Source organism: Durio zibethinus, chromosome 9, assembly GCF_047325235.1.
Source record: "Durio zibethinus cultivar Kanyao isolate XHJ-2024 chromosome 9, ASM4732523v1, whole genome shotgun sequence".
In the NCBI taxonomy this organism is placed as follows: Eukaryota; Viridiplantae; Streptophyta; class Magnoliopsida; order Malvales; family Malvaceae; genus Durio; species Durio zibethinus.
Window position 1 is genome coordinate 2,514,723 of NC_143170.1, and position 278,878 is coordinate 2,793,600.

Here is a 278,878-nt window from a genome sequence, read left to right on the forward strand (position 1 = left end):
TCTCCTAAAGATATTTACATTTTCTTTATTTCACGTGACACCCAAAAAAATATTGTTGTTCATGCTCCTTTTTCTTACTTTTATAAATTTTCTTTTTCCAAAAAATAAAAAACAATTACGGTCACCGTTGGCTGCCAGAATTCAAGAAAGTGACGAGCGTGGGCCCAAACTGACACATGGCCACGTCATCTGGGTACTGTTACAGGTGGCATAGCTGTAACCCCGCTCAGGTCTCCGCCTACAAGGGTCAGTTTCCATTCACTTGCCAAAGTGGGACCAATGGGGTCCATCTACGTATAACTTATTTAATATTTACTCCCTATTTACTATTTTATTTAGGGTAAAAAAAACTAATAATTCTATTACAGAGCAAATGATAAAATTACAGAGGTTGTTCCCTGAAAAAATAACAGCTTACTTTGATAAACACGTCTTAACAAGTTGCTCGTAATCCAACTCTATAAATACGCAACCTTTTCCTCGCCGAAATCTCCTCCTTCCTCTTCTGCTAATTCTTCTCTCTTTTCCATTATATTTCACGTTGCGCTTCTCTTTTCTCTTTTTCTCTTCGATTTTAGGGTTTTCTTTTTTGCAAACATTTCTCTTTGTTTATTTCTTTTCATTCCCTTCGTTGCCTTTGTTTCTGTTTCAGAGGATTTTCTTCTGTCGAATCTCGTAAGAACTGAATTTTAGAGATCAGTTCTTGTCTTGGTTTCACCTTGTCAATCAGGTTTGTTACATTAAGATTTTTTTTTTTTTTGGTTAATGCAACTGTTGTTAAATATTCCCAGTCTTTTTTTTTTTTTTTGGTTGTGTGTTTTTTCTTTTGGTAATTTAAGGATTAAGATCTCTATGTCGACGCCCATTAAGGTTTTTAACTCTTTTTGGTGAGACATGCATGTGAAATGAACTGAAAATGTATAAATAAATATATATTTATTTATATATATAACCCAGCTTTTGTTCTTCTGGGGTTGTTTTATTTTTTATTTTTGTTGAGTTTTAATTTTACATTTTACAATATACGCAGTTGTCTTTAGTTTTTTACCTGGTTTTTCTGATGAATACATTTGCGAGGTTTTCTTTCATTTTCTTTATTTTTATTAGTATTATTATATATTTTTAAATGCTGTATAGGATCTTTTATTGTTGCAGAAGCTGTATATAAGGGAAGACAATGATTTTGATGGCCCATTTCATTTTGTTTATTTTATTTGATTTAGTATAAGTTTCTCTTTTGTCGGTTGCTATCTATGAACTAGGTTAAAGGGTTTTAAACGTGTCTTAATCTCTTTCCTTTGATGTTAAATAGAAAAAATATTGTTAATGACCTGTTAATATATATATTTATATATTTATATTGCTTAATATTTGTAATTATTCTATGAGATTATGCCCAGAACGTTATTACTATTTGACTTTTTCTTGTTTAATATAAATGATGTTATATGCTGGTCATCTTTTTTCATTTTCGATTTTATTTCATGTCTATTATCTTTAATGGTGAGGGTTTAAAGTCAATGGTCGTTTTGGTACTTGCAGGATCATGTCATTGCAAGGGAGTTAATGGTCTTAGTAGTTTTTTTTATTTGTTTAATAAACTTTGATGTTGATGTATAGATTTAGATCTGCAATTTAATTGCATCCTCTCTCTATCAATGGCCCACACTTAGGTACAATATACGTGTATATGACTTGTAGGTATATATATAAAGCTTTTTTATACGTATGTGTTATGGTTGTTGTAGTTGGATATGCAAATTGGTGAGTCCTACAATTATATATTTGTCATTTCATTTATGTTTTTGTAGTATTTCTTAATTGTAGATGTATCTATCTAGACAAAGAAATGAAAATGAGGTGATACCACATGATGTAGTGGTGAAATAAGTGGGGATTATTACTTATGGGATACGATAATATTTTGCATGTCATCAAGATCTTTAAAAATAGATGGAAATTTTACGGTATACGACTTTATGATGAGAAAATTTTGTTTATAAAGTAGTAGAATTTCATCTGTTGTTGGTCAGTCTGTTAAAACAAAGGCTTACAAAAGATATCTACTGTTCTGATACCTTAGAGTTTTTATTGTTAGACTTGTTCCTTAATTTTTTATTCTGTTAGTTCACTCCTTATAGTGCCACCTTAAAGTACTATTCATTCAAGAATACTTGCATATTATCCCGAAGATTGTGATGGTTGAAGACCTGGATCAAACCAGTTTTGTATTGTTCTTTGGCATGTCACATCGGGGAAACCGAATTCTTATTTTATGTCTAGAAAGCAATGTTCTTAAGGTCCTTTTTCCTCATCGAATCACTATTTATACACATCTGTATTTATAATGCCTCTTTCTACTGTACTACTTGACTTGCAGATTTAAGCAAATTCTGAATCCATACTACTACCATCTCGAAAATCCTTGCACAAATAATGTTCTGTTACCTGCCATAAACGCGGTGTAGCTTTGGCTATGAGAAGGTAAGTCTAGTATATATGTATTTAACTTGAGAAAACAAAATTCAAATCTTAAATTTAACTTTGGTTTTACTTCTTATTTTAAATTTACTCTTTGCTGTGATCATCAGTTTTCTGGGAGCCTGCGATTGATGGACTGCTCACCCAATAGCAGTGATAAGAAAACATTGAAGAGGTGGTTTTTCATAGATAAAAGGGTTGGCTAAAAAGTTTTGAGGATTGAAGGTTCATAACTGTACAAAGCTGCAGTTATTATCAAAGATCTAGTTTAACCTGCTATAAGTGTGCTTTAAAGTGATCTGAAGCTAATGGAGTTGAAGTCCAGTCATTCATCTCCTGTCCTCACTGATCCTATTTCAATCAACAAGCCAAGACTAGGCATCCACCCCAATCTGCTGTCCTATGCACAATCAGGTGGATCTTTATCCTCTGGAAAGTGTATGACAATTCCCAGAAAGAAACCTGGAAAGCTTGATGATGTTCGGTCCAATGGTTGGCTGGATGCCATGAAATCTTCATCACCCCCTCGTAAGAAGTTAATCAAGGACTTCAATATTGAGGTTGCTGCAGATGATATTGATTTTTCTTATTGCTCCTGGATGGTATGCAAATATTTAGTTGTCAATAAATACATATGAAGCCTACTGTCATATACATTTCACTAGAAAAACTTGCCTTTTCTTATCCTCTGCTTCTCTGCTGATTATCCAGATTAAATATCCATCTGCACTTAAATCTTTTGAGAAATTTTCCAAAAATGCCAAGAACAAGAAGATAGCCGTTTTTCTAGATTATGATGGTACTCTTTCTCCCATAGTTGATGACCCAGATCGTGCCTTCATGCCTGATACTGTAAGTATGACGGTCGATTTCATTGCATGAGCATGATATTCATTCCTTGGTTGTCTTCATTTTCCTTTGATTAAAATTTAAAAGAAACAAAAATTAAAAATAGTCTTATTTTTTTTCAGATGCGTTCTGCTGTCAGGAATGTTGCAAAGTATTTCCCAACAGCAATTATTAGTGGCAGAAGTCGTGATAAGGTAGATGGTAGAGCATTTGGGAATTTTGTTGCTTTTTTATCCATTTCTTTCTGCTCGACTTATCATCTTGGCATCAATAGGGTCTGATCCACTGCATTTTTAATTTCAGGTTTACGAATTAGTAGGACTAACTGAACTTTATTATGCTGGTAGTCATGGGATGGACATTATGGGCCCTGTGAGTCATACAGAGTCTGATGACCATACAAATTTTACTAGATCAACTGACCAACAGGCAAGAGTCAATAAGACTTCGAAGAGCTCCTCTAATTTATTGTCTCCATAAAGGGGCTATCAAATAGGTTATTGAAAGTATGATTTCACTCTCAATTTCATATTAATCATTCTCTTTAATTGTATTACAGGGCAAGGAGGTAAACCTCTTCCAGCCCGCTAGAGAATTCATACCTATGATCGACGAGGTTCATAAATGTTATGTTTAGCACAGCTACCATTTATTACTTTTCTAGGTCATGTTTTAATATATAATAGTGAACACTCTTGGTTTTTGTCTAGCAGGTTTTTAAAAACCTTGTCGAGAATACTAAAGGCATAAAAGGTGCAATAGTTGAGAATCACAAGTTTTGTGCCTCTGTACATTACCGTAATGTAGAAGAGAAGGTGAGAAACAGTAGGTGCTTTACTTTCTTAACAAGCATTCAGAGTCTGAATAACTAGTTCCAACATATAAGTGGGTTTCTTTTCCTCTTTCAGAACTGGCCAACCGTCGCACAATGTGTTCATGATATTTTGAAAGACTATCCTCGTTTGCGATTAACTCATGGGCGGAAGGTATGTCCTTTTTGCTGGCAGGCTTTGAAACTATATCATCATTTGTTTGATGTGTTGTATAGTAATGTCATTACTATTTTGCCTCCTAATATGCTTATTTTCCATGTTCTTCAGGTTTTAGAGATCCGTCCAGTGATTGACTGGAATAAAGGGAAGGCAGTTGAATTCTTGCTCGAATCCCTTGGTATTTCTCTCTCTCTTTGATCACAAGAACTCCGGGTTGATATAATATGCTTTCGCTTATCAATGCAATTTATGTAAATTGATGTAGGATTAAGTGATAGAGATGATGTGCTCCCAATCTATATTGGAGATGACAAGTCTGATGAGGATGCATTCAGGGTAAGCACATCATTCAAATTGCAGTTGTTATGTTGTGCCATTTTCGAAAGTTCGAAGGATATTCTAATACCAAGTTTGAATCAGGTTTTACGGGAAGGAAGTCGGGGTTACGGGATCTTGGTGTCTTCAATGCCCAAAGAAAGCAAGGCGTTTTACTCTCTCAGGGATCCGTCAGAGGTAGAAAATCCTGCTCAATAGTTGCTCACATTTATTTGTTGCAAAACAAAGGTGTAATCATAATGCAATCTCTTCATTAGTCAAGACCCACATTAAATATGGAATTATGCGCAGGTGAAGAAATTTCTAAAGGCTTTGGTGAGATGGAAGAAGTTTGAAGAAGCTTGAAGAAAGCAGGAGCACAATAAATTTCTAGTCATTCCATTCCAGTGGCCATATTATTTTCTTTGTCAGAAATTTGAAAATATCAATTCAAAACTAAATATTTACATAAATATCTTTCCCTCGATATTGTAAATGCATTTTCCCTGGCTATTGGGGTTTATTTATATAGTTAGCTTTGAGGTCAATAATCATGTACAGTAACCAAAATATAACAAAAAAACAAACGAAAAAAACAAAAGAAAAGGCATTGAATTGTTTTAAGGACTTTGCTTTCCTACATAATAATAGAAGATAAAAAGCAGGACGGAGCATCCAACAAGAGATGCTGCCATCGAGATTCAAGCCCCATTCACAGATAACATAAAATTATCCTTTGATATTATCATCACATTCAAAGGGCAGAATAAATTCATAAATAACTTCAATGAAAGATGCACCAATCCGTTGTCGAATTCAGACACCGACCATCCGCTTGCAATAACCTATAATACATTCTAGTAAAGCCCTGAACCATTATTAAAATACCCGAAACCTATTAAATTTCACTAGACCTACCCGAAAACGAACATGGATAAACTCAAACCTCAGTTAACGAACTTCCGCCTGTTTTCCCGTTACTTCAATCTTCAGTTCTCATCTCTCTCTCACAACACGTAAAGAAAAAAAAATGTCACTCTCTTTGCAATATCCGCCTTCTTCACTTTCTCTTCTTCTTTACCAAAATCAAGATTGAGATTGGCAAATGGGTGCTCTTCTTCGGATCTACTCTTCAAGTTCAACAGATCTTTTCCAGTTATTCGTGCCTCCTCCGGCTTCTCGTTTCTCTTGACACTGGTATCTACCTCTCTTTTCCGTTTTGATGTTTTGGTTAAATGTGTTAGTGTTTTAGTTATTTCTTTGGTTTTTATTTTTTTTTTTCTGGAGGGAGATGTTTCAGGGTTGAGTACTGAATTAGATGCCGTGTCTACTTTCAGTGAGATAGTTCCTAACACTGTGATCTTTGATGATTTTGAAAAGTAAAGATTGTTTTGTTTTTGGTTTCTTTATAAAAGTTTTACTCAAAAGGTCGATTTTTTATACTAATTAATTGAAATTTATAGGTTTCCTCCAACTGCTACAACTGTTAGCTCATCACTGCTTTTGGGTATATTGAGCCTTCCTGATACCATTTTTAGAGTAAGCATTGTCATGTCAAATTGATATATATATAACAAATTAACTAGTAATTTTCGTTCTTTTTGGCTTTAGAATGCTGTGGATATAGCCTTGGCGGATTCCAGTTGTTCTAAGCTGGACAATACTGAACTGAGGTTGTCTTGTTTCTTTAACAAGGTTCGAATTCTTATACTCTGAACTATTAAGTAATAATGCATGAATTTTTGGCGTTATGCTATCAATTATTCATTTGCATTCACAAAGAAGGGAAAAAGGACTAGAATCGGATTGTTAATTTGTTTTACTTTTGGTTGTTCATCAAGTGTAGGCTTTAGAAATGTCGGTGGTGACTTGGGAAAGCTAGTTCCTGGTCGAGTTTCAACAGAAGTGGATGCACGTTTGGCTTATGACACACATGGCATTATTAGGAGGGTATTGATTTTTCTCATGTTTTCCATTTATATTTCTTGCTGATTTTTTTTTTTTTTAATTTTGTTTTATGATTGTTGTTCGGTATCTCAATCACTGCAAATTTTAGTTGTTGAAAATTGTGTGGGGTCTTATGCATAAGCATCAATGTTGAAAATTTTAATTGAATATACACATTGATGAAACGAACTATTCATTCATTGTCCCTGAATTTTTGCTTGTCTTATGTAGATTTGAGGTTCTTGTCATATTTTTTGGAATAAGAAATGTAGTGAAAGACTTGATATTGTTATACATCATTCTATTTTAAGAAGTATGGTAGTTATATGGATTTCTATGCTCCTCAATAAAACATTATTATTTATTATATAAGAGGAATGAAATTGCCCTTATATGTTAGAGTAGCTTATTCCCTTTTCTTTTTTTATTATTTCTGATGTGCTTCCTGATGCTAAAAGCTTATTGAGATATGCAGGTGCATGACTTGCTGAAGTTGTATAATGAGATTGATGTTCCTCCCGAGCGTTTATTGTTTAAAATTCCTTTAACTTGGCAAGTGAGCATCTCAATAAAATGTCTGTATACACGCTTGCAAGGATGGTAAGTCTTGATAATCTTGGACGATAAAAGCTAAATGATTCTTGCTATTGCTTGTTGGTTATAACGGAATAGAGGCCTCGAGATTGCTTGAATCTGAGGGTATACAAACACATTTGACCTTTGTTTATAGGCTTATGATTATGTTGACAATGATGTTGCTTGATTATAAATGCTATATTTTAAGAGAAAGAGTGACCTCCCTTAGCACACTTTTCTTTCATGCTTTTTTTTTTTTCTAATCATTGCTTATTCTGGCATGTTCTTCAGCTTTGCTCAGGCTGCAGCTGCAGCCCAAGCTGGTGCTTCTGTTATTCAGATATTTATTGGCCATGTTAGGCTAAAATTTTTTCCCAAAAATCTTTGGTGACTTTCTTCTGCAAACCTTGACCTTGAAACACATTTTTTCTTTCTTCAGGACTGGGCGCGCAATCATTCTGGTGACCCTGAGATTGAAGCTGCTATTCAATGAGGAGAGGATCCTGGGTTGGCTCTGGTTAGTTAAACAACTTTTGTCGTTAGAGTTTAGACTTAAATTGTTTCAGTGAGTAGCCACGTTGGTTCTGATGATTTCTGAAGTGCATTAAAGTCTATCTGTTGCTTGTGAGTTGTAACTATTAAGCATTGAAGTTTAGACTTAGCTTGTTAGGACTTTTCCAATAGAAATAAGGAAGTGTTCTTTTTACTATATTAAACTTATGATTCTAGGTGTTCCTTTTTTCCTTTTCTTTCTTTTCAGAATCCCTTGTAAGAAGTCTTGGTTATGTAGAATCCGGGATCTGCACAAATTTTGAATGACTTAGGAATAATGTCAAAGGTTCACCGTTGCACTTACCTTTTCTTTTTCTTGTCTCCTTTTTAGTAGTTCTTGTGGTACTTGTTATTGATGATTTGTAATCTATGAAAGAACATGTGACCAATAATAGGATCTTTATTTAGTATATATCATTATGTTTTTTTTTGTCTGTAATAACATATGAAGGTTTGAAATCAATGACAAAAGCTTATAACTATATTCACAAATATAGACATAAATCAAAGCTTATGGCAGCAGCAGTTCAAAACAAGCAGGATCAATTCAGTCTGCTGGGGTATCATATGGTTCAACCAATCAATCATTATCAATTTAATTGGAAATCGTTACAAATTAAGAATCAAATATTGATCTTTTTTTCTTAAACCTGTGGCATGGTTTATTTCTTTCAGGGTTGACTATATCATTGCACCCTTGAAGGTATTGCAGTCACTCAAAGAATCGATTACTGCTCCTGATGAGAAGTTATCTGTATGTTAGGAGGCTGTCTCCACAGACTGCTGCCAACCACAATTTCACCGCTGAAGATGTATTCTCTCTTTCCATTTTTTCAATTGTCAACTCAGGAAAAGCAGGGGAAAAGGAAATCAAAACTCGCTGCACATCATAATGACAAAATGCAATCTATGTGGACCAAGTGATTTCACCATAACATTGCATTCATGACCTTACAATATGAAATTTAATGACTCCTTTGATAGGTTCTAATACTATAGCAATGTGGAAACAGCCTGTATGGATATGTGCACGGCTTCAGAGTTAGGACTTTGATTTGTGCCTGTGATTACAGGTTATGAAGACTTTCCATGTCAAGAAAGTATTTGTCATTTCATTGCTAATCTGGTTATACTTGCTAATTGTGGTACCCTGTTGATAGCTTGAGTACTTCCCTCTTTATTTGAGCTTTTGAAGTGAAAGGACTAAGAGTGCTGATGAAGAAAGTCTTTAGCTATGGATCTCAACTAAAAGAAAAGAGGAAAGATAAAACCAGGAAAATTTGTTATATGATAAGATTCTCGTAGCATTCCATCTACCAATTTGGTTACTTATCATTCCTTGTGGAAAATAGAAAATAGAAACAAGTTCTTTTGTACATTCCTATCACGAATTCTTCACCATTTTCACAGCCATTCAGGGGACTGTGGCCACCGCAACCACATCAATCCTTTGCTCCTCCACAGGCTGTTTGCTGGAATTGTGGTTATGAATTAGACCATACACCTCTTTACAACTGCTACCTCGAAGCCATAGAGATTATGCAGTTGCTTTCCTCGTCGTATTCTTTTGAGAAATATTCTTCATTGTCTTCATCCATCCTATGCTCAACTAACGAGCACAAGCATGCATAACAAGGTCTTTTTGTTTATAAGCGCCAGGAATTGTTTGTTGACTGTTATTTGTCTCAATGTTCAGCTCACAAAGTGGGGCCAATTAAGCCTTGCATCAGCTATGGGACCTGCATCTGTGGAGCTTCTGGCTGCTGGACTGGATGGATTTGTCAATCAAGCAAAGCGAGTTGAGGAATTACTTGACAAGATTTGGCCACGTCCAAATGTCTAAAGTGGCTTGTCCATTTTGAAGCACATCTCACATGGCAAAAAATAAGGGGATGACACCGACTCCACTATGTTGTCAGCTATACTTTTTTTTTTATTGGTTGGCCTTTAAAGCTGATGTTAATCCTCCATGTTTTCTGTTCTCAATGAACATGATGCTGATGTTGACCCTCTGCAATTGCATAATGTGGTAATCCTTTCGCCTACTGCTCCAAAAGTGCATTCGATAGGATGGCAAAGTGTTCCTTTTTACTACAATACTGTTAGTTAGTCAGTGTTATTTTTCTAAGATCAAATGAGGATATAATTATCGAGATAACTTTATTATTAAGTTGATCTTATCATTTATGATTTAAAATTATTTTATTTAATTAATAATCATAAATTTTTAATAATTAAAATTATTTTATTTGATATTATTAAAAATTAAATATTTTTTGTTTAAAAGTATGAAACTGGCCATATATATTGTAATAATTATATAAATTAATAATTTTAATATTATTTAAAAATAATAATTTATAAAATTTAGTAATATTTTATTTATTCTATAATAAAATATAATTAAATTATTAAATTAATTTTTATAATAAATTATGTAAAAGATATTTAAATTAGAAAATAAAAGAAATCTATTAAATTCATAATAAAAGAAAAAAGAAAAATAAATTATATATAAAATATTAAAAATAAAAAATTTATTTTAACATTTATTACAATAAATATTAATTCCAAAATATAAATAATTATAAATAAAATAATTATAATTTTAAGAAAAAATAAAATTTTAATTCATATATTAAATAAATAATATTAATTATTATTAATTTTATTCGTAATTTTATCTCTATAATGAAATTTTTACCTGTTTTTTTTAAATTAAATAACTATCTAAAGTAATGATTCGATTATTTTTAATGATTCAATATCATTATTATATAAAATCATCAAAAATTTATCAAATATAATAATATAATTATCATATATAAATTATTATAAATTTTAAAATAATTATTTTATATCAAACATTGTCTTATATTTATCCTATTATTATTTTGTTTCGAAGAACCTAGCCATTGAGTTCTGCTTATCGCCAGGTGCTCGAATCTCTACATATATATATATAGTATAGTATAAAGTAGGCTACAGCTAGTCCATTTTTCTTGTTTGATTTCATTTGGGTACCAACTTTGTTCACCCTTAGTTTAACATAGCCCACGTTTAAAGCTGCTAACCAATGACATTCAAGCCCAAGAATTTGACAGCCTGCACGGAATTGGAAAGTCCATTGCCTAGAGTGCTAGAGCCCAGAAGGCTAAAACCTTGCTGCAGCCTGCTGCCTGCAGGTGGAGCTTACACAGGTAGCCAACTCCCTCGTTTGACTTTTCCGTTTTGGTAAGAATGAATAATAACCACAAAATCAATATTAGGATTTAGAAGCGGACGTGTCTTACTCGAAAAAGTTTCTCCTGCTGAAATCTTCATCGAAAAGCCTGGTATATATCTTAACCAAAAATAAACATCTTAACCTCAATAATTCATCTCCCCACCAATGACAACGGTACATATGTAATTATATGGTGGCAAAATCCTCAGGTCTCTCCGGCCTACCAATCATGCACTATTTCAATAATGGTGGAGAATTATTACTGCTAGAACTAAGCCCTTGATTGCTACCCTCCACTCGATTCCATTGGCCTACGTTTTATTACGAATTGGTGATCTAAACTTTTCAATAAAATTAAAAAATAAGCAATCAACCCCTCTTTCCTCGGAAGCTGAATGCCTGTGGAAACAAGCAGGACCGGTTCAATTTTTTTTAAAAAAATGAGGAACATGGGTTCTGGATCAGCTTGTTTGTTTTTGTTTGAGGTTGGTTTTGTATTGATGGCTTTGTTTTTATCTAAATAAAAACGATGAGAAGTAAATGGGAAAAGACCAATCACGATCAAACACTGAAATTATTTGCATGTGGCTAAGAACCAACTGGTCCAATAATTTATGTGAGAGATGATTAATTATTAAAGAAACTGGTGGCCCTGGACGAGCCATCTGTTTCCCAATCCTAATCAGCGCTTAGTCATTTAATTCTAGTTTAATTGAATAATTGCCGAACCAAGACTAGGTCTTGCTTCAACTTAATCTAAATACCTAACAAATCTATGCTAAATTCTTCGTTAAAATACTCACAATCATGTCCTTTTGTCTTGGTGGCATCATTGTCTGTCTATCGTTTATAATTGTGGAAAGTCAATTATCAAATTAATTAGTTAATTTCATTTCTTTCATTTTTAGGATAATTTGAGTGAAACATACTTTCATGACGTATTGTAATCAATCTGAGTTTTTTTTTTTTTTTTTTTTTAAAGATTGTGTGATTAATATTAATGAAAGGAAACATGATTTAAAACCAAGAGGATAAGCCGATAACAAGAACAGTTCCACATTCAAGACAACAGTGGGTAAGCAGGACATATCCACAATTACTTTATCTTCTTATTAGAATGTGAACCTTTTTTTTAATCAAAATTTAACTGTTTGACACGTTTTTGTGATGTCAGGTACTTCGGGTCCTAAAGAGTACAGCATACCAAATATAAACGGAGATGTGAGTTTTTTATAATAGGATGCTTAATTATTATAAAAATCGATATTTAATAAATTTAAAATATAAATATAAATATTTTTTATTTTTTAATGATTTTTTTGTAAAAAAAACAAATTAAAGGTATCAATGATTGTTAATAACCTTTAATAATTCTACTAGGGTTTAATCGCATCCAATGTGTAATTACCTTTTCCCATTCAAGTTTTTGCCTTGCCGTCGCTTATATCCCCAAGGCCAAGGCTCCAATGAATATTTCGTATCAGTTCACAAAATAATACTTTTCTACATTATTGATGCGCAATTATTGGCAAAAAGCCAAATCTTCTAATTTTCGATAGAATGCCGATCGAACAAGTAATTATTAAAAAAGCGTTTCCTTTGTGAATCATAAACTCAAAGCGAATCATTCCCCTCTGAACTCTGACGCAATATACATCAGACTTGTCCAACTTGTGTCTTGTCTACAACTATTGCCTGGTTCATAATAGGATGATCTCATTGTTTATTTATATAGTTAATAAATAGCAGCCAATAAATATGGCAGTTACACCTGTCTAGTTTCCGACAAATCAAGTCAGATTTTTGGTAAATTTTCCTTTTTTTTTTTTTTTTCCTTTCCTAGTCCCAGTCAATCAGGAAACCACCCACCCCGTTCGCCCGGGAAGCACTGCCCATATTTATATATGGCAATGAGAACTAGGCGAAACATAGGACTCTCTTCTCTCTTTGTATCAATGTATTAGGCAGTTTTGTTCTCTCTTTTTGTTTTCTTTATCCGTTTTTATCCAACTTACAAGCAATGGTGGATACAAATCCATTCCTTCAAGCCTCCGTCTCTGACGGGTCTGATCCAATAGGGCCTCAGGTAACTCGACGGAAACCCATCAAAGAGCAGCTTTCAATTTTTTTTGGGTTGTTAGCTGTTGGCTTGTGTGTGGCATTCTTGATAGGAAACAATATTTCAGATAATGCTCATGAACATGAAAACGAATGCGGTTCATTGGCTTCATTGAACTCTATGAAACCTGAACTTTTGCGGCCGGTGTCACGTGGCCCGGCTGCCGGTGTATCAGAGAAATCAAACCGGCTTTTTGCCAAGGTTGACGGGACATTTCCGGCGTATCCATGGAACAATAGCATGTTGTCATGGCAAAGAACAGCTTTTCACTTTCAACCTGAAAAGAATTGGATGAATGGTGAGGAAAAAAAGATTCCTTCCTTACATATGATGTGCTGATTTTTACATATCTAATATCTTAAATTTTTTTTGTATGGCTGGGCGCTTTTACATTGTTGCTGGAATCTGGTTCGTTCTGCTTCAGATCCTAATGGTAAGGCCCAATTTTTTACTTACTGCACATCTCTATATATGATTTTGTACCTCCAAATTTGTTGTACATATACCTAAAGCCTTCACGATGTCTTTTCTGTTGAGGCTAAAAGAAGGGCATTTTAGGGGTCTCAGCCGTTTTTTTATCCAAAAAGAACTTTTTGCCGCCAGTTGATTAATAGTAGTAGTATCTGACTGATTAGGAAATTAATTGAAAAATAAAGATTGATGATTAGTCAAAATCAGATTCGAAAATATTCTCAATAATTCTTAGTTGAAATATGGACCCACCCTTTTTATGAATTTTTTTTTTTCATTTAATACATTTGTTACGAATATATTATAAGAATTGTCTTATTTATATACAAAGGACAAAAAATATACCATGGTATTAAAATTTTATTATTTCTAACATTTGATTGCTAAATATAACAGGTCCATTGTTCTACAAGGGATGGTATCATTTCTTCTACCAATACAACCCTAATGCCGCCGTGTGGGGTGACATAGTTTGGGGTCATGCTGTATCCAAGGACTTGATCCATTGGCTTCACCTCCCATTGGCAATGGTTGCTGACCAGTGGTACGATAAAAATGGTGTCTGGACTGGTTCTGCCACAATTCTCCATGATGGGAAAATTATTATGCTATACACAGGATCCACTGCGGAGGCTGTTCAGGTTCAAAACCTTGCTTATCCTGCTGACCACTCTGACCCTCTGCTCATCCATTGGGTCAAGTACCCAGGGAACCCTGTTCTAGTTCCACCCCCGGGCATAGATAACAAGGATTTCCGTGATCCAACTACCGCTTGGTTAACCTCTGAAGGGAAATGGCGCGTTACCATAGGGTCCAAGATAAATAAAACTGGCATAGCTTTGATATATGATACTAAGGACTTCATAAACTATGAGATGTTAGATGGGTTACTTCATGCTGTGCCCGGTACCGGCATGTGGGAGTGTGTGGACTTCTTCCCTGTTTCAGAAACAGAAGAAAATGGCTTGGACACATCCATTAATGGACCTGGAGTGAAGCATGTGGTCAAGGTAAGCTTGGATGATGAAAGGCATGATTACTATGCCATTGGGACTTACCTTGAGAAGAATGGTACATGGATTCCTGACCAACCTGAAATCGATGTTGGCATTGGAATAAGGTATGATTATGGAATATTCTATGCTGCCAAGACTTTCTATGATCAGAATAAAAAGAGAAGAGTGTTGTGGGGTTGGATTGGAGAATCTGATAGTGAAGCAGCAGATACGCAAAAAGGATGGGCATCTCTTCAGGTAATTTTTCTGTTTCTTGGTCCATAAGCATTAGTTGAAAGTCAGAATTCTTCAGTTTCTTAAACGTGTTTCTGATTTGCTATTTTACATGCAGAGCATCCCAAGGACAATTTTGTTTGACCAAAAGACGGGTACTAATTTGCTTCAATGGCCAGTGGAAGAAATAGAGAGTTTAAGGTTGAAGAGGAACGAATTTAACCAGGTGAAAGTCCAGGCAGGATCAGTTGTTCCTTTAAATGTTGCTTCAGCCACCCAGGTTTGTCTTTACTTTTATAACATGTATGTCATTGAGAATTTGTAGACCGAGATCCTGTTAGCTGACAAGGAGATGCCTGGTCATGTGACAGTTGGATATCATAGCCGAGTTTGAGATTGATAAAGAGGCTTTGGAGAGAGCAACTGGGTCCAATGTAACATTCAGCTGTAGAACCAGTGGTGGAGCTGCAGAACGTGGGGCACTGGGACCATTTGGTCTGTTGGTGCTTGCAGATGAGAGATTCTGTGAGCGGACTCCTGTCTACTTCTACATTGCCAAAGGATCCAATGGCAATCTCAAGACTTTCTTCTGCAATGATCAATCTCGGTATGTATAAACCTCAGCTGTTCTCTCTTAACTTGAGCCAGTTTTTCAGATAGCTTGGAGCCTAGGACTTAACCATTTTCTGTTCTTTCAGATCATCTGCAGCATCTGATGTTGATAAACAAATTTATGGGAACTTCGTTCCAGTACTAAAAGATGAAACCTTATCCCTCAGAATATTGGTGAGTTTAACTTGTTTCCTCCTCCTATTGCTGTATGAATGTGAATAAATAAATTGCCTGACTATGAGAATCAATAAACATGAAAATTTATTGTTTTCCAGGTTGATCATTCGATAATCGAAAGCTTTGCTCAAGGTGGGAGGACAGTCATCACATCTCGGGTTTATCCGACAAGAGCAATCTATGGAGCCGCTAAAGTGTTTTTATTCAACAATGCTACTGAAGCCAGTGTTACCGCCTCACTTAAGATTTGGGAAATGAACTCTGCATTCATTCGGTCCTATCCACGTGATCAGAAGTTCTAAAGGACCAAAAAGAAATGATTAGTCCGAACATCACCATTCATTAATTCTTCTACCTATTCAACCAAATCATCTCCTTGATGGGAAATAGAATGGAATTAGATCTAGTTAGGGAAGAGTTAAAACGAAACGAATGTGCAAACATACATTTGTAACTGCAGAGAGAACCTGAGTGGAGTATCTTTTTTTTTATTTTATATTTTGTGAATCATTAACCTGAAGTATGAGCTGCATCTGCAGGTGCACATTGATGAATGTTGTGAATATCCCATTGTTTTCTGTTTTTTTTTTTTTTTTTAAGATTATAAAAGAGGAAATTATTTTCTGCATATTTGGTTCCATTATTGTGAAAGATTATTTCAGTTTGGATAAAAAAAAAAAAGGGATTTGAAGTTCCTTGTATTTGTAACAAAATGAATTCCAAATTTAAGCCCCCCAAGAGAGATGATTGTTCTGGCCGAAAAAGAAAAAGGGGTTATGTCACTTACATTTCTTTTAGACGGGCGCCTTTAATACACATTTGTCTTATGAGGGCAAAGCCTTAAATGATTGGGCTTAAGAAATTTTTTAAAGGGCAGAAGTCATGAAACAGAGACACCAATTGAAGCCTCTGCCATGGGCTAGCCAGCAAAGCATCAAATTTTTTGGGGCTGGATTGGGCTAAGAATTGACAGCCACCTCAAAGTGAGAGATCCAGCCCATTTCATTCTCCACGAGTCCATTGCTAACTATATTTTAAGCCATATTTATTTATGAGAATTATTTAATTTATTAATAATAATTTTTTAGATTTTAGCAACAGAGTTAATAAGGCACACATATTTTTTAGTACATATTAAAAAATAAAAAATTTAATTTTGATATATAGGTTTTTTTTTTAAATTTTGAGAAGCTAAATTTTTTGTTCTTTTTACAAAAATTATATTCTTTCTTTTAAGACAATGAAAACCCAAATAAAAGGAAATAAAGTTAAACAACAAATTTACATAAATTATAACTAGCTAGCACTAAAATTAAAATAAATGACATGCTTTTTTCCAATAAAAGTTTTCATGTATTCGAGTAAACCATCATTATATCTGAAGCTTTGCATATCCGCTTGAATCATAAATTCATTTTAATTGCATTTTTTAATCCAGTTTAAATTATGATGTTGAACATAAAATAATAAAGAAATTATAGCTTTAGAGGCTAGCAAGAATCATGTCTTCATTGTCCATACCATGACTTTAATTATGGTGGAGTCAATAGCTGCTGGAATTGCGGAAGCTTTGCTTGTTTTTCAAGCAAGGGCTCATGCTCATGTATGCTTTTACAACTCATTTTTCTAATAAAGTACTCAATCAATCAAACCATCTTTTTTTTTTTTTTTGGGGGGGGGGGGACTGCTATTTCTTCAGGATTGCTATTTCTTCATTTGAGTTCAAATCAAAATTGATTGATTATATAATTTTATAGGTAAATGACTTAGAACTAAATTAAAGCATATGAACAATACTCCCAAGCAGAAGGTTTCTTTGTGTGTTTGAAAATATATATCGTTTTATATTAGTATGTTTTTATCTTAAATTTTATTCACTTATTGTGCCACAACAAGTTTTTTTTTTTTTTAAGTGATCTTCTAACTTTCACACATTTTCAATTGATATTTAATATGAGAAAATTATATGAATTAAATTTATTTAAATTATTGTATAAAGATTATATTCTAATTTTCATCTAAATATATGAATTGATTTCATAATTTGAGTACAAAATTAAAATTTTCTAAAAGTTTGTAATTTATCTCTCTGTTTAATCTCATACACGTTAAATCAGTCTGGATCAAGAAAAGAGTTATTTTATTAGCAGGGCTATCCTATTATTAAAATTGATTTTTATGATCTTAATCAATAAAAAATAAAAACAAAGAAAATAATATAGTATTATTCCGTCTGCCTTGATGCCATTGGATACTGTCTTTGCGACGCCGATAAAGCATAGGAACAACAGTCAACAATCACCTTAACTACTCCTCTTCATGGTATTTGGCATCTCGAGGTAAAATGTTGAACTACTACTCCCCCACCGGCCATTGCCATCTGCCCTGTTCAGACACGTTAAGATTACGTTTAAGTTTTATCGCATTTTTTGTCGCACTTTAATTTTATATTGAGATATTTTAAAATTTTATTATAATATATAAATTTAAATTTATAAAATATTTTTTAAAAAATAAATATAAAATTTTAAAATTAAAATAGATAATATTTTATAAATCAAGTATAAATTTTTTTAAATAATATCAAAATAATTATCAATCAAATAAAAATTAAGTGTTATATTATGATAATTAGATAAGAATTAAATGTTATATTATAAAAATTATATTTAAAATCTTACGATAGTTAAATGCTACATAATAAGAGCCCTATTTAGAATGTCAATGTTTGATGTAATTTTAAAATCTATTTTATATTGAATTTATCTAATATTTAGTGTGATTTGGTAGAATTTATATATTTCGTGTTAAATTTAACAAGAACATTAAGTTTTAATGAAAAAATTTATAATATTTTTAATCTCATTTCGAAATATTTCAAAAATCAATATGATATATAAATTGATATTTAATCTTAAATCTATGAGATATTTTTTTAAAATAAAATTACGAGACATTCATATAAAAAAAAACAATACTTCATAATTAGATATAAATTTTCATATTTTTAATACAACGTGATCGAGTTTATTATATCATTAGTGAATTTAAATGTTAATTTTAATAAAATGAATTCGATATAAAATTTTTATTAAATTATTTAATCATAATTATAATAAATTTTTTAATTACAATTATAATAAATTTCATCGTTATTTTTAATTTCGTTAAAATCAATTTTAAGGATGATCCAAATATAACCCTAAACATTTGAAAAAAAGCATACGATGTGGCTGCAATGGCAGCAAAACACAAGAGGCAGTTGGTTTCATGTGTTTGCTTTTTTTTAACCAACCGTCAAACCGAAATATCATGCGGATATTAGGGAAGAAGAAGGCAGCTGCGATTTCTAACAAACGAAAAGCAATTGATTTCATGGGAGGGGGGGTCCACATGCGATCGTGTGCTGGCAATCATGTGGCCCTTTCGGAGGATATGGGCGTTAGTCCCAGCATTTACCATCGGACGACATACGTCAATGTTAGCAACGCGTCAGCGTTAACCCCATGTGGACTGTGGGCCGTGTCTGTGTTAGTATTGCATGTTTGTACAAAAAACCACACATTTTGACATTTTCCACTTCTATGTAACTGTGAACTGCCTACTCCTCTCTTTCTCTCTCCAAAAACTTCTCTTTTTCTCTCTCCTTCTCTTATGAATGATGACCGGTGACGGATAAATCAAACGCTTTTTGGTCCCATTCAAAGTTCAACTTTTTTTTTTTGTCACTTGAAAAAACAACTCATAAAGCAAAATTTATAGCCGTTTCTATTCTCTCATTTCTCAAAGTTTCTGTCCTTAGAGCCTCTGGTTTCTTCTTTTCTTTTGACTACCAGATAAGGTAAAGTCTCAGCAAAGTTTTAACAAAGATTTCCCTCTAAAAATTTTCCAGTACAAACCCAAAAAGAGATTTTTTTTTAACCCTTTTTTCTTGAAGAATGGCTTTGAGTAGGTTCTGGGATCTGTTTCTCATCCACATTGCTCTGCTTTTGGCCTCGTGTTTTGCTGAGGATCCGTTTGTTTTCTATGATTTCGAAGTCTCTTACATCACTGCTTCTCCTTTGGGTGTTCCCCAACAGGTCTGCTCTTTTACTACATCTCTTTCTTCTGCTATCTACTTCCTCTTACTACTATTTTCAGTACCATTTTTTCATGTGGTTCTGCATAACTTTCATAACTGAGAAATGGGTTGCCTTTACATTGCTTAAAGTTTCGACTTTTAGCTTCAGATCTAGAAAAAAAAATGTAACTCCTTTTTACTTGTATTTTGCTTAGTGTTTGAGAGTTAAGTGAGCTTTGGAGTAATGTTGTGGAGCTATTTAAGTTCTATTAATTGTTTCTGTATCTGCATTACTTTGTAGGTTATTGCTATAAATAACAAGTTTCCTGGCCCTACTATCAATGCAACTACTAATAACAATGTCGTTGTCAATGTTCGAAACAAATTGGACGAGAGTTTACTTATCCATTGGTAGGATCTTACTTAATTTGCAGTAATCTTTGTTAAGTTAAATCAAAGTACAAAGATAGACGGAGCAATTGACTGTTTGGTTTTATGTTGGGTGAGATAGGTCTGGGATTCAACAGAGGCGTAGTTCATGGCAAGATGGGCTTCCTGGCACTAATTGTCCTATTCCTGCTAAGTGGAACTGGACTTACCAGTTTCAGGTTAAGGACCAAATTGGGAGTTTCTTCTACTTCCCATCACTACACTTCCAGAGAGCGGCTGGTGGTTTTGGCGGCTTTATTATAAACAATAGAGCTATTATTCCTATTCCTTTTGACACCCCTGATGGGGACATTACCATTTTGATTGGTGATTGGTACACACGCAACCACACGGTTAGTCCTTTGTTAAGTTACTGGATATATAGTTTTTTTTTTTTTTTTTATCTCTTTAAGGTTGGATTTGGGGTGTAGGATACAATGTGTCTAATGATGACACCTTGTTTTGGATTCTAGGCTTTGAGAAAGGCACTTGATGCTGGAAAAGATTTAGGGATGCCGGATGGAGTTCTTATTAATGGCAAAGGCCCTTACCGATATAATGATACTCTTGTACCTGATGGCATTGATTATGAAACAATTAACGTCCACCCAGGTGATTATTTCATGCAAGTAATTGTTTACTTATAATTTGCTAACTGCTACTCATTCATAAATCTGTCAGCTCAACTGCTTGTGTAATTACAGGTTGTTTTAGTGACTGAAAAATGGAATTAATTCCGGGAGTGAGAATTTAGAAGTAATTACCATGTATATATTATAGTGCAGTTGTATTTTAGATTTTTCCAAGTAATGCATGTACTGAACTTTAATTGCGGGGTGGAGCTTTGCATCTGGCATGCTACCTTCCACGTTGGGAATATTCAGTTATTCATTCTCAAATTATACTAATAGTTTCCAAGTTATTATTATTATTATTATTATTTTTTTTTTTGGATAAATAGTTCCCAAGTTATTATTAGCAATAACTTCATGTAATATTAATGGTAAATTTTGGAGCAGCACTACTGGCCTTTCAATTTCTGGTGTGCATCTGTTGATGACAGCATAAAGACATGTTGACCCATAAATTTTGTACGTTGGACTGCCAGTTAAATGCATACATACATATGACTAGTTGGAATTAGTTATTACCTTTTATGTTATGGTGAGTTTTTCAAGCTCCCAAATGACAACATTACTTTATTATGTTGGGCAGGGAAAACTTACCGCCTTCGAGTGCACAATGTGGGAATATCAACCTCCTTGAATTTCAGGATTCAGAGCCATAATTTGCTTCTTGCGGAGACCGAGGGATCATATACAGTGCAGCAGAACTACACTAGCTTAGACATACACGTAGGACAGTCTTATTCTTTTCTGCTAACCACAGATCAGAATGCAAGCACTGATTACTACATTGTAGCAAGTGCCAGGTTTGTAAATGAATCACAGTGGAAACGAGTTACTGGTGTTGCCATTTTGCATTATTCAAATTCAAAAGGAAAGGCATCTGGTCCCCTCCCTGATCCACCACAGGATGAATATGACAAAACCTTTTCGATGAACCAAGCTAGATCTATCAGGTTGGTTTTCATTGTGGTTCAACTGCGCAAGCACATTTTTCTCACACATTGGATTTTTTGCTTGTACGAGTATCTTGTTTTTGGTGATACTCATTGAGACTTTAAACAATGTGATAAGTTCACTTAGTAATAAAGCAAAAACCTGTAAATTAGGTGAGGAATACCTTTTATGTCTAGTACTGCATTATGATGAAGAGGAAAGTCTATATCGCAGGCGTGAAATCATTTAGAAGAGGAAAATTGTCATGGAATTCTGAATTATTTTGAAGAATATGTGTACTTTTAGTATTATTTTAGTTGTCAGTTGTCTTCAAATGTTAAAAAGAAATTATCTGAATACTTTAGTTGGTTGTGCATTCTTACTTTCTGTGCTTAAATTATGCAGATGGAATGTATCTGCCAGTGGTGCTCGCCCTAACCCACAGGGATCTTTTAGATATGGTTCAATCAATGTGACTGAAATTTTTGTTTTGAAAAACAAGTCACCAGTGACTATTGATGGGAAAAGACGAATGACACTTAGCGGGTTATCATTTGTAAATCCTGCTACACCAATCCGGCTTGCTGACCAGTTCAAAGTTAAGGGAGTATATAAGCTTGATTTTCCCAGTAGACCACTTACAGGTCCATCTAAAATGGAAACATCAGTAATTAATGGAACATATAAGGGATTTATGGAAGTCATCCTACAGAACAATGACACCAAGATGCAGACTTATCACATGAGTGGATACGCATTTTTCGTTGTTGGGTAGGAATTTGTTTCCTTTAAACATCACCACGTATAAACATATCCTTATGAACTATGATTTTAGCACAAACTCTTCAATTATCTTGTTGTAGAATGGATTATGGTGAGTGGTCAGAGAATAGCAGGGGCACATATAACAAGTGGGATGGCATTGCCCGCACCACAGCACAGGTAGGTCATTGGAGACTTGTGTTTTTAGTTTTGTTATACTTCCTTCTAAAGTTTTGGCAAGTTAGCATTATTTTGTTTTGACTTGATATTTTCTAATAAAACAAAGCTGTTTCAATGATTAGAGTCCATATACAAATGTTAGATTAATATTTTAGGTAATTATAACGTATGGGAGACATCCTAGTTTGCACTGATAGTATGCTTTTGAACTGGTTCATTTTGATGCTTCCCTTGTGAATTTCAGGAGGAAACATGTTTTTTGTCATTTACACAATATTTTAGCTTGAACTAATGCTTTTGCTTTCTTTTCCCTGCTTTTATGGTTTTAGCATTTGCAAATTCGTTTTTGGTATCTCTTTGCTGTGATGTTGTGCCTTGCTTCTCATGATGTTGGATATAAACAATGCAAGCGGGATATATCAAGTTGTTATTTGCCATTTTTGGGTAGCTTTAATTTCTGGGTTCATTTATAAATGATTATGTTCACCGTGGTTTGTGGTAACATTTATGCATTAAGCATTAAACTTTAGTATATTAGTCTTGGACTTGCCACCAAAAATCCTACTGAGTTCCCTCGTTAGATGAAACTCACGAAGTACCTGATTCTTTTGTCAAGAAGGCTCAAATGTAATCTCTCTGTCTCTGTAGGTTTATCCTGGTGCATGGACAGCAATCTTGATATCACTTGACAATGTTGGAGTCTGGAATCTTAGAACAGAAAACCTCGACTCGTGGTATCTTGGCCAAGAAACATATGTCAGGATTGTCAATCCAGAGGCTACAAACAAAACTGAATTGCCTATGCCAGACAATGCCCTCTATTGTGGTGCTCTCAGCAAATTACAGAAGTATGCAAAACGAGTCATTTTACATGGAAGTTTCCGTCTTAAGTTTGCTCTAAAAATTGATTATGGCTAGTTCTGATTATACTTGGTTTCTTTTTCAGGCCGCAGGATATCTCTTTGGCAACATCAATCACAGGCAGTAAATCAAAACTGTTCTTCACAGTGCTGATGATTGTCTCTGCACTATTTCTTCTTTCACGCTAGGGGTTTTCTTTTGGGGTGTCTGTGCTTGTCAGAAACTAGCTTCTCATAAGGTTTGTGGTTGTGTGTTTAGGTGTGTAAGTGTAGTCTTGTGGATATGAATTTTTGGGTGATTTTGACATGAATTTTTTTTTTTGTTTACAATGTTGTTAATGCTGCCGGGGTTCCTTGTTTAATTTATTGGGAACATCATTCTTTTAAAACCTATAATTTATGTACCGATGACAATTCATTAATTTTCAATACAGTTTAACCTCGTGTCTAGATTTATGTGTACTTTCATGCTCTATATCTGCCTTGTTTCACACACTTTGCTTAAATTCATCAACACGCGCACACATATACGCATGTATATGCATATATATATTGTATATATGTTTGTGAATGGATGGGTGCGTAATGCATTATGAACTTGCACATTTGATGCCCCTTTCTAATGTAAGTGATCATTGTCCATCATTATAGTCATTCATTTGAGGTTTTATATACAGGTCAACATTGCTATTTCAGACAGAACATATGTTAAAAATTTGTTGTGCAGAACATACATTATGACTAGTGAAGTAGTTGTTTAGGGTTTAATTCTTTACTTTTGGCCTTGTCTAAATGTGCCTGTCCCTCTTCCACCCAAAAGAAAAAGCTGTAGCAATGATGCAATATGTACGCTTGAGTGGTTGTTTTATGAGATGGAATGAAAATGGTAAATCAACACGCGTGATTTTAAACTTGAGAGTGACACCACGAAAATAAAAAGTTATGCTTGTCCCATTTTTAGGGTCCATCTGTGGTAGAAGATCACGAGTCTAGCTGGAAATCATGCTTCCATCAGGTTTATATGGTTTCTTTCCCCATGCTTTACTTTGCCAAGCCAGCTCGATTGCCCATATGCCCTTCTGGAGATTGAGACTGAAGGGCAATCCTGGTCCAGTGTTCTGTCAAATAGAAACATCAAATGCTGCACAATCCTTTTTAATAGACATTTGCAGTAAATTGGAATTACGGTGGCAACGGTCAGGTTGGAACGGATTTTTGCTCGCCTTGAATTCGATCTGATTTTTACATTCGTCAAATTTGAATTCAACTTGACCCCGATCCACTTTTTTTTTTTTTTCAATACCCGAATTCGATCCGACTTAAAATTAACAAAATTTTATTTTTAAAATATAAAATATTATTTTTTAAATATAAATATTTAAATATATAATTATATAAATATATAAATAAAAAATTAATTTAAAAATTATTTTTTATATAATATCGGATCGAGTTAAGTTTGTTTAAAATTCGAACTCGACATTTCTTTAATGTTATTCGACACATTTGATCCGAAATCCGATTTCAAAAAAAAAAAAAAAATCGATTTTATAAGATCGGGTCGAGTCGAAACCCACCAGGGATAGGTTGGGTTGCCCACCCTAAATTGGATCCATCAAAACAACAATCAATATTCTCCAGCCGCCATAGATCCAGGCTCCCTTCAGAATAAGAAAATCCTAATATCATTGATTATTTAAAAGAAAGTATACTCTCCAGTAGTTGACATGGACTCTTCTTTTTGTATGCTCCAATCCATCCTTCCTATATGCTCTCTAAAAAGCTGGATATGGGAACTGCTGGCCTACCGGGGTTATGTTGGAGTTGAAAGGCTGCATTTTCATGCCATTTGGTATCTGCTTTTGTAGGGCAAGTGGGAGGGAGGAACAACATGGAACGAAATACCCCTTTACAAAGTAAACTTTGAGACTCTGGGTGGAGAGCCATTGTCCATGGTCCACAGTGTTGCTATCATGTTTAAGACTTTGGAGAATCAAACTACTCTTCCTCATAATGGGCGCATCCTATGCATTATTTCAACTTTACAACTCACGCTTAACTGATTACAGTAAGATCCGTATTCAGATTTCAGAGTCATAAATACCGGAGTTTGGGTCCATTTTTGTTCCTTGGATCCAGCATCTTCTGATAAAATAACTCCATTTTTGTCTTGCATCAATGGGGTTAATGGTAATTAACATTATAAAAACTCACACCTTCATGAACAAAAAGTTTTCTATTTCTGCTATGAAACACAATTTAAGCTGAAGCAAACCTTTTTTCCGTTGGAATAGCTTTGTAAAAATGAAGGATTAGGTGCGGGCCTGAGAATAAGTACAATCATGAATATTCACAACATGATAGTATGATTGTGTTCCCCAGTAGTGAACAAGGCTCGTAATCCTCTTTGCTTACCTTTATTTGCCTGCTTTTCTCAGCCTCAGAGCTGGGCGTATCAGCTGGAAATGGGCCGGTAACACCTTTAATCGGTTGAGCAATCAGCTAAACCATTGTTTCTCCCGAGTGCAAAAAAGCAGAAGATTTTTTTTGGAAAAACTGATAATGATTGCCTGTGAAGCCCACTTAGCTATCTGGACCAATATAAAGGGGCTGGCCTGGCCTGGCCTGTAAAGGAAATTAGCAATCATGCCTAGTGGGTAGTGGCTGGGAAGGCCGTCAATGGCTTCCTGGAGTCTATTACTTGACGGTTCTCCATTAATGAGGCCCCCCTCTTATCCTCCATTCATTTGCCGGCCATTGTATGAATCTTTTGTCAGATAATTAATCCACAAAATAATCATGACAAGAGTTCCAATTCAAATTGATTAATGCTTCTGCACTGCTGCACTCCAATCATGAACAAAGACTTAGATTGAAAATTTTGAATTTCTTTAATTTGCAATTCTGACTTTTATTAAGGGTTTTTTTTTTTTTTTTTTTTTTTATTAATGAATTCCGTTTAGCCTAGGAGTGCAAGGGATTAGAGATCATGTTATATTTGAAGTCTTTTGTCCCTTAAAAATTTCCATTGAATTATACGCTTATTAATTTCTTAATATAACTCGTGTATTTAGAAGCCCTAATTTGGGACATTTTAACTAATTTTCATTAGAATAACTAAAACAAGATAATATTTATAGAGCAAAAGAGAGTGCTAATATCAATTTACACAATGTAAAACTAGAAAGGCTTTATAAAATTTTTTAACTCTTGATTTTAATAGATTTAAAAGATGAGAGGTAATAGTATAAATAAGAAAAATAATTTAATCTTATTAAAATTAATGATTAAAAAATATTTAAAACTAAATAAATTTTATACTGTGTAAATTGATCCTTACTTATTTATATCACTCGAAAATTCTAAATTTAAGGGTTCGTTAAGTGGAATTCCATTCATTTACCAACCAATACTATATGGCATAGAATATACTCTTCATCACCATTTGTATAAAAAAAACCTTCTCATAGTTTTAAAGTTATTGAGTCAAATTAAGAACAAGAGTTTGGTATCCTAATTTAGTTTATAATGTAGTAATTAGTAACATCAAAAGCATATGAATTAATTGCTTAACTCGATTGATTCATAAAATCATTTTTAAAAATAATATTTAATCAATTTTAATTTAAATTTTAACATTTATAATTTTTTATCTAATTTTACTCTTTGACTTCTTTTGTAAAAAAAAAAAAAAAACCAAAACAAAACAGAAGCATTTTAATACGACCAAGAGCCATTGATATTTAAGATTATTTTTGCCCACGCCAGACGCATCATGTTTGAAGATCATTTTATTAACGTGTCTAATCAAGTTGCCCTTAAAACAACACTAGCTAAATCAGGGATGGATAGAGCTCAAGAGTTTCTGGTTTTTATTTCCTGATGTAAGTTAGTTCTTCTAGTTCTCTTTAGCTGAACCTTTTTTCCATTAATAAAATTCCTTTGCCTTTCAAATAAAAATGAGAGAATAAACTATTGAATTAACCGAAAGAAAGGAAAAATTAACAAATTGTCAAACACATGAAACAGTGAAGTTGCTAGTAGTAGTTGATTAGCAAAGATTCAACAATGAGAAACTAAGAGTAAGGTTTTTCCAAGCAATTCGAGGTAGAAAGGTTTTTCAAACAAAACATAAGCTTGCTGCAACTAAGACTGCACTGAGAGATTGAGAAAGAGAAAGAGAAAGAAAAAGAGACCTAATGGCAGAATAGCAAATTGCAAGAGACAGGAACAATGGAAAATAGCGGCCTCGATTGATCACTGGTTATTGCTTAATAAGGAGAGACACCCACATTAGCTGAAGCAAAAAACCCATTTTTCATGAGAACATCCTCTCCTTCCTACAAATACTCGAAAGGAAAGAAAATCTCGATCAGTTAAGTAACAAGAATGTCTAGAAAGCTCGCTATCAATATCAACTGTTTTCCTTTGGAGGGTTTACATTTTTGGCCATGGGGAGGAAAGGGTGCAAAAATCACCTGCTGGTGCACGTTAGTCTTCTTGGCAGTCTGATCAGGCATGAGTCCGAAGTGAATATGTGGGAAGTGGGCCCACTGACAAAAAGAAAACATAATAGGACCAGTCAGAGATCCCCACCAAAAGACTTTATATGAGAATAGAGAAAAAAAAAAAGAAAGAAAGGAGACAAATTAAAAGAAACCCTAGCTTTGTTTTTCTGTATGATATAAGAAGCCCTAGCTAATTTGGTAAAGAAAGCCAAAACCGTATATCCCCATAGATTTCTTTGTCTTGGATCTTACATTCTTTGCAGCTGCACTGAAGGCTTCTCTGTGAGTTATATCAGGATTTCCAGCCTTGATGCGTTGGATCTCGTCCCTGAAGCGGATCAGATTCGTTCAACAAATCCAAATTCAAATTTAGCAACTTCATATTTCAAGAAACAAAACAAAAATGTATGCACATACATACATGTATGAATGTATGTATTTTTGAAAATGCATTTGATATAAATGTAAAAAATGAAATTGCCTTAAATGATTGCTTACTTGATGAATCGGTTGTACGCGGAGGGGACTCTCTGTCGCTTCTCCGGAGCTGAACATAGACAGACACATTAAAATCACATTATACTGACTTTTAGTGGAATTCTGCTTCTTTCTTTTTTATCTTTTCCTCTACTGTCACTTCACCATCATTTTGTAACTTTTACTATTCAATGTTTTCATAAGATTCTTTTACATTTCCGGGAGAAAAAGAAAATGATCTATCATTCTTTACTGAAGCACGTTGATCTAGCTCAAAGAAAGGGCACAACTATCAAGTGATGTTTCCCTGTTATGAAAGTTGGCTAAGCCTTTGATCAATTATAATTACCAATAACAAGGATACAAGAACTTAAAGCCTGACTATTATGTCATCCAGGGTTCCTGGGGATGGTGATATAGTGCTCAAGTAATATAGGACTTTGGACTACCAATTATAATGAAAAGATAAGAAAAGTTTTTTTATAATAAATCAGGGCGTCTGGTTTAGAAACAGAAAGCTGAGATGGCAGGCATTGAAGGGTTCTTAGTATATTGGAGAAAAAAGAACGTTTCTCTTTCTTGTCTTAACACCTTCAAGATTGCAAGAGTGGAAATAATGGAAATGGCCTGATTTCATTGCCTTCTTTTGCAAGTGTTTTGATCATTCCCTGCTTCTTCATACATGAAAACACTGTATGTTGAACAGGAATATAAAGTGCAAGAATTTAGAGAATCTTTGCAAAACAAGTGCACAGTGGGTTTGACAAAAACAGTTTCAATAATTTCAGAAAAAACAATATTGAAAGAATAAGAGTGTTGGACGCTTACGTCTGTTGATAACTGGAGGCCTTGGAAGCTCATCAGCTACTCCACGAGTGGGTATGGCGAAGTCATTCGTGTTGGTTTGATTAAGCAAAAAGTTTGGAGTAGGATTTGAGATCTCTTCCTGAATTAACAAAGGCATCAAACCAGGTTTAAAACAAAAAATTCATTTCTCTGGATTCTATGAATGTACGAATAACAAGCAGTAGTACCACTTATTTGTTAAGAGCCAATTACTAATGTTTAGCAGCTTAATCAGAAAAAAAATTATGGTCGTCTTAAAATTCCCTATATATATCATCATATGTATATATATACCAGAAGATTATGTGAAGGAGAGAAGAAACTGTGAGCCAAATGAAACTGATTAGCCGATGGCAGAAGCAACCCACGCATGTTCACTGGCAAAAGATTGGTGCAGTGCCCGCATCGAACCGTTACAGTCTTGAACAAACTTGTGCAAGGAACACTGACCTACATACCACAAAACAAAGAATCCCCAAGTGAAAAACATCACCCTTATAAAGGAGACTATATAGAAAGGACTTAACAAAGAAAAGAAAAGGAAAAAAAGACAGCCCTAAGTTAGACCCTCATTGGTGAACAAAAGGAAAGTGAAAGTGAAAGGGGAAAGTTGAGGATGAGCAAAGAAGGCAAACAGTGGCTAAGAATACCGCAAGGACAGTGTCGCAAATGTTGCAATGAACATAACAGAGCTGCTCCGAGGGAGGGAGGTGGTCCAAAGACAAGGTAGTCGACGAGGAAGACATCTTCTTTGATTCCCCTTTCCTTTCTCTTTTAAAATTGATTGATGATTGCTCTCGTTGGTGGGCTAGATTGATTGATTGATAGAATGACAGCTTAACCACCACCTTGGATCTGCTTTTCTTGATTATGAGTTGTGATATAAAGAGAGAGAGAACGAGTATGAGGAAAGAAAGAGAGAAAAGATGGATGATCTAGTTGGTCTACTAGATACAAGACGGCAAAAGAGAGAAAAGAAGGAAAAAAAAAACAAATAGGAGAGAGAAATTCCCTTTTCTTTATTCCTTCTTGTTAGAGTTATTTCAAAAAGTATAATAAATTTTTTTTTAAAAAACTTTTGATAGACAATTAAAATTATTTTTGTCATTGGTATCCACATGATATATTAGATCTATATGATATATTCAGTGTTATATTAACTTGATATTATTTTTATTATCTTTTGATAATCTCATATAATTTACTTATAAATATAAAAATTTAAGCACTGTTAAGACAAATTGAACCTACTACATTTCTCTCATTCCTATTTCTTTTCCGACTTAAATATTTTTTATTTGTATATCAAAATACAAATATAAAAAATACATCCTACTTTTATCTTTGACCATCATTTTTTTTTGTCTTTTCAAAAAAGCTGTGAGGTTGGAGCTCGACAATAACATTTCTGTTTATTGGTCTTATTTTCAGCTCACATGTATGAATGTATGTACGTTACCCCATCATAGCATCATGCATCCATGTCATACAAACACGCATATCATGAACTGATGATGTGTGTAGTTGGCATTCCCAAGCCAAAGTTTGTGTTTGTGCGAGAGAGTGTGTGTATGTGCGTGTGCGAGTGCGTGTGTGTGTGTGTGTGTGAGAGAGAGAGAGAGAGAGAGAGAGAGAGAGAGAGAGATAGAAGAGGGCTGAGGCGGCAGATGTTGGGGAGAGGAGCAAGAAAGAGACGTATGCATGAGGTGACATAGCTTTCACGTACTCACCTGTTGTTTTCAGCAGTTAAGAAATGTGTTTGCTTTCTGAAAATACTATTATTCACCTCAATTTCCGAACCCAGAAACCCTACCCTCCTTTCTACCTCCCGGATAATAAGCCCCTCACCTCTCAAATCTCACTCCTATCAGCTCCCCGCTTCCGCCTCCTAAGGGCTCTCCATCCCATCTCCATCCATCATCATCTGCATTTATTCATTCATACAATACACATAACATGAAATCATAATTTCATCATGACAAAATCATCAAACTCCATGCTTTTATATATAGTTTTACGTACATTATATATATATATATAAAACAAAAGACAAAAAAGTTAAAAAAACCATAATTCAATGTTATGTGTATTTATTTAGAGCAGAAAGGTTACTTTTGGTGAAATGACCACTCAATCTCTCTCGACTTACACGCAGACAGAAACATATTTAAGTCAGTTGTAACCCGTCTGACAGTGGCCACAGACTTTGCTCCCCTGTTACAATCTTTGTCCTTTCCTAAATTTCTATTTCTTTTTGGCTTATGTTGGCTAATTTGGTTGGAATCTTTTCACGCTTTCTTTTGTCACCCAGAGATCTCTAGGGTTTTTGTTATATTTTCTGCAAACCTACCTATCCTAACTTTGCTTTGATAAATCGTTCTTAGGCCAAATCTCAAATGCCAATTCTCTCTGTTGAATGTTCTTTTCTCTTCATTTTTTCCCCATTAATCATTTTTTTTAACCCTTCTCTTCATGATAGATAAAGAACTGAACAATTAAGGAAGAATTAAAGTTGCTTACTATCCATTGAGTTGTGGGAATGGGGACCTGCATTTGTAAACTTGTATGCCACAGCAACACGTTAAATGCAAGTATAATTGAAATCAGAAAGGACAAAAAAACAAGCGAAATTTATATAGTTTCTTGGCCTTTTACTGGCCATCAAAACGAGGTATTCAAAATTTAAATCATACCCATTGCCATGCTGAAAGGAAGTTAGCCTGACAATGATCTGACACACACTCTTGAATGAGTCTTTTGCTCAAAAGTCAAATTTGAAAGAGACCAAAGGCTAGCTATTTGCTGGCGGCTTTAATGTAAAAAATAAACAAATTAAATCCTTGAGCAGTACAAAATGGAAATTTTTTTGTTTCTCTCCTTCAAGGACTTCAGTACATATATGAAACAATTGATATTGTGCGTTTGGATCATTCATTATTGTGAAAATGCAATCAAGAACTTCATTAACAGTTTTATAGTTATCCCAAGTACTTATTTAGATATAAGTTAATAAAGGAACCAACATTAATGTAAAAAGTTAATTAATAGTATATATAATCAAATCAATAGCTATGTATGTATCAATCATATTATTTATTTTTCTTTTTTGTAAAAAAGAGATGTTGAGATTTGAATTACATACTTATTGAAAATCACTTTTTTTAAAGTGATTGCATGAGTTAATTATGTTAAACTTCAGATTCATAAATCATTTTAACTTTATAGCTAAAGTTTTACCATTCAAATCAATTTGATATTCTAAATCTATAAATAAGCAAATAGATGCATATATATATATATATATATGTGTGTGTGTGTGTGTGTGTGTGAAAAATGATTACTTAATTTTCATTGTTTTTTCTTCTCTTAATGTTTACCACTTACCAGCTGGTACTATTATGACGAATTAAACCACTCCTTCGAAGGAAAAGCAGTGCATATGTAGTGATCCTCCCATTCTGAAGGCTACATGCCTACATAGATTTTGCGGGTATATACCTTATGAGTTACGATTATACCAAACAATAGGGCAATGCGTAAAAGTAATAAAAACTACATATATATAATCTGACTTGACGCTATATATGCTTCTAAGTTAGCATATATATGTATTAATAGATTTGTTTTGAATTTTGCTCAAAATTGAACGTTTAAGATGAAATTTATCCTTAAATATATGTATTGTATATGCATTAGCGTTTTGTGGGGATAGGGCAAATTAGATCCAGAATCTGACGCAACATTCTGAATTAACTGCTAACAACTGGCCCTCTTCTGCTAGAGCACGAGGCTCGAGCTCCTACCACTCTACATCAGCCTACTTATTAAAAAAGAAAAGCCGGTTTAACCCCAATTTAATCCCACTGTTTCTAACTTTGGGGGTCATGAGAATGATAATTGGCTTAATACTTTGATTATGGTCGTGTGATAACTTTTTTTTTCCTTTGGTTGTTTTGGGACAAAAGTTAAAAAAAAAAAAAAAAAAAACCTGATGAGTTTCCTTTGCTGCTTTGATACATGATCCATATATACAGGACTTTAGTTTAGGACTAGGAGGTGATAATTAATGTTGTAATAATCCAGGCATTAATATAATTAATTAGAATGAGTACTCGACATTCTCTCAACAGACCATAGTGGTAATTCCACTGTAGTATGTCAATAATCATCTATTTCAAATTGTCAAATTTAAGATCTGCATTTTATTGCTAATTATACTGATAAGAAACATCCCCAAGGATAAATTTGACAATTAAAATACTACATTAATATGTGCATTAGAAACAATTAGGTATTTTCTAAATTATTTCATTGACATGTTTTGTTTCAAAAACATATTTAATTCGGAGAGATTAATTAGATTTCAATTTGAAACTTTTATTTTTCCTTTTTTCTTAGGACTTGTATGATCAACCTGAAATGCAACTAAGTTATGTCTTTGGCTTGTTAAGTAATTTTCCATTAACATAAACCAAATAATAAATACCAAATTCACAAACAAAATAATTTAGAACATTAATTTGAAAAAATATGAGAAAAGCAGAAAGAAATAATATTGTATTTGTATATAAAAAATTATCCTATATAACAGGTGATGAAGTTTATAAAATACTTCACAAATGAAATTAAAAGATTAAAAATCAGATCATAGTTATGAAAATATAATAAATAAATTATCAAATGAATTCGTAATAATTCGAATTACTTTAGTTGTAAAGTTTAAAAACTTTGCACCATCAATATGTAATTAGAATTATAATAACAATTCATTATATATATGTATATATATATACTAATTTGATTAATCCTTCAAAAAATATATTTTTTTTTTGGTGTTTGGCTTTGAGTTATATATACATACTAATAAATTGATTTCACTAATGAGTAATGACCCGTCATAGATCGGCTGGCTGGATGTTGGGTAGTGATTGTGTATACATACAAGTATACGCATGCATTCATGCCTACATGTACGAATATAAAGAAAAGCAGTCTGTCTATGTATAAAGCCTGCAGAAGCTATTTGTTGCTGTTTGTGGGGTATACCACCATCTCTCTTTCTTTCTTATGGCTGATGCCTGTGCAAGCTATGATGGTGGGGTTGGGTAGAAATCGATAAAGTTGATATTGAATTTGGTGTGTGTTGGTGTTGTGTCTGATATTTTTTGTGGGTTTCTCCCAAGTCCCAGACTGAAGCTGTCTTGGCTTTTTTGCCTCCCTTCAATTCCCTCTGGGATTAAAGTACGTACGAGTTCAAGAGGGAACTGAATAGCTAGATATATAGATTCATAGCTCTGCCGTAGGCTTGGCTTGGACTTGGATCTGATCTGGATATGGTATTGTTGGTGTTACCCCACATGCTTTTCCGGCTTATTGTAGCAGTTATAAGTTAACTCTGCTGCATGGGCAATTGGAACTTTTTGTTGTTTCTGAATCACACATTAAACCAGGACATCCACTTCAGAATTCAGAATTCACGCTCACCAAACAGGATCAGGATGGGTTGGATTATTGGAGGAAAAGCATTAACCATGCAACAAGCACACAGATTTCAGTTCCTGCAGATTTATATTTCATTCTGTTTCAAGTTTCAATAGATGAAACTAGTTTGTTCCTGGCAACAATATAATTAAAAATTAGCTAAGAAGTATATTTTCAAATATCTTATATATATTTAGGCTTAAGGCATATATAATGCATATGATAAAACAAACTTGAGCTTGTCGGTTGTGCATTTGAGTTTTCGTTGACCCGGTTTGAAACTATTAGGTCAAGAGATGGCCGATTGGTACTGTTAATATCTTTTTTTTTTGTTCTGACCAAAAAAAAGAAGAGAAATTTCATTATTATTTAATTCTTGGAATGCTTCTATGTCGAACTGCCCAATACTCAGAGTTCAGACTGCACTAGAGCCTTACATCATGGGCCCGCATCTTCTGTCCAGAAATTTCCTTCTGGGACTGGATATCCTGAACTTTAAGGCCCATACTGGCCCACTAAGAAGCCTGCAGAATGGAGGGCCACACTCCGAAGCCACAAACAACAAATAATTATTTTATATTTTAATGATTTAAACTTGCCATTGCAATTTGTAAGATTTTTTTAAAAAATATTTAATGCAAAAAAAAAAAAAAAAACCAAAAGGAATTGGTATTTAAAAGTAATTAATATATATCTATTTAATGCATAAAAAAAAAAAAAAACCAAAAGGCAACCTGACTTATCTCATAATAGTCTGGCCATATAAATAAATGGTTTTTCTTCCATTGATTGTGAGAGAGAGAGAGAGATGTAAACTTGCAACTTAAACAAAGGATGTCCAAGCCTTATCAAAATTCTTAGGATATTATTAATTTGAATAGAGTGCATTTAAAGAATTTGATCTGTATGCATAATTCCTATACCGACATATACAGTACATTGCAAGAGATAAGTCAGGTATATGAATAGAATTTATTTATATATATGCATACAGATCAAATTTTATAAATGCACTCTATAAAGGACTGTGAGAACGAAACTTATACTAGTATTTGCTTTTTCACTTCTGGATAAACAGCAAATTTGACTATCTTGATCATAATTTTTTTGTTTGTTGGAGCATCATTGATCTATCTTGTGACTGCCCATCCGAATGTTCCAAACTAGGCTTCACTCACAGTTTAAAAGACAGTGGGTTTAATTTAGGAGTTGAGATTGTCTAATGAAATTTCAGGGCAATAGGTGGAGAGCAGAAGCCTATCTCTGCTCCCAAGTCAAGCATACACCACTTATTAAAGAAATCAATCAAGTTGCTTGAACTTTACATTTTTTTTTTTTTTGGGGGGGGGGGGGGGGTGTTCTAGTGGACCAGCAGACAGGCCCCAAATAGAGAAGAGCTCAACATCGATAATTGAACAAAGGATTGGTTGTCCCCTTTATGGCTAACTCTCAAGCGTTTCCAATCAGGGTATGCCACCCTTTTAGCTAGTCATTCTGTCTATTTTCATCCTTGTGCTTCAATAAAACCTTTCATCATTGATGGCATGACATTCAACTCAAATCTCATCATCCAAATCAATGTGATCCAACTCATTTCAATACAGGGAGAACAATATTAATTTTCAACAAGCATACATAATAAGAATTATGATTATCATACAACATAAGGAACCATAGGATGAAAAATGCTGTCACATTTTCTTCTAGTACATACCTTCTGCATATACAGTGCATTGCATAAATTATTTCCTATAGATTAATGCCAATCATTGACTAACTATTTTCAGTAAATATATAATTGTTTTATGTATTCAAACTAGCTCAGGTCGTTCATTTGCAACACTTTGTGAGATACATACGTACATACACACACACATATATATATATATGTATTTGTACTACTTGCCATAAAACATTTTTTATTCTCACAGTATGTCAACTATCCTGAAGAGATAATGGCTAATTGAGACATAAAAAATGGATTAAGTAAGTCTGGACTCCGGGTACGGTGGAGGTTTGGGATTTGAGAAACTAGTGAAGCAGGCTAATAATGGTGCCTAACATGGAGATTTTGTTTTCACATGGTCAATGATGTTATCTTACTTAGTCTGCAAACAACATTTTTAATCAACGCTAATTATTCAGTCAAATCTATATGCATCAATGAGAGCATGGTCTGCTTGCTAAGGGCTTGGCAGGCAGTGAAATGAGGCCACTCTCTCTCTCTCTCTCTCTCTCTTATTCTCACATTGGTTCAGAGAATGGATGGTAATTCTATTCTGTTTCTGTGAACTAACTCAATTAGAGAGGAAGCCATGAATATACAAAGAGTGCAAATGAAACCCTAAGGAGAAAAGACTAAAACTTCATGTCAAACTTAGTCAGTAAGAAGCACTTTCTAAGCTTTAATTTTATCATTCTGCTTCTTTCCAATGAGGAACACTTCGGCTTGGCATGCCTCTCTTCAAGTTAGACTTGTTCCATTATGAGTCCATGAGAGCACGCCCAATGATTATGTTGCTTGGGAGAATTTTCATTGCTTTAAAGGGATTTTCATGCTTGACTTCAACCCAAGTAAAAGGATGTTCTCCAAGTGAATAACAATCAAAGAATTGTACTACTTTTCTTGCCGGTTAGTCCTATTATCCATTATTACTAGATTCCTAAATTGTTTGTTTCCCTTCCTCCTGGTATTTAAACCAAGCTGGTAAATTTTCAAAGCAGACTTCACGTTGTCAATTGCAGCCACCCTCTCCCTGACTATTCTTTGAACAATGTTAGCTCCTTCAAGTTTTGCAAGGCCTGAGCAGCAGATCTGGGAGGCAGAAAATATATATCAATCTCTGTTGAGCCAGAGTTTAATGACATTTTGCATGTCAAATGTCTGTCTGCCTCCATCTTAATTCATCTTCTTGAACAGGTATGTAGCTACACCAAAGGCATATCCTGGTAGTAAAAATTATTCCGACAAGAATTTTTTTTGAAAGGAAACTTTGGTCAATCTTCTTGTACTTCTCCTTCAACTTAATTTTAGACAAAATTTAAGGAATGATTTTGTGAATAGAGAATTACTATTAGCATCTAATCTCTTTGTCCTGAGTTTTGGAAGAAACACTTTTTTTTTCCCATTATAATGCATGCTCTCTTGTATCTCACATTTGGCAGTTGATATCCTTCAACTATTAAGTACAACCTTTCTAATAAACGGGTGGGAAGTGTATGACCATTATTTTGCTTTGTGCTTTGCTTTTATTATAGCAAAGACCATTTTTAACTCATCATCAAGTACATGCATTGCCGGTAGGAGATAGCTAGCATACCATTTTGCTCTTTTCATTTGTAATAACTCTGAGCTGCTGGCTTATCTTCATTCGACTGATTACTTCAATGTTTAAGGAAGGTTCATTTTAGATATAGATGCAAAACTACTGTTCTTAGCATGTATCATATCTGCAGCATGAGTTGGTCTACAAAGTAGAGCATTTGAACTTTAAAGTAGTAGTCGGCTTAAAATAATATTCTAATAAGGTTCATTTAAGAATAGTATAGCTCAAAAATTGTTCTTTCTTCACAATTATATGTTGCCTTATTACTGTCCTCGCTGAACGCTGATTGATAGTTTCCTGGATCCAACCACACTAATAATATTACTCCACACCTGCTGTGAAATGATAGGGATTTTCCTTTAGAACAACCTTGTCATGATGTTGCAGATGAGAGGAAATTTGTATGTGCTCATACGCTCATACATCAACTGGAAAAAAAGAATCTAACCACGATATTTCAAATTTGAATTAGAGTTTGGTCATCGAATGCTGAAAAAAAAATGCAACTTGTGTGATTAACAGGCAAAAGATGTAAGCTCTAGCTAGCTGCCAATGTAAAAATTTTTCTTTCAAGATTATTTTTCTTTTAAGAAGGAATCTCAGCCAAACATTAAATTTTCATTAAATTAAGCATTCCAAAGAGATCAGTTACAGAAAAACAGAAGTACAGTGATAATCAAGCTTTTTATCAAAGGGATAAACTTTTGTTTTTTTGAAAATTTATAAAAGAAAGATGAAACAGTTAAAACAAAACTTCAGCTAGAGGGAGATGAGAAGAGATTTAGCAGTTACAATATTTGCAGCAGCTCTATATATATATATATATATATATATATATCAAGTTGAAAACATATTGATCCAAGAAAAACAAAGATTACAATAAAGAAACCCTTCATATGTATATTAAGCTGCAAATACATTCAATATGAGGCCGAGTGAGTCCCAAAGCGCACTCGGCCAGCCATAGAGCACCTGAAAGTACTATTTATTATTTGTACTTGCATAATGTTCAATCTAATAGTAACTGCATGCCTAGTATTAATCAATACAAATTAAGGGCACCAGCAGTCCCATAGCTAATGCAATACCATTATATATAGTTTTATTATGTACAGAAACCTGGATTAAAGACTTCTTTACTCTTATACGTGTGTTTCCTATAATTAGTATGTATGCTTTAATTGCTAGAATATGCTTTCACTTCCACAGATCAATTTGACAGCACAAAGTGGATGTGGAGGCATATTCCTGATGAGCAATTTGTGGCCTTTTGGATTCATTGGCTAGTAAATTTATTTGTTCAGCCACATGAAAGCTGGTGGTTGCATTTGAGTAGGTGTTTTCTTTGGAAGCTTCCTCATGGCTTAGCTGAGAGGCAACAAATTTGTCAAGAACTCGCCAATCTGTCACTTGATCCACAGCTTGTTCAGTACTATTGTTATAAAGCGAGTTCAGATTTTGCTGATGCCCTGGGTGCACGTGCTCTTCTTGTGTGAGGGTTGAGGATTGCAAAGTGCTTCCATTGTTCCTATCATAACCGTAAGGAACAACAGGGTTGCCGCTTACACTTGCAGCAGATTGTGGGACTTTGGGACTTTCCAACTGAGGAAGCTGAAGGAAAGGGTCATGAGGCAAATTGTATTGCAACTCAAGCTCTTGTTTGCAGGGATAATGGTGATGATATGATCCATAAGGCTGAGGAATTCGCCTTGGGGAATCAAGTTCCTGCATGAATGAGACCTGGTCATCGTACCAACATGAAGATTCATATTCACCCACTTTTCGCACTGTTGTCATTCGCTTCTTGAACACCCTGCAAACCACCCATCCTTCTTCCTGGTGGAATAACAAAGACATCAAATTAGTCATAACTTATAACTATTAAAGCTTCAAGGAGATTGCATATCCGTGCATGCCTGTACATGTATATGAAAATGTACAGACATGGAAGTGCACCAAATGTTTGTGAACTTAGAAAAAAAATTACTACAAGTATTGGCTGCAAACATTGCTTGTGAGAAATTAATTCATGCCAAAATATCTTTCTATATTTTGATGGTCATATATACAGCAGTTACTACTTACTAAAGTAAGCTAAAGTAAACAGTAAATATATATTTTTACTCACCTGGGGAGTTCCATTTTCATTCGTTTCTAGTCGATATTCATGCATGATCCAATCTGATTTTTGTCCATTGGGTGCTCGTCCTTGGTAGAATACTAGGGTTTTTCTCATGCCAACAAGACTATGCCTGGAGTAAATAGCCTTGTCTCTTCCAGTGGCTTTCCAAAATCCTGCTTTTGTTGCTCTATTAGTGCGAGTACCTGTTGGATACTTCTTATCTTTGTGGCTAAAGAAATACCATTCATTCTGCTCCTCAGTTCCTATTCTGCACAATTCTGTATATCCAAACAAACCAAAATAATCAATATCAATGGCTGATTAAATAATTCAGAAAAAGGGCTTTTTTTTTTGTTCTTTTAAATGCTGTTGCCTGAAACAGTGTGAGAAGAAATGGGAGTATTGCTACCTTGCAGATCCCATGGTTCAATCTTATAAAGATCAACATCTTTGATGACATCCAGATCAATCCTTTTTGAACCAATCTTTTTTCTGAGGTAGTAATCAACAAGTTCTTCATCCGTGGGATGGAACCTAAAGCCTGGCGGAACGTGCGAAAAGGTATTCATATTCTTCCAAAAGAAAGACTCAAAATCTGCATTAAATGTGCAACAAATATAAGCACATAAGGATATAAAACATGAAAAAAGTAAAACAATTTCTTTTTCTTTACAATAAAAACAGTACTGTAAGTATAATTCAAAAGTCAGGAATATATCATGCTTGTGAATGACACAATTCGATACTAAATTCCAATGAAATATATATATGCACTACAGTTTGACATATGCTCTCCATCCCAAATACCAGGCATCAGAAGAAGCACAGTTGAAATGTATGATAAAAAAATCACATAACTTTGATTTGGTGTGAATCAAGATTATATTTCTCAAAGTCATACAAAAATCCATATAACCAGGAAACAGAAGTTAATATATGGAGAAAAACTACAGATTACTTTCTACTTTTGGTTACCTTCCATGAAAATATTATCCAAGCATAGCTATACTTATGAAGAAAATAATCATGCTGAATTCCACCTTTTATTGGAGCATAGCGCAGATCATACATGAAGGAATATCAGATGCTCCATGTAGAAGACCAAACTATATGCTGAAACGAAAATCTCTTTGAGCATGGAAATTAATTAAAATGCTTATATTTTGCCACATGATATACGTTAGGACAACCAAAAATAGCCTATAACAGTTCCATGAAAAAGGAGTAGATGCAAAATATATTATTTGGATAAGAGTTTACATTTAATACATTGTTAGTATATAGATGTGAATAAGATGATGACAACTTATTAATGAGGTGAATCTGATTATAATATCCCGTTAATAAATAAATTATTTTAATTTATGTAAATTTATTTTAAAGATTGATATTTGCTCATTGATGAGTTGTTATTATCTGATTCACTGATATACACTGACAGTGTATAGAATTTATACACTGACAGTGTATTAAATATAAACTCGGTTAAGGATTAGAAATCATAGCTCTTTTCATACGAGAAAACTTGTCTTATAAGTACATCCAACCTAGTCATTATTAGATACAATGAACTTTTTTTTTTTTTTTTTTGTTTCTTGTTGACAAAACTCTTGTTTTGGTAGTAGACTGCATTAGGATAAAGCAATTCCCTTTGGATAATGTCTAAATCAAGAGGGAATTGCTTTATCCTAATGCAGTCTATTACCAAAACAAGAGTTTTGTCACCAAGAAACAAAAAAAAAAAAAAAAGTTCATTGTATCTAATAATGATTAAGTTGGATGTACTTCTAAGACAAGTTTTCTCATATGGAAAGAGCTATGATTTCTGATCCTTAACCTTTCTAATGCACAATATATAGTAAGTTGCGTTTGAGTTCCATATCTAAAGTTGGCTACAAAATGCTCATGCTGCTCTCTATGCTACACCAAAAAGGCATTTTCTCATATGCATACATAGACTAAAACATATATTTTATCTTAATGTATAATTACCAATAGATCGGGATCTAGGATATAAAAATTCTCAGGAAGAGTGTAACCGGCATGCTTTTAATTCATTTAATCCAATCTTCTTCTTTCTCTTACAAAATTTAGGGTAATTAGCTGTAGATTTAAAACTTGTAATCTAATTTTGGATACTGTATAAAGGAAAACCTCGGTCTTTTTGTTGTTTACTTGTGAAAGTTGTTATAGAATTAGTCCTATTAATATTTCATAGTTGATCATGGTGGAAACTCACGATGAGTAAAGAAAAGAAGGAATATGATGAGATATTGGGAAGAACAAATTATAAACGCTTCATCACTCGTAAAAACCATGGCTATTCACTTGTGAGATTTAACTAATATCCTAAAGTAATAAAATGTACAAGATAGAACTAAAGTTTTCTTGTATTTCATCTATATATATGTTATATGAATGGAGAGTAAATAAACATCAATAAAGTGTTTCTCCACTCAAAAAAGTGAATTCTGGATAGGTATATGGGAATCTAAATTTTAAAATCTTTGCCTTGTGAGACAGGCATAAGATGAGCAGTTGTTTAAGAATAGCCATACATAAGACGATATTATATGAAATCTTGAAAGTTGATTATAATGAATGATATTCATAAGAAGAAGAAGAAAGACTAATGATACATAAAACTTTTAATAATTCTTTATTCTTCTTTAGTGATTCTTTATTCTTCTATAATAATTTGGAGAAGACAATTCTATGCCCCCCAATAACACTAGGAAATGATTTTAGACAATTCATATAAAGTGGGATCTAAAGTCAGCCATGTGATGTACAGAAACAAGATTAATCCTCTAGTTGTGATCCCTAAAAAAAAACTATTATAATTCAGAAATTAAAGGAAAAAAAAAGAAAAATGTAGCCAGAGAACTTGAAAAACCCAGGAAATATGAAGAAGAAAAAACAAAGACCTTAGTCCCCTGCATAAAATATCACCAAGTAACTAGGAGAAATAACACAATAAAAAAGAACATACTTGGGATCCATGAAGCAAGTATATATATATGGGAAATTAAAGAACATCAAGATCAAACTGAAGCCATGTTGAGGCAAAAAGCAATCTTCAGGAGAAGTGATCAAATAGTGAAAGACATCATATATATCTTATATAGTTTCATAATTTCATTGCCTAGCGTGTACCAAAAGCATCCTCCACTACTTCATCTTTCTTAGGTAATGATCATCACAAAAATATCCAAAATATAAATAATCAAAGAAGGATAAAGAAAAGAAAACAACAAAGAAAGGAGGAGGAGAAGAAGAAGACATAAATAAAGAAAGAGGAAGAGAAGCTCACAATAACACAAGCTTGATAGTTCTCTACAGCCCCACTACCGTCTTCAACTCAAACTATTTAATCCTCAGAGATCTGATTGAAAACGAGCCTCGTGTGTTTGCACTAATCAACGTAAAGCTAAGAAACTTTAAGCCAATTAACTTTTTTGTTCACACTCTTTTAGCTTTTAGAAGGCCACAATACTTGAACCAGACAAAAAAAGCACAGAAAGGAAGGCAACAACAGCAGGAACAAAACAAAGAAAGAAAGGTGGGTGTAATGAAAAGATATAACCCACGGGAATTGAACTGAAACCCCCCTAACTCTTTTGTAGACTCAACAACTTGTCCACCAGTTGTCGGAAGGGGAGGAGGGAGATCAGATCCCAAGGAAAGGAGAAAAGAAAAGGGGGGTGACGAATGGGAAAAGAGAGAAGAGATAGGGTTATATAAGAAGGGAAAGGAGAAATGAAAATGAGTAGTGCCAAGAAACACACACACATGCCCTAATAATCTATCCCTCTCAAATATTCTCTTTCTCTCTCTCTCTCTCTCTCTGACTATTCTTTTTTTTTTTTTTAAGTGGAATTAGAGTTTGATTGCTGGAAAAGCTTTGCGGGAAAAAAAAGGGAGGCGGATAATGGTTCAAGGAAGATTGAGAGCAAGAGTCCTTGAGAGAGATTTATGTGCTAGTTAACATAGGTACAATTACCAAAGAAAGAGAAAGAGAGAGAGGCTGCAACCTCCAATGCCACCCACCAGCTACTGATAAAGACCAGAAACAATGTTTAACTCGCTCTTTTTTTTTTCACAGAAAACAGAAAGAAACCAGATGATCCGACGGTAAAGATTAAATGGGCAGCTCAAAAAAGCCTTTAGGGGGGGAGGGGTTGCATTAATGAATAAGAGGTACAAAAATATTGAAGAGATTTTTGGTGCAGTGAAGAGCTAAGGCCGTACGTAGTCATCCTGCCAAAAGTTACACAAACCTTCCATCCGATCATTTCACTTTTTTTTGTTATTTCTTTCTAGCTTTTTTTTTTTATTATTTAAAGAAATTAAATTTTCTTTTCCCTTTTTTTCTTATAATCTTTTTTTTTTCACCGCGTGATGCACACCATGAGATTCATCATAATAACAGGGATACTACCATTGTAGAATATGATCTACATGCTCATTTTTAAGGGGGTGCACAGGGGATAAGGGTTTTCACCTTTCACCTTTTTTTCTCTTCTCATTGCTTATCTATATATCTCCGCTAAATATTAGATTTATTTTAGAATTAAAATCACCTTTCATGACGATGGAATGAAAAGAAATTAATGTGTTCAAGTTTACGTAAATGTACAAAGTTTATTCACTTGCAATAATACGTAAAAAAACATTCTTATATTCTAATTTCCAAAACAGGAGATAAGACAAAATTATCTTCAGTCTTATAACTCAACTCTGAAAAAATTTTTCATTGTGTAAAATAAAAGTTTATTTATAGTAGTAACTTTGATAGCTTACATTCAATGAGTTTTTCTATACAAAATATTAAAATCGGATAAGTTTTTGGATATTTGTTGCAACTTTTATTTTTCAGGTAAAAATAAACATTTACTCAACCCCTTGCGTTAATTCACCATCCAATATTAAGTATAAAAAAAAAAACCCAGAAAATAATATATATATATATATATATGTAGCCAACCTCCATGACTTTTTTGCTTCTTTTCATTAAATGAAAACCTAAATTCTAAAATGAGCAAAAGCTCAAACCAAAACAATAAAAAAAAGCTCAAAAAGTGCAAATATTTTAATGACATAATCAAACTAATACATCTAAGAGAAGCCCTTTGAAATAGGCCTGCAAATTTTTATTCTATCTATCCACTATAAAATATATAAATATAACCTTGATTGTTTTATTTATCTTTAATTAATTTTTTCTATGGTAAGTTTTACCAAGCTTTGACCCCACGAACCAACCCTATACATGTCAGATAGCAACGCTTCTCCAAATTACGTATTTAAAGTAATATTGAAATTTCCTTTAGAAATACTATATTGACTCGGCTGAGCCCCATATTCAAAGCCAAATAAGCCAAATATTTATATGATAATTATCCTCTTTAACAAAGAAAATTAGCACTTTTAGCATGACTACTATATTTTTAGTATATATATATTTTTTCTATGTATAGTGGAGAGTGGAACCCACAATACAGAACGTTGTGTCGGGGGCTCAGGTCAGGGACGTGGCGGCTAATGGTCCGGCGTGGAATAGCTTATGATCATTAGGCTCACAATTTTGGGCTGCAGGCTGGCTCTTTCAAGTGGGCCCTACCCGTTACCCAATTGGGGCCCACTCCGTGGTATTAATTTACATATTTTTTGTTATTATTTTCACTCTTGTTTTATACAGAGCTTATACTTACCGAGAAGTAAAAAGGCAAATATAGTTATATTATTATATAATTGTGCGGTTTTTCCATAGTCTGGGCCATCGCCTAGGGTTGAGGATTTGTGTGTGTTTTTTTTTTTTGTTGGGACAAAGTATAGAAGTGAAGCAAAAGTCTCCAACGTTATCCAAGTGTCATCTTGGCCCCAACCTTGCTTGCTTGGCCTTGTGCCATTCGACCCTAAAACCTCTACACATATATATATGGACTTCATCATAGTTTATTTAATTATTATATTGATGAATTTGTTTTCAATTTTTTTTTAAAAAAGTTATCTTTTAATTAAGAAAAAGAAACTAAGAAAAGGATAAACATTACAAATAACATGGGTTTTGTTGGATGGGAGTGGATGGTGGGAAGCTTTGATCATCACAAAATCAAAACAAGGGAGAAACGCGAACTGGTCAAATAAAAAATTGGGTTCTCAAGCCTGTCATTTCGGTTCAAACATATGACATTGTCGAATGTACAAGAAGACAAACAACTTGTTTATTTATTAATAAAAAGAACTATATATGTTGGTTAGGCCTCGTACGGATCAGAAATGTTTGCAAAGACACTTGCATTATTTTTCTATATATATATATATATATTGTTTTATAGACGTTGTTGCAATTTGATTTTTGGTTTAGATTTTGTTGCGTTGCAAATAAATGAAATATCTATTGCAAATTAAGGTTTTGTGAAGAGGAATCATTGAATGAAGGCAAGTGGGGTGAGCTGAATCCCAACTAATGGTAGGGTCTCTTTTAATCATTGCTAATGTAAACCCATTATTGTTTTGGTTCCCCACGTTTAACCAAGGGAATGGGCAACTCAAAAAGACCCAATTAAATTTCGGCAAAAGGTTTCCATGTCCCTTCTCCATTGTCCATTTGCCACCTAGGTCACATTGGTGAGTTCCTATGGGTCACCTACCAAAAATTTGTAAGAACATGATATTTAAAGATCCCAAACCAGAGAACACACACCGGATTTATTCGAATTTTGGTCTAAATCCATAGCTCTGAAATCTTCTCCAGCTTATTAGAATATATATATATATATATATATGATCAATCTTTTTTTATATATAAAATGAAGCTACCTAATTGTACTATCCACTTTGCCAGAGAAGAATCAATCTCCAAATGTCTAACCCAGTCAAAAAGATGCCATCCATTTTAACTGTTTTGAACTCTAATAAATCTGTAAACAATATCATATATATATATATATATATATATTATTGATGTCGAGTTTCAAATTGAGGGTCAAGACTTTGAAATCACAAAAAAAAAAAAGAGTGGTTAGGAGCAAAGGCATGGATAATTTCTACATTTGTGTTTCATGTTCAAGTCAGAAAACAAAATATGATGAGAGGTCGAAAGGAGAAAAAAATAAAAAAAAGTAAGAAAAGAATTAAATTAAATAGATAGTATATGAATATCTCTATTTATAAACAGGAGGTGAGAGATCTGTAAGATAAAATATTAATGTAGTCAAGTTGATGTAATATTGTACATATCAGATTAACTTAAAGATAAAAAATAATTTTAACTAGCTGTTAATAATTTCTAATGAGAGAAAAAACTAATTTTCCCTTTGAATCCAAAAATACTCCTAACATATACTAACACATACATTCATCTTTAAGCCAATTGTAGGAGGTAGCTAGGTTGGGAATTTGTGTTTGGACTAAGTCATTGCTAGAATATATAAATATGTGTGCGCCAACAATGGATCGATATGGAGTAAAGCTTAGGCATTATCAACAAGTAGGCCATATGTTTGAAACATACAAAAACAATTTCAACTGAACATCAAAATTGAAGAAACTGTTTACTAGTTCATTATTCAAAGGGATGTGGGATTAGATTTCCTAGGCTTTTTTCCTTTGGAAACTTTATTCAGGTTCCAAGAATGATAAACATTAAAAAACCCTGAATTAACCTGCACACTGAGAAAGGAAGTTGAGCTGTTTCTGTTTATATCAGTTTTCCAAGTACATGCGCAGAACCACGCGGCAGACAAGAATTTTGCAGATGAAATATTTATTAACAATCACTCTCTGGAATCCATGATTGCAATTTTTACAAAGAACCTAAAATGTGAAGCACGTGGGACATTTGTTTGTTGCGCGAAAACGAACAATTGTACTCGAACACGTCACTAACAGTAAGGATCTTCTGAATTTCATTGATAGACTGAAATCTTCTGCCCTGTCTTCTTGTTCTTGTTTGGTTAGTTAAGCCGTATAGGGTAGAGAAAGGTGACGATGTAACTATATACATGGACAAGAATTTGATTAACTAAAAGATAGCAGCACTAAACACAGAAAAGTAATGAAAAGCAAACCATAGTAATCAAAAAGAATAGCATAGAAGACATTTAATAAACCCTTTTTGGCCTGCATTAAAAACAAAAAAGAGAGTATAAAAGACATTTGTGGCTTTTCCCAATAAATTTTTATTATCTTTGGCCAAATGTAAAGCAGTGAGTTAAAAAAGTTCAAATGTGGTCATTTATTTCATTTAGAAAACAAGAGCCTAACCATAAATACTTTTAAGGAAAAAAAAAGTGTACAAAAAAGTTAGTAGATTAGTATTTTATGAGCTATCATATATATAATTAATATATAGTATTATCATGTTAAACATTTAATTTAAAATTTAATAATAAATAAAAAAATAAAAATCAAATTGAATATAAATTAATTATGATAAATTTGTTACGGATTGAGTGACGTAAGAAAAACATCACTTAATTAAAAAAGTTTTACCTAATTAATAATTTATATCAATAATGTTTGGTCTATAAATCATGAGTTTCTAGTGGAGATGATGCGAAAACAAGTTATTATAATTGATGTTATTAGGATAACTTCTTCTCATGCGTCCTTCTTAAAATCCACACTAATTGCTGAAACTATAGCTGCCACTACTTGCATTATGGCACAACCGCTGATCCATCATATATTCAAGCTAATTAATCTAGAACTTGCTTTCCCAAAATTTGAGTTAAATATGTCCTGTAAAAAGCTAGTTAAATTTAATAATCATCTTTACCTGCTTGGTGTTAAAAGCCATAATTATAGAATTGATCTGGCATAAATAACAATCAATGATCATAAGACATTAATCGTATAATTTTCTTAAATAATCCCAAGCCCACTAATTAAATTAATATATAATAAAAACAATCCGAATCAAAGTTCACTTTTAATACACTAATAATGAAAATTTATAATTTACAAGTGTCACATGTTTCAAATTTTTTTTTATTTTGTATTATATCTTAAAGGATATATATCATTTAATTAATTTTATTTGTAAAAAAAAAATGTATGATAATTTATTTTAATATTTAAGGGTAAAAACTTTTGCTCCCATCCATGAACATTTTAACTAAGAGTAAATTATCATTAAAGGGCACTAATAATTTTGTGATCTTGATAAATATGATACTTTTTTTAAATAAAGTTGATTAGAAGTATGAGAGATAATTAATTTTCTACAATAATAAGGCATAAGGGAAACACGTTTTGATTGGAAGTCTGTTTAATCTGAAGCCCACCCCTTTAATTACCTCCTGAAAGAAAGTAATATATATATATATATATACACTAGCAAAATAAAAAGTTGGTGTTGACTTTCAATGGCAACTATTCATGCACAAAAACACATGCACATAGTGGCATCATTCACTGTTTTGTTGCTCAAGGCGTGATAGATAATAATTACTGCAATTTCAATGTCTTTTTTCAATGGTTTGTGGCTCTTTTTAGGAGTGTTGATTGCTATGTTAGAAATGAAATATATACATGTATATATATGAGATGTAAATAATTTTATGTAAATAGCAACAGAGACCATGATTACATTTTGGTTTATATGTTCCCTTCAGAATAATAATACCAATTATGGCAATAATTATAAGATTAAGAAATGAGAACAAATAAAGGGTAAGAGAGTGGAATTTGGAATCATTGCCAAAACAATTTCAATTTCATCTCCATGAATTTCACAATGATGTGCCTCAATCCCCAGCAAATTATTTGATGGCTATATATCCATGGAACTTAATTAATAAATAAAATAAATAAAAATACTTGAGAAATTTGTTTTGGTAGATTTCAAGTTATTAATATTTTCTGATCATTTCAAATTCGAGTAAAGCGGAAACCTATATTAATGGTCGTAAAGTCCATCAAGTTTTCCATATATGACATGGCAAACAAAAGTTGAATTTGTTTTCTTGTCTGTAATCATATATATATATTGAAATTACTATGCTTGATATGCCCTTTCTCAAACTTCAAACTTGCAGCATGATTGACATTTTACACGCCTCTGATCATCGTCAATTATCAGACAAACAATATTTTGTCTTGAATTTATATGCAGGCATATTGAAATTTCCATTTTTCTTGATTGAATTAATTAACCATTTAACAAAGTCAACATTTGGGGAAAAAAAAAGGAAAAGAAAAAACAGATATCGCAACAAACTGGGGTCAGGCCTCATCAATTGTGGTCTTGATTTGTCTCCAATGAATAAGATTGCCAAAATAAAATTGTGGGAAATTAATGAGGTGTAGATCAGGTGCAACCATGGCCGCAGCTGAAGTTGGTGGGGGTGGGACTGAATATACAACAAATTTGATCGAAGAGAGAGTCAACTGAGAAGCTGTTCCAATGATAACAGCGGGACCTTGGACCTTTCTGTTGATATTTTCCTAGTAGTTAATGTGGTAAACATGAGAAAGCTTTGAAGCCATTTTCAATCTAAACCATCAAATCTCATTTAATAAAAGTTTATCAAGATCATTTTCTTATAATTGAAGCAAAATTTGCTTAGGAGGAGATAGTGCTGAATGCAAAACAGACTTAAAAAATTGCTAGAAAATTTTATCACAATAATTAGCATTCGGATGAGAACAGTATTCATACGTAGAGCACAAGGTATTTCGATGGTACAGCGCTATCAATAGGCTATATGCCTATATCTATTGTATCTGGAAGAAAAAAAAATGAAAAGTAGAGGCCGAGGAGATGGCCCATCAACCATACAAACAGATAACATAACGACATGCTCTCTTCTCTGATTAGAAAGCCGGGTTGCCCTGTCTGTTGCTTTTCCTGAAAGGTCCTTGAGGCTTGAGAGGCACTCTCGTGACCTAAAGAATTTTGCTTTTGCAATTGCCTGGGTGTGAATTGTTACAAAAGGGATGGCATTGGCACTGCACAATAGAGCTAGTAGCTCTTTTTCTTTCTTTCTTTCTCAATAGGTATATCATGTTGAATAAAAATAAGTTTGGGGTTGTCCCACAAAGCAGTTTCTGTTGAGAAGAAGCAATCCCTTCTAGGGATTGTTGTGTGGGGCTTCCCCCTAAGATAAAGGCTAGTATTGCAGGGTAGGATAATCTTTATATAAGGCGATATGCCCTGTCGTACATTCACATTTGAACTAGAGAGGAACAAGGTTTGCTCTTCTCTTACAAGTTCCCTAACCATGGTAGACAGTACCTTTCAATCTATACGGGTGAATATCCAGCTCTATATTTTTCTTTTACCCTTTTTTTCTTTCTCTTCTCTCGTTCCAAACAAAAGTCTAAAACAACTTTAGAGAATGTTGGCAGCTGTTATCCTCACAAATTGACAAAAAGATGCTTAACTTCATGTTGCTAGGTATGTTGAAAGAGTTAATTGGGGTGGTTTTCCTAATAATTTTGTAGCTAATAATCATACCTATGGTGATCATGAACATCTAATTATATATATATCAAACGTAACCAGACAACCCATATGCACTTGAAACATTTTCACCAAAAACTAAATCACCAACAATATAATTTATATAAAAAAATTCGGATGATGTGAATTTTTGGCACCCATGCTCAGAATGAGAAACCATATTAAGACACCGTATCCCCAACCAAAAGAAAGGCCAGAGAAATGGGCCAGCAACTCTCTGGCGCAATAAACCAGCCCCAATATGTGCTGCCAATTATCAAGAAGAGCTGGGCCACTAACTATTCGGGGCAAATTAAGAGAAGTTGAGTCACTCTATCGGTCTGCCTCTCACTTCTCATCTATCTTTGGAAACCCTATCTTGGTTGCACCAAATCTAGTGGAATCAAGCAGATCCTATGTCAATAGTTTTTTTTGGTTATAATTAGAGAACTTGTTGCAAATGTTCTGTCTGATTCTGCAACAACTTAATTTTCAAATAGGTACGTAGGTTGACATATCAAATTTTTAACCCATCATTTGCAACCTTTATTAAACCAAGTTTAAAGCAGCCTGCCAACAACTATGTTATGCTTGCAATCTTGTATGATCTTATAAAGATCTTGTAATTGTAAATACAATATGCATAGGATAGGAGTAGAGTGGGGGTAGGTTGTAAGAAGACAAAATCTTGTCCATTTAGCAGTGCAATTATCATCTATAAAAAAATTTAAGTCAATTAATTTCAAGGCTGTAGTTAGGCATCGGATCCGATTGCCAACCATGAAGAAATGCTGGTCTCTCCAAAGGTCTAACAGTAGGAACAACCGTCTTCATCTTGGAAATCTTGTAAAATTATATTCTCTCATATATAAACATGTGTGTGTGCCGACTATAATATTAATATGGTGCCATGCACGAAAAATCAAAGCAGATCTTAAGGTTCATGCATAGTGGAAGAACAACAAACTGGCAAATCCAAAGACACTTTTTCTTCCATTTGTCTAAGCAAATTCATTATCTGGCGATTCTCAAACATAGTTATCCAAGTAATTTGTCGCCTTTCTAAGCTTCACAAATTTTAGCAGTTTAATATGATGAAGCAGACAAAATGTTTCATACAATAAATTAATATAGCCAAGGAACTAATATTATAATAAAAGACTTGGCTGCATTTTTGTCACCATTGAAGCAGTTTACATGTTTGAAAAAGGATTCCAAATTTTAAATATGGCATCTAAGTTTTAGCTTTGGATTTAAATATGGAAATCGAATTCAGTGACTTAAAAGATTTGGCATTCGTGTAACTTTTGATCTCTTATTCTTGTCCAAAGTGGTCGTATATTCTACTTTATATACCTACGTAACCGAGACTTCGTGGTGGCATATCAACACGTCTCATCTAATTTACGGAAAAGGTTATTTGAATGGGGAACAAAAGCAATACTTTATCTTGCTGATCATCAATAGAACGGCCATATCCCTCTAGTTCTTATCTCCTTATTTGAATGTTTGTCTTTCTTTTTTTTTCGTGTCATTTTTTTATAGGATCCTACGCCAAATTTCCTTCCTGAAATGAGAATATAAATATTTGCAGATTAGACATGATAAATTAACATATTAAAATTGAATAAAAAAAAAAGAATAGTATCTAAGATATAATGGACTCTTTTTTATTTGAAATTATAAAATATTTCATGTGAAATTTAATCATGTGGCTCTTGGTTATTATATTCTAATTTTATATAGAAGCAATCAAATGCAAACATTTTTTTGGAAACGGTAACTTATGGCTTTCAAGTTCCTCTGCAATGTAACCGTAGTCTGTAGATTGATAGGGCAAAAAATATGTGGCTAACGTTATTTTATGTGCCCAAGTGTTATCCCATCGGTTACTTATTCCAAAAGCTGACACCAAAAATTGCAAAAACAAAAGGCTTCTTTTTCGCCTTCCATGTCTTTCTGCCTTCCGATCTAACCGATTACGGCTCACTTCATGCTGCATGCACAAACAAAATGTCTCTCCTCTCACTCAATAAGAGCGCGAATCTTAAATCGTATTTCAGGTATAAAATTATTGATAAAATATAATGAGAATTATATTTTATTTTATTTTAAAAAATAAAATTATAAAAAAATTAATTAATTTTTTAATATTTAATAATTCAATCATTTTAAAATAAAAAATAACTATAATATTATTTTATCTTACCTTATTATAATTTTATTATATATAAAATACACCCTTAATTTCTTGCTCTTCCTGATTTTTGGAAGGAATAATTTTTGGTTTTATACCAAAAATAACAAAAACGTTTGCTTTGATAAAAGGAACAAGAGAAAGTTCAAAAATAAAAGAAACAAGTGTGTGGTTCTCTTGAGAGACCGACGCCAAACGGTCTCACCTACTTTTACGTGCGGTCCATTATTCCATAATTTCAAAGCTTCAATGTGAAGAAAATTTTCCCAACAAAAAAAAAAGTTATCATAATAAATATAAGTAAATTAAATTGTAAATGTCATAGTGTAATTTTTTTAATTACTTTTCGTTATTTCGTTTAACTCTTTGGACATTCAGTTTAAAGGATTTCAATTAAATTAATCTCACTTTCTTATAATACACTTAGACCAACTAATGAAAAAAAAAAGCCAAATTGAAGGAATTTATGAAATTTTTGTTTACCAATCTTAAATTCAATGTATAATTGATTATTGGAAGGACCAAAAGTCCCAAAGTAACTGCAAAATTTCCATAATAATTATAATTAGTTTTAATTAGATTTTAATATAAAATTAATTATGTAGGAGTTACAAATAATTGTTAAAAATTATTTAAATTGATCAATTAATTTAAATCCTGGCTCTCGAGGACACTATAGAGCCATAATTCGGCCGTTTGCCCGATTCTTGGCCTTCGATATTTTATTTTATATAAAAAGAAAAATCCCCTTTTGGTAAAATTTGTATGAGTTTTTTTTTCTTTGTTTTTTTAAAAAGAAATCAAGAAAATGAAATGATTTGTCAATTAGGTTGAAAAGTATTTAAATCGAATTAAGATTTTAATGTTGACTTGAACAAATAAAATTCCATATGTTTGCCGACTATTTGGACTTATTCTCCTTAGATAAATAGAATAAAATTTTCCAAGATCACATTCTTTAAAATTTATCCAAAATAATGGTCTACTGACTCTACTCTTTTATTTCCTTGAAGAAAAAAACCTTTTTGGTGTAATTTTTAATTTTTTCAACTTTTTTACTAGTAAAAAAAATTATTAATATTCATTTATTTTTTAGATCTTATATATATTGCATGCTTTAAATTAAAACGTACTTTTTTAAAATTATAATTATTATTAAATATTATATTTATATAAAAAAATAATTAAATAAATAAATCAATTAAATTTACACTTAATAAAACTTAAATTTAAAATCTCAACTTCTCAAATTTATTTATTTATCGCTGAATCAGGGCCTCTATAACTTGAAACTCGTGTTAGGTTAGAATTCCACTATTTACACGTAGTAAGATAACATCTTAAAATAAAGTTTTAATATATTTTTTAAATAAATATTTTTAATAAAATATGACAAGCTTTTTATAATTAAATAAGTATATTAAATTTGAATTATGAATAATATTTTTAATAATTTTTTATATATTATTAATTTTTTACATTAATCTTTATTAATGTATTGGTTTAAATTTTTTTATTAAAATATTTATTAAATCATTGTAAAAGGCAACTTCACAAATCATCTTCGCATAAGTTTTTGTCTCTATCTCTTTTCTTACAGTTTATTTTAGCAGCCACAAGTCTGACAACTCGCAAGTCTCCTATATGAACATCTCTTCAATCTCCCCATAGCAGAACCTTATTCTGTTCTCGTGCTTCAGACTGGAATCCAAGCATCCATCCACTGCCCAAAACCACCAAAGTCACCCACTTCTACTTTCCTATAAAACCAAACTCAAAAGCCCAAAAGAAGATCAGAACAAGAAACAGATGCACGATGGCTATGAGATCCATGTCTATGTCTGAAAACGGAAACCATTAGCAAATTCAACAGAAACCCATTTCTCAAATTCAGATTTTAACACTGGCCATTTGATTATTTTTCGCTTTTCTTGACAAAAAGATTATGAAGAAAATTAGAGGGTTCAAGCTTGGACGCAAGCTAGTGAAGGTTTTCAAATGGATAATCCGACCCAGAAGAAGTAACTACACGAATAGTTTCTTGACACCGCCGAGCAGAAGCTACAACCCGTTATCCAGAATCTGCTCATTTGTGCGGTTTCTTCTACGTGGAAGAACCAAGTGGTTGTGTAATTCGAATTCGGATCCTGGCTATATCCAATTGGGTGAGGAGGGAGTGAAGAAAGTTGGGGTACCGAAGGGGCATCTTGCCGTGTACGTGGGCGAATCAGAAGGTGACACAAGGAGGGTGGTACTGCCTGTGATTTATTTTAATCACCAGCTATTTGGGGAGCTATTGAAGGAAGCGGAGCGGGTTTACGGGTTCAATCAATCGGGTGGTATCACGTTGCCTTGTGGGATTTCGGAGTTTGAGAAGGTTACGATGCGAATTGCCGATTGGGATCATTGCCGACGCAAATAACACAAACACCGTCTCTTTTTGTAACGATATCTTTCAATCTTATTGAAGATTTACGGTGGATAAAAATTTGATTTGGCAAATTTTTGTGAACATAGGATGTCCATGATTTTTAGGAGGCTCTGTTCTCTCTGTCTTCTTGTAGGACTTTTTTTTTTTCTTTTTTTTTTAACCACTCCCAATGGCTTAAGTGAAATTCTTCGGCATAATTTACGAGAATCATTGCATTAAGGCTCTTTTTCCTAAATTATTTCATTGGTGAATTTTTTTTTTTTTTTTGAATTTTCTAATTTAGTTACAAAGGAGGATATGAGGCTTCAAACTCTGATAACCTCCCAGATGCAGTAGATGCCATGGCATCAGTTGGCTTTATTGGTGATTACTGTTAAGCTTATTTGAAGGTTAAAATTGCATCATTGAATATTAATTTTACTACAAATCTAAGCTCATCTTTTATCCTATTCTTGCAAAACAGCTGCAATGCATGTATAAGTAAACGATAAATATCTTCCTCTTTAACGTTGCATATTTTGAACTATAATTTTTGTCACTTTCGTCATTCAACTATCAGGACTTTTCCATTAGTTTAGATATATACTTAGGAATCTCCTCAGAATATTGTTGTCTGTTTATATAATGGTAGATAAGAACTTTTAAAATTTTATACATTGTTATAATGCTGGGGTGATTAAGTTTGATTTGATATTGAAAAATTATATAATTTTTGTTTATAAAAGAGACTACAATTTAGTGATAAAAAAAATGATTGTAAATGTTGAAATTTATTTCTTAATATTGATTACATGAATTAAAATATTTTAAATTATTCAATTTTTAAAACCTAACAGCTCATACATAAAATTTCAGGGATAATTTTATTTGCTCACGGAAATCTAAGTCACGTGCAAGTTTGACTTGCTAAAAAGAAAAGGAATAATTGTTAGATTAGTGTGTAGATGGCTAGGCTGCAAAAATAATTAAGACAGGCATTATCTAAGTACAAGAATCAAGGTGTCCTGACAAATGTGGATTTATTTAATAAGCTCAAAACACTTCATGTTAGCCAAAATGCGAAGCCGCCAAACGGCCAGAGTATTCGATTTGGATCGGGGAATTCAAGGCATTGAATCGATGCTGGATTGGATGATTTGGTAAGCTTTCGATGAGTTAAAGGTAACCTAGGATTCCAGATTTTTTTTGAAGGTAGAATATATGAATTGGTACAAAAACTTTGTTGAAATCAATGATTTGGAATTAAAGGATTTGAAAATGCAAATATGATCCAACTTATATCTCTATGTAAACAGAATATCATGCATCTATTCTCTAGTGAACACATTTGAGTGTGTCAAGTTCAAATATTAAAGAGTAGGTTAATTAATTATAAATGAAGAAAATTAATTTTTGGCTAAGTGAAAAAATAATTACTATTTCTTATTATGTAATTCAAAATTTAATAATCAATCCGAGGACCAAAAAAAAAAAAAAGAATATTGGAAACAGCCTGCAATTCAACAGGTTAGCTACTTTAGATCAGCAACTCCCCGTGTTTTCAGACCATGACCCTTTCATAGTCCCTTAAGAATGGTATATAAGTCAAAGACAAGATGAGAAAAAGAATTAAATTTTCATTTTGAAGAAAGGATATTTATCAAACTTATAGACGAAGCACAGACTGAATCAGTTAGGTTATTTACATGTAAAATGGGAAAACTGGACCGAGTTGGAGACCAATTCCTCCAAGAATTATTTTCCTAGTCAATGCAATTTTGATGCCATTCATAGCTTGGGTCAATGATAAAAGAAAACTCAAAGACTAGAATTTCCGAACATGGGTGCTTGTTTATAATACATAGAGGACCAAAATTTGGCAAACTTGTCTGTATTACAGAAACTCTAGCTCCTCTTTGATTAATGTTGAATTAGCCATTTTGGTCCCCTATCTCCTTACGTATAGAATATGGAGAAAAATAGTAGTACCCCAAAGGAGAAAGTAGGGAAAACCTTTGCTAGCTGTTCAAAACTTGAAAGAAAGAATAATGCTATCGAATGATCATATACAGATATGAGAGATATTGGGGGACCAACGACCACTAAAAGGGACGAAAGAGGCAATCATAGCTATAACCTAGACCTACTCGGCCTTCTTGTCAAATAGTTTAGCCCCAAGGTCATGCTGCGCAAGCCCAAACTAGGCCTTCTTGTCTTTGAAGATAACTCAAACTTCGGGCATTGACTATGTCATTTTTTATAGAATTGCTACTAGCAGAAAAACAAACTCATAATATTATTTTTGAAAATAATCTGATTTCATGGCAGTACTAATAAATGCTTTATGTATATATTTTCCTCAATCAAGCGCTGTAGCCTTGAATTGAAGGGTGCCATTGAATTGGATCATGGCTGCTGCATGCAGCAACACAAGCTTTCTCCATTAAGGATTGGGAAACACCACTATTGCAAATGTTGGCGAATGCGCGCATATGTTTCATGCCGTTTTGAGTTAGAGACCCACGGTGTGTTTCGAACAAGCGAACCTGGAATGTAAATTTGGTTATAAACAATGAAGAAAGGAGAATGGTTAAATTTTGAGAGGAAAAGAAACTAATACCATGGATTTCAAGCATTGTGTTATAGTACAAATTAACTTGTGAGATATTGTTCATGCTGGTCTTTTTGATTTAACGGTTTTATTTCACTAAAAATGTCTCATAAATTTAAGGTGATGTGAATTATTATATCTCAAAATCAATTTTAATATACAATCGATGTAATATTCATGACTCTTTTTTAGGATCATGACATTATCTCTCACTCTAACGAAGACTCACATTTTTTAGTGACACATCGTTAATACCTTCAAAACCGGCTTTGATATCAAATGTTATAGTCCTCTCAAAACCAACTCTAATACACTATCGATGTGTATGTCATTCATGATTCCTCTTTAAGATCATGATATATTTTTTCACTTTAACGAAGGTCCACCGTCTTTGGTGACATATCGTTAGTACCTTCAGAGTTAGTTTTGATATCAAATATTACGGTCTACATTAACTTGTGAGGTATTATCCATTCTGGCTCCTTTGATCTTACGATTTTGTTACACCAAAAACACTTCACAAGTTGAAAGTAGTGTGAACCCTTATATTTCAAGACTAACTCTAATATACAATTAATGTGAGATTCATAGTTTCTTTCTAGGATCGTGATATCCTCTCTTACTCTAATGCCACTATCATCGATAATACATTACTAATACACTAGAATCAATTCTGATACTAAATATCACGATCCATACTAATTTGAGAGGTATTATTTGTTCTATCTTTTTAATCTCATAAATTTAAAATAATATGAATTGTTATATCTAAAAATTAATTTTAATACATAATTGATGTGAAATTCATAACTCCTCGGCGAAATCATGACAAACAAACAGACAGTCATCCACAAGGGGCAAACCAGGTTCCTGACAGAGTTAAGAATAGCAGAACGTTTTGCTGGTCCATACAAGAGTGCTCCAATCAAGTCAATGCTTCCATCCAAGTGGATTCTGTGCCTCATAGTAATCTGTTTTAGTATTTCTGTCCTCTTTGACCCATCTTCTGAATTTTTGACTGTATAACAAACAAAATGACCAAACAAAGGACTGAATTTTTGTTCTCCATTCAAAACTAAAACCAAATTATCTAAATAACGGCTGGCTCACCATATGCCATAAAAAGAGAATATCTGCATCTCTCTGGTTAACAGCTTCCATGTGAGTGGCAGGGCTCAACGCATTTGGAGGAAAGCTTATAGTGGCAGGATCAAAACCTTGATATAAATAAAGTTTTTCAGCTTTAATGCTTGTATTCCCGTATTCCATCACATGCGATCCACCAAAAGGGTAAGAGTTGAAATTGGAAGTCCGTTCCCTTAACCTGCACAATGAAAATTCAAGAATACTTATACTTTAGTATTGCCAATAGGGAGTTCAGCTGACCATAAATTAAAAAAAACTCCAAAATTTGCTGAAAATTTGTTTTGCTTACTGTTTCATACTGTCGCTTTACAGTTTCTCTTTCCAGATTATGAGTTTCACTGCAGATCATAAGAGTAAAAAAGAGCTAATGAGTAAAATTCATTTGAGACGTACTAACTGAAATTAAAGACATGGTGGTAATAACAACTGCTTAAAAATGAAGATTATTATAGAATCATAACAGGAAAAGGGGCTTTTTTCTCCCAAAAAATTAGAGAAGAGAAAAATAGTCAGAATTGTGATAAAATCACATTCAACTAGCCCTTAAATGTAAGATCAAACAGCTTGTCAATTATAGCCTTTATTCAAGCTGATATGGGATCTCAAAAAAAAGTTCGAAGGAGAATAACTGCATACCTATCCTCCATCCAAGCCACTCTGTACAAATCTCCTAAACAAGTGATAAACTCAGAAGGTGGAGAAGGTTTCATCACAGGACAATATGTCCCCCAGCTACTTTCTTGCACATTCGATGCTGTTGTCATAAATATCAAGATCTTTGGGCATTATGCCTTCAAAGATACTCCCACTTTCACAAGCTTCCACATATAGAACCTGGTGGCATCAGAAATACAAATGTAACAGACCATTGAATCTATCCATGCGTAGAGCATGAGTAATTTTGAAATTAGAAGATCTGTTACCATCTCTCTGTAGCTTCCTGCAGCATGTTTCTTCTCCAAGACATCAAGAAAATCCATGGGATACAGAAATGGCATATTTGGCATCCCCAGAATCAAATTTCAAATTAGTTAGACCTTTTGGGCTTTCTTAACTTTTTTCCTGGTTACTCTTACATGCATCTTAAATCTATGTCCTCAAAGATGAACATTAAATGGAGTTAAGCAACTGCTTTAGATATTAGATAATCAACTGCAATACTACTACTAGTTTGCCAATCACAATTTATGTATTTCAGCAAAATTTGCAGAAGCTGCTCTCTTTTTTAGGCTTCTCACCAGTAATTAGGTCTTATTTGGTTGAAACAAATGGCTACACAATGAGCATAAACAATGCAGCTTAAAGAAAATTTTTAAGGTACCGAGAACTCCAGGGTCACCATGATCCGAGAAGTATATAAATATTCTGTCATTGGATTTGCTATCAACTACCTTTCTACTTCCTCCACTCACTGCACTTCTGTTACCAAGAAGTACTGCATACAAATTTGCTGCAGTAACATGTTCACCCGTATAATCCTACCATTACGATCCCATAAATTATATCAGTATGCTTATATTTGCAGTAAATTCAATTGATTAATTAAAAAAAAAAAAAACTTAAGTTCATCATTCTAACACCTTTTAACATGTATTAAAAGGTGACAAAACCTATTGGCTTGTACATAATTTTGGTTGAAGTTAAGTCTTCTTTCATTTGTTTTTTGGCAAAAGTTTACTGTTCATTCTCCAATAAAAGTAGCTTTTTTATGCAACCACTTTCGGGAGAGTGACATTTGCTCGTCATCCCCGTGTTAATAATTCTTTTTTGTGGAAGTTTGCATATTAATGAACACCCATTATAAATTTAGGTCCTAGGATTACATCCATTAATCTAATCAAAAGCATCAACAATGATACTAGGTCCACCCATTTTATCACAATCAAAGTAGCCCATCACTATCAAATTGATGTCAAATGACATAAACAGCTCACGACACCAATCATGATTAGAAAATTTTAAAACCTTAAACAGTTCGATTATACTAAACATATCAATCCATATATCTTATAGTATATGCCACACACTTTTTCTTATCTTATACAAAAATTATATGCCTGTCGATCCCTTGGAGTCTTTTTTCTTGTTTTCTATAAGAAATTTCTGCCTGTAAACGTCAAATGCTTTACTCATTTTAACTAAAGTAAACCTCAAATTAATTTCTAGACCATTCCGAACCCAAGTAATTAAACCCTAAGTCATCCTTGATAAAAAAATAAGTACTTGATGAATAAATCCAAGAACTAAAAACTAATTAAGTTGGTAGGATAGACCGAAGAGTATTCTCACTTGCCAAGTTTCATTTTTGTTGAGTGAAAGGAATGTTATTACCTTAGGCACGCCAGCATAAACATCATCGCCTTGGGGATGGTTGATGATGACTCCTGGCCTCGGATTCAACTCATGCATAGCTATGTCATCGTACATAAACACCACTATGTTCTCTTCCTTTAATCCTCCTTTCCTTAACAGCTGATAGGCGTGGCATACATCTGCCTGTAGTTGTACCCACCAAAAAAGTTTGTCTCATGTTAATTGAATAAAAGTATAAAACTAACCAGTGTTAATATAGTACTAGCTAGCACTATGTCCACCACTAAGAAAAAAGGGAAAGAAAGCAAAGAGAATTTTTAATTACTCGTAGTGCAGATTTATTTTTAAAAGAAAAAAGTAAAAGCATCTTATATGAAACGAGTCAGGCCGGTGTTTGATCTTTTCTTTCGCCGGTGTTTGATCTTTTCTTTCAGTTCATTGAAAAGAATTCAAACCTTATTATAAGGTGCAAAATGCTAAACCTGATGCCTGTAATTACCAAACCCAGCTGAACCAGCCGCAAGGACCGCCCATCTAGTTCCAAGTTGCTGATCATCTTATATCTTGCGGTTCATCTTTTTCAGTAGGCAGCTGGATTCCAGACACCCACTGATTCAGCCGGGCGGCTCGTCCAACACTTAATTCTTCAAAAAGCAACAATAGCAAGAAAAGTAAAGATGGGTTCTTGAGGAAAACTGAATTTTGTCCTCCCATGGATGTTAAATATAAATTCTGAACCGGTTCAAGAAAAGCCTGCAACAGGCCATAAGACGAGAAAAAGGAAAAGAAAATGAAATGGTTACGATTCTTGAAGGGAAAGCAGTTAAAGTGGAGATGGTAGAGCGGTGTGAGATGCCATGCAAAAGAAGAGGTTGACACGTGTGGAAATAGTTTCTGAACTGTGGGTGCTAAAATCCTCAGCTTGAAACAAGTTTGGTTTTTTTCTCTGTTTGTTTGTGAATATATGTTTACTGTTTTCTTCCGTAAGTGGTTTGGTTTTTCTTCAGGGCCTTACTTACCTTCTACTTCTTGTCAGGGAAAGGAAAACAGTTTTCTGGGACTACTTAAAGTAAGAACCTTGGAAAGGTTTGCGCTTTGGGTGGTTATGAATCTTGTTTAAAAGTTTTGTCCTACAAATTAGTATTAAACTATGATATGATTACATAAAGCATATGCTGCCTGATTTTTTTGATATTCTTCCTTGGAAAGAAGCTTTACGGATATAAAAAGGGGTAAAGTTAAGCTGGTTTGGTTTAAAGAACACAAATTTGATCATCGCAAAGCTGGAATAAATCAATCTATTAAGAGTCCTATTTAGAGTCCATTAGAGCGTATAACTGTTAATCATCAGGTCAAATGTCCTTTCCATTGTCACAGCCATTGTCAATTATCAACTGACTGTAAATCAGTAATGAGTAGTAATCCACTTTGTTTTTTCTTTAATTTTTCTATTTCATATTCATTTTTCTTTTAAGTATTGGACACAAGCCATCATTGTGTAGAAGAAACAAAAACTAGCTTTGTTCCACAGAAACATCTAGAAATGGAATCCTTGGAAGCAAATGCTTTGCTCCAGTGGCAAACCATAACTGGCTCTGTTTCATTCACTTGGAAGACAATTTATTCTTTCCAACTTGCACATGCTATGACATCTTTGTTCAAACATGATATTTTTAACAGATCCAAAGAACAGAGTTCCCGATTTGATCCCGCAATATATTAAAGAGTGATTTAAGCGTTTCAAATGGAACTGGCAAAGCCAGAGATTGAACGCGTCGAGCAAGCAATTGATCGTATGAAAGCCACACGAAAACATACACGAACAAGATTCTCAGGGGTTACGCGTTTTTACTAAATAATGAAACAACACCGTTCTACCCTTCTCTCCTCCTGTGATCTAGCTCTTAGCAACCCTCCGCATTAAATATGAACTCGTCCAGTTTCTTTTCCTGCTGGGATTTCATTTAAGCCAATTATTAATTGTTACTATTAAGGTTAAAATTTTACCTGCTTTTATTCAATCTCAAGAACAATCAAAGTCAATTCATTTAGTGACGAGCGAAGACCAACAATTACTATGAAAGTCAATTCCTGATCCCAAGCTCAAAAAATAAATCCCAGACAGCAGTTATATTCTTCTCGGTGCCAAATTGCTGATAAATTGATTTGAAAATTTCCAACTGAACCTAATCCATTCAAATTAACACAGCAAAATAAAAAATTACTGAACTGGAAAAAGAAAAAAAAAAGTCAAAATTTTCCTTCACATTTATCTGATCTGGACAATTCCAGCAGTGACCAGCTTTTGAATCTTGTTCATCACAATGGGATTCTTCATGTGCTCCTGCGCTGCCTTCGGGTTCTCCTGGAAATCAATCAACACCTGCCCACATCCCAATTCTTTTTTAGTGAACCATACAAGCAACAAAGAATCCAAACGATCAAGTTACAGGTACCGCAAAGCTGAACCAATATTTTTTCAGTACTTACCTGACCCATGACAGGATCGGAGAGAATGTTTTGAATTTCGGGATCTTGCATTGCTTTGGCCTGCAACATCACACCGATTTCAATTTAAATTTAAATTGGCATCCTAAACAGTTTTTAGAACCCATATGCAGACAAAGATATAAACGACATCCTCACCTGTCTTTCCTTCAATTCTTCAGGACTCAAATCACCTCTGCTAGCTTTGTTAATCTGTTCTACACATCTGCAAAATAATTAAGAGAAACAGGTAATTATAAGATATACTGCTGAAATAGGAACACAAAACCATAAAACCTGAAGTAGAAAGCCACTTACCTTCTAACACCATCAAGCAATTCCTGGTTATTAGGATCATGTTTCAATCCTTCCTTGTATGTTTCTAAAGCTTTGTCATACTCCTTCATGAAGAACTGAACAGCACCCTTTCTCGTGTAACCCTTAGAAAAGGTTGGATCAAGCTCAATGCACTTCTCAGCATCTTTCAGTCCCTCAGGCAAAGCACCCAATTTTGTGTAGCATGCAGCTCTATTGCTGTATGCCTGACAAGGCCAAAATGCATTTTAACGGTCAATAAGATGCTACTTTTTGTGCCTTGGTCACCAACAAACTCACAAAAACAGAATAAGACTTCTTACCTTTGGATCTTTGGGGTTTCTTCTCAATGACTCTGTATAATGCTTCACAGCCTCGGGATACTTCTGCTGCTTGAAACATTCATTCCCTGCATATATAATCTTGAAGTCAGCAGATAAACATAATAGGTGACTATATTTTTGCTCACACCAACACGCATATCACATATGGACTCAGACGATACTCAAATCAACAGGATAGCAAGATGCATAAATACCAGTGGCCAGAAACATAAACGGCCAGAAACATAAACTGCCAGAAACATAAACTAGTAAGAAAATTAAAGAACCATGAAGATGCCAGCAAAAACTAAACATAAACTAATAGAGGATACCTTTCTCACGCTCGTCATTAGCTATCTTGGGATCAAAATATTCTTGTTGCTCAAGTTCCTTCTTTGCTTTTTCAGCATCATTTAGTTTCTTCAACGTGTCTGGATTGCGATGCTCTGTAAGAGCTTTCTGGAAAGTCTCAATAGCTGGATCATAATCTTTTGAGCATTTCGCCATCTTCACCAAAGCAGTTCCCTTCCTAGTCAAAGCTTTTGCTATCATTTTAAAGTCTGATCTGAGCTCTCTACATCTTTCAACAGCCTTGTCACAATCTTTAATGCAGTCCTCATACTGCATTCAACAAGGACCATAGGCAAGAAAATGGCAGTGAAGTTAGATATACATATAACCAATTGTGAACTATAACCCCTACAGTAGGTTCTTTTCCAAGCACATAACATACTAAATCACATGATGTTGACAGAAAGATTAGGGTCCAGTAGAAATAATGGGAGCAAAAACATAATAATGATAATGAGTCCACATCTATCCAAGCCCAAAAATTTCAAACCTTCTGTAATGGTATTGATAAGAATGTAGAAAATGTGGGGAAAATCACTATTTTGGAGGAAAAAGCTAGGACTTTCTTTACCCCACCCTCATCCCAATGTCATCCTTTGAAGAAGAATGCAAAATGTGTTTGTGTGTGTGTGTGTGTGTGTGTATAAACTCATGAATACCACCATAATTAAGCAGATGGCATGCATTCTGAACACTTAGCAACACCTGACAGAACACTCACAATCATGCCATCATAAATTCATACTCAGCAATCATGCTAAGATAACATTCAAGATGAACTTTTATAAGTTCAACCACTATTAGGGTGCTAGTAAAAACTGGGATCTATCTTAGAGCTGAAGGGACCCGACAGTGAACATCATTCCAAAGTACTATGTAGTCATTAATTATTTTACACTCTAACATGCAATTAGCATGAATGTTGTGTTACTGATCTAGACCACCTACATTTAGACGTTTACAACTAAAAAGGCAAATATAAAAGTATAAAATCAACCAACAATTTCGACATTTTATAAATTTCATAGCAATAACTAAATTTCTAACTTCTAGACATATAGAAATAAATAGCCATGCCTTTCCCATTTCCAAATAAACGGCAGCCCGATTGGTGATGTATGAAATATCTTCATCATCAAGCTCCATTGCTTTCGTGTAATGCTGAATAGCTGTCTCGAAGTCCTTCCTCTTATATGCGGCATTTCCAGCCTCCTTCTCCTTTAAAGCTTTTTCCTTTTTTTCCATTTTTCCCTTCTCTTCCGTAATTTCCATCGGTTCTGGTTCAGGCATAGGCTCTGGCTTCTTCACCTCCTCCTTAGCAGGCTGTGAAGGTGGCGGAGGTGGTGGTGAATCCGCCTCTGGAACCTCCATGTCATCCCCACCACCATGTGCCTTAAACTTAACATTCAACAAAACCCCCAGAGCTTGCATAACTCTCTGATCTTTCAAATACTCATTCAACTTGCTAGGGTTTCTCTGAATCTCCTGCATCGCTTTAACAAAATCCGGATGCTGTAAATAAGCCCTAGTCGTCGGATCCGCCGTCAACTTTGCCCACATCTCCGGTCCCTTAAAAGCGTCACCAAATGGACTAGGAGGCGAAGCTGCCCTAGCTCGGGAATCCGAAGCCGTCGCCACCGATTGAGCATCAACCAAGCCAGATTTCAAGGCTTCATTATTAGGATCAATCTCAAGACCCTTTTTATAGGCTGAAATAGCGTCTTGGTATTGGTGCAAACCGAGGTGAGCCGCGCCGAGCCTGCTGTAACCTTTGGACCAGTCCGGTTTAAGGTCGACGGTTCTTTTAGCGTCGGATAATGCAGCATCGTATTGATGGAGAGAAGCGTAAGCGGCGGATCTGTTAGAGTAAAGGACGTGGTTGGTCGGGGAAATGTTTATAGCTTCGGTGAAGTGTTTGATGGCGGTGTTGAAATCGCCGGAAGAAAAGGCGGCGTTACCTTTGGCTTTGGCTTCGTCGGCCATAGCAAAGAAATTTGATAGCTTTGATTTCTTTTAAGGGTGAAGAAATGGGTTTTTGGGTTCGGGAAATTGAGACAATGAAGGCATGTATCAGAGAAAAGTAAGTTCGACTTCGAGGAGCAGACCAAAGAACTGTGGTGGTTCTGGAAGCCTCTTGGACATTTGTTTGGTCATGGGTTGAATTATTTCTCGAATTATCTAACCAGACGTTTGGGTATACGGTAAGAAGTTCTCAACCTATCCTATCCATGCTTCAAGTTTAAAAACCTCCACACGAGCCACGTATGTTCACAGGTGTTAATTACATTTTTCTTTTTGGGCCTCCCTTTCTACTTCCTAGTTTTTCCTGGCTGGGCTATAATGGGTCCTCCAAAGTCCAAAGGCAGCAATTCGGGTCGGTGATTTTCTTGGGCTTGTAGTAGTCCAAACCTTGAAGGCCCATCTTATACATCTATAATGAATTATTCTGTTCTTAGGGAACTGTGCGGGATGTCTTGAACTAAGTCTCTCCGGCCTTTTCCTGTTAATTTTATTTTGTTATTAGCTTTAGGTTATTAAATAATAAAGAATTTCTTTAAACGTTGAATTGAATTTGAACCATCAGGTCAAGTTAGAAAAACCTAATGGAGTTCAATCAATTGAAATTTCAAGTTTAAAGTTGTAAGGAATTAACAACTGGTAAACAATGATGAAGATTAAAAACTTGATGAGTCAAATGTATCTTCTGTTTAGTTGATGTTTGAACAATGTCTTCTGCTCAGATTTTGGCAAATCAACTTCAGCCTTGGATTAAACACCAAACTTTCTTGATAATCAGAGGGGTGATGATCTTCCAAGTTTTATATGATTCTTGATCTCCTCTCTCCCTTAATGCTTCGTATCTTTCATGTTTGTCAATTTATCAGGAAAAAAAGGACACATGCCCATAACCACTCGCTCCCTAGGTGAGAAAAGTCCTCAGTTTCCCCAGGAGTCAGGTTGATTTGAGGAAGGTAGCTTTGGGCCTTCTGTTGTGATAAGTAGGGCCATCGGAAAACAAGGTTGAGCTTGATTCTCCAATTCGAAACGATTATTTAGAAGTATTTGTCAGTATGTTTACAATCACTTTGGGAACAGACTTGCACGTAATTTTTTTCCCAGTTGTCTTTATCAGCTGAAGGCACGTGTTGCATGAAAATGGAAAATTGTAAAAATTTCCAGACAGGTTAGATGATATGAAACTCATGACAAAGCACATTACTACGATGAACTCCCTGCCCTGTACTAGCTTGTGATATTGAAAATTATCTGGGCTTGTCAATATCTACTGAACACTTTGTGTTCAAAATCTAACCAATGCAGAAGCTGAACAACTGGCAATAATTGCATGCGACAAGGAGTACTCCAAATCCTGAAAATACTAGCTCGAGCGAGGAAAGAATCACCAAATTGGCAACTTCTTTAAGCAACAACAGAACAAATAACAACTACTCAAAACCTGAATATTGACAGCAAACACGAGGAAAAAAAATGACATCATTTGCCTTTGTCCATTTATTGTTTGCACAACATTTTTTACATATGATAGCTAAACAACCTTAAATAAATTTACAAACTTTCCATATTGCAGGCCCTGCGAATCTAACTTAAACATTCAAACATCAAATTACTTAAGGAATTATCAATCCAAAAGCAAAAGCAATTCAGGAAAAAAAAAATCTGAAAACTATGATTACTAACCAGGCATACAATTGCATATGAAACGAATTGTGCATATGTTTCATGTGACAGGTTAACTTTTGGTGCCAGCATAGCGGTTGACAAGAGCCAAGGCAATGCTTGTCAAGCTTTCAACTTTCTCAATTACACTCCCCACAGTGGCTTTGACATCTCCATCCGTGGCACTCTCAGAGAAGCCGTCCATGCAGGTATCTTCGTTCGTCAAAGCAGCACTCACCCATGTTTGTATATCACTCATTCGCAAAGCAAAGCTTTTGCCTTGAGTCTCATCGATTTCACCAATGGACATTTTGACTTCATCAACCGAATCACTTATTTCTTCCATACAATCCTTAAGAGCTGCAGCCTCTCTAGGCTTTAGGCCCTGGCCTTTGGAGAGCTCCTTAAGGATTTTCGAAGCAGAACGCGTGGCGTTAAGTGTCAAGGAGAGTGACTTGCTGGCTAATATTTTGGGACTGGCATGGATTTCACTTGCATAGCTAGAAAAGGTGGTGAAACACAAGTCAGGGTAAGATGTGGCACCACATGAAGTTTTGATGAACTCTGTATATATTTCAGAGATGAGAATTTTTCTAGCTGCTAAGCAATAGTTTAGGTGAGTTGTAAACAGGATGAGGATGAGAATAGCTGCCATTGAAAAGTATGAAGTTGCCATTTTTCTTTCTCTCTCTCTTTCTGGAGAAAAGCTTGAGAGAATGATAAATTAAGGAGAAGAGAGGGATCTTAATTTATAGAAAAAGTTCATAACTGTGGTTCCCACACATAAAAAGCTTGAGAAAGGAAATTAAGCTACCAAATGAAGCCAATAATTTCAAGTTAAAATCTTCCTGTGACAAAGGCTATGTAGACTTTGATCCTCCATCACACAAGAAAAGGGCTGGAATTTGGCTGATTGATCATCAGCTTGATGAAAACAGCATTTGAACCACTAATCATGCTGCTGGTTTAACTTATCAATTAAAGTATACTTTAACAAAATTGTGTCCTGAGAAAGATAAGATATTTTATCCCCACGGACCCTCACCTGTAGATTGAGGTACTTTGGCTATGGATTCTCATGGCTGATTGTCATGAAAATGTATAGTAAACCTGCAAAACTTTGTTTTTGCAACACGAAAGAAAGCATAAATTATTAAAATAATAAAAATACTGGTAATATTTAAAAGAACAATGATATCACACCAAATTATAAACACAATCCAAATTAAAACTACATATAATTAGATAAACAAAATAATCAATTTTAAAAATTGATTAGCATAATAATCTTTTCCCTTTCCAAGAAAATCAAGAACGAAAGACCCCAAAGTAATTAAAAGACAAAAACAAAGCTGGTAGTTAATTTTTTTTTTTTTGAAGTTACACTTATAATTAAGTAGTATTACAACTATTTAATTGAGTAAATAATTAATTATTATATCATAATACACAATATAAGGATATATCCTTAAATGGTGCGCAAGCACATGGCAGCAGAAATTATTTTGAAGGCTCATTATTAAGGAATGTAAAGCATATGACAAAATGAATAACCCAAAGTGACCATAATTTTAAATTAATGTTAGTTTTCAATGAGCTAATAATTGACCTCACCAAAAAAAATCTCTCTTATGGACCTATTACAACTAATTAACAAGCAAATTAAGATATCAACCATAATTTTTTTATTAACAAATCACATAATTGTTCGTACATCACTATTAATTTTGATTGAATCAATTTTTTTTTTTTTATCATCAAGGATCATTTATGTCCAAAAAGGAATATCAAAGCCTGTATCTAATCCAAAAAAAAAAAATATTAACCAATAAATATTACATGAATATGATTAATTAACAGCATCAAGTGAACCACTAATGATGCTGACAAAATTCAATAATTAAAATAGGTCAAAAAATTGTTAGTCACTAGATAAAAAAAATTTAAGTGCCCTAAAAATTGTCTATAGAGAAGGAATTTCTTTGTCATGACCAAGGCATATATTCTATCCTATCATGGACCCTCGCCTGGAAATTTAAAGAGTATTTGTCAATTAATTTATTCATTATTCAAGAGAAAACGTGCAAGACTTTGGTTGGTAATTGGCAATTTAAAAAATGTAAGTATTAATTTAGAGAAAATTTAACAATCAAAGATAATAATGACAATTTATGATAATTGCGATGACTATTGTTGTAAAATTATAGGTCAAGGTCGTACCAATTAAAATACTCAGCACCACTACACTCTAGAGCCTTAAAGAACCACATTTTTTGTGAATAATTAAATTTTAAATCTTATTAATCTTTGAGGAAAGTAGAAAAAAATGTAAATCATCCCATTGTAACAACAATGAACATTTTGGCTTACCATTTAAAGTGTGAAGCTGAAGCCCCTTATAAACAATGTTTATTGTAATAAAGATTCCTATATAATTTATTAAAAAATACATTTTAAAAAATATAAAAAAAGTTAGAGGTTTTTGGCGTTTTTCATCCACAATTCAATGGGAAAAAGCTGGATATGTGCTTATTGACTGCTTTATGATTAATTGAAAAATACATTTTAAAATCAATCAATGACAGTTAGATAATGAAAGTATAAGATCCTTCACACCAAAACAAAATCCCAACACAGCTGATCACTCTTATACTAATTCATACACTTAAGAATAACAATTAAGAGAACAACGAAAGAAAACTGATGGTCATGGACTATAATGCTGTGTTCACCCACATCTGAATATCGTTCATTTGAAGCTGAAGAGCAGAGCCTTCGGCACGGTCCATCTCCTTTGTTGACTTTTGCAACTTCTGCTCCGAATCACTTATATCTGCAATACAATCTATCATGGCTGCAGCTTCATTAGGTCTCAATCCATGGATTCTTGACATATCTTTTAGCAACCTTGAAGTCGGCTTTGGCAGGGAAAAAGGTCGTGTTGAGAGCTACACATGAGCTAATAGCTTGGGGTTGCCTTTGATTTTGCTTGCATGGTGTGCTAGAGATTTATAGCAAAACTCGGGGTAGGCTTTGTTGTGCTGATAGCTACGAGATTTTCTAGAGGCTGAGCATGTGTTAAAAGTTGGAGTAAAATTGCAGAAGAAGAAGCAGAATTATTAATGCATGGATTCAAATTTTTCTTGCCATCTCTCTATATTTTATGTATTTGTTGTGTAGTCAAATGAATTTGGGGACCCAATTTATAGAAAATCCTTCCACCCCTCAAATCTCAGAAATTGTGTTTCCTTATGGGGAAGGCCGGTTTCATAATAAAGATGACATGATAGCACTAATGATTCCAGAAATCTAAATTTTATGCCTCTGCGTTGTCTATCCAATCCTAATTTAAGCTCTGTTCATGGAAGAGTTAATATGTATTTATTTGCATATCAACTGCCACAAAAGATTTATAACCCTTTTTCTTACTTTTACAGACAAATAATATTAATTGAATTCTATTTTTTATGATGTTACACGCGCAAAATGTAATGCATGTGGAATCGAATCTTTAATTTAATTAGTTTATACAATCACAACATCCAATAAATATAGAATTCAAATTTTAACATTTGTAATTCTTTTTATCCTTGGATTGTGATCTTTTTGTAAAAAATAAAAAAATGCAATGCATGTGTCCCATTGTCTAGTGTTCTTTCATTATGTCCCAACAAGCACAACTTGCTCCTCATCCCTACAGTCTCAAATTGACAATGGGAGGTAGAAGATAATTTATCATTTGTTTAAATGTATCAGATAACTGTTAGTACTAGATGTTGCTCGTTGATTTTGATTTAGCTCTGCCCAGATCAAAATATTTCTACTCTTTAGCCTTCATTTTGCCCAGATAATTCAAGTATCCCAAAAAATTATACCAGTAGTAATGATTTTGTGTTCTGTTTAGGCAGAGCATATTGAGACTGAGACTGCTCTCTTCCCTAAGGCTGCACTTTGGTTATATGAAGAGAAACTCGATCAAATTTAAATTATAAAAAGATAATTCGTCGGTTGGCCTTAAGAGCATGAGAATCCATGTCTCCACATGTCCCTGTCTAGCTTTTGTCGCCTGACTGTACCCGCAATATGATATTTCATGAGAGCGCAAAAATATCTAGTGCTGGTATAAATTTTGAATCAACTATCAGGCTGAGTGATAAAACATGCTCAAATTTGATTAATCCTCGTGATTTATCAGTTAGGCTTTGTTTGGATAGTCATGGCTTTGGGGTGTAATTTTGGATAAAAATTCTATATTTGAGTTGAAAAGTTTTGAACTTTGTATTAAAAAAACCAGATGATCCCCAAAGAACAATTTCCATGTGGAATGTAACTGCAACGAAATCAACATCCAACACGTGTACTGAATTTTTTAATTCTATAGATTAGGTCTAAATCCTAATAATTTCAAATATTAAAAAAAAAAAAACATTAATTTACAATAGTATAGTAGATTCCCACAGCAGATCACACACTAAAATTTCATATTCACTTGATACAGTACAGAAATCAAGAAACAAACAATTACAGCTCACAACACAATCTGCAATCTCCTGCTATCTTACCACTTTATCAGCTTATGCTTCTAAACTTACTTTGGGACAAAATTTTCATGGTGCGCTGTTTGAAAAGCAGACAATTCCCAAAGCAAACTGAGCATGAAGCCCAAGATAAATCATGTACTTATTAATCTTCACTGTTTTACTATAAAAATTCCAAATAAGGAGAAAGAAAGCAAGGGCTTCCTTGAGTGTCTTCTGTTTAAAATTTTCAGGAGAAATTAAGGTAAGTTACTCTGAGAAGAGGCATAGTTATTGATGAGAGCCAGGGAATTGCTTGTCAGATGTGCAATTTTAACAATACGTTTTCTTACCATAGTCTTTGCATATCCATTCATGGCCCTGCCTGCGAATCCATCCATGCAAGTATCTTCATTTGTCAGCGCTGCACTAACCCAGGTCTGAATATCACTCATTGTAAGGGAAAAGTTTGAGCGTCTAATGTGATCAAGTTCCCCTATAGACTGTTGCAGCTCATCGACAGAGTCTCCAATTACCTCAATGCAATCTGCCATGGCTGCCGCTACCCTAGGCCTCGAACCATGGATTCGTGATATCTTCATCATCAATCTTGAAGTTGATTTGCTGGCTATGAGGGTTACATTGAGGGCAGTATGGACTAACAATCTGGGGCTGGTGTTAATTTTGCTTGCATAGATTGAGAGGGATCGGTAGCACAATCTGGGATAAGTTGTGGTGCTGCATGAAGATTTGATGTACTCAATGTTTCTTTGGTTGTGAAATGGTGCATCAGCTAAGATTAAGGCCATGTCGTTAGTGAATTGAAGGATAATGAGCAGGATTGCCAGTCCATGGCGTAAAGATGAACCTTCCATTTCTCTCTCTTTTCTCAGGGTTGGTAGGAAAGTTAAAGAGTAAAAATTTATGATTTTAGATAGGGAAAAGAATGGCTGATTTATAGAAAACCTTAAGGTTTGTGGTTCCCACAAATGAGGAAGTAAAAGCCTGATTTTGAGGGGGAAATAAAACTATCATGAGTAAGAAAGCATAGGCAAGAAAAGATGCTGATAAAACAATCAATATAGGCAGACAAAATCAAAGCTATATTAGTGTCCACTTGTAATTATAATCTTAACAGCTATGCCAAAAGTTTAGAGAGTGATTAAGTTGTCTAAGAAGTAAGAATTGGTCTTCTTCAATCCTAGGTTCAAAGACCCCTGTTCGAGAGAGAAGAGAACAATCCTGCATAAGGGAAATCAATGGATTGGGTGAACTTTTAGGGTCAAATTATGAAATTAGTCTATATTTCAGGTTTTGAAATTTCAGTCCAAATTCTATCAGAATTATGAACTAATTTCATAATTTGACCAACTTTCAGATTTGTGTTAATTTTCAAAGTGTTGTCAATGATCTTTATCTAACTCTTCTCAGATATTACTTTCTGAGTTTTGACTTCATCACCGCGGAGAGTAGAGGAAAAATGGAAGTTTGAAATATTTGAACACTTGAACTACCATTCTGAACATTTGGTCTAAAATTTCCAAGTTGTTAGGTAAAGGTAAAGCAAATATGTGGCTGCCAGTAAAGCAACAAATTATGCAAAAAGTGCACATGGTTAAAAACTGATTTGATCAAGCTTGTCACTCATCCTAAAAACCCATGTCATAGCATCACCTCTAAATTAGGTGGGAGTTTGTTTCTAACGGCATCCTCCGTACCGTCAATCAAAATCGCAAACTAGAGATAAGCTAGGAAAAGAATCAATCCAGGAGATAAAGCCGTCCCCAGAAGGTCACTACCAAGCATTTTAAACGTAAAATCCAAGAAAAAGACGAACATTACGTCAGGATGCTTTTTTTTATTATTAAATCAGGCAGAAAAAAAACGAGCATGTAATTGACTGAGAAGTAGACTGAGATGCCAATTGTCATATAACCTTTTCTTGTTCTATCATTTTCTGAGTTCATGGAATTAATAGGCTTAACTAATGTGATTCAGGTGCTATCTGAGGAAATGAAGTTGGATGCAGCCGAATGAGGCAAATGATTTGGAAGACATTAATTTTAGTGATTTGATTTGTTATAGCTTATCTGTTTCGATAGGTCTTAATAGCTCTTTCTAAGAGAAAAATTGCTAGACAATTTCAATTATTTTGGATGTAAAATCTGCTCATGTATATTTCCAAAAGCAGCTGGCTTGATCACAAAAACTTTAGAGATTCCACGACTACATTTCATTCACACTTCACTTTAAAAACAAAAAATTAAAGGGGGATTTCTGTCAGCTTTGCCCAAGATGTTTAATGCTAGGAGGAGGTCTCCGAATTCATGGTTAAATATCAACAGCAGAGCTAATGAATTTGAAATACTCCCAAACCCTATTGCATGTCTAAATAATTGTAATTGTGGGAACGGTTTTTATAATGCTTTGAACCCCATCTGGCCATATCTTTGAAGCTTTGAAGTTTATCATGTTCCCAAAGAAGCGACTTCAATCGTCTGAAACCCGAAAAATATAGTTAGTACGATAACAAGATGAAGAAGTTATATATATTGGCAATCTCAAAGTCTTTTTATTAAAAAAAAAAAAAAAGAAAGAAAAGAAATCTCATAAATTCAAGACTTGTTAATGGCTAAAATGTCAGAATTTTTTTGGATACATAAATCAGAATTGAATTTAGCAGGTTAATGAATAAAATATGTAAATCATGGGAAAGGAGTCAGTTAAATTAAGGAGATATCCATATCCAACCCAAACCTTAGTGTCTTGTCAAAACAAGACGCAAAGCCAACCAGATGATTCGACAACTGAAATTTTCGCAAAAGATTGATAATGTTTGGGTTGAAGGCCTGGGATTTTTCTAGAAACTACTGGCGAGGTAGAAAACGTTTCAAAGTAAGCTTAGCTGAAGCACGAGGCCCCATACTGACGTGTTTTCCATGCATTGAAAGAAAAAGACTGACAGAATAATAATAAAAGTCAAAATAAGTTGCATGATTAGTCATTTAATTTTAATTTATTATTTATTTTAATTATCTAATTGTAAAAAATAACTATTTAACCATCCATGTTTCAGTAATTCTTTTTAATCCCACCGCTGGAAAGTAACAAAATATATATTGACGTGAGTTGTCGTGTAAGATTGAACAGCTGATTTCTTCATTTTCTTAAAGGTTGAACTCTTAAATAATTAAAGTTTAATTCTTGAGAGTCTCAAAAAAAAAAAAAAAACCCTAGGGTCACTTGATAAGTCCATGTGGTCTGATCATCAGTTCCTGTCTATTCCATTTACTTTTTCTTTGCAGTTGAATCCCTCACATGGTCGCACGTCACTTTGTAGGGACATGTAATCTCCATCCCTTTCATGAATTTTTTTTTAAAATTTTTTATTCTTAGTAGTATTATTTTTTGGATCAGAGGCAAAAATTTTCCTTTTATCAGCGGTGAAATGGTTGTTTCATTTCAGAAATGTAGATTTTTCTTTTCCCTTTTTCATCATTTTGGAGGTGAATTCAGAATAAATGAAACATGGTGACACAAATTGTTTTCACCATAATCCTGAATTCCCCATGATTTTCCCCCATGTGGTCTCCATTCTTTGAACAGAAATAAACACTCGAACATTTCTAATTTTTTTTTCGTGATTCAAAGACTGAGCTTTCATGGTATGTCTAACTGCGTATGTTGATGAATCAATATATAAGAAGAGATAAGCTCGTAGTTTGTATCAGAGATTTAAATTATGATAATTGTTACATTTTTGATTATATCGTATTTGTCATAATTATGGATATAACGAAAATTTGTGTTATTATAATTATTGTGATTGTGAAATTTTTTTAATTTTGTTGAAGTTATTATAAAATATAATAATTTTAATTATTAATTATAAAAATTTTTATTTTATAATTTTTAAAGTAATTTATATCATGTTATGTGTTTTATTTATTTAAAAAAAAATTTATAATAAAATATTCATATTTAAAAAATTATTCATATGATAATTAAAAAATAACAAGAGATAAATAAATATATAAAAAATAAATAATCATAACGAATAATATATTTAATTATTTAATTACTTTACTTATCAAATTATTATTGAATTATATTATGCATAAATTAGCTAACAAGTAATTAGACATCCATAAATTATACAAGAACATTGTTATTTATGGGCCACGAGAATTACTTTTTATGAGCCTATAATAAATCAAACTTGACACCCTAAGGACAATCTTCAACAATAATAGCATCAAATCTACTTTCTCTGTCTCTTGATTAAATTGCATAGACCCACACAACTCTTCATCCTCTTACCTTGTATTCAATAATTATTTTCTTTAGATCTTTATCCTCATCTCCATCTCTCAGCTTTTTTTTTTTTCTGATATGTGCTAATTGCTCATCTCCCTCAAACTCAAGTCTTACTCTCATCTTTTATCTCTCATTTTGAGTCCCAACAACTCATGTCTCCTTCTAGCAATGCACTATAGTCCAATCCAATCGCAAACACATAAAATCACAGTAAATAAAAATTTTTTTTTAAAAAAGTAATTTGAGTGCTGAATTAATTACTTATCTTAAACTACATATACTTAATCTTGATTGAAGTTGAATTTGAAAGAATTAATATTTCTGAAGTTTAAGTTTTGTGAGTTTTTTTTCTCTAAATTTTTGAATTGATGTTTATTTTTTGACTTATTATTTTGTTTTAAATTTTTTAATTAGAGTTAAATAAAAAAAAATTTTCTTAAATTTTTAAATAAAAAATAAAGTAACGGATAATAATAAACCATTATTACTACTATTTAATGTTACGTCACAATTATGATTGCAAAATACTATTACAAATAAGATTCAAATTTTTCTTTATTTTTTTTTAATAATAATGATAAATGATGATGTTATCGCAAAATATAGACTATTATATCATTATTCAATGTTATTTAAATCTTTGGCTTGTACGCTACACTCAATTAAGAAAGAGATAAGCTTTAAAAAATTAGGCTGTTTTGCAACTTTCCATGTTGAAGATTGGCGTTGATTTTCATGGTTCGCATGAAAAAAAAAAGAAAAGGATTTGCATTAATAACATGCAAAATAAAGCACAATGGGATTATGCCGCCGCCGTTAAAGGTCGTCTAGATGACTCAAGACTGTCTCCTGCTTTTCCTCCTGCTTAACCATAAAGTTAGGTTCTGGTCGTTTAAAGAGATTTCCAACCATACAATGAAGAAAAAAGTGTATCATGACAGGCCAATTTATCTGTATATTATATTGGATAGGAATCCAACTGATCAAATGGATTTGTTCGTAAATGTTTTAATCATCTATTGGCGTATAAAATGATAATTCTAAATGAAAATGGATTAAAAAATATATACTTAAAACTTAGGAGTAGATTTTGTCAAAAAGATAAGCTTCTCTGGTTTTCTAACTTCTGCCGGGGTCCCATCATAATGCGTCTGTTTTGTTTCTTTCACATGAAAATGACTTCGTTGTTTTTTCCCTGTTTTGTTGTCCTATGGGGTTGGGTTTATTGCATTGCTCTTACTAGCTAGGCTCAATCCGTTCCTGATTTGGACCTTGCAGCATAACTTTGCTTTGGACCTTTACGTTGAAAAGATCATTTTTGCAGAGTTCAGATTTATGGAAGGTTACAGTTTCTAATTAGGTGAAAAAAAGCTAAAAGATATTTAATTCATAAAAGAAAAGAAAAGAGTTCATTCACGCTTAATTCATTATACATAATAGAAAACTTTAATATCATACAAGGCAAGGAAGATTTTTTTTTTTTTTTAGCTTAGATTTGGACTCGCCATATGATATTGTTACGTACAATCCATTTATGCATAAACCAGATGACTCACCAGGTTGAATCTAAGGTTTCTCAGTAGATGCAGCAGCAGCAGCTCGGTGCCTGGCCGCAAAGCGATTCACTAATGCAAGCGCATTGCTGGTAACTTTAGCAACATTGATGACCCTGCGCCTTATTGCAGCCTTAATGTTTCCATCCATGACGCTGCCTGCGAAGCCATCAAGGCAAGTATTCTGATCTGTTAGTGAAGCACTGATCCATGTCTGCACGTTGCTCATGTGCCACATGAAGTCCTGACCAACTGCTCGTCCCATTTGGCCGAATTCCTTGACTGACCGGCTAAGTCGGTCTACACTATCCCCCATGTTTTCTGTACAGTCTTTCACAGCTTGACGCTCTCTAGGCTTGATGCCCCTCACTTGGGTCATATTGGCAACAAAAGCTGCAGCTGATTGAGCCCTGGATAAGCTGACTGATAAGGCAGTTTGAGCAAGGTGTTGCTCATTTTGTCGAATCAAACTAGCATAACCTGACAAGCATTCAACGCATACAGCAGGATACCTTGTGGCTTTGCACGATGCCACGATGTAGTCTGTTGTGCTTGAATTGCTAGTAGAAGCAGATGCAGCAACGCCAGCCCCGTCAAGGGCAAAGGAGAAAACTAGTACGAAAAAGCCTAGTCTTGCCATGTCTTTGAAGGGGAAGAGGTAGCTGAAATGGATGATGATTAAATAAATAGAGTATGGGATTTTATTTATAGAGAATCAAAAAGGTTGTTTCCTATTCTTCTTTTTGGATTAAATAAAATGTTGTCACATGCCTTCTTTCTCCTTTCAACTGCTAATCTTCTCTTTTTGCGGTGATTGTTTATTCCATTTTCATTCTGTTAGGTAACAAGGCATATTTTGGTCAAATCCTCTTTTCTTTTGCTTTGAAAAGCACACTACAATTTGAATAGGTTTGGGACAAAAGCACAAGAGCAGGAGATTTGGTAATCTAGCATAGATGAGGATTGAAATGTACTAGTCAATGTTTTAATGATCTAACATACAAGGAAAAGAAGCCCATTGATTAGAATAAAACAAAGGAAAACAAATTTGGAAAATTTTGATCAAGCAAATACCATAAACTAATACCATATAGAACATTCAAAGAAATCTACACCGAACCACAATGAGCCATCGGTGTAAATTGAGGGGCAGGAAGATTAATACTTCACAAATACAGATCATTGCTTGGAGCTTGTGTCAAGCCAAGCGCTCCAAAAGGAGTAGACAAGGTACTCTAATCCCACATCAGACATAAAAGTAGAGTCACTGGATATAAAAGGGTTTACACCATCTCTTTCTTGTAAAACACTTTTTGTAGGAAAAAACCGTGAGGTCAAAGGGGCCAAAGCGGACAATACCTTACAAAGTTGTGAACCGTAGTAGGTAAGCTGATCTGAGACATCGGATGATTGCATGCCTGAGTCCTGAAGCCGCACGAGCCTGGAGTTTAAGTCTCGGCACGTGACAAGTGGTATCAAAGTTAACCCTAAACCGTTCGACCCACACCAAGTGCCTCAAGGGAAGCAGGCAGGGTGGCCAGCTTCCATGACGAGAGCGTCACGAGGTTGGGTAGGGGAGAATGTCATGCCAAACACTCCAAAGAGAGTAGGCAAGGTATTCCAATCCCACATCAGACATAAAAAGAAGGTCATTGGGTATAAAAGGGTTCACACTATATTTTCCTTGTGAGGGGTCTTTTATAAGATAAAACTGTGAGGCCAAAGGGGTCAGAGCGAACAATACCTCACAAAAGTGTGAATCATGGTAAGTAGGCCGATCTAAGACGCCGGATGAGTGCATGCCTGGATCTTAGAGCTGCACGAGCCTGGAGCTTAAGTCTTGGCACGTGATACTTGCACCTACTACAACGCTAAGCATGTTATTGCACAAGCTGATAAATTGATGGCTCTAGATGACTTTAGATGATGATAATGATACTGGGGTTTCACCTCTTGTTTTTCTAAGTCTAACTAGCAAGATTTCAAGTTCACTCCAAAGTGACCCACATAAACGTGCATATAAATCACCTAATGACAGCAACTAGCTAATACATTTTTGCAACCACTGTGCAGTTTGCCATGACTTTTCATTTTCATGTGCCATGCTATAATGAGAAGATATTTATTGGTTTATTATTTGCAAATCCCAAATAACTCTCTGATTTAAATCATAATCAATTCATTTGACATAGCATCTTCAAGTAATTTTAGCATGGTTTAACAAATCAAATACTAGCATTCCTCTATTTTCTAATTTAATGTTACAATAATTTTCTAAATGTGCTGTCATTTTAATGATGAATCAATCTTCTGGTGTTGTTTAACAATAAAATCATTGTATAAACTCTAATCAAAACCATGACTTTGTACGTATAAAGTACTGCAGTGATCTTAGTACAACACATTGATCTATGTAAATGCGAAGCAGTACAATAAAGGCTAAAACCATACTCACCAAGAATCAATCAAAAAAGACACAGTACTTATTACGAACATTTAGAAATGTGTATACCATACCATCAAATATTTGAGAACAGCTGCACGAACCTTTTCCATGAAAGCCACTGCTTGTTTCTGCACGTTTAAAATAAACGATTGACCTAAATTATAGGAGTTCAGTCTGAGTTGGAAGCAGTTTACTGGCATGGTAATAGAGTTCAAATAGATGGTGAAAATATATATTTTAAAGTTTTCACAGTTGCTAAGAGTTCACACCAAATCAGCAGAAGATATCAACAGAAAACATATTGGATGATAGTCAAGAGACAAATGGATACAAAATAACAGACATATAGAGAAAACAAAAAGGGATGATTGCATGAATGTTTTGATATGAACAACTCTGGTCTATGTCATTGGTTATTCTTCGAACAAATAACTACAAGTGCTTATCTTAATTCAGTGATTAGGTTTTTGAGAAAACTCAAAGAAATATCAGTTCAGACATTTTATAGAGGTCATAAAGAAGGGATACTATACCCTTATTATGGAATAAAGATACAAAGGAAGACAAAAGCACTAATTTTCTTTTCTTAAGACAAATGCTGAACCAAGAATAAAACTGAGTGAAGACGAGCCAGAATGTGACATATAAAAATAATGGAAAAAATAAAAAGGAGAGATAAAAAAAAATGATTGGCAACTATAGCAAGTTATAAGGTCCTATCGCAACTAAAAGAGAGATTGTTTTGTTGTAATTCATGGATATGAAAGCAGAGTGTTTTCACACATTTCACCAACAGGGAAGTAAATATGAATTGTATAGCCTTCAACTATTATATGGATGCCATATCAGCCTCTTTGTATTCTAATTCACAATCTTAAACAGTCAACAACTGTTATAGTAACTGTTAAAGCACACCAATGATGACAAAAATAAAGCTCCAAAATGAAAAAAAAGTGTTACGGAAAATAATTTAATAGACAGTTGAGATTGAGCAAAATCATTAACTTGAGCAGTCAAGGATGGATGAATTTCCATGAGCTACGTACCACATGAAAGCCAAACTCTGGTAGATGAACTAAAAATTGGAAATAGTATCATATCAACTAGAGAGTAGCATGACAGCTTGACAACTGGTTTTCTCTTTCTTTTATTTCCTTCCTAGAATTAGCTTAAGGGTGAAAATTTAAAGAGTAAATCATTTAATTATTCCTCTGCTTTGCATTCTATACTCTCTGCCACAGATTTCCTATGGTGGTCAGGTGGCTGATGGTACATTACAATATTTGAAAGACCTAAACTTTTGTACTTTAATACTATATATGCATGAATGCAGGTAAGTACATATTCTTGACTCTTAAGGACAATGCTCACCTGGTTACCCATGTGTGCGTTTGCTATGTTTTCATCAAGAAGTGTCAATAAGGATCTATTTAGTTCATTGCGTTCAACCATCTCCAACAACCGTATGGAAACACAAAAATTCAGCTGACATGCATAAAATTAGAAATATAAAAGGGACTCAATTAGTGGGTAGACAGGCACATACAGTTGCTTTTATATCCTTTGATGTCAAAATGTTGGTGAGGCTTTTCTTTGCAGCTATAAGGTCAGCTTGCATTTTATCATATGCTTCTGTGATGGGAGGACCAAGGATCACTAGTAAAAAGAAGTAAGACATTAACTCTTTGACTATAAATTGTATGGCTGAAAAACATACCTGTGCCTTCTTGTCAGGCCTTCTGCAATGCCTCCAGCTCAATCAGTCTGTCCTCCATATCCTGCACAATTTACCAGCTTTTTAGATTTCCAATTCTCTGAGGGTAGCTGAGCAGAGGATTATCACAAACATAAGAATCTTTTAGAACAAACCTCGGTTTTTGAAACAGCAAACCGAATCTGCCCTATCTCAAACTTGAGGTGGGAAAAAAATTCCTCATCCAATCTACCAAAGGTGGTGTTCTTGAAGTGGAAGTTTAAAGTGCATTCCAATAATTAAGAAAAGTAAAAGGCAATGAAGTGAAGAAAACCCAAAACAGCATTCAACAAAGAAAGCCTAAAAAATTGAACTTCTCAACAAAATTCAAGCTGTTAACACATCTCAACATCGGAAGAAGCAAAATGGGAAGCAACAAACATGCAATTTCAAGAAACAAAGATTTCATAACTTTTTAAAAACAAACTGAAAGTACAAACCGCTGCCTTAATCTTGCAATCTTAAACTCAATCTCCTGAGCTTCAGTGTCAAGAAAGTACTCAATCAACTCCCCTGGAGTATCGGGTATTTCCCTGGACTAATAATGAAACCACAACAAATAAATAAATAAATAAAATAAAATAAAAATAAACCCAAAAAAAAAAAAGAAAACAGAATAAACAGTCGTATTCCATAAGGAACACGTTATTATACTTGGCGAAGAGCTCGGCGTCGCTCTTTTTCTTCGCGTAAACGTTGCTCGAATGCTTCTCGAGCCTCTGCATCCCTCTCTAACCGTCTTTTAAACTCGAGCCGAGCCAGGTGCCCTGTCTGCGGCGGTCCAAATATACCTTCCGGGTCCTTCCTTCGATTAAAAAAATTATTTCAATCCAAAAACTTCAATTCGATTTATCAAACCGTCATAAAAATAACTCAAACCCATAAATTTTTATTTAGTTTTGCACCCATTGGACGCAGGAGATTTTGAGTCTGAACTGGGTTCGTTTTAATGTAGCCGATCAATAGGCGGCGGTGAATGTGGCGATGCCGATTGACAGAGTGGCCATTATTACTGGCCCTTCCGTAGAAGCTTTTTTCAGCTTCTGGTTTTTGCTGGGTTCTTTGAAGGGTGTGTCGATGGCGTCTTATCCGTTAAGAGCTTTTGCCGTCGATTTGTTGGGTAGCGGCGGGGGCATACTGGCCGTTGGATGAGATGGATTTGCAAACTCTCGTCTGCACCGTTACAAAAGGAGCGTTACCTTTTGGGCTCCGTTGCTCCAGGTAGAGCAGCGTTGCGTTTTGTGTTTGTGGGCTTGGCTATACTACACCCAACCCCATATATAATTAATCAACAAAAAAAATCACATAAAAAATGAAAATTATTATACATATATTGGACATGTAAAAATTTTTATAAACGGGTTTGTAGATTATTAAATTACTAATAAAAGATGTCTTCCGATCATAGTAAAATGGTAGGTAACCACCAACTATGATAACTAATTATTAATTAAATTCGTTTTTACATAATAACAATAAATTTTTTTTTATTTTAAATGGAAGGAAAACTTAGCCTATTCCAATATCATGGGCTTTTGATCCACAAACTTTTTCATGTTGAGCTTCGTCTATGACCCCAACAGCGCCTTTTATCCTTTCAAACCACTTACTTTTACCAGACCCAAAGAAGAAAAGCTATGGATTATTGTGAAGTTATTTTTTTTTTTATTTTTAATCTATTTTTAAAATTTTTAGTTTATTATTTATTTAATTAAAAAAATATTTCGTATATAAAATTTTTTTTGAACGTCTAACATTTAAATATCAACTCTAAATGATATACCAAATCCAAATAATAGACGGCATTTACGAGTTAAAATGTTCTTAAACGAAAATTTGAAGCTATGGATTAAGATTAAATAATCAAAGTATCCGGGGATTTATTTATTTGTGGCCATAGGGATTTTATGACCTAAAAAGAATAATCAACACAAACCGACCAAGCATTGTATGACCTAACAATTTTTTCTAATTCAAGGCAAATCTGATGCCTATATCCCATCGAAGAAGGTACTAGAAGAACCGCGTCAGACACTCTCCCTCTGCTTTTTCCTCTTAAAAGGGTCAGAGATAAACCCCAAGTCTCAAAATCCCATACCCACTCAAAGAAAAATCCGACAATGGATGCGGCGAAATTGAACGAGCTGAAGAAGTTCATCGATCAGTGCAAATCCAATCCTTCCATTCTCTCCGACCCTTCCCTCTCCTTCTTCCGCGACTATCTCGAAAGGTAATTTCAATTATTCAATTACTCCTGCTCTGCTCTTTCTCTATTTCTCACTTTCCGTTTTACTCGCTAGTAGTAATAATAGTAAAACGGCATCGTTTTTTCAGTCTCGGAGCAAAGCTCCCGTCCTCCGCTTACGGCCATGGAGCCAGCGACTCCAAATCGGTAACCGTTTCAACACTAATTAACTCTCACATTTTTCTCATTCTTTTGTTACTAATTTTGTAACCGAACTGAGTGTTTTGATTTACAGAAGAGTTACGTGGTGGAGGAAAGTGACGAGGAACTGGCGGATGATGGGGAGAAAATTAATGTAGAAGAAGAAGAGGAGGAGGAAGATGAGATTATCGAATCGGATGTCGAGCTTGAAGACGACACCGTTGAGCCTGATAATGATCCTCCGCAAAAGGTATCATCTGATATCGCAATGAATTTCTGTTTTAATATTTTTTTAGTTATTTCTAATTGTTTTGTAGATGGGAGACCCTTCCGTGGGGGTTACCGACGAGAACCGTGACGCATCGCAATCAGCTAAAGCCAAAGCCATGGATGCCATTTCTGAAGGTAAACAAGTCAGTATTTAGTATTTATTTGTCTATTTTTGTTTTGAATTTGTATTTGATGGATCTGTGTAATGCAGGGAAGTTAGAGGAAGCTATTGAGAGTCTGACACAGGCAATTTTACTGAATCCGACATCGGCTATCATGTATGCCACACGAGGTTAGCATTTGTTGTTTAGCCAGTTATATGCTCTGTTTTGTTTAATTTTTTGAGATTGGTTCTTATATTTGTTTGAATGATTTGGTTGCTTCATGATATCTTTTGTTTCAGCTAGTGTTTACATCAAGATGAAAAAACCCAATGCTGCTATTCGAGATGCCAATGCTGCTTTGGAGGTTTGTAAATACGTTGTTGGTTGCCTTGATATAAATGTGGTTTTGCACATTCTTGTATGATAAAATGCTTAAATTGTCCCCAAGCCTTTGGTCTAGTGGCTAAAGGCACTTAGAGGGACATCAAGGGCCTGGTTTCGAACCACCCCCCTCCCTCTTACTTGTACTAGGGCTTTGCCCTCCTGATGTAACAAAAAAAAAAAATGCTTAAATTGTAATTCTGTGAATCTTGTGAACTGTGTCTTGCATTATTGGCTGATTCAAGCTACATACGTAAGGGATTTATGTTCAGCAATATTGTGTTCCATATTTGTTTCTTCATGTTTTAGGGTTTTCCTGGAAACAATGAGGCCATGTTTGAGAATGAAAATGTTTTACATTTTTCCTTATTCTTATTTTGTAGATTAACCCAGATTCTGCTAAGGGCTACAAATCTCGTGGCATTGCACGAGCAATGCTTGGTCAATGGGAAGATGCTGTGAAGGATCTGCACCTGGCATCAAAGTTGGATTATGATGAGGAAATAAACAATGTGCTTAAGAAGGTTTGTTCTTGTTTGTCCTTTCCTTTTCGCTGTTTCTTTTGAAAGGTTCAATTCATGCATCATAATTCTTGAAAGAGACTAGATTTTAAGATTAGAACAAGTCAAGACGAGATTTTAAGTATAATTTTAAACAATTTTGGTTAATTTAAGTTTATTGGAATTTTTCTCCATTTTTTCTCACATAGTGAACTTCTAGACATAAGCTTGCACTGGTTGACCTAACTCATCCAAGTTATATTGCTTGGTTGTTTTATATTTCTAATTGAGTGATCCGATCAAAATGTGATGTATTAGGTGCATTGATCCTTTCCCAAAGTAATAACTAGGGGTAAGATGCACCTTCTGACACAGAAATGAAGTGTTATTCTCTGCCACCATGGTTTCGGGCAGTACCAGTATCACAAAGAATGAGAGATGGGACTATTGTTGTTGGGTATAAGTTAACTCCTGCTTGGGCATTTCACATTGACTTCTTTGCTTAAACAGGTTGAACCCAATGCACACCGCATTGAGGAACACCGTAGGAAGTATGATAGATTGCGCAAAGAGAGAGAAGATAGAAAGATTGAGTGTGAGAGACGCCGTCGTCATGCTCAAGCTCAGGTAATTTAGCACTTATTCATCTTCTGATAATGTTACCTTATTATTGTTTTCTTTGACATTGATCCACTTCATGATGTCATCAAGGCTGCATATGAGAAGGCAAAGAAGCAGGAGCAATCATCCTCCAGTAGAAAACCTGGAGGCATGCCTGGTGGGTTTCCGGGTGGAATGCCTGGAGGTTTTCCTGGAGGTATGCCTGGAGGAATGCCTGGTGGTTTCCCTGGTAGCATGCCGGGTGGGATGCCTGGAAATGTTGATTTTAGCAAAATATTGAATGTAAGTATGATAGAACAGATTGTTTTTATTTTTATGAAAACAAGCAACTATATTTTGCTTCTTATATATATGCTATTGCAATTTTTTTCCTTCACATTCTTTTAGGCTGAAATTTCTAGGAAATGTATGTTTTCCACTTTTATAATGAATGCTAAATACTTGAAAAAGGTTACTTGTTATTTTGAAACTTTTGTTTTTGTTTCCGATGTTGATTTTTTTTATTAGGATCCTGAATTGATGGCAGCATTTAGTGATCCAGAAGTTATGGCTGCTCTTCAAGATGGTAACCTTTTTGCTTTACTATGTTTTATTTTTTTCCTCTCCTAGTCATTTTTATTTTTCTTTTCTCTCCTAGATTTGCAATTTGTGAAGTATTTTTTTCTTTTCATCCTTTTTATTTCTTTATCATAGTGCTTTCGATGAACTAGGACTATGCTTGGCTAGTAAATATAAGAACATTTTTTTATCTGGTCTTAGTTTCTGATACATGCTGGGCAAGGGTTCAGCAAATGCCTGATTCTATTAGAATGCAGTTCTGAATGGGGCTCTTATAGGAAACTGCGAAGAGTTTGGCTGAGGCCTTATTCAGATGATTATAGTTTTCTTTGTAGGGTTGTAGTATAATGTGTTCTGGTGTGCTGTAGTCCAATAATATGTATAACTTTATGTACACATAATGATATATTTTTTAGTGTCGGAGTGTCGGACATCTTGGTTAGTCTATTTAAAAATTGGTAGAGTTTTTACATCTTAAACATATATTTTTGGGAAAACTCCTTGTAGTTTAGTAAATAATTTGTCTCTGGAACCTCATTCAGGAATATGTTTTCCACGGAGCTGTCGATTGAGTTCTAATTCTTAGAGTTGATGCATCTTCTTAAATGCTTTTAGTAATTTTCACATTTTTCATTTATCGTTATATGTGCTATATCTAGGCATGGAGTTTTCATCATCGTGGTTGTTTGTATTAAATGACCATGTGTATGCTACATGGAAACTAAAGAACGTATAATTGGACATTCATTATCCTTTTCTTAGGCGCAGATCTTTTTGCTGATTTGTATGCTTAGAATGACTATGCCTCAACATTGTTTGAAGGGCATATTTTCCTTGCACGCTTTCTATTCATTCCAATGTGACATTATGAAGTTAATCTGATTGCACACTATTTAGTCAACATCGAATGTGTTTTTTAAGCATATAATTCAATCGGGCTTAGGAAACTATTCCCATTTCCTCGGGAAATTTTATGGTCTCTTCAAAACATCAGAATTGTTTACACGAGTGCCTGTGAGAGTTTTATGCTTTGTCTAATGGTTTTTAATTGTTCTTGTCAATGGTTTTGCAGTAATGAAGAACCCTGCTAATCTTGCAAAGCATCAAGCGAATCCCAAGGTGGCTCCTGTAATTGCAAAGATGATGAGCAAATTTCCAGGACCTAAGTAAATAGTTTTTCAATTTGGTGTCGCTTATTGGGAAATGCTAATGTTGTGTTCATTTGAAGGAAACAGTGTTTAGTTTTAACTTCTCGCTTACAGTGCCCATGATGGTTGTTTTTCGAATTTGTTTTAGAGTTTGGAACATTTTGTTTTCTGGTTTGTTCTAATAAAAAAAAAAATTGATTGCAAATTAACTGATGAATATTCATCAAGAAAATTCCAATCTTTTAGATCTTCTCTCCTGTAGAATATGGAATGGAACTTTGTGACAAAGAAATCCTCTGCCATTTCTACATAATTTTCCAGTCTGAATTATTTTTAACTATATAACAAGCCTAGTTTGAAAAATGAAAACAACAAGGTCAGAACTTCCGCAGTCCCACCCCAAGCAAAGCCCTGTCCAAATAACCACCACCTCGCAGTTGAAATTGTTAGTAGTTTAGATTGGGGTGTATTTTATATTGGATAAAAAAATTTAATTATTGATGAATAAAATTAATTTTTGTATTAATTTTATTCATATTTAAAATAATTATGTTTGAATAAAAATACTTATCATATGATAAATGATCATAATTATTTGAATATAAATAGATTATTATTTATAAGAGTTATGATTATTAAGAAATTATAATTATTTAAATAAAAATTTATGTTTGCTCATTCATTATAAATAAATTTTTTAGTATAATTGTTTTTATTGCTTCTAATTAGAGAGTTTTAGATTTTATTGTATCATAAAGACATAATTATCTTTAAAAAAGTATTTTTCATGTCTTAAAGTCAAAATTATTTTCTATTATTTATCTTATCTATTTTTTTTTACAATTTAAAGACAATTGTGAAAATTTTATATTTCGCATGAGGAATATATAAGGAAAAGAAATTGGTATGATTTGACGATCAATATTAAAAAAGGTTTAAAGTGTCAAAGGATTAATGTTTTTATAAACCAAAATATTAATTTTCATAAATATTTTTATTAGAGGTATGTATTTTATTTTTTTCATAATTGCTGATAAAAAGATTAATTAAATGAAACAAACACATTAACTATTTATTTTATTAGTGTAAAGTCAAAACACAATATATAAAATATTGATTATATTGCATAAATTTATGCATATACTGAAATTGACTCCACAATTGGGTTTAATGAATTGTATTATATTTATTTTAAAAATTGATGCTTATAAATATTAGGATGAGAAATAGCCTGAAAATATATAATAAAAAAAGTCATAAATTGATTTACGATCAAAAGAATTATCACTTATTATCAAGCAACGAATTAAATTTGGTTTTAATATAATGGCTGATTGCTTAATTGTCATGTCTTGGTTAACAAGCAAATTGTCCCATAGTTTCATAAAAAACAATAAAAAATGGGTAAAAGAATTTATCATAAGAAATTAGATGCAAGTAAAGAATATACAAAAAATAAAATTTGGCTACAAGATTGGTTTTATTATTAAATCATGACACCAAAATTGAAATAATAAATTAAGTCAAGCTATTTGTATGATTCTATATTTGTTGGTCGTTTATAAATAAAATGTTGATATATATATTTAAAATTTATTATTGATTCAAAAGTTTGACTAGTGTTTAATTTTCATGAAAATCAATTAAAATTAAATTGATTTGTGAATAATTATTATTAAGATATAGTGTTTCATGGATTAATTAGTGGGTAATAAACCAAATAATTATTATTATAAAAAACACGGGCAGTGTGACATGTATTTTATCTGCAGGATGTGTTACACTAGAAGTGATTTTACAAAACAAAATTTTATTGTGAATAATCACAAAGTAAAAATCATAAAAAGTCGTCAAAGTGTTAATCAATAGTTACAAAAAAGTATTATTGCTTTTTGCATATAAGATATTGATTAAATGAAAAGGCATGCCATTAAAAAAATATTGAAGCATTTGTCGGTTACCAGCATTTTGAAAGATGCTCATCAATGTCTAATCAGGTATGTTTATAAATTAGAAAAGAACATACAAATTCAATGTCCCAAAGGCACCAATACATGCATGTGTTTAATTCCATTTTGTGATGGCATGGAGAACATTGGTACAATTTATCATATATTATAAAAATGAACTGAATGATATAGAATTTTCTTTCTTATACATATAAGAAAGATATGGACTATGGAGATAGAATACCATCCAATTAATACATTATTGGTTAAAAACAATGAAGGTATTTTTACTTATTGTGCCCGAAAAAATGACTTTTTGCAAGCTATTAAAATGAAATGTGAACAAGTTTATGAGGTTTTCAATAGTTTCATGATAATGACAAGGTTGTGGCTAGTTATATACCATATTAACATATGGGCTTAGATAATAATATTGGTTTATGAAAGCCGTAAACCTTAGAGTTAGCCAATCAATGATTTGACCAATGCAAATTCATTACGAATTTTTGCATGAAATATGAGTAGAACTCATATTATAATTATTGTTTATACTATTTTATGAAAATTGTTAGGATATGGTTCACATGTGAGTAAAGAATCTCACATCATTAAAAAATCTGAATGAGATATCCTATATATGCATGAAGGACCTAAAAACCTAATAGCTTAAGCTTTTAGGCTCAAGTGGTGTCCAACATGTATGTATGGGTGTTGACACCATTTTATTTATTTATTTTTTTTTTCTTCTTTCTGGCAGCTTTTTTGTCAGTCGCCTACAGTCGCACTGCCAGCGACTCTGACAGTCGTCTGCAAGCCATTGGCAGCTGTTCTGATAGCCGATGGCCATCCTAATACTAGGCCACCAAAATCCTAGATTTTTTTTTAGATTTTGGTCTTCTTTTTGCTCTATAAATAGAGCAATGAAAATCGATGAAAAAAAAGACCTACAAAAAAAAATCAATCAGATTAAAAAAAAAACTTTTTGTCAAACAAAAATTCAAAGAAAATCAACACATACAAACACAGAAACAATAGCCTCTAGAAACGAGGGTCACAATGCCAAACAAAAAACAACACTGACACAAAAAAAAAATTTCAATCAAATCGTTCAGGCCAGATCTACATCATTTGGAGCCTTTTTTTTCACGAAAACATGCTTGGATCTAGACTCAGGAGGCTGGGAGCATTCATTTCAAAAATTTTAGGTTTTTTTGACGATCGATAGACGACGGTTGACACGACGATGCAGTCACCGGATACTAAGTTTTAGAGAGAGTGTGTGTGTGTGTCTGAGAAGAAAAGAGAGAAAAAAAAGAAGAAAACTGAAAAAAATAGCTGATTTGGCCTTTAAATAGACCTTCAAAATGACATCGTTTAGGAAAGAAGCAAAACAACGTCGTTTTGACCCTAGAAGATTTACGCGTCAACTTGCGACCCCACCCGGGACCCGCGCACCTTACCCGACGACTCGTTCTTCCTTTGACTCTCAATCGGTCTAACTGAACTGACCCAGATCGGGCTAGACTGTCGTCGAACCATCGAACAGATCGAATCGACCAAACCGGCGTTGACCGGTCCGATTCAAGTAAAAAAATTTTTTTTTGAATTTTTTAAAATATTATTTTTATTATTTTAAATTTTATTATTAATATTTATGCATATAAAAAATGTTTAAATTTATCAAAATAAATTTTTATTATTTTATAATAATAATTAATAAAAATAAATAATAAAATTTATAATAAAAGTTTTTTGTAAGTTTATTAAATAAAAATAATAAAAAATTAATAAAAAATAAGAAAAGAAAAATTTTTACCCAACGATGCGATTTAAAGGTACTTCGAGTAGTGATACTTACGAAATCTCTAGGTGAGAAGATTTTTTTTTAAAATAATGTCAGTGTATTTGAGTATTTATAAAAAGTTTTCAATACAATAAAAATTTTGTTTAATAAAATAATAAAAATTAATTAATAAATTAAGAATAAAATAATAAAAATGAGAAAAAAGGAAATTTTACCCAATGATGAGATTCTAAAAGTATTCTGAGTAGTGATGCTTTACAAAATCCCTAGGTGAGAAGATTTTTTAAAATATTATCAGTATATTAAAATATTTATAGAAAATTTTCAATATAATAAAAATTTTTTTTCTTCAAAATTTAAATTAAAAATAAAAGATCAAATAAAACAATTAATAAAAATTTCTAAAAAAGAGAATAAAATGTGTGCATCAACGTGGTAACATTCTGCATTGCATGCATGGCATAGTTTTTTTACGAAAAATTAATTTGAGCTTTCGAAAATGAGATTCTAAGGTATTCTGAGAAGCGATGCCTAAGAAATATCTAGGTGAGAAAGAGTTTTTCTAATGTTATCAATATACTGGAACATTTTAAGAATTATTTCGATAAAAGGGTTTTAATTTATTTTTCTCAAATAAAATTCAAGCACTATAAAAACCAATTCCTAATAAATGAAAAAATCAAAAAAATTATTTTTTAAACACCGAAAATAATACTGTTTTTTAATCAAAATCAAAGGATGACACGTAATTAAGTGATACCATTTTTAAACGGGCACATGGGGGTGCTAATCATTCCTCACACATAACCGACTCCCGAACTCATACTGTTTCATAGACCATAAAATTATCTTTTTAATAAATTTTAATTAATTTTATTAAAAAGATAAATTTTAATAGGTGGCCAATCTCACCTAGCCAAAGAAAATTGGTGGCGACTCCGTTATGTTTTTATTTCATTTTCAAATTCGTCAGGCAGACACAAAACTGTTATGACAGCTTGGTGACTTTATTGGGGACTACTATCCGAGAGTCAGGCCAAAATTAACTATGTGTTACCCTTAAATTTTGATTTAAACAGTCCTAATTATTTTCTTAAATTTTTATTTGTCACTTTCAATAAGAAAAAGCCAAAAAAACAAATTGAAAACAAAAAATTCACACACATTTCACACATTTCTTTTACTATGTCTTTTATGCTTTATTTTTCTTGTATATATTACTCTTGATAAATTAGGAAACATATACACACACAATGACACGATGCATCTCATGCATGAACTTTATACCTGGGCTCCGTCTCTTAAAGGGAAAGTAAAGTACCTATGCCCTCGTAAGGTGATAACTCCGTAATGACAAATGAAATACTTTCACTCAAATTGAACCCTTTTTCGTTTATAGCCTGTAATGGGTAAGGATCGAAGTGCCTTACTAGTCTAGTGTGAGCGATAGTAAGAAATAATTTGAGAATCTTTGGATGCATGTCAACCCAAACCCAACATGTAATAAGCCGTAAGAAGCCAACCTTAGGTAGAGTTTCACCCACCTTTTTTATAAACTACCAAAGTATGTAGGAATAAAAGTTGTGTGTAACAAAAAAAAAAAACACAAACAACAAAACGAACAACAAAAGATCATAAAAAAAGTAAAAAAAAAAGCTTTTCAATTTCAAACCATATCATCACACTAACTAATTTTTTTTTTTTACATAAATCATATCATACAGTTCTGCATCGAGATATTTACTTTAGGATAGCTTTCTCCTAAAAAGTCTTCATGGATCTCATAAAACTACAAATTTGTTCATCCTCAGTTAATGTCCCATATAAGTCGTATAATAAAGTATATGTTTGATCAAAAGAAGCCCAACAAAAGAGTAGAGACTACTTGCCTATGGATTATGTGTCAAAGTTCCCTGAAAAGGTACACTTAGATCTAACACAAAATGATTTAAAAGATTTAGCCATTATCTGGGGTTAATTAAGCGAAGAAAAGAAAGAAAGCTTTTGTAAAAAGTACAGACATATTACATTTTTCATTTTAGTAGTGATTGATGAATAGTTGGTCAAGACAGCTATACAGTTTTGGGATCCATCCTATAGATGCTTCACTTTTAATCAAGAGGATTTGGTGCCAACTATTGAGGAGTATTCAATTTTTCTTAGGACATAACTACAGTGTTTGGATAAAGTGTTTACCCGAAAGTCGAAATCAGGTTATCGTAAAAAGTTGGCCAAGCTTGTGAGGGTAAAAGTAAAAATCATAGATTCTTTCGCGAAGCCTAAAGGTGAACATCTCGGCATTTATTGAGACTTTCTCTGAATTTCATTCAAGGACATTTGCATGATAACCAAGGCTTAGCTGTGTTTGTTTTAGCATTGTATGATATGATAATCTTTTCAAAGACTTTGAGTTACATTGAGATAACTGCGATAGATTTTTTTGAGCAAATTAAAACCCAAGTAATTAATCCCGCACCAGCAGTCCTAGCTGAACCATTAGGTCATTAAATTTCTATCGACAAAATGGAAATGACGATTCATATGGCGTGCACCTCTATTATATGTGTGGGTTAGAAGTCATTTTAAGTGTGAAAAGAGTACGTTTTTAAAATCGTATCTTTGAAATAAGGCACCAATCAAAGAGTTTCACAAAAGCCAATGGCCGACATTAAAGACTAAAGATGAGTGGGTTTTTTTCTTACGAAGGCTTATTGGAGATGAAATCGAATGGATGGCGCCTTGGATGCCCCATGTGCCCTTATTGTATCGTAGAGAAAACCAATCGTGGATGCCATTATTAGGGTTATGGGGCGTTGTAAGTTATGCTTCGTTAATGGTACTTAGGTAATTTGGTGTAAAGCAGTTTGTTCCTGTCACTCATGGCTTGGTCCAAGTAGAATTCATTTAAGGGGAACCGAGTCCACCAAAAACCTCAGAGTAGTTGATCCAAGCATGAAAGAAAATATGAAGAATGAGATTGGGGCTTCTCATTGATAAAGTCACCCTCGATTATCAAATTTAAAAAAACAAAATGGCCTAGAAATATAATAGTTCCTTCTGATGACAGCTCACATCGATCAGTTAATCTTTTAGAAAAAGTATAATTATAAAAAATTAAGCTTGTGAAGAAAGAATTAGAAGTTGAAAAAAAAGAAATAAGAAAAGAAAATTTGAAACTTGGTGATAAGGTGGGACAATTAAAATATGAAGCAGAGATAAAATAGAGCAAATTGGAAAAAGCTATAAAAAAATGAGATGTGGTCAATAATGATTTGAAAGATTTGTACTAAAAAAATAAGAGGTTACGAGTCTAATTCAAAATTGAAAATGTCACTACATTTTACCTTAGTCGACAATGCGAAGTGGATGAGTTTTGAGGAGAAATGAACCAATTAAAGGGCAAAGCTCAAGAAAAGTAAGAGGATGCCATAAGAATCTCTCAAGAATGCCAAAATTGAAAAGGGTTGTATAATACAGCTTCAGCAAGGTTGGTAGAATGTCAGAAAGAAAAGGAAAAGCTAAAGGCCATAATCATAAAAGAGAGAAAAAAGCATCTAGAAGTACTAAATGAAAAAAAATCACTTCACCATATGATCCAAGGGTTAGAGCTACAACTGCAAGACCATAAGAATCATATTTTAGCAATAATAGATGAGTGGCAGAGAAGGGAAAAAGATTGGATCTACACATGTGATTCAGAAAGAGATACTCGCATGATGTGAAAAGTAAAAAGTTTAGGAAGGTAACAGTACATAAAGCACATAACCAGTCAAGTTTGTAAGCAGTAAAAAAAGTATGAGAGATGATTGAAAAGGTAGAAGTATTAAGATAATAAGTGAATCTCATAAGAGAATATGGACAGTGTCTAGTAAACTTTCTAAACGAGGTGAAAGACCATAATAAGCAAGTCAAATGCTTCTATGGATATAATTCAAGATGATAAATCCCATGTAATCAAAGTTGTATGGAATCAATAAAAATTTTTAGTGTTGAAATTTATCTAAAAGTAAATATCTCTAACTTACATTCATGCATCATCTGCACCATTTTTATTCTCTTTCAAAAAATAAATTTTTTGACAGATGGCATTTTGATTTTTCTAAAAAAATTTTATGGAAATAAAGGTTTAAGAATAGCTCGCTTTTCAAAAATTTCAACTCAACCCACTCGCCATTCATATAACACCAAGATTCAGACAAGAATCATGAAACAAGAATAGGCTAGTCGATTTGAGAGAATTGAAAAAGTTCAAGAAGAACTAAGAAGAGATTTCAGTATAATAATGGATATGCTCAGGAAACTTGACAAAGAAAAAACAGTGAAAGAAAATCCTAGCCTTTAAGAGCAATTGCTAGATATAGCAGATCCTATATACCCTTCAGGATTTGAGCCACAGCCAACCCAACCTTTTCAAGGAACTAAAGTATAAATTCTTACTCCCGATGGATATTCCAATCTTTATCCAGGAATGATATCAGCACTTGTTCCAAGACAGTTTTAAAATTTTTTTAATCCTATTATGACAAAAAAATCACTCGAGCTAATCTTGGTTCCTGATTTGGATGATCCAATAGAAAGAGAAAAGCTAAGGATAAAGATACCTAAGAAAGTGAAAGATACTAGTACCCAAGAAAAGATGAAGCTATTGGAAGAAAGGCTTAAAGTAGTGGAAATAATAAATTTTTATGGTTCTACAGATGCAACCAAGCTTTGTTTGATCCTTGATATGGTCATTTCACCTAAATTTAAGGTTTTTAAATTTAAAAAATATGATAGCACGAAATGCCCGATGACCTATATTATCATGTACTGTCGAAAGATGACAGCACATGCTTATGATGAGAAGTTATTAATGCATATATTTCAAGATTGCCTTACGAGTTTTACAGCTAGATGGTATGTTTAATTAGATAAGACTTGTATTTGTTCATAGTAAGAGCTTACAAGGGCATTCTTTACACAATATCAATATGTCAAAGATCTAGCTTCAGATCGTCTATTTTTACAAGGTATGAAAAAAAAAATAACTGAGAGCTTTAAGGAGTATGCACAAAGATAGAGAAATATGGCTGTACAAGTCCAACCTCTTCTTACTGAAAAAAAGATAACTGTCTTATTTATGAATACTCTAAAAGCATCGTATTATGAAATGCTGATAGGCAATGCAACCAAGAACTTTACATAAATGATGATATCATGTGAGATCATTGAAAATACCATCAAGAATGACAAGCTCGATACATGAGAGACAAGTGGAGCAAAAAAATGTGGAGTTCCCAAAAAGAAAAAGAATGAAGCCTAAGCATTAAACTATGTAGGGCAACAGTTTAGAGGTTTCACGTCCTACCCTGCACTAGTCTACCAAACCTATTACCCTTCCATAAATAATGTTACATCCATCCATCATCCATATCAACCATACCAGCCACTACAACCATCAGTTTATACATCCCATTTTTAGCCATCCTTTTGAACACCTACCACAACTGTCCAGCTGTACCCACAAGATTAGAATAGAGACCTAGTCCTAATAGTGGTCTGAGAGCTTCAAGAAATACCTAAGAAAAACCCACTTTTGACCCCATTTCCATGACATACATAGATTTGTATCCCCGACTTGTTAAAAAATATTTACTTGCTCCTATTATTGTTGAACCTTTGAAATTTTCATTTCTCAAATGGTATAACCCTAATGCGTATTATGATTATCCTTATGAGAATCTAGGTCATTCCACTAAAAATTGTACTACTTTAAAGCACAAAGTGCAAGGGTTAATCAATGAAGGGGTATTACAATTTGATACCAACCAACAAGGGACTCTAAATATTAATGGAAACCTTCTACTGAACCATACCAGACCATTAATAAATGTCTTAATTTATGGGTAAAAAAGCCACGTGAAGAAAAAAATAGATAAAGTTAAGACTCTGATGGCTAAGGTGTTTGAAGTCTTGATTAAAGCTAACATATTGAAGTTAATAAAACTTCAAAATTACTCTAAAATGATTAACTCAATTGAGAGCTGTAATTATCACAGAGGTGCTTTGGGGCATTCTATCGAGAATTGTCACCAATTTCGTTAAGAGATGCAGAAGTTGATGGATATGGGCCGGATAGAGTTTTATGAAAAAATAAAAGAGTTGGGAAAGCTAAAGTGTCTACTATTGATTCAAAAAATAAATTTATACGTAGACTAGTAACAATTTATTATGATGAAAAGTCAACACCGAGGCCAAAAAAAACCATCTCTCGACCAATAGTGACAATGAAAGTTCCTAGCCTTTTTTCATACCAAAATGATAAAATAGTATCATAAAAGTACGATTATGATATCGTAGTCAACCCAGATACTGTGAACATAAAAAACGTAAGAGGTATGACTTGAAGTGAAAAATGTTATACCCTAGAGGCTCTAAAAAAAGCTAGAAAGGAAAAAGCTAAGATAGAAAAAAAAAAGAGGAAAATCAGAGTAATCCTGTCACAACCTCAAAAAAAAAATGTTAAAAGCCAATCTCTGAGAGTGAAACATATGAATTTCTAAAGTTAATAAAACATAGTGAGTATAACGTGATAGAACAGCTTAACAAGATGTCAGTTAGAATTTTGCTATTATCATTATTATTAAGCTTAGAGTCACACCGTAATGCTCTACTAAAAGTGCTCAATCAAGTATATGTGTCTCATAATGCTTTCGTTGAACATGTGAAACAGATTGTTGGCAATCTGATAATTTTAAACTATATCTCTTTCAGTGATGAAGAGATTTTTCATGAAGGTCGATGAAGTACTAAGGCTCTTCACATTACTGTAAAGTGTAAAAGTCATATAATGGCTAAGGTTTTGATCGATAATAGTTCATCCATCAATGTTATGCCTATGACTACTCTGGTAAAACTTTTTGTTGATGGATCTTATATGAAGCCTAGTCATATGATAGTGAGAACCTTTGATGAAACCCGAAGAAAGGTGTTGGGAGACATAAAAATGCCATTACAAATTGGCCTGTGCACTTTCAACGTAAAATTTCAAGTTATGGACATCTCTCTTTCATATAGTTGCTTATTGGGTAGGCTATGAATTCATATGACAGATGCTATTTCATCCTCATTATATCAGAAAGTTAAATTTATTGTTAAAAAAAAGCTAACATTTATGGCAAGAGAAGAAGATTTATTGGTAACTTAATCGATAAGTACTCCTTATATAAAATCAATAAATAAAGCACTAGAATGCTTTTATAGATCTTTTGAGATTACTAATACAACATATGTGACTGAAAGATCTAAATTGTATTTACTACACTTGTCTACAATAACTAAAATGATTGTCAAATAGCTTACTAAGATGGGATGGTAACCTGAAACTAGACTAGAAAAGAACCTATAAGGAATCATAAAGCCACCAGCAGTATATGACAAGAAAGACATATTCGACTTAGGATATAAGCCAACAAAAGGGGACAGAATGAAAATGATGAATGAGAAAAAATATAAGAGGATAGCTAATCTTGGGGGATATGAGTCGGAGTCAAAGCCAATGGTCATTCCATACCTCTATGATTCTTTTCGTTCGGGAAGATATATTTATCCAGATTTACCTAGAGCCCTAAGTGCAAGATTTGTGAAAGAATTTTTAGAGCTGGCCATTTAAATGGTGGATGATAGAGAAAAAAAGAGTCGAAGTGAAAAGCTGTTCGTGTACCCTTGTCCTCTAGATTTTGAGCTGGATAATTGAAAAGTTATAGAGCTGCTTGTTGTCTTTAAAACTTTGAAAAAGTAATGTATTGTGAAACTTTAAATTCTTAATTACTTTTTACGAGCATTAGGAGATCTTTTGTGACGTGTTTATGTTTGTCATTTTAATAAAAGGCTTGAAAAATGCATTTACATTTCTCTTATTCACTTTCACTTTTATTCATTCGAATCATTTCCCTTTTTGCCTTAATCATTTTCTTACCATTTTATTTTTTTTGTGCTAATGTTCTTTTCATTTTACCCTTTGCAGGGTTTCAAATAATGAATACGAGGATAATCATGACAATAATCTCATATTCGATTTTGAAAACTTAATTCATGTTGACGAACTTGATAATGAAGAAGATTTAGATAATTACACACTACCTCTTGATTTGTTAAAATTAATAGAATATGAAGATAAGCCAATTGAAAACCACCAAAAAATTATTGAATTAGTGAATTTAGGGGATGATGAAAATAAAAAAAAAAAAAACAAAAATTGGTACATCCTTTTTATCAGCTGAAAGGCAGAAGCTAGAAGAGCTGCTCCAAGAATATATAGATGTATTCGTATGGTCTTACCAGGATATGTCAAGACTTAACATTAATATTGTAGAGCATAAGTTATCTTTGAAACTGAAATGTAAGCCAGTGCAGCAAAAGCTAAGGCGCATGAAGTCAGTGATGTTGCTGAAAATTAAAGAGGAGGTGAAAAAGTAATTTGATGCAAGATTTTTGAAGGTGGCAAAATATCCTGAATGGGTAGCTAATATAGTGTCAGTTTTTAAGAAAGATAAAAAAGTAAGAATTTGTGTCGATTATCGAGACCTGAATAGGGCAAGTCCTAAGGATAATTTTTTTCTGTCCCATATCGATACTCTAGTGGATAATACTGCTAGGCATTTCATATTTTCTTTTGTAGATGACTTCTCAAGCTATAATCAGATCAAGATGACTCAGAATGATATGGAAAAAATCACATTTGTGATTATATAGTGGATATTTTGTTACAAAGTCATGCCTTTTGGGTTAAAAAATACTGGTGCCACTTATCAAAGAGTAATGATGACTCTTTTTCATGACATGATGCATAAAAAAATAGAAGTATATGTGGATGATATGATCATAAAATCTCATGAAAAAGAAGATCATGTAGTCAATCTCAAAAGGCTGTTTGATAGATTGAGAGGATTTCAATTAAAATTGAATCCTGCCAAATGTACATTTAGTGCTAAATCAAAAAAATTATTAGGTTTTGTGGTCAATGAAAAAGGAATCAAAGTTGATCTAGATAAGATACAGGCTATTCAAAATTTATCCCCTCTCAATACCCCGAAACAGGTGCGAAGCTTTATGAAAAGATTGAATTATATTGTTTGCTTCATTTCTCAACTCACTTACAAGTGTGATATCATTTTCAAGCTTCTTAAAAAATATGATCCAGGAAAATAGAATGACGAATGTCAAGAAGCTTTTGATAAAATCAAAGAATACTTTTCGAATCTACCCGTGTTAGTGTCGTCCATTCTAGGAAAACCTTTGATTTTATACTTAATAGTGCACGAAAATTCAATGGGATGTGTGTTGGGGCAAAGAGATGAAACCAACAAGAAAGAACAAGCAATCTACTACTTGAGCAAAAAATTAACTGATTATGAGTCCAAGTATTTACCATTAGAGAAGATGTGTTGTGCATTGGCCTGGACAGCTCAAAGGCTCTGACAATACATGCTTTATCATACCACTTGGCTCATAGCAAAGTTGGATCCTATTAAGTATATCTTCGAGAAGTTTTCATTGACAAGGAGAATAGCACAGTGGCAAGTTATGCTTTTAGAGTATGATATTGTTTATATGACTCAAAAGATTATTAAAAGGAGTGCAATAGTCAAATTTCTTGCTAATCGTACAGTTGAAGATTATGAGCCAATGAAATTAGATTTTTCTGATGAAGATGTGATGGCCATTAAAGAAAATGAACCTATTGTAAAGTCTTGGAGAATGTATTTTGATAGAGTTGCTAATGCTTTAGGTCATGGTATTGGGGTAATTTTGATATCTTCTTATGAGCACTGTTACCCCATCACAGTCAAGTTAAATTTCAATTGTACAAATAATGTGGCTGAATATGAAGCTTGTATTATGGGTCTACAAGCAACAATTAAAAAGAAGATCAAAGTGTTAGATGTGTTTGGAGATTTAGCTCTAGTCATTTATCAGTTACAAGGTGAATGGGAGATAAGAGATTTCAAGTTGATTCGGTACCATAAATACATTTTTGAGTTGGTCAAGCAATTTAAAGAAATTCAATTTGAGCATCTGCTTGGAGAGAAAAACCAAATTGCCGATGCACTGGCTACTCTAGCTGTAATGATCAGAATAGATGCAAATATTAAAATTCAACCCATCAAGTTAGATGTGAAGAATGTATCAGCACATTGCTCAGGTGTCGAAGAAGAAGTTGATGGGAGACCATGGTATCATGTCATTATGCAATATATTAAGAGTCAGCAATACCCAGAACATGTGACAGAAAATGATAAAAGGACTACCAGAAGGTTAACTGTGAGTTTTTTCCTGGATGGAGATGTCCTCTACAAAAGAGGTCGAGATCAAGTACCCTTAAAATGTGTAAATATAACTGAAGCAAAGAAGATTATTAAAGAAGTACCTGATGATATCTGTATGGCACATGCAAATGGTCATATGATAGCTAGACAAATTATGAGAGCTGACTATTATTGGTTAACAATGAAGGACGACTGTATCGATTATGCTAAGAGATGCCATAAGTGTTAGATTTATACAGATAAAATTCACACTCCACTATCAGCATTACACGCTCTGGCTTCTCCATAGCTATTTTCTATGTGAGGCATGGATGTCATTGGTCTCATTACTCGAAAAGCTTCGAATAGGCATAGATTCATCTTTATGATGATTAATTACTTCACCAAGTGGGTAGAAGCTGCATCATATGCTAGTGTGACCTGATCCGTGGTATGTAAATTCATAAAAAATGAGATAATATAAAGATATGGGCTTTCTGAGATAATTATTTCTGATAATGCCAAAAAATTAAATAACAAAATGATTGATGAAGTGTGCACTCAGTTCAAGATATGTTATAGTAATTTTACACTGTATTGTCCGAAAATGAATAGGGCAGTGGAGGCTGCAAACAAGAATATCAAAAGAATCATGAAGAAAATGATTGATACTTACAAAGATTGGCATGAAAAGCTACCTTTTACCTTGCATGCTTATAGAACATCAATATGAACATCTACTGGGGCTACCCCGTTCTTTTTGGTATATGGAATGAAAGCTGTGCTATCAGTCAAAGTGGAAATTTCCTCACTGAGAGTCCTAATAGAGGTAGAGTTAGAATAAGTAGAATGGGTTCAAAATCGCTACGAGTAGTTTAACCTCATTGAAGAGAAAAGTCTGTCAGCACTTTGTCATAATCATTTATATCAAAAGAGGATTATGAGAGCACATGATAAGAAAATTCATCCTCATCACTTTAGGGAAAGAGACTTAGTGCTTAAAAGAATCCTTCCAAATCAACATGACAATCGAAAAAAATGGACACCAAATTGGGAGGGTTCGTACGTGATGAAAAAGGTATTTTCTGATGGAGCATTGATTTTGACAGAGATGGATGGAGGTGATTTACCTACTCTAATAAATTCAGATGCTGTAAAAAAATATTTTGCTTAAAAAAAAAATGATGACTTATCTAAGTTGAAAACCTAAAAATACGGCTTGGGTGCGAAAGAGAAGTATCATCAAAAAAAGATCTCGCAACACAGAGGCAAGTGTGATTTGACAAACTCTGAAGGATTAAAAAAGTCATTTGATTTAGTTTTAGAAAAAAAATTTAGGAATATTTTGTTCATGCTTATCTTATGATCATTATTTAGGCACTTTTGTTTAGGCTCAAACACTTTGTCATGCATTTATTATCAATTTAATGAGATATGTTTTCTTCTCTTTAATAATACCTATCCATTCATTTTTTCTCATTTGATATTTCTGTTCCGCTTACAATTAAATAGGAGAAATGTGTGATTACGTTTTGTTTGTCTTGAACTTAAAATGATTAAAAAAAATAAACATGAAAGATCTTAGCATTATTTTTAAAAAAAAAAATTGCTAAAGACAGATGAAAAAGGATGAGAAAAGCATGACACGATATTGATGTTGCAGATTTTTGAAAAAAAAATATTGTTACAAAAGAATATAATGGTCAGATGTTAAGAACAGATTGGTTATATGGCAATTGTTGAGAATTCAGATAAAAAAAGTAAAAAATGAGAGATTTCGAGAATCTTTTTACTACAATACATAATTTTGATTACATTACATGCATTACATTTAGAGCACTTAGTACATGCATCCATGAACAATTATAATAAAGACAGAAACTTTTCATTTCTTAATAAAAAATAAGATTTTGATATTCAAATGAAGACAATGATCAAACAAAAGATTTTAAAAGAGAGAAATTTACTTGTTCAAAGATGAGAACTCAGTTTTGAGAACATATAATTTTTTAAAATTATTGAGCCTCTGCTGAGAGAAGCTTTTTTAAGATGAAATTTTAAAGTTGTTGAGTCTCTACTAAGAGGAGCTTTTTCAAGATTAATTTTAAAGTTGTTGAGTCTCTGCTGATATGAGCTTTTTTAAGATGAATTTTTAAAGTTGTTGAGTCTCTACTAAGAGGAGCTTTTTCACGATTAATTTTAAAGTTGTTGAGTCTCTGCTGATATGAGCTTTTTTAAGATGAATTTTTAAAGTTGTTGAGCCTCTACTAAGAGGAGCATTTTCAAGAATTTTTAAAGTTGTGGAGCCTCTGCTTAGATAAACTTTTTCAAGATGAAATTTTAAAATTATTGAGCCTCTGCTGAGAGGAGCTTTTTCAAGATAAATTTTTAAAGTTGTTAAGCCTCTGTTGAGATGAGCATTTTTAAAAATTTTTAAAATTGTTGAGCTTCTACTGAGAGGAGCTTTTTCAAGATAAATTTTTTAAGTTGTTGAGCTCTACTGAGATGAGCTTTTTCAAGATGAATTTTTAAAGTTGTTAAGCCTCTAATTAGATGAGTTTTCTAAATTAAAAAAAAAAGGTTTTATGCCTAATGTTTCCTCTTTTTTTGAATAAAATGGTTGTCTGTTTGTCTTTATCTTATTCTTGATTCTCAAAAATAGACAAAGAGGGCCAGCTGTCAATACCATTTTATTTATTTATTTATTTTTTCTTTTTTTTGATAGCTTTTCTGTCTGTCATCGATAGTCGCACTACCAACGGCTCTAACAGCCGCCTACAAGCCACTGGTAGCCGTTTTGATAGCCAGTGGCCATCATAATACTAGGCCACCAAAATCCTAAATTTTTTTAGATGTTGGTCTTCTTTTTGCTCTATAAATAGAGCAATGAAACTGGCGAAAAAAAAAGCTCGAAACCCTACAAAAAAAATCAACCAGATTAAAAAAAAAATCACTTTTTGTCAAACAAAAATTCAAAGAAAATCGAACACATACAAGCACAGAAAAAATAGCCTCTAGAAACAAGGGTCACAGAGCCAAACAAAAAATAACATAGACACAAAAAAATTTTGACCGAATCTTTCAGGCTAAATCTACGCCATTTGGAGCCCCTTTTTCACAAAAACAGGCTCTGATTTAGACTCAGGAGGCTGAGAGCATTCATTTCAAAAATTTTAGGTTTTTTCGGTGATCGACAGACGACGATCGGCAACCACCAACTACGGTCGACACGATTGTGCAGTCATCGGATACTAAGTTTTAGAGAGAGAATGAGAGTGTCTGAGAAGAAGAGAGAGGAAAAAAAGAAAAAAACTAAAAAAAAAAGATGATTCAGCTTTTAAATAGGCCTTCAAAATGACATTATTTAGGAAAAAAATAAAACGAAGTCGTTTCGACCCCTGAGGATCCGCGCGTCGACCCGCGACTCGTCCCAGGATCCGTGCACTCGACCCAATAACCCGTTTTTCCTTTGACCTTTTATCGATCTAGCTGAACTAGCCTAGACCCGTCTAGACCGTCGAACAGATCAATCCATCCAGACTGATGTTGATCAGACCGTTGATCAGTCCGATTTAGGTAAAAAAAAAATTTTTTTGAATTTTTTTAAATATAATTTTTTATTATTTTAAATTTTATTATTAATATTTATGCATATAAAAAATGTTTAAATTTACCAAAATAATTTTTTACTGTTTTATAATAATAATTAATAAATAATAAATTTTATAATAAAAGTTTTTTATAAGTATAATTAAATAAAAATAATACAAAATTAATAAAAAATAAGAAAAAGAAAATTTTTACCCAACGATGAGATTCAAAGGTACTCCGAGTAGTGATATCTACAAAATCTCTAGGTGAAAATTTTTTTTTAAAAATAATATCAGTGTATTTGAGTATTTATAAAAAGTTTTCAATACAATAAAAATTTTCTTTATTAGAATAATAAAAATTAATTAATAAATTAAGATTAAAGTAATAAAAATGAGAAAAAAAGAAATTTTACCCAATGATGTGATTCTAAAAGTATTCCGAGTAGTTATGCTTTACAAAATCCCTAGATGAAAAGATTTTTTAAAATATTATCAGTATATTGGAATATTTATAGAAAATCTTCAATATAATAAAAATTCTTTTTTCTTCAAAATTTAAATTAAAAATAAAATATCAAATAAAAAAATTAATAAAAATTTCTAAAAAAGAGAATAAAATATGTGCATCAATGTGGTAACATTTTGCATTGCATGCATGACATAATATTTTTTACGAAAAATAAATTTGAATCTCCAAAGATGAGATTCTAAGGTATTCTGAGAAACGATGTCTAAGAAATCTCTAGGTGAGAAAGAGTTCTTCTAATATTATCAATATACTGGAACATTTTAATAATTATTTCGATAAAAGGATTTTAATTTATTTTTCTCAAATAAAATTTGAACACTATAAAAACCAAATCCCAATAAATGAAAAAATCAAGAAAATTATTTTTCAAACACCGAAAATAAGACTGTTTTTATCAAAATCAAAGGATAACACATAGTTAAGTGGTACCATTTTTAAACGGACGCTATAGGGGTGCTAATCCTTTCTACACGTAACCAACTCTCGAACCCAAACTATTTCGCAGACCATAAAATTATCTTTTTAATAAATTTTAATTAATTTTATTAAAAGGATAAATTTTAATAGGTAACCAATCGCACCTAGCCAAAATATATTTGTGGCAACTTCGTTATGTTTTTATTTTATTTTCAAATTCATCGGGTGAACACAAAACCGTTACGACAATGGGCTCTCTAGTGTGTTTCTATGGGCTCCAAGTGTGGTTTATCTCTCCAACAAATGGTATCAGAGCCAAGGTTACAAGTTCAAATCTCAATGGTGCTACTGGGGAAAAATGTTGATAGATCAAAGGTTGCTACATTTATCAACTTTATGTGCTCGAACGTCAGTATTAAAAGGTTCGACTTAGATGTAGCGAGTATATGATAATATATAAAAATGGAACACCCAAGTGGGCGATATGTTGATTCAACCTGGAGTGTAAGCTTAAGAGAGTGCTGAGACAACCTAAGTGACAAGGTTGAGTGTTGTGGCTTGGCCCAAAAGTGTACTAGAGATGTGAGGTTACCTGACCCAAATGAGGTGTTAATAAGACTTACTTGCATGAATAAGCTGAGATGGCACTTGATTAGAACTCACAAGTGAATGGGAAAAATTATTGGGATATGATTTACATGTGAGTAAAAAATCCCACATCATTAAAAAATCTAAATGAGATGTCTTGTATATGCATGAAGAACCCAAAAACCTAATAGCTTAAGTTTTTGAACTCAAGTGATGTGAAACATATATGTATAAGCTCTCTGGTGTACTCTCATGGGCTCTAAGTGTGATTTATCTCTCCAACAAAAATGATTATTTGGATTCATGTTTCATGACTTGCATTGATATGGTAATATAAATATGAATATATTAGTCACAAAATGATTGTGAAAGTATTTAAAATTGGAGTTAAATATACTATGGACTCTTATTCTATATAGGCATATTGGTCCTATGAGTAAAGTTTGAATTTATTATATATCGAAAAATATTTTAACCAATTAAAAGTGGTAAATAACAGAGACATATAGGCTACACAATGGTGGAGAAATAAAGTTCTCATAAAATTTTGAAATCAAGTTTTGATGTTTCAATAATCATGAACTTGGAATTAGCTATTGGGCAATTACTATATGCATTGAAAACTCATGATAATGTTTGAGATAGTTGGTTTTCACTAAAAGTTATCATTATAAATGAGATAACTTTAATAGCAAAATCTACATGATTTGTAAGTGTGAGGTAGATTATTATGGTTAGCTTAGAATATCCATAAGCCAAAATTAATGCCACAATGATCATGTTGTGGTAATTTTTTGTTATGTATATGGTTTAAATTTATAGATTGTACAAATGATTTATCATCTATGGTTTTATATAGTAAAAATTTTAAAGTATATTTATTTTGGAAGTCATGAGCATTTCAAAGATCTTATGAATTTGAAAACTTTTATAATAGCAAAAAGAACACTATTTGATCCATTTGGGTGATGAAAATGGTTTTGTTCATGGTAATAAAAAATTATTAATAGTGTCCATGATAAAATAGATTCATATAAATATTTATGAATTGACATAAAAATCTTAAAAGGAGACTATAAAAGCATGATTATATTTGAAATCTACTTATTGATTTAAACTCTTATATTGAGCTAAAATATAAAAGTTTTGAAACTTTTATTGAAATATTAAGATATTAGCTAGTTATCTTTCACTAATAGTTGATTTGGAGGCCTCTTACTTAAAATAAAAAATCAAATAGTGAAAAGATAAATGAAATGATAACTTAATTAAGTATATATGATATCTTGATAATTGAATGAGATATTCTTTAATAAAAGAATGCATACTTGCACATGGTGGGGGTGATACGAATCAAAAGAAATAAAAATTACCACTATAGTATTATAAGATTTTAGTATAATTTTATGAGCAAATTATACGAGCTAATAAGTTTAAACACTTATTAAAGTAAAGTCATAAAAAAGTCCTTAAAAATCTTAAAAGGACAAAAATCATTTGGTTTATTAATTGAGTTTATCCAATTATACTAGAAGTATAATTGTATTAAAAATATATAAAAGTATAAAAATAGAATGGTTGAAATTAATAAATATAAAGTTGTGGCCACAATCAAAACTAACTATTTCTTAAAATGATAAAAATGAGGTAACAATATCTAAATCATATAAATGATATGCAAAATGAAAAGTTTGGACATATTAGTCGGAAGTGATTATATTAGAGATTTAATCTTAAGTGAGGATAATTACCATAAAAAAATTAAATTTCAAAATATTTGATTAGTAGTACTACTAGTAGAATAGATTTAAACCCTTACTATTAGACACCAATAATAGAAACTCAACTTTGAATTAGTAACATCTAATTATAAAATTTAATAGGTAAAAACAAGTTATTGTTATGTGTCTGTTAAACACTAGTAAAATCCATTCAAATTTTAAAAATTAGTGTAATCCATTGTGTTGGGAGGATGATTTTTTATACTCTTAATAGAGTTTAAATGTCTAAAGCAATGGAGATATAATGAAAATTTTATCTATATAAATATAAAAGTGGTGTCGTTTCAACAAGAAAAATTAAGGTATCTCTTGTAAATGTTTATTAAAAGAATAAGCACATAATCATAATAGTACTAAAAACGATTATAAACCTTTGGTAAAAGAATAAATAAGTGTTATATATGTTATATCTTCAATTCTAACACTAAGAGTTGAAGTTTAATCTACAGACATCATCGACTTCGTTAGAATTTTAAAATATATATATGCTAATTAAATATTTAAATCGAGAGATACTTTTTTATATTTATAATATTTATTTGTGTGAAAGATAAAAAATTAAGCACCAATATTTCAAACTAGTAAGAGATTATTGATAGTTGAAAATGTGGTGCAACCCACATTAGATAAAAAGATTTAATTATTGAAAAATAAAATTAATACAAAAATTAATTTTATATATTAAAGAATTTAAGACTTTATTATATCTTAAATGTATAATTATCTTTACGAAAATATTTTTCACACTTCAAAATCAAAATTCTTTTTTATTATTTATCTTCTCTTATTTATTTTTTTTTTTTTCTAACATAAATATTGTCGGCAAGCACGCAAAAAAGGCCAAGTCTTGACCGAAATCGTTACTGCTACCTACAGGTTACTCAGTAACTTTAAACTTTTATTTGACTCACGTTCACGTTCTCAATAAAGCCAGAAACGGAAAATGACTCATCACCCATAACCCCATCAGGAGCTACTATTCCTCCAGTCACCAATCATCTTTGCCTTGAAAGCAATGCCTTTAAAGATTGGTATAACTCATTCATTGCATGCTTCCATCCAATCATACTCAACGGTTTAGCTACCTAAGCTCACCCACCAGTTAATATAACCAGCCACTCCCTTTGATTATAAACCAAAATTCATTCATTGTAGGAGAAAGTTACAACACCAATATAGAAAAATAAAAAAAAATTTAAAAAAAGTAAGCAAAAGTATAACTTCGAACAACACTTTTCAAAATCCCCCATTTTTCCCCTACCAAACTCTATCTCTATTAGACATATTATTCATTAGATTAACACAAAAAGGGACAGTGTTGAAGCCATACATTCGATCAATCAAGAAATTCTTTGGAATGTCTTGTCATTACACCACTAATTGTGGGAAGAGTTTCAATTTCTAAAGATTTAGACTCTGACCCTTAATCGAAATCCCATCTTATATTATTTTTTACCAATTCCCTTATTCATTTGTCTATAAAGTTGAGCTGAGATTGATATCGTTTTTGCTTTGGAGCTTTGTGGATGGTCGGTCTTCCCCAATTGCTTGTAGATTTTTTATTTGTTTAATTCCCTCCTTAATGACGACTGCATTACCCCTAACCTATGTAATTAGACAAGTCTATTAAACTTAAATTATTGTTTCTCTTCATCAGAATAATAGTTTAAGTGTTGAACATTATCTTTTCTCTGGCGAATAGTAATCACAATGTTTTTGAATTCCTATTATTTGGTCGTTCATTAGTCGCTTTAAGCTGTGCCTTATGGAATTCATGCCATAATGATGGCATATACTTCTGATGTTCAACAACATAATTTGAGGCCACATGTAACTTTAGGTTAATTTAAATTTTTGATTATTTATTAAAAAAATAACTGCAAGAAAATTTGAAAAGAAGATGATCGTATTGGGTTTGAATAAGTCATTTGAAAGTTACAAAATTAAGTAAATTTTGGAATAATGAAATCATTCTAGACTATGTATATTTGTCAATTTTGATGTTGAAAATTTTACTTCAAAATTGTGATGATACATTAATTGAATCTATCATGAACTCATCATTTGACTTAATCATCAATAAAGGAGCTTTTCATATATTAGAATTAGTGAAATGTAATCATATGGTCTTTTCTTTTTTCTTTTTCGTATTCATTATCTTGATGCTCATGCGCCCACTTAAATATTGCTAGTGGAAAAACTGTGAATGGAACAAGTTTAATAAAGGAGAAACTTCACCATCATGCATTGAAGAAATAATTAATAAGCACATAAAAAAAAAGCAGAGAGAATGTGTCATCAACATTGTGAAAGCAGGAACTATGGTAATAATGTGAACATGCATGTTCACAAGCAACTGCTACAGTTGTGGCTCAGCTTAAACCAGACAGCCCCCAACTCTACAAGCAATGCCCCGTATCCTAGCTACCTTACCTCACTGAGCATAAATTCACACCTGTTTTATACCTAAAAAATTAATGATTCAGCTTCACCCCTTTCTTTAATAATTTCTTATACCTAAAAAAAATGCAAATGCAAATGCAAAGCTCAATTATTCTATCGCGTACAAAAATATCTTGTTTTAGGGTTTATCGATATTCCATGCGTCGATGGGGATTCTTGAGATGCCAGAACTTTTACGTGGTTGAACTGAGCAAACTCCAAAATATGTTGGTGAAATGGTGACGACGACCTTTGCATTGCATGCCATATTTCCCACGCACGTTTGAGCAAAAAGTTTGGTTTCCTATCACTTTTTCCCTCTCCTTTTGGGGAAAGCATGTATGTGTCAAATGTATACATGTATACGTAATAGTATATTACAGTTTAATACAAAGAACAAATTAAATTACAAAAAATGATTTATCCACTGAGTGCCTTACAAGTCATTCTATAATTTTCCCCTGATTTTTAAAAGCTTATTAGCAAAATGCACATCTTTGTACATGAATTTTACATTTGTATCCCATCCAATGATAATCAAATTAACTGTTTAAATTTAATCCTATTAATATTTTAATTTTTCTTTTCAACAACGCTCCAGCATTTGACTTTAAAATAATAAATATGTACATATATCTTTTACACAAAGAATTATAATTACATCACAAAATCTTTCAATGAAAAAATTCTCAAAGTTCTCTAATTAGGTGCCAGTACGAGTCACTATTTAATAACTACATGATTTACTGATTAATTTATATGATAAAGGTTTAAGGGAGGAACATGGGATTACAAACTAGGGCTTTTGTGCTTAGATACGTATAATGAAGTCCAATGTTGAGCTATTGAGGAAAGGGTCCACATACCTACCTACGTTAAGAAATACAAGTCAAATAACCAAGAAATTTGAAAATTAACTACCCCCAATCCACTCATCTTATTAAATTATGTGTATAAAAATTGCCTATCCTCATCATCAAGAAAATGTGTATGCATCATAAGGTCATATCTGTTGAAGTAAACTTTGACATGGGAGATTATTTGGCTGGACACGTGTAACAAAAGGGTCATTTTTATAAAAACCGATTTAGAAAATGAAAATCTTGGATTATCTCAAATAAAACTCAGCCCTCCAATCTGGGTTATCCAAATCAAAGGCTAAGAATGTAGTTCTTTATCCAATAAGCTAATCTAGTAAATATTTAACCTAATGGAACAATCTAGAAAACATAATACGTGTCTTTCAGATCATATAAATGGTAGGTATAATTGTTAACATAGTTATTATTCAAAGTTATATACCTTTACTTATGTCTTCTGTTTTTTAAGATCGGCAAAGACTTGTCTCAGACAATGGGTAAAGTAAAAGAATTAATCCGAACCATAATAAAATATAAGGATTAAGGATTAGTGGAAATTAAGGTTTTTGAAATTGATAATGACAATTAATTGCTAACTAGTATAGTATCTAATTTAACTAATATTTTACTCTTATTTGTGACAATCATGTTATATGAATGTCATTAATTATAATTAAAGTACAATTAAGAGTTGTAATTATGTGATTATATAGCGTTAACTTTGTGATTAATTAGTTAGATATTGGAATTGTGGAGAAGCCCTTCAAATAATTAGTTCTTTTGTTAATGATCATGCTAGCTAATAAGAACTTATATTAGTCGATGAACTTATAGGATAGAGTAGTATTGATGTTTAAAGGAAGATTGTTCATGCGATGAATTGATATAGTTGATGTAAGAATTGTTGGATTATATCCGTTTCGAGGTATTATTTGTTTTGAGAATAAAAAATTTGTCTTCATGATTTTATCTTTCGAAAAAAATGTCTCGATAATGGAAGTGTAACCTTTATTTATTAAATCATTGTTTAATTCTTGACTATAAAATGTGAGATTGTTTCTACTAAAAAAAGATGATTATATATAGGGTTTATATTTGAAGTATATAAATTTTATATACTGTCAATAAATTGAATATTACAATCTTATTAATAAGATAAATCAATTAATATCATCACATTAATAAATAAATTTTAAAAAATATATTAATTTTTTATATATTTATTTTAGAGTTTATATTTGCTCATTAATAGATAACATCATTTAATTTATTGATAATATATAAAGTGTATACATTAACAATACAATGCATAAAATATGAACTTATATATATTTATTAATATGGATTGGGTTAATTTATGATTTTTTTTTGCCTAATCAATGCAAAACTTAGAAGATAAGTAGAATTAGTAGGTTATTAATTATGACTTTAATCAATAAGTTGAATTAGCAAGTTATTAATTATGAATTAAATCAATGTGACGGAGTCTTCAACTTTTTAGTCTAATGGTTCAAATGTTTTTAGAGAAAGTGGATATATTGGAACCAAGACCTCTATTTCTTGTCTTATGAGTTTTGTCTATGCTATTTACTAAAAATAATCACGATGGGGAAGGAACTAATCTTGTGGATTTCGAACACTATTACTTAACAAAACACGAAAGAAAACGCACCCCCATCTTAATTTGATGAGGAATGAGTTTTATGAAAATGAAGAAAAAAAGAGTGAGAATATCAAAATGATCATGTTCTTCTTGAAGTAATCATAAAGGTTTTAGTTTCCACCGTTCAACAGACCTAAAGAATATATAATTAAAGGATTAACAAAATGGGGAAGATTGCATTTAGTCACATTAATAAAGCTCAAAACCAAGATCACAAGGCTAATAACCTCTTAATTAGTAAACTGATGACTCTAGGAAATAGAAACACCGCAAAAATTTATACTACACGTAAAGGAGGTGATGACGAAATGGGTGATGGAATGGTTGAGTAAGAGTGCAATGAGGTAGAGTGGGGTTGTGTAGGAAAATGAGAAGAAAAACTTTTGGAATGCTTAGATGTAGCCATGTCTTTGGGTCACCCATCATCCACTGTCCTCTTTCACTCTTTTGTGTGTCTACTCACACCAGAACACACCATTTTAGTTCCAACATCGCTTTCTTAAACCAATGGTGGACCCTGGAATCTCCTCTCATCTCTTTGAAAATTCTGAATTTCATATAAATATAAATTACTTGGTATCAGCGTCTGAAAGCTGCCCAAGGACTTTATATAAAGGTGGGTGTGGGGCTTTTGGGTCTTTACAGGTAGAGAATTGGTGAGACTAATTACTTGTTATTAGTCATAATTTGTGTTTAGTGGGATTAAGTTATGGGTAGGCAGCCCTGCTGTGACAAACTGGGTGTGAAAAAAGGGCCATGGACAGCTGAAGAAGACAAGAAACTCATCAGTTTTATTCTCACCAATGGCCAGTGTTGCTGGCGTGCTGTTCCTAAGCTCGCTGGCCTGCGCCGCTGCGGCAAGAGCTGCCGCCTTCGATGGACTAATTATCTTCGGCCTGACTTGAAGAGAGGCCTTCTTTCTGAGTCTGAAGAACAGCTGGTTATTGACCTTCATGCCCGTCTTGGCAATAGGTTAATTAGACTCTCTTCTCTGTGTTATTCATTGTCCTGCATTATGTGATTGCTTGGAGCAGTTTTAAGTGATAATCATTAGATTAGTTTAATTGCTTTTGTTTCTGAGACAGACGCCTGCAAATAATCATCTCGTTTTCTAGTTTTGGGTCATGGAGGTTGATATTAGGCATTTTTTGAAACGTAATTTCTTCGACACGGCAGCTTATACTTAGCAAAACAAGAACAATTTTAGGTTCTCCTTTTAAAATGCGCTAAGACAAATAGTTCGATGATCTTGAAATTAAGTTAAACCAATAGTTCTTGGGGACCATACAGTCTTCTAATAATTTTTTTTGAAGTTTGCAGAAAAGTCTTCCCAGAGAACTACAACTAGTTTTGATTGTAAGTTTTTGTGAAGTTAAAACAAGGATACCAGTCTTGTTTTATAGCTTATTGATTCCTTATCGTTCACTATCATCCAATTCAGAAGCTACCAAATAAAGAATACATTGTTTCATGGAGTTGCTTCAGCCACTTGCTTGCTTGAAATCCAAGTTGTCTGACATCTTCGCAACGAAGTTTTAAAATAAACACACTATTTTAGAAGCTTTTGTTGATGGGTTTTGATTTTTTTTATATTTAGGATTAAACTTAATATATTTGTTATTGTTCTTTCTTTATCAGGTGGTCAAAAATTGCAGCCAAGTTGCCAGGTAGAACTGATAATGAGATCAAGAATCACTGGAACACCCACATCAAGAAAAAGCTTCTTAAAATGGGAATTGATCCTGTTACTCATGAACCCTTGAACAAAGAAGTTAAGGCTGAAGAAAGTTCTTCCCCTGCTGATCAATCTGCAGATAATCATATTACAGAAAATGATGGCATCCCCAACTCATCAGAAGCTAATTCGAGTACACCAATTGAGAATTGCTCTAGTACTCGTGACTCCAATTTGTTAAACAGCATTTGCAACGATGAATCTTTATTAACAAGCTTATGGATGGATGAACCTCCCCTAGTTGATGCTTCATGGAACAGTACTACACCTGGAGGAGAAACTTGCAATGGCACAAGCTTGCCATCTTGGGAGGACAACTGTGCATGGTTGCTGGACTGTCAGGATTTTGGAATTCATGACTTTGGATTCGAATGCCTAAACGACATTGAATTAAACACGATGAACATGTTAGAGATGGGCGACAAAACAGTAGCATGATGTGCACCATAGTTGAAGTTCTGAGTAAAAAAAAAAATCAAAATTACTTAAAGCTTCAAAGTAAGGTGATGTTCTAGTTGATTTTATGTTCCTGTATTTCCGAATATTGTTGGAAGGTCGAAGGTAAAACCTCGCTTCGTCAGAGGTTTCTCACCTACCAATTCAAACGTGATACCATCTCAAGATGTGATATTTCATGGTGCCTTGCAAATATTGTAATCTTTCTTCTGTACAAGACACAGGGAAACAATTATTATTCAGCCAAAAGAAAAAAGGAAAAAAATAATAATAAAATAGGGACACAATGGGCATGATAAAAGTGCTAGTGGGTTTTGTGAATGTGAAATCTCTTGTATATATTTAATATTTCTATCTATATATGAAAATAAGGGTAAGAAAACAGTTACTTTGTTGTAATTTAAAGTTTCTTAAGAAAACTTTAGTGTTTTCTTCTTCTTTTTTTTTTTTCTAGCACATTGATTTAAATGTTCGGATGTAAAATGTTGTTGCTTTCTCATGCTTAACTGATGATATCGTCTCCTCAAAAGTGAAGAAGATTCGAGGCCAAATTAAATAGTATATCCAGATCTTTAGTCCTATAATTGTGATGGCAAAAGCATTTAGTTTTCAAAAGAACAAAAAAAGAAATCATTAAGCAAAACATTTAAAGTAAAAGAAGAGAATTTCTAAAGAGCACATTCTAGTTTATTATACCAGCAGTATAGTAATGTCCCTTGACATTTAACTGTTAAACGCATTCAAAATAATATCAGAGTGCCAAGATCACTCAAAAATTAAATGCTTTTTGGAGCAAGAGGACCACTGTTCCATCCATCTGCTTCTGGCAATAAGATATTGCCACACTATATATTGTGCAAAGATCAGCCAACATGTGGTCAGGCATCCATAATTTGAGCAGACTCTCCATTAATGTTTCTCTTTGTTTATGTACTTTACACCTTGTCATCATTCCTGGGAAGCTTCAGGAAAATAAACAAATGTTCTAAGCAGGCTGTTTGCGGCCTGTCAGCACTAACTAGTTTAATGCCACTTCCAAGCAATAACTTTGATCATGCTGTTCCTCTCAACTTGATATTTTGCCATTAGCTTTGCTTCTTAGTGCTTCTAATTCTATGTTCCTAAAGGCAATTATTATTCAATTCATCACTTTATAACCTAACACCGCGAATATTTTTCTTAAGCTAAAGACTTTATGTTTTTCAGATAATCGAATAACTTAATTTGGTCTTTTTATATATTGCTTTAGCAGAGATAATTCATTTTTCAAAATTTTCAAGAATTAACAATTCTTTTGTTCCCAGGGTAATGCTTGTGTCACATTGTACAACAATTATATAATCTTATTGTTTAGCTGAGATCAATAATTCACCATGATTGTAGTGAGTGCAGACAAAATCACAGATAAACATTCTTTTTATCTTTGATAGTGAATGGATGCCATAACCTTTTGGAAAACAATAAATTATAAATAAAACATTTTAACTTTATTTCTATAAACCAATGACAAATAATTGAATTAACAAAGTCCACAAGATGTCATGCTACCATAAGCTTGATGTAAAAGATTTGCAGTGACCAGCAACAAGTTAATCTAATCAATTGAGAATATTGACTAATTTGTGACTTGAGATAGATCTTAAATTCAACAGAAGTATTCATCAAGACTAAAAGGTTGATAATGAAGTTGCTGATGAACTGATCTATAGTATAATTAAATCCTCAAGAAACAATTAAAATAATATATATTTCAATATTATGTGAGATAATAAAAAATTTATGAGTGTGATTTGCAAGCATTTGCTATCGAGTTAATCACATAATCAATCATGATATAAAGGCTCTGTAATCATGACATTTCTTAGGACGCAAGTTAAGGATAATGTTTCATTAAAATTATCCATCAAGGAACAGAAGCTAGCTGAGTGCATTTGCAATTAATTCATATATCTGATGTTTCATTAACATTATCCATCAAGGATGATGTTTCAATATTAATGATAAAAAAAAGATTATAAGTATTGAGATTTAAATCTGAACTTACTAAATATTATATTATCTAACTAATTAAACTTCGGATTCCAAGCAAAAGTGACATTAGTAATACCGATGATACACTATAAAATTGCTTGTATGATGCGGTAAGGAATTACTTAACAGAAACCACATGAAATCACTTGTATTTCCATTGAAAAAGGAGAAACGGTCCATGGAAAGAATTAACAAGATCTGAAGGAATTCAAAAGGAAAAATGGACAAGTCTGCAAAAAGGTGAGGAAGAATGGGGAGACCATACACCAAGATTCTAAAACCTCATTACTCGTGGTGACCTGACCTTAAAGATAAAAAGCTGTGACCCCAAAGTGGAATGTGCAATCATTTGGGCATTTTGTGGTTAATTTTGAATTCAAATTGAGTCATGTTCTTTAAACATTACACTATTTGTGTTAGATGCTGCAGCTTTCAAGTTTTTGTTTGAACACTAGGAAGAGAGAGTGTCCAATTTTTAAGACTTGTCAGGAAATGTGTGTCGCATTATGTCTCCAATGATAAGCATATGCCATCCATAGGCAAAAGCTCTTGTGCACCACGGCTTTGATTTGGTCTAATTATGCAGAACTTTTGTTTCTGTGTGCCGATGGGGCATGCTGAGAAGAATATGGGCGCATCTCAATAAAGCAGTTAGTAGTAGAATGTTGTCAAACTCGGCATCAAGACATATGTTTCAATTTGAGACCATGTCAAAAGAAAATTGTTGAGCTTGTAATGACTGACTTTCTTATAGGTCTTGATCCCCTGGTTGAATAGAAGCATTGCAAGCGTGAGCCCTGAGGTCACCTACTCAAATGGATTATTCTCATTCTCAATGCTTAATGTCAATTTAACTCACAAAAGTAAGGTTTTCGGTAATGAAAATTTGGATATATAAAAGATTAATTAATGCCCTTCTAGATCCCCAAGCTATGCTGCATAAATTCATTAAATTGGTTCTTAGATGATGAGATTTCAGATGCTTTTTCTTAGAAATAAGAATGCCTTTCAGATTCTCCAAATGTGCTATATGAGTTAGATTAAAAAATTAAAAGGTCAAAGATATAAAACTTTAAAGACGTCGGTTTTAGGGTGACTTTTAATAAAAAATTTAAAATTTAAATTAATTGGTTTTTACAATTTTATTAAAAAGTAATCTTTGATAGATTTAAAATTTAAATTTCAACATTTACAACATTTTTTCTTTTATCTTTTGGAAGAAAAATAAAAGGTTAGAAAAGGTTTACCTAAGATCGGATATGGTGGATTGGCTTGATGAAATTCCGTTAGGAGGCAATTATTTCCCTAGTCCCCACAAATTTTGAAGGTATATTTCGTAAATTGGGCTTTAATTGGATTAAAGGTTAAGGATGGAGTTTTAATATATTGGGCCTCCACTTCGACAGAATAAAAGCTCAATTTCAGGCTTATGTGGACCCATTGGTAGCAAATGGGCGGTTTCAATGAGGGAAAAAGAAAAGCCCACTCCAACCAAGATGAAAAAACCTTTCGCTTTAAGGTTTACCAAGAACCTTGATTTCAATCTCTTTTCTTTCACATCTCCGGCAACAACCCACACTTTTCGGAACAAAACAGCACCGTTTTTGTTTCCATCCTACACTGCTGAACCCCCTTCCTTTGTTGGGTTTTGGGGCGCAGATTGAGTTCCAGGCAAGAATTAATGGCTTAGTTTCAAAATAATTAACGATTCCTTATTGTATTTACTACCCTTTATTTTTACACGCTTTTCGTTTGGAATTTTGAGTGGATCATAGAGTATATTGGTTCAATGAATCGGTTTTGAAATGGGTTTTGTTTTGCCAGTTTGAATGATAAATTCATTAACGGGTTTAGGTTTCGTTGTTTTTGTTGAGTCTGAAAGTGATCTGTTTGTGATTTATGGGTTTGATTAGTTGTAACAGTTGATGAATTGGAGTAGCATAGGGATATTGCATTGCCTGGTCTCAAAATTGTACAAGGCGCTTATCAATGGCCTCTCTAATCTCCATACTGTCACTATAATAGATTTCCAGCGTTAACCCTTCTTTAGTATCTAAGCTGTGACTTCTAGTTTGCGAGCATCTGTGTTTAAGATTGGTTTTTGCGGGGGTTTTTTATAGGATTGATGAACTTTTTTCAGTCAATTACCCTGGATGCTTGTTTTAGTTTTTATGTTGCCCTTTCTATATTCTCTGATCTTTTGCTGAGTTATATGTGTGTTCTTTGTGCTATATTAGGCACTTAGTAGTTGTTTGTTTTGCCTGATGTTTAAGCTAGTGTCCTGATGGAAGAACTTGCTTGTGGAAAGTATAGCAGTGTAGCAACATGAGAACACGTGTGCTATGTTTCTAATCCACTCCCACTCCATGTTTTTTTGTTTATATTACAGATATTTCGTCTTGGGTTGGTTGCAACATGGGCGATTTTTCAATCCAGATTAGCACCAACCTTGTCAACCGACTTGCTGAAGATGATGAGAAGCTGAAGAAAAGAACAAAGAAAACCAAAAACAGGGTGCCACGAGAGCCTCAACAACCAAAAACTAAGGTCGATCAGAAGCAAATATCTCATGATTCTGAAAGACAGAAAGGGATCACAGGCACAGGATGGCCGGTGCTGCCTCCCTTATTTCTGCCTGTAAACCAACCTCCTTACTCAGCAAGTGCAGAGTTAGATGCAATTCGATCTGTTATTAAAGAGAGTGAGAATGTTGTAGAAAAGTTGCGGAAGCAGGAGGAGAACATGGTGCAGGAAGTAACACAAAAAGCTAAGGATCTCCATGATAAGGAGTTCAAGATTCCAGACCCAAAACCTATGCCTTGTTTGGTTGAGAATAATGCTTGGATGGCATGCTACAAGGAGAATGCTAATGACCTAACTAAATGTGCTCCTCTGGCTCAAAATTTTGCAGACTGTGCTCGCAGAGTTAGGCAGCTAGCAAAATCAGCTGATTAGTAGACTTTGATAGGGACAATTTTTCAAGTCGTAGAAAGAGTGCGAACCACTTGCCAGTTAGGCAGTTTGTGTGAAACTTGAATTTTGGCCTTTTGTCTTCTGATTTTGTTACAATCCTCTGCTTCTCTATAAACGCTTTGTTAATACACATATTCAAAGTGACATGATCTTCACCATTTGAACTATGGTGCTTGAACACACAAAATTGTTTTCATTAATGCCTTGTCCTTTGCAAACATTAATTGCGTTGTTCATTATGTTTCTGTAAATCTTATGGTTTAATAATTACAAACATTTAGACCTTTTCTCCATGTAGCACATAAATAGATCTTGATTTATAAGTATCCTTAAATAAGCTAGGTCTCTTTAAAAATATTCTTAGCCCTTCCAAAAAGCAAATTATTTTCTCTCTTAAGTTTTTTTTTTATATATAAAAAAAATCGTAATATGAGAAAAAAGATGGTAAAATTAGAAATTTAATTTTTAAATTTATTCGATATCATTTTTAAAATTAATTATATAAATCAATTGAATTAAATTTTAACTATTTATTTTTTATTAAAAAAAGTTCAATTGTTATACATGCTTAATCTAGATATTAAAATGGTGAATGGAAAATTAGAAGAAAGAATGAAACAAAATTGCCATGGTACACTAAGCACTAGCTAAAAGCTAAGGGACAGGTCATAACTAAGAGGAGAGTCACGTGGGGATCACGTGAGAAAGCGTCGACGATTTCCAGTTTTCCACGCCTACTCCTCGCTAGCTTGCTTCATTTCCTTGTTCCCTCCATCCTTATCCCTTCAAATCGCCGGTCCAAGCTTCACCGGATTCCTACCAATCCTAATTTTTTTACTTTTTCCACTCCAAATTTCCTCAGATCCCTTCGAAATCCAGGTAACTTTTCTCTCACATCATTTCTTTCTTTTTTTTTTTGGAGTTGTTGATTTTTCATTTCAGCTTATTTATTTTATCGAGTATTTAAATTTAGTCACTTAGTTTTCTTTTTTAGAAATATTTAGCTTTCTTTTTTAGAAAAATTATTTGTTAGAATGAAAATGGGTGATAATTTAATGGCAGCAAACTGTTACTTGCATGATTAGGGGAAAATCAACTGTAAATATTATTATCTTGAAAGCTACATGTTGGGAATTACCATAAAAAAGGAAACAAAATTAAGCAAAAGAGAAGGATTCAGATGCCTATTTTAACATTTCAAAGAAAATTGCAAACTTGTGTCCAATTTCATTTCATGAGTGCATGCTGGTTATGGAGAAGCAATGGAATATGATTAAGAAGGCACATTGTTGTAATGGTTCATAATGTGATTAGCTGAGTTGATTGCATCACTATGGACTGATTACTTTTCTTGAAAAATATATATGATCAGTTACATTGCTGGCTCTGATTAGTTTGTAAATTTTTAAGATTCTATGGAAGTAAATTAGGTTATGCTAAGATGCATAAGAATTTTTATATGTATATTAGATTGTTACCAGTATTTTATCATGCTGCTTAATCACTGATGCTTCTGTTCACAAGCATAGTAGGGAAATGTTGAAATAATGAATAAGTTTGTCATATAATAAAGGGTTCTGTTCAAAGATGTAGAACTTTGCCAATCTTTTGGTCTATTTTGTTAATGGAGCACAGGTATTGTAATAAATCTTGCAGCCTTTTTCTTGTCAACTGAAAATGCTTTGATATGTTAATCTCTTGATTTGGGTCATTGTTGAATAGCAAAACAGGTTTCTAGATGATCAGTGCCTATACAACTTGAGGGATTTTCTTTTATCTTTATTCATATTGGTTGCTCATTAACATTAAATTCAATTTTCAAAGTAGGTTTGGTAGTGTAATTGATCAAGTACCTTGTCTTTTTGTTTCAGTCTACCCGGTCAATGAGAACTCAATGATTTACAAATGAGGGTCAATCCAAGTTTCTTCTCTTGCTGTGCTTTAACCTTTGTACCTTTTTCTGTTACTAAGGAATTACATTCCATGTATTCATTTTGAGCTTTTGTGTGCTTTTGATGGTAAAAGGGAAAATTCTTTGTAATTGATTTGTTTTAAAGATTATGGTTCGTGGAAGAGATGCCTGCTGGGAGCATTGTGTTCTTGTGGATGCAACAAGACAGAAGGTAAGGTGCAATTATTGTCACCGGGAATTCAGTGGAGGGGTTTACAGGATGAAGTTTCATCTAGCTCAAATAAAAAACAAGGATATAATCCCTTGTGCTGAAGTCCCTGATGATGTCCGAGATCATATACAAAGTATATTAAACACTCCCAAGAGACAAAGAACTCCCAAGAAACCAAAGGTGGATAAGGCAGTAGCAAATGGCCAACAGAATAGTTCCTCTGCTAGTGGTGGTCTCCATCCTAACCATGGATCTAGTGGGCAGCATGGCAGCACCCGTCCATCTTTGTTGTTTCCGCATCCGTCACCTAGTGATCAGGTGGCAGTTGATGATGCTCAAAAGCAAAAGCAGGATGATGCTGACAAAAAAATTGCTGTGTTTTTCTTCCATAATTCTATTCCGTTTAGCGCTGCTAAATCCATGTATTATCAGGAAATGGTGGATGCTATATCAGAGTGCAATGTTGGTTACAAAGCCCCAAGTTATGAAAAGTTGAGATCTACCCTCTTAGAAAAAGTGAAGGGTGATTTACATGATTGCTATAAGAAATATAGAGGTGAGTGGAAAGAAACTGGTTGCACTGTCTTGTGTGATAGCTGGTCTGTTGGTAGGACAAAATCGTTTGTTATATTTTCAGTCACTTGTCCAAAAGGGACACACTTTTTGAAGTCAGTTGATGTCTCAGGTCATGAGGATGATGCTAGCTACTTATTTGAATTGCTTGAATCTGTTGTCTTGGAGGTTGGTTTGGAAAATGTAATACAGGTGATAACAGATAGTGCAGCCAGTTATGTTTATGCAGGAAGGCTTCTCATGGCCAAGTACAGTTCATTGTTATGGTCTCCTTGTGCTTCTTTTTGTATTGATAAGATGTTGGAAGACATTAGTAAACAAGAGTGGGTGGGCGCTGTGTTGGAGGAGGCAAAGAGCATTGTGCAATACATATACAGTCATGCATGGATTTTAAATATGATGAGGAAGTTCACTGGCGGAAGGGAATTAATGAGGCCCAGGATTACAAGATTTGTAGCTAATTATCTTACCTTGAGGTCCATTGTGATTCAAGAAGACAATTTGAAGCACATGTTCTCTCATTCAGAGTGGTCATCATCCATTTATAGTAGACGTTCTGATGCTCAGGCTATTAAGTCATTATTGTATTTAGAAAGATTTTGGAAGTCTGCACATGAAGCCGTTAGTATGTCTGAACCACTTGTTAAGATCCTACGGATTGTTGATGGTGACATGCCGGCTATGGGTTATATATATGAAGGAATTGAGAGGGCAAAAGTTGCAATCCGGGCATATTATAAGGGTATTGAAGAAAAATACATGCCAATCTGGGATATAATTGATCGGAGATGGAATATGCAACTTCACTCACCATTACATTCTGCAGCAGCATTCCTGAATCCTTCAATTTTCTATAACCCAAACTTTAAGATTGATTTAAGGATGAGGAATGGGTTTCAAGAAGCAATGCTTAAGTTGGCTACAACAGATAAAGATAAAATAGAAATCACAAAGGAACATCCCGTGTACATAAATGCACAAGGTGCTCTAGGGACTGATTTTGCTATCATGGGGCGGACCCTGAATGCTCCAGGTATGAAAAGTTGCCTTTGTCACTAAAGTCATTTTCATATTATGTTCAATATTACACTGGTGGAAGAGGGACCATAGCTTTTAAGTTCTCTATATCTAAAATAGGGATGTACTTCACTAACCAGTATATTTCTCTATTATTCTGTATGCTAAATCACTGTGCTCTGCTAGTGCTTTTTCTGGTTGATGATAATCTATTTGGCCAGAGTGAAAAGACTGAAATTACAAGGACAAGATTGCTTTGACTAAGATTTTGAACTAGTTCATTTGAGTCTGCTTTAGATTATGGATACGTATTTGGGTTTGGTGGCGCTCATTCATTTTGGATTTCTTTGCATTCTAGGGAGAGTCAGAATGGCAGTTTCATGCCCACCTTTCATATCTTGGGAGGGTTTATTGGGGTTTATGTTTTCCGGCTTGCTGAAAATTGCATCAGTTACACTTAAGTTGGTATGTGGTATTTGCAGGTGATTGGTGGGCAAGCTACGGTTATGAGATTCCCACACTACAAAGAGTGGCAATAAGGATATTGAGCCAACCTTGTAGTTCTCATTGGTGCAGATGGAACCGGAGCACCTTTGAGAGCATACATACAAAGAAACGCAACAAAGTGGAGCTGGAGAAATTCAATGATTTGGTTTTTGTGCATTGCAATCTTTGGCTACAGGCCATTTGTCAAAGCAGGAATGGGAAATGTGAACCCATCATCTTTGATGAAATAGATGTTTGTTCAGAATGGCCCACTGAATTGGAATCTTCTGCCCCTATGTTGGATGATTCATGGTTGGATAATTTGCCCCTGGAATGCAGAGGTAGTCCTTAAACATTTTTTGGGGGGATATGTGCATGGTCAAATATTTATGAAAGTAAAAATGGATACTAAATATCCAATTACTGATTGTTTATTGTTTACATGGTGTTTGAATATGTACATGGTCAAATATTTATGGATACGCTGCCTGATCAACAATATTATAGTTGCGGTGGCTAGAATATGTAGATTAACATGGCCAAATTCTTCTATGATTATTCAGGGGCAGGAATATATAGTTTTAGTCTTTGACAATATATCCTCTTAATCCCTGGAAACATTTCCTTCATGTTTTAGTATTTCTGTCTCATTTGTCATAGCCACTCAATTTTACCAATGAAAAAGTAGTACTAAATGTAATTTTCTTAATCTGTTGCAAGTGGATAACATCATTAGAAATGAGACCATAAGCAAAAAATTTGAAAGCAATTAGGTTAAAATATATGAATAGTCACCTAATTATATAAATTTTTTTAAAATGATCATTAAATTATTAAATTTTTTTAATTTAATCACTAACATTGAATAGTATTTCTTTTTTATCACTCAACTTTTAATCTTTACCATAATATTTATTAGACGTGTCATATCAATGGTTAAATACTACATTAGCTAGCTGCATATAAAAGTTTTTTTTTTTTTTTTTCACTTTTTGCTTATTCTCTTCTCTCTTCCCCATTCTCTTTTCCTTCTCTTTATTTTCTCTTTCTAAAATACGGTCACAATCATAAAAAAATCTCAAGAAACCAAGTTTTCGGTCCACATTCACCGTGATGACAACCTTTCGTCAGCGTCAAAAATGCTCCAAAATTTATTTTCCCTGATTTCTTTTTTCTTTCTTTTTTCACTTCTCTAATTAATTTTTCAAAAAAAAAATTATTGAAAAGCTTAGATCTAAGATTTAGTCCCATGATTTCAAACCCAAAAAATACACCTTCCTCGTTCCAAACCAAACCCCACCTTAGTTTGTTTCTCCTCTATCTTTGACTTCTTTTTTCCTAATTTTCGACTCCCAAAGCCCTCTAAAACAAGCTAAACCAGCAACTTTGTCATTGTTTTTCAGTTTTTTAGTACTCTGTTTTGCTTCCTTTGGAGAATACTGATATTTTGTTTTTTTTTTTTTGTTCTGATTGTAGTTTTTTAAGGTAAAAAATAAGATTTTTCTGTGGTGATAAATGGTTATTTGGGTGAGACTAATGGTAGTTGTTTTAAAGTTTTGGTTATCTTAATTTTTATAAAATTTTGGTTATTTAGATTTTATTTTAGATTTTAAAAATAATAGATAACTTTAGAAAGATTGAAAATTTTGTCCGTTTTGTTTTCTCATAAATTGCTTCAATTGTTTATTTTATCAATAATACAGAAGGAAAGAATGGTGCTTCCAACGGTAAAGATGGTGGCAATGATTGGTTTTCAGTTAGTACGTATGTTTTAACTGTTAATGATGATTTTACTTGCCTCAATCTTTAGTTTACTTGTTAAAAGTAAAGGAAAAGCAATGAGTATAGAGATAGGGATAATGAAAGAAAGAGAAAGAAAATAAAAATTTTATTATCAAACGAAAAAAATATATATATATTTCATATTTTATTTAATTTTTATTATTAATAACATGTAAGTTTTAATTATGTGATATTTTTTATGACATGAACATGTCACGTGATAATTGACATTATATGTGACATGTACAACTAATATTCTATTAAAAATTAACAGCTTAATAATAAAAAAAATGACACTTACTAAAATATTAGTAATTAAATTAAAAAATTAATAATTTGATAATTATTTTTAAAAAATCTATATAATTAATTGACTATTCATATATTTTACCCAAACAATTAATGGCTACTGCATGCCGTCTTAACTTATAAGAAATAGATATAAACCCATTAACTTGATAAATAATCAGTCCATAAGCACCTAAAAGTAAGTTGGAATTCAAACATGCGATTGGTACACATAATCATTTGTTATAAGAGGACGAACAGCCTACTACATCCGAAGGGGTTTGGTGGCCAAACCAACCCAAAGAGTAACATCGAAACTGGGTGAAGCTGCCTGCTAGTGCTAGCTCTTTTTTTTCGAAACCATGTAAAAGGCTTTTACGATGTGTTCCACAAATGAAGCAAATACGACCCAATCAGCCGTATTCGAAAAGGACTAATACCGGTCTCATTTGTCATAGTCACTCTTTTTTTCACCTATGAATAACCAGTAACGAGTGTAATTTTCTTAATCTGTTGCAAGTGGATAATGTCATTAGAAATGAGATCATATGCAAAAAATTTGAAAGCAAGTAGGATAAAATACACGAATAGTCACCTAATTATATAGATCTTTTTTAAATAATTATCAAATTATTAAATTTTTTAATTTAATAATTAATGTTTTAATAAGTGTTTTTTTTAATCACTCAACCTTTAATCTTTACCAGAATGTTGATTAGATATGCTATTGTTAAGTGCTATATTAGTTGATTGCATATAAAAGCCAATTGTTTTTTATCTTTTCACTTTTTGCTTATTATCTTCTCTCTTCTTCTTTTTATTTTCTCTCCATAAAATACAATCACAATCATCCAAAAACTCAAAAAATCTAGTTTTCGATCCACATTCACCATGCCTACCGCCTTTTGTCGTAACCAAAAATGCCCCAAAATTTACCTTCCTAGATTCCTTTTTTCCTTCTCTTTTTCACTTCCCTAATTAGTTTTTCAAAAAATAAAAAAAAATCTTAAAAAGCTTAGATCTAGGATTTAATCCCATAATTTCAAACCCAAAAAATACACTTCGTCGCTCCAAACCAAACCACACGTTAGTTTGTTTCTCCTTTACCCTTAGACTTCCTTTTTTTCTAATTTTTGAGTCTCAAAATCTTTTAAAACAAGCCAAACCAGAAACCTTGTCCCATTTTTTTTAATTTTTTTCTACTATATTTTGCTTCTTTTGGAGGACGTTGATAATTTATTATTTTTTGTTTTGATTGCGGCTTTTTAAGGTAAAAAGTAAGATTTTTTTTTTTTTTTGGTGATACAAGGTTATTTGGGCGGGTATAGTGTTAATTGTTTTAAAGTTTTAGTTATTTGAGTTTTTATAAGGTTTTGGTTATTTGGATTTTATTTTAGGATTTTAAAAATAGTGGATAAACTTAAAAAGATTGAAAATTTTGATTATATGCCTATCTGGATTTTGCTTTGTTTTCTCCTAAATTGTTTTAATTATTTATTTTATCAATAATGGAGAAAGAAAGAACGATGATTCCAATGATAAAGATAGTGAAAATGATTGGTTTTCAGTCGGGATGGTGTTTTAGTTGTTGATGATGACCTTATTTGCTTTAATATTTACTTTACTTATTAGAAGTAAAAGGAAAGTGGTGATTAGAGAGATAAGGATAACAAAGAAAAGAGAAAAAAGGACTACATGAAATACTAATATTTTATTTCTTTTATACTAGATTGCCTCTTTAGCAGATTTAGACATCAGTTCTATGAAATATAAACTTGTATCTGTAGTTAGACTAAGGATTTCAATTATTTGTAACATGTGTTTGATCCAGCTGATAGTTTATCTCCATTGGAGCTCTACCTAACGTAGAGCAGTTATTAGGTGCTAATCTTATGAAATGGTCTGCTGTAAATGTCTTTCCTGCAGCAGTTTAATATATTGTCTGCAATATATATGATAATTATCCACTCAACTCTGTCGGTAGTTTTGATTTCCATAAATTATTTGCTTTCAACAGTTGTGCTTTTTTATTGATTGTTTTAACTTCTATGATTCTAGATTAAGATCATCCAAATTCTACAGCCATGGACAAGTAAAAATTTCTTCAAAACAGGAAAAATCCTTTTCATCCCCTGTTTTTGCACCATGAAGTACTATCATTTATCCTCTTTTGCAATGCATATAAACTTTTATACCCCACGGGCTTGCCTTCCAAAACAGGAAACAATCGAGCGCTTGTTACCAACTGGGATTTTGGCTTTTTATGATTGCTTCTTTAACCATTTCAACCATTTCAATTTGATAGCAATTGGTTAGCAAGAATTTGCGAATTTCTTGTGGTTTCTTAATGGTTTCTGACATCAGGTCACTTACTAAATGACTCGATAAGCATTGAGTAGCTAGTCGTTCCAATTTCCATACTTTTCTGACGTTGTCATGCTCTCACATTGCTGAAGCTCTCCAATTATCTTGAGGTATAGCCATATATGGATTACTTAAGCAGCCATCTCACTTTGTTATTTCTTTATTTATGTAACTAGTCCAAAAAGCTATCCAACCAAATGAATAACCCAATCATGAAAAATTATGGTGACAATTCCCAACTTTCGTAGATTATTGGAGCCTTCAGAATAACGTGGCCATTGTTAAAATCCAATACAGCAATTAAGTGATGTTTATGGAAAATGATTAAGAGAATGTGACATCTAATTAATCTTGCTTGGTAAATAGAAACAGCCCTTGGATGATTACGGCTTAGACCTCTGGCCGTTCAGAAACTTGGATTTCCTCTGTAGGTCCTAAGACTCGATCTTGTTTTTTCCATTTTCTTCTTTTTGGATACCATTTAGAAAGAACAAGTTTATATTCTGCTACATCATTTATTGGAAATTCTACCTACCCAAGATAAACGTCGAACTAGAGCTTCATGCTGAAGCAGCAGGCTTGCAAACAGGTAAATCCTTTTCAACATTAGGTGGAATCCTGAGAATTGGGTTGCTCTCAAAGAAGTTAACTGGCTTCAAATCAAAGCTAGACGACACAGTTGGCATGATAGGAAAATCCTCCTGGCATGGTATGTGATGGAAGCCTAAAGTATACCACAGCACAATGTCTTTGTTCTCAATTGATCGATCCCTGCAAAATAAAACACACGGAAATTAATGGAAATGAATACCAGCTATGGTAAAATCAATTTGAACTTGGAAAACGACTCTTAATCGAAATCCACGGTCTCACCTGTCAGACCAAACGGCAAGAGTGTCTTCACCCTGGCTCTGGTAAACAAATAATCCACCAGCCCATTGCTCGCTTTTGTTATATGGAGTGACCCATATTTGGTTATTTGTGAATGCACCTCTTTTCTGTGGTGGATCTTCATGATCTAGCAAGCTGGCGGCAGTGCCACCGGGAACTACCTTGTATCCAACCGGGTTTCCAACCCTTGTCTTCTTAGTTGGATTGATCACGTGGAACTCCGATGGGTCATAGAGTTTAAGCTGAACTTGAGCATCTTTCTCTGTTTTAGCCACATTTCTAACCGCTTTCAGATAGCTTTTTCTTGGTGATTCTCCTGGAGAGGTATCTTGCCTTTTGATATTTACTTTAACAAAGGAATTATCAGAGCCATCGATGTCCATATCCAAATAGAATGCAATGTAATGATCATGGATAACGCCAACAACATTTTCAGACAAAAGGGTGCCAAAGAGATTTTCTTGCCCTCCCACTTGGTTCATGTTCTCATAGGTGGTACCTTTCACCATCAAAATCCCGCTAAGTCCAACCTGTGGTGAGTAATTTTGAAATTAGAACAGCCGAAATGGCTCGCAAGGAAAGTCGAAATAAACGACAAATTTCATGAGATATCTTCGTCAAACATCGAATCCACATTTGACTGAAAATATCCGTGACTACATCCTTGATTTTTCTTCCTCAAAAGGTGCAGACAAAGAAGACAAATGATTGATTAATTACCTAATGCATTGACTAATTACCTAATGCACTTCCTTGAAAAACAAGACTTTCGAGAAAAATTAAGAGCACTAACCTTAATCCTGATTAGCCCGTCTGTTTGGAACTCCCAATCCACAATATAATCATAGTTAGCAACTGATGCAGCCATTCTAACCACTAACGTCACCTTTGGCCTCACTTCCTTAATCTGCCAATAACACGACACAAAACGAAAAGGTGAAGCTGATCATGACAACGACTTCTACTCAATAAATTGCAACACTACCAGCATGCTAACAGGTTCAACACGGCTAATATTGCTTGATTGATAGATGGCAATAAAGGATTTGTATTCTCTTTCATATGCACAAAAGGAAAATTCAACAAGTACCTCACTAAACAATCATAAGATAAAGATAAAAAGTACTATTTGTATAGATGGAGTAGTACCATTAAATTATAGAGGCACATAGTTTTTATGAACTGATAAGTACTCGAACTCAAATATTCTTACCTCCATACCCGTAATTGGACTCTCCGAATGCCGCCACCCTATATCACCGGTGTAGCTCTCAAACACGCAGATCATGTTTGATCGGACATAGGGTACACCATCACCGGCGGCAAACACACCATCCATATAGTATGCATTTCTTGGACAATCATTAAGCGGTTCAAGTGGCATAGCTTGCAACCCGAACCCGTATTCACCCGCATCCATGTATGTCTTAAAATACCATCCATCAGTGGGGTCCATGTAAGGCACAAACAATTCAGACGTAAAACCTTTGTACATCACATTCCTCAGCACCCCACTATCCGGGTCCCGGACCTTAGCCCTAGAAATTACCACACCTGCTCTTGGGTCGGGTTTCAAATGGAATTCCCAGTTTGCCCATTTCACCAAATGTTCGTCTTCAATAACAAAACTTGGGCCCTTTGGCTGTTCAATTGATATAGGGTTTATCAAGTTGAGTTCCTCCTGAAGCTTCTGCTCGGAGTAACGATAATCCGTGTTCGAGGCTTTTGGTATCGGGATGGCCCGACCCGTATCCGATATCTCGATCACTTCTTTTGTGTCCATATCGAGTAAAACAGTTAACCCTTCGATTGGCCTCATGTAAAAGTTTACAGTGTCTTTCATGGAGTAGCACTGTACCTTAATTAACCTCCTGTTCTCCTCGTTTGCACCGAACCATCCCAACGAAATCGGCAGGCACGCCACGTCATCGAGATTTACGCCTCGTTCGATGATCGTACTGTTGAACTTGGCGTTCGAAAGTGGAGCCCAAGTAGCGGATGTCATGTCCTCTATCGTCATCATCGGGTAACCGGTCGGAGGAGCCGTTTTGAGAACGTTGACTTCGTTGGTTTCCAAGTTGACGGTCAGCACGAGTGACTCGCCGTTGGCACGTGCGATGACAGAGGCTATTCTGGGGAAGAGCGATTGGCCTTTTTCCCATTTAAGCACGAGGTCTTTGTCGGGTTCTTCTAAGACGACGGAATGGAGCGCGTAGTTTTTGGAGGACTTGAAGAGCGCGTGGGAAGAAAGGATGGTGCGGACCTTGTTGAATTCTTGGATGGTGAGAGGGTCGAGTGGGTGGCGAGGGACGGCTGACTCGTGGCGTCGACGGTTAGAGGAGGTGGCACGTGGCGTTTTGGTGAGTGTAGGTTGTTTGGACTGAAACCGATTCTTGGAGTTGCACCAGGGGGAGTTAGTGGCGCAGTCGAGGAGGGTGGTGACGTCAGGTGGTGGCGCATAAGGAAGGTGAATCCAGGTGAAGAGGAGAAGGAAAGCTATGGCGATGAAGAAAAAGAGGAAGCGAAAGAATTGCTTTGATTCCATGACTGTTTTTTGCGAGTGAAAGTGAAGAGAAAGACAGTTGATAAGGCTGTTGGGAAGGCTACAAATTATATATATATGGAAACAAATAAATGCTTATGTGATGCAAACCTGGCTTTACGTTACAGGAGTTTTGAATTTCCTTTCTTTTTTTTTTTTCTTTTTTTGTGCTTATAAAATATCTATTTCCTGTTTCACAAATGTGAGTGACTTCTGAAATTTTATCAGATACAATATAATCAGAGAAAGTTTTCTCCCATTAATTGGGAAATCATTTGCCAGTGTTTATAAGTAATACGATTTTTTTCCTAAAATTAGGTTTAGATAATCAAATTAAGTTTTTCCTAATTGACAGCTCAAATTAGGTTTAGATTTTTTTTATCCAAAAAAAAAATTAAGAGCAGGAGAGTAACTCCTCTCTAAAATTAAGATAAACGGTCGACTTAAAAAAATTATTAATTTTTTTAATTTACAAATCATTTATCAATAAAGGATCGTAAAATTCAAACCTGAATATTTTATATTAGAGCCTAAATCTTAATTGCTTACATTAACATCTATTAACAAATTAGGTTTAGATTTTCACCCAATTGAAAATGCTTACCAAATTACTAGATCAAGGAAGATTTTTAGATTCTTGTCTTGCTTCATTGATTATTAGGAAACAAAATCGTTTATTTGCCAGATTTAGATATAATACGAGTTTTAATTTATTTGATTTATATAATTATTTTTAACTAAGAAATGATATTCAATTCAACGTATATTTGATTTAAATTTTTAAATTTGTGTGTTTTAATTTCAAATTATAAATTTTTGTATAAAAAATTTAAGAGCACATTAAAGATAGTAAAGACCAATAAACATACATGACAGATGATTATTACTTGATTCTCATCTTACTTCTAATAAATTTTCCTTAAACAACACCTTTTAATCTACATAATACAAACACTTTAATCAACCATAGAACGTCAGGGTATTTTTAGTAGATAGATAGGAGCTGATGAGAACTTAATTTCATTCCACCAGTTTTAAACCAATCCATGAATGAGGAAGATAGTTGCAACTCTTCGAAATAATTAAATCTAATAAATTAAAATATGATACGATGATATAATATTAATAAAATATAAAAAATTAAAATATCATAATTTTAAATTTTAATAATAATTATATATAAATTTAATAAATTAAAAAAATTATATTTTTATATTGATATAAATTATAAAATATAATTTTTATATAAATATTATATAAATATATAAATTTTCGTGTGTAATTCAGCTTTTGTAAAATTAAGTCCAGATGTAGAATATGCAACTTCCGACATCTATTAAAAATTATTGTAAAGTTATTGCCACTTGATTACCATTACTACTAGTAAATAATAATTAATATTGGTGATTATTGCTTAATCCCCGAAATAAATTGTCAGAATCTGATTATTTTAGAAAATCAAGATACTAAAGATTCTAAGTGGGGCTCATCCTTGTTCACACGGGAATCATGTTGTTGTGGATCCCAAGTGGAATTCACGTGGACACTCCCACGTTGACGCACTTGGGTGGGCTGATTTAATGCATCTTACAAAAGTTGTGTCTTATACTCTTATATTAGCCGAAAAAACAAAAGTTGGGTCTTATTGCCAAGAAGGAGGAGTTTAGGCCTGTTCAATTGGGTGCCTTTGTTTGTTGGTGTAGGAGGCTCGAAGCAGCCGGATGGACTACATAATTTTGGTTCGTGAATATTGAGATATAACTTGGAAACCAGATTTATTTCCTTTCATTTCCATCATAAAGCACCTCTGATGTGCTTCATTTAAAGGGCAAATTCACAGTACAATTTTCAGACTAGATTTTGTACAATAATGCATGATATTGAGGGAGCAGTTGATCAATTTAGCTGCTTCTATGCTCAAACCAGCTTTGGGAGTGAGCAGAACAAGGTTGGACTTATCAGATGGAAATGGATACAAGTAGTTCATTTGGTCCAATGAAATGTAACTTTCAAGTCTCAATCAGATGGCAATTGCACTTACCCATTTTTCTTTTATAAATTTAGGATTCATTTGAATTTCGAATGAGCCAATCCGTGTTTTGACATTGATAGCATTTGAACAAGTCTACTTGTTTGCTTGAATACAGTAACCAACTTTATATATGAGCTGACGATCTAAAACATTTTTCGGCTGCAACAATCGAAAATTATGAAGGTATGATCTTCCATCAACTGGTGTCATAATTTGACTTGACTATATTAAAGGGAAAACGGTCACTACTCAAGAAACCATGATGAAAAGGTGTTAAAAGCACACCTCAGTTCTCAATCCAAAACTCCCTCTCCTGTCTTAACCCACCTAAGTTATATAATTAGAACCCTTGTTTGTTTTCTTCAACTGTAATATTCATTATACCCATTTTGTGGTGATGGGAAACTAGCAGCGTCGTAGTTATTCTTCCACATTGCTTCCTTTTCTTCTTGGAAGTTTCTTTTTAGCAGTTCAAGCATTGTAAAGTTCATGACTGATAGATCAAGAAAATGTTCTGATTGCTGTGCCATCTTTTACTCAATCTCGCAGTTATTTCAATAAATTAGCTTCTGCTGCAATGTGCTTTTAGATGATATTGTCTATTGGTAAGAGGATTTAGTAACTATTGCTGATATATTATCTACTACTGTTTCTTCACGTTTCATCCTTATTACATATGAAGAAAACAAGATAATTTTTTGCATTTGATGTACTTTAAACCACAAAAAATACAGATGATGCCACGCTTAGTCAAGTATCTATTTGTTTTACTCCAAGATTCATTTCCTTAAGCAGTTTGGCATCAGATTGCAGCAGTCAGTATGGCATCTTTCTCTTGTCTAGGGCAAAGGCAAGAACTGAAGAGTAGGCGCCCCTAGGGCAGAATAAACTTATTGAAGATTCCAGGCATGATTCATTGTCAAATAAGATCAGAGGAATAAATACTATATAAAGGTCAGATTGCAGGAGAGATCCGAGTTTTAAGATGTTCACCAAGTTACAAGCTATACAAGGCAGATGACAGAAAGGAATCATCTGAACTACATCTGAAGGAATGAAAATAGCTCCAGAATAAGAGTGCAGATAATATCAAATCAAAGCCAATGACTAAATCCGGTGCTTCAGCTCTGTTACTTTTGACAAAAATTGAATCCAGGAGAGGATAGGTGAGAGCGAACTTTGTGAGTTAGAAAGTCGATGACAACATCTATATTATTGTTACGACTGGGAAGAATTGGCATCAGAATCAGAGTCCAGCTCCCACCATGCACCAGAATCTTCCTTACGCATACAATCAGTATTATTTCCATCATCAGTGCTATCAAGGTCCTTATCCTCACTCTCATCATCAAACATATCATCAGAATTCAGAACCATATAACTTCCTCTCCACCTCTGGATTATACGTCCACTCCAATCTCTTCAAGATATCATGGTCCTTCCACTTCCCCACAACAGAAACTGCCTCCTTCCTAGCCTTTCCCATCAATATTTCCGTCCAAGAAAACGCAGAATCTGCAACTCTTTCCAAAGTCCCGTCATTGGTATCTCCCACAGCAACAGTCTTCAAACACCTTAGCTTCGCCTCCTTCAAAACATCCACAAAATTCGAATCATCGGACACGAACACCAAACATTCAGCTTATCTCTTATGCATTACATCCACAATGTGATCCCTCAATGCAACATCCGCGGTTTGTGGCCCATTTGAGACAGTCCCAACCCATAACCCTGCCTTTTTTCAACTCATCAGCTAAACCATACCCAACTTTCGGTGTCAAAACATCCCTAGCTGCATTCTTATACTTCTCCATTTTCATTGAATACTTGGCTACCAATTTAACCCTCCTACTTCCTCTAGCAGACTCCATTTGATTCAGGCTCTTCTGATGTTCACGCTCAAGAATTTGCTTAAAATGATTAACAAGTTTCTCATTAGTGTAAAATCTTCTCCCACGAACTGTACAAAAATATGTTTCAACCAACTTAATCACACCCTTATTTTCTTACAGATTCAACGATCCTTTCTCTTCCCTGCTCCCAAACAACTTTTGGCACATAGCTAAAAGCATGATGATTAGCATATGCTAGCCTGGACCTAACAACCCCAAAGGAAGAAACTGCAGTTTTCAACTTAACAGCAGCTTCAAATGCAGGGAATGAATTTGGAGGCTTGTTATCCAATTCGATTTACGTAATCATTAATAATAGTTTTAGATTTATTAATTAAATGAATATATTACAAATATAAAAAAATTCATTTATATTCATTTATATTTATATTTAATAAATATATAAATAAAATATTCGATAAATAATTTATTAACATATTTAATTTGTATTCATTTGTTAAATTTAACAAATAATCATAAATAATATTTTAAAATTTATTAATTAAATAAACATATCACGAATATAATAAAATTCATCAATTTTTAACTTATTGACACTCTTATGTTCGTATACCTAATTTGATTGGTAATACATCGATTTTTTTTATAATTTATGATAAAAGTTTTAAATTTTTACAAAATGAAATTGTATAGTTCTATAAAAAAAAAATTACTTATGCTTTATAATATAAAGCAAATGAAATAAAACTCTATTTTGAAAATTCATTCAACCCAGTTGCATCAAATTGATTCTTAAGTAGTATATTGAATTTTCAACCTAACAAAAGGATAGCGATGAGGTCATTTTCTTAACATTATCTTATGTTGATAAATAAAAACAAGTGATTAAGGCAAGATGCCAGCGTATCTAAATACGCAGTTAGGGAACACAAAGTTATTTTGCGCACCCCCTTGAGATAACGCTGACCAGCAGTTGAGAAACGTTTGTGTCAATTGAGTGTGAACGCCCGGCCACGTGGCCGTGGGTTCTCGCTTTTTCTCGTCGAATTAAAATTGAAACAAAAAATAAAAAAGGTAATAATTGGAAAAAACAACTAATAGTAGAAAGTTTGAAACAATAATAAGGGAGAAAAAAAATATATAAAAACAGAGAGCTTGTCGATCGATTTAGTTGATTGATATTGGAATGAACGTAGGGTGAGTGGATTCAGCAATGAAAGGCGTCTCCTCGGCGCCCGGAGATTACATACACTTCAAGTCCCAAGTCCCTCTTCACAAGATCCCTGTAAGTTTTCCTTTTTCCTATCACTAATTTTATGTAAATTCACTTTTCTATTTCTTTTTCATAATTTTTCTACAATTTTGATCATGGGTTTTATGGTTTACCCATATTATGGTCGTGGGTATGTTTTTGTTTTAGCCATGGTCTATTATTATGTGGGTTTTGATGAGAATTCTGATCGCAGGATTGCAAAAATGTTGTTCTGGATGTGCCCAGAATTTGCTTAATTCTATGTTTTACTTGTAGTTTATTATTTATGCTGAGTGTGAATTTCTTTCAACGGTGAATGTCCCTTTTGGTAAGTTAGTGATAATTGATAAGTATGAGCTTAGATTTCTACTCATTTGGATAAATTTGGTATTGAATTTCAATTTGAAATCTGAAGGATTCGTTTTGGCTTATGCTAATCATTGAATTCTTATCTGCCGGGATTCACTAGTTGACTTTGTTTTATCACTGAGGATGCCTGTGTCATGAAGGGAGACACAGAGAGAGTCTCTGCTATTACTTTTTATCAGTTGTGATGAATCTCATTTTTGGAGTTTCTTATTTCTTTCACAGATTGGCACAAAGCAGTGGCGATATTATGATTTTGGTCCCAAAGTGGTTCCTCCACTCATATGTCTTCCTGGAACTGCAGGGACAGCAGATGTCTTCTACAAACAGATCATGTCCTTGTCCATGAAGGTTGTAAGCTATAGTTTATAGTATCTTTGACAAGTTCTAGATAGTTTTTTTTTTCCCTTTTTTGCTTCTTTTAGTTCCTGGAAGAAGTCCTCTGGGAGCTGACAAAAGGCTGTTTTATCTCTCCAAAAATACAAGAAAATAGAAGGAAACCTCCATAGGCTGTGAGTTCTGGTGTATGGCTATATTCTTGTCCCCTTATTGCTTTTAGTATTGTGACATACTGGACATTTTGTGATTCTGTTTGTTGTTAGAGAGTTTGCTCCCAGAAATTTATGAATCCTATCTCTCTATTAAGTAGAGTTCCTAATTTCTTCTAACCACTGCCAGCCTGAGAGTTCCTCATTTCATTTATTGGTTGTTGGAAACATTATACTTATTCCATGTAATGGATTTATTCAAATTATTTCATGGTTTATTACCAAATGTTAATTGGACTATTGTGAAGAATTTGCACTTCTTGTTAAGTCTAATAATTTAAATTTCACAAATTTTCAGGGTTACCGGGTGATATCTGTTGATATTCCCCGTGTTTGGAATCATCAGGAATGGATTCAAAGTTTTGAAAAGTTCTTGGATGCCGTTGATGTTCACCATGTGAGAGCTTAAGATATTTGTGGCCTATCCTTCATTCCTTTCCTACTACAACATCTATTTGTCGTTTTCAGTGCATATTTCATAATAATCATTCTTATTATATATTGTCTACATAAAGTGAAACTATATTTTGCTCTACTAATTTCTAGCTAAGTTCATTGCACAGTTCTAAAATGGCAATCTTATCCTAATTTTCTGGTTCTAATGTTGGAACTATGTTCTCAGTCAAGTTTGTGGTAGCAGCAGTTCATGTTGATTTCTATCATTTGCTTAATAGGTTGAGTAAAATGTCTTTTACAGATACATTTATATGGTACAGCCCTTGGAGGCTTCCTAGCTCAACTTTTTGCTCAACATCGTCCAAGACGAGTTAAATCCTTAATTCTATCAAATACATTTTTGGAGACACGCAGTTTTGCAGCGGCAATGCCTTGGGCACCTATGTATGTCTTCACATTTCTTGTAATCAACTCTAGGCTGGATAAATTGCTTCATTTGTTGGATTATGTATATCACTAATTCTTTGCGTAAGATTTGCCTCTTATTGGGCTGTCAATTCATCTGCATTTTGAAATCAAATGACTTCATGCATGCAGTTTAGTGTGGCATCGAGTTAAAACAAATTTCCTTGCAATGAGTCAATTCCCTATAAACTAGCCACTTGCAGTTGCTTGTATACATGCATTTCTTGGGTGAAAGGAAAAGTATATTCATTCTGCTTTCACATATATATTTCTGCATAAACTAGTCTTTCCCTTGGTATAAATTTACTTATTGCTATACATAGTTTCTTGGCTATTTAAGTTTGATAAATTTATATTTATATAATATATATATATATGTAGTTCCTGTAATTATTTCTCAGTTTTTCTCCTTACATGATCTTTATTGCTTAGTGTATGTAAATATGAAAGTGTTTTTAAGATATTAACTTGTTAACTTGCCACATGCAGTGTTGGTTGGACCCCGTCTTTTTTGTTGAAACGATACATCTTAACAGGAATTCGTGATGGCCCTCATGAACCTTTTATTGCTGATTCTGTGGACTTCGTTGTTTCACAGGTAGGTTTCTAGGAACACCCAGACCATTTTTCTTTATTTGATTTTTGTTATTATCATTTTGTATGATGCACACATGATTTGCTTGTTGTGGCTTCATATGATATCTTGAAATAACCTTGCGTCACATATTGCATTATCACAGTTTTCAAATGCACAGTGCATTTTGTTATCCTCTCAATGCATGCATTATCATATCTAGTCAAATAGTCTTAATTCCTGCCTTTTGGACCCTTGAACCATTTATTTAGTTAATTTGCATCGTTTTTCTTTGTTAGAATTTGTCATACTGACAAGTGAAAGTCCATCTTTCTATAACCTAAATGTAATACATGTACACTTTTACTAGGTTTTTAACTTGGTTCTATCGATTTAGAAATGTAGTCAGTTAAGGTGGATCTCATATTATGCATCATCTTTATGTTAGGTGAAATTCTAAACAGTTCTTTTTTTGTCAAATTGTTCTCTCTCTCTGTCTCTTCCTTTATTTCTTTAATGGGCTAGGAGAACAAGCCCCCTTTTATTTTCCATATAGGTAATTGCTTTTTCAGCTAGTAGTATGTACTCCGCATCTTGCTGCTTCAAATGTAAAACAATCTGTTGTAAGAAAGAGATTGCTTTCTTTATCTGAGGCCATATTGGGCAATCATTTCAGGTTGAAACACTCTCAAGAGATGACTTGGCATCTAGGTTGACTTTGACAGTCAATACTGCTTCAGTTGAACCTCTACTACTTTCAGATTCATTTATCACTATAATGGATGTAAGTTGTCTGAAACTCACTTTTCATGGATGTGTACACAAACATATTTCAAGTATTCATGCTTTTTTAAACAAGTTTTCCTTGCTAAGCTGGACAACAGGAAATAGGAAAGATGGTTTCTCTGTCTTCATATGCTGTTAAACCTTTTCGTTTAGAATGAATGTAATATATCTTGTAATTGTATTAAATAAATTTTTTTGTTCAATTCTCTTGCGTTTAGATCTTTTTAGTTAATTTGCAGGTTAGCATGCCAAATTTTCCTAGCTGCATGGTTGTACAAATGTTTTAAAGCACATGATGATTTCCTTGTTGCAGCATTTGTATTCATATTATGAAGTTTTTCCCTTTAGTTTTTGATTCTTGAATGGGAAAGATAAGCTTTAGCTAATATCTCATTATTGACATGGTTTCATACACGACCCTGAAGACAAACGACTACTCTGCAATTCCTCAACAACTCAAAGATCAGCTTAGTGAGAGGTACCCGGGGGCAAGGCGAGGTTATCTGAAAACAGGAGGTGATTTCCCATTTCTTTCCCGCCCAGATGAAGTCAACCTACATCTTCAGGTATATAACTTGTATATGTGAACGCAGGACTTTATCTCATAACGATAGTACTATATTATATATTGAGATGACTGTCATGGCAGCTGCACCTGAGACGTGTTGGAGTAGAAGCTCAGCCGGATTTGGTTCGGAGCATCCCAAAAGACGGCACTGGTGGGAGCCCTAGCAAAGAAAATGATGAAAAGAAGGATACTGATGACCAACCGAAAGATAATGGGGGTAATCTCGAGAGTACTTCTGAAGAAAACCAGCTACCTCCAGCTCCGGAAAGTTCAGAATCTCATGGCCTAGATGATCAGGTCCTCATCAATGCAAAAATGTATTCCATTGGTCATGAAGATGGAATTACTTTGACGCAATTTGCATTCTTGAAGAATCAACACTCTGTAGCCGCTAGAATCCTCCTTCAATCGAGTTGGGAGTTACTTATTTTTTCTTTGCTTCCCCTTTTTGTGGAGTCATTGTACATCACTTATAATAATGTTTGGAAATTCAGACAACTGGTGTAAAATTGAACATAAATTAGCACTTTTTTCGCATTGCTGTTGTTCATACAAGCAATTGTTGCAGACCAGCCGGCGATTTCCATTGAAATTGTTGTACCTGTTTCATTATTTCGAAATTCTTGTTATTATTGAATTCAAATCAAATCTTGTTTGCCTGGGACTTTGTAAAAATCAGTGTATTAGGGCTTTCATATACTGCAGGATTCCCTACGTAAATCCCAGTTCGACAAACTTTGTTGGCATTGGTACCAGTAAAGTTCTGACTGATGGAAGTCCAAGCCATAAGTCATACTATGATCAAGAAAACAAGGTCAGGCCAAGATGGCTTGCAAGTGATCATCTACACATTAACATGCTCCTCCTACAAATTACCTTCAAAGTTCCTTGGAACTCAATGCTATGATGATATATCTATAATGATCCAAGATACAGATTTTACAGAGTTAACAAACATGTGAATGTGAAAGATGGGTTTGGAGGGAGGAAAAACTTTCATACACCTCTCAAATTGCAAGTACAAAGCAAATTCCTCAAAAACATGGGGAAATAGCAGAAATTTCTAATACAAAACCAAACCAAACACAAGAATATTAATACAAGCTACACACCAATCAAATTCTCTGAGAGTTAGCATAGAAAGAAACAACAGCAGAAAATGAAAAACACATTTTCCTTCGCCACATCAAATCCAAACAAGCCCTTAACTCCCCTTCAAAAAAGAAAAAGAAAAAACATTTTTTGAAAATCAAAGAAGAAATAGAAACAAACATGGATGGCTTTTCTCACTTGGCAACCATCCTGGAAATAAATTCCTCGTAACGGATCTTCCCATCCGACCCGACATCCACTTCCCGGATCCACTCATCGAACTCCGACGGCTCCAGCTTCTCCCCAATGCTAGTCAATATATGTCTCAGATCCGACACGGAGACAAACCCGGTCGACTCCTTATCCAGCACCTTGAACGCATCGCGTAGCTGGCGGTCAAAAGGCTCAGGTTTCATGTGCTTCGCCATGAGATCTAAAAACCGGGGGAAGTCAAATGGCGCCGTGAGCTTCTCTTCAGAGACTATACCTTTGAGTTGGGCTTGGGTAGGGTTTCCACCGAGAGACCTCATTAGGATCCCTAGCTCCGATGGAGCGATCTTGCCGTCGCCGTCGGTGTCGAAGAGAGTGAAAGCCTCCTTCATTGATGAGACTTGGTCGTCGCTCAGATCCTTACCCATTCTATACGATCTGGGTTTTCGAATGGAAGACAAGAAATGGCTTTATTTTTACCTTTTCGAACGATGAAATTCGAGTTTGTGTTGGAGTGAGAATCGGAGACTGGTCCAAAACAGAGGCGAATTGATGGTGTGGATTTGTAAAGAAAAGCGACGTCGTTTGGGGGTTCTGACAGAAAAAAACTTTACAAGGTGTGACTTGTCCCATCAACATAAAAAGGTACAAGTTAAAATATGATTAACAAATTTCAGACTTGACCCGTTGCGGAGAACTATCAAATCAAATGCATGGAAAACAAAGGTGAAGCATCTCACAATAAATTGGAAGAAACAACAATAAGTAGAATAACCATGATAAAAACAAAGTTTTAAAATGCAAGAAATATTCAAAAGAAATTTGAGTATACCATTAGCAACAACGCAAACAAGCACCTTTTGGAATTTCAGTTGAGCCCTCTACAACTCCCTTCTCCAATCTCCACAGAAGATAATTGTGTTCATCTGTTTCTTTATCAGACTCAACTAAGGATGCTGCAACAGACAAAGGGTATGAAAATTTTCAGTTTAGGCAGCATGTAGGTTGCATGACTTCTTAAGAAATAATACAATCTTAAATCCATTATTATCTCGAAGCCAATGATTGACGTGTTGTACCAGATGGAAAATCTCCCTAAAACCTAGACAAACCAATCTGAGATCCTTAAACCATTGCCATCCAACATCATTGCCATGTGAAACTGACTTGCCAGAACTATCAACACCACTCCCCCAACCAACTGAAGCTGCCTCTGGCCGACAGGTTCCGGCCGTACATCTGCCAGCAAGAGAAGTCTTCTGCCATATTCTCAATATCTATTATAGACCTCAATCGATATCTGCAACAGTAAATACAGGAACAACCATTAACAGGAACTTTAAAGTTTGCATTACTATAAAAGACAAGCACACATCACTCGCAGGTATAATAGTCAATGGCCAAGATGCAAGAACACTTTCAGATTTATCTCTTCAACCAACCATTGTTAAAAGAAACAGTAACACCGAAGAGTTTATATTGAAGTTGACCAACCCGTCCCAAGATTTCGATTTGATTGATCTTATAAAATTAATTTTTTTTAAAAAAAATAAATTTTAAATCGAATTAAATAATAATAATACAAAAATCAGAATCGAATTTTAAATAAAATTGATTCAATCTTTATATAATTTTTTTATTATTTATTTAATTATATTATATAAATTTTTTTATATATTTATTTAATTTTATATTAAATTAAAGATAATATTTTATATTTAAAAAATAATTTTCTATTAATTTTAAATAGAATATGATTTATAAAATAATCAAATCAAATAAGATTGAATTTAAATATATAAAAAAAAATCTTCAATAGGGTACAGGACGAAAAAAAATTGTTCTGACCTGACCGGTTGACATTTTAATTCATTCTGAGTGTGAATTCAAGAAATAATAATACTCTGACGAATGGCAAAGAATATGACTATTCAATGCCAAACACGAAATACAGATCTATCCAACAGAGGCTCATCAAAGCAACGACCAAAGTAGCTACTAGAATTTAGAAACATAAAAGAAAGCTTTTTAAATAAAGCTAAAAACAACAGAATATTTGACACTGATCCTTAATTTGAGAATGAGAGATCCTAAGTAATTCAAATGCAGAAGCTATAAACAAAAGAAAATTATTCTATCAAAATTAAAAATCCAATCTTTAAGAAAAAAGTAAACTAAAACTACCCACTTCATAATAGTCGCCAACAACTCATCCAGGACCTACCCGTCAGCATCAGCCAAAATCTCCACCGACCCACCAGGCCCATGACCCGGGCCCGACTCAGTCCTGTCCAGCTTCTCCTCAGTTCGGGGCGGCCTATATAAGAACAAGTCATACAAAAACCTTCCTTGATGCGTCAAAAGAGCTGCACACGCTGGAGGAGCTACGACATGCGCAACGCTTGGCGTAGGAACGGGGGAGTTATCTTCACTCGGGATTTCACCGAATCTCCGTACATCGATTGTTAAAAGACCCTGAAGGAATTCGATTGTGTCGGGGCCCGAGAACCGGATCACGGATCGGGATTTCAAGTGAGAACAAAGTGAACCGGCGTTTTGGATATGGTGAAGGGAACCATGTTGGATGAGAGGAGAGGGACTGTAACGTTGCATTTTGAGTCGTTTCAGGATGGAGATTTGGGTTGCTTTTACAGGGTTTAAGGTTGGAAAGAAGGGGCTTAGATGTTTGGCAGGGGCGAGTTGGGTGGATGACACGTGGGCTTCGGTCGAGTTATTGGTTCGTGACACTGACCCCGTTGTTTGGAGTTGGACACAGATTTTCGATGAAATTCTTGAATGGGATTGGACATGTTCGAATACTGAGGAAGAACGTGGGCTTTGAGTTGATTCTTAGATTGGGTCAAATGGGGCCATGAGCCTGGAAAACTCTCTTGAGCCTTCGGCTCTTGCCCACCCAGAGCTCATATGTTCCTTCCTTTTCATTTTGTTATCTCATCCCCCAATTCATTTGTGTTAAAGGATAATCTTCTAACATCTTTCCATGAATAGTAAACATTGTAATAATATCTTTGTAAATTAAACAAGTTTCCAAACATCTTTCCATGAATAGAAAATATTGTAAGAATATCTTTGTAAATTAAACAAGTTTTCAACATCAAATAGGGTGGAATTCCACCTATGAACAACATCTACAGAAAATTTTATATAATTTTTTCTTGTGATAAACATAAATTTAAGACAATATTTAAATTTTTCAATATGAGCATAAACTAATCTCAAATATTCTTTAACACATCTATAACTTAATGTTAACGGCAGTCCTAATAATACTGTAACTAAAGTCCCTGTTACGACCTCAATTGGATGCCATTGGGCAGCCAATTAAAAGCCCTTTAAAGTTTTTTTTTTTTAATTAAACTAAAAGTCAACTTTGAGGTTTTTTTTTTGTTTTTGCAAAAAAAAAAATCATAAAATCAAGTAAAAATTAATAAAATCTCAAAAAATCACGAAATAATAAAAAAATATCATTAAAATATCAATTAAAAGTAAATTAAAAATCCACGCTATAAAAAATAAGATAAAATTAATTTATTAAATAAAAACTAAAATAAAATATTGCATAAAAATATGCATTTAATCAAATACAATAAATACCAATCAACTACTAATTTTGTGATAATAAAGAAAAATATTTATTTTAATTAAATATAATGTAAATATTAAAATTGTTTTAATTTTTTATACTTGTATTTCATTTCAATAAATTATATATTTTATTAAAAATAATTTATTCCATACTATTATTTTATAATTTCAACAAAGAAATTAATGAAAAATATAGTTAATAAAATAAATTAAAATATGATTAAATAATTGAAATATTTACTTATTTCATAGGAAAAGATATAATGCATGAAAAGTTTTAACGGATGGAGATTCAAAATTAACATTTTTATAGAGACATTCATATACTTATAATTAAATAAAATATTTAAATGATAATTTCATCTTTTGCTAAAGTAAACTTTTAAAAAGTTTAATTAATTATATCAAGTAAAATATATATATAAATATTTTAAATAGAAAGCATTTCAACAAAAAAAAAATTATCCCTTAACGAAATGCGAGCAAAAAATTCTAGTTTTATAAATGAGATAGAGCATATATATAAAAGAAGAATTGAATTTGCAAAGACATAGTACATACCAGCCTCAGTGCAAAAAACAATTACGCTAATGCTGAAGTGGTGGTAGTCACAGAAATCATAATGACTGGGGGAAAGCTTAATCTTGCAAAAGCTTTACCTAATTTTTGTATTCATGGTGTCGGAGAGTTGGGATGATTATACCCATTCACATAATTCCAGATTTCTCATTTCTGACTTTAATCAATGTCCGTACAATTAAGTGCTTCTTGTTGATAAAATAAAAAATTTGATCGAATTAGTGAAGTTGATCTAAAAATCAAGATTTAATCTGTGTGCAATAATTTAAATAAATCAAATTTTTTATATTTAAATAATTTAATCTGTGTGCATTTAATTTATATCGAGGGTGAAGGACAAGAAAAATTAATTTATATTGAATTATTGGCTTGCCCAAGCTTATTCATGCAAACTTGTTCAAAGCTAAATCTTTTTTTTTTTTTTGGCTTAAATAGTTAACGAATTTGTAAAACTAAAAAAAAAAAAAAAACTAATTTCTGATTTTGATTTTGATTAGAAAATAGAGATTAATCTTATAATTTACCTTAAAAATTAGGTATGGACAAATTAAAATCCATGAAAATGACCGAGTAATAATTACCCGCACTACAAAGTAAACCTAATTTAGACATCAATTAATCCCAATTAATCATAAATATTCTATAAAAAAGAAGGATGATAATGGCCAACTTGAATATTCAGCATCCAAATTGTCCATTATCTTCTTCGCCATAAGTAATCAATAAGCTTGAGCTCCGCCTGCGTCACGCTTAACGATGAGGCTCAAAAGTCAAGGCGGAGACCAACAATTCGGCCGTCGAGTGTCGTACGGTCTCTATCGTTATCGTACGACTGAGAAAACAAGCTTTATCTGTTTTGACTTTGGCTTTGGATTTTTTATAATCAAAATCAAAATTGATGAGCACTAAAAAGAAATCAGGGCTTATGTAATATAATTTTGTTTATAAATTTCATACGTTGTTAAATAATCAAATAATATTATTTTATTAATAAAGTAAATTAAATAATATTATATTGTTAATGAATAATTAAAAAATTAAAATTTTATATATTTATTTTAAAAATTAATATTTATTTATTAATAAAATATTATCATCTAATTTATTAATAATATATAAAATTTAAACATGAATAATATATTAAATATAAATTCTATATTTATTTTATTTTTCTTCAAAAAAAATTCAAGTATTCATTGAATCTAAAACTACAGTTAAAGGTTACAGTAAAGTTGACAATAAGCAAGAAAATATTGGTCACATGAATGTGAGGTAGTGGCATTGAATTGGCACCGCTCCTTCGTGACCTCCACTGAACCAAAAAAGGCTAAGCCGAGGTGGGGAAAAGAGAAAAAATAGTAATATTAATAATTAAAAAAAAAAACCATAATGACTAACCATTTTCATCTACCTTGAAAAGTGAAATGAAGTCTACGATCATTGAACTATAGAAAATTTTAAACAAGTTGATCTTTTTCATTATCTTTTAATTAAAATTGTATATCCTCTTGAAGAACATTCATCATTTCACCTCCACTCAAGATTAATTCATTAAAATCATGGATAAATTGTGTACTTATAAAGTCAAGACTAACCTAACAAATATATATTCCATCTATCATATTTTCTTTATTTATCTTTCCCTCTTGAAACATCTTAAAATTATATTATATTTTTTAAAAAATATTTAAAACTTTTATTTTTTTATATTTTAAAATTATTATATATTTTTTTACTTTTTAAAATTAAAATTCATGAAATTTTAATTATATAAAAAATATTAAATATGTTAAAGTCAAATTTTTTTTTTAATTTTGTAAAAATCAATACAAAATATTTTGGAACGGAGAGAGTAGTTAATTACGAGACTTCCCTTATTTGTATTATTCTTAATGCAATCAAAGAGTATTTTAAAATTTTATTTTTATAATTAATTTTTTTTCCGAATAATTTAAAAAATATATTTTTTATATTAACGCAATGTATTTAAAATTTTACATATGGCATGTGATACATATATATACACTCGTTGCCCGATATATTTCTTAATGGAAATATCCGTAAGGAAGAAAAGTGGGATCGTGATTATCACAAAAATGCAATGTACATGATCGAAATGAGTTTTTTTTTCTTTCAACTCTTTTGCGTGCCAGATGCGTTTGAAATGAAATCTAATTGTCATACTTCCACGAAATGAGGCTGTCATCATCTTCACATGGAAGCAAAAAAAGGCACAAAAGTTCCACAGCTGCATTAATGATGAAATATTAAGTCAAAGATAGAAACCTTGTATTAGTATATATCCTCACCAAATTAAACAAAAGTTACTCGATTGAGTAATTTTAATAAAAATAACGGTAAAGAATAATGGTTCAAATTTTATAATAAATTTATTTGAGATTAATTAGATATTATTTGATGGACAATAAGATTTATAGAAAAAAATTTTTAAAAAATAAAATTTTAATAAGTAAGTTTAACTTTCAAAATAAGAATTATAAGAACAAAGAAATTTTTAATAAGCAAGTTTATATGTTTATAAATAAATATAATCTGATTAGATATGAGAAGAAATTGTAAAAAAATTATAAAATTTTATAAGATAGACATTTCATAGGATTACAGAGATTAATGTTTTTATGAATATGTATGTTTGAGTGGATTAAAAGAAAATGAGTTGATCCACATAAGTATGATGATGTGTATGTATGAGTGGACTAAAAAAGACTGAGATAGTTTACGTAGTTATGGGGCATTGATACACATGGATATGTGTTTATTTGGGTTGAAAAGATTCTATAAGACTATAGAAGATTGAGAAAGTCTATAAGTATTGGTTGTTCAGTGGTTGATATAATTTGATTGTATGTTTGTAATTTTTTACAATTAATGAATTTTGTTTCTCATCTATGGATGTATATCGATTAGATTAAATTACGTTAAATTATTATCTCTTATGTGATTGATTAATATTTGATTTGCTTTTGTTAGTGTGATTGGATTGGAGACTTTTTATCCAACAATAAGACATTCACAACAACTTACAATAATATATTAATTGGCTGAATAAGGAAACTAATAATAAAAATATAGTATATATCGACATAAAATTTATATATTTTTATTTTTTAATCATATAAATTAATTATCGATGAAGCGAATGCATATACATGATATTAGTATTAATTTCTTGTGCGTAACCATTACAATTTTTATGGTAATTATGAAACTGCAATATTTACAAGGGGTTATATATATTAAGGAATTAAAAAATAATAAAATAAAATAGAATTTTGATTAGTTGGGAACGAATTGAATGTAAAATCTAAAAATGGTTTGATTTCGTCAAAAAAATGAAACTTGAAATTAGCAGCATGATGACCCTACAAAACTTTAAATATAGTAAGTAAATATTTACGGAAGTGACGTTTTTTTTTTTATATAAAAGCATATAACATAAAGTGGTTAAAATTTTAAATTTTATAAATAATCATATAATCTGTTAATATAATATTAAAATTTTAATTTTAATAATCAAAATTTAAATTTTGATAATTTTAAATACCAAAAATATATTTACAAGGAGGACAATAATCCATTGGAAACAGATTAGCATTAGCTTAAACTTTGAAGATTTCCGCGAGTAGGTGGAGCCGCGTAGAGCAATGTAGAAATGGGTATATTTGGAGCATTAGCTAGATGGCCACACCCCTTATCCTTTGTAATTTACGTGGACCACCTGGGTTTTTGCAAAGAATTTATTAAGGAAACTGACATTTGAAAGATTCTGAAAAACCAGGTTGTTTCACATCACTCCTGGGAGACATTATTATTAGATTAATACCAACGCGTAGTCATCCTAATCCGCCACACGTTGGATTTGTGTGGGGGTACATTGTCGACGGTCCAACACAAATCAGTTTCCAGAACATCTTTTTGTCTCAATAAGAACCCAACATCAAGCTACTGTTTTCAGCTTGTCAACCAAGAAAAGCATAACTTAAGAACGCTGAGAGAGAAAGATAGAGAGAGACGCACAGAAAGGTAACTGAAGGAAGAAATGAAGCTAGTTTGGTCACCCGAGACAGCATCCAAGGCTTATATTGATACTGTTAAATCTGTAAGCATTAACTGCAACCTTCTGAACTCTGATGCCTAATTGTTTTCCTTTTTTTTTTTGGTAATTTTTCATTTGATTGATCGGTTCTCTTTTTCTTGGTTTGTTTGCAGTGTGAACTTTATCATGAATCTGGTGTAGCAGAGCTTGTTTCAGCCATGGCTGCAGGCTGGAACGCGAGATTCATTGTGGAGACCTGGTCACAAGGTGGAGCTACCGCAACAAGCATTGGCCTGGCGGTTGCTAGAATCCACACTGATGGAAGACATGCATGTATAGTTCCCGATGAAAGATCAAGATTAGAATACGTTAAGGCCCTGGAAGTGGCCGGCATGTCGCCAGAAGTTATTATTGGAGAACCTGAGGAGGTAATGAATGGGTTAAATGGCATAGATTTCATGGTGGTGGATAGCCAGCGAAAGGACTTTTCCAGGGTATTAAGGCTGGCAAAACTGAGTAACAGGGGGGCTGTTCTGGTATGCAAGAATGCTAATTCCAAAAGTGCTTCAAGTTTCAGATGGAGAAGTGTTACTGATGATGGTTCACGCTGGCTTGTGCGTTCTGTGTTTCTTCCGGTAGGGAAAGGCTTGGATATTGCACATGTAGCAACCAGTGGAGGAAACTCAGGTTCAGGCAAAGGTGAAAGGCGATGGATCAAGCATGTCGATCGACGATCAGGGGAAGAACATGTTATACGAAAGTAGGATTATCTCTTTTGTCCTGCAGAAACGGAGAATAGATATGTGTGTAGATTTCTTTTCAACTTCTTTTTCCTTGACTTGTACAGAAATTTTGAACCTGAAAATTATTTAGAAGAACATTCCAATGACCTGGTTGAATCAAATGCTAATAGTTTCAAGGAAATATACACCATATTTTCTATTTTTCTCAATCTATTTCTCATCCCTTCTTTCGTATAGAAAAAAAAAAAAATTATGTGCAGGGCAATGATTATGAATCTGGGTCAGCGAGTACCCGATCTTTAACGAGTTCATCTTCTTTTTGCTTTGTTATTTTTGTGTGTGCATGTCCACGCGTGCGCGCGCGTGTGTGGTGTGGGGGGGAGGGGGGGAGGTTTTCAGTTTTGAACCATTTTTTCTTTATGATAATCAAGTAAATTGGTAGTTTATGCTCGTCAAAATTACGTCCATTTGTGAGAATTCAAGAATCTCAACCTTGTTTCCCACATGAACCAACTGAATTTGAATAAATAAGCATGCAGATTTAGACCTTTAAGTAATTGCAATTTCACTTTCACACGAAGAAAAACACTGTAACAGTAAATTCTCAGAATACCATTAGCTATGAGTGTCTGTGACAAACAAAAAAACGTAATCAAAATTTTGGAGTGTAATATCTATGAGAATGATGTGCTTTGGCAGCCTGTAATGGATCAATGGTTATTTTACATCGAGAGAGTACTTCTTTTGCCCAACCATGAATAATTCTTACAAGAAATACGGACAAAACAGTCCTTCAAGCTCCCTTCCAGGCTTCAGCTAGCTCTCTATTCCCCTACTGATTTGGTGATATTCAGACACTATTAACCTAATTAACTATGACACCATAATTTAGTCCCAACTGTCCCGACTTCTTCTAAACGCTTTCTTGTCTGAAAGGGCCTTCTTGCTTTTAAGGCGTTTTTGCTCCCCAATCGCAGCCCTATAAGTGCATGGAAACACAAATAATAGCAATACAGAGCCAATCACACGGAATATCATTGAAAAAAAATTTAAATATTGCATCTAAAACAGCACAATCACAAAACAGCTCAAGCAACTGGCAGTGTCCGCTTGTAAATGTGATAAACTCTTACATCTTTGCAATTTTTTTCTTTTGCTCTTCTGATGGGGGTGGTGGCACATAAGCAGCAGCATCAATGATTGCCTATTGGTTCAAGCAAAAAGGACAAAAAGATGATTAAGTGATGACCATATCCAGAAATCAAAACATCAACAGCATATCATACAATTGCAAACACAGCAGGCAGTAGCAAACCAGATATGTTCAATTGCATCTTTGATGGGTAACTACCAATGCTAGGCATGACTATTTAGCTAATAGTGGCAAATTACTATTCCTAGAGAGAAAATGAGAGTATTTCAGCACCTGTAGTTTTGCCAGAGCATCATCAATGTTTCCCCTGAACAAAATATAACTCAAATGATTTATGTAGTTAACATATTAAAAGAAAATTGAACACAGAAATGGGAGAGAAACAAACTTCTGAGTCCTAGTCTTCGTTGAAGAAATCACAATTTCTCCATCCTTGTTTATCCGATTTTTCTCCTGTTCATAAATAGAATAGTGAGTTGAGGTCTTTGCAAGGTGATAATAACCAGATCCAGGGAAATCTAAACTGCAAGCAAATGCGAATTCTGGGGTCAGCACAAATATGTTGATTTAATGTAAACTTTGCTTTAAACTCCCCAACGGAAGACCCTAATTCATAGTAGAGTCATATCTCTCATATCAGCAGAGCATCTTTAGTACTCAAAACTCAAGCACTTCCATCCATGTTTATGCTATTTTTAGTTCATTTTCACTTATTTCACTTTAATCTTAATTCCTAGTTATCAATAATAGAAACTAAAGTTCAGAAGAGATTCTCAATTGTCCCTTGTTCGCATTTCAGCTCATGTAGCTTGATCTTCTTTTTGCCACTTTTATAGCCTCCACTCGTATCTTATCACACTTCATTGTGCCTTTCACAAGTTTTAAATGGACATAACCAAAAATATCATTTAAGTTCCCTTAAATAATCCTGAATTAGCTATGGACTTCACCTTTTTTAACTCTTATGTTGGTTTCGCTGTGATGTTGGCAAAACAATTTTAAATTACTACTAGTACAAGCTACATTAACGCTTACTGAGACTAGTATAACTGCACTCGAAGGACAAGCACACAAATAGTTGAATATTAGACGGGGCAGAAAGGGGAAGAAGAAAGGGAGAGAACATAATAGTTGCATACTTCTGCTAGTCTTGGCAAAACATTGTTTAAAACCTTGCCCACGTTCAACCATGACATGTTTTATTAGAGCTTTATTTCTCAATCCTTAATATGTGAGAGAGAGATGAGTATAGAATCATAGCATTGTAATGTAATACAAACTATGTACAATCAATTTGTTGTAGCTTTATAAAGACGTTTCAGTTCTTATCTTTTTCCAATATCATGACTTTTTATAAGCAAGTAACATATGGCAGGGACAAACCAGTTGCATAATCCTTTCTCGGATCCTGTCACTTAGCCAATAAGCGTTTTTTACATTGAAGCGCATGTCCACCTTGGTGTTAACTGTACATTCAACAACAAAAGAAAGTAATATAAGATAAGTCTTAGCAGCCAGGCTAGGGTAGGGGGTCTACAATGAAATGGATTCTGAAACATGAAGAGGTATAATTTAATACCCTTGTTTACATTTTGACCTCCAGGGCCACCACTTCTTGCGAAACTCACAGTAACATGATCTGCCAAGAGTTTGTTAGTCAAAAAGCATATAACTTCAGCATAACGCAGTCTTAAAATTGCCTTGTTAAAAACAACTGAAAAAAATGCTCTATACAAAAAAATTTATTTCCTTTACTTAACCTTGTATTCGCAATAACCAGAAAAAAGAGTGAAAACGGAAAGCATATTTAATTGGTTAGTTACCCAGAGTGATTTGAGGGGTGGGCTCATCCCCGGCGGAGATGGCTCGCTCTTCCGCTTCTTGCAGGAGCTGTTGCATTTGCGAGAGGCGGGCAGAGACTTTTCTCTCAGCGGCGGAGTCTGATACCGCGCATCGAATCCGGCTGAAACTGATTCCACGGCTGGGAGTCACCCGGATGATTGTCCCACCTGAACCGGGCAGAAGCGCACGAGCCGAAGATGATAAGGAAACGGAAGATAGCGGTGAATGACGGAGGATTTCTTTCAGAATCATGTTTGCGCTTGACCTAATAACGGCCATTTAGATTCTGTTTGGAACCCAAAATTAAAGTTTTATCAGAATAGAGAAGAAACTGTCGTTTTCAACGTTGGAGTTTGTTTAATAGGCTCTAGTGGTTCAAAAAGATTCTGCATTTCTTCTGGTTTGGAAATTGCGACTTTGGATTTTCCAGCATTGGGTAAAATCGGTGGCTTAGGTTCCATCTAATTTTTGGGTTTCATGTGGCCAGGCACGTGGCACGTCGCCTTTTCAATTGGATTACCGATTGCCCAATGGTCGACAACGGCGAGACTCACTCCTTCAATACAGCAAAAACCCTATCCTAGAAATGGGATAACCGATTTGGGAAACGCTCGGTAGCCGCTAGGGGCCTTTCAAAGCACGATCATATTTATTTTTAAGTACTTTACTTAATCACGTTTCAAGGCACGTCGCACGTTTCAATAATAGGTGAAACAAGGTTCAGGAAACCATCCACAAGAGAACATTGCCGCAACAATAAAATTCATCAAAAACCATGAATGGACAACCATCTCAAATTGCAAGTTTTATACACTGAAAACTCGTAGAACTGGCAAGTGCATTATTTGCAGCAATTGTCTAGACCTCTCTGGTCTGCCACAACAGACACGTGATAAAATATGCAACTAAAGAGAAAACAAAGGCTCTAAACTTGATAAGATGGCTATGGCCAACCATAGATTGCTGTATGAGAAACGGCATCGCAACGCCCTCTTCATCACAAGATCTGTTGGGTGCCTTCCAACTTAGTTCCTTCGCTTCCCTTGTGATTGAGTACTCTTATCTTTAACATCTGTCGAATCCTTCATCCTCGTGGAGCGCTGGCTGCGTGAGGGCCCTGCCCTGTCTATGAAATCCTGCATCACTCTCCCTGACTGCTGAGAACGCTCAGTAGAAGGAAGTGCCCATCCTCCTCGACCAGCCTGCCCATTCTGTACACTGCGGCCAGTCCCTGTGACAAAAGTTGCAGCAACAAATATGATTTGACGTTAAAAGTTGTAAAAGCATCACCCAAGAGCTACGCAACTCCTGTCCCGTACTAATACTACCTTCACACATCCACCATTGACATATACTCTGAAACAGTTAAACTGGATTTATGCAAAAGTGTGTTTCAAAATCATACATTAATATAGAGTGAGTGAAACAATCGCATAGATGAAAAGAGAAAGCATGGTATTGCTTTTTCCCAAGAACAATGATGTAAAATTACCAGGTAAAAAGCATATTTAAAGTATAGTAAGACAAATCTTACCTATGCTATCATGGCCATTAAAATTCCCAGACCAGCCAGGCAAATATTTTCTGGCATTTCCATTCCAAGCTTCTTCAAAACCAGCAAGCTCATCTGGAAAATTCACCAACTCAAAATATTTACTTAACTGCCATGGACAAGTTAGTATGCCTCTATCAATAAGTATAACATAGCACACTGTAGCATATAACATGTGCTTACCTTCATTCAAATTGTGCAAAGTTTGCATCGTATCCACCCCACCATCAGAATTCAGTTTTCTCATGACCGAATGACCCTGCAACAAAAGTTCTCATCATAAATTCATTCTACTATCACTCACAACCAATAACATAATCCAAACTCAAAATTTTGATTGACCAAGAGAAACAATAGTTTCAAGTTACCTTGTCATGAAGCCCCCTAGAAACCCGGTGGCTTGCTTGACCTCTGGCTGTGTCAGCTTCTTTGGTTTCTTCAAAGGCAACCTATTCCACAATAGAGGAATGTAAAATACAGAAAAAACAAGGGCTTACCAATGAACATATCTCTAAACAACAGAAGTACTTACTCCATCACTTCCAGTCCTCCTTGTTTTGGATGAAGTATAGTAAGCTCCATTAGCACCGCCATAAGTGACAGTGGAGCTTTGAAACGTAAAGCTGCGAGTTTGAGGCTGTTGCTGTTGTCTATGATATGAACTATTGAAACCATTCATATACTGCAAATGCCTGTTCCTTCTCTCAGGCTGTCCAGCTTCATCATCAGGAACCTCAACATAAGGTTCATCATTCGATCTACCATGCTTCTTAGGATTTTCTTTCGTCTCTTTATCAGTTTCTTCTTTTTCATCATCAGAGTTTAGTTCTTGGATAATCGGGCCCCTTGGTCTCTTTGGCTCAGGGGCTTGATGCTCAATAAACCCAGTAGGATGCATATCCGGAAAAGGACTTTGGCCGGGGCCAAAGAAGCTTGATTCAAACATGCTTCCAAAAGGGCGTGTGAAGAAAGGGTCATCAAAAGGGTCCCTTCCTCCAAAGAAATTGGAGATTAAACTTCTAGGACCACCAAAGCCCCCAAAACCACCAAAGGGTTCACCAAAATCAAAGAAAGGATCCCTTCCACCTCGGCCTCCCTGCATTTTCTGATACCCAATAAAAAGAAGCAACTTTTAGAACAACAAAAAGAAAAATAATTTTTTAAATTACAAAGATAACATAAATCATTATAAATCTAACAATTTCGCCAAGCGATTATATAACAAATAAAGCGACAAGCGATTCTACTCCAAGTTATACATATATTCAAATGGAAAAACCAAAATAAAAGGGCCGGTTGTATCATATTTCAAAAGCAAAGATCAACCAAAACCCTAAAACCAAAAGTTTGAAGAAACACCCATCTTAAAAAAAAATCAAAGACAGCATATGCTTATAAAACGAGTAAAACAGATTTTTATTAAAAAAAGAAGAAGAATTTTGTAAGATACAATCGCTAAAACAAACTAATCAGTAATTGGATAGAGCGTGATCATCGTAACATAAACGCTAATTTTCAATGAAAATTAAACCCTAAAAATGAGTGTGAGAGAGAGAGAGAGGGTACCTTGAAAAGGAGGGGAAATTGAGGCAAATTTGGGAGGATCGAAACCTTAATTGGTCTGATAATTGATCGAAATGGGGAACCGCCTAATTTGCAAGAAAGAGAATGGAAGGATATAGTACGTGCGGGAGTTCTACATTGAACTCCTCAATCCGCACGTGCGATTTTTTTTTCCCAACTTTTAAGCAAAATACAAATGACTCGTGTGGTGTGTAAGCCCTAAAAAAAACTTGTATGAAAAAAAAAAAAAAAAATTTAACAAGCAACCATTTTAAACATAAATAAGAAAATTACAAAAAAAAATGTAAAACATCATTTAAAATTTAATAAAAAATTATATGAATTTGTAAAAAAAAAAATACATTTTGTATTTAACTTGTCAAAACGAATTTCAGAAAATAAAATTTTATATTTTATAGATATATTTAACGCAATATAAAAATGATAAGTTTATTTACAAGTAAAAGGACAAATTTGGTTAAATTATTTTCACCAATTTTTTAAGGTTTGTGGGTTTTTCAAATTGATATAACAAGAACATGTCAAATCAAAGTGAGAAAGCAAATTAGTATGTTTTAACATTAGAATTAGAAGCACCAAACTCATCGTATAAACTCAAATTGCAGGCAACCAACCAGGTTGTCCGATGTCTGGGAGGGGAAAGTAATATTTTCCAACGTTTCAAGCATTGCAATCATAATGAAGATACAAAGAATACAAGCTCAAATGGAAAGATTACATGGTGACTGGCAAGAGGGCAAAAGCAATGAAAATGTTGGGCTTCCACTTGTAAGACTCGAGCAATTTTTAGGAAATAACCACTGCTTACAATAAAACCGATGTTATCACTTACAAGTTACAAGGATACAATATGTACATAAGATGTAACCCAATTAATGCTGCTGAGGTGGCTCCCAGTCAGGCCTCGTTGGATATTCGAAACCCTGAAGGGATGGCATTTGTCTTAAATCGTCCTCTGAATAGGCTGGGATGAACCAGAACTTCTTCTGTGTTCCAAACACCTGAAATTCAGAAAAAGCTAAATGCCTACCATGATCAACGATGAAATTCATATGCGCATGATGCATAAATTAATTTCAGGCAAAGTTTTCACTTAGAATCTATATCCTCAAGTAAACTCAATAACATAACTAAAGATGAACTATTATAGAAAATTTCAATGTTCATGTAGCATAACAATTTGCTACCAGCAGAGTCTTTTAACTAGACTCCCATGGCAGCAATGATAAGATAAGCATTTATGCAGCTTCGAAATGTGTGTCATTTTCAGAACAATGCTGCACAGTGATTTGACGAAGCTTAAAGAGGGAAAGGAAGTATATCCACATGAGTATACGGGGCATGGAAGAGCAAAGCTTTCGAGCAAGTGTAAAAGTAAAAAGGCCAAAAGATGAAGGATCAAGTGTATTTCAAATCTTTGATAAGTTCAATCAAGCAGGAAACAAAGCAACTTGAGGAAATTTGTCGGAAACACAAGAACAAGACGTAGCAAGTTTTGAACCTCAAGGTATACTACCATGCAGTTAACTGCAGAAGTCAAATTTAGACACCAATGTTGAAAATCAAAGAAGCAACTTAATCAGATCTTTTAGCGTTCTAGCAGCCACATGGCATTTATATTTTTAGGTTCTCCTTTACCCTTTTCTTTCCAAAGTTTATTCAATGCTTAACATCTTATAAAATAGACAAGGGCCCTAAAAGACACCCAGAGATTGATGAAACACGCACACACTGGATAAGTATCAAAGCTGAAAGGAAGGGGCTAGGGAAGAAAGAAAAAAGAGGTAACCTGTTCAAAATTTTTCTTCCAACCAAGGTCATAACGCCACTTAGTAGTGGTTTTCTTCTCATATGCCTGAAAATAAAATAGAGTAACGCATAAATTTGACCTTTATTAATTATGTGGGCAACAAGGGGAAACATAATTATGCAAGACATTACCTCAATAATGGTGGTATTGGTTCCCACCAATGTTATGTGCATAATCAAAAAGCCCAGAATACTCAGTGCAAATGCTATGTTTAAAACTGAAAATTTGGATAAGAATTAGTTAAAATAATGACAACCAATTAGATGAATGAAATTTAAACCCCTAGAAACTTACCAAATGCCATAAAAGTAGCTGCAAGTGTTCCTGGTGTTTCAGCTATCTCACCATCGTTAAAAAATTCAATAAAAACCCACAATAACGATAAACTGACAAGTGTTGTCCCAAGAAATGTGTAAAACTGCATCAAATTTAAGCAAAAAATTACAACTCATTTTTTTTCCTCTTGGTAGATGCCAGCTAATCACATGTCAAACAGTGATATCTACTTGGCATAAGAATAAAGAATCTGTTTAATACATAAGACCCAATATGCCAAAAGAAACTGCCAACAGAAAATAGGTGGTAGGCTCGTAAACAGAAAAGTAGTGCTGAAGGTGCAAAATGTTAAAAGCTAGAAATGGAGCATATCAATCACTATGATGACTGGTCAAGTAAAATTTATAATACAAGCTCAAGTGCACGTATTATCCCAACAAAAGCATACAAAGCCTTGAATTCTAGAATTCTACATACAATACCGTCTTTATACAGGTGGGTGTGTTTGTCAGTACGGTGTCCATCTGGGACAGAGAGAGAGCTCACAATGGTTCCAAAATAAGTTTCACCTTTTTGAGTATAAAAAACATACAATCCAAGTTCTATAAACATATCTACCACTCTTTCTCAGTAAATTGTTTCATCATATCATTTATTAGTTATGAGTATGGTGGGCGATGAAAGGCATGCAATTGCTCAATAGAAGGATGGCATCATATGATATTCAATGGTCACCACAGAAGACAACTTCATCATACTGAAGTTCACGTGTAAATTGATGAACTATAGGCAATGTCTGCACACAACGGTCAGAAATTAGCATTCACACTGGTGGCAGCTTTCCTAACTGATCAAGGTGGATATCATTTTCTTTGAGAAATAAAATATTAATTTTATGAGCAAGAAATTAGGGGCTTATGAGGCTTAAGGCTTCGATCATTGGGAAATGTACAGTGGAGAAAATCATATTGTGTCTTCTAGTTTTTTGGTTTATAAGTTGTGACTTAGCAGGCCACTAATGAAGAATAATCTATTATGCATCTAACAATATGACGAGAAGACCCTATTTGGTTCATCCTAAGTTCAGCCATTCCATTTATTCTCTTTTCCACCAGTTCATCTTATGCTGTGGCTTGCTCGACATACATACTGATAGTCAATATAGCTTCCTAGACTGCATGTTGAATGAATGCATCAGGTGAAGACAGGTTTTCAGCTCTAGTACTAAAGAAAGGAAAGTTTAGGCATTAGAATTTGACAATAACTACATCAAAATTTTTTGACTAATCAACAAACCAAATAAGTTTATAATGAGAAACATAAATCCACTTCCATGGCCACAACAGTGAACACATCAGCCTAAGTGCCAAATAAATGAAAGCATGCAGCTATGAGACCTGTAATAGATGCATTAAAGTTAACATACCAGAAAAAGAAGGAAATACTTGTAGTTCAATGCCCCAACACAGTTGACAACCCAAACACAGTGATGGTCCATTTTTAATATACATCTCTTACCTGAAATAAACCAGGGTTATTTCACTAAAGATGGCATAACAACAAAGTTACAACAGAAGAATTTATCTAAATTACTCACAAACAGAGCAGTGATGGGTGCGAGGTGGTTTAAAGTTGTTGCACTTGTGACAGAAACGTATGTCTTGGTTTGTGTAATCACAAGGCACAGCTGACTGATATGGATCTAATTCGGCACTTCGATAACCTGAACCTACCAAAGGATCAGCATCACCTTTCTCCTCATCCCTGAGAGGCCGCCAATTTGGTGGAACACCCCCAGGATCCGTTAGAACAACAGAAGAATAACTCCATATCACCATTACCAGCTGAAAAGACAGGTAAACTCAATTCAAAACGCAGCAATGCCATCTAACAAAACCAATTTACAAATGCAAACAAGGAAAACAAACCATAAATATCATGACAACTAATTCCAGATTTCATACTTTTTCCCTTTAAGTTCAGCAAAACACCACTAAACTAAACCTCATAAGTCATATAGTCACTTGAATTCACTCTGACATCTTTATTGCAAACAAAAACAACAAAAATTCACAACAAAAAAAAAAATATAACTTAAAAAAATTCTCAGATCTCATTTATCATCACAAAATAACATGCATTTGATCACCTATAAAACTAGAGCTAAAGATAAAATTTTATCATCACAAAGTAACCTGTATTTGGTCACCAAAGAAAACTAAAGATAAAACTAAAATATTTCCCCTCCACGTCCAGCAAGCCCACAATAAGCATAATTCAACTAAACTGAACCTCATAAAATCACTTAAATTCACTCTCCTTTATAATCAAACATCCTATATTTCATCACAAATCAAAAAAAGAAACAGCTAAAGCTAAAATCATTGTTCCCCATAGGACCATTACCGACACAAATAAATCATGAAAAAGAGAGCAAAAGAAGAAAAAGGTATACCAGAAAATGAAACAAGAAGAGAACTCCAATGGCAGAAACCGTATCAAAGCCTCCAAGAAGGAGACTTGGACCATAATGAGCAACGACCACAGCATAGTAAGTGACCCCAATAACCGCAAGAACGAAAACAATCAAAATTGAACCCAAGGCGCGAAGTGCCGTACAGAATTTGAACACGTTCCATGCCATAAATAATTGATCTCTTAGTTTGTAAAACAAAGAAAATTCTTGAGGAATAAAAAAAAAAAAAAGGAATTTAAGAGGTGCGGATATGGAATTCCGATAAGAAAAGGAATTCGGTTCCCGGAGTTTGGGTCAATAATGAAAAGGATGAAGTCGATATTTCTGATGCTAGATTTGGATTAGAACTTGGATATTTGCCTTTTTTAGAAACATAAAAAAAGTATATTAAAATCAGGTGCATAAGAAATTGAAATATCAAATATGTAGAAATAATTTCATTCAACACGTTTTTCTTGCAAAGCCCAGGAAGAGTTTGAGGTGAAGATTAGTGGGTGTCGGTTCAATTACACCATGGATCTTGGTTTCAGCTTCTTAATGGGCCTGCCCTAAGCGAGCTTTCTCATGCTCCATGTTTTCTCTTACTTATGCCCATGTACTCGAAGAGGTCGTACGTTTTTCCACATTCCAATTTTTCAAGATTATTTTAACCCTTGATAGACAAGGCATCATCAAGTATCGTAGTTTCTTCCCTCTTAGAATTCAGCCTCTGGCATTACACTATTATTACGATTATGATTGAAAATTGCAACGAAAAAGTTGTGGTTGCCATTATTCTAATTAAATAAATAAATATATATATATATAGTTTACGAGCAAACTCACGCTCTAATCGTTCTTTTTGTCATAAATTTTATGTTATTTACGTGCAAATTGGGTTTGTGGATGCCTTAAGCAGAGGATTATTGAACCTTCAATTTACATTTTTGAGGGTTTTTTACTTTCAAACTTGTATATTTAGTTTTTTTTTTTGTCAAAAAAATTTAAAATGAAGAAAAAAATTTCAATCGAGGATTATGATAGATTGTAAAATTTTAAAAATTTTAATTAAATTTAAAAATAAGAAAATTATTAACAATAATATTTAAATCTAAATCCTAAGAGTCAAATATTTAAATTTTATTGATTAAATCCTTTAATAACTTGTATATTTACTTTCGAGTTTTAGATTAATATTTTTCATTTTTTTTTCTTTTTCAAATATATAGTTAGTTGAAGATAATGATGATGAGATTATGACATCACAATCTCATCATCATAATCTTCAACTAAAGATTATGATAAAATCTGATTATCGTCATCAGAAAAAGACAGCACAATCATATCACCCAAGTCAGCGCGCTAAACGTTGCTGCAGCCCCTGTTGTCAGCCTAGCTACAGCCAGGCGAAAAACAGTGACCACTCTCTCTCTCTTACCCCCATTGTCCCGGTTATTATGCTCACATGCAAGCCTGATCGAGTCCGTGGGCGCGACCTGGTTGTGGTTGGTGGATGTCCCTGGGCCACCAGGTGAGATACATAAAATTCTGTGGAATCAAATCAATGCCAGTAGCTGTGGGTTTGCGCAATGGGGATGGGGAAATTTAAGAGGGTCTTAAATATGGCAACTTCTCAAAGATTGCGATGAAAGTTTGAGGGTCTTAAATATATATTTTCCCAAGTGTTTTTTCACTGTTTCTTTCACACAAAACAAATTAAAATGCGGTTAATATAAGGGATTATGTATAAATTTAGTGATTTATATATTTATATTATATAAAATATTAAATATTTGTATTATATTTTATACAAAAATTATAAATTACAATTCGTATCAATATAAAAATATAAAAAATATTTTTTATTTTATTAAATATTTATATAGTTATTATTAGAGGTATAATCGATCGAATTTAAAATTTAAAACTTAAACTTAATTAAATTATATTTTTTTAACTTGAATTCGATTTAAGATAAAAATTAAGTTACTTGAACTTATTTTATTAGATTCGATTAACATGTAAAAATAAGTTCGATTCTTATATTTAATTAAAATTCAATTATTTGTATTTGAATTCGAGTTTTAGATATTTTATTAATTAAAATATATTAAAATATAAAAACTTGATTAGGTTTATAAGTTATTCAAATCAAATATAAGAATATTCGAACTTAATTCAATTAATAAGTTGAGTTATTCAAGTTCAAGCATGATTTGATAACAATCGAATTAAATTCAAATTTTATTAATTTAAATAATTTACGAATACTAATGTATTATTTATATTTTTATTTATTACTAAAATTTTAAAATATATTATTTTTATATTTTTTATTTACATCATACGCATATTATATTATCAAATCTAATCACGTAAATATAGATGGTTTTTCGCATCGATAAACAGTTATTCAAGATTTTATGAAGAATTGTGAATTGATGCCCACTGCCGTGTAGGGTTCTTTATTTAATTTCGTTCTAGCAAATGAGCATCGAAAATGTGTTAAAAGCTAAAATGTTAGAACTTTAATCAAATCTAGTAGTATCTTTAATCCCAAATCGCAGTCTTCACCCACTCCCAACTACTTCAATTGAGCTTAACCAACCATCGTGCCCTTTTTTATGATCTTTTTATTCCTACAATTACTGTTCCGACCAAGATTGGAATGCCCCCCCTGTATAGAAGCATAGATATTGCAATGATGAAATTAGGTATGTTGTTTTATTATTTGGTCTAGAAAATGAATCTAATAAAACCAGCTATGATTTCAAAACTCAATGCATTTATTTCATTAAAAATTTGAAAATCAAATTTCTCCCCTTTGATTACTTTTCATTCATGATCAGGTGGATTTTTAGTTGAATACATTCCATTAAAATCTTATGATTTTGTAATCGAAACTAATCTAATCCTGTCATAAATACCTTTCATCGTTTTGGTGCATGTTGATCATTGCTAACAATGCGATTTATAGATGAATTCAACAAGAAATTGCACCCTGGGAATTTCCATATTATAGTTCACTTGTTTTGATATTTGTCTTTTAATTAACGAAAAAAATATACTCACAAGAATCAAAGAATATCTTACAGTTAAAAAATTGGGCTAAATTTGTGAAGGTTTTATCTGACATTACCATTGGCAGTTTCATTCATCTAATCACAGTTTTTTATCCATGGTTTGCTTTTTTGGAATCTTTGGTATACTTCTCCAATCACATTAAAAGTGGTTTTCTGACATGGCTCGAGGGCCAAGGAGAGGGATAATCATGCACGAAAATCTAACTCTAACAATGCACCGTCCATTTCCTTTGACCTCGCATGGTAACTGTCCATACATTCACAACCACGATTACAACACGGCCGAAAAATCAAATACCTGTAGAAAATAAAAGAAAACGAGGTCGTGTCTGTCGTAGATATGTGTAAAAACCAAATAAAAGAGGCCAAAATATGAGATAACAAAACCAAAAAGACATGGCTTCTTCTTCTTCCAAATCCCCTCCTCCACCTCACCAATCCCCTCGTTTCACTCCGGTAAGTTCCTTTACGTTTCTGTTTTTTCCCGTTTGTTTCCCGAGGAACGAAATGATAGAAAGCATAGATAAAATGGTTAATAGTTTTTCTTGGGGTAATTTCTAAAGTTTTCTCGGTTTGTCTGATGAAAAGGTTTCTTTTGCTTTGTTTAACAGATTCAAGAATGTGAAAGGGAGGAACAAGAAGATACTACCCCAAGTGTGAGCAAGAACAAAGGGGTGATGCCAAAGCACCCCCCAACACCCCTCCATGACAAAAACATTGGAAAAGCCAACAATGTCAGGAAACGTCAGGAATCTGGGGAAAATGGCGGTGGAGATGGTTCGGTTTCTTGTAACAAGTGCAGGCCACACTCTAGGGAGAAGATCTCCGTGGTTCCTTTGGATAACAATGGAGTTAACAAGCACTTCTTTTCCATGGCAAGTCCTAATAGGATTTTCAAGTCCATTTTCCATTCTTTAACAAGAAAGAGTCCAAAATCAACCGATATGTCTACAGCCAGAGAAGAGCAGTGGAAAATTGCTGTTGCTGAACTCTCACACAAGCTTATTCAAGCTACAAGAAAGAGAGACGAAGCATTGCTGGAAGCTTCAAGATTGAAAGATTCCATGGCTGTGGTTGAGAAGAAGCTTAACAAGCTTGAAGTTTACTATCATAATCTGAAGTCTGGTCTTGACGAATGTAACAGAAACTCCCCTTATAGAATTGGTCAAGGTCATGATATTCATCAAGCGAAGAATCAAGATGAAGTTATTGAAGCTAATGAAAAAGTGGTTCAACAATTCTTGGCCTCTGTCTCTGAAGCTAGGTCTTCTATCAGTATTCTAAGTAAATCACTCACAATGCAATTAAGGCTCATGGGTAGCAAAGTTTGTGAGAGAATATCTGAGCTTTTACAGCCTTATGATATGAAGATTTCTTACTCGAAGAACCCCAAAAGCCTTCTTCTTTACCTCGAAGCTTTGTTGAACAAGGCTTTCTTCGAAGATTTTGAATCAATTGGGTTTCAAAAGAATGCAGTGAACCAAATATTGAACCCTATTGATCGTTGTGAAGCCAATTACTGGTCATTCAATGATTTACAAGGTTTAAAATGGGAGGAGGTTCTGAATAAGGGGACAAGGCATTTCAATGAGGAGTTCAGCAAGTTTTGTGACAGGAAAATGAGTGAAGTTGTGGCTATGTTGGGGTGGAATAACAAAGCTTGGCCTGAGCCATTGTTGCAAGCCTTCTTTGGTGCGTCAAAGAGTGTGTGGTTGGTGCACCTTTTGGCCAACTCGGTGCATCCTGGCTTGCCAATCTTCAGGGTGGATAATGGGGTGAGGTTTGATTCATTCTACATGGAGGATATGGGTAGAGAAAGAGCCAGAAATTTGGTTCCAAGCATGGTTCGGATCATGATCACACCAGGGTTCTATGTCTATGGCAATGTGGTCAAGTGCAAGGTTATACGCAGGTATTACAACAATCCGGACAGCAGTTTAACTGGCAAGAGTTTAACCCCATCTCCTTAGTGTTTAAATTTAATTAGGTTGAGTTCTAAATTAAATTTCATTTGATTAGTTTTGCACGTTGTAACATTTTGATTATAGTTTATATGTGATAAATGGGCGAACAAGATTTCTTTTGAGTTTTTGGGGGTATGAATACATTCAGTCAAGGGATAGGGGGGTTCACGGATTAAACTAGATATCATTTGTATGTCATTTGTTTTAGTTGAATATATCACTTGTCTCGATCAAATAGACATTCGTTACGCTTAACCAACGCTATTCTTAAATAAGTAAATTTCCTTTATTTTTTTAGTATAAAAAACCTTTTTCAACCAAAAAATATCGTAAAATACAAGAAATTAAAAAAGGTTAAAATACTTTTTTTTTTTAATTTTATCATTTTATTTAAACAAATCATATATTTTTATTATACTTAAATGAGTATTTATTTTTTATTTATATCAAAATATACTTTTATTTTAAACAAAAATTAATTTATATTAAGAGTTTGTTAAATATAATAAAAATTTATTTGAATGTAAATTAAAATTTAAAAATTTATTTAAATGTAAAATAAAAATTAATGATTTATTTAATTATAATAAAAATATAGAGATTTATCTAAATAAATCTAAAGAATTTTTTATCATGTTAACCATAAAAAAATTTCAGAGCAAGGAAATTACAATTACGGTGATAGTCATTTCAGCAACGGAGGCAAGCAATAACGATCGTAAAAGTAATTTCACCACCACGTCGACCACGGCCTAATCCATTACCATTCCGGATCCGAGACCGAAACGCGAACTCTACAGTTTTTGCCGTTTCAACGTTCGTGTACGGTCAACACGTCATCCGAAATTGAAAAAACAAAAAAGAAAAAGAAAATTCCATAATTATAGTTTTGATAACTTCTCTTTTAATTTTCATAATAATAATTAACTTTAATTGTTAAGATAAACAAATGGAAAATAAAAGCTTCATTACCTTCCCTCTTTCTCTTTTTTTCCTTTCTTTTCTGCTTTGATTACTCCGCGATCTCCATCTCTCCGGTTATCCTTTTTACTGGATCGGTTAATCGGAAAACGATGTCGTTTTCGGATTCCGATTCTTCCTCCGGCACCGGCGACTACAAGAATTTCAGGCAAATCAGCCGTGAAAGTAAGTCTTTTATTCTCTCTTTGTTTAAAAGTTTCTTGTTCAATCCAGATTAAAGCTAATATTAATATCTTCTAATAATTTTGCTAATGATCTATCTCGTCTGACAATCGTTAGTAATAATAGTTTGAACTTAATCATGGAATTTCAACTGAATATTTTCGTAATTAAAATTTTCAGTTGATTTGATAATGTTCTCAACGGCTAAATACTGCAACTAACATTTTCAGACTCGCTATCTCTTATTTTTATAAGTAATTTACTTCAAATTTAAAAAAAAAGAAAGGGAAACAAAGAATCGTGATCTTTCTATAACTAATCTGCGTAATTGTATTTCTTTTACATTTCTCGACTTTGATGTATAAACACGAATAAAGAACGTGGAATGGCCTCGATATTCAACAATGCTAACTGAAAACCAAAACTTAGTGCTATGACTGTGCGATATGCTGCAATATAAACATTTTCCCGTTTGTAGCCGAGAACGATCATAAGAATGATATTTGTGATGACTAGAAGAGAGACTTTTTGTTTAAGCTATGGTTGAATATACCTAATAGGAATTTCTTCGTTAACATTCCACTATGAAATTATGCATAATAGGAATGAGAAGGAATGAAGAAAAAGAAGAAGTTAAAATAGTTGCAATTTCTCCACTTTGTAGAAGTTTATGGATGTTTTTTACTAGTATAATCTAGGTTGCATGTGCACGTTACAAGCGAGATGCTGGACGGTAAGTGCATGTCACAGCCACTAGGCAAGGTGCTTTTAGTGAGTCAAACAAGTTTCTGCCTAGGCTTCATCAAGTGTTTGCTGTTCGCTTAATTTTTTGTTATTTATTTTAAAACACCATTTTATTATATTATTTGGATTATGTTTAATTTTTTATTATCATTTTCATGTATTCATTAGGCATGATCTTGTTGCTGACTAATTTTGCATGGTTGAACTGATTTAAAGTTTCATATATGTTTGATGTATATGAAGGATTATTATATGAAATGCTTCGTTCAGCAAAAATGAAGGATTCAAAATCGACTTGGAAGGTATGTTGATCTTGTTGTGATTTTTTTGTCATTTATTGGCTGTCTTTGTTCTGTTGGTTTGTTTATTGGTTGCTAGAAATGCCATTCTTATTTTTCTTGTTTTTCAATCTCTTCTAAGCAGGTGCTAATCATGGACAAAGTTACGGTTAAGATAATGTCTTACTCTTGCAAGATGGCTGACATCACATCGGAAGGAGTTTCATGTAAGCGAAGCTCCATTTTTATCTTCTGTATTGTTTACGGTTGCATAAAAATTGGTCTAACAGGGTCAACATTGAAATAGCAATAAGCTGCACAAGATACGTCATCATCTTAAATTTTGAACAATAATTTTTTTTCCTGTAAGTTTAATGATTCTGGTTTTCTTGTGTAGTGGTAGAAGACATAAACAGACGTAGGCAGCCATTGCCATTGATTGCTATATACTTCATTCAACCAACCGAAAAGAAGTAATATATCTTCCTTTTTCTGAGTTTCAATTATTAAGTCTTTAGCTGGGGTGGGCATTTTCCCTTTTGGTCTTGGGTTTTATGTGCTGATCGCTTTTTATTCCATTCCCCCCATTGTTTCACTTATTTAATTTTATATTTACAGGAGCATAAAAAATAGTCAATTTTTCTGTCATGTCTACATTCTTAACTTGACTACCTATTTATTAGAGGACCTCATATCTTACTTCCAATATCAGAAGTTAACCTTGCTGAAGCCTTATGTTATTCTATTTTCTAATTTAAATTTCCCTTTTAGTAAAGATGCATGCATGAATGTATGTCTTTTGCGCAAGATGTAGTTCCTTTAATCAGTTTCAAAAGAATCATCTATGTGAGACTTATATGCCATAATGTAACATAATCCTATTTCTCTTGTGGCTTTTTCTCTCTCCCTTTATTGCTTCACTTATTTACTTTTGCAGTGTTAGTATGTTCTTGTCAAACATGGCTGGAAGGACACCCTTATATAAGAAGTATGTGAAAGACTTTTACTTAGTTTATGTTCTTATATGTGTGGTTAGATCTTCTAAGTTCTGATGATATTACAACTTCTGATATATTTTTTCTTTTATTTGATTTGTGGAAAAGGGCATTTGTTTACTTCAGTTCACCTATTTCAAGAGAATTGGTAGCTCACATCAAGAAGGATTCAACTGTCTTGCCTCGCATAGGTGCATTGAGTGAGGTTAGCTTTTTGTCATTTAGATTGGTCATTGTTTTTGAAGCAATCTGCGTTGTGCAAACTAGTCATATTGTTTGCTGTTTTATTTTCCTATTGATTATTGAGCTGTCAGTAGATGCTGAATTATTTTTTTTGGGATGGCATATGCAGATGAACTTGGAGTATTTTGCAATAGACAGCCAGGTATATGATTTGGTCACTTGGTTGAATACTATACAAATAACACTGATTGTCAGAATTAAAATCTCTTTTTTTTTTTAATAAAGAAACATATATAGAGGATCAGTTCATTTAGATTTTCTTGGAACTTGCATCTAAAAACATCAAGGTTAAAATCTAAGTTGCAAATTTTGTGAAAAATGAGTCTTATAAAAGCCTTGGTGGTTTAAGCTTCAAGAACTTTTGGTGAAGAATAAGTAGTATATTTATATATTTTTATATAAGCATTAACATGTCCTATCTTGGGAAGAAGATGGTTTGGAAAGACTTTTAACATCGAGTTTTAAGCTACATTTGTTATGGCATATTTTGAAGCTTATATGTATCTTTATCACTATCTTTTGAGCTGAAATGATCAACCTTTGTCTGATTAGTCTTTTTTTTTTTTTTTTAAGTAATGGCCTATCAGCATTGTTATCATGTTAACCATGATTTTCTTCACCCCAGGGTTTCATCACTGATAACGGGAAGGCTCTAGAAGACCTTTTTGGTGATGAGGAAAGTACTCGCAAAGGTGATGCATGTTTGAATGTGATGGCTACCCGTATTGCTACAGTTTTTGCTTCACTAAGGGTATATGCAATGGTTTTTGGATCTTGATTTTCAAATGTATTGAAAATTTGCTGAGATGTGTTTATATGTCAGGAGTTTCCTTTTGTGCGCTACCGGGCTGCCAAGTCTCTTGACCCAACAACCATGACTACTTTCCGTGATCTAATTCCCACCAAGCTTGCAGCTGGAATCTGGAATTGTCTTGTGAAATGTAAATCAATTCCTAACTTCCCTCAGAAGGAAACATGCGAGTTGCTCATCCTTGATAGATCTATAGATCAGGTTTGCATGTTAATATTGTTTTCAACCTAATGATATCTGCATTGCATACTTGTCCAATTTGGTTATGATAAATGGTTAATTTACGTGTCTAGATTGCTCCTGTCATACATGAGTGGACTTATGATGCCATGTGCCATGATTTACTGAATATGGAGGGGAATAAATATGTGCATGAGGTATATTCTGTCATTAGATTCTGTGTGTTCTTGAATACTCTGGGATTTTTGTTTTGGTTTCTGTATACCAAGCAAGTGTTCTGTTTAGGTTCCAAGCAAAGCAGGAGGCCCTCCTGAGAAAAAGGAGGTTCTTTTGGAAGAGCATGATCCAATATGGCTTGAGCTTCGCCATGCACATATAGCAGATGTACGTATGGTGCTTTTTTATGTTTTATAGACAACCTATATTGATCTGACTCTTTATTTACCTAAGTATCAGACATGTCAAAGTGGACATGGATATGTGGTCTTGACTGCCGTGTGTAAGGAAAAACTTTAACAAAATTGAACCACATCCGTGTATGACCCATTCCCATGTCCAATACTCCTGAGTCTGACCAATATAGCATTGGGTGTTGAATGCTGATTTACCAATTGGGTGTATTCTTAGGCTAGTGAAAGGTTGCATGAAAAGATGACCAATTTCGTATCAAAGAATAAAGCTGCACAACTTCAACATGGTTCAAGGTTCGTGTGAATGTTGTTTTTACCTTTACTTTATTCATGATATGCATGAAAGTTCTTGGGAATATGCTGTCTCCTCACCTGGCACCTTCTGATTGTTTCATCATTGTTGCAATAGTGTAATAGTTATTCATCATTTAATCCATTTTATAGAAAATTGTTTCAACTGATTTTGAATCTTTATTATATTGTTCTAAGATTCATTATTTGATTATGGAAGTTCTTAGTTGTCTGCTCTATCATTTATCTACCTGGTCATGGTCATATGCCAAGATGTTAGAATGAATTACTAATACTGAAATGCAACTGCTGAAAGATTGTGTTAAATATTTTAAATATTGGTGAAGCTGTAGCATTTTGTACATAGTGAATTTATTTGGAATTTTTAGCTATGTCACGCCTCTTCTCTCACCTTAAAAGTCAACTTATTTATAGAGATGGTGGTGAACTTTCAACAAGGGAGTTGCAAAAAATGGTTCAAGCATTGCCACAATACAGTGAACAAATTGACAAGCTCTCCCTTCATGTAGAGGTTAGTTTCTTGTCTATGCGAAAGCATGGAATTCTTTGCCCCAGATTTCTGTTCTCCACCCCTTGTTGTAAGGAGAAGAAGCTATGGTACCTGCCTTTATTCCTTTTAATGATCAGATTCTTTGTCATACTTGCATTGAATTTCTAGATACTGCTTTTTGATACTAATGTTTAGCTTTGTAGCATGATTATTGCCATTACCCTCATTCTTTGTCATATTTCCTCATTGTATATCCCAATTTTCATTAAAGCCTGGTAAGTGCATCAAACATTTTAAATATTTGGATGATTCATGAGAATCTTCATTTTTTCTGTTCAAGCTCTGCATGTGTTACCAGGATAATGCTATCTCTTTTTGTGATGCATTAGACACTAAAGTTGTAAGTTATACCTTCTATTAATGCGTAAGAGTAGCCAAATTTGCCTTAAAAAGATGGATGTTAATGTTTCAAGTTTCATGTGTTTCCTAACCAATTTTAGATGTATGAATAATGATATTTTGTAACTGAAAGAAAATGTACCTGATTATCAAAGATATCTTGTATGATTCATGGCTTCATCATGGCTTCATGCAGATTCGGTTTTGTAATTGCAGATTGCTGGAAAAATCAACCGAATTATCAGGGATCAAGGGCTTAAAGAACTTGGGCAATTGGAGCAAGACCTTGTTTTTGGTGATGCAGGAATGAAAGATGTAATTAAATTTTTTACCACAAAAGAGGTAAGAACTTTTACTAGTATAAATGGATGCATTCTACTTTGTCAATATTTCTAAAAACTAGAAATACCACTTTTTTGCAGGAGTTATCTCATGAAAATAAGTTGCGGTTGTTGATGATTCTTGCTGCCATTTACCCTGAGAAGTTTGATGGTGAAAAAGGTCTTAATTTGATGAAGGTTGCTACATTTTCTATATTCTCCTTCTTTCTGTTTCATCCCCACCCTTACCTCCTTCCCCTTCCTACTCCCATAGGATTACCACACTATCCTTTTCCTTTTGGGTTTTGAGGTTAAGCTGTTTACAGATTGCTAATTATTTCTCTCCAACCTGATGCTTAAAATTTTGCTCAGTTAGCAAAATTACCACCTGACGATATGAATGCTGTGAATAATATGAGATTGCTTGTGCCACCATCAGATAGCAAAAAAAGTTCAGCAGGTGCTTTTTCTTTGAAGTTTGATATACATAAGGTAAATGTTTTGCTAGTTCAGACTTTGCTTATGGTGGTTGATCTGGTGTTGCTTTTGGCTAATAATATGGGTTCGTTTTCTTCTTTCTCTACTCCTTTGCTCCTGAATTGCCAGAAGAAGCATGCAACTAGGAAAGAGCGCAGTGATGAGCAAGAAACATGGCAATTATCACGCTTTTACCCTATAATAGAGGTATGTTTAGACTTAGGTTTTCTCTTCAAGGATCATTTTGTGTTACATTTATGACTAGCATAATCTCTGCACTCTAGGATAACTTTTTTTTTATAGGCACTTTATAATAACTTATAACTTGTTTAGATCATGTAATGATTGATAGGCACTTTAGTCTAACTTATAACTTGTTTTGATTATATAATGATGTATTCTCTGTATTTTTGGAGAAGTTCATGTGTTGGAGGCAGTGGTAGGAAAACTATCATTTTCTATGTATGCCGGCTTTTGTTTATGAGAAAGATCTAATCTTCTTTCTGCTGTTTGCTTCTTCATTTTATTTAGTTTTATTCTATGTCCAAACCTCCAAAATATTATCTAATCAACTAATATATCTTGACTCAACTCAACTCAATTAAGTTTTAGTTCCAAGTTTTTTACCTAAAGAGGTTTGTTGTTTTTCATGCGTTCTGAAATCTTTAAGCAGTTATTCATTGGTAATAACTATGCTTCAACAAGAGATTGTTATTGCTATTGTCTTGTTATATAATTGACTTCTACATTGTTCAACAACTTATGCAAAAGAGTAAAAAGATAGTGTTACAACTTTGCAAGAGTTCATGACAGAATGGTTTACTAACGCCTGTGAATTGTTTTCCATTTTCAGGAGCTTGTTGAAAAACTTAGCAATGGAGAACTATCAAAGGATGATTATCCGTGCATGAATGATCCTAGTCCAACTTTCCATGGCACATCACAAGCTGCATCTATTCATGAAGCTCCAGTTGCTCATTCCATGAGATCAAGGAGGAAACCAACATGGGCTCGGCCTCGGGACTCAGACGATGGGTATTCAAGGTCCTGACCATATGTATAGTCATTCTTTTTTTTTTTTTTTTTTCACTGCTGTATCAATCAACTGTGACGTTGACTGTTTTAATCTGTAAATGCCACTCAGGAAAGGCATGTATCATCCTTGTGCTTTCTTATCTTTAATGCTATGTCTGTGAATTTCTTTTTAATGTTTGTTTCCCCACCTCATCTCAGTGATTCAGTACTAAGACATGCATCAAGTGATTTCAAGAAGATGGGCAAACGCATTTTTGTGTTTATCGTAGGTGGAGCTACAAGATCTGAGGTATGAAAACTTTATTATCCATGTATCCAAGACCATGAGGTTATGATAATGGACTTTTCTAATACTTTGTCCTCTAAAATGTCCTTCATATACAGCTAAGAGCCTGTCACAAGCTTACAGGAAAGTTGAACCGGGAAGTTGTTTTAGGCTCAACAAGTCTTGACGATCCTCCACAGTTTATCACGGTATTGAATTTCCATCACCAACAATTTTCTCATTCTGCCTGGTATAATTCTTCGACCACTAACTTTGTATTGCCATGATCTGCAGAAACTGAAGCTGCTGACAGCAAATGAACTCTCTTTGGATGATCTGCAGATATAAACCTAGTTGGAGTAGGAAGCTTGGAATGTGCTTTTTGCTCCATCCTGATTTGTAATCATAGATGTGCCATTTCATCATACCCATTTTTTAACATTCAATGGAAAATGTCTTGCCTCTTGATTTCAGCGTCTGTGGCTGTCTAGCTTCGTCATTAGTGACACATTTTTACCTGACTCTTTCTGGTTTTGCATTGTAATTGATGTGCCGGAAGCGACCAAGAAACTCAAGTGTTTAATATTAATGTAATTGATAGGGGAAATGACGCACTGAACTTTGAAATTTAAACATACTGAAGCCTAATACCAATCTGCTTATGAAAAACTTAGGACGGCAGCTCCTCAAATACAACGGTTTGTTGCAGATAGGTATAAATTCTAATTATAATTAAAAACCTATGTCAGCCTGGGATTATCAGACTCTTTCCAGGATGAACATTCCTCCGAGTAGGAAACATGGAACCAAATTTCCCAAGGGGTTCAACAGAGAAGATATCAAACTGCGTGGCTGTTTCGTCTTTTAACCGAGCTGGCTTTCTGCTTTTCTCTTCTTAATCTCACCCACTAGCCCTTTAACGTACAATGTATCCATCAATATCGAATTTCCTCTTCATCCAGCATAGATCATATTCCGTATTTCCCCAAATGTACGTCTCTCTCGCCATCCCTGAAATGCCAATGAAAAGTAGATGGCATGAGAAATAATTTCCATAGTAAGAAACCATGCGTCTCTAATTCCTAATTCCATTTAGTTTCCAATATTAGTTTTGTTTGTAGAAGGCCATTGGTTTGACATTTTATCACAAGAGGCATTGTCGTGGAGCAATTTCCGAATCAAAGGCGATCAAAGGCGCATTACCTATAAAAATAATAGTCAAATCAATGATAGGCCATAAGAAAAACAATGAAGACAAACCTGGTCATGCACGCCACAAATTGACCACATGCAACCAACGTAGCCATTTGGATCCCTCCCATCTATTTCATACTGCAATGAAGAGTTTCACGTAAAGAAAAAAGATGACAATTTTGCACTAACATCATGGAAGAAACAAAGGTAGCATTGGTTAAACTTACCTTGTCATTTAGATATATGCATATTCAATGGCATCTTTAGGTCCCTTCGTCCACTCAAGAATCATTTTAGCCCAGTACATACTTGCACATGATTTTCAAACTCCTCATCAAGAGGATTATTACCGACAAAGTTATAGAATATGAACTACATGAATCCAGGAAAGCTTACTTTAGTCAGAAACCCAAGAAAAAAGTAAAAGCATATATAACTCAAGTAAGCATCCCATTTCTTGTTGGCTGGTTGCAGCATTGGAAAGTCAATTAAGTACTCAAGAAGCACTTAATTTATTTTACCCCTTATTGTCCTAGTACTATACTCCAACTTACCTGATGCAACCCAAAAATAACTATATTGTAGGCATCAACCTCATGTATGGTCACTGAGTCACTTTCCCTCTTACAAGTTTTATCTTTACATTTTCCAGTCTGCCTTAACGGCCGGAAATCTGTAACTAAAAGTGAAGCTCCACATTCTCCAAGCTTCTCCCTAAAAATTAAACACACGGAAATAGCTAAGTGTTGGTACCAAGTGGAAAAATCATTTAATTTCACAGCCTTCTATTCTCATTAAGCAAGAACAATGCTAATAAATTTTAGACAATTTTTTCATACTTTGATCGCATGAACAATCATACACAACTAAGCTAGCTTGCATAATTTAACTAAAATAAGTAAACAAATTTCACCTTCTACTTGACATTCAGAACAAATTGGTAAAAAAACCCATAATTCAAACAGAAAGGAATTCTTTTTTTAACACTTTCTTCTAAATTAGACCATAATTGCAAAATCCAACGACAAAAACCCTTAATTGAAACAAGAAGAATGGCATCTGAAACCTATCTGCTGTACTTCTTTGTAATTTATGTAAACCCTTTAACATGAACCCTAGTTGCCTTGCTTTAGCCCCCCAAGAATTGATCAAAAAGATTGAAAGCTATCGCCACAGGCACATTCGCCTTGTTGGCTTGATCAACGGCTTGGATTAAAGCCCAGTTGTCTTTCATCCGTTGATCTCTAAACATCCAATAGACCACGGGAACGTTTTTTAATGGCTGTGACCTTCCCTTCAGGACCCGAATCCAACCCGTTTGTACAGAGGTTGGTTTGGTAAATGGTGAAGATAGAGAAGCCATGAAAATGGCGAAGAGGAAGCGAACCGAAGGGCGTCTGCTAACGTGCGCCAGGGGTGGAGGGCATAGCCGCATAGGTTAACAATGCGGGGGTTCGAGGAAGAAGAGAAATTGGAGTGAAGCAGGCAACCAGAAACAATTTAAATGTTGTGGTTTTGAGATTATATACGTGGATCAGTTAGAACTAGACACGTGGAAACCCTTTTTGTTTCTGGGTTTTGATTTGAAGTAGTGGCGGTCTACGGAATTTTCCTATTCCTTCCAAACTTCACCTCAAAATTAATTTAGGTTTTTTGAGTTACCATTTTTATAATTTTTTAATTTTACAAATAAAATTAAAAGATTGAAATATATTTTATTTTTAATTAACTTTTGTATGTTTTATATATATCTTAAGATATATACTATCTGATTAATCTCAGTTATGAAATAAAAAAACTATATTAACAGTGATTAAATTAAAAATTTTTACTTTTTTAAAAAAATTAAGAAAGTAAACATAAATTATTTGACTAACATAAATTAAAAGAAAACAACATCCTATTACATTAAAAAAAAAAAAAAAAAGTGATTTGATTCGAACCAAATTCTAATTTATTTTTTAAAATTTTTTAATCATTAGACCAAAAGGCAAAGATAATGTGGTAACATTTAAAAATAATGTCAACAAGAAATTACTCATAAAATTTGAATTAAAAAATTATTTATATTGAAAAGATCGAACCAATCTTTTTATTAATTAATTTAAATTTTCTATCTCTTTATAAAAATGGATCTCTTTGACATAAACTCTTCTTCTTCTTCAATGAAAGCGACATTGGATAACATGTTCTCAATTAATTAGTTTGCAGCTAACAAACACATACTTTATTCGGTTCATACATCTTATTATCAAGTTCCATTCAAACCATTCCGAAGGTTGCTCTCCTCGTTCAACAACATAAGGCTCAGATGAGAGTGAGTGAAATTCATTAAAGCTAAACTCTTAAACTTTTAATTAGGTGCCTGCAGTGACATAGCTTTCAGTCACTTTCAAATTGCCAGAAAATTTTCAAACTTTTCATGCGTTTGTTCTTCTTGTCGGTTGGGGTTGAAAGGTTTTTCAACATCATTCTTGGTTTCTTGGATGAAACGAAATCATGATTCATGGATACTATTTAGAATTATTATACAGATAACATTATCCTTAATTGGATAGCTTTTTTAAACCCTTTTAGTTTCTGTTCTTTTGTCTGCTTCGCTTTCTTGTTTCTCTTGTTTAGATCAATCATTAATGTCACTTTTCCCTCGATTAATAACTCCATAATCTAGAATTAGTAGATCATGATGGATTCATTGACAAGTTCATCATTCATGATCATCAGCCTGCCAAGGCAGTATGGACTATGGAGGCCTTGGCCGGTGTTACTGTAAATGTAGTAATGGAAACTATAGATCTTATATCAAGTTGTTGTCTGGTATACTTCTGCCTCAGTAACTGCTACAATTAAGCTCGCCAGGTTAGATTCCACCAATATCATTCTTGATTTACTTCTATGGCCATCAATTTACTTCCATGGCATTGATATTTGCCCTTCAGGATCAATAAACTAGCTAGTCTCTTTCATCTACATCTGCGAGGGCCAGACCGCTGAGATTGATTGTTCCATTTCAAAGTAACTCTCCCAACAAAAAAACTTAAGGACCTTGGCATCTCAAGTTTAATTTTGTAATTATATATGATTCCAAAGGCATTGGCATTTCTATACAGTGAAGATCTAAATAACATAAAGCTGAATTTCAACATAAAAGCTACTACAGAAATATATTCTGATGGCTAGACTATGAAAACAAAAGTTCTTCCCTTTCTTTTTCTTTTAATCTTTTATGTACAAACAAACAAATCTATTAAACAATTCATTATTCATCCCATCAATCCCTTTCCATGCTTAATTTAACATTTCTTTGGCCCTTGCATATAATCATTTTAAAATTATTCTGCTAAACATTCAAAAAGATAATTCATGAAATCATGCAAAACCCATTTTCAGTGCCCTAATCAACGCATACATTTTACCCAACATATTACAAAAGTCTGCTTAATCATTGGAAAAGTAAGCACATGATTTTTTTTTAAAAAATTTTTTGAGAAGTATGCACATCATGATTTAAATTTCGGTGTTTGGCCAAACATGGGAAAATGAGTAATTAATGTTTACATGTTACAAAAACTGCAGAAAAAATCAAGTTGAAATAATTGCCTAATTACACTTACAACACACCAGAATTAAATTTGCATACATTATCTTAAAAATAATTTAATCAATTGATTTAAATTTTAAATTTTAGTTAAAAGCGTAAATTTGTTTAATTGCTAGTTGTTTTTGTACTTATCAAACATGGTTAATTTAATGCTAATGAGATAGTATTGTATATGTTAGTTCACTTTGCTTGTATGCTAATCTTCTTTTATTTTGCATTGTTAAAATTTAAAGGCATTAGATTGTTACAAGTTGGCCAATGTCAAAAAAAAAATTTTTAAAGAAATTAAATAATTCCCATAGAACAAGTTGTTTTTTATTTTCTAAATCTTGCATCTCATTTCTAATCATGTGTAACACTAATACATTTATGAATTACATTACCCAATTGGAGTATGTGGAAAATAAAAAAAAAAAAAATGAAATGATTCCAAAATAGTTAAGTCAATCCAATCAAATCAAATATCTTTTGACGTAAGCAAGCGAATGAACTGGGAATATACGTAACCCACCGAATCTTGTTTTTGAGATTTTATACAGTAGTCAACAATGATCAATGCTTTTGCTTTATGTGAAATGAAAAAAATACCCTTGCAAAATGAATTTCTACTCAATAGATAAAGGGTAGTTTTGACTATTGAGTGCTTTGCTATTAGAGATATATCCCAAATCCTATAGCCTTAATGTTAGTATTCATAGGCTACCCATACAAACAATTGTACTCATAAAGAAGGAATTATCAATGAAAGCAAGATTGACCTCTTCAAAAAGCAGGGCAAAAAAAAAACAAAAAAGGAAAATAAGGGGTTTTAAATCAAATTATGTTAATTGGAGATTTGCCCCCACAAGATAAATCAAAGGCAAATAAAACCCATCGCTTTTCAACACAAACCCATAAACAAGTGATGGAAACCCTTTTCTTTATTATTATTTTTTAGTGTTAGTTAAATTTTTATGAATAGTTAAGTTAAGCAATCTTAATATATTTTATTTTATTTAAAATTATTTGTTGTTACTTGTATAATTGTGTAATTATGGAGCACAAGAAGATAATTAAGAAATTTAATTGCCCTAATAATAGCTTATAGATTAATTAAGTGGAAAAAAATAGTGACAATGATTTCGCTTATTGTTATTGAAAGCTAAGTTGTAACTGCAACTTTAGTGTAGAAACATAAATAACAATCCATCATGACATAAGTTTTAAATTCATTGAATGTTCGCACGTGCTTTGTGATTTATATTTATGAATATTCTTATGAATTAATTAAATTAAATTTAATATATAAATTTAATATTTATTTTAATGATATATTTATTTATATATAATTATTTAGAAAAGTGGTTAAGATTTGATATAGTAATAATTAGTTAAGACGATTGTACCGGGGAAACTACTTGATATACAAGACAAATAACAGGACGAGACTCTTTAGTCTTTGGCACATTGTAGTTCTAGATGATGAAAACAATAGTCTCATTGAAATCATTCTTTGTTCTTTCACCAAATTAAAAAAAAAAAAAAAGTAAAAGTTGAAATTTGTGTCTTTATCAAACCGCACATGATTTGAAAGTTGTGCCTTTTCCTTTACTCTAAATTAACGGCATTGAATAAGTAAAAAAAAAAAAAAAATTTGAATAAAGCATTGTACATATAGATACCAAAATCTAATCAAACTTTAAGAATAAAGGAAGTTATTACATTTTTAAATTTAAGATAAATCATTGATTTATAAAAAAATTTAAACATTATTTTTAAAATTTTTAAATTTATAAATTCTCTACTAATAAGATATCGTGAGATTCGAATTTAGTTGTAAATTAAATTTAAACCTTAATCACTTTATCAATTTTTATAATTCTTAAATTTTTTTGACAAAATAATTATAATAAGACTTTTTATAGAATAAATTGAAAATTTTTTTTTATAAATATAATATAATATATATATATAAACATATACGTATGAATATAAATAAATACATATAAAATAAATATAATGAAAATTAGTTCACAAGGGTTAAAAGTTATATTATTTAACATATTCTATCATCACGATTTTCCCTCTTTTGAATTTCAGTCCATTACTACAAACCTCGTATTAAGCACTTATGATAATCTTTGTCACAACAAATATGTAAAAAAAACAACTTTGCCACTGGCACTTTAGAAATCAGGGTATTATAGGTATTCTAAATTTAAAATAAACAGCAAAATATTTGTAATATTCAAAATAATATTTGAGAATAATAAAGTGAGGTAAGATGTCGAAAAAGTGTTACGTCAAATAGTACGGACATTGACCATTTGGATCCAATTCCCACGAATCATCATCCAAACACAGTAATTGACCACGTGACCAAAAGTTTTTTTTTTTTTTTTGGTTTCCGTCAAGGTTGTCGTGATTGTCAGTTTCTGACTTGGTCTTTCAAGTCTGAACCCTATCCTTAGTCCATTCGCTTTGGTTTTTGATTTTGCCAAGGCACTGCGAGACAAACAACACTCAACAGCGACGGAACCCTTCGGAGTAAGGGTAAAGATCATAACGATTTAGACCGAATTTAAACCGATTTTTTATATAATTTGAATCGAACTGATCAATTCAGTTCGGTAAATTTTTAATTTTAATTTTAATTTTTAATATATTTAAATATAAAATAATTATTTTATTTTATTAAAATTTTAAAAATATGTCAAAACTAATAAATATATATTTCAATTCTTTTTTATTTTTTATTTTTTAATTTAAAATTTAATTCAAACTTCATATATTTTTAATATTTAAATTTAATCTAAATCAAATAAAAAAAATCACCTTAAATTAAATCGAATATTATAATTTTTTATTTTTTTCCTCACATTTAGGTAGGGGCCAATTTTAAGCTATTGTGCCGACAGTCAATATCTGATGTTATTATTTATCATCAAGGCCGTACACGTGGTCCCGTTGAAAGCCTTGGACAGCTTCGAAACGGCTTATCACTCATCAAAGTTGGGCTTTCGAATCATGACGATTCGAATCAAAAACATGATTGTGTTTGCCAATAGACCCCTACTACGAACGAGAGTATTAGAAATGCCCATGTTGTGACACACCCAAAGCTTCTCGCTTAGTAGTAATTTTATTATTATACAAATTTAAAACACTTTTTATTTTTGTAAATAAATAAAACATCGTAACTTTGTCTCTATCAAGTTCAATTTTTTTTAAATATAATTGTAATTAAAATTTTATTTATTTCCTTTAATTTTCATTTTTACAGAAAATAGATAAATAATAAATAATAAATGTAGTTGCTTTTTCTAATGTTTTTTACTTTTCAAAAAGTTTGACTTCGTGGGGTTGAAAAATTGAAATGACCGAGGACTTTTATTGTTGATATAACGTCAGTGATTTGAGCTTTTCTTAAACAACGTCATTCCAAAATTTTGTAGAAATGATAGAAAGTGCATTCTTTTTTCGGTTGTTAAGCTTTTTTTATAATTGAAAAGAGGTGAAGAAGCAAGCAAGCAATGATTTCGATGCCCACAAAGACTATGTTCTTTAATAATTTAATTTAAAAATTAACAAATTTATTGGTAGCAACTTGCTTAATTTAAAATAGTAGTAAATATTAATAGTTTTTTTTTTTTTTTTTAACTTCACGAGTTAATTTGATAGCAAATGAGCTGATTTCTTTCAAAGAAATCAAATTTGGTGGTCCACGCCCGTGCCATATGATCTTGGTGACATATAATAAAAATATATAAATTTTTTTTAATACAAAAACTTTAAAGATAAATAATACATTTAATCTTTTAAATTAAAATAAAATATACGTATTCAAAAAATAAATGATTAAAAATCATATTAAAGTGACTTTTACAAACTAAATTGAAAAAGATTATAGTTATCCATTTGAGTCAAGTAAAATATACAAGTTTAGAGTTAAGTAATGAAGGGTGAAGCACATGACTTTTTAGAATATTTAGCATTTACGTTGGTCTCAGCCAGTACCTTTGAGAACCTCCCTGTCAAAATCTTACTTAAGATTTGAAATATAAATAAAATAGAAATTTTCTTTCTAATTAATAGTCAAGCGCCATGTGTTTAACATAGCTCTTAGACTCAATGTTTTGATCGTTTTCGTTGCATTTCATGTTTCATTTTAATTATATATGTGCCAGCTCTATCTTCAGACACTGCTATGGAGGTTGCTAATGGTAGTGAAAGTTCAAAGAAAATGAGCACTTCAATGAGTGAAACCAAGAATAAGGTGAAAAAAAAAAAAAGAAAGGTTGTATGATGAGAAGCACTGGAAGAGGCAAAGATTCCTGTATAAAGAGAGTGTCGTCGTCCTATACTAATCATTATATTTATTTTCCTTTCAACCAAACAAAAATGAGTGGAGTGAAGCATACCATACGCAGAGAGAGAAAAAGAGAAGAAAGATTAGTAACTTTGTTTGGTGAGCAGTCAGCTCAGGAAATTCTGTCTCTCCACTAAATTATCAGCAATTACAACTTCGTAGAAGAGACCAATGAGTGGTAAAAAAAAATAATAATAAATTCACTGCACTTTTCTACGCTCTTCGTCACAATTAAGGTGACTGACCATTTGATTTTTATATATTTTTTTCACCTCTTTTAACTGTTGGTGGGTGAATCTAATTCCATCGAGGCATTAAGCCAAAAGGGAGAGTTCAAAGTGCTTTTCAAGGGGTTTTTATATGGAAAGCCGATAGTTTCTTGAAAAATCTATATGCTTGGATTGTTTTCCATGAAGGGTTGCAACATGCAACAGCGATAGCTTACTATAATTGGAAGAAAGTGCAATGGTTGATAACCAGCCATTGTCAAATGACTCCTTTATCTGCTTCCCTCGGATGTGTGTGCACTCCACTCTGCAATTCATTGCCTTTCGCTTTTTCGCTTACTTTTCCTTCTTTTACTCAAACTGCATGTGTGATCTCCCCCAGCTTTTCTTGATGAGCAATTTTTTTTTCCCTGAACAAAGGATTAACAGTTTTTTGAATAAAATCTTGAATGCACGATTCAATTATCCAAGTGTGTAGCGCGAAACACATTTCGGTTACCAAGTTAATTAACTATGCGGAGCTGAAAAAATCAATCATTCAAATAGAATGATGATTATCAAAACTAAACTAGTTTTAATTATAAGAGTTGTAAAAGATTCGTATAGATCAGTCAAAACATGTTAGAACTGTTTCTTGTTTTTCATTTCACTTTTTACAGTCACTAATAACAAATCTTGTTTTTGATTTTGGAGTAGGATATATATAATCCACCAGAGAACTTGAGCGGTTAAATTTTGTAGTTTTTCAAAATTGCCGAGGCATGAGGAACCAATGGATCAGCTTGAAATCGTTGTAGTCTCAAGCATCTTCTGTGCCACTCCATGCCAACAATCTTCCTTTGCTTTAGGCCCTCTTTGAGACCTTTCTCGAAATCACGGGGGGCATCAAGCAAAGACTCTGCATGAACATCATGACCTTAGGAATGTTTAAAAGATAAGTTACCCCAAAGATGATTTGATGGGAAAAACCTGATCTCGCTACTGGACAACCAAAGCTTGGAAAAAGACTTCCACCTCTTTCATGGTGGGGATCCACTCTCCCAAAGACACAAAAAAACTGGAGAGATGTAGATGGGATGGAAACAGTTAGAAGTGCTCCTCCAGCTAGACAGGCCTGGTCTCAGGTCTTTCCGAGATTACTGACCCATGTACTGAAATACGGCTTGCCATCCACCCAACCGGCTAGATGAATCTCTTTCAAAAAGACACCTCTCTGCCAAAAACTTCACGTCCTTCGATCCTTCCAGACAAATTCCTCTCTAATCATGGTCCAACAATAATAACACCCAACCATATTATGGCGGTCTTTCCAGTCCGACAATATCTTTGTCACATGCTTCTGCCAACAGAAAAAGACATTTAAGTTCATCGCTCAGTTCAAGTTCAACTTACAATCATTGATTTTATCAGTGTTTTTTAACATATATTTCATTAGTTTAACGTTCAACAAGTAAATAACATAGTAGTAAACACAACCATATAATCCTAAGAAGAAACGAGCCAATCCTAACACTTAAGAAAAGTAGAGACTGTACTTCGGATGTGATTTAGGTTCTCAACCTGTCAAAACACTTTATTGAATCACAAGCTACGGATGCAGGGAGGTCGAGGCTACCTGTTTTGATTGAGAGAACGAAACTAAACTTGGACCTTCATTCCAACTTCAGTCTGCTGAAAGACCCTCTAGATGGGCATGTGAAGGACCGCCAATTCAAGTACCAAATACCATAAATAGTGAAATGGTTTTCAGCAAAACCTCCCCAATCATTTTACCATACGTCAAACAGCAAATAATATCCAAATTGGAAATACCAAAAAAAAAGATATCCGAATTGGACATGAGTGAAATAGCACAAAGACAGAGTCTTGATCACGCTTGTTTGCAAAGGAAATGAGATGATCATGCAAAGGATCCACACTTCAAGTAATATTGAAAATAAGGGACCAGCTGTACATTTTATCAATTACAAAAGTTCAGTTGGAATTTAAGATCTAAATAAAGAAACAATGTAACAAATTTTTTCAGACAGAAAGGTAATTGTCTTTACAAGATTAATTACTTCATCAAGAACGATAAAATGGTGAACTGGAGTACAATAGAAATTGCTTTTTCGGATTCTTAAGAGCACAATCAAAGCTCATAAGTCTTAAAGCAAGATTGTAAGTGGAATATAGAAATTTCAGTAAATAATATCATCTATACAAACATGCATTGCAGTCCTAAACATATATCATGAGTGCCATAAACAAAAAGGCACATATGTAAGGTAGCATACATGCCAAATCGGATCACATAAGTTTCAATATTACTCAAGGTAACAGCACATAGTGTATAATTGCTTTATGTTCAAGGCATATGACTTGTGTGCAAACCTCAAAAGAAAATAGAGTCAAGATATGTTTCATAAAACCAAAAGAGAAATCATAAATCTTTCCCCTTTATAGATATAATTTTTTATAAAAAAGACTAGAGGAAAAAAATTTTTACAATGTTCTTCCTGTTCTGTAACTTTTGTTCATGCAGCGTTCTCTATCTTTACAACAAGAAGACTCTTTTCAGCAAATCCAAAAGCCCCAAAATCATGATAGGGTAAAAGATGGGAAAATGCTTAAACTGCGAGGCTGAGCAGTGGTAGGAATACAATATTAAATCCCAATCAATGCCCTTTTCCTCCCTCCTGGCTCTCCCAAAATCTTCTAAAGAGTAATTAAACTAGTACAAAATGGGAAAAAGAAAAGTAGTAAAAAGAATTCAAAAATTCCTAAAATTTTCAAATTTCCAAAGAAATGGGAAAAAAAAAAAAGAGAAAAAAGTTACACTGAGGATGTTTAAACAAGAACCTCATTTAACACGTCATCCTCAGCGTTTGCCAATGCGAAAAGCTCTGCATCCTTCTCTTCGTCCATGGAAAAATCCCGCCTCTCGAGTTTGGAGTGTGCTGCGATAAATATCAACTTTTGAGCCCTGTCCATGCCTGCCCTTGAATGCCCATGTGCACCCACCCATCTCAACAAAGACCAACTGCATTTGAATCCACATGAAGTTGCATGGAGGAAAATAAGCCTAACTGCAACTTTCCCTAGGGACTTGAACTGAGTAAGATGAGTTTCCCAAACAAGCCTACTGCTTTGGGGATTAGCAATTTTCATCTTTCCAGTGACTTGATCTCTCTCCCTCATCTGCACAGCTTGTGCATATACCGGATCAAGCCCTTCTGTTCTCCATTTCATAAGTTCCATAAGAACAATATGAGCCTCCTCCCTAGATACAAGCCTGGTTATCAGCTTGTCAACGTCCTTTTCCTGCTCAGGTGTCAAGCATTTGAATGGAGGAAGGTACTTCCCACTCGTGTCTTTAATCAAATAAAGTGGATCAAGTATATATGCAGCAGCCCAAGCCGGGTGGTAATTCTTCTTGAACCGCCTTTCAATCACTTTCTCTACTGGCCCTTCTGCAATGTGAAATTTTGAACAACAGTCCTTCACCTTGGTTCTAAGATCATCCCAAAGTGGCAGGCATTGCCCAACTAGTGGTCTTTCTGTCTCAATCTCTTGAGCCATTTCTTTAATCAATTTAACCAATGAATGCACCGCCTCTAAGTCATTCCAAAACCCCATATCTTGAATCATCTCTGCAACTTCCCCGGAAACTGGATCCTGCATGGATATCATCTTATATGTTTCGTCAAGCAAAACCAATTGAAGTGCCCGAGATGAGTTCAATATATCTTCAATCATTGTATATACAGGTCCAAAATTCAAGCTTCCATGATCACGCAAGGGCACTCTCAATAACCCGGCAGTCCCATACTCCTGCAACTGATACTTTTGAAAGCTACTGCGAATTTGACTCGTGTTATTTATGAAATTTGCAAGCCTCGAGGCATTCTCAGTAACTGTCTTGAACAAAGGAAGCTCCTTGCTAAAGTCCTTAACCAAACTGTTAAAACCCTGAAACTGACAAGAAAGATTAACCATCCAATGATGCTGATTCTCCAAATTCCTCAATGCTTTAGCCTTAAACTTATCGGCAACAATCCCTGCACATTGCTGCACAGCATTACCACAATTTCCCGTTACCGTCTCCCACAACACCTCCTCTGCATATTTAGAAGGAACAGAACCACTAACAAGGACGGCCTTTCTATACAAACTAGTCCCATTAGGCAAATTTACAGTCAAATTCACCAAGCTCTCTTCCCCACTAGCAAAGTTTTTAACCTTCCACCCATCAGATGCAACCTGAAAGAACATCGCATCTCTAATCCTTGCCTCGGATTCAACTTTCACTTCCTCATATTTAACATCCAATCTAGTGCCAGCAAGCTCGCTCCTTGAAACTGGTGGCAATCCAACCTGATTAAGAAAAGCTCTAAACTTTGGATGTTCAAGACTCGAAAATGAAACCGACCCACAACACTCATAGATCCAATCAGCTAAAAAATCAACTGCACACTCAATCTGGGACTTGCTTAATGTTGGCCCAGGAGAAGTTTTAGGACTTTTTAGCTTCTTTACACTATCTTCCAACATAGCCAAAGCATTTAAATCCTCTTTCCCTCCAGACAGAACCAAATGCTGCTGATGTTGTGGCACAAAACTTCCACCACTCGCCGTGGCAACCGCCCCTGGCGAATGCGAGTAAGCTAACTCCCCACAAAACCTTGAAGGATCAACAATAGCCAACGGAGTAACCTGATAAGAACAACCCGAACCCGAGCCAACGAGGACTCCGCCAGTGGTAGTTACAGTAACCGAAGAAGAACTTCGCTTTCTATTACTTTGAGTTGCGGTTGCTGTTGCCACCGTTGCTGGAGATGGAGAAACAGAAGAAATAGGTTTAGCAAGAGAGTTAAAGTTGGGACAAGTTCCCCTCTTTAGATGTTCTGAAGCTGTTCTTGAAGGATTAGAAGCTGAGAAAACGGCGTCGCACAAAGCGCACCGGAGCTTTACAGCTTTGGGGAGTCCGGTATCAGTGTTATGAACGAGCAAGGGCTCGAGATGAGCCCAATACCAAGCTCCTTTACCTTTTATAGCCTTGGTTCTAACCATGACTAACCCTTCGTACCTTCTGTTTACGGCCTTGGCTGTTAACTCGTCGGCTGAGACTGATTCCACTGGAGTCGTTGTTGGATTAGTCGAGGCAGCCATTACAAAGGGACTTAAATGGAAAAAAAGGTAAATTTGGCAACTCTTTTTGTAGTTTCACTGAAAGTTTCAGCTTCTTCTCTTGGTTGTTGTTGACGTTGTTCTTCTTCTTCTTCCCGTGGATTATCTAAACAACCACGTTTTACGGGTTCCTGCATTTAGCCGGGAAAATCCGCCGGCCCTGGCCGGATCTTGATTTCCCCGCGACTTTCCATGCAGAGTTTTTTTTTTTTTTTTCTATTTTTCTCGTTATTGGGTATTTGGTTATTTTAGCAGAAGAAATTTCTAAGCGAAAGGAAAAGAGAGAAAGGTTAAACGTGTAGGAAAATAGAGAAATAAGGGGTACATGACAAGAGAGAGAGTATGGAAATGACGAGCTAACACGCGCCGTCGAGTTGAGCGTGGGGGATAATGAAAGTGGGGGCATGTTGATAGAAACGGGTGCAATGAGGTCACACAAGAGACCTACGTACGAAAAACATTTACTATCTGACACTGCGCGTCACGAACAGGTGATTGGAGAGTAAACTACAAACGCCTTGAAAAGGTTCTAGTTTTGGCATCACTTTCATGTTTCTGCCTTTGATTTCATTATTTTTCCAACCGTTTTCTTTCTTTCTCTTTTGTGAAGTTGGGGCCTTGTTTGTCTTCTCCTTCTCTTTGGGAATTTCATTTTTTATAAAAAAAAAAAAATTTAATTTTCTGTGGGATATTTTTTCCCAACCAACCAGAACAGAGTTGAGTTAAATTGGGTTTCCTTTTATGACCTATCGTTCTTGTGGTTTTTTCAGAATGTGGACATAAAAGGGGCAACCTTTGAATTTAATGAATTCCCTTCCTCAAACCAGTTCAGCTTGGAGTTTTTCTTACAAGAAACTCTTTTTTTAATTTTATTTATTTAATAAGAGCACTTTTAAATTTTATTTAATAAGAGTACTTTATCTCAACTTTCACCTAAGAGGGAATTTAATAAGTATTTTATTTTACCTCTTTGTCTTCTTTCTTTACTGTGTTTACCTTCTGTTTCTGTCACGTGTAACACATGTATCTGTTTCAAAAATTTTTAAACCGCTCACAAAGCTAATTTTTTGTTAGAGGGTAAGGATAGGGTGATAATAATTGCATAAAATTCGATTTGATTTAATTTTTTTAATAATATAAAATATTATAAATATTTAAAATTTAATTTGAATTTAAATTATTTTTTTAAATTAATTAAATTTAAATCAAATTTTAAATGTTTGATTTATTTGATTTATTGATTTTTAAATTTTAAAATTTTTTATATATTATTTTAATAAATTTTTAAATATATCTGCATATAAAATAATTATTTTTATTTTTTAAAAATTTAAAAATATATAAAATTTAATAAAAATATAAAATTTAATTCGATTTGATTTTTTTTTAATTTTTTATATCTCAATCTAAAATTTAATCTAAATTTAATATATTATTTAAATATACAAATTTGATTCGAATCGAATAAGAAAAAAATTAATTTCAACTAAATCAAACATTACTTTCGAAACAATTTTTAATTTTTTTACTTCTATTAGAGGGATTTCAAATATGAATAAAAATAAATTAGTTTGAAAATTTAAAAAAAAAAAAAAGAAGGCTTTGGTTTGCATTCATTAGAGATTTATGCTTATGATTGTTCATAAAATTTTCCAAACTCCATTGCACTGTAGAATCAAATCAAAACATGACAATAAATTCATTGTTGGAAGATAAGACATGTGGGCTTATATGTTTGATTCCCATACCGAAAATGAGATTGGTTGCAACAAAGAGCCATACTTGGTGGGAAATCTGTGCATCAAAAATGATAAGTGATGACACCCTTAAAGATTCTCGCCTTGATATATGTCCAGTTGCTAATAAACGCAGGGAAATTCAAAGGAACGTGAATGTGATGACATGTCCAAAGTCAAAGCTTGGGGATTTCTCATTTTTTTTTTTCACTCTTATTTATTTCTTTATATTTTGAATTTTTCTTGAAAGGGCCTTAAGATTAGGTAGCATATTAATGGGTAAAAAAATAAAATACTGAGGAAATTTGTCCATTGCTACTTATAGTTTTTTATTTTCTTTATTCAAAACGTATAGTACACCAGCCACTCATTACTGAAATTTAATGGGTAAGAAGTTTTAAAGAGAGGAGATACAACTGTAGTTTTTTTTTTTTTTTTTGTTTGATGATTACGTTTTGGACCACCAACGAACAGCTACTTAAAAATATTGATTAAAATAATTCAAGATTTAAATTAATTGTTTCATAACTATTATTAAAAGATTATTTTAGTGTATTTAAAATTTAACTCTTAATTTTTTTTTTAAAATTGATTAAAGGGCGAATGAATTCAGCATTAAAATTAACTCTTAATCACAAGAATAATCTTTCATGTTCTTTTTCAACTTAATTGTGCAAAGCTAATTATGGCAGAATACATTAACTAATATCATTATGAACACATCAAATCCCTTTAGATTGTGATCTAGAAAAAAGCATTAAGCCAAGTAGCTAACCCTGGATCAAGTATTAGTGACCCAATTGCCCTATTTGTATTTAAGATCTAAATTTAGTTATTACTTTTATTTTATTGATCATTTACAATATAAAAACAAATATTAAAAATAAAATATGATTATATAATCCTAAGGATTAAAAATGCTTGAAATTTCATTAAAATTTTAATCATGTTTATGTAATTTTTTATATAAAAAACCCGTCATTTGAAAATAAAAATTATAAATTATAAATATTAAAATTTAAAATTTAAATTTATTAAATGTTACGATAAATTAATGGAGATAAATTTTTAATTAAAAATCAAGTAATTTTAGTCTAATCAATGTAAAATAATTTGGAATCACATCTCTATCCTAAAAAGGAAAAATAAAATAACATATCTCTTTTGAGTTAGAATTTTTTTTTTTCAAACATAAAAAGGATTTTTTGTTTTGTGTTGATTTTGTCATTTAGTTTGGGGAAGAGATAAAGTTTGATGCATCTGTTTTAAAACAAAGGCAGTTACTAATTAAATATGAATTAGTGATAGAGAAAGAGTTGATTAATTTGTTAAATGAAGTTTAGCTGGTCCTTAAATGGGGCACACGGTCGGTTTGCATCGAAGGATTATATATGAGAGAAAATGTCAATTTTTAATGCCTTAGTGTCCGATCCATTGAGTCAATAACCCATGTCACCCAATTGTCATCCACCTTATATATATATATATATATATATATATATATATATATATAAAAGAAATGATCAATTTACAATATAAAACCTAAAATATATATATATATATATATATATAAGAAAGGTTAAATTTACAATATAAAACTTAAAAAATTTTATAAATTTTTTATCCCTTAATTTTAATATATCTAAGGATGAGAGTGATAAATAAAGAAATTTTAATTTCATTTTTTAGATTCATTGAAATTAATAATTATAAAAAATAAAATTAAAACATGTGCTTTTATTATTATTTTTAATTTATTATTTTATATGTGGATATTATGTGTGCGTGTTGATTTTTCAATAAATATGACTTTAAACTTAAAAAATTTAGTGGAAGCTTAAACTTACAAAGCTAATCCAAATTTTTTTAGAAACTTCACAAATTGAGAAAATGGGGTGTTGGATTTTTATAGTTCTTTAAAATATATAATTTCACAACGACTTGGAAAATTGGACGAAATTCAACGAAAGAAAAACCTTCAAAGCTCGTTTTCAAAATTTTTTTTTTAACTCCTATTATATGTGAGAATTGAAAGCCTTGAAGTATAAAATATATATATATTATATACAAAAATTTTTAATCTAATAAAAAAATCATCTTATTCCTTTATTTTTAAAAAAAACATAATTACAAAATAATTATATATACAAATATTTTTTTAATGCATATATAATATTGTCCTATTTTTGTTCATTTCCCTCCTCGCTGGACTCATCAATCCAATGTATATTTTGGGTGGTTTCAATTGACTTATTATTATTATTATTAGAGAAAACCTCCATCGCAGTTAGCAGATTTGGTGAAAATCACATGTTAGCTATCAACTTTGGTTGTAATTGGTTAATGTAGTAGCCAATGAAATAATATATATATATATATAACATTTTCTTACTAAATTATTGTACAAAACCCAAATTATAAAGTAAAAATTACTGTGGAGTGGGCCATAAAAACCATTAGCAACCTCCCTTTTTATTGTAGAAAAAAATCAAAGAGAAACCAATACATTGTCGATCAATGTCTCTACATAAAATAATAGCAATAGCCATCAACTCAAACTTAATAGGAGTGATCTTACATTTGTACTGAATTGATATTCCTATTAGCAAACCCCACTACATTGATCTTCAACGATGCTTATTAATACTTTTGCAGCACAAATTATTATTAGGGGTTGGCCCTTATTCTTTAAAAATCATGATAATTGTGTCATTTTTTCCACCATCAATTTAAACTATGAACCCTATAAATGGAAAATGAATAAGCATTTTTTTAATTTTTTATATAAAAAATTACAAGAGATGCTGAAGTTGAATCATAAACTTGCTATAAAGTTTAAGATATTAGCTATATTAGAATTCAAGATCTGCATACTTTTTGCCTAACACATTTATGGAAAATACCTTTCCTAAAATTCCAAGCTTTCAACCCACTTGATCTGCATTCCCTTTCTTCCCATTGGATTTTGGAGACAATAATAGACAGTTTTGTTTTACATCTTATCATTAATTAGGGGTGCACCATAATTATAGCTTTTTATACGTGTTTTTTTTTAAATAAAGGATAAAATAATTCATTTTGGTTAAAATTTTATATGTTTTATTTGACATGCAATGGAGTTTTGAGAGAAATTATATGCATATAGAAATTCATAATATTTGTAACAATTCTAATTAAATTGGAAAAATCATCTAAAAGAATAATTAAATTAGAAGATATAAGCATAAACTCATTCTAGTAGGATGGCCCTCTGATTGTTCACAAACAAAAACATTTGTCAAGTTATCATTAGGAACTTCTTTTGTTTGGATGTACACAATGAGTTTCATGCACAGCACAAAATTAGCAATGTTTCCATATTATCAATGTGGACCAAATTGAATAAACATGGTTGTTTTTATCATGGGATATGACCCATTCTCTACCTATGGAGTCCATGATTACTTTTGTGATTTATGCCATGTCTATGGCATGGATTGATCGAGGTAAACAATTCCCCAATGATGCCACAAAAAAAGAAGGCCATAAATAGTTTGGGAAATGATGGAAAAGTTACTTGCAATTCCCCCCCTCTTATAAATAAAGGTGGAGGAAAGAAAGTGGGGTGAAGAAGAGGAAGGGGGAAATTGAGACCTAAAAAACATTGAAAGCTGAAACTTGTCTGTGCAAATTACAAAACCAGCTGGCTTGATCAACCACATGATTAAATTTGGACCCACCCTTTTGGTGAAACCCTTGTGGGTACTACTTCCACCTGGAGCTCACTCAATGTTAACAAGATTGGACAATGATACAAATTCTCCTAAAGTTACAGTTCCTGCTCTTTTTCTTGTCTGGTAGTTCCTTGATGGGTTAAACATGGAATTTGGATTGAACAACACTCTCCATTGTTACTTACATGGATGTTATCAATCAAAGTCCAGTATCAGACGAAATAAGCTGTTACATGATTCAAAACAGAACCGATTGAAGCATCTCAACCATGTGGGTGAGCCTGGAAGTAATCTGGCCTTTGATTCATATTTAAGAGTCCTCCCGACAACCCAATCTGGTTGAGGCCAATAAAATTAGTCCCAAAAAGCAGAATCTTGGAGCCCAACACATTAAAAAACTGTTAGAGACCCATATTTTCCTTCAAGCAAGGCCCACCTTGGGGTTGAAGAGCCTTGCGCTCCACCGACTGAGCTAAAGATGGGTTTGCCGTTGCAGTGGCATGGAAAGAACTGTTAGAATCGACCCACTAAGACATTGTCAACGAAATCAAATTCTTTCCCAGTCAAGAGATAATCTGGTTGCACTGCTGCAAATATCAATGGTTGTCACCCGTGAAAACACGCCATGGTTTGGATTGCTAAGAACATGAAGCGTGGAACCCCCAAAATGAAGCTGCAGTTCATAATGTAGCATTTTGTGACAACATAGATATGCCATGCACTTCTTTATTGGTGGGATCATCCCGGAAATGGATGATGGATTTTCAAGAGAAAGAAGAAAGAACCAAGTGAAACGAAACATCCTTTTCGACTATCAATCAGGATCAGGAGTTTTGGCAAATTTGAGTTGTTGGTGTATTGGCCTATCAAATTCAAAGAAAAGAACGTTAAGAGGCCTGTAAGAAGTTTCATTTCAACCTGGACATCAAATCGTTAACAAGGAAGTGGCATAAAAATTTACTTCGTTTCTTTCCCGGTATCTATAAATTAGCGAGAGAAGATATGTACCAGAGATCCAAAACATGCAGATTCTATACTTTACTGTTTGACACAACTGAAAATACACACCATGATTCTGATTTATAGTTTCTTAGTTTAAACAAAAGATTTCAAGAGAGCACAGACATTGAGTCTAAACAGTGAGAACTGATATCTCCCTCAAGCTACACAAAATCACATTTGGAAAAGGCCAAGTTAATCTTCATCTGAATCACTTAACAAATCTACTTTATCATACTAGCAATGATGTCAACTTGAAATCAGATCTCCATGAGTTGTCCCGAGCGAGAGGTACACTGAAGAGGCTTATCAGAGAATTGCTCTATTGACAAGCGGCTATTCTGATTTAAGATCTTGTGTAGGAACAAAGTATGAGCCTCCATTCTGAGCACCATCAATTCTAGTTGCCTCTTTCAACTGAATTACACCAGAAATGAATAATTAGCAGAAGAAAAGAAACAAAACTGCTAAGCTGGAAGGCATGATATGTGATTGCAATACAATAACTAATGAACAGAATGCACGACCATGTTCTCCAAGCCATCATCTTAAGACTCTTGGTGAAGCATATAATAACCAAGAAAAATATTGGAAACAACAGAAGTAACAGTTTATTGTCTTTCAATCAAGCTTTATAAGTGACATCAAATGCTTAAAAATAAAGATATTTAACTTCAAAAGTGAGTTGGAAATAACTCAGTTTAGACCAACTGACCCACTAACATTTTATGGCAGTGTATAGGTGTAGATAGTCCTGACTTCTCATTTGCTAAACTAAAGTTTAAAAGAGGCATTGGCAAGTAATAAAGGACACACAGCAAAAGAAGTTAGCAACTTACCTTCCTTAGGACCTTCTTATGATAGCGATAGCCCTAATCACACAAGAAAGAAATTTCGTACAGCAGAAAATTATAAGCTGATAGCACTAAATCAAGTTAAAAAAAAAATAAAAGAAGAAGAAAAGAGTAATCATGCATTGTTTGAGTACCTTGTCAGTGCCATAGATAAAATCACAATAAGTAAACACCGAAGCAAAGTTGCTCTGACTTTGTCCTCCAACATAGTGATGGTAATCATGGTAATCTGCCCCACCATAAAATGGGATAAATCTTGTGGGAGTCCAGGGGAAGTCATATCTGCATTACACAACTTATACTGTGAACTGCCTACTTTTGCACAGAAAGCACTTACTAGCTTTCATTAAATATTGTCAAACAAATTGAATTAAGCCCTAATACATAAGCTACCACTTCTAAGCATGAAACTAATAGGTTCTTTTTTCATCTCCATGTTTGTTTCATCAGTCAAAAACACTTGCAGCAATAGTCTTAAGAAAACTTTATCCAAGAAATAATGAGATAGTATATTAACAAAGGGCTAATTTTTACACATGATAACCACAAAACCACATGCAGATAAATATACTAGCTGATTTTTCAACATGTTGTTCCTTTAAACCTGCCTTTATAATGCCAACAGTTAGACTTGTTGCTGTATTTGGTTATGGCTAACCTAGCATCCCAGCTGTTCTTGGCCTATCACTCAATAACTAACTCTTAAGAGGTACTTCTGGGAAGAAGTTTCTAATACCAGAGTTTTCAACTTGGTAGTCATTAGATTAACTCTACATATCCAATCAATACTACAAAGTCTTAATTCAAAGTCATGATAAAAGGAAACAAGTGAGGGCAGACATTTTAGCTTCCTTCTCTTTCCAGCAAGCAGGTTTAATATTAAAAATAAAAGTAATAAACTGGCAAAAGATTAAAAAAAATAAAATGCAATTTGCCTTATTAAGTAAATATTCAGACATTAGTGAGACAGAAATGCATGTGATTTTCTACCACATGCTTTGACACAGTCATTATTAATAAAAATTCAGCTCTCATCATCTCAGTATGAAGCTTGATAGAATGTCAAATACCAGTAGTTTCTGCTTTAGTTATTAACTAAAATAGCTTCATTGCAGAAACTCCTACAATGAGCTCCTATTTCAACAGTAATCAAGGATATCTTTGGCAGCCCCTGTTAACTCAAGAAATGAGTAAATGACCACTCTTCATCAGAACAGAGTGGTCGGGTACACACATGATCATTTTTGAACTATATCTTGGGTTTCTTTATCCTCAATTGATCAATATAAGGACATTATGGCATTTTTTTTTCTGATTTCAGCTAAAATTTAGCTAGAAGACATAATAGCTGCACATAAAGGGCAAAATCAATGTGGTAAAATATTGAAGCTGCTGTAGCAACAAAAAGTGATCGAACTATTGGATGCTAAGTCAGCATCACACCAACTTAATCTCAATTACAAAAGAAGGGCTGGAAAGCAGAAATTTTCCAAGCAAATGTGATGATGAGTAATAATCAGACTTCAAAATGCATGGCATCTTCAGGCAACAAGCTAAATCTCTTAGTTACTTTTAAATAACTCACACACCATATTCAGTTATTAAATTTTAAAAAAATGAAAAAGGATCAACAAAAGTATTAGAAATGGATGTAACGGATGACAGCAACAGGGTGGCAGGCAAAAGAAACCATTGAACAAAATAAAAAAATTTTAGTTTTGTTAAATGAGCAATTTATATGTGTTTAGAAAATTGCATTCCACATTTTAAGTGGTAATTAGTAGTAATTCCCAGCAAACAAAGTTCAACTTATGAAAAAGAAAGTGGGTAAAACTAAAGTTAAAAAGAGGAGACATGATCCTAGCCCGCATCAAGAAAAAATTAGCCACTGTTGAAAGATCCTTCAAAAGCCAAGTACTTTGATATAGAAAGGAGGAAAGAAAATATCGACAAAAATCCTAAAGATGGCATCATTTGGTCACAAGATTAAAGCAACCAAGGGCAGTGAGCAAATTGGAAAAGTGAAATAATATAAAAAGTTTTAGCTGTAGATGCATACCCACTGTGTGTCTCTATTGCTTCAATTTGCCGTAAAGCTATCCACAACCAAAATGTGATCATATGCCCTGGAACAATTGCTGGTCCAAGAAAAGATGGAATCCCTAGGATCAAAACTTCCAACCAATGTGCATAAGGTGCAGCAAACCCAATCGGAGCAGTGTATTCATGGTGAACCCGGTGAATTTTCTCATAGCCCCATTTACCATGCAGGAATCTGTGAATCCAGTAATTGGTATAATCTTCTATCATGAAATATACAGCCAACTGTACCAGAATCTCCCACACTGATGGCAATGGCAGCCCCGTTCGAATGCCAATCATCTGTTAAGAAAACACCTGCAATCTTAGATAAACCTAAACCTATACTATGCTTCAGAAAATCACCCAATTTAATGCCAAAAAAAAGTGTTAAAAAGAATTTCAAATTTCCATCATTTAAAAAAATGCTGCTATAAAAGAGGCAAACACGTAAATGTATCCAATTACAGAATAAAATTTCGAAAAGAGCCATATTAAGGGTATAAATAAACAGAGAAATCCAAATGTTCAAATCTCCAAGAATCTCACTAATAAGACTGAGGAATTCACCAGGGAAAAAACACTCCCTTGTTCATAAAGCTTCAAGCTTTGGAACTAAAACTGAACATTGAACATGAACTGATCTGCCTCTTACAAATTCAATTCTAGTCTTGCACAAAATGCAAACAAACAAATGATTTCCCAAAGAGCCAAAGTTCCTCATGAAGGACTCCTTTACAAAACTTGTACTAAAACTGAAAAAGAAATACTTATTATCAGAAAACTAATCAGCAAATTTCAAAAAATCATATTTTCATCATCCACATTGATAAAAATGAAAATCTCATTAAGTCCAATATAAATTGAAGTCACAATGTTCAAGAAATCCCAATATTTACACAATTAAATCCCAAGAATAAACAAATTTCCCAATATCAATACATCACATTACTAAAAAATTCAAACTTTCACCAAAAATGGCATCCAAAAGTCCCAACTTTATAATCAAACTCAAACGTTTAAACACAGCCGATAAAAATCCCAAAAATTGATTGACTTTTACCTTAATTGAAGGATAAGACACTAGCTGCAAGGGACCCACAACAAGAACAAACATCCGCATAACATCCTTATAACACTTGAACATCTCAGACAACGACAGGCTAACTTTGGGCTGAATCTTGTACTTATCGAATCCCAAAGATCTCATCATCTCAACAACAACAAGCGGCAAAGGAACCACAGAAAATATCAGAAACAAAAACAAAATATTGTGGCAGTAAAGATAGTAATCCGATTTTTTAGCTGAGTAATTGAACCACAATGTCTCGGCCACCGTCAGGTTCCGTCCCAGGAATGTGGCAGCCTCATGGATTGTATTAAACGGCAACATCTCAGTGTTGCGGCGGCGATGGCGGAGGCGAGTGATGGTGGTGTTGGTGGATTTATTGCAGTCAAAAGATGCGGGAGTTCTTTTAAAAGGAATCGGCTGTAACATGCATGAATTAAGGAAGAATTTGAGACTGTTATCAATAAAGTGGTATAGTATGTTTTATTTTTTCTTCGTTGATGTCTCCTTTTTTTTTTTTGCATGCAGTTTTGAAAATGCGATCCGATCCACATCGGAACGAGTTAGAAACTTGGCCTGTTCTCCAGGTGGTGAGATTAGCACGTGACTTGCCGGTTGGCCCAGGAACACGTGATTTTATTTATTTATTTTTCTTTTGGCAATTTTTTTTTTTTTTTAAGTTTAATCACATAGAAAAATCCACTTTCTAAATATTATCCATAATAAAAATAAATAAAAGCTTATTATTTCTTTCTCAATAAAAGAATTGGATTAGAGATGATAATATATCGAGTCAGAATAAGTTTTTGTTCGTTTTGAACTCGATTTGATTTTATATTTATAAAATTTAAATTTGATCGGATTTGATTTTTTTTTTATATCTAAACTTGATTCGATCGATTCGATACTTTATAAACCGTATCCGATTACACCTAATCTAAAATTAATAAACTATTATTTTTAAAATATAAAATTTTAAATATATAATTATATAAATATATATAATAAAAAATTAAATAATTAATTAAAAATTTTTTTTGTATAATATTAGGTTGGGTCGGGTTTACTTAAAACCTAAACTCGACTCGATCTTGATTTTTTTTTTAATTTTATCGAACTTAATTTGACTCAAAAATTTTTTTTTTTTTTTAAATTAATCTTATAAGATTAAATCGAGTCAAAATCTATTGAAAATAAATTGAGTTATTGATCCTAGATTGGATCTAAATAACGAGAGAAAAGAAGTAAAAGCTATAAAAGGAGAAAAAAATTATTTCTTATTTTATAATCTAAAATCACATGCGTGAAAACAAAATCTTACTACTTGCCAACAGATCAAACCAGTATTTCTTTTTATCTTGAGAAAAAAAGTATTTAAATTCAAATTTTAAGTGAAAAACGTATACATTTAAGCATTAAGAGCAAGACGGTGAGGGAGAATATTTTAGATTCAAGATTTAATTCAATTCATTTATATAATAATTTTTAAAATATAATATTTAATAAATATGAGATTTAAATTTTAATATTAATAAAAATATATTAATTATATGAATAAGAAGGTTGACAGGCTGTAATAGTTAAAAGTTGTTCATCCAATAAGGAAAAGAAAAAAAAAAATAGGCTAAGATCGAAGTCAAGTTGTGGTGCTTGTCTTTGTTTTCATAAATTTGTCGGTAGGAATAGATATTGAAATTTGCAAGGGAATAAGGAAGCATGACCATACTACCATAATAAGTTTCCCATCCACCTTTACCACTTCTAATTCTAATCCCCTTTCCTCATCATTAGTCCTTTCACGCTGCTGCTTCTTTTACTTTGAGTCACTGACCCTAGCAACCCAATCATTGTTTCATATTGTTCATTATTTGGCCTTTCATGGCTTCATTTCTCATGAATGGAATGTGTTTAAATAGTTAAAAATTCGAGAAAAATGCATATAATGATATATTTTTATTCTTCACAACTAATTTGTAATCCAACCCAAGCGCAAGTGATCTGAAAAGAATGAATTTGAATTTTTTTTGATAAAAAAATTCAAAAATAAAAAAAAAATTTAAAATTTTAAATTAAAATAAAATATATTGTACTTAAAATTTTAAAATAAAATAATTTAAAATTATAATTTAAAATAATTTTAATAAATAATCATTGATTAAATTATTAAAAAAAAATTTATTAATTAAATCAATCACTCGATAAATTTGAATTATGAATTAATGTAAGCAAGCACTTGTGAGTGTGCATGGGGCTCTGAGCTAATGATTTCAGTGACATCATGCAAGTGCCTAAATGGTAAAAGTTCACCAACTATAAAGTTGAAAGAAAGAAAGAAAGCCATTGCACTCAGCAAAGATGAGGTCACTTTTTTTTTCTTTTTCTTTAACTTCATTTGTTCATCTGAGGATGGGAGACCATCTCATCTTTTCAGTAAAAACCAGTGTTGGATTTTAACCTTTAAGCCAAAAAGGCAAGAAAGGGGGGATGCGTATCAAAATCCAATTATGCGGATGGACCAAAGCTCCTCTTCACTTTGAGGTCCAATGAGTTGCCTTTGCCCCCACCAATCAGTGGCAATGGCGACGATGATGTGATGTGTGCAACATTTGGTGCTTGGACTCTCACATCCCCACCTATTCCATCTGTTGTCGTTTTTGATAAGCACAGACATGATGAGCCATGAGTTCGAGTACAAGTAGATTCTGCTAAAATAACAATACTTGGTAACCTAGCATGCGAGATGAGCATGGTTATGCTACTATTAATCTGCATATTTTTTGCCTCAAAGGATAGCTCAAGATCATTTGCATTCATTGCTCTTTCATTCTTCAACTTCAAAAATGTTAGTAATAATTTGTAGCAAGCCACTCACCATGAGGATGTGGGCCAAAATCTCTTTCGGTGCTGGAATTTCGGCAGGGCGACCCCAGGAAGAGTTAATATCACAGCGCATTAACTGTTTGATCTTGCATCAGGATGGAAGCAATTGCCCCTACTGGATTTTTAAAAATTAATTTTATCTATTAGTAAATTATTTAAAATTTTAATGACTTATATTTTATCCTCACTAAAATATCAAAAATTAGAGTTATTAGAAAATCTAAAATTTTATTTTATTTTTTGTTTAAATCTCATTAATTACAAAAGAAATATTTAAGTGTGAATATTTTATAATATTGAAAAGTATATAAATGTATTAAATTTTTTTTAAAAAAATTAAATAAAGTAATGGTTCATAATATAAATATAAAATTATTATGTTAATAATATGGATAGTTAATATAATAAATTTACATCAACTGAATATAAATTTTGGATCCGTTTCTACTACTCACATTGCTAGTCGATTACAGGAAGACGTAGAAATATCTTGTTTTCTTCATCTAAATACAGTAACTTTATCAGAACTTTTGTAAAATTTTACTTAACAATTTTAAAAAAATTTTCTTTTAAATTTGTGCTTGGTAATAGATTGATGTAACATGTGAAAAAGTGAACGATTTTGAAATTTATCTCCAATGGATTGCCTTGTGCGGGCAAGGGCTTAAAACAGGAAGCCGAAGGCCACTACACGTTTACAAATCCGGGACAAAATTTTGATGGGCTAAAAACATCATTCCAGCCCATCTTGGAACCTGGAAACCAAAACCCACCCAACTGAATGGGCTTCTGCCGAGTATGGCCACAATGCTCAAAAGATTTCCTCATTTTCCACAGGAAAGAATCGAAGAGAAACTTACTTTTGTTTCTTTAATCAAAAGATGGGGGGCTGGGTGGGTGCTACTACGGACGCCTTCTGGGAGGCCAAAGAGGAAGATTCCCCATGTTTTAAGGTTTAAGAAAGGAATCACAGCTTGGAGTTCATTGCTGCTTTATGCAAAACAGCAAAGACCCTTGAAAATGGACATTTCCAAGTCAAACACTATGTATTTTTGGTAAGATGATCAAGGTATTTCCAAAATTTACTTGTAACTTTTTTTTTTTTCACAAACAACTCTAAGAATACTTCTTTTTACATCGATTTTATAATTTAAATTTTTATTTTCAAAATATTTTAACTAAAATCAAACTTTGATAGACCAAAAAAAAAAAAAATTCTTATCAATCGGGTTAATTCATGAAGGTTAAATACTGTATTTTTAATTTTTTTGAAAGAAAAAACTTTTTTTTTTATTTTTCAACTTAAGATAATACTATAAAGATTTTTTTTTTGTTTTTCTACATTTAAAAGGAGACTTGAATGATTAATTAATTGGATAAATTACATAAATGATTATTTAACTAAAGTTTTATTTTTAAAATATCATTGAATTATTAAAATTTTTAATTAAATTAATGACTTATTTGTTACATTAATTATCAAATATCACATGATATTATTACATTAACAAAATATATTTTTTAATATTTATAATGATATATGAATAATATTATATAATACATCTGACATAATAATGTCACGTGTAACTTGATAATTAATACGATATTATCAACAAATCATTAATTTCTCATGGTTAGATAATAAAAAAAATACTAATTCAAATTTTAATAATTAAATAATTATTTTAAAAGCATATTCTTAATTGAATCATCAATAATAAATTTTACCCTTTAAATAATTTTGGGATAAGGTGCCTGGCGGTGGACGGGACTCAAATGTGGTTCCCACTTTCCACGTCACAGGAGAATTGGACAATGGTGAAGCTGTAACGTAAACTTCGGTAGCAAGGTACTTGAAAAGCCCGAAGGAAAAAGGAAAAAAGCATAAAAAAATTCCAAATCCGACACACGTACAACGGTACAAGTTAGGAAGCAACTTGAAAAAAATTGAACCAGTTACGATACCATTCCCTTAAGCAAACCGCCAACTACCTCTTCCAACTGCCATTCCCTCTTTCATACTTATTCTCTGAACGATTTACAAGTAAAAGTAAAAGAGGAAAGACAAAACATCAAGAAGACCAAGAAGACCTAAAGGCAAAGCTTTTGTTTTTTTCAATGTCCGAAAAGAGTCTACGACGACGGCTCCCAAGATGCCGGCGACCACGGCTAGCGTACCCACCAACGACCGCAAGGCTAGGGACGCCTCCTCCGCATCGGCGATCGGCGAAAAGGTCGTCGAAGCATGGAAGGATTCTGAAGCGATGTGCTTCAGAGCCGTGTCTTTGGAGCAGCGTTGGTCATGAAGATCAGCAAAGGAGTACCTTCTTATGGTCCGAAGGGGAAGGGGCGCCTTTGTTTAGGCCTCAAACTTGTATTGACGTCTATGCTTCTTCTTCTTCTTTAATGGGTTTTGGTTCTCCTCATTCTTCTTCTCCAAAGCAGGATTTTGAGGTATGTTCATTGATCAATCTTGATCCTGTGCTTTCTTTATGTACCTGTAATTTCTTTCTCTGTGTTGAAATATTTGGAAAACATATGGAGTTAGGAATATATTTCTAATTTTCCATGACCTAAATTTTTTCATAAGGTATTGACTTTAGTTTAATGATTTTGATTCTAAAACAATGGAATAGTAACAATGTACGCAAAAATGAAACTTGAACGCGGTAGCTAGTTATGGTACAATGTTCATGAAGATTGAAACCTTTGAGTATATGAAGAATACCATGAAAACTAGTCATAAAAGTGGAAATAATTCTTTAAAGAAATTGTATTCAACAAACAAGAATTGAATATTCTAATTAACAAAATCGCAATAGGTATAATCAAAATGGATTTCCCTTCTTGTTATAGAATAATCCAGGACACAATCCAGAGTCCATTAATCAATTATATTGAAATCCAATCACCCGATGTTATAGGTTGTGATTGCTTGTTTGACCAGTTGGAGTTATATCTAAAACTGTACTCTTGAATTGTTTTGAAGTTTGGGATGCAGGGATATAACAAAGATGCTAAGGTTGTAATCAATGTATCAGTTGAAGGAAGTCCAGGACCAGTCAGGACCATGGTCAAATTAGGGTCCAGTGTCGAGGAAACTATAAATCTTGTTGTAGACAAGTATGCTGAAGAAGGGAGAACTCCTAAGCTTGACTGCAGTTCGGGATTGGAATTGTATCATTCCTATTTTAGCCTTCAATGTAAGTAGAATCATGGTTTTTTTCATGGTCTTCAATCTTGTTACTTGCTGCCTTTGTAATTGATTTCTATCTTTGGTGGCACTGATTTTATAAGGTTTGCATGTTTTGGGTTGAGTAGGTTTAGATAAATCACAGTTAATAGGGGATGCTGGTAGCAGAAGCTTCTATCTTAGAAGGAATAGCAGTGGCCATTGGAGCAATGGAGCATCTAATTCTTTTGTTTCAGAAATTGCTCCAGCAAGAGCCAACTGTCCTCCAGTCGTTCCACCTCCCACTTATTTGTTTCCAGCTTTCATAGCTAGAAAACTCAGAAAAATCGTAAGAAGAACGCGTTGGCTCTGGAAGATCTTGTTTTGCTTGAGATGATGAGGATTGAAGGTTCTTCCAGGATCATACCCTGGTTAGAGTAAGACAACCTATTATCATGCTGCTCTAACAACAACCATAATCACAGGAATACATAATTCCATTTTATCAAATTTTTATTGCTTTCTCCCCCTTTTTATTATTTACCATCATTTATATAATGTAAATTGTAAATACTAACTAGTGGGTTATCAATTTACTTGAAGAACATGATCCTGATTGTCCTTTTTAATTTAAAAAAAATGAAAAAAAGAAAAGAGATGTCAAGTTTTTCCATTTTCTTTTGAAGTTTAATTCTTGCTTCTTGTAACATTACTTGAATATTATTCAAACTCATCAGCTTGATGGGACGTTGCATAATCTGAAAATAAACAAAGAAAATGCTGCTGTTGCAGGGAAAACAGAGAGACACGATGATAAAAGGCTTCACCTTAGTTTAAAAGTAATATTTGAATCATTGCAATTAAAATGTTACCCGTAGGAGTGAGGCTGTATTGGAAAAAAAACAAGCATTTTATCAAATCTGTCGGTAAAAGTCAAATTTTGGTCGGTTCGCTGACTTGAAGGTTTAGGTCAATAACGTTAGGTTTTCTTTCATAGTTGGGTCGTTGAGCCTTGACTGATCCATGTAAAACCAGCATAAAAATAAAACCACTAGAATTTGAATGTTAAAGAAATTATGGGGGGAAGTGTGACTACTCTCTCTTACGTCTGAACGAAGGGACGAGGTTTGGTTTGGTTATCTTTTGAGTTTTACAGTTCATTGGTAATAGATAATAGCCATTTGACTGTTCATGCAAGAAGAGAGAACAACCATCACGCCTCACGAATGCTAGTTGAAATGCTCAAGTAAAGTTAGGTACATTTGTATATCTGAATCAATATTATTGGGCAATAGCTCACTGTCTCGTGTTACAAACATACAAACAAAAGCGTCCAAGAACTTATTACCGCCCATTGATCCGTATCTGTCAGCAGTAATTGATAAGGAGGCTCCTAGGAGTTGTCAGATCTTGAGTAAAATAGACTGATGCAGATGACTGCTATGTTGCTATGAAGTCCGAAAATTGGTTTCCACTATCGGTAAAACACTCTTTAGTTGGGGAAGAGACTTTCGGATAAATGTTAAAATCGTAAAGGAATCCCCTCATGGTAAGGCGACAGGCGTTGTATCTGGGTATCTGGACAGGCTTTTTTCCTTTGCCTTCATGACAACTCAAACTAACTTCATTATGGGCCTCAGCCTCATCTGACTGAGGCCTATCTAACCATTCGCTGCAAATAAACGAAAATTTGATCTGCCTCCCAAGTAATAATGTCAGATCAAACGGTTCAGTTACTTTGCTTTGCGTATCAGATTCAAAAATCATCATCTAAATCCTTCATGACTAGGGACAATTATTCATTTCTCATTCATCTGCACCTCTTTTTTTATTTTCCTTCTCATGGAATGTCTTAACTTCTGTCATCAATGCAGGAATGTAGTCATATTTTTAGTGCATTTGAGAGTTTAAATTCATGAATTTAGTGATATGCCAGCCATTAATTAGACTTTTACATGTTCACATGAATTGGTAATTGATTTAACCTGGCAAAAAATCACCATTCTTTTTTTTTAATAGGGCCAAATAAAAATTAATTAATTTAGACTCTAGGTCTAGGGAGGGACAGTCTCAAAACTAAACAATTTCCTGGAACTTTCGCCCTTCCTCTGCTTTATGCTGCAAAATCCAAAACCTTTCAAAACAATCATTTCGTAACTCTAATATTTCCTTTCAACCCTATAAATTCATACAAAAAAAAACCATCTTTTTATTTCTCTCTCTTCTTTGTGATCACCATGATTCCTCGTTCTCCAGGCAGCCGGAGATTTAGCTCTATTAAGGATCAGTCAACCTCCGAGAGATCACTACATACATTCCCACTAGAGCACCATTTAAATCTAGACATAGTTCGACGGCGAGAAGGCCTTTTCAGATTTCCAGCAAGGTTGACAACGTCTCCATCAATAAGATTTCCAGGGAATGATGGATCCCAAAGGTTGACAAAGTTGCTGCTGAATGTGAATATAGAGAGTACCTTGGGGCCAGTGCATGTGGTGATTTCATCAGATAATACAGTGAATGATTTGATCAAAGCTGCTATAGCAATTTACGTGAAGGAGAAGAGAAAGCCATTGTTGCAGGAAACTGATCCCAAGTATTTTCAGCTTCATTATTCGCAATTCAGCCTGGAAAGTAAGGCTTTTTTTTTTTAATTGTAGTTTCTTGGTGTTTTCTCTGTTTTCTTGAATTTGCATGAGAATTCTTGAGTTAGTTTTCCAGTTTCAATGCTATGGTTGAGTTTGTTGTTAATGACAGTCCAAAATATCCGAACTTTGTATGATATATTGTGATTATACATGCATACTAAACGTAAAAATTAAATCATAACTATTATAATTATATTATTCTTGCTGTAACTTGTTCTGCGAATGAACTAATTATTAAATCAAATGCTATATGATGCATGTCCCTGTGTTTTCTATTAGTTAGATTAGTAGAAATATAGAGATTCGAAAATAAATAAGAGTAATCCGAATTGAAGAAAAAATTAAAGAGAATCATTTTAAATGGTTTGAACATGTGAAATGTAAATCTGGTTATGCATTGGTTAAAAAAATTGAATCTTCAGATTTAAGAGAAATGAAAATATTTAGATCATGAAAAATATAGATATAAGTAATAAAAACTCAGTGTGTTATTGTTGTAATAGTAATTTGTCTGAATCTGGTATTGCAGGTTTAAAGGCAGGGGAGAAGCTGATAAATTTGGGGCCGAGGAATTTCTTTTTGTGTTTGAAGCCTTCTTCCTCTGTCACTTCTTGTGGCTCCGAGGAGGGAAAAATGGCATGCGACCGTCTGTTTTCTTTGACAAAGTTTATGGAGCTCTTGCTCTAGTTCCAATGTATGGAATATTCATGTCTTTTGTCATGTCTAGCCTTATGTAGAGCTGTGGCTTATGGCCCAACGGCTCATAGTCCCCCTTTGATGGGTCAAGGTTTCGCTTGGAGATTTTTCCTTATTACTATAGACAAAAAAAACTTCTATAATTAATGTTTTTTTTTTTTTTTTAATATTTACATAGCATAGTTTTTTTTTTAAAATCTGTTTATTAAGGAAAAAAATAATTTAACATAGTAGTGGGTATATTTGAATATGGAAAGTGCTTTATTTACTTATTTATTTTTTTTAGTATGAGAGTATTTAAGTTAGTTAAATTTTAAAAAAATTATTTTTATTTATAATTATTATAATATAATTAATCAATCACAACTTCAAATTATATAAAATTTATCAAAATTTTATATAAAATCACACTTATAGATAATAAAATTTCATGTAATTTTTTATTATAATTAAATAATTATAATATTATAATATAAAAATTATAGATAATATACTTTAAAAAAACGCCACTTTAAGTACATCATTTTAATTTCCCGTAAAAGGAAAACAATGATTTTCCTTCGTACGAAGGCATGCCTTTTTTGCTTTGATAAAAAGTGTTAATGCTGTTTAAAGAGAAAATGCCGAGAAATATAGATATAAATATATATATATATAAATATTTATTTATAAAAGAATGTATTTAGTCAAAATCAAAATTTAACTCGATTATTTCCAAAAATTACTTTTTTTTTCATTTTTAAATCGCAACTTTTTCTATAAAAAATCTGATAATGTGTTTTTCTAATAATTTTGGTCAAAATCATTAATTTCTATAATTTTTTCTGGTGAGAATTAGGTAATAAAAAAACAAATCAACCATTTATTTATTAAATAATTTAACATTAACAAATTGTATTATAGTAGGAGTGTAGTACCGTAGGAGTATTTTTATTTATTTTTTTCCCAAATGTTACTCGAAGTAAACAGTGAAAGGTACTAAAGGGGTTAAAAAAGCCTGAAGTCTTCAGAGTGTTTCAACATTCCTTCATTCCTCATCTTCTCTTCGTTGTACTATAAGAAACAGAGGGAAAACGTGGGCTTTCTTCACCTGGCGCAACCAAAATCCTGTCTTGCCCCTGCTGTCGTGCGCGCTTCCTCCTCTTGTCAACGAAGCAAAAGAGAAGAGATAGGAAGAGAGGGAGAGGAAGAGAGGCATGGAAGATCTCTTCATATGGCTTATTTCTTTCTTCATCCTCATTGCCCTTATCGTTCTCATTGTTTATCAGGTCAATTCTCTCTTAAACCCTAGAATCCTTGTTTTTCTTTGTTTTTTCGTTTCTGGGTCTGCTTTTATTTTTGTTTACATCCCTTCTTTTTGGTTAGAATTATACGATGCTTTGCTATTGGCTTTGTGGGTAGTGATGATTTAATTGATTCTTCATTTTATTTGCAAGTAAATTGCTTAATAAATGCTAGAAAAATGTCTTGGTGTTGAGAAAAAGAGAGAAGAAATAGTATTTTTGGAGTCCATTTATCTGGGTGTTTTGAATTTTGTTGTAAAAATGGTGTGGGAACTGGCATTGATATCTTCGTGAATTTTCAGAGAAGAATCTGGGGTTGAAATGCTGATTCCTAGAATAGTCATCCCGCTGCCCTTTGATTTGGGGGACTGAATTCTATGGTTTGGGCCTCTGTTTTGGATTTTAAACATAAAATGAAGTTTGAAAAAATAAATCTATGCGGTGCTTAGCTCATTATTAATGTTATTGTTCATCTGTAGATTGTTCTGGTTATATAAGAATGGGAATGGAATTTAACAGCTTGATAATTTTACTGCAGCTCATGTGCTTGGCTGATTTAGAGTTTGATTACATCAATCCTTATGACTCTTCATCACGGATAAACAAAGTGGTCTTGCCGGAATTTATCCTACAAGGATTTTTATGTTTTTTGTATCTATCATCGGGGCATTGGGTCATGTCACTGTTATGTGCTCCATATTTATACTACAATGTGAGACTGTAAGTTTTTCTTTCATCTTCTTAGACTTCTTATTGTTAGAGTAGTCTGTTTCGAGGAACATGTCAAATGATAGTTTTCACAATCTTTGTCTGGTTGATCCATTCTATTTAGTTCCAAGAGCTTGTTGGATAATGTGAATGATGAGTTGTGGGCCTTATGGCTCTTAAGATTTATAGCTTCTAAGCATCAATGGATAGTTAATAACTTAATATAGGTAGCATTCAAACTTTATGACAATGGAAATTTTGCTATATGCATACACTTTGCCAGAATCCTACCTACTTGAAGTGAATATGAGTATTGACAAATAGTTTATCGTTTGCTTTGTTTACTTCGGCTTTGTTTTGCCCTCTCTCAGGTTAGAGACTCATGCTATGAATCATTAATTGTAGAGTAAATTTTGAATAAGCTTATGAGTGTAATATGCATGGGCAATGTTTTATCAATAGAGGGAAACAATGGAATGCTTTAGTGATCTTCCAAAGAGAAAAAAAAGAATAGAACGGAGGGGAGGAGATGATTGCTTGGATGGAAATAGGCATTTAATGACTTTCAATTTAATTTTGTAACAAACAATTATCAGATGTTCTGAACAATATTATCGCATCTGCCAAGTTAGATGGTTTTGAGAATTGCATTATCGGTCAATTTAGCTTTCTTTGCTCTCTAGTTATTGAAGATTGCACGCAAGAGTCTTGGATGTCTTGCATAATCATGGATCAGAGCATATGAAATTTACTTCTTCGGCTAATTTGCTAACTTTCTGTTCTTATCAGTTACACACGGAAACAGCACCTGGTAGATGTCACAGAGATATTTAACTTGCTTCATCGGGAGAAGAAGCAACGTCTTTTTAAACTTGCCTACCTCGTTGTTCTCCTTTTTTTTGCCGTGTTCTGGTATTTTTTTTCTTTATTATACAAAGGTTGCTCCCTCTAAAAATGTTGCTTTTATTTTTAGTAGCCACTGACATGGGAACTTTTATATGTATTTGTTAGGATGATCTGGTCTGCGATAGAAGATGCAGATGATTAACTGGAGATGTGGCTTTCTCAACTTGAAGTATTTCTTGCTCTCAACTGCTGCCATGCATTGGCCGTTAACATGGCTCTTTTTTCCCTATCATATTTCAGCTTGGGTCTATTGTAACTGATATAGCATCAATCCCAAGGTTGTATGATTGTGAGAATTTCACTTGATTTTAGTTCAATATATTTTTCAGGCATCTGAAATTTGTTTCCTAGGCATTCAGTTTGCCTCGTGCTTGGATTTGCTCAAACAATGAGCTTTCACAAATCCTTATTCAGCAAGGAAAAAAATATAGCATTCCTTTTCTTTAGAAATTCTCTTTCTGCCTGTTACTTCTTCCCATTAAGGATTTTAGCGTGACATGCTTAAACCTGGATTGTCCTTGTATTCCTTTTCGATATTTTTTAAAATTTTTAATTTACTTTTAAATTTTTTCTATCTTATTACTTAGAAAAAGACATTACACGTATGAGTTTTTTTGAATTTGTAATTTTTAAGTATCAATTTCAATAACATATCAATTGATTTAAAGGATAATCAATTTATACGATAAAAAAAGAAGAACACAACTGAAATCAAAATAACCTTCAACCAGGTTGTGAAATACTATGTTTCATTTATGAAGTCGAACATAGCACTTATTTACCAATAAAAATTGGGTTATGAGGTGAAAGAAGCGGGTTAACTCGACCCGACACGACAAAACCGTCAGACGCGTTGTATTTCTTATTTAAGGTTTCAAACCAGTTTTAAAACGAAGCAAATTTCGCTGCCTCAGCTTCAAAACCGGTCTTTCCATTCTGTCATTTTTCAGGTACGTCTTGTTGAAGACTTGATTTTTAGAATCCGACGTTCTTTGGTCGGAAAAGCGTTCTTATAATCTGTTTGAAAATTGGGTTTCTATTTGTTACAAATCAAAGTGCTTTGATTTTTTACTGTTGTTCACTTTGGGGATTTTCTTTTCTGGCTATTAGAAAGGGGTTTCATCGCTTTCTAAAGTGTGAAAGGAAAATTTTTAATTTACATTGATTTTGAAGTGTGACCTTTTATTAGAGTTATCTTGATGATTCATCGAACAATCTGCTGAAAAGTATCACTGCAACAGACTATAGATTGAAGTGAAACTGTGAAACATTTGGATATTTCAGTATTTTTGGTCTCATAAGGATAGGAAAAACATATTTAGGATCTTTTTACTTGTTTGGAACTTTTAGGAGTTAAAATTTCAAATCCAAGTGATTTGAATTGTGCCCATTTTAATCAACCTTGTATATTAAATATTGGCTCTTAGGCTAAAGAGCTTCTTAAATAACCAGCTAACTATCAAACAGGCGAAACAAATTCATGCTCAAATCCATATTAGCAGTCTTAGCCACCTACAGATGATCTTGGTTCATCAGTTCCTTCTGTCAACTAGTAACTACTTTACAAGTGTTATCCTATATGTGCAACAAATCCTTTACCATTTGCAAAAGCCAGATGCTTTTTGGTGGGGTTGCACGGTAAGGTTTTTATCCCTGCATGGGCAGTTTGAAGAAGCTTTTTCTCTTTATGTTAAGATGCATAAGCTAGGAAGGTACCCACCCACACATGCCATATCATCTGCTTTAAGAGCGTGTGCCAGGACTGAGAGTAAAACGGGTGGAATTTCTATCCATGCTCAGGTTCGTAAATATGGGGTTTGCAACTGTGTTTTTGTGCAAACAGCTCTTGTGGATTTGTATACGAAACTGGGTGATGTGGATACTGCAAAAAGGGTTTTTGATGAGATGTGTGAGAAAAATGTGGTCTCATCAAATTCGATTTTATCTGGGTACTTAAAAGCTGGGAATTTAGGAGAGGCTCAGAGGGTTTTTGATGAGATTCCAAAGAAAGATGTTATATCTTGGAATTCAATTCTATCAGGGTATGCAAAAATGGGAAATATGGGTCAGGCACTTTCATTTTTTCAGCGGATGCCTAAGAAAAACTTGGCTTCTTGGAATACTATGATTAGTGGTTATGTGGAACATGGAAGTATAGAATCAGCTCGGAGATTTTTTGACATTATGCATCAAAGAAATAATGTTACTTGGATGACAATGATTGCTGGGTACTCTAAATGTGGGGATGTCGAGTCTGCATGTTAACTCTTTTATAAAATGCATGAGAAAGATCATTTAGCCTTTAATGCTTTAATGCCATGATATCTTGCTATGCTCAAAACAGCCAATCAAAGGAAGCCCAAAAGTTGTTTGATGAGATGCTTAAAGCAGGTGTTAGTATCCAGCCAGATGGGCTAACTTTGGCAAGTGTTATATCTGCTTGTTCACAACTAGAAGGATCAAGATTTGGTTCATGGATTGAGTTGTACATAAATAAGCTTGGAATCAAAATGTATGATCATATTGCTACAGCTTTAATTGATTTGTATTCGAAGTGTGGGAATATAGATAAGGCATATAACCTCTATCATGGTCTGGGAAAGAAGGATGTGGTTGCTTACAGTGCAATGATATTGGGATTTGCCATCAATGGTAAGGCTGTTAATGCCATCATGTTGTTTCGAAAAATGGTGGATGCACATATTCAACCAAATTTGGCTACCTTCACTGGGTTATTAACTGCCTATAATCATGCTGGCCTGGTTGAAGAGGGCTACCAATGCTTTAATTCTATGAAGGACAATGGAGTTATGCCTTCAACTGATCACTATGCAATTATGGTTGATCTTTTGGGTAGGGCAGGGAGACTGGAAGATGCATATGAAATTATAAAGAGCATGCTGATGAAGCCTTATACTGGAGTTTGGGGTGCTTTGCTTCTTGCACATAGCTTACATAACAATGTTGAGTCTGGAGAGATTGCAGCTCACCATTGCTTTGAGTTGGAGCCTGGTACAGCTGGTTATTATCGTCTTCTTGCCAATATTTATACCTCTGTTGGGAGGTGGCATGATGCCAGAAGATTGAGAAATAATATGAAACAGAAGAAGCTGGCGAAGATGCCTGGTTGTAGTTGGACAGAATCAAATTGATTCTTCCACCATTGACAGGATCAGGCATTTACTGCTAGCTTAGAGGCCACCAAACTCAGAATATGGTTTGGGGGTGGTGAGTTGATATTGAATGTCCAGCTCTTCCTTCAATAAAATACATGGAGTGGTGCATAATTTGGGTTCAAGGACATTGCTAAATCTCAGTTCCTTTTCTTCTGTACTCTAGAATGATACCCTCCAGCGTTACTTAAAATTTCATGTCAAACAGGAGATATAGGTTTTTCTTGTTCCTCAACCACATAGGGAGATACATGATAGATCCAATTTCACCTTATTTTTTGTTCTTCTTTCTTTTTCATTTTTGAGGGGCAGCTCAATGTGATGTTTCTTCTTCTTGGTTTCATTTAATTAGAAAATGATCTTGACTTTTGCTTCCCTATAATTTTAAAATGAAAGTTCTCATGTCTGATGCATTTGAGTGGGTGCTTGTCTTTTTTTTTTTTTTTTTTAACTTAATGTGCAACATATGGATGGCTATAATACAACTATGTTTTGCTCTATTATTCTGTAGCAATCTGTGTAGCAGTGCAGATTTTAAGGTTGCTGATTAGCCATGGTCAATGCAACTAAAGGACTGTTCATTTCCTGGTAAGATATTAATACTATACTATATTTTAAGGTCCCATTTTAAATGACAATATCAGCTTCATTTTAAAGCTCTAACATACATAAACAGAACTATGAGAACTGTGCTGTTTTTAAATCCTTGATTCGGTGCTAGGAATCCTTGGACTAAATTGGAGGATATAATGGAGAGTAAAACCATCCTATCTAAAAGTTCATAGCATGGTGATTGTATTATTTGCATAACACTTGGCGACTGATTACTTCTCATTGATGCAATAATTGAAAGAACTTCTTTGCCTGTCTGTTTAAAATGGTTTAAATGGTTGCATAGAGAAGTCCTTTCATTTATTGCCCATCATCTCCTTTATCTAGTTTTCCTTTCTCAATGACTAACTCATTGCATCTGAATGACTTTGTTCCATTACATGTTGCAGTGACATTCCCATGGCACAATTCATCATCAATTTGAATGCTTCGATGCCTGCATCACAGAAGTTTATTATACATGTCTTGGATAGCACTCACTTTTTCGTGCAACCTGACGTCGCTGGGATGATACGAAGTGCCATATCTGAGTTCAGAGACCAGAATTCCTACGAGAAACCATCTTGAGTTTAATATCCCATCGTCTTCCTGTTATATATTTCTTCTTTAATTGAGTTCAGATATGGAAAAAAAATAAAAGAAATTTCTATGTATGAATATGAACTATTGCTGACTTCCCATTTTCGTTTTTATATTTGGATTTGGATTTTCTATTTAAATATAAGTTTGGCTATTCCGACATACTTTTTTGGCTTAATCCCAAATTATATTATGATGATTATTCTTTTTATGAATACTGAAGTTTTTTTTTTTTTTTTTTTGGGTATATAAGAGATTGTAGAATAAGAATAAAAGAAGTAATTATTATTGTAAACAATATTTTTATTTGATATTATTAAAATTTTAATTTTAATCATTGAAATAAAAAATTTAACACACATTATTGGTAGCTTTAAATCTTTTTTTTTTATTTCATTAAAATCCAATAAAAATTTTTAACATAAAGAAAGTAAAAACAAGACAACTAATTAGTTGTAGTTGGAGTTCGACCCTTATTGTTCTCCTAGTTATAGAGTAAAGAAACTCTGGAGTCTGGACTTGGACAGAGTTTACAAAGGCGGCTATCTGGTGGTCCCCTTTTCATTTTTATTCATTTTATTGTTTTTAAAATCTAATCCAACAGGAAGGGATTCGTTCGTGAACGTTTCTACAACAGTAACGGTTCCATCAGATCCTTGCTAAAATCCAAACCTTCCTCAATCTTCTTCTTCTTCCTAATAAAACTCTTTTCGTATTCCTTCAAACCGGCAAAAACAATGGCAACCTCACTTAAAACAAATCTTCATCAGCCTTCTCTTTGGTTCTCTTTCTTCCTCTGTGTAATACATTTACCGTTTACTTTTATACGTATATGACTTGGGTATTTTGTATTTTCTTCTTTTCTTGGTTTGCAGTTGTGGGACAAAGCTTTACTTTGGTTTGAAGCTTCAATCTGCCTGTCTGTTGGTTTTCTTCACTCTATAGTCTAATCCCACCATTTTTTTTTATATATCTACCCTAAAATTTGACTCTTTTTTCCCCTAAATTTTCATTTTTCAAAGGTTTTTTTGCAACTAGGAGACCAAACTTGAGTGCAGACTTCTATGGCAGAGTTAATAAGAGCCTCCAACGCGGGTAATTGGTCTGTCGTTTGGATTATTATTATTTATCTCTTGCTATTAGCTTAATCTTGCTTAATTATTTAATTATTATTATCAAAGCTTGCTTCTTTAAGCATCCTTGAACATTTTACCTTTTTGATGACTATTGGTATCTGCTACACGTGCCTGATTGTGATTTCTGCCATGATTGTTGTTGTATTCTAGTTTTTTTTTTTTTTTTTTTTTTAGGGAAATGGAGTGGCTAATCTGATGTAGTCTCAATGGAATAATACATGACAACTCTGAATTCAAAGTTTCCAATTAGTTCTTCAAGCCTCTTGACGATTGTGCATTTCTTGGTCTGCAGAACACGAAATTGTAAACCAACAAGGTCACGAGTAAGGATGATGTCTATAGGAACTCCAAAAGTTCCCTATAGTTTACCTGGTGAAGGAACTGGGCAATGGGTTGATATATGGAATGTCATAGTGAGTAATCTTAAGTAATTTTACATTATAAGAGTGAAGAATCTAGTTAAAAACAAAACAGATTGTGACATGCATACTGTTTTGGGTCATGTTATGTAGGAGATGGTTCCATTGTTTGACTCTTTTAACTCTTATGAACCTTCTTTTACTGTCCAGCTATTTTTCTAATCGCTGGCAGATTTCAAAAGTGGTTTGATAATCTGTTATTTATTTACCTTGGCATCTGTCCTAGATTTGATTATTGCATGAATATTTCGTTTTCTTGTAATTTCTAACCAGCTTCAAATTCCATTATGTGCCTTCCAGAGGCTAATGACATACTTTGGATGCAGTACCAACAGCGTATCATCTTCATTGGACGACGTATAGATGAGGAATTTGGCAACCAAATATTGGCAATAATGTTATACCTTGATATTATTGATGATAATAAGAGGCTTTATTTTTACATTAATGGTCCTGGAGGAGATGTAAGTTTTTTTTTTTTTTCTTGTAAATTTAAAGCCTTTTCTGATGTATATATTAATTTATTATATTTCTAGTTTCTTATCTCTGGTCACTATCTGATATGGATTGGCTCTGATTTACAGTTTTCTCCAAGCTTGGCTATCTATGACACCATGCAAAGCTTGAAGAGTCCTGTTGGCACCCACTGTGTAGGCTGTGCCTACAGTTTAGCAGGATTCCTTCTTGCAGCTGGGGATAAGGTAATGGTTCTGTTCTCTTCCATCTAAATCTTTAAACTTTGTTGTGTTATTCCTGCAATTGAAGGATATAAATTCTTCTGGCATGATGCATGGAGTTACCCCTCAAAATTTTAAGAGTTTTACTAACTTTTTTAGTTATGCTGACTATAAATGATTCCTAAAATTTTCTTTTATGTTGGTCTGAATGTAATGCTAGCAACCAAAAAAAGCTATCCCCCTAACTTGATTGGGATGCTTTTATAACCCACGATAGGTGCATCATTGCTGTTCTGTAGCCCACCACTATATTGTGAAATTGTCTTTTATGCCTTAGTGATGCATCTGTTATTTAAAGCTGAAATCTGCAAACATTCTCTTCTTGTTTCCTGCTACATGAAGGGTTATCGCTTTGCAAATCCCCTTTCAAGAATCGCTCTGCAGTCTCCAGCTGGTGCAGCTCGTGGTGAGGTATGACTATGTGCTATCATGGTGAATTATATTATACTTTTCGGTCTTATGATTTTGATGATCATGAAATTATCATATGTTGACAGGTTGATGATATTCTTAACGAAGCAAATAAACTTCTTATCACTGAGCTAGCTAAGAACACAGGCCAGTCCGTTGAGAAGGTGAGTATGTTGACAGCTCAAACTCAAAAGTGAAAAACAAAATGTCTCTCTGTTTGATTCGTTTGAGTATTGCTAGCTTCCCCTTTTGCAATTCATATCTAAACAGCTATTCTGCAGACGCTAAACAAAACCATTCACATGAAATTTCCTTTTTGAATTTTCATTTGCTCTTAGTGCATAAAGTTCATTTTTTTTTCTTTCCCCTTTATGTATCGAAACTGCATTAATAATGGATGTGCACATGCAGATTAACAAGGACTTGAGTAGGGTGAAACTCTTCAGTGCTCAAGAGGCTCTTGAATATGGACTTATAGATCGTATAGCCAGCCCAACTCATTTCAAGGCAGATGCACCTCATAAGGATGCAGGAACAGGCCTCGGTTAGTGCCCTTTATTATTTCCCCATCAAATGAGCTGATAGCTGTTATAAATTTTTTGATGTTTCTTAAGTTAATTGGAACACTTTTACAATTAATCATTCAATTTACAGTTGTTTCACAGAAAGTGTTGTATCTGAATGCTTTGAAGTTAATGATCCTGATGACGTTTTCCGAAAGAGCTAACTTCATTAACGTACAAGCTATATTATGTGAAGATTCTGTCTCAAATACATAACGAGTGGATGGATTTATTTACAAAGTTCTGATGGTCCCTAATATTGGACGCATCATTAAAGAGAATGTTAAAAACAAAAGGTTTACAATGAAAGCAGTCTGGTCTTCATGTTTTAGGAACTCAACACTTGGCTCGTTTAGTTACCCAATCCATGGTTGTTCCTGTTCACAATATTTTAACCTCTCTTCCCTCCAGCCATTATTGACCTTTTCGCAATGAAGTATTCGATTCTTTTCTGCAAATCATCATCATATTCTTATTCATCATACCTACTGCCATCCATGTCATCATCGTCATCTTCGTGATAACCATCAGAACCACGAATATCATCTTCAAAGACACTAACATCACTACAGTCTTCGGTATTATCAAAGGAAGCTGCTTCCACTTCATATAATAAGCACAAGGATGGGAAGAGCCCATCAAATTCATCTATTGATGGGTTATGGCTTCCAACAATGACGGCAACAGTTTTGGCGTTAAGCAATATGAATAGGGAAAGTGGACTGTATGAGAATTCAAGATTGCAGTATTTAGAAATTGAAGTTGACAAAGATTTCAGGACCAGAAGGGCAACTGCACAGACAATGATACGGGCTGGTATGGGCGAGAAGACAAGCTTCATGCAGGTGTATACGGATAGAAAAACTCGATTCTTTCATGATTGTCCCTTTGCTTGGAGTGTTGCATTTTATATAACTTTTAAGTCGGTTTATAGAAAGAAGAGGCGATTTCCCTGAAAATTAATGGAGTATGTTATAAGAATATATCTAATGAGTTTGAAAGAAATGGAGGAAGTTCTGTTTTTCAAGCTAAAGACAAGATATTCAGGAAGTTACTAGGCAAGTTTCTTTTGTTTAGTCTGTTAAGACCGCAAAGCATCAGTATGCTTCACCTGGTAACCCACAATCCCAGTTAAACCAAAGTCCCGTCTTAACACACTATCTAGATTTGGCTTCTTGCAAGGCTAGTTTAGATTGTTCAGGTTGATTTTCGTACTGAGCATGAAGGAATTTGTGGAACTGATCCGAATCTAGAATCCCAAACCCAGCTTTGGCCAGTTCACACTTTTGGACCTGACTCGAATCTGCAGTAACCAAAACTCCAAAACCCAGGCTTTGGTAACTCTTTGAAGTTTTCTACTTCTACAGAAATACGAGTCAAAGGTTTATGCTAACCAAATTTAAAATAAATAGCGAATTTATATTACATCAGATGGGATTAACAAGAACTTTCACTGGTGAGTTGGTATAAATAATTTGTGATGATGTGTGATTGTTGGATCAGGGGAAGATTTGAAGTTAACAGGTAAATGGAATATATGATTTATTAAGGCTAGACTACCAAAAAGGTCTGAGTCATTTACATGGTTGCTGACAACAGAAATAAACAGAGAAAGGGTCTCGGAATGTTGAAGCTAATCATTCCTTAATAGTAGATTCGTAGCTTTCAGGTAGCACCAAAACTATTGGCTAACTTGATCAGGGTACTTGGCATCTGATTTTAATTAACTGCAAAACTAATGCCTCCTGCCAAATCATGGAGAATTTTTTGACATTGACAGGAGCTGACTTTTCAGTGTGAATCAAATCTGGTAATATTTTTTGTTTGATGTTCACTCGTGAGTTTGCTGCAAGTATCACGGATTTATAAAAATGTTTTGAATTTTATATAGAACATAATAAGAAGATTATTGAGATATAAAAGGGGTTTATATTTTTTTTTTTATGAGATATTTTTTGTAAGATAAAATCGTGAAATCAAGAGATCAGAGCAGATAATATCGCATAAGGGTGTGAATCGTGACAGGAAAGTTGATTTGAGATGTCGGATGAATAGATGTCCGGATCTTGGAGCCGCGCGAATTTGGAGCTTAAGTCTCGATCCGTGACAAGTGGTATGAGAACCAGCTATAAACCGTTTGATTCACACCAAGCTCTTCAAAGGAAGTAGGGAGGATGACCAACCTCCGCGACGAGAGCGTCACAAAATTGGGTGGAAGAGAATGTTACAGACCTAAAAAAGAGTCTTGAATCTCACATCGAATATAATAGGATGTTCACTGGAGTATAAAAGAGTTTACATCACTTCTTTCTTATGAAACGTCTTTTGTAAGATAAAACTGTAAAACCAGAGAATCAGAACGGATAATACCTCACAAGGGTATAAATCGTGACAGAAAAATTGATCTGAAACGTTGAATGAATAAATATCCGAATCTCATGTGAATTCGAAGTTTAAATCTCAACCCACACAAGCCTTACCCTCCCAGATTTTTTAAACTGCAACATCCTCGGTTACCAATCGGGATGGCAAAAAAAAAATGCTTATTTTGCTTTAGTCCAACCTAGAAAGTGGTCGTAGAACTGGTCCTACTCGAATTACTGATAGTTTTTTTTTTTTTTCCAGGGAAGTTATATGATTAGCTTTGAGAAATTGACATTAATTTATTTCTTGCTGGCCATACTAAAAAGTAAATTCATTAATGAATTTGTAATTCAAAACAAACAGCTGCTGTTGCCTGGCAAGCAATCAATTCCAAATCCACAGACAACTCAATTATACCATGAATTTTTACATTCCAGAGAAGTTACAGATAATTCATAATTTCATATATATGAATCTACCCTCTAAAATGATCTATTAGAAGATATACATTTAAAGCCTAGTAAAGAATTTGCTGACTCCGTCCTATTAATAACATATTTGTTTTTGTACATATTCAACGTTAATCCTAACATACATTGAACTATACAATTCTCATGCCACGTTTTTCCAGTTTTGGAGAGTCCTCAGAGTCATAGGTGTTTGGTGCAATGAGTTGCTTTCCTTAATTCATTCCTGATGACTACCAGAAACCCAGGGCAGTGTTGTATGGCAAATGTTTGTGCTGATTGGATGGCAACGCATTTTGATCATCTTGGCCTTGGTTTGCATGTTCTCCATCAGCCTCCGGATGGTCTGCAGCCGTTGCTTTTTACTGATTTTATTTGCATTCTTCGGCCTTTAAGTTCTTGACATTACTTTTCTTTGTTGGGCGTCAGTCACCCGATTCAAATAATATGAGCTGTCATTAACAATAGCCAAAAGGTTCAACTTCTCCTCTAGCAACTGCCGACTCCTGGCAACAAATTCCTCAATCCTCGTCTCCAAAATTTTGACATCTTCATCCTCCCCGCTTCCACCGTTTTCTTCACCATCTTCTACACGACTATCATCATTCTCTTGTTCGACCCTTTTCTTCATTTCATGCCCCGAAAGATTTTTATAAAGACTATGACCTTCCAACATTCACATTATTGCCTGAAACACCATTATTCTCAGATTCATTTCTTTTCTCTTCATCATCTTTTGGACAATCATCATTCTCTTTAATACCACATGTTTTATCTTCTACTGCCTCTTGCTTCATTTCCTGCTTTGAAAACTCTCCATTGTCGTTGCTGCTATCTTCTTTCCCTTCCTTCTGTTTCAGGAGACATAATTCATAGGATACGTACCAATCAGATTTTCATTAGATGACAGACTAGATCTCTCATGAAGCATAGTGGCTATGATCATTTGGAAGGCAATGAACATCAACCCAGCTTCGACTATAAACTGACGCAAAAATCATCGAAGTAGCAGTGAACATTAGAGAATGATGGTGACAAATCGAATAAGAGAAGATTTAAAATGGTTCCTAGGAATGAAAGAAACAGTAAGATTGAAACGATCTCAAGTATCTTCATGAGCACAAGGCTTTGCTCAAAGAAAATTAGATGTCACTGTGAAATGCAAAATATGGAACTAAAATTTTAGAACGAGCAAAGGAGAGTTATTATATGGCAGTTTTTGTGTTCAATCTTGTGATGTTGGTGAGATGGATTTCTTTCTATATATAGAGATACTTTAAGGTGATTTGTTTCTATGTATAATTTGAGCCAAAATTTCTTTCTGATTTGTTGCTCTGCCAATTATTTTTTCCCACTTCTTTTACCTATTGATATGCTGCCGTTAGCACCAAATATATTGAATGAAAACGAAATTGCTTGTCTAGATTCTTCAAAAATGTTGGAAAAACTTTAGAGTGAAAGGCAGGTTACATAAAATATTTAGGATGGTTTTCCTTTATATCAAGTCTTTACTGAGATTGATCGGGACAGTGATTTAAAATGTTTAATCCAATCATAAACCTAATTAAACGCTACTTCGATTTTCTTCTTCATAGTAGCTAGGCTTGGTCAAAAAAAGCAAGTTTAGTTAATTTAGAGATTATCGTGAACAGCAGTATGATCTATTCATAGAGTGTTATGTTGATAATCCAATGTTCAATCCATCAAAATGCTAGACTGCATAGCTGAAAGCTTACATAAACAAGCCATTATCAATGAAGTTGAGATGTTCAAAAGACAATGGTTTCCTAAATCACAATCCATGACTTCGAAGAAAGGCCAACTCTCTCAGTAAACATTACATTGGAAATATTCTACATGACACAACAGATGCAGAAGCCTATCTAATCAGCTGACTGAAACTAAACTACTGGTGAAAATAAATAGGGTAAAAACCCAGGTGAAAATGAACATGCCGGTACTTGTGAGAAGTCCATAAGCTTACACATGAAACAACAAGAAGAGGTGAGAATGAGATTCATCAATTGTATTTCGATTGATTGCCAGTGCTGTCAGTATCAAACCTTATACTGCATAATAAGGTATGGAAATTTAGATTAGCCTCCAGGCAAGGATACGTTAATGTCAGTGGGCTTATTCCTTGAATCTGACGGCAATGAAGGCCAACTATCACCTTGGAAGGATGAGGCGATATTTGAAATGGGATCAGCACTAGAAACGGGAATAGCAGCCATTGGTGTGGCAACTGATATGGACTCGTGCTTCTGTTTCTTAGGCTTCTGCTCATGCTGGTTCCCTGCCAGAAAACTTCCCACCACAACCTGGTTCAAAACAACCGAAACTAAGAAATTTAGAAGCTCTGTATTCACCGTTTGAGGTAATCATTTGGTTAAAAGGAAGTTGTAAAGCCCCAAAAGAGGGGAAAACAACAGAGGGAGATAAAAGAAAAACAGGGAAGTGAGTGGCACTGACAAAACAGAAGCCAAACCTGTACAGGGCTAGCAGCTACCAGGAGACCGGCAACTCCACCACCTACTACACGCCCATCTGGACTTGCTAAGGAAACACTCATCCCACCAGATCTGCTTCTTGTTCCTCCGCTATCATTGGGCATGAATGAACCAGACAATGACAGTATCTCAAAACGACCCTGCAACAAATTTGACAAGATATGGGATGTCCGCTGATGAATGATAAAATAAACAAGTAAACTTCACCCCAGAAATAGGCAGGTTAAGGAAAGTATATAAACCCCATAGGATTACAGTAAACATGCATTTTCTTCAGGCAGCTACATTTCCAATGACCTCATTTAGCCACACTCATTGGTTAATATTTATTTTACCACTAATGCTTCACATTTTTAACAAATTACCCCTTGACTTAAGACTAACAGTAAAGAAAACTGCACTAATGAAGCCTCGGCAGAAGCAGCACAAGCCTATCATTGATTCTTACAACTCACACTAAAACAATTTGCAAAGGATGACTACGTCCTTTCATTTCAAGCCAGATGTCTTGAAACAATTATTCTAAGTAGTAGGGATAGCATATATTTGCCAAAAAAAAAGGTTATGGCTATTTCAAGAAACACAGCTTAGCACAAATAGAATTAGCTAGTATATATATTTTTAATAGCTCAGGTCACAAATGCTGTTTCTTGATCTCTGATTTTGCAGTGTTTTTTGCTAGCAAAAACACAAAAGATCAAGCAATTTATTTTCAAGCTGTATACCAATTTCATGTCCCTATGTAGATAAAACAGTTCTAAGAACTTAAAGAAAAAGGATTGATGAACACCAGAGTTGATCTAGAATTATTATGAAGAGGGGGCTATATATTGCAACTTAGGTGAGTAAAAGTAAGGTTATTATTGGTGATCTGGCTGGAAATTTTAATCTTTTTATATGTGGACCTTCAAAGGGATATTATATCCTGAATACATGCAATATTTGAAAAGGAATGCTCAGATGATATTTTAACTCCATAAGGGAATATAAATGAAAAGAAAAGTGCATGACATAGCTCCAACAAATTGGTTATTCACTCGTTTGTGCATAGCACATGTGCATAAGTAGGATGTTCATGCAACAGCTCACAAATGTGGATCAAGAAATTTTCTGAAAACACAGGGATTTAGTCATCATTCATTACAGTGTTAAGCATTAAACTACAAATAAATTTTATGTTTTCACAAACAATTCAACTTTCAAAGGGAATGAACAACTGTAAAGGCACAAGCATAGAATCATAGAATAAGCATCCATGCTTAAGACCCATATAATTCAAAAGTGTCATCATAACTAATCTAGAATTAAAGAGAAATAGAGCATTACCTCATATGTCAATGTACCCCCAGAAGAATCAGGTTGACGAAGAGTGACACTTGAGATCACGCCATTTGCAGAAAGAATGCATATAGCTCGAGGCCCTTGTTGAGAAAATGATATAATCTTCATTGTGACATCCTAAAACAACCAAAAAGAAAATCACCAACGTATTAAATAACTTTGTTCTTAATATTAGCTAAACATTGGAATAAAACAGTATTCTCAAACCATTTTTTTTCCAGCAATGAAATTATGGAATTTTTGCATTCATGCCAATTATAATACCATGCAACCTTAATGCAAAATGTAAGTCCAGTTCAAGATAACAGTTATGCTTACAACATACCTCACCAGCATTAACAGTGATGATATGCGGTGTAAAATTAGCCCCAACAGAGCATGCAACCCATTCACCTACAAAGAGCAAAGTCCTAAAAAATCAGCAACTGGAAGTAGGAGTTCTCTCTCTGCAAGAGATCTTCCATCATCAAAAAGACAATTGCAAACACAGCATAAAGCAAACTGGAAAATTAAACACATCAAATTTTAGGAAATTTAGACTTTCGAACACCTTATTAAGCTCATCATTCCTATAAACAAATAATCAGGGACCTCAATGGTAAGCACTCAAAAGGTTTAAAACATAAAACCACAAATTATTCTTAATATTATTGATACTGTTGGTAGTAGATATCCAACAAACTTTCTTTCTTTATACAGAGGTTGTATGAGAAACCACTAAAATAATGATGCCATCTCAAATTTTCCTTTTCAGCTTACATTTATTACAAAGAATAATTATTTGAAGTGGACGCAGATAAGGCATACTTCGAGAGAACAGAGTCAGATTAAATGAAAAGGGAAAGGAGAATGGTGTAATAGAAAATGAAACAATGTAGAGAAAAATTGGTGTAATAGAAACTAAAATTATACAAAAGAAATCTCGAGATCTCCTTCGGCCATGCACGCATTAAAAAGGAAATCCTATGTCCTTAAAATGCATAAAAGGAAGTTTGCAAGAAAGTATCATGATCAGCACGTTTTAATCAAATGCAAAACCAACTACAACAAGCATTGATGTCTCAAAGGCCATTGCCTAGCTCAGATCCTAAGCGGCAATAATAAACATCCCGAGGAATTCATGAAACATATGCAGTTGCAATTTGATATTCCAAAAAACGGTGTACAATAACACCAAGAAGTTGCTTGCTTTGCATATAAATGACATGGCAGCACTCGATCTATGTGCCCTACTACTGAAGCAATGGGAGGACCAACTAGAGAATTAAACTAACATTAATGATACATATGCTAATATATTCGTCACTTAAACTTTAGGTTCAAAAACTCAACTAAAAAGATATGAGCACAGCAGAAATAAAAGAAAGTAGATGCAAATAATCAAAACTGAAGCCCCGGATATTCAACCTTACCCACATGGTAAAACAATCACACAACTGACGTATAGCCACAAAATATCAAAAGCTTACGAGTTATTATTCCAAAAAACCAACAACCAGGAACGTAAATCCAAACTCAATAACCCAAAGCACAAAAGCAACTTCCTTCTTCTCCATCTGGCAGTAAGATCAGCCAGCAAATAGCAGGCAGGTTTCCAATCCAAGTCTCTTCACCATCACTTGGCAGACTTGAGCAGGTGTCCTGAAGCAGGTACCTTCCACAAAATTTTCTTCCCATAAAGGATGCCAACTGCCAAGTGGCAAAGCACACTCATAACAAGAAGATTCCATCATTCCATATTACCATCCCATAAAAACTCTCACTATTGACTATCCTTCCAAAACTACCACATACACACTTATCAAGAGATCTCTCAACTAGGGGCATCTAGTCACAGTTCTCAGGTCCCACTTCTACCCAACACTATCACAGACTTAAAAACCAACATCCCCAACCTACCCCCTTTCTCCCTAAACACTGAAAACACTTTAAAACAACACAAACAAAATGAAACAACCATCACCATGAAACACCAAAGAATTCAACTTTTAACATGAAAACAACCGCCAAATCACTTGAAACTCAAAACGGGTAACCACCAAAATGGATAATTTTTTCTTACCTAAATTCTCCAGCTCATACTTCGTCTTCGAAAACGACGTCGGCGACTTCACTTTCCCTCTCTTCCCGGCGGAGAAGTCGATCACCGGAGACGGCGCAGCCGTTGATATAGGCTTTGGAGAGAGCGCCATAGTGACTGAACCATCCGGTCCATATTTTCTAGGTCTTCCCCTTTTCTTCTTCTCTGGCACCCCTGCCACCAAAACCGGCGGCGGAACTGCTTGCGCCGCCTGTTGCGGAGGAGGCAGCGGCGGCGGAACGGATCCGGAAGTCGGGTTCAGGTTCTGGGTCGATTTTTCGGACCTTGGAGCTATGTGGTAGTCCGACGGAGCATCGGATCCTACGACGGTAACTCCACCAGTAGCAGTAGCAGTAGTAGTAGTGGTTACAGCTTCTCTTGACTCCATAGTTAAAGCTTAAACTTTATTTTTTTTTAAAATTCTTTTTTTGAGGTTCTATCAAAAACCAATTTGGATTTTAAGCTCAAACAACTAAAAACAAGGTTAAATTTGAAGGAAAAAATAAAAGACAAAATAGCAAAAGAACAGCTTTTAAGTTCGAAACCAGGAAAAGAGAGTTTTTAATATTAATAGAAGGTTTTGTAATTGATTTTGGAGATAAAAGACTTGGTTTTTTTTTTTCTGTTATAAGGAGTTTCTGTATTTTTGAGAAATTTTTTGTAAATTATTTTTGGAGGATAGAATGAGATTTGAGAAGGGAAAAAATTAGCAAAAGATTTTGATTTTGAGCTCTGTTATTTTTTTTATTTTGAAAAAGGGAAAATGATGAGATATAATAAAGAGATTTTTTTTTTTTTTTTGTTGAGATAATTTAGGTTCTTAACTTTTACTTTAGTCTGTCTGAATTTAATATTAAAAAATAATTAATTCAATAATGGGGTTTTAATGAAATATTATTATTTGTAATGATTAATTATTTTACTATGTTAAGATATTGATATTTGTGTTTGGTTGGAATCTAATTAATAAAAAATTATAAATTAAAAAAAAAATGAAAGTGGTTAGATGATTTTTCCTCTCTTTTTTTTTTTTTTTTTTTAAAGCACAATGAAAGTGGAGTATATATTATATTATTATATAAATAATATATCCAAAACCATAGTTAATTATTTTCTTTTATTTTGAGTGAATGGCAAGTAAAATTAGGTTGCCAAGGCTTGAAGAAATTGTCTAAAAAAAAAAAAAGAAAAATAGAGGGGTGGGCTAAGGCCAGCAATAGCATGACTTTTTTTTTTTTAATGGGGCCTGGTAATTTAATATTTTCCTTTATTTAAAATAACAAAAAATGAAAAATATACAAACACATAAAAAAATATGTGAACATTGAAAAAGCATATTTCCAATTAATTATTTTATTTTCCCTTCATTTTGATATACCAAACAAATAATAAATGAAAGGAGGAAAAGTCACACTCTCATCAACTTTGCCCACTCGTAGCAAAAATCATTGAAAAAAAGGAAATTAAAAAGTGAGTAAAAAAAAAAGAAAAAGAAGGAAGAAATAGAGCAATCTATTGTTTGTTTGAGTAAAGAGAGGTTGTTTTCCACTATTGATGTAGTTTTTTTTTTTTTTTCCCAATATTAAAATGGAAACATCACTAGTTAGAGAAGTGAGAATGTTAGACAAAAATATACGGCTAAGTTATTCTTATTCAAAGGTGGGTTTACTTTAGGACCTAGAGTCATTCATAGGGTAGAAAATAAAAAGTTTTAAAGAAATAAGAAATTAATAAAAAATTATTGGAGATTAATTTTTTTATAAACATTTTTCGTTGAGAAAATTGATAAAGTCATTGATAATATATATATATTATAAATAAAACTTTTTAAAAAAATATCATGTATCCATAATTTTTTTATTCATTCATATTTTATTTACAAAAAAATTATGAATAAAAAATAAATTGTAGTCACTTGAATTTTAAATTTATTGTATCTTATTTAAAATAAATTAATTTATTACTCGTATAATATAAGAATTATTTTTACTTATTTAAATTTATGTAAATATACAAATTAATACTATTTAATCATTTACATATTTAAAAAATATATAATATATATAATAATTAAAACGTCGAATTATAATAAATTGATTATAAAACTTTTTTGAATTTAGAAAATATATAATACGTGATATTTTTGTTTTTGAATTCACAAAAAAAAAAAAGAATAAAGGATTATAAAGAAAATTATCAAAGTACAAATATTTATTTGAAAATTTTAAATTTAAAAAGAAATATTTATAGGCGAAATTTTAATCAAATAAAATTAATTTTTTTAAGTTTTATATTTTTATTACAACTTATTGAAATTTTTTACTTTTTAAAAAAATCATAAATAATTTGAGTAAGATTTTATTTTTAAAAATTTTGATATTTAAATTTAAATAATGTATAATATGTATTGTTTATGTGTAAAAAATTTTTTTATCTAAACATTCACGTGACAAACTTTATCAAATATTTTTATATATTATAATATAATATATAAACATAATTACATAAATTAATGGATTAAATTTTAAAATTCTAATTAATTAATATTTTATAAATTCAAATAATTAATTATTATCTCACCCCAACCCATGTGAACAGTGCTTTTTACTGGCATGATAATATCATAGCATTAGTTGTTATCATGTTACCTATGTAGTTTATTTTATTCATAGGACGATTATAAATAATAATATTTATTATTATAATAAATACATATATAGTTTATTTTATTTGGTCAATTTGGAAAGAAAGAGTAAAGAGACAAAAGAAATGGGGGAAATTATGATAAAAATTTTAAAATAAGACCAACCATTTTCAATTTTCCCTTTTTTCTAGAATAGATCTAGCTTCTTGAGAAATACATTGAGACAAATAAAGAAATACAAAGCATATTTCATCTTTTTTTCAATTTCTCTCTCCTCTTTTTTATTAATATTTAAGGAAAATTTTTTAATTGAAAACATTTTAATTTTTTTTACACAAAAAGCATTTTAATATTTATTTGGTAGGTTTTACTGATATATAATAAATAATTTTATTGTAAAACCTACTATAAATTTTATAATAAAATATATATATATATATATTTTGCTGAATAAGAGTTTGATTAAGATAGATGAGGTGTAATTGCTAGGCCAAATATTTTTTTCAAAAAGAAAAATTATTAAAAAAATACAGAGTTTTCTTGTGAAATAATCAAATCCAACAGCTCTCTGTCTCCTAATAAAACATTTTTTTCTCAATAAAATATATTATAAAAAGTTTATGAAAAATGGCTGTAATCATAATTAAATAAAAATAATTATTATTTTATGTCTTGTGATCATGGATGGACCACGAGGTTTGACCCCAAAAATATGCAATTAATTTCAATTAAATATTAAAAATTTTGAAAGGTAAGGCACCGAAATGAAGAAAATAATATTAAAGAAATTAGATTAAGATAAGAACAAACTTACTTGCCACTATTTAATTAATTTAAAAATTTTATAAATATTGTTGATGAGCTCGATGAAAATTAACAACCACAACTTTTTATTTTTTAAATTTATTAATAATGACAATTATTATTATTTGAATATACACAATTGTGGAATTCGCATACATCTTTAATTTATTAATTATTTATTTATTTTGGTTGGTAATCAGATCTAATCGTTTTTTGTTTCTAACTCATTGAAAGGAGATAATGAGAATAAATAAATAAATTTTTTTTCATAAAAAATTAACACTTGAGGTTAAAGCTAAGTGGTGATCATATTGCATGTCTATGTCAGGGAGTGGAATATAGGAATCTTATGGCCAAGCTGAAAATTAATATTAATAATATTAATATATTTTTATTTATTTAAATTTTATATTATATTTTTATTTTTTATTTGTTAAAAATTGCTAGCTTTGTTTAGTATTTTATTAATCAAGAAAAGCTTAATTGCCGGCATTCAAATAAAGTTTAATTGAGAACATGGCTACTTGATTGCCCATATTTTTTTATCATTATGATTCTTCAATTTAACTTAATTAGATTATCGTTTGATAGTGACTTTTTTATTTTATTTTGTTAAATTTTTTTTTTTTAATTTTGTCAATTCAGAAGAGCATAACACCTTATAGCAAGAAATTTCCTTTAAAAAGGAAAAGCTATGAACGTCTAATTAAAATTAACACTATAATATATTTGAAAGTTTTTTACTTCCTAGAGTAAATTATGGCATGTTGTAATCCCATAATTAATTTGTAAATTTTCAAAATAAAATAAAATTCATACCAGCGACGATGCATATATTACAATATTTAAAAAATTGAATTTGTAATTCAAAACTTAAATTCGATATTTTATGTAATTATTATTAAAAAATAATATTCAATAAATCTAAATTTAAATTCTAATATTTATAATCTATTGTTTTATTTTCAGATTATAACTTTAAAAAAAAATTGAATTCGAATATGCTTCTTTGAAAAAAAATTCATACGAAGTATTCTGGTATGACACGAGAATCTTGCGTATGGAGTGGTACATGAATCTTTTACTTAAAACCAGGTTCCAAATGAAACAGCAGTTATGTTGGAATGGAAGGGCAGTCAAGATAAGTGGAATATAAGTCAAAGTGGCACATGATGAGATGGGTCGTTGTCCTCTTTGATATTCTTAATTGATCTGGAGTTTAATGTTGTCTCTGACCCAAGTTTATAAATGAGTAGAATCCGTATTTTTGTTACCTATACAGAACAGAAACACAGAATCTAGGTGACTAATCTAAATTCCAATGGCTTCTACCTCTCTCTTCCACTTTTCAGTTCCTTGATCCTGGAAACTATTACACTTGCTCGAAGTTCCCATTTTCAACGGCCAAATTCTAAAACCTGAGACGTTCATAGCTTGGAGGAGTTACAATGAATCTAACATGTGAACAACACATGATAAAAATGTCTTAAATCCTGATTGTGTAGAGTAAAAGAATGCTAAATTTGCTGAAGAAACAAGAATATTTAGAGTTCACTCCAGCAAAGATAAATAGTATAGTAGTTTACAAGCAAACAAGCACTTAGAATTTCGATAATGCAGCAAATTTTGGTAATGGCGGCCGCAAAGGATTAATGGCCGATTAGACATGGCCTGGTATCGCATTCTGTTATCTAACAAAACCCGAAAGATATATATCAGGCAGGCCTTGTATATTAGTATCCATGAGAGAAGATGTCGTGTTAACAATTTCAAAGGCCCTCATCTTAGCAAATGCATTGAAGCCGATGTGTTCGTCCACTGATCTAACCATCTCAGCTGTGGCTTTCTAAATGTGACAGGTTCTAGCCCATTTCTGAAAAGGCCTTGGAGGGATCGCGAGATTGCAAAATTGGGATATCCTTGCTGATGATGATGATGATGGGTCTTGTCAGCTCTCGACAATACTACTGCTTTAATCTTATAAATTCATATTGAAATTTGAGGCTTGATCTGACAGACCAACCAACAAAAGTTCAAATGGGTTGGTTTGTTGTCAGTTATGGCCCAATTGCCCCGGAAGCAACCATACTAAGAAGTAAGGACCCATAACTTAGGTTCGGGCTGAAGAAAAGATCCTTGAGTTTGGTAATTCTTCCATATTAGGAGCTCAATTTCTAGCCTTGAAACATTTCTTTCCCTATTTCAACAATTAGAATTGCATTTCTAATTGTATTCATAAATAAGAACGCATGCATGCTTTCATTAAAAGAGGCTTATCATAACAAAAATTAATTCACATTTGACTTAAAATCCACCATATGATTGGTTTTGGCTCGAAGACATGGATCATGTGTTACATGACAAGAAGTTTTAAATTTTGATTAGATTAGAAATGGATTGTGACATTGAGGAAATCAACTAGTCCGATCATTATCATGAGTCCTTGTTTATGAAAAGACATTTTAAGAACCTAAAATGACATAGAAATAATGACATTGCATTAGACAAGCAGCAAAATTTTAATAGCATAATCCAAAGCTTTGGTCCGAATCTTCTTTCTCCAAAGTCTACTCGTGATTAAGCATCTTGGGGAAACATTCGATCAATTGAATCCTGCTGTATTGGAATTTTGCATCAGCTCGAAAATTCAACTATGCCTCGGTTAATATTACAACTAGAAAAGGCCAAGCGCAAGCATCCTACAGATTCTGCCTAACAAGTTTACTGTTAATAGCCAAGATTCCCTCATCAACAAAAGTTCCTTGAACTCCTAGTTCCATTCTTTGGTCAAAAGCCGGCAACTAAATATTATAAAATTAACAAAGAATTTATAGTTATCCATATGGTTATATCGAGACATCTGATAAAATTGAAACAATACAAATATAGTCGTTGTGTCTTTGTGATTCACCTAAATGTTAAAGTTAGTAGATTAACAAGAAAAACAACATTGTTCCTTCAGACTTGAACATTGTCCTTAACCCTAAATTTCTTGTCCTCTTGGCTTATTATGTCTTGCTCATATTGGATGCATAAGGGTCAATACCACTAAAATAATTAGCATGTGCAAGCCTATATCTCATCTCAAAAGTTAACTCGTTTCACAATAATAAACTCCTTTTGTCAAATAAGTTTATGCTGTTAATTAAGTGTTGATCTTAATAAAATACTTGTAACAGTTCACCAAATGAAGAAAAGTCTTCCTTTTCAACATTTAAAATATAGAAAGCAGCAAATATATACTTTAAGAACTGTCACTGAAACTAATAGTCTATTCATTTGTATCAGCATTACCCAATGATATCTGCAGAAAAGCTCTGTCTGCCATTGAAGTAGGTAGATTTGTAGGGTGTTGTCTTTTATTGGACATTATTGCTGAAATGGGCATGCAACTGTCCAAATTGGTTACAGTAGGAGGGGTTGGAAAGTAGACATTTGGGTTAATGAGCGTTGACATTCCTACCTGTTGGCAATAAATTACAGTGTGGCATAAAGCATGAAGAGCATTTAAAAGAAGCAGGCAAAGGAACCAAATGCCACCCTGCCACCATGAATGTGATATTAACAAAACAACCTATATTCAAGTACATATCCAAAGGACTCAAAACTTTTGAGAGGCACCTAAATTCAAGACGAAATAAATGTGTAGCCTGGTTAATAATATTACGAGGGCATCCTAGCTAACTGTACTTGACTATGCACCATAAAAATAATATTGATTTGAAAATTAAATAAAAAAGTATTATCGTAAAACAAAAGCCATTCTAAACACGAGTTAGTTATCTCAAATTGATCTTGTAAACTGATGATCCTTTTCTTCAAAAATATTGAGATCACACTTCACAGGATAAATAGAAAATCAAAGATAGGCCCTTGTAAGTAGAAAAGAGATAGCTAGCTTCTGTTGTTATGATCAATAAAGTAGGGAGAATAGGGCTTCTGATTAAATGGAGATTGTGTATGTAGCTAAATGTTCTTTGAGATGTGTGGTAATATTATATTATTAGTATTTTTAGTTAGTTAACAAATTAAGTGAGTCCAAGAATTTCCTTTACAGAAAATGCTTTTTGAATTTAATATTTAACTCAATTAATTCATATTTTTATCTTTAAAAGGTAATATTTAAAAGATTTGAAATTTAAATTCTAACACTTTTGATCCATTCTCTTATCGCAAACTATGACCTCTTTTATACAATTAAAAAAAAAAGGTTTTTTGTCAATAATTGTGGATAAACAAGAACTTCAAAGCTATGTGAACAAGATCTAAGGAAAAAGCCATAGACAAATTAGAGCATAAAATTATAGAGAATCTTATTACAAAAAGAAAAGGGCTAACCATATCCAAACAAACCTCTCTACAAAGCAATTGCTTTGTTGGATAATTTAAATATCTTCCCAAAAAATCTTGGATAAATGATCCTGCAATTTAAAGTGGAATGATAGCTGATTACCAAAATGAAAACAACATAAATTGCAATAACATATTAGGCTTTTTTTGTAACTTTAGTACCCTACTCTCTTGGATTTTTTCCTGTCTTTTTCCCAGGTAGTTAAACGCATTCAAAAGAGAGATGGATGGGTTGAGCTGGATCCTTGTCGTCGTAATAAATGACGGAGAGAACAATACACAAACAGAATACTTTTGAGAGTGAAATCCTATATATGCATCATAAGTATGACTTTAAAATTATTTGACGAGAAAATTAAATTTAAACAAAATTTGAGATACCTTACTTAACATAAATACATACATATATATATATATATAATGTATATTTGCAATGTTTACTCTTCTTTCCTCTTCAACCCATTGTATTAAACCTAATCCATTTTTACAGTTAGCTTGATGGTTAGATGGGTGATATAAAAAGCAGTGTATCAATTCTCTTTCTTTATTAAGAGTTACTAATTTTAGAATATGATTCCAGAATTTTTAAAACACCCAATTATTACTGTTTTTTGTGATAATAATAATCATTCCAAATACGTACTACCTTTGAATCTAATGGATTAATTTGGAATTTATACTTGCTTTTTGATTGACTTAATATTAATGGTTGTAGAAGCATTTTAATATCTTAAATTAAAGATTGCATTATGGTGGTTCCTTTATGTAAGATGGATTGCGGGATAGAAGGTCTCTATGTTATATTTTGGAGCAAAAAAAAAAAAAAAAAGAATCTAGCATAAAGTTACATGTAATCCATGTACTGTCAATCTCAATAAAGTTACATCTATAAATCTATCGGCTACTTTGCACAAATTCCACCTAAATTCTTACATATAAAATTTTGTTTAGGAAGCTTCGTCCATTGTGCCTTTGGGAGGGTTTACCACTCCTTCCAACCCTAGGGAGTTTGCAGCATGCGACCATCACACTTAGCCTTATTAGGGCATGTGACTCCAACAGTGTCAGTGTCTCTTTCTCTTTCATGCTTCCCTGAGCCAAAGGGGCCAGCTAAGATACCCATCTTATCCGGCGCACTTGCCGGCATGTGAGCCACAGGGTCGGGCTCTAAGTTCTAACCCCGAAGCTTACGCGGTTAACTGTTAAACCCCAATTTTCTATGTGCAATATAGCTAACTAGAACATCCTTTTAAGGTCAAAGTCGTCTTAGTTGTTTACCACCAACTTCAACTTTCACATTGACAAAACTTCCATTTCTTTCTTCAAATTCCCATTGTGGACCACAAAGGGATTTTGATTTATGAACCAAAGACTTTGCTTGGAGTTGGGATGAAGAGAAGAAAGAAACTCTAATGTCATGTGAGAACAAAAAGGAAGAAAATTTTCTGTAATGGGAAAGGGAAAGGAACAATTCACTCCCCATAAGTTAATGGGTCAATGACAAAAGATTTTATTTAGTTTTGAAATTGTGAAATTGCCAAATTCTTTACAGCTGTTTGAGGCTTTGAGGTAGTGGTTTATTACTTTCTTTTTCTTTTTCTAGTTTCTACCCACTTGCATGCATTTATTGAACTTTGTAATTCTTTTGCTTATATTGTTTCGTTTTTTATAATTTTTAAACTAAAGGTATCAAAAGAACGGTAAAAACATGCAAAACAAGTTGAATTAATTGATAAGATCGTTTTTTTTTAATATAAATGATTTTAGATTTGAATTTAATTGATAATTTTTTATTAGAATAATTTTGAATATATAATTTGTAACTACTATTTTTTAATTATCGGATATCATATATTTTATTTTGATTTAAAAAATTAAAAAATTTATTTATTTTTAAAATTTTCTTTAAAAAAAACATGTGTACTTTTTTGTGGCTAATTATTATGGATAAATGTTGCACAACCAAAGAACAAATCTATCAAGATAAATCCCAAAAACAAAACCAAAAAAATAATATATTATTCTTTTTTGCTTATCACATTTATAAAAGTAATAGATGGCCTATTTCTATTTGCTATTTTATAAAACCAAAGCTGACCGATAATGGAAAGGAGTTTAACATCATATAGTGAGGGGAAGAGGCGAATATCTTGAAATTTTAAATTAAAAAAAAAAAAAAAAAAAAGAAGAGAAGGGAGTTGAATCCAAAGCTACAACAATGAAACCTTCCTCTTTAGGGGATCGATTGAATGTCGGGAATGGGTGGTGTTTTCCTTGGACAGATAAAAACATGGTAAAGACAAGCTGCCGACTTTCCCCTTGTGTTTTTGCCTTCTTTGACTGCTACCTGCCACTTTCTATGCCAATTTGATTCAATTAGTTCATTTCTTAAAGCGAAAAATTATAATTTTTTTATTGGAAGTTACAGGATTTGAATACCATTATTGAAATTAAAATTAGTCTAAAATTTTATTAACAAATCACACTTATTTTTTACGGCTAACTATTACTAATTAGCCATTGGCTCTATCGATCGATTATCAAAGTTCAATGATCCAACTGATTAATTTGGATTTTTCAGAAGTAATCAGACAAATATTACTATCATCTAAGTTTTAAAGTGTGATAGCTGACATGGGACAGCTAATCTACTCAACCATTGGCTGCCCTGCTTGTCAAGTTTCCTTACTAAAATGGGATTTTAACTAGGATTTCAAAGCAATACAACAAGAAAGAACTTATCCATCATCAGCCAAATGCCATATCTATTTGAATTAGTGGGAATATATAGAGGGAAAGCACAAGTTCATCACAATAAGCACAACAATTACAATAAACAAGGGTTCTTCCAAGCTCAAGCCAAGCATAAACAGGGTCTTTAACATTGATATTCCAGTTATTTAGTTGTTATATAGATGCTTTATCAAATAAGAATGGACTGATTTAAAATGCAGGCACACTAACATTTTAGCAGGAAGGTATAAATTACATTTAGGTTTAATTAACTTTGATGAGGTAATTATAGCCGACAGCGGGTGCAGACCGTTATGGAATTCATAATTAACCATCCACCATAAATTTCTTCCATAATCGCTGGTCTATGCTGGTTTATTAATTGTTGCAAGACTTGGTACTAACTCTACCAAGTTAGGCTATACAAATTTAGGGTTTATTTTAAGAGTTATATTGTCTTAGTAAAATTTTAATTATACAAACAGGATTAAAAAGATGAGACGTTTTTTTTTTTAAATTAAATTTTTATTTTTTAAATATATCCTAATAAATATATATTATTTTTTTAATCTCACTTGTATAATTAAAATTTTACACTAATAATATATCAAATATTAATTTTTATTTTAATTAATATATATAATTATTTAAATTTCAAAACTTATAATTTTTCTAAAATATTTCTTAAATGCGACGATCTCCGTTGAAAAAAAGTAAGAAGTTAGGTTACACTGGAATAGTTTGATCACCTAACTCCCACCAAACTTTTGAATGGCTGGCCAATACCAGCTCAAATTTGGTTAAAATTTATGTTTAATTTGGAATTTTATGCCACTTGACTTGGTTTAAAGTTGTTGGTTGGATTTAGGGCCTAAAGAAAAAGTGGTTGCTTGGTTAGATAGGTAATACTCCCTCCTATACCAAAACTTTTTCAACGTTACGGTGAATGAGGTATAATTTATTATTATTTTTTAATCATTCAAGAAAGACTGAGTCATACATTAAAGAAGAGAAAAAATATTGAAATTCGAATTACAATTGATATCTTTTTTAATATTATCTTAATTATTAAATCAAACAGTTAAAGATATAAATTATTTTTATTATAAATAAAAATAAGATATTAAGAATAAAAAAAAGGAAATATAAATAGGATTCCCTTTCAAAGATCAGCAAAACACTGTTGAATTACATCATTTTTTCTTTTTTTTTCCCCCTTGATTGGTTCCAACTTGCTTAAAAATCTGCTGATTAGACAAGAACATCTTGATCGATTACCTTTGGCAAAGGATTCTTTTTAATCTAGAAGGTTAGGCCCATATGATTCTTCCTTCAAACAAATGGAGCCAAGCAGAAAAAAGTAGCCAGTAAAAATATAAAAATACCCAGTCAACCGTTATAATTAATATTAATACTTTAAAAAGTTATGTACAGATGTCGTGTATAATATACCATATTTTTCTTCTACCTAATCTTCTCCGCCAGCAATAAATCTATAGCACAAATTCACAGACCCCACCATTGTTTTAACTTTTCTTCTGTTTTCCACCGTCATTCAAATTCTTCCTCCAAACCAGGCATTGGTGGGTGATTAAAAAATTTTGATGGAGCTGCCCCAATCTTCTCCATGTGGTTCTGTCTATTCAACTAACCGAAACCCAACTATCACAAGTTCACAACAACTATCATCAAATTCCAACTTTTTCATATGTACACAAAGGCCAAAGCCAAAACCTGAAGCAAAGAATATGCCAATTGCCATCCAAAGAGCACTGAACAAATATCTCCAAATATTGTTGCCCTGGAGTTTACGGCTTCAAGAAAAGGATTTACTCAACCCCAAATTGTATAGATTCCTTCTCACTAGGCTCCCAAGTGATGACAACACTGCCCCACCAACCCCTACTGCTTGCTCTTCGCTTTCTGCATTTTGATGATAAATCAATGGTAGTTCCTGCACCTTTAAGTTCCCTAAACCAATCTTTTGTCTTATTGATTCAATGATTTTGGGATCTGCTTGGTTCCCGATTGCATCTGTTACATAAAAAACGTTTAGAGCCATGTCCCTCCTGGTTGATATTTCGGCTCTTGTCACGTTAAGACTGTTTTCTCTAAACGTTCGGGTCACTTCTGCTAATAGACCCTGCCTATCTGATATGCATAACTCCAGCCTTACACCCTGGAATGACACAAACAACGCATCAGTGCTTGGAATATGGGATAAACGCCAAAAATTTAAAGATTCAACTGCTAAATACAGAAATGACTTGGAATAGAAATATACCTTAGATGCTCTCCTTTCAATTGCAGCTTGTAAGCAAAGGATTACACGTTGTTTCTCAGCTTCTGAACTAATTGGGGTTCCATCTATGTGCTTAATACAGAATTCCTGTAACAAGAATAAACAAATTTAAGTCAACAAACGGACTGAAGTCACGTAACCAAAGTCTTAAAGAAGATTAATAACAAAACAATTAAGTACCAGATATGCTTTATCCCCAGCTGTGTTGATGGTGGCATGAAACACAACATATTGCATATCTGTCAATGTGCAAACAATATCAAACAAAAGCTTGTTTCGATCCTTGCACTGAACATTCACAACTGAATAACTCCTTTTCACCCAATTTTGCACGGTGACCGCAGCTGAATCCGCCCTATGTTGCAAAGTAGGCTTTCTTTCATAGTCACGATCTGCAAACATCATTTGATGTAACCTTCTCTCAGTGTGGGTTACAGCCAAAGAAACTGAAGTTTTCGCACTAGGAGTATCATTGTCTCCTTTCAAAACATTCCTTAAACGTGCTATGATTCTGTCAATGTGCTGTGAGTCCTCAATTGGGGACCCTGAATTGCAGTCTTTTACATAAATTAAAGATGCGATTCGACCATTATGAGTCCATATTTTAGCATCTACCACACTGCATTGCATATCAGCTAAAACTGCAAATACTTCCGATAAAAGACCAACTCTATCTGTTCCCGTCAATTCCAAAGCTGTTAAGCCATTAAATCCATGGCTTCTATCGGGGTAAGTGGTCTCAAGGGACTGTAACGCAGACAAAATAAAACAAAACAAAAATCAGTTTCATGGCAAATTAAGCAAGCATAAAGGGCATTAATAAAAAAATTAAATGAAGTGTAATAACTACCTGTTCAATGTAGCTAATAACGCTCTCATCAGTCAATTTCTTTCCGTTTAAATCAGTAACGTGGAAAACTGCAAATCCAAAAGGAAAATTTCAGTATCAACGATTTCAAGTAACACCCAGAAATAGTAACCTGCCAAAGGAACAAATTTTATCTCAAAAATCGTTTTTTTTCAGTAAATTCAGCTTACCAACCATGAACCATTGGCCATCAGATGAAATGTTAGCCTTCTCAATTGAAAGATTCAGATCCGTTAAAACCTGAACAGCGTCTAACAAAATTCCGTGTCTTCTAGCACTAACAACCTGAGGAATCGAAGTACGAGGAAGGAATGAGTCAAAGGTTCTGAAAACTCAAAGCACAAAAGAGGACCACAAGTCAAAATTTTGGGAAATAATAAAGAAAAGACAGCAATTTGTGCGGTGCGTTTATATCTGAGATGTTTAGTGGAAGCCCACCTTGACCACAGTTGCGGTGGCGCAAACGTCATTGTCGATCAAGACCCTGTAACAACAGTAAAAAGAAAAGGTCAAGTCTGGAAATGTACTTTCTATTAAGTTTTTTTCTTTTTCAAATTATTCACACTTCAGAAGGAAGAAAATTTTTATGAATGTGATCTTTGAAAGGTCTAAGGAAGATTTGATGACCTTTTGGAAAATACGAAGGAAAAGAAAAAGAAAATGTCAAGGAATTATTACAAAAATGAAAATTGTATAAATGTTAATAATTTTAATTAAAAAATTGTGACAATTGGTTAAAGTTTGGAATTGATTCTGTTAACTAGTTTCCATAAGTATGAAGAGATACTGTTCCAAATTAAAAGCAGAGACCTTGCTTGAAGCCAGAACAGAGAAGAACAGTGAAAGCAAAAGGAAACATGTGATAAAGAAATTGGAGGGTTTAGAACAGATGATCAAAAAATAAGGTGAAAATCAAAAGCCCATAACAGAGTTCAAACCCAAAATCCCAGGGAGCTCGAATTATAAGGCAAAATCAACAGGAAAACCCACAACTAGTTTTTGTTGCAAAACCACTGACTCACAACAAAAAGTTTTGTGAATTTTTGTTTGATTTGAAGAAAAGAAACTAAGATTACAAACCTGGGAGTGCTCATCCTTATAACAAGCTTCTCATATTCATCAAGACAAGCATGCCACTCCATTTTTTCTCTTCTCTTTCTTCTTGGTTTGCTGTATCTTGAAGAATCCAAAAAAGATTGAAAACTTCACTAAAGAAACAACTTCAAGAAACAAACCTTGTATTTCTGGAAAGACCTTGGAAACCAAAAACGGTCTTGGCTGAATCAAACGAGGCCAAATGCCAGATACTCTTAAAACTCTTCCACTTTGTAATACCTTCGACGAAATCCCTAATAACAACCCCCTCACCAAACTCTTATTTCTCTCTTTTTTTTTTTTTTTTTTCCTTTCCCTTGTTTTTGTCTCCAGAAAAAGAACAGAGTTACATAGCGCAAACCACGCCTCGTCCTTAACCCCCCCTTTCTTCTAATGCTCCCCTATATTTATGGACTACATTAATTAATATTTTTTTTGTAAGTTTTTTTTTTATAATATCGAAAGTCGAAATCAGTCAAACCACGCCCCTAGCATACGCAAAGAAAAAAAAAAAAAGGAAAAAAGGTCACATGGCCGAGTAACGCCCTCCCGCTTGACCTATTTTTCTTACATTAGGGGTGAAAATTTTTTTTTAAATTAAAAATCGATTTAAAATAATAATATTTAATTAGATTTGAATTTTTTTTATTTAATTTAAATTAAATTTAAATATTAAATATATATTAGATTTATATTAAAATATAAAAATTAAAAAAATGAATCGAATTAAATTATATATTTTTATTAATTTTTATATGTATATTTTAAAATTTTATAAAATAAAATAATTATTTTATATATAATTTATTTAAATATATTAAATTTTTTATTAAAGTAATATATAAAAAATAAAAAAAATTAAAATTTAAAAATTAATAAAATTAAATTTAAATTAAATCGATTTTAATAAAAAATTAATTTAAATTTAAATCAAATTTTAAAATTTATAATATTATATATTACCCAACAAATTTAAACCAAATTCGATGAAATCCCAATTCTCACATCCAATCTACTATTGAATCTGCCAAATGTCGCTAGATCTCCAATCGTGGTAGTTCATACGTCCAGCTCCATGCCACCTCTACCGAGGCCACTGCCCTTTTGCGTGTCTTCGAATCAAGAATGAGGAAGAGGACGGTATATTTTTATCAACGGTGAAGGATCCATCCACGTCGGCAAATTGGACCCTTTGTGGCTTGATAATAAAGTTTTAGTTTAGCCAAACGGAATTATGACGTCCGCACTTGACAACGCACCGATCGCATCGGCTCTCTTGTATTTCGTAGTGTAATGCGGATCTTTACTTTGACTTATGAATCCACTCAATTTCCCTTTTTACCCTCTGATTTTCTTGATTTGTTCACTACAAGTGCGTACCTTCGCCTTTCTCGTCATTTCGATTCTTTTAGAAAAGAAATTATTTGGATCGACGGTACTTTTAACAAAAAAGAAGAAAAAAAAGCTGAGAAATTGAAGATTCGAACCCCAAACGTTCGATCGAATTGTATATTCATATTCCTTTTAGTACGGTCGCGATCTCTGAAAGGACAAATTTGTCCATTAGAAAAAATATAGGTACATCTAGCGTGGTCGCATTTAATTGGTCGGAAGACCCAAAAACTGTGCTCATAAGTTTAGAGTTTAGACCTAGTCGTGTGAGGCACGTTTTCTGACTTATTATGTTTTGCGCCTAAATTGACAGGTTTTCGTTGGATGCTGGAAGTTAAGTGAGATACGGGTTAGGATTGGATACAACAGGCCAGCAGATCTCTCCGTGAGACACTCGAACCGTGTTTTTCTCTGACGTGATTAAACATGTTCGATTAAAATAGTGACAATTAATTTCGATATTTGTGAAATAAATCATATTTATTTTTTATTTTATTTCTTGCTCAAATCTTTAGTTTAATTGAGCTTTGAATTCGGTTGGTTTTTTTTTTTTTCACTTATTTTGGGATATTGCATGTTTTTTCACGTTTTATGGTCCAAGGATCCTAAATTTTCTCGACCAACAGATCATGGCCGTCGAATTAGGGTACTTGTTTAGAAAATCATGATTTGGTCAAACTTGTCCATGTGATTCTCCGGTGCTAGGCCCTGCTCATGCTTTGGTCACTACTACATTTTTAAGGCACGGTTATGGCCTCATTGTGACATCGTTTTTTTTTTTTTAGGAAAATTTTATGAAATTAAAAAATATGTAAAAATAAATATTTATTTTTTTAAGCTGCATATTGTTAGATTGTGAAGAAATTCAATTAATATCTTCATTATTTATAAAATATAAAAGATAGGATTAGATCAAAAGATATCATAATACAACTTAATTCTCTCTCTACTTTCTCTCAAAACTTTCTAATTTATTTCTTTTATATATATATTTTATGATTTAAATATCAAAATGACTCAAAATATTATATTGATAACATTTAACCCTCTTTTTTTCTAACAAATTTAATATATTTTTCATCTCCGCTTCTATTGAATCCATCGTCTATCATATTAAAAATTATTCAACAAGTATGTTTCTAAATTATTATGTCACATTAAATCTTTATTTCTTTAAAATCATTTTTTAAGGTCTGATAGCGAAATTTCAAAACATGTGGATTTTTTAGGTTCATTTTTTAAAAATAAAAAGCAAAAGACAAACATCAATTTTTTTTTAATTAAGTTATTTTCAAAATTTCAATCACTTATACATTTATTGCTACTATAAAACGTGTTTTTTGAGTTGAAGCAAATTTAATTAAGAACCATAAATTTAGAATCATATTTTATTTGAAACAAAGAATAAAGTCTTTTATTTTTTTGGGTAATAATCTAAAATGAAGCACATGGGTAATTATGTAATCTTTATAGTATTTATAATTTTTTACTTATATATCTAGTCCCAAAAAAAATATTGTTTGACATTGGATTTTTTAAAAAATCATTATTTTATTAAACCTTTTGGAGAATATTCTTCTTGAAAAAGATTCCCGATGATGACGGAGGGTTTTGCTTGGTAAGGCAATTACAATTTCAGGCAGCAACTGATTGCTTACCTCACCGTAGGATCTCAATCAAATGGCAAATATTTCCACTTCAGAGAAACCAAGGCAGTGATAGTGGGAGACTGTGGAGCTAACTAAGAAAACGTAGACAGAAAGCGAAGAAAGATTTGCATACCAGAGCTGGCTTGCCTTGCAAGTCCGGTTTCTTTTTTTATTATTATTATTAAAAATTTAGAATTTTAATATATAAAAAACAATTTTTTTTTTTAATTTAATTAACGCCAACCTTTTATTTTGGTTACTTGGGGTTGAAGCACTTTGGGGCATTTGGAGGGTCTGAAAGAGTTCAATTTTTATACCATTGTTTTAAGTTTCTTTGGATGGTGACTTCATGTGTTTGCCAATGTGTTTAAATGATTATTGGTTGGTTATAATTATATTTATTCAATGATCAAGCTATTTGACTAAATTCAAAGATTTGTTCAATTTTTAAGAATATTTGATAAAAAATTAAAAACAATTGAATGAATTTAAATATAATTTTTAAGTTCGATTAAATTTTAAGTTGAATCTAAGATAAAAAAATGAAATTTTGATATGAATAAAAAATATATAATTAAAATATTATAATTATATATATGTAATTTTTATTTTAATATTTATTTTTAAAAGGATTTTTTTATTTTTTATTATATAATTTGTGTTTAATGAATTAATTTAAAGATTTATTTTTTTAATTTAAGTCGAGTTTTAAAAATTTTAAAATCCGAAATACGAGATCTAATTAAATTTAAATAAGCATATAAACTATTAATATCAAATATGAGCTCAATTTAAACTCGACTTGACTTATAAATATCTCTAATTATCACTTATAGATAGGTTTTATTACATTCATTATAGCTTGATAAGAAAATTTTTTATTATCCAAATTAATGGAAGGCAAACACAGGGTACAAAAATCAAACTTTATTATCCAAATAAATGCAATTATTTACTAGTTTCTCAACAAATAATATAATCTAGCTCTCTTATTTATGAACCCTAATCAAATTAAATATCATTAAACATTTAACACCACTTGTTCAACATGTTTTTGGACAAGTTAGCTTCTTATCATCAAAATTCAAAATCCGTAAACCTTTCCAAAAAAGAAAAAATAAATGAAAATAAATAGCCAGCTTTCAGGTTTAGGGGATAATTAACATGTTTATTTATTTATTTATTTATTTATTGTAATTAAAGAAACTTCATTCATTGATGGATGCCGGCATATTACATCAAGTCGGGCCAGCTGAAAAAAAAGCTACTTGTTGAGGAAGGGAAATTGATTTGTCCATGATCCTGAATTTTTATTTAATTGATTTTTAATGCATATATCATTAAAAAATATAATATTCAATAAATTTAAAATTTATATTTGAATACATATAATTTTTTAATTCTTGCTACATAATTTTTTATATACATAAAACTGATTTGTCAAAGCACGAGGCAGAAATTGAAAAATTTTGCCGCAAATTGAAGTCAATTAAGGATGGAGACTTTTGCCATATCTCCTTGGCGAAACCTTTGAATAAATTTGACTATTTGTATATTTATATTACATAAAATATTAAAATTTATATATTTATATTATATTTTATGTAAAAATTATATATAATAATTTATATCAATAAAAATTAAAAGATATATATTTTACTTTTATTAATTTTACATAAAATTATTAATAAAATTTTAAATTATATTATTTTATATTTTATATTTATATTTATATTATATTTTAAATTATTAAATTGACGAAATTTTGATGTATGCCTTTTGGTTTTAAGAAAGCACGAATTCAATTGGTTATTGAGAAGGAAAATAATAATAATAATAATAAAGTTCCATCCGAGTGTCTTATAGCAAACCTTGATTTTATTTTTCTTTTTTAATGATTAGGTCTAGGCTTGAAGTTTTCAACAAGTCCCACCATTTTTTAACTAACTAATTATAACAGGGTGATATGAAAGTGACAAGAAATTTTGAGTTGCTTGATTTTTTATAAAATGATATATTCCCGTATAAAAAAAGCTGATAATGACTTTATCAAGTAACCTTCTCTCGTCTTCTAACTTTCATTTATTTTTTAATAAATTTGATAAATTCATAAGTCGCACTTTTACTCAACCAAAAAATATCTCAACAAACTTAATATGCTATGTTTTTTTTATGGTGGGTAGAATAAAATAAATCCAATATTATCAATAAAATTGATAACGAAAAGTTATTAATATAAATTCTGAAAAGAGTATAAATTCACTTACATTAATATAAGTTTTATATTTTTTATTATTTAATTAAAATTAAATTTATAAATTAATTTAAATTAAAATAATATTTTTAATCTTAACTATTTTTAACCTAAAAAAAAAAAAAAACAAAACTTACATGATGTCCCTCCTCTTTTAAAATAAAGGGGAAAAACTAAAATTTGTAAAATTTACCTTGCAATAGTTTATTTTTTGGGTGGTAAAATTGAAGCAATAAGTCGTTAACTATTGTATTTTTACTGGTTTCATGTTTTTGATTGATAGGATGAATCGTTCCACGTTTTAAATGTTTTGATTGATAGGATGAATCATTCCACGTTTTAAATGCAGTGACACGAGGATGACCAATAAATTCTTGATTCTCTTTAGGTCAATTCTTTCACATTCTGTCACGATTAAGAGTGTAAATGATATATTAGTACTCGTAAGTTATTCGAATTCGATTTAAAAAAAATTTAAATTCGATTCGATTATTATCGAGTTGAGCTCGAGTTCGAGTTCGAGTAGTTCGACTTATCGATTGAGTTGAATTCGAGTGTTCTTATATCTGATTCGAGTAGTTCACGAGCTTAATCGAATTTTTATATTTAAATATATTTTTATTATTTTAATTAATAAAATATTTCGAGTCCGAATTCGAGCATAAATAATCAAACTCTTATCGAGTATAAGAATCGAACTTATTTTTATATATTAATCGAACTTAATCAAACGAGTTCGAATAACTTAAATTCGATCACGAATCGAACTTGAACTTAAAAAATAAAATTTGATCAAGTTCAAACCGAATATCGAACTCCGAATTATAAGTCGAACTCAAACTCGAATTTTTTACTATTCAACTCGACTCAACTCTATTATACCCCTAATCACGACGCCGGCGGTGGCAACAAATTTCCCATCGTCTCAACTGTCACCTTTTTGTATTTACTTAATATGAATATGAGAAAAATTCTCTTATTAAGTTTATATTTATGGGTTGAATGCAGTACTGCAATAAGATTTAATCTAGATCTTTCTTTGCGCAAATAAAATTTTTAATTTTGTTTATTCCCAAATTTTCAGTTTTGAATGTCATATATTTGGGTCAATTTAATGAAAATTTATCGCATTAATTGATAATGAAAGTTTTAAATTTTATTATTAGAATTAACAGGATGATTTCTATTTCTTAAAATAAAATAAAAATATTTTTAAAATTGAGGCATATGATTTTTTACTTAATTAATAAAATTAAAAAAAATTTACTCAATGTGTAAAAAATTCTCTAATTTAATTAATCCAATAAGTTTATAGCTGTCATGGAAAGAAGTTGGCAGACAGGTTCAACTAATTGCACTTACTAAGAACGACTCATTTTTCAGGCAAATACTTTGCAAGATATACTTTTTGACATGTGATAAAGACATCTTGTTTCTGGAAACCATTTAATTTTTAGTACAGGAAGATATGCGCTAATTAATAAGTTTAAATCTTAATATAAAAGAAAAGCTGTGAATAAATATTCTTTGCTACAAAATTATTCAAAGAAAATGAAAGCATAAATGGCCAAACTTTTGAGGCTTTTGATGTATATTGACATGTAGATATTACATATCGAAAGCTGAAGAGGGGCCCATTCACGAGAACTGGTGGATGCTGTACATGAAGTAGATTTTTTCCTGCCCTACACGGCTCCAAAATCTTCTTAGTTTAATGCAAAAGAAATTCCCTGTTTGTCAACTTCTTTTTGGTTCCAGTTTGACTAACGAGTAACCAGCCTGAACATTCTCTGCTACTTTTTTGCCCGTTTAGCCCCAGGTTAACAGGCTTGAAAATCCACGTGGGAACAACTTGATTTTTTCTTCAATTGGTGCGGTACAGGCAGGCCTGAGGCTGTGGAGGTGCCCACAATCCCACAGGGAGCCCTTCAACATTTTGTTTTTCTGTTTAAGATCATGTGTTGGGTAGATTGACAAAATCATGACAAAAGGGCGTGGAAAATTATGCCCCTGATTCAGGTTTAGTGGTGCCCTAAGACTTTTTTATTAGATACCCTCCCCACCTGCTTACTCACATAGCATCACACACTGTTTTATCGATGAATTTATTGTGTCTTGTTGCCCAAACAAGTTAAAAAGAGATACATGTGATCTGAAGCATGAAAATGATGGATGTATTAAAGGGTTTTGGAGAGGGGTTTTTGGTTTTCTTTATGCTATTTTGCTTCTTTTGCTGGGATTTTGATCACGAGCAATGTTGGGTAGAAATAAAAGTATCGTTGTCAATGAAGTGAATTGACATTGAGGAGGATAGCCAGCTTTGCCCAATCAAGAAGAGTAAGGGCTTTGTTCAGTTCAACCCACAAAAATGGGTTGGTGGGCTGGAAATTAGTGGTTCGATGATCCAGGCTTCTGTTCAGGCTCAGCTCAAATCCATTTTTGATATTGTTCCTCTGATTCTCTCATTTTCCTTTTGGGGGCAGATGACTGGACAGAGCTAATTATAACTCGATCGACATAGAAAATATTTGCCAAAGCACATGCATTCACATTTACCTCTGATTCTCTGAAAAACAATTAGTAGTTGGAATAAAAAGTGGGATAAAATTGATCAATAAATTCAATTCTTTTTACTCAATTTGTTCAGGAAGTGAAAACTGAAAACGGCTCCAATATGAACCAAAAACGTTTTTTAAAAATAAATTTCGTTCCCTTTCAGGTTTTTTTTTTTATTGAGATATTGAGTGCATGGAAACGCAGATGGTCAAGGAAGGCGATAAAGTCATTTGCTATGGCTGAATTGGAAGCCAGGAAACCCAAGTATCCAACTACTAGAACTGAGGCTTTTCTCGTGGGAATTTTGGTTGAAGCCTGGAGGTAATAACATTTTCTACTTCCCATTAGATATTTCCATTTGAAGCTCTTTTAGTTCCCTTTTCTTGTGTTAGTAATTTATCTGACTAATGTCATCCTAGAAGGTATTCTTCCAAGAGTCCCAATTGAGAAACAAACTAAAGCTGCATTTGGATGGATGGTGAGATTAAAAATAATAATAAAAATTACTACAGTTATCATTGAAAAAAAAAATTATTATAATTATGATTAAAAAAAAATTTAATAAAAAATTTATGTTAATTTGATTTTATTGGAATTAGCATTTGATTTAATTGATGGTATGATAAATTGCACTGAAAGTGCCGTGAAATCTTAATGGAGACTAAGTTGAAAAGAAAATGTGACCATTGACAATTTTAGTCCCTTACTAAAATGAGAACCAGCATTATTGAGAAGTGATCTACCGGGGGTCAATAGGATACAAAGGTTTGTTATTAGCATGATTAATTTCATCAAGCAAACATGCACTGTTTTACTTTTCAGTGCTGCCTTGGTAGGTAGCAATAGCATCATTGCATAATAAGCAAGTGCTTCTGGGCCTAAAATTTGTGACATAGTTGTCTTCCGGTTGCTTAATTAAATAAGAAACTTTTTTTTTCCTCTTAACAGCTTTAAGCTGCCACATTAATAATTTAGTTACAAGAATGTTATTTCCCTGTTTCTCTTTTCGTTAATTTCCTTTTCTTAGTGGTGAATAACATGTTAGAAGAAAAAGTATAAATCTTTCCGAAAAGGGGAACAAGTTTGTTCAACTGTGGCATTAACTATACTTGGCTGAGCCAGTACTGATACTATGGCGTAATTGTCTGGGTATAGTCCTATGGTTAATCATACCTTTTTGGTTTTCTGATTTGTAGGTACTTAGTGATGGGAATTCCTATTATCAGAATGGGTCCTTTGCTGGGGAAAACATAGTGTTTCTAGTTTTCACTTTTGTGGAAATAGAATAGAAATTTTGAAATACGGAACAAGTGTTGAATTCATATTGTCATCAATTTTGTTACTGGTTGTGTTGGAAAATCTCCTTACTTCACCAATATTTGTACCTTTAACGAAGTGATTGCAGAAAACTAGGGTATATTTTTGAGAAACATTGTGAAAGTAAAAGGGTATGCTATTGTTAATTTTGAATTTGACTGCTGTATTCAGGATTGCATACTGTACATGTTCAAAGTGTATGCATTTCTTTCAAGTTACAATTTGGGTCCTTTTGGAATCCATCTTATCTTTGCAATAAGAAAATGTTCGTCAGATGTGTTACATATAACTCGTAACTCTGTAAATGATGTACTATGCCATATTGAAGTTCATTTGCTCAGCAGGAACTAGTCTGGCTGCAAAATTTTTGCTTGCAAATGGAATCACACTTTTGAAGGTGTGTGAAGAGACCGTCAAAGTTCTAGGAAGGGGTGACTTGTACTTTTTCAGTCATGAGCATCCTCCTTTAACATAATATGTTCAAAGGGTCCTTGATTGGGCTGTTGATCAGAAACTAAAATCTGGTAAGTTTCCAGTTTTTATTGTTAGTTGCTTTCGAAGCTGATTCTTTTATTTCTTTAAGGTCCTCAAATGTATGTTGCATGTCTCGTAAACAAAATCAGATGCATCTGAATAAATCAGTTGAACAGTTATACATATTGAATAAGGGAACATATGATTCTATTCATTCCTTATTATAATTTCATAGAGAACATGGGAGTGAGACTAGAAAAAGTGGTAATCTGGATGCCTCAGAGAGTTTTAATAACCCCGAACATGATAAAGATTCAGCATGGCTATTGATATTCGAGTTCATTGTCTGTTTGACAGAAGTCTTGTACATGGAATCTGTGATGGCTTCATGCATGAAATATAAAATGGTTAAGGGATGCTTAAATTCAATCTGCAAATTGCACGTGATCATGGGGAAATTACAACTCATCTGCATCTTGGCATTTTGTTTGAAGTGGAATCACCTGGTCACAAGATAACGGCGGCTTGGCTTCAATGATGTCAAACCCAAGGAGCACACTTCTTTGAGCTCTGAACCTGAACCTCTAGATGGGTAATACTTGCCTTTGTTACTCATTGTGGGATGTAATTCTTTTAACTAGTGAGTGATCAATCTATGAATCCTTTGAATGATATTGATGGTTATGCCCATTCAGTTCATGCATTCATTGAATTTTATCTGAACCTTGCCTTTACTTCCCTATTTAGCTTCTATGCTCCAGCTGTATTCTGAATGAATCCTTTATGAACAAGACTTTTCTTCTTTAGCACCCAAAGGGAGATGCTGAATTCTGCATTTCTTGTTTTGGACATTCTTCTAGATCATATAAAGTTCTTCATATGTATGAGTTAGCCTCGTCATAAATAGGCTTTCTCAACTGCATCTAGGGGCTATATTTGATTATTCATGAGGATTAAAGATTCCTCTGTATTTTACAGTTAAAATGACGAAAATAGATAGGAGATCGAGGTTATTGTGCCTATGTATATGGAGCCTGGCTTTGAAGCACTATCCATCTTATCCGGTGTTTTTCATACTTCATTGTTATTTGCTGTATCAACTGTTTTCAGATTTCCATCTTGAACAACTGCCTCATTAGAGGCAAGTATTTGTGCCTTGCCAGCTTCTTCATGCCACTTTATTCTCACAACCATCACCAACAACAATGCCAGACATGTTGCCATCCCAACTAAAAATCCTAGCAACAATCCGCCTAGTCCAAGTGCAGCCTTGAAGGCTAAAACGATACCCAGCGGCAAAGCTAAGAGGTAAAACCCACCAAGATTAGCGTACATTGCCAACCATGGCCTAGCTGTTCCACGGACAATTCCACCACAAACAGCTAACGGGAAATTTACGAATTCAACAAGTGCCATTAGCAACATCATCTTTTTTACTCCTGTTATGATTCCTTTATCATGGCTAAACAGTGGGCCCCAAATACCTCTCGCTCCTACCATTACCATGGCTCCAATGCAACCTGAAGTTGTGCTCACTGCCAGCAATACGTATGATGACCGGTATGCGGAGACGGCCTGATTTGCGCCAAGCTCATTGGACACGCGAGTAGATGCACATGTGGCCATAGACAGCATCACAGAGTAAAGCAAGTAATCAAAGTTTAGCACGACAGCTAGCACTCCCACTGCCTGCTTGGTATTTGGTAACCTTCCCGTAAGCAAAATTAAAATCTCATAGCACCAATTCGAGGCCGGTGGTAAGACAACAAGGTCCGCTAAGCTTGAGCAGCCTAAGCCAGTCTTGAACACCTTGATCCTACCATCCTCCTTCCTTCCACTTCGCTCCCTTTCTGTTTTCCATCAAAACTACATATGAGACTAGAAGGATTGCGGCTATGAGATCACTTATCCGGATAGCCATTGAGACTCCCTCAAGACCCTTAGCTTTTGCAAGAAAGATGTTGATGGGGAAGTGAAGAGTAAGCGCTAGAGCCGAGCTAAACATTATGGGAATAGTTATGCTTTGAGAACTCAAATAGGCTTTGAGAGGACATAGCAATGAAGTGACAGCTAGATCAGGGAGAAGATAGAAAAGATATGTCTTTGCAACAACTGAAATGTCTTCTTTTTGGCCAAAATGGATTAGAATTTTGTCAACATTAAGCCACAGGAAAGAAATAGGCAGTGTAGCTATCAGTAACTAGAATATGGCCATCAGAAGCGTCCTGTGAAGGAGCGTAAAGTTTTTAGCGCCAAACGCTTGACCACATATAGGTTCCATGGCACCAGAAAGTCCGTTCAGGACGGAGAAACCAGTGACATTAGCAAAGGTGAACCCTAGTGTGCCACCGGCTAAATGGAGCTCTCCGAGCCGTCCTAGAAAAGCCGTCGTTACAGCTATCTTTGCAAACCATGTTAAGTTCATTGCCACCAAAGGAACCGCTATTCCTCTCTGTGTTTTCAGCTCTGAAAGCATTATTTGCATGAGGTTGGCAGGCCATTTCTTGGTGGGATTTGAAAGTGAAGCTGACTGAGATGTTTCTTCAGTTGGGTTCTCTTCCAATCTTGATGTTGCAGGCATTATTTCTTGAGCAAGGTAATGGGGATTGTTCCAAATTCCAAAATATATAACTTTCTTAGGAGAAAGATGGGGAATTCAGGGTTTCCTTAGATAAGATTGATTGGCTACTGCTAGTGCATGAGTTTCGTGAGGGTGTTAGTTTCTGAAGGTGCAAATTTGGTGGCTTTTTTTAATGGTAACAGCCAATTAAGAAAGTGAAAGTTAGGTGGTGGATTTATAGTGCGTGATGATAATGCAAAAGGCCAAATCATGCTTACAAATCCTCTTCACATCTCGTGAGATATTCGTTTCAGACTTTCAGGTTGTTTCTTCCTAAGCATATTTACTTTTGCACAAGTTTTACAGACTAATTAAACAGGATGCTGCCTAGGAATGAAATTCCCAGAACCTTTCTCTCCGTCCTGATTCATTGCTTGAAAGTAACTAAAATGGTTTGTAACCTGATGCTTTGCATCCTTTATTTTGTTCTTGAAGGACTAACATATCTTTGATAGAAAGATAGTAGAAAAATCATCGCCATGTGGGAAGTTGAACAAGAATAAAACTGAAAACCAGATGAGCCACCCTTGTCTCCACTAACAAAGATTCTGATCTGGTTTCATTTACTATTGTAATTATATTTCATAGTATTTTTCAATGAAAAGAGTAAAATAATGTGAGGATCAGTAATATATTCAGGGTGGGAGATTTGGTATAAAAGTTGTGAGCAATAATGCTGTGGTCCTGCTGGCTGTGCTTGGCCTTTAAAGATGAATGGGTTGCTCAGATTCTATGCTATAAGGAATCAAAATGGGCTACCTGGGCCACCATAACTAAGCTTTTTCTTTCATTTTCTAAAGTCACTGATAGTTTATTCTATATTCTTATCATTTCATATTTTATCAGTTTACATAGTACTTTAGGAAACATTTAATAACTGTTCTTGAAAGGAAAAAGGAAAAAGAAAATGAAGTTGCAATATAACTCTCGGTTTGTAACATATGCCTATATTATGAGATGAGAGGTAAATTCTGACAGAAATGGTTTCTTTTACTTTTTCCTGTCCTTATTGTAAATATATTAGGCAATCAAACTTTTTATTTGATGTTTCTTTTGGAGAAAAGAAGGCCTTTAAAAGGGGGAAAGACAGCAAATTATGGTCATCAATCTTGTCCTGCCTTCAAGTGGAAAAAACCTGTACCAGTGGAAAGCCATTAAAGACATCTGAAAACTCTGCTTTATTTTTGCGTGGAGTCTGCAACATGTCCATGTAATCCATTGTGATTTTTTTTGGTCTTGAAAAATGACATACAAAAAGCAAAGCAAAATGCAACTGATTTAGTTTGATGATTGAAACCAAAAACACACAAACATCAAACAAACCTCATTTGGACTCATTTTATTAGTATCTTTCTTAACATTTAGGACTCATAAGCTTATAAATACTCCAAGAATCCTAGACATAAAAATTTCAGGGAAATATTTTAAAAGGACAAGAGGCACTCACTCATGTATCTATCGTCTTTCAGTCTTTCTTTTTCTTCTTTATCAAGATCACTTTGCTTTCCACTTGTTCCCCATTCATAAAGCATGCATATCTGCCTTAATTCCTAGTTGATTGTTGTACATTTCTGATGTCTCTACCTCTCCATGATTGAGTTCATTTCCAAATACAATTTCTGAGGGAAAGAGAGAGATTTGACATCAAAAACATGACACATAGCTCACAACTGGTCCAATTAGGCAGGAGAATATGAAGAATCAAGCTCTAGTGCGCATCTACCTATGGCGGTGTGAATAAAATTAGTTGCTTGTACATGTGAGAGATCGATGGAGATCAATTAGATTCCAGATGGAATACTTTAAACGGAAGCATAGTGGAAAGAAATGCTTTGCTACAAACTGATTATATGCGTTATATATAGCTCTAGTTCACTAGCATGAGAGGGAAGCTAACAAGCCAGTTATTATACCTTATCATAATATATAGAAGTGAAGAAGGGGGTAGGAATTGCATCTTAGTAAATTATTTATCAATGGATTTCAACGAAGTATACACCACTTCACAATATACAAAAAAGATCCTCTATTATCTCTTCGTAAAAGGAAGAGGCACCTGGTTTTTCTTCATTTTCGCTTTCTGATATATAGAAAAGAAAAGATAGAGGCACTACTACTCTTTATTGTTTGATGTAGAAGTTGCATTCAGCGATAAGGTTAGGTTGGAGATACATGCACGGCAGAATAACTTTATCTAACAAAGTATGAACTCCTATCGTTTCTCTATTATTGATTGTATACAATTTACCTGCAGCAGGAAGTTTGGATATAGAAGGAAAATTTAAGTTTACAGTCTGCATCTACAAGAAAATCTCAAGTTACTTTATTTGCTTACTTTTCTTTCACCGAATTAACCATGTTGTCAGTTTGCATAAGGATGAATCTATATTGCTTAGTCTTTTCAATTTCAGGGCATAACTTTTGATGAAGATCTATTTAAACATTGCCCTTCACTACTGACAACAATAGAAAAATCAACCATATATATATATATTATATATATATATATATATTCTTTTATAGCTGTGGAGAAAAAAGGGTAAAAAACAGTCAAATGACAGTCTCTATATTATATAACACTGTAGTATGGCCAACAAATTGTTCCACATTTTGTATGTTCTTGAAGGGAAGGGCCTTGCTGATCAAGATGCATGTTGGAAAATGATGGAGCATTTTCTGGCTGGAGAGTCACCTCATCTTCCAACTCCTTTTATTTAGGTTATTCAGTAAGTGACACATGCAATTATATGGTATCTATAATAATTAAGCTTTGAAGATTATGAGTTTGTCTGCAAAGCCACACAGCAACGGGCCAATTCCAACCACATAATTGCAAAAGTTCAGTCAAATTCACCAGTACTTTCTAAGATATTCATGTATCTAAATAATCAGAAGAAATCTCCAACAATTACCTCATCTTCCTCCTTGACTAGTATTCTAACAAGCTATCAAATCATCAATATGAAAGAAAAGGGTGCTCCTCTGACTTTTGAAACACATTATTCAGTTTTGATTGTATAACTGAAGTGAAGAGAACCATGTAACGTGCTTCTCCACCATAAATAAATTCGTATTCAGAGTATCCATCAATCCATTTCAACTTTCTTTTCATGCGGACAATTCGTATTTCCGCAATTGAGTTCTTGCTATAATTACCATTACCCCTTTGATCAACTCCTCATAGCATATCTGCCATTAGTCCATTGATATCCTCTATTCCTTGTATCTCCTCTGTTAGTTTTAACAAATGTCTAAGCCTTTTGAGTCTTGCCTAATGCTTTTGAGCAAGCAGGCCAAAAATTTTTTCCTAAAGCTCAAAGTCTTGAGAAATGAAATGGGATACAAGCAAAGAGACCCCAAGGTGCTACTTGCTGGTTTAGATTGCAGCTCCTCTTCATTTGCTTCCATGGAAATTTCTAGTCAGCTGAAGCAGGTGTTCAAGCTCATTGACACTAATGGAGACGGGAAAATATCATCACTCGAGCTCAGGGAAGTGCTATTGTCTTTGGGGCAGAAAAGGTCGGCAGCAAAGAAGGAAGCTGATGGAATGGTAAGGGAATTGGATCGAAATGGTGACGGATACATCGACTTTGAGGAATTCATGGATGCTCTTGGAGTGAATACAGTCCAGTTCAGAGACAACGAAGATGAGTTAATGGATGCATTTGCCATATTTGATTCTGACAAAAATGGATTCATATCAGCTAAGGAGTTGCAGAAAATACTGGCTGGTCTTGGCCATGAAAAGTGTAGTCTCAATGAATGCTTCCTCATGATCAAAGGAGTTGATAAAGATGGAGATGGACTCATAAATTTTGAAGAGTTCAAATTCATGATGACAGCACACACTGGTTGAAAATCATATAAAAAATCCTGAAATTACAGAACAAAGATACCAAAATTTTCAAACTGGCAATTTATTAACTAGAGATTTTACCCTGAAAGATCCAAGAAATTAAATGCTTCTATGATTAATTATTCATAGTGAATTGAGTATGATGTAGAATTTTGCAATTGGTGCCAATCATGATCTTATTGTTATAGTATTTGATTTCTTTTTTTTAGTGGGGATCAGAGTTGTACCTCTTAACTTTGTCCTGTCCACAAGTGATGGGTGCATGGTGACAAGAGACTTGAATAACTTTCCAATTGAGTCAAGGAAAGAAAGACCAGAGACATGGGAGGTTCTAGAAATAAAAGACAGACATAGCACACAAAATAAAGTTACTATTTTCTTCCATTCAGGTTCAATGGCTCTCATTTTCAAATCCCCCACTAAAATTTTGATCACTGCACAACTGGTTAGAGTTCCACTTGATCTTATATAACAATAGAAGCCAAACAAATCAGGATCACATTTATCCCATTTTATAAGATTTGTGTAGCATGATTATTCATAATTCTCTTCTATATATTGATTTATTTCAAATTTAAAAAAAAAAAAAAATTTCAACCAGATATATTTTTCTTTTTGATATTAAAAATGATCAAAATTTAAATTTTAAACATTAAAATTAAAATTTTAATATTTTACCAAGGAACTATCCACGCGAACGGTAAAAAGAAAAAGACATATAAAATGAGCCGGCCTCGGCTTGGCATCATCTGGTCAGTGTTGGGCCACTTATTTCAAAATCCAGTATTTCATGGGCCAGCCCATGGATTTCGCTGCCTATAAACTCTATGGAAGGGTTGAAAACTTGCTGCTACAAACATATCCAAGAATTTTGAATCCGGAAAAAAAAAAACACAGTCCAGCTTCAAGCACAAACAAAAAAAAATCAATTATAACCGATTATTTTTTGAATCAATTTACATGTTATTGAAGTTGACACTTATAAGTTGCGAGTTTGAGAAAGTTTAAATGCATAATATTCTCTTTTAATTAAGTATGTAATAGAGTAATAAGATTTAAGGATAAATTAAAAATTTTTAAAAAAATCTAGTATAGAATAATTTTATCAGATGATCTTATATTATCTATACATAGATTTCAATTGAATAGATTGCTTTTCTAGTTAAAATATTACCCTACTTATGTCATTTGGGGTCATGATTTTTTAAGTTTGTCTATTGGATAATTTATATTTTAAAAAATAATGAACCAAAAAAAATTTAAAAGCCAAAAAAAAAAAAAACTTAGGGTGCATATCGTCTCAAAGTCATCAATTTTGTCTTCAATATTTAGAGATTTTCCGTACAATCATGAGTGTATATAATTTCTTTACATATTTTAAGTCAATAGGGGAACTGTACTGAGGCAAATCTTTCAGCATTGCATTTTATTTTATTTTTTTTCAAGTTCTAGTTTTAATTTACATTAAAATTTATAATCTCATGAATTAATTAATTTAAATTTTAAAATTTTTAACTCGGTAAATTAAATTCATTTGTATTTGACCATTCCATGTAACTTTTAAAAGATTACAAGATGGATGGCTGGTAATAAATCAAGTTCATGCAAGAAGAATTCAACGTCAAGGAAATTAGTGTGAAACTATAGAGCCTGTAAGACAAATTCATTTGAAATTAACAATGTTAAACTTATTTAATTAGCATCTTGATTATATGATCAATTTTATGATCTAACATTCAACAAGATTCCTCATCGATTGCCATGGATCGATCACGTGGGCGCCTTTGATTTATCGTTTGCTTAGTGTCTAATTAATCTAAAGTCCAATACTCTATTGACTTGAATTAACTAATTAACTAATTAATTAATTAAACCTCGACATGTGAAAGGCTGATTGGTCTCCCCCGGAGAAGATGCAGATGGGGATGCAACAACCTTGAACTGGTAAGAGATGGGGATGGACTTTGTAAGAAAAACAGAAACATGGCAACAATATATGCCAGATTCGAGGCAATGGGTGCCTTTCACATGGTGTTCAATTTAATTTGTTTTGTTCCTATCTTTTTTGTTATCCCCCATCGAATCGGTTTCTTATAATATTTTTTATTTTTTATTTTTTATAATAAGATATTGGTGATTGGTTGATTTGTTTAATGAAATATTGGACTTTGATTAAGATAAGGCATTAAAAATATAGTTTGAGTCACTAGCATTCAAAGTTGTGATAGTTTCTATGTCTTTATCTTCTTTCATCATCAACTTCCACAACTTCTCTCTCAAGGTAATTAAGAAAAGTACTTCTATGCATGCCTATCTTGAAGACCCCAACTTCCCATCTCAATTAGACTCATGCCTTTGAGTGATTAGAGGGTTTTGTTTTGAAAATTTTTTTAAGGTAACCTATATTTTTATTTCAGTTTATTTTGAAAAAAAAATGAAATTCGAACTCATATTTTTTTCTTTAGCGCATAAAATATTTTGAATGTTAACACAGAATGCAACTTATGTAGAATGAAGAGAATTTGGTATAGTGAAGAAAAAAATTTGATTAAGAGTACGTAAAGATATAAATAAACTTGTAATTAAATTTATATTCGAATTTCATTATTTAAAAAAAAAATGGCAAGAAGCATAAGTTAATTCCTCGATGGACTCCTTGGAGTATGCCACCATGCTTACAAATCATAGAATTTGCACATATAGTCTCAATTGAATGGAAACCAGTTCATACGTCAAAAATGTTTTTCTTTTCTATTTTACGAACCAATGAACTAAATATTATACGTCAACATGAAAAAAAAAAAAAAAAAACCTTTTAATTTGTACTTGAAAGCTGACAAATTAACCATAATCCATTTTTATGTAAAAACTAAAATTAAGTCTTCATATGGTATAAGAAATTCATCAAGCAGCTCACAAACACCAGATTATCAAGTGCCAAAAAATTAATATATTGCAACAAATTGAATTAAAAAAACGGTGGCAGCCTGGTGGGTGCTGCATTGACTAACCCTAAACATGGTTCTGTTTTCTTGTTTGTTTTTTATATAATTATATAATTCCAAATGAAGCCGGCCAATTCTAATCAAAGGAAATTAAAAATAATATAGAAGATGCCATTTCTTGTGTACATCACATTTCATTTTCAATTTCTCTCAACACGTACGCACCTAGATATACACTATTGACTACTGAGAGTCTAATGTACGTCTCAATCAATAACAACAAAGAAATACAAGGGTTTTATTTTCCAACCACCTTAATTCCCATCCATTAATTTGTTTTTTTTTTTTTTAAGAAAAAAAAAAGAATGAATTTATCTGCTATGAACATAGGGTTTTGCTGAAATTTGTTGCTTCTGAAAAACAATTTTTTACAGTTAAATTCATATTCTTTTCTTCACTGTTACTACTCTTTTTGCAGATAAAGGAGTTTCATATACATAGTAGCAAGGAGACTAACAAAAACAAGTTGCAAATCTACCAATTGGCTTTGTTTTTTTTTTTTTTTTTGGTACATAAAAAAATACTAGCTTTGATATAATTATACATATTCTTTGTTGGTTGCTACTCTTTCTACAATTTCAACTCATATACCTCAGCCATGGCGGCTAACTTCCAAGTAGCATAATTGAGTGAATATCGAATCTTTCTCTTAATATATGTTATGCATGCATCATATTGTCGATAAGGATGGTATGATCATGGATAATTTTCATATTAATTGAAGTCAAAATTGATTATTAATTAATTATCTCTAATTAAATTACTAGTTGATGGATATATAAATAAATAAATATATATGTTTTACGGCAGTCAACTTTAGTAAAAAGCCTTGATATGGGAATGGACAAGGTTCATATAATATATATCTAGTTTAATTGTGCTTTGCTTCATATGATTAACTTCAACCTAATGATAATCCATCCTAAAATGATAATTTTCCACAATGTTTTTGAGATATCATAGAATATGAATAGATAAGACAGCAACTACAGGCTTTGGGTTAAAAATTAAGTCAAAACGAGCATCTTTGACAAGCCAAGAACAACAACTAAAAAATAAAATAAAATTAGTAAAAAAAAAAAAAAAATCAAACCCTTGTTGGAGTCATCTCAAAAGGAACCTAGAAAGAAATACGACCATAACCTGATCATGATAATTATAATGAAATAACAGCTTTTATGAGTCCTATGTTTACAAAGAAATAAAAATAAGAGTTAATTACAATTTGGTATCTGAATTTTAGGAAAATTTACAAATCGGTAGTTAAAAATATAAAATGTATAATTTACATCTTAAATTTTTAAATAACATATCATTTTAATATAAATTTTAATACTATTAATTTAACTAATATATATGGTATCTAATCAATATAATTTTATTATATGTATATTATTTGTTAAATAAAAGTGTTAAATACTTTATAAAAGTATCATTTGGATATCATATGATAAATAATAATTTACCGATTCTAAATAATTTATACGATTCATGTAAAAAATATATATTTTTAGATCATTTTTATTGAAAAAGATATTAATAGTATGTGTGATAAATATATAATTCAATAATATTTATCAAACATCACATGTATAAGTTGATATTGTTAGTGGGATTAAAGTTTGAATTAACATGATACATAATTTGAAAGTTCTTGGAGCAAATGTATAAATTGATGCATTTTATTTCTTTAGGTATCAATTGTACATTTTTGCAAAATCCAATATCAAAAGTGTAATTAACTCTAAAAATAAAAGTTCTTTCTTGGATGCTCTTCTGTTACTTTAAAGGGGTTTTTTTTTTTTTTTTAAAGCTTGATAATGTGTAATTCTATATTTAATTTATACTTTTAATTAAATGGGTTGAGATTTTTTTTGATAATATGATCAGTTATCAAATTTAATTTATCTAATCTCTCTCCAAGACGATTTTAAAAGTATATTCACTTATATATGTTTGATGCATTCAAGAATGTGCTACATTTATATTTGAGCAATATATAATCTATAAAATATAGATTAAGGTCATGATTGATATATAAAATGATACATAAAAGAAAAATAATAATCATTTTATATTATATTTAATTTGTATCTAAAGAAAATGATACGATTGAAAGGAAAATTAATTATCTCTTTTAATATAAGATAATTTAATTCTTTCAAAATAGTGATAATTATTTTTAATTAAAAGGATTGAACTCACATATTTTATTATACTTTTAAAATAATATTAATAACTTAAATTGTATAAATTTTTTTAAAAAAATAATTTTAATTAATAAATAAAATTATTTTATCATAATTACCGCACCTTAAAACTTTAGTCTAGATATTGAGGTATGGGAAGAAAGTTATAATCCACCTAATTAAACCCAATTAATGGCTTCCTATCAACTTTAATACAAATCCCGTTTAGGTTTGGCTGTAAAGGCCGTCCATGGAGGATAATCCCATTCTTGCCAGCTGTTAGGTCACAATGTAGAGAGAGAGAGAAATCCAAGTCCAAGGAAAGGGAGGAAATTGAAGTGGAGCCCTCCATGAGGAAAGAGAGAAGGCCCCGACAAAGGGCATCTTTTAATACATGGGTTTGCGTCCCATCCCTGGAGTCATGCGAGGTAAGCCTGAGTGAGAGAAGATGAAGGAAATCAAGAGTTGCTCTTTGTTTCAGCTGTTGGCTACACTAGCAACAAAGTTTGCACTTCCCAATCTCTCTCCGGGCTGCTCCTGCAAATTGCTTTGCCTTTGCCTTGCCTTCAGCTGCTTCTCTGTCAGCGCCTCCCACGCGTCTTTTCTTCCTCACTCACGCCCCCAACACTCTGGATTATGCGGTCAAACCTAAATCTAATATAATTATTTTGTAGTCATCACATCATAACCGTTCATTAAATAAAACTTTATAGAATTTATCAATCAACGTCTCTGATGGTGTGAGCACTGAGCAACATACATATAAATTTCCATTTTATAGGATTTTATAGTTTGTTTACTATCATCACCTCCCTAGCTAGCTAGCTCTTTCTTTCTCGATTAACAAAGGAATGCGACAAGATTAAAAATGGGTCTAGCCCGCAATGATAGGGTTTCTAATATTTTATTTTCTTTGAGTTTTTTTTTTTTCCGATGTATATGTAATTTGCATATGATTTAATGTGTATCTTTTTTAATCTTAATTAATCGTCTTAGAGTTGAGGTTAATTATATCTTATTCTTTGAGCTTTTAATTATTAGTTGATTTTTTTTTTTCAAAAGAATTTTTTATACAAAAGAGGTCGTAATGACATAAAATTTTTTTTGTAATAGTTGTAATTTGAACTTAAAATTTATTAGATGTCATATTATAATAATAATTATATAAATCAATTAGGTTAAATTTTTTTAATTACTAATTTAAATTAATTGTTAAATTAAATACAATTCATAAAGTTAAAACCTTAACCTAGCTTCATATCCAATAAAAATGCAAAAAAAAAAAAAAAAACCCTTTTTAGAATTTGTATTTCAAGTTGCTTCATTTTAATAATTAGATGTAGTTAATATTATATACGTGTTAAAAGTTTGAAGGCAATATTTAATTACTTATGCATTTTTTATAAGTTTAAAATTCTTGAATTAAATGGTACCTAATAGTGTTAAATCTTTGTTCCCCAAGTCATGGCATATATGGCTTTATTTGAAACATGGGACTTCAAATTAGAAAAAACTATCAACAATATATATTTAAATCCATCCCATTATAAATGTTCGGTCCAAATTTACGAATAAAAAACTTTATGCACTTATCATTTAATTAAATTTTTGAATACTTTTTATACTCTCTTTAACTTAAGGAATAATTGGCCATTTAATTTTAAAAATCTAATTCTTCATCTTTTACTATAGTCAGCAATATCAAATTCAGATATATATCTCTAAAGAAAAATGATGATATGCATAAAAGATAGTGGCAATTAAATCAAATTTAAAACCACACCCTAAGAATAAGCTTATCTTAATCGTATTATTTAATTTTAATAATAATGTGGAACTTAATTACCAAAGTAAAAGTAAATATGACTCGGAATAGAATGGAATAATAAGGGGAAGAGACACGTGTTGAGTTTATAATGGATGTGTACCCTTGTATTCTAACGTTAATATTGACATAAATATTATAAATTTGGCAAAATTTAGCTGAATTTTTTAACCCAAATATAGATAGCTTAGTTGCTCCTTTGTGGGGCCATGAAAAAATTTTGAAGCAAACGTTTCTCTTTTCTGTTATAACATGTCAGTCCAATTTAATTGTGCCAGCTAGGGTTTTTTTTTTTTTTTTTTATTACATCAAAATAATTATTTTTTTAATAAACTAAACTTAGGTATGATGTTTTAGCACATAAATAGATTAGGGTTTTAATTTTTTTGTGTTGTGTTTAGTTGTTCTACATCTTCTTAGAGGGATGGTCCCAATAATTCTAAGGTCAGAAGGAGGATTTCAGACATAGTTGTGGCGTTTTGTTTATTGCAAATTAAAATGATATATACTGAATTATTACATTGAAATAAACATTGCCAAATGCAGATTGCTGCTTCTGCATACAAAATCAAAACAAAAATATATATCCAAAGAAACTGGTATTATACCTCAGCAGAAACCAGAAACTTGGATACTTGGGGGAGACAGGAGAAGGAGAACAGGGTTTATCAGTTCAAAGAGGACTTAAAAGAGAGATGTTGAATTTCTTTGTAGATAAAGGACTTGAGAGTTGAGGGTTATGTAATAGAGTTAAGCTGGTAAGTTAAAATAATCATAAATTATATATCTTCAACGAAAGAAAGAAAGAGAGCGTGGAGTGCACAGGGAGAAATTGAGAGGGAGAAGTGGGGACCTCACTCCACCGCCCATAAGCACGCAGACTTTGCGAAAACCAATCCCTATCCTCCCATCAATCTATTTTCCTCCCATTATATCTAACCCTAACCCACCTTCCTCTTTCAGTTTTAGCCCCCAGGTATGTCAGAGAATCCCCCCACCAAACCCCCAGTCCTCCTTTCTCTCTTTTCTTTATCCCAACGTATTCAGTAGAGTAGAAAAAGATGGTGAATTCTGTTGAAAGTTCTTCTGTTACTGAAACCCAAAACCAAGTTAGTTTTCTGGGTTCTGGTTTAGGGATGTGGTGTGCAGCTTACTAGTTCATTAAACAAATTAAAAGAAAGAGAGTCACAAAACAGAGAAAAAGAAAGAATCGTCCCAGCAGTTTTGTTCTTATATTTTTTTATAGCCTCTTTTCCTTCCACTATCTTCCTTTAATTCTTTTACAAGCAGTACAAGCTTTACTTCTTTGTGTGTGCTTTCGTTATTTCTTTGGTGTTTAATTATCACTGCTTTGGGCTGGGGTTCCTGTTTGTATGTGAGGAAGTGAGAGCTTCGAGATTGTAAAACAGAGAGAGAAACAAAAAAAAAAAAAGATAGTACTATCTATATAGGAAAAGCATGGATCCAGTTACATCACATGGTCTTTCTCTTCCTCCTCCATTTCATATGAGAGATTTCAATCTTCACAATCAGCAGCAGCAACAGCAAGAACATCAGTTCCATCACCAAAATTCAGAAGATGAACAAAGTGGCAGCAGCAGTGGCCTAAAGAAACGGGATCGCGAAGATGGCAACAAAATCAACAGCGGCAGCGCCAATAATGAAGGCATAGAGCTTGGTACTCCTGGTTCTGGCGAAGGAGAGATCAATAGAAGACCACGAGGCAGGCCTGCCGGATCCAAGAACAAGCCTAAGCCACCAATCATCATCACCCGGGACAGTGCCAACGCTTTACGAACTCATGTCATGGAAATAGGAGATGGATGTGACATTGTTGAAAGCGTTGCAACATTTGCTAGAAGACGCCAGAGAGGTGTTTGCATAATGAGTGGAACTGGGACCGTCACAAATGTAACTCTTAGGCAACCAGCCTCTGCTGGTGCAATTGTGACCTTACATGGCCGATTTGAGATATTATCATTGGCAGGATCATTCTTGCCTCCACCGGCACCGCCTGCAGCTACGGGGTTAACCATATATTTGGCTGGTGGACAAGGCCAGGTGGTAGGTGGCAGCGTTGTTGGCACACTTACTTGTTCAGGCCCAGTTGTGATTATGGCAGCTTCTTTTAGTAACGCCGCATATGAGAGGCTTCCATTGGAAGAAGAAGAGCCGCAGCTTCCAATGCAAGGGGGTGCAATTGGATCACCGGATGCAGTTGGAGGGCAACAGCAGCAGCAGCAACAGCAGCAACAACAACTATTAGCTGAGTCAAATGCTTCTCTTTTTCATGGACTACCACCTAATCTTCTCAATTCTATTCAATTACCAACTGAGGCATTCTGGGCTACTGGTCGCCCCCCATTCTAGCTAACAGTTTCCAGTACTGAATGTTATAGTATTGCTTAGTTAATTCAGTTTCTGCGTCAGCTATAGCAAGAGGACAAAACTTAATTCGTAGCTAGGAAATTTGGGTTTGTTGAGCAGCATTTCAGGTTTTATTTCCTTTTATTGTTAGTTTTTGTTCTCCTTCCCTTTTTAATTGAATTTGATGAGTAGATCATATGCCAGCATGTTGATTGAATGACTGTAAATTCATGGATTCTCGGTACATTTGATTTTATGAGAATAAGTGTTTCCCTATGTTTCAATAGAAGAAGAAGATCAACACCAAGAAGAAAGGGGCAGCAGCCAAAATAGCTAGATTAGGACTTGCACTACTACTTCTTTTCAGTTTTCACTATATTTTTCTTGAGAGAGTCTGCTTCAGAAAAGGGAGGTCCCTTTAATTCAATATATATTCTTCCTAGACACAAAATTATACCTTTTCTCCTCTTAACATTTCCTAGCCCTTTATCACAACCCACATCTAGGAGACAGTTAGGAATAAGTAGATAAAACTATTTCATTATTTTTTGCCATTTATGTAAAGAAACAGACAAGGTCAAAGGAGAAGTGTTGAATTAAACCTAGCTATAGAGACGGTTTCAGTACAGTACTGGGGGGTGGGTGGCAAACTATTTTCAAGAAGCAAGCAAAAAGTTATGGGCATTATAGTTTCCAAATGTTTGTTTCTTTAGAGAGTCTTAGGGTTTTCCTTTTTTTTTTTTTTAAAGATGGGGGAGACATGAAAATATTTGGGTACAGGTTTACACGTGCACTGCTCTGAACAAGCTCCTTTTCGAGGCAATACCACAAAACACTTGCGTAAAAAGGCAACAACCAAAACAATATGTGGGCTCCAAATTTAGCCCCTATCTCTCTATCTGTCTATTTCGGATTCAGAGAACTGAGGATTGGGCAGGTGTTCAAGATTCAAGCCAAAATCCAGTTCAGATTCTCTGCACTGCAACTCTTCATCTTCAAACTCACAGCTGGCTTCATTTTTTTTTTTCTCAAAAGCTAACCTTATCAGACTTATCTATTCATTCTTCTATGTATATTTCTTCACTGAATTCTTGAACATCAGCTTTTTCTTTTCTTACTGTTACCCCATCAACTTTTTTCTGCTCTCTTATTTTTTTGTTGATTAACTGAATTTGACATTTAAAACGTGGGTTTTTTTACCAGGTTAACTAGTAAACAATAAAGTCAACTAAGCTCATAACTAATCCCTTCTTAATTAAATTAGAATGAGAAATAGATCGATAATATTAGTAGCAAATAAATAAATTGATATAGCATCAGTTATTTTTATAGACCTTTTGATTTTCATTCTTTTTTGCATGTTTATGCCAATAATATTAGTAGCTATAGTCATCTGCTGGTTGTATCATTGTATGTCAAATTGTTTGAGAGGTTTGAGTTAGTACATTTTCTCATTTTTCACAATGAGGTGACAAAGTGAGGAATCAAGGCATGGAATGGAAGAGAATTAATTAATGGGGGAGGGATTTTCAAATCAGAAAACTATGGGTGTTTAAAGAAAACAATAATTAGCCATATGATGATATCCACTAATTGAAGAAATATCTTCATAAAATTATAACATGCAATTATATCAGTAGATTGCTCTAGTTCAAGATAACAAAAGTAAAATTCACCTTAGTTCAATTACTATGAAATGTCACATTTTCTTTTTGATCTTTGAGAAAAAAAAATGGAGGTTCAAAATTACTTTTGCTTTTATTCAACAAAAGATAAAGAAAACACTTTACACAGCAATGACAGCTTGGGAATGTCCCCTTTCTTAATACTATCAGACAAACTTGACTAAGATTTTCCTTCTTCCATTTGTTAATTACAGGGACAGCAGATTAGGACGCAAGAAAACAGATTCAGTTTCCTTTTTTTTCTAAGATATAAAGTATTGAACAGTGAAATTTGGGTAAAAATATATTAAATATATGAATAAAAATAGTAGCAGTGAATTCCTCATTGATATTAACTAAACCTAATCCCCTGTACAACGAGAAAGAAGTGAGTAGGAACTAGGAGGCATAAATCACCAAACTGCATCAACACTGGGATATTTTCAGGGTTTCCGCTAGCACAAACTAAAAAATTTCCAGAATAAATGATGTGAACTTATTTAATATATACAAGAACAACTGGATGTTAGTTACCCTTCTCTCCATTTAATATACAAATAATTTGGTTACTATAAATAGCAAACTACACAAGAATGCGTCTCAGATGAACACATATACGAGATTACAAGACAATCAAGTATATTTTGACTGCGAAGCCAAGCGCAATCTATTTCATGGCAAAACTTCAACAGGAACACCGCTGTATGCACTCATGCTATTTTAAATGTGGGGAGTATCAACCCTTAGTCTGAATTGGTTTAAGCTGACACGGTTTCTGCCTTCACGTCCAGTACTGCAATCGAATTTTCCATAATTTTATTAATAGTCTATTCGTAGTCGCCTCAATTCAGCTAAGAAGGTGGGGCTAGAAGTAAGTGTCCGATGTGCAAGAGTTCTTATGTCTTCCCGTGAACAGTTTCGTGAGATGCGGACCAGTTCCCGCAAGGCACCTCCACTTATCATGTCTTTAGCATTCACTTCTGCAATGTGGTGAATTGAAGTCTCTTTAAAAAGATATTGAAAGAGAGAAACCTCAGAAAATTTCCAAAGAAAGAACAAGCTTACCATGTTGTGCTAAGTGGCATATTGCAAGCTCAATATGCCGCCTGATTGGTGAGGCATCATTGTGAGCATTCTGTACAATCCACGGAAGTGCTCCATCCTCGATCAGAAGAGATCTTCCAGTTTTACTTCCTGTACCATTTGAGAACCAAATTACCCCAAAAGACAAAGAAATCAAGGCATCAACAAGTTCGAAAAGGCCATGGTACATGCATCAAGAAAAGTACCTTGGGTTGATGCTCTTGACTCGCATTTAGCAAAGTTCGCTATTCCACGAGCAACTTGTGCAAGAACATCTGGATGTCCACATTTGACCATTCCGAGCAAGGCCTTGATACCACCTTCACCTCTTAGCTTAGTCTGTAGCTTATCTGGAGAATGCAATGGAAAAGAACTCAATTGAAAAGGTAAACCAACTGATGAACTTAATGAAACTTTAAGAAAGTTATCAATAGAACAATGCATTCATTTAAGCCCTACACTAGTCAAGTTCTTTAACGGAATGTATCATTTTGATTCTTTAAAAAAAGCACAAACATAGTAAAGAGCTCCATGGAAACAACCTCCTATGAAACTAATAAAAAAGCTTAATATTCAAATTTTCACTATTAGAAGTTTAAGTATCCGATAGCATAAACACATTACTGGTTGAAGTTAAGGAAATGTATAGTTGTTGAGACAACATGCAGCAATTTCTCATAAACTTATTCATGCAAGTAAATAAGAAGATTGCTGCAGATAAAAATCAAAGAGGTCAAGCAATTTACCATTGCCACAGAGATTGGCGATGGCCCCAGCAACCATTCTGAGTGTTTGAGGATCCTCAGCATTAGCTGCTGTCATTGATAACAAGCTAATGCCGCCTTGAGACATTATGAGCTCCTGGTTGGTTTCTGGCAAAATAATTGGTGTACCATGTAAAAGGAAGAGCAATTGAAAGCAAAAGGGCTTCATAGAAATTGGCATCATATTGCATAGTAGTATAAAAAAGGTGAATAAGGGAAGCTAAATTTACCATTCATCGCAAGATTGGCAATTGCACCAGCTGCAACTCTATGTATGGTCTCATCCTCAGAGCTTCCAAGCAGCACCAGCAAGGACGTTAGACCTCCAGCTTCTACAATCTTCTGCTGATTTGTTTCTGCACGATGGAGGTGAACTTTACAGTGTCATTGACAGATCTAATAAGAAACAGCACTATCAAAGTAATTATTATCTGGACAGAAGAGATGGGGGAAATAGAAAATACATCTATGCAAAAAAACTCAATTATCTAGAATTAACGATTTCAGTCCTTCTTAAATTCCTTCCTACAAGATTCACAAGTATTAATATGAAACTACAGGAATGACAAAAACCAGAAGACAAGCAATGACTTAAAAATGGCAGTTCTATATTTTAATCAAATCAAATTTAGAGCAAATATGTCAGTGCTACAACAAAAAGGTAAACAAGGAACAGTCAGGCAGAAACATTACCCTCAGCAGCTAAATTTGCTACCACTTTCACAGCATGAATCCGTACATCAGCATCTTCTGCTTCAAGTAATGACAAGATCTTTTGCAATCCCACTATAAGAGAAAGCAAAAAGATTAACTATAAAGAGATTATCATCTATCATTTTTATTCTGGTTTTTTTAAGTATCATCTATCATTTTATACCTTGTTCGAAGAGTTTTGCTATCGAGGCTTTCTCTCCATTTCCTGAATCATTTAGCTGTGGTCTAACTTGAGAAATGAGAGAATCTAGACCACCTGGGACTTTCCCAGGCCCGCCTCTGTCAAGCCTTCTTCTAGTCTATAACAAAAATGCATGTCTGGTTAAAATTTGAGATGTACTACAATTAAACCAATTGTCACTCAGGTGGCAGAGTTTCCTTAAACATGACAAGCCTCACCTTCTACCACAAATTTTCAATTCTTTGAATCAGGTTGTTAGAAGGCCATTTAGTCTCATAAGTTTCAGGGAAATATTTAATTTGCAGTTTAATTACAATTACATGGACAAAGTTTGACAATTTTAACTTTTACGAATCTACTCTGATAAGATTTCCTCATGAGAGGAACAAACTCTAGATTCCATTGATAACATACCTCATCGGCCTCAAAACTTAGCTGCAATAACTGACTTTGTAGCATTGATATTTCCCCTTCAAGTTTTTCCTTTTGATATGCCTCATCTTCCAGCATCTTCCGCAATTTCAAAATCTCAGAATTTGCCGATGCCTATACATTGTAAGTATGGAAATTGGGACAGCAGTCTATATGCCAAAGAAGTAGCAGAAAAGCAGAGCTAAAGATGAAATAAAATACAAAGAGATACACAAAATATACCTCTGATATTTTCAATTGAGCTAGTTGACTTTTAAGGTTATTGACTTCCTCTTCAGCAGCTTTCCTTAGTGAAGTTTCTTTGCTAAGTAACTTTTTTACCTCAGCAACTTCCTCAGCAGTGAAGACCATGTGCTCCTGTGTGGGGACAAAATGGCACAGACATGATAAGTGAGTTTCAAATTGGCTGTAAGTGACAAACTTGAGAAAAAAGTAATAAAGAGAATGTAGCAAAAGACAAAAAATATGCCCGCTCAATTAAATTTTCCGTCGTATGAGAAATAATATGATGTAGTGCGAGAGATATAGTTATACACAAGATTATATTTCCACCTTTCTTTCCCCACCCTGCTTTTGCTGATTCAGCATCCATTTCTCCTCAAGCTTCTTTATTGATTCCATATAGTCCTTCTGATACTTCAATCTCTCCTTCTGCAACAAGAAGAAGAAGATATGAATCATTGTGCATTCAAGTAGAAAGTAGATTAACTAAAGGCACCGGACAAAAGCATGATCTACCATCAAAAAGTTCAAAGGGTGATCAGCAGGTAATTGTTCACTTAGCTCTACCTCACCCAGACCCCTTTCATTTCGCTGCATACCATCCATCCTTACACTGAACTTAAGTATATAACAAATGAAAAAAGCAATCTTTTCCAAATCATTTACAAGATCAAGTGTTACACATTTGACACATTCATGTTATCAGAAACCATGCAGAATTTTTATGATACTATTCCCTTTTTCAGGTAGAAAAACTGGCAAAATTATGACAGTGATAAGCTTTATAGCATTACACGTATTAGTGCAGTAGATAGTACTTTCCAGCTAAATTTAGAATATATATAAACTAAAAGAGAATTTTAAGGAAAAAAAAGCTTCCCCCCAACCACTTCACACATCTATGTGCATGTGCACATAAACAAACGCAAAAGAACGGGAAAAAAGTGAACATTCCCATCAACTACTATGCTGGTGAAAAACCTTACTTCCATTGAATCTGCATAATTTCTTTCAGCCTCAGAAATCTGGTTTTGTGCATCTGCGGTTATTCTTTCAATCTCATCTTCAAATGCTTTCTGCTTCCTCTCATGCTCCATAATCATTTTGTCTAATTGTATGTCTAGCCTTCTAGCCAAACTCTTGTAGTCAAATTCTTCCTTGAGCTTCAACATATTCTCCACTTTCATAGCCTATAAAAGGAAAAAAAAAAAGTGCATATATTGAGCAATCAAATGGAAGTATAAATAAAGCACTTATACTCTAGGTCAAGATTTGATTCCATTATATGTTACTAGAAAAATAAAATAACTGAATACATGACAATCCCACCATCAGCTAGTTCAGAGATGCCACTTAAAACCTTAAAACAAGATGAGTTAATTAAAATAAAGAAAAGGAAGTTGTTTTGCAACCCACCCTCTGTCCAAACATTATAGTACTAGCCGTTTCTCCGCGATGACGTGGGGATGGACCTATAGTTATAACCAATGATGTTCTTGCTGAGCCTGTTAAATAAACAAAATGTCAGGCAAAACATATGCAGTGTGGAAGATGCTGGTCTTTCATTGTTCAAATGGGACTTAAGATGCCAGAGTCTTCACATAAGAATGTAAAATTGCCAGATATACTCTATGTAAAAACATTCTGGTCTACAAGTAGATTAGCGAGATATGAAGATTAATAACTTAAAAAATTAACAAATAACACATAAGAAAAAAGCTATTATG

The 278,878-nt window shown here is 33.2% G+C and overlaps 32 protein-coding genes, 1 long non-coding RNA gene and 13 pseudogenes across 62 annotated transcripts in view; 22 read left to right on the forward strand and 24 right to left on the reverse strand.

Moving 5' to 3' along the window:
- Positions 1–467: 467 nt before the first annotated feature.
- LOC111305563 (putative trehalose-phosphate phosphatase F) lies at positions 468–5,185 on the forward strand. Of its 4 annotated transcripts, XM_089765432.1 has the most exons (14): positions 468–540; positions 653–730; positions 2,381–2,484; positions 2,592–3,083; positions 3,193–3,333; positions 3,453–3,524; positions 3,634–3,759; positions 3,890–3,946; positions 4,044–4,145; positions 4,239–4,316; positions 4,431–4,500; positions 4,588–4,658; positions 4,743–4,835; positions 4,950–5,185. In XM_089765432.1, exons 4-14 carry the CDS (start codon positions 2,790–2,792, stop codon positions 5,001–5,003), a joined length of 1,158 nt encoding a protein of 385 aa, XP_089621558.1. In that variant the 5' UTR covers positions 468–540; positions 653–730; positions 2,381–2,484; positions 2,592–2,789; the 3' UTR covers positions 5,004–5,185. The 4 variants fall into 4 exon arrangements, with proteins under 4 accessions (XP_089621558.1, XP_022759006.2, XP_022758981.2 ...); XM_022903246.2 differs by having other exon boundaries at positions 484–730; XM_089765433.1 differs by lacking the exons at positions 468–540; positions 653–730 and adding an exon at positions 1,602–1,673.
- A 100-nt stretch (positions 5,186–5,285) lies between these two features.
- LOC111305601 (uncharacterized) lies at positions 5,286–9,729 on the forward strand (annotated as a pseudogene). Its single transcript, XR_016344986.1, has 12 exons — positions 5,286–5,834; positions 5,938–6,016; positions 6,101–6,176; positions 6,249–6,361; positions 6,491–6,587; positions 7,060–7,140; positions 7,250–7,314; positions 7,452–7,520; positions 7,599–7,681; positions 8,164–8,272; positions 8,388–8,524; positions 9,409–9,729. The product of XR_016344986.1 is annotated as an uncharacterized LOC111305601 (transcript).
- Positions 9,730–12,420: 2,691 nt separating this feature from the next.
- Positions 12,421–16,174, forward strand: LOC111315328 (acid beta-fructofuranosidase 2, vacuolar-like). Of its 2 annotated transcripts, none has more exons than XM_089765429.1 (6): positions 12,421–13,355; positions 13,925–14,781; positions 14,876–15,037; positions 15,129–15,364; positions 15,456–15,543; positions 15,645–16,174. In XM_089765429.1, exons 1-6 carry the CDS (start codon positions 12,959–12,961, stop codon positions 15,846–15,848), a joined length of 1,944 nt encoding a protein of 647 aa, XP_089621555.1. In that variant the 5' UTR covers positions 12,421–12,958; the 3' UTR covers positions 15,849–16,174. The 2 variants fall into 2 exon arrangements, with proteins under 2 accessions (XP_089621555.1, XP_089621556.1); XM_089765430.1 differs by having other exon boundaries at positions 12,866–13,490.
- A 2,963-nt stretch (positions 16,175–19,137) lies between these two features.
- LOC111305608 (monocopper oxidase-like protein SKU5) lies at positions 19,138–23,872 on the forward strand. The gene is made up of 10 exons (XM_089765431.1): positions 19,138–19,387; positions 19,484–19,625; positions 19,908–20,017; positions 20,118–20,388; positions 20,509–20,647; positions 21,251–21,617; positions 22,003–22,368; positions 22,461–22,539; positions 23,188–23,387; positions 23,486–23,872. The coding sequence occupies exons 2-10, from the start codon at positions 19,485–19,487 to the stop codon at positions 23,586–23,588; spliced, it is 1,776 nt and encodes a 591-aa protein (XP_089621557.1). The 5' UTR covers positions 19,138–19,387; position 19,484; the 3' UTR covers positions 23,589–23,872.
- Positions 23,873–27,381: 3,509 nt separating this feature from the next.
- On the reverse strand, positions 27,382–30,178 carry LOC111315335 (axial regulator YABBY 1-like). The gene is made up of 7 exons (XM_022916986.2): positions 29,881–30,178; positions 29,525–29,680; positions 29,213–29,330; positions 28,406–28,454; positions 28,160–28,235; positions 27,878–27,952; positions 27,382–27,739 (listed from the first exon to the last, which is right to left on the reverse strand). Exons 1-7 carry the CDS (start codon positions 29,974–29,976, stop codon positions 27,671–27,673), a joined length of 639 nt encoding a protein of 212 aa, XP_022772721.1. The 5' UTR covers positions 29,977–30,178; the 3' UTR covers positions 27,382–27,670.
- Positions 30,179–38,913: 8,735 nt separating this feature from the next.
- Positions 38,914–43,868, reverse strand: LOC111315350 (NAC domain-containing protein 7-like). The gene is made up of 4 exons (XM_022917016.2): positions 43,473–43,868; positions 40,569–40,754; positions 40,166–40,437; positions 38,914–39,873 (listed from the first exon to the last, which is right to left on the reverse strand). The coding sequence occupies exons 2-4, from the start codon at positions 40,726–40,728 to the stop codon at positions 39,235–39,237; spliced, it is 1,071 nt and encodes a 356-aa protein (XP_022772751.2). The 5' UTR covers positions 40,729–40,754; positions 43,473–43,868; the 3' UTR covers positions 38,914–39,234.
- An 11,481-nt stretch (positions 43,869–55,349) lies between these two features.
- LOC111305614 (auxin-responsive protein SAUR36 pseudogene) lies at positions 55,350–56,477 on the forward strand (annotated as a pseudogene).
- Positions 56,478–58,581: 2,104 nt separating this feature from the next.
- Positions 58,582–59,949, reverse strand: LOC149516707 (vacuolar-processing enzyme-like). The gene is made up of 4 exons (XM_089765196.1): positions 59,940–59,949; positions 59,672–59,847; positions 59,059–59,142; positions 58,582–58,764 (listed from the first exon to the last, which is right to left on the reverse strand). Exons 1-4 carry the CDS (start codon positions 59,947–59,949, stop codon positions 58,582–58,584), a joined length of 453 nt encoding a protein of 150 aa, XP_089621322.1.
- Positions 59,573–62,978, reverse strand: LOC111302348 (vacuolar-processing enzyme-like; annotated as a pseudogene). The gene is made up of 7 exons (XR_016344987.1): positions 62,788–62,978; positions 62,307–62,471; positions 61,367–61,453; positions 60,612–60,809; positions 60,265–60,313; positions 59,940–60,153; positions 59,573–59,847 (listed from the first exon to the last, which is right to left on the reverse strand). The product of XR_016344987.1 is annotated as a vacuolar-processing enzyme-like (transcript).
- A 1,413-nt stretch (positions 62,979–64,391) lies between these two features.
- Positions 64,392–68,010, reverse strand: LOC111305621 (hsp70-Hsp90 organizing protein 3-like). Its single transcript, XM_022903321.2, has 7 exons — positions 66,842–68,010; positions 65,746–66,034; positions 65,414–65,499; positions 65,094–65,317; positions 64,935–65,001; positions 64,779–64,838; positions 64,392–64,671 (listed from the first exon to the last, which is right to left on the reverse strand). Exons 1-7 carry the CDS (start codon positions 67,745–67,747, stop codon positions 64,558–64,560), a joined length of 1,746 nt encoding a protein of 581 aa, XP_022759056.2. The 5' UTR covers positions 67,748–68,010; the 3' UTR covers positions 64,392–64,557.
- Positions 68,011–68,138: 128 nt separating this feature from the next.
- On the reverse strand, positions 68,139–70,403 carry LOC111315365 (21 kDa protein pseudogene; annotated as a pseudogene). The gene has a single exon (XR_016344988.1). The product of XR_016344988.1 is annotated as a 21 kDa protein pseudogene (transcript).
- Positions 70,404–73,858: 3,455 nt separating this feature from the next.
- On the reverse strand, positions 73,859–75,173 carry LOC111315380 (pectinesterase inhibitor 10-like). Its single transcript, XM_022917061.2, has one exon. It carries the CDS (start codon positions 74,832–74,834, stop codon positions 74,220–74,222), a length of 615 nt encoding a protein of 204 aa, XP_022772796.2. The 5' UTR covers positions 74,835–75,173; the 3' UTR covers positions 73,859–74,219.
- A 4,515-nt stretch (positions 75,174–79,688) lies between these two features.
- Positions 79,689–83,727, reverse strand: LOC111305656 (21 kDa protein-like). 2 transcript variants are annotated; one of them, XM_089765439.1, is made up of 3 exons: positions 83,647–83,727; positions 82,347–82,403; positions 79,689–80,491 (listed from the first exon to the last, which is right to left on the reverse strand). In XM_089765439.1, exon 3 carries the CDS (start codon positions 80,467–80,469, stop codon positions 79,843–79,845), a length of 627 nt encoding a protein of 208 aa, XP_089621565.1. In that variant the 5' UTR covers positions 80,470–80,491; positions 82,347–82,403; positions 83,647–83,727; the 3' UTR covers positions 79,689–79,842. The 2 variants fall into 2 exon arrangements, with proteins under 2 accessions (XP_089621565.1, XP_089621564.1); XM_089765438.1 differs by lacking the exons at positions 82,347–82,403; positions 83,647–83,727 and adding exons at positions 81,189–81,254; positions 81,574–81,692.
- Positions 80,466–83,906, reverse strand: LOC149516708 (uncharacterized). Of its 6 annotated transcripts, none has more exons than XR_016344990.1 (5): positions 83,822–83,906; positions 83,647–83,727; positions 82,347–82,403; positions 81,574–81,689; positions 80,877–81,254 (listed from the first exon to the last, which is right to left on the reverse strand). XR_016344990.1 is itself a non-coding variant. In XM_089765436.1 (4 exons), the coding sequence occupies exons 1-4, from the start codon at positions 83,891–83,893 to the stop codon at positions 80,535–80,537; spliced, it is 339 nt and encodes a 112-aa protein (XP_089621562.1). In that variant the 5' UTR covers positions 83,894–83,906; the 3' UTR covers positions 80,466–80,534. The 6 variants fall into 6 exon arrangements, 3 of the variants coding, with proteins under 3 accessions (XP_089621562.1, XP_089621563.1, XP_022759089.2); XR_016344989.1 differs by having other exon boundaries at positions 80,877–81,270; XR_016344991.1 differs by having other exon boundaries at positions 80,877–81,270; positions 81,574–81,692.
- LOC111305628 (uncharacterized) lies at positions 83,647–85,578 on the reverse strand. The gene is made up of 6 exons (XR_016344992.1): positions 84,934–85,578; positions 84,683–84,829; positions 84,469–84,561; positions 84,145–84,217; positions 83,993–84,053; positions 83,647–83,907 (listed from the first exon to the last, which is right to left on the reverse strand). It is a non-coding gene; the product is annotated as an uncharacterized LOC111305628 (long non-coding RNA).
- A 249-nt stretch (positions 85,579–85,827) lies between these two features.
- LOC111305663 (FAM10 family protein At4g22670-like) lies at positions 85,828–90,205 on the forward strand. Of its 2 annotated transcripts, XM_022903387.2 has the most exons (11): positions 85,828–86,258; positions 86,363–86,420; positions 86,509–86,664; positions 86,732–86,819; positions 86,896–86,976; positions 87,088–87,152; positions 87,553–87,693; positions 88,180–88,296; positions 88,381–88,572; positions 88,798–88,855; positions 89,921–90,205. In XM_022903387.2, the coding sequence occupies exons 1-11, from the start codon at positions 86,149–86,151 to the stop codon at positions 90,016–90,018; spliced, it is 1,164 nt and encodes a 387-aa protein (XP_022759122.2). In that variant the 5' UTR covers positions 85,828–86,148; the 3' UTR covers positions 90,019–90,205. The 2 variants fall into 2 exon arrangements, with proteins under 2 accessions (XP_022759122.2, XP_022759132.2); XM_022903397.2 differs by lacking the exon at positions 88,798–88,855 and having other exon boundaries at positions 85,945–86,258.
- Positions 90,206–116,501: 26,296 nt separating this feature from the next.
- On the forward strand, positions 116,502–118,658 carry LOC111315387 (MYB-like transcription factor ODO1). Its single transcript, XM_022917073.2, has 2 exons — positions 116,502–116,880; positions 117,547–118,658. The coding sequence occupies exons 1-2, from the start codon at positions 116,618–116,620 to the stop codon at positions 118,079–118,081; spliced, it is 798 nt and encodes a 265-aa protein (XP_022772808.1). The 5' UTR covers positions 116,502–116,617; the 3' UTR covers positions 118,082–118,658.
- Positions 118,659–121,646: 2,988 nt separating this feature from the next.
- On the forward strand, positions 121,647–123,303 carry LOC111315395 (uncharacterized). The gene is made up of 2 exons (XM_022917083.2): positions 121,647–121,801; positions 122,520–123,303. Exon 2 carries the CDS (start codon positions 122,546–122,548, stop codon positions 123,083–123,085), a length of 540 nt encoding a protein of 179 aa, XP_022772818.2. The 5' UTR covers positions 121,647–121,801; positions 122,520–122,545; the 3' UTR covers positions 123,086–123,303.
- Positions 123,304–123,714: 411 nt separating this feature from the next.
- Positions 123,715–127,897, forward strand: LOC111305674 (uncharacterized). 3 transcript variants are annotated; one of them, XM_022903404.2, is made up of 3 exons: positions 123,715–123,982; positions 124,975–126,832; positions 127,299–127,897. In XM_022903404.2, the coding sequence occupies exons 2-3, from the start codon at positions 125,164–125,166 to the stop codon at positions 127,652–127,654; spliced, it is 2,025 nt and encodes a 674-aa protein (XP_022759139.2). In that variant the 5' UTR covers positions 123,715–123,982; positions 124,975–125,163; the 3' UTR covers positions 127,655–127,897. The 3 variants fall into 3 exon arrangements, with proteins under 3 accessions (XP_022759139.2, XP_089621567.1, XP_022759145.2); XM_089765441.1 differs by having other exon boundaries at positions 123,734–123,982; positions 125,129–126,832; XM_022903410.2 differs by having other exon boundaries at positions 123,735–123,982; positions 125,161–126,832.
- Positions 127,898–131,949: 4,052 nt separating this feature from the next.
- On the reverse strand, positions 131,950–135,214 carry LOC111305690 (amine oxidase [copper-containing] gamma 2-like). The gene is made up of 4 exons (XM_022903422.2): positions 133,841–135,214; positions 133,421–133,534; positions 132,610–133,157; positions 131,950–132,507 (listed from the first exon to the last, which is right to left on the reverse strand). The coding sequence occupies exons 1-4, from the start codon at positions 135,170–135,172 to the stop codon at positions 132,297–132,299; spliced, it is 2,205 nt and encodes a 734-aa protein (XP_022759157.2). The 5' UTR covers positions 135,173–135,214; the 3' UTR covers positions 131,950–132,296.
- Positions 135,215–137,966: 2,752 nt separating this feature from the next.
- On the reverse strand, positions 137,967–139,391 carry LOC111302359 (uncharacterized; annotated as a pseudogene).
- A 571-nt stretch (positions 139,392–139,962) lies between these two features.
- On the forward strand, positions 139,963–144,546 carry LOC111305700 (uncharacterized). The gene is made up of 8 exons (XM_022903434.2): positions 139,963–140,339; positions 140,898–141,023; positions 141,519–141,617; positions 141,918–142,060; positions 142,571–142,679; positions 143,332–143,439; positions 143,867–144,007; positions 144,091–144,546. The coding sequence occupies exons 1-8, from the start codon at positions 140,268–140,270 to the stop codon at positions 144,514–144,516; spliced, it is 1,224 nt and encodes a 407-aa protein (XP_022759169.2). The 5' UTR covers positions 139,963–140,267; the 3' UTR covers positions 144,517–144,546.
- A 493-nt stretch (positions 144,547–145,039) lies between these two features.
- Positions 145,040–145,744, reverse strand: LOC111305711 (putative calcium-binding protein CML13 pseudogene; annotated as a pseudogene). The gene has a single exon (XR_016344994.1). The product of XR_016344994.1 is annotated as a putative calcium-binding protein CML13 pseudogene (transcript).
- A 399-nt stretch (positions 145,745–146,143) lies between these two features.
- LOC111305706 (putative transferase At4g12130, mitochondrial) lies at positions 146,144–147,924 on the reverse strand (annotated as a pseudogene). The gene is made up of 3 exons (XR_016344993.1): positions 147,500–147,924; positions 146,391–146,611; positions 146,144–146,267 (listed from the first exon to the last, which is right to left on the reverse strand). The product of XR_016344993.1 is annotated as a putative transferase At4g12130, mitochondrial (transcript).
- Positions 147,925–153,457: 5,533 nt separating this feature from the next.
- On the forward strand, positions 153,458–154,505 carry LOC111305731 (uncharacterized). Its single transcript, XM_022903496.2, has 2 exons — positions 153,458–153,616; positions 153,727–154,505. Exons 1-2 carry the CDS (start codon positions 153,557–153,559, stop codon positions 154,315–154,317), a joined length of 651 nt encoding a protein of 216 aa, XP_022759231.1. The 5' UTR covers positions 153,458–153,556; the 3' UTR covers positions 154,318–154,505.
- Positions 154,506–154,887: 382 nt separating this feature from the next.
- LOC111305723 (Class I peptide chain release factor) lies at positions 154,888–157,972 on the reverse strand. The gene is made up of 7 exons (XM_022903483.2): positions 157,273–157,972; positions 157,029–157,088; positions 156,833–156,915; positions 155,838–155,902; positions 155,723–155,756; positions 155,430–155,500; positions 154,888–155,275 (listed from the first exon to the last, which is right to left on the reverse strand). The coding sequence occupies exons 1-7, from the start codon at positions 157,568–157,570 to the stop codon at positions 155,185–155,187; spliced, it is 702 nt and encodes a 233-aa protein (XP_022759218.2). The 5' UTR covers positions 157,571–157,972; the 3' UTR covers positions 154,888–155,184.
- A 99-nt stretch (positions 157,973–158,071) lies between these two features.
- On the reverse strand, positions 158,072–160,494 carry LOC111305719 (uncharacterized). Its single transcript, XM_022903472.2, has 6 exons — positions 160,410–160,494; positions 159,376–159,948; positions 159,212–159,292; positions 159,027–159,102; positions 158,826–158,918; positions 158,072–158,522 (listed from the first exon to the last, which is right to left on the reverse strand). Exons 2-6 carry the CDS (start codon positions 159,943–159,945, stop codon positions 158,317–158,319), a joined length of 1,026 nt encoding a protein of 341 aa, XP_022759207.1. The 5' UTR covers positions 159,946–159,948; positions 160,410–160,494; the 3' UTR covers positions 158,072–158,316.
- A 459-nt stretch (positions 160,495–160,953) lies between these two features.
- LOC111305739 (putative protein S-acyltransferase 14) lies at positions 160,954–165,388 on the reverse strand. The gene is made up of 7 exons (XM_089765443.1): positions 164,969–165,388; positions 164,111–164,357; positions 163,940–164,031; positions 162,532–162,655; positions 162,369–162,454; positions 162,217–162,282; positions 160,954–161,428 (listed from the first exon to the last, which is right to left on the reverse strand). Exons 1-7 carry the CDS (start codon positions 165,155–165,157, stop codon positions 161,300–161,302), a joined length of 933 nt encoding a protein of 310 aa, XP_089621569.1. The 5' UTR covers positions 165,158–165,388; the 3' UTR covers positions 160,954–161,299.
- Positions 165,389–168,166: 2,778 nt separating this feature from the next.
- LOC111315405 (IRK-interacting protein-like) lies at positions 168,167–170,245 on the forward strand. The gene is made up of 2 exons (XM_022917093.2): positions 168,167–168,507; positions 168,663–170,245. Exons 1-2 carry the CDS (start codon positions 168,448–168,450, stop codon positions 170,019–170,021), a joined length of 1,419 nt encoding a protein of 472 aa, XP_022772828.2. The 5' UTR covers positions 168,167–168,447; the 3' UTR covers positions 170,022–170,245.
- A 522-nt stretch (positions 170,246–170,767) lies between these two features.
- LOC111305746 (SNARE-interacting protein KEULE-like) lies at positions 170,768–178,752 on the forward strand. Of its 6 annotated transcripts, none has more exons than XM_022903523.2 (21): positions 170,768–171,161; positions 172,146–172,204; positions 172,326–172,407; positions 172,578–172,653; positions 173,118–173,168; positions 173,284–173,380; positions 173,528–173,560; positions 174,044–174,169; positions 174,242–174,430; positions 174,523–174,606; positions 174,695–174,793; positions 175,037–175,113; positions 175,546–175,642; positions 176,237–176,362; positions 176,443–176,538; positions 176,713–176,832; positions 176,947–177,024; positions 177,671–177,861; positions 178,051–178,141; positions 178,237–178,326; positions 178,412–178,752. In XM_022903523.2, exons 1-21 carry the CDS (start codon positions 171,089–171,091, stop codon positions 178,463–178,465), a joined length of 1,989 nt encoding a protein of 662 aa, XP_022759258.2. In that variant the 5' UTR covers positions 170,768–171,088; the 3' UTR covers positions 178,466–178,752. The 6 variants fall into 6 exon arrangements, 5 of the variants coding, with proteins under 5 accessions (XP_022759258.2, XP_089621572.1, XP_022759249.2 ...); XM_089765446.1 differs by having other exon boundaries at positions 170,917–171,161; positions 172,119–172,204; positions 176,950–177,024; positions 178,412–178,590; XM_089765447.1 differs by having other exon boundaries at positions 170,919–171,161; positions 176,950–177,024; positions 178,412–178,590.
- LOC111302366 (deoxyribodipyrimidine photo-lyase-like) lies at positions 178,678–179,859 on the reverse strand (annotated as a pseudogene). Its single transcript, XR_016344996.1, has 3 exons — positions 179,539–179,859; positions 179,378–179,449; positions 178,678–179,128 (listed from the first exon to the last, which is right to left on the reverse strand). The product of XR_016344996.1 is annotated as a deoxyribodipyrimidine photo-lyase-like (transcript).
- A 9,697-nt stretch (positions 179,860–189,556) lies between these two features.
- Positions 189,557–192,954, reverse strand: LOC111315412 (uncharacterized; annotated as a pseudogene).
- Positions 192,955–199,165: 6,211 nt separating this feature from the next.
- LOC111315419 (methylsterol monooxygenase 1-1-like) lies at positions 199,166–203,653 on the reverse strand. The gene is made up of 5 exons (XM_022917114.2): positions 203,101–203,653; positions 202,018–202,340; positions 200,093–200,240; positions 199,944–199,976; positions 199,166–199,521 (listed from the first exon to the last, which is right to left on the reverse strand). The coding sequence occupies exons 1-5, from the start codon at positions 203,533–203,535 to the stop codon at positions 199,441–199,443; spliced, it is 1,020 nt and encodes a 339-aa protein (XP_022772849.1). The 5' UTR covers positions 203,536–203,653; the 3' UTR covers positions 199,166–199,440.
- Positions 203,654–207,889: 4,236 nt separating this feature from the next.
- LOC111315430 (uncharacterized protein At4g22758-like) lies at positions 207,890–209,831 on the forward strand. Of its 2 annotated transcripts, none has more exons than XM_022917146.2 (3): positions 207,890–208,440; positions 208,988–209,189; positions 209,308–209,831. In XM_022917146.2, exons 1-3 carry the CDS (start codon positions 208,105–208,107, stop codon positions 209,553–209,555), a joined length of 786 nt encoding a protein of 261 aa, XP_022772881.1. In that variant the 5' UTR covers positions 207,890–208,104; the 3' UTR covers positions 209,556–209,831. The 2 variants fall into 2 exon arrangements, with proteins under 2 accessions (XP_022772881.1, XP_022772872.1); XM_022917137.2 differs by having other exon boundaries at positions 207,892–208,440; positions 208,976–209,189.
- Positions 209,832–211,245: 1,414 nt separating this feature from the next.
- LOC111315441 (uncharacterized protein At4g22758-like) lies at positions 211,246–212,645 on the forward strand. Its single transcript, XM_022917157.2, has 2 exons — positions 211,246–211,792; positions 212,336–212,645. Exons 1-2 carry the CDS (start codon positions 211,396–211,398, stop codon positions 212,491–212,493), a joined length of 555 nt encoding a protein of 184 aa, XP_022772892.1. The 5' UTR covers positions 211,246–211,395; the 3' UTR covers positions 212,494–212,645.
- An 863-nt stretch (positions 212,646–213,508) lies between these two features.
- On the forward strand, positions 213,509–215,849 carry LOC111305769 (protein cornichon homolog 4-like). The gene is made up of 4 exons (XM_022903552.2): positions 213,509–213,770; positions 214,324–214,505; positions 215,283–215,405; positions 215,505–215,849. The coding sequence occupies exons 1-4, from the start codon at positions 213,699–213,701 to the stop codon at positions 215,539–215,541; spliced, it is 414 nt and encodes a 137-aa protein (XP_022759287.1). The 5' UTR covers positions 213,509–213,698; the 3' UTR covers positions 215,542–215,849.
- Positions 215,850–216,189: 340 nt separating this feature from the next.
- LOC111305776 (Nucleotide excision repair, TFIIH, subunit TTDA) lies at positions 216,190–219,927 on the forward strand. Its single transcript, XM_022903565.2, has 3 exons — positions 216,190–216,349; positions 219,084–219,160; positions 219,574–219,927. The coding sequence occupies exons 2-3, from the start codon at positions 219,126–219,128 to the stop codon at positions 219,749–219,751; spliced, it is 213 nt and encodes a 70-aa protein (XP_022759300.1). The 5' UTR covers positions 216,190–216,349; positions 219,084–219,125; the 3' UTR covers positions 219,752–219,927.
- Positions 216,813–218,985, forward strand: LOC111305760 (pentatricopeptide repeat-containing protein At4g22760 pseudogene; annotated as a pseudogene).
- Positions 219,928–220,335: 408 nt separating the features above from the next.
- Positions 220,336–223,186, forward strand: LOC111305782 (ATP-dependent Clp protease proteolytic subunit-related protein 2, chloroplastic-like). 2 transcript variants are annotated; one of them, XM_089765450.1, is made up of 9 exons: positions 220,336–220,544; positions 220,639–220,686; positions 220,802–220,858; positions 221,192–221,312; positions 221,645–221,782; positions 221,903–222,019; positions 222,398–222,466; positions 222,553–222,630; positions 222,878–223,186. In XM_089765450.1, exons 1-9 carry the CDS (start codon positions 220,501–220,503, stop codon positions 223,013–223,015), a joined length of 810 nt encoding a protein of 269 aa, XP_089621576.1. In that variant the 5' UTR covers positions 220,336–220,500; the 3' UTR covers positions 223,016–223,186. The 2 variants fall into 2 exon arrangements, with proteins under 2 accessions (XP_089621576.1, XP_089621575.1); XM_089765449.1 differs by having other exon boundaries at positions 220,340–220,544; positions 220,639–220,682; positions 220,786–220,858.
- A 4,368-nt stretch (positions 223,187–227,554) lies between these two features.
- Positions 227,555–232,534, reverse strand: LOC111305792 (AT-hook motif nuclear-localized protein 1-like). The gene is made up of 5 exons (XM_022903597.2): positions 231,774–232,534; positions 230,037–230,104; positions 229,697–229,828; positions 228,349–228,510; positions 227,555–228,181 (listed from the first exon to the last, which is right to left on the reverse strand). The coding sequence occupies exons 1-5, from the start codon at positions 232,177–232,179 to the stop codon at positions 227,957–227,959; spliced, it is 993 nt and encodes a 330-aa protein (XP_022759332.2). The 5' UTR covers positions 232,180–232,534; the 3' UTR covers positions 227,555–227,956.
- An 11,162-nt stretch (positions 232,535–243,696) lies between these two features.
- On the reverse strand, positions 243,697–246,981 carry LOC111305803 (ACT domain-containing protein ACR8-like). 4 transcript variants are annotated; one of them, XM_022903622.2, is made up of 7 exons: positions 246,573–246,981; positions 245,931–245,976; positions 245,663–245,777; positions 245,475–245,542; positions 244,805–245,371; positions 244,607–244,711; positions 243,697–244,501 (listed from the first exon to the last, which is right to left on the reverse strand). In XM_022903622.2, exons 1-7 carry the CDS (start codon positions 246,632–246,634, stop codon positions 244,139–244,141), a joined length of 1,326 nt encoding a protein of 441 aa, XP_022759357.2. In that variant the 5' UTR covers positions 246,635–246,981; the 3' UTR covers positions 243,697–244,138. The 4 variants fall into 4 exon arrangements, with proteins under 4 accessions (XP_022759357.2, XP_089621578.1, XP_089621579.1 ...); XM_089765452.1 differs by having other exon boundaries at positions 245,667–245,777; positions 246,573–246,979; XM_089765453.1 differs by having other exon boundaries at positions 245,667–245,817; positions 246,573–246,979.
- Positions 246,982–253,844: 6,863 nt separating this feature from the next.
- On the forward strand, positions 253,845–256,825 carry LOC149516709 (ATP-dependent Clp protease ATP-binding subunit CLPT2, chloroplastic-like; annotated as a pseudogene).
- On the reverse strand, positions 256,362–259,720 carry LOC111305796 (protein DETOXIFICATION 56 pseudogene; annotated as a pseudogene).
- Positions 259,721–261,822: 2,102 nt separating this feature from the next.
- Positions 261,823–263,166, forward strand: LOC111315451 (uncharacterized; annotated as a pseudogene).
- A 7,389-nt stretch (positions 263,167–270,555) lies between these two features.
- LOC111315458 (AT-hook motif nuclear-localized protein 24-like) lies at positions 270,556–272,353 on the forward strand. Its single transcript, XM_022917177.2, has one exon. The coding sequence runs from the start codon at positions 271,183–271,185 to the stop codon at positions 272,092–272,094; it is 912 nt and encodes a 303-aa protein (XP_022772912.2). The 5' UTR covers positions 270,556–271,182; the 3' UTR covers positions 272,095–272,353.
- Positions 272,354–274,241: 1,888 nt separating this feature from the next.
- Positions 274,242–278,878, reverse strand: part of LOC111305811 (kinesin-like protein KIN-UA) — an 8,023-nt gene continuing 3,386 nt past the window's right edge. Inside the window, exons 8-19 of the mRNA XM_022903645.2 lie at positions 278,568–278,656; positions 278,138–278,341; positions 277,482–277,580; positions 277,152–277,286; positions 276,912–277,043; positions 276,480–276,615; positions 276,296–276,388; positions 275,833–275,958; positions 275,585–275,710; positions 275,045–275,188; positions 274,821–274,949; positions 274,242–274,735 (exon numbers count right to left, since the gene is read on the reverse strand). Of these exons, the coding sequence (XP_022759380.2) occupies positions 274,575–274,735; positions 274,821–274,949; positions 275,045–275,188; positions 275,585–275,710; positions 275,833–275,958; positions 276,296–276,388; positions 276,480–276,615; positions 276,912–277,043; positions 277,152–277,286; positions 277,482–277,580; positions 278,138–278,341; positions 278,568–278,656 (1,574 nt within the window). The 3' untranslated portion in view covers positions 274,242–274,574. The remainder of the gene's footprint in view (positions 274,736–274,820; positions 274,950–275,044; positions 275,189–275,584; positions 275,711–275,832; positions 275,959–276,295; positions 276,389–276,479; positions 276,616–276,911; positions 277,044–277,151; positions 277,287–277,481; positions 277,581–278,137; positions 278,342–278,567; positions 278,657–278,878) is intronic.

Excerpts from the sequence above, each read along its gene's own strand:
- LOC111305803 (XM_022903622.2), bottom strand. The coding sequence starts at position 246,634 with ATGGAGTGGCATGCTTGTCTTGATGAATATGAGAAGCTTGTTATAAGG. Across the intron at positions 245,372-245,474 it reads TTATTAGCTACATTGAACAG|TCCCTTGAGACCACTTACCC; the intron begins GTAGTTATTACA and ends TCTGCGTTACAG. Across the intron at positions 244,502-244,606 it reads TTGAAAGGAGAGCATCTAAG|GGTGTAAGGCTGGAGTTATG; the intron begins GTATATTTCTAT and ends GTGTCATTCCAG.
- LOC111305621 (XM_022903321.2), bottom strand. The coding sequence starts at position 67,747 with ATGGCCGACGAAGCCAAAGCCAAAGGTAACGCCGCCTTTTCTTCCGGC. Across the intron at positions 65,318-65,413 it reads GAAACCCCAAAGATCCAAAG|GCATACAGCAATAGAGCTGC; the intron begins GTAAGAAGTCTT and ends TGGCCTTGTCAG. Across the intron at positions 65,002-65,093 it reads TTGCTTGATGGTGTTAGAAG|ATGTGTAGAACAGATTAACA; the intron begins GTAAGTGGCTTT and ends ATTATTTTGCAG.
- LOC111315335 (XM_022916986.2), bottom strand. The coding sequence starts at position 29,976 with ATGTCTTCCTCGTCGACTACCTTGTCTTTGGACCACCTCCCTCCCTCG. Across the intron at positions 29,331-29,524 it reads CTCCTTCACATAATCTTCTG|GAAGAGATCTCAAATCCTAC; the intron begins GTATATATATAC and ends TTGTTAATTCAG. Across the intron at positions 28,455-29,212 it reads GCCTCCAGTTATCAACAGAC|CTCCGGAGAAGCGACAGAGA; the intron begins GTAAGCGTCCAA and ends GTCTATGTTCAG.
- LOC111305656 (XM_089765438.1), bottom strand. The coding sequence starts at position 81,593 with ATGATTCACACTTTTGTGAG. Across the intron at positions 81,255-81,573 it reads ATGATTCACACTTTTGTGAG|GACTCAGGCATGCAATCATC; the intron begins GTATTGTTCGCT and ends GTGCGGCTTCAG. Across the intron at positions 80,492-81,188 it reads ACGGTTCACAACTTTGTAAG|CTACCTCTTCCCCTTCAAAG; the intron begins GTATTGTCCGCT and ends CATCCATTTCAG.
- LOC149516707 (XM_089765196.1), bottom strand. Across the intron at positions 59,143-59,671 it reads TTTGCCCCTTGTGGATGACT|TGTATTAGAGTTGGTTTTGA; the intron begins GTCTGTTTGTTT and ends ACACATCGATAG. Across the intron at positions 58,765-59,058 it reads ACGATGTGTCACTAAAAAAT|GTTCGCTTGTTCGAAACACA; the intron begins GTGAGTCTTCGT and ends TTTACATTCCAG.
- LOC111315430 (XM_022917137.2), top strand. The coding sequence starts at position 208,105 with ATGTCCGAAAAGAGTCTACGACGACGGCTCCCAAGATGCCGGCGACCA. Across the intron at positions 208,441-208,975 it reads CTCCAAAGCAGGATTTTGAG|TTTGGGATGCAGGGATATAA; the intron begins GTATGTTCATTG and ends ATTGTTTTGAAG. Across the intron at positions 209,190-209,307 it reads TTCCTATTTTAGCCTTCAAT|GTTTAGATAAATCACAGTTA; the intron begins GTAAGTAGAATC and ends TGGGTTGAGTAG.
- LOC111305608 (XM_089765431.1), top strand. The coding sequence starts at position 19,485 with ATGGCTTTGAGTAGGTTCTGGGATCTGTTTCTCATCCACATTGCTCTG. Across the intron at positions 19,626-19,907 it reads CTTTGGGTGTTCCCCAACAG|GTTATTGCTATAAATAACAA; the intron begins GTCTGCTCTTTT and ends ATTACTTTGTAG. Across the intron at positions 21,618-22,002 it reads AACCAAGCTAGATCTATCAG|ATGGAATGTATCTGCCAGTG; the intron begins GTTGGTTTTCAT and ends TAAATTATGCAG.
- LOC111315380 (XM_022917061.2), bottom strand. The coding sequence starts at position 74,834 with ATGGAAGGTTCATCTTTACGCCATGGACTGGCAATCCTGCTCATTATC.
- LOC111305782 (XM_089765449.1), top strand. The coding sequence starts at position 220,501 with ATGGCAACCTCACTTAAAACAAATCTTCATCAGCCTTCTCTTTG. Across the intron at positions 222,020-222,397 it reads TTCTTGCAGCTGGGGATAAG|GGTTATCGCTTTGCAAATCC; the intron begins GTAATGGTTCTG and ends TGCTACATGAAG. Across the intron at positions 222,631-222,877 it reads CAGGCCAGTCCGTTGAGAAG|ATTAACAAGGACTTGAGTAG; the intron begins GTGAGTATGTTG and ends GTGCACATGCAG.
- LOC111315458 (XM_022917177.2), top strand. The coding sequence starts at position 271,183 with ATGGATCCAGTTACATCACATGGTCTTTCTCTTCCTCCTCCATTTCAT.
- LOC111315328 (XM_089765429.1), top strand. The coding sequence starts at position 12,959 with ATGGTGGATACAAATCCATTCCTTCAAGCCTCCGTCTCTGACGGGTCT. Across the intron at positions 15,038-15,128 it reads ATGTTGCTTCAGCCACCCAG|TTGGATATCATAGCCGAGTT; the intron begins GTTTGTCTTTAC and ends GTCATGTGACAG. Across the intron at positions 15,365-15,455 it reads TTCTGCAATGATCAATCTCG|ATCATCTGCAGCATCTGATG; the intron begins GTATGTATAAAC and ends CTGTTCTTTCAG.
- LOC111315395 (XM_022917083.2), top strand. The coding sequence starts at position 122,546 with ATGGGCGATTTTTCAATCCAGATTAGCACCAACCTTGTCAACCGACTT.
- LOC111305663 (XM_022903387.2), top strand. The coding sequence starts at position 86,149 with ATGGATGCGGCGAAATTGAACGAGCTGAAGAAGTTCATCGATCAGTGC. Across the intron at positions 86,820-86,895 it reads CATGGATGCCATTTCTGAAG|GGAAGTTAGAGGAAGCTATT; the intron begins GTAAACAAGTCA and ends TGTGTAATGCAG. Across the intron at positions 87,153-87,552 it reads ATGCCAATGCTGCTTTGGAG|ATTAACCCAGATTCTGCTAA; the intron begins GTTTGTAAATAC and ends CTTATTTTGTAG.
- LOC111305739 (XM_089765443.1), bottom strand. The coding sequence starts at position 165,157 with ATGGCATGGAACGTGTTCAAATTCTGTACGGCACTTCGCGCCTTGGGT. Across the intron at positions 164,358-164,968 it reads TCTTCTTGTTTCATTTTCTG|CTGGTAATGGTGATATGGAG; the intron begins GTATACCTTTTT and ends CTGTCTTTTCAG. Across the intron at positions 162,283-162,368 it reads CCAATACCACCATTATTGAG|GCATATGAGAAGAAAACCAC; the intron begins GTAATGTCTTGC and ends TTTTATTTTCAG.
- LOC111305746 (XM_022903514.2), top strand. The coding sequence starts at position 171,089 with ATGTCGTTTTCGGATTCCGATTCTTCCTCCGGCACCGGCGACTACAAG. Across the intron at positions 172,408-172,577 it reads CACATCGGAAGGAGTTTCAT|TGGTAGAAGACATAAACAGA; the intron begins GTAAGCGAAGCT and ends TTTCTTGTGTAG. Across the intron at positions 175,643-176,236 it reads AGCTCTCCCTTCATGTAGAG|ATTGCTGGAAAAATCAACCG; the intron begins GTTAGTTTCTTG and ends TTGTAATTGCAG.
- LOC111305792 (XM_022903597.2), bottom strand. The coding sequence starts at position 232,179 with ATGGAGTCAAGAGAAGCTGTAACCACTACTACTACTGCTACTGCTACT. Across the intron at positions 230,105-231,773 it reads GTATGAGCTGGAGAATTTAG|GTGAATGGGTTGCATGCTCT; the intron begins GTAAGAAAAAAT and ends TGCTCTTTGTAG. Across the intron at positions 228,511-229,696 it reads GGGGTACATTGACATATGAG|GGTCGTTTTGAGATACTGTC; the intron begins GTAATGCTCTAT and ends AATTTGTTGCAG.
- LOC149516708 (XM_089765436.1), bottom strand. The coding sequence starts at position 83,893 with ATGCAAGCTGACCTTATAGCTGCAAAGAAAAGCCTCACCAACATTTTG. Across the intron at positions 83,728-83,821 it reads CAAAGGATATAAAAGCAACT|ATGGTTGAACGCAATGAACT; the intron begins GTATGTGCCTGT and ends CGGTTGTTGGAG. Across the intron at positions 80,664-82,346 it reads CTGTTCTCAAATATTTGATG|AATGAAAATGGAATAAACAA; the intron begins GTATGGTATACA and ends GTTACCTAACAG.
- LOC111305690 (XM_022903422.2), bottom strand. The coding sequence starts at position 135,172 with ATGGAATCAAAGCAATTCTTTCGCTTCCTCTTTTTCTTCATCGCCATA. Across the intron at positions 133,158-133,420 it reads ACGGGCTAATCAGGATTAAG|GTTGGACTTAGCGGGATTTT; the intron begins GTTAGTGCTCTT and ends TACTCACCACAG. Across the intron at positions 132,508-132,609 it reads CTTGCCGTTTGGTCTGACAG|GGATCGATCAATTGAGAACA; the intron begins GTGAGACCGTGG and ends TTTATTTTGCAG.
- LOC111305563 (XM_089765432.1), top strand. The coding sequence starts at position 2,790 with ATGGAGTTGAAGTCCAGTCATTCATCTCCTGTCCTCACTGATCCTATT. Across the intron at positions 3,525-3,633 it reads GTGGCAGAAGTCGTGATAAG|GTTTACGAATTAGTAGGACT; the intron begins GTAGATGGTAGA and ends TTTTAATTTCAG. Across the intron at positions 4,317-4,430 it reads GATTAACTCATGGGCGGAAG|GTTTTAGAGATCCGTCCAGT; the intron begins GTATGTCCTTTT and ends CATGTTCTTCAG.
- LOC111305719 (XM_022903472.2), bottom strand. The coding sequence starts at position 159,945 with ATGCAGGGAGGCCGAGGTGGAAGGGATCCTTTCTTTGATTTTGGTGAA. Across the intron at positions 159,293-159,375 it reads GGAGGACTGGAAGTGATGGA|GTTGCCTTTGAAGAAACCAA; the intron begins GTAAGTACTTCT and ends ATTGTGGAATAG. Across the intron at positions 159,103-159,211 it reads CTAGGGGGCTTCATGACAAG|GGTCATTCGGTCATGAGAAA; the intron begins GTAACTTGAAAC and ends CTTTTGTTGCAG.
- LOC111305723 (XM_022903483.2), bottom strand. The coding sequence starts at position 157,570 with ATGGCCGTTATTAGGTCAAGCGCAAACATGATTCTGAAAGAAATCCTC. Across the intron at positions 157,089-157,272 it reads CACCCCTCAAATCACTCTGG|ATCATGTTACTGTGAGTTTC; the intron begins GTAACTAACCAA and ends AACTCTTGGCAG. Across the intron at positions 156,916-157,028 it reads AGGTCAAAATGTAAACAAGG|TTAACACCAAGGTGGACATG; the intron begins GTATTAAATTAT and ends TTGAATGTACAG.
- LOC111315350 (XM_022917016.2), bottom strand. The coding sequence starts at position 40,728 with ATGAATACCTTTTCGCACGTTCCGCCAGGCTTTAGGTTCCATCCCACG. Across the intron at positions 40,438-40,568 it reads TGAACCATGGGATCTGCAAG|AATTGTGCAGAATAGGAACT; the intron begins GTAGCAATACTC and ends TTGGATATACAG. Across the intron at positions 39,874-40,165 it reads ATGAAAATGGAACTCCCCAG|GAAGAAGGATGGGTGGTTTG; the intron begins GTGAGTAAAAAT and ends TTATTCCACCAG.
- LOC111305776 (XM_022903565.2), top strand. The coding sequence starts at position 219,126 with ATGGTCAATGCAACTAAAGGACTGTTCATTTCCTG. Across the intron at positions 219,161-219,573 it reads AAAGGACTGTTCATTTCCTG|TGACATTCCCATGGCACAAT; the intron begins GTAAGATATTAA and ends TACATGTTGCAG.
- LOC111305674 (XM_022903404.2), top strand. The coding sequence starts at position 125,164 with ATGGTTCGTGGAAGAGATGCCTGCTGGGAGCATTGTGTTCTTGTGGAT. Across the intron at positions 126,833-127,298 it reads GCGGACCCTGAATGCTCCAG|GTGATTGGTGGGCAAGCTAC; the intron begins GTATGAAAAGTT and ends TGGTATTTGCAG.
- LOC111305769 (XM_022903552.2), top strand. The coding sequence starts at position 213,699 with ATGGAAGATCTCTTCATATGGCTTATTTCTTTCTTCATCCTCATTGCC. Across the intron at positions 213,771-214,323 it reads TCGTTCTCATTGTTTATCAG|CTCATGTGCTTGGCTGATTT; the intron begins GTCAATTCTCTC and ends ATTTTACTGCAG. Across the intron at positions 215,406-215,504 it reads CTTTTTTTTGCCGTGTTCTG|GATGATCTGGTCTGCGATAG; the intron begins GTATTTTTTTTC and ends TGTATTTGTTAG.
- LOC111315387 (XM_022917073.2), top strand. The coding sequence starts at position 116,618 with ATGGGTAGGCAGCCCTGCTGTGACAAACTGGGTGTGAAAAAAGGGCCA. Across the intron at positions 116,881-117,546 it reads CATGCCCGTCTTGGCAATAG|GTGGTCAAAAATTGCAGCCA; the intron begins GTTAATTAGACT and ends TTTCTTTATCAG.
- LOC111315405 (XM_022917093.2), top strand. The coding sequence starts at position 168,448 with ATGGCTTCTTCTTCTTCCAAATCCCCTCCTCCACCTCACCAATCCCCT. Across the intron at positions 168,508-168,662 it reads AATCCCCTCGTTTCACTCCG|ATTCAAGAATGTGAAAGGGA; the intron begins GTAAGTTCCTTT and ends TTTGTTTAACAG.
- LOC111315441 (XM_022917157.2), top strand. The coding sequence starts at position 211,396 with ATGATTCCTCGTTCTCCAGGCAGCCGGAGATTTAGCTCTATTAAGGAT. Across the intron at positions 211,793-212,335 it reads TTCGCAATTCAGCCTGGAAA|GTTTAAAGGCAGGGGAGAAG; the intron begins GTAAGGCTTTTT and ends CTGGTATTGCAG.
- LOC111305700 (XM_022903434.2), top strand. The coding sequence starts at position 140,268 with ATGAAAGGCGTCTCCTCGGCGCCCGGAGATTACATACACTTCAAGTCC. Across the intron at positions 142,061-142,570 it reads GCAATGCCTTGGGCACCTAT|TGTTGGTTGGACCCCGTCTT; the intron begins GTATGTCTTCAC and ends TGCCACATGCAG. Across the intron at positions 142,680-143,331 it reads TGGACTTCGTTGTTTCACAG|GTTGAAACACTCTCAAGAGA; the intron begins GTAGGTTTCTAG and ends CAATCATTTCAG.
- LOC111315419 (XM_022917114.2), bottom strand. The coding sequence starts at position 203,535 with ATGTTACAGCCGATTCCTTTTAAAAGAACTCCCGCATCTTTTGACTGC. Across the intron at positions 202,341-203,100 it reads TGTCTTATCCTTCAATTAAG|ATGATTGGCATTCGAACGGG; the intron begins GTAAAAGTCAAT and ends TTTTCTTAACAG. Across the intron at positions 199,977-200,092 it reads TTATCTATGGCACTGACAAG|GGCTATCGCTATCATAAGAA; the intron begins GTACTCAAACAA and ends TTGTGTGATTAG.
- LOC111305731 (XM_022903496.2), top strand. The coding sequence starts at position 153,557 with ATGAAGCTAGTTTGGTCACCCGAGACAGCATCCAAGGCTTATATTGAT. Across the intron at positions 153,617-153,726 it reads ATATTGATACTGTTAAATCT|TGTGAACTTTATCATGAATC; the intron begins GTAAGCATTAAC and ends GTTTGTTTGCAG.